Source organism: Argopecten irradians, chromosome 4 (assembly GCF_041381155.1).
Source record: "Argopecten irradians isolate NY chromosome 4, Ai_NY, whole genome shotgun sequence".
Taxonomy (NCBI): Eukaryota; Metazoa; Mollusca; class Bivalvia; order Pectinida; family Pectinidae; genus Argopecten; species Argopecten irradians.
The window spans coordinates 7,133,178-7,421,535 of NC_091137.1; the positions used below are offsets into that span (position 1 = coordinate 7,133,178).

The window sequence follows — 288,358 nt, forward strand, 5'->3', positions numbered from 1 at the left end:
TTAACGCTTCATCATTATATTTGACATAAAACATATAAACATCAAACATACCTATATTCGCAATTTGACAACGATTTCTTTCTTATGTGAATAATGCCCTTTTATATAAAAATGTTTTAGATGTATTTTATTTCTTCGAACACATAAGCATCATCAAAATAACTTAAATTTTACGTTTCATTAAAATATATTTAATAAACCTTGATTTTTTAGCATTTTTAAAAGCATTCATTAACAATTTGTCCTGTACAATCTGATTCTATTTACTTCAAAAATTAATTACTATACAAACAATTTTGCTCCATTTCATGGAAAATGTTAACAGAAAATTGAGAAAATCAAAAAAAGAATCCAATAGAATCTGTACGTATAATCGATACAAATTTAGCTAACCTGTACGCGATTAAAATTAATTCATACATAAAAAAAAAACATGCAAAATTCATCTGACATATCGAACAGTTGTTACATCTGTAGGGGCCGCGGTGGCCGAGTGGTTAAGATGTACCGACATATTACCACATGCCCTCCACCTCTGGGTCGCGAGTTCGAATCCCATGTGGGGCAGTTGCCAGGTACTGATCGCTGGTCGGTTTTTCTCCGGGTACTCCGGCTTTCCTCCACCAACAAACCTGGCATGTCCTTAAATGACCCTGGCTGTTAATAGGACGTTAAACTAATCAAACCAAACCAAAGTTACATCTGTACCGACATATATAACGTGCAGCAATTTTTTATAAAAAGGTTTATTTCATTATCTAAACAGAACAATGCGAGGTTATCGTGTAAAAAATTATATGGTAATCTAAAGATCAAGGAATCATACACAAAGTTCATCATTTTTAATTGTTTTGACTTAATGTGTTTCAGTCCATTAGTTTGCATAAATTTCAAGTTTTTCGAATGAGCAGACATTTGCAACTTCAAACGAAAGAGACGTAGTATACACAGTAACATTAATGATTGACGTCACAGTACTGATTGTAAATGGGGTTTACCCTCTTCAGTAAGTAATAATCATATCGATCGGATGTTTAGAGATGAAAGACAAAATAGATACCATTATAGAAATGAAAATAATCTCAAACTTAAATAAACAAATCCTTATAGGAGCCCTTAACTAAAGTAAAGGTGCATCGTGTGCTGACAATGTTTCAACGTTAGATTGTTTCTGATGAAGCGTGTATGACACTGCCTTAATAAAACAAAGAATGATTTGATTTCGATATCAATTATGATAGTGTTTGAATTCTATATGATTCACGGCTATATGCTTTAAATTCCACGATTTTTTCTTGGTTGGTTTTCTGTAGATTATCTTCTCATCAGCAGAGTGCGGTATGGATGTATATCGTAAGTGAATGTTCTCGAAGATGGTGTTGTGTCTCCTTGTGATAACGGGTCTATTGCCTACTTTATAGGGCTAAGTCACCTACAAGCATACTTCAACGACAACAGTACAATGACAACTGAGCAACATGTACAAAAAATTGTATATCAACAATGTCTGCCAGGGAACTGCCCAATTTTTCACAAAAATCACAAAAGCTATTAGCAATCTCAATATGTATCTGTATAATATATATATTTGAGTATTCCATGACACATCGGTGAGACTTAGGGACAAATAGTTAATTAGTGAAGGCTTAAAACTATGGTAAATAGTCATGGAGTTAAAAATGCAAAAGACAAATAAGGCAAACATTTTGAGAAAATAAAACTGTTAACCGGCATTCTAAAATTGGTGAAAAGAATGCTTAAAATAATATCCACAGAAGATTAATGAAATAATGAAAATGAAATGATAGTGACAGGGGAAATCATATTATCGTTGTTCACAGTCTTATACGAATCTCAGTAAGTCAAATATGCCTTTATCATATTCTCTGCTATTCTTGCAGCATCACGCTCCATCATGAATAAATTCAAAATAGGTTTTGTATTTTGCTATGATACTTTACAAACTTAAAGAAAAATCTTGATATTTCGCCATAATTAACATACATTTCAATCAAATAAATGAAAACGATCCATTTCAACAGTTTTTTGGATTGGATCTTTTTTATTGTATCATTGCTTGCTGACCTTTATGAATGCAAAAACGTTTGGCAATGGATACCAACATACGCCCTTATTTAGACTAAAGTATTCGATGTACACCTAAACTACAAAGGCCTTACATATTTTTGATAATTTTATTTGTATGAATGTCAAAATAGATATTGATTCCCGAACTCTAGGCATGATCATAGACCAACAGGTGTGAACTGCAATTTAGGTGTTTTAACATGAATGTCAATCAACTACCTTTTAATTGATTCATTAATTGAAATACGTTTAGCTCGTTTCATTAGGCAGCAAGCAGAAGCATAAAAGGTGTGTCGTTAAGTTGTTCTGTGCCCAGGGGTTTACCAATCTACTCTATCTCTCTCGCCAAGCGAGCTCATTAAAACCGTCCGTTTGACTGACAGGTATATCGAGAAAATTCAACCAGTAGGTAACTCTATCCGATGCACGTGCAGTGTCTGTATATAGTAATTACTGTAGCATAACCTGCTACCTGTCAGGTATACGTCACAAGTGATGGACACATAATAGACAGTACTACGTATTAGATAAGATACTTATCTATCTGCAGAAAGGCATATAGTGCAACGCCCAGGATTATCATCGGTCGCCATACTGCACCACTCCATTCTTTACTCTATCTATCATTTCACGTATTTTTTTTAATTTAAAAGTCAGAAGTCCTGAGTGGTTCTCTAAAAATGTACATTTGGAAGATAATAAATGTACAAAAATGAAGAAATGCCATTTTGAAAAAAATTCTAAAATTCCTGAAGATTGCTAGGTTACCGATCATCCAAAAATGATTTTTGTATATTATCCATTTGATTCCTGCATTTCCCGATTCAGTTGAGGCAAATACATCTCGCGCACAAAAGGGTTTTTATAATTCTTACTGAAGTTTGTATTGAAATAACTTTGAAACAATTTTCTGTTTTTCTTGTTTTATACGTTATATGTCTAGATTTGTATTTTATTTGTTTTCCTAAATTTCAAAGACGCGTAATTTCCATTGAGATAGAGACACATTTAACGTTGTTTTCAAAAGATCGGGAAGTTGTTGAGAACTTTTAGCTGAAAAAAATCACAAGCTGCGGAATTTAACAATATTAGGGTTCTGGAAAAAAATGTTTTCAAAACATCAAATGCCTGATATATTTCTCATTTGCTATGCATATCAAACTCACGCGTACATATGTCTGTATCCAATTGCGTTCATACCACCTTTAACGTAATGAAAACACTTATACTGTTTATTAAAACACCAGAAAAAAACCTTTATTTCGAAATCGGTGTTTGACAATTGATAACCATTTTACATTTATGTTTTTTTAATTCAGCTCTTGCATTGAAAATATAACCTTATCAATTAAGTTTAATAATGCCATGCATTAATGATTTTTTTTAAAATTTAACTTTATTGACTAATTCATCAGGTTTGTAACTTTCAAGACATGTAACTGTTAATATCATTATTAAAATGATAATTTTATATCAGTAAGTAAGGAAACTTCAGCAGTCCATTAGGAATTCAATAATCCTAATTAAGTGTTCAATGTTTAAGGTGTATTCCTGTAAGTATGTTCCCATGACTGAAAGTAATAATAAAAGGCGACATGTTAAATAATTGTGTGAACGTCATTTTGGAGTTTACCAGGATATTGCTTTAATCACACACTGTATTATAACTACACTTAACAATATTCTCATTTGGTGTGTAAATTTTGTGGTATATTTTGAAGGGACTTTATAATGTTTTGGTAGTTCAGATTTAAATCTGAATTTCTAAATAGAGTAATTTTGATCCTTGGAATATACATGAATATTTATATGAGTACCTAACTTTAAACAAAAATAGGAAAATATCACAGAGACGTGCTAAGTTGATCCATACTAAAAGCGATTTTTATTTTATCGGACAGGAACATATGAGGAGACAACCATTTTGTCCTCTTGTAGACCTATCATCATGTACTATCCCTCCTTCAAAATTTCTAACGTAAGACCACATGATAAATTTACAATTCATATGTGGCTTTGAGTTTTATTTGGAGCCAGCATAAATAAAATTTTATACGTCGACCGTGTACTTTATGCTTGAACTATGGTCGCATTTGTACATCTCCATGCTGTGAAGCTCTGTTTACATATTTACTAGCATCCATGATTGATATTTAACATAGAAGACTAAACAGTATATTAAATGGCGATGACTGAATCACTTCCTCATTGACGTGACCGCATTGTACAATTGTCGTTAAAAATCAAGCAACAAAATTGTCATCATTATATGGTTAAGTAATGATATATTTCCTGACATAATACAAACCTTAAGTAAATAAGCAAATGTGAGCGGAATAAAGAATTATCTTCCATAATATAACAATACATTTTGTCATCTGCCACCGTTTATGTTTTTTTCATAATATAACTACCGAAATGTAATTAAAAATAATATCAATGCAATTGCAGAATATAAGTAAATTAAGGTTAAGGAACAAAAATATATTTAGTGTTGTTATCATCAAATATTTTCCCTTCACTATCAAGGACAAAGATTTATGTGGTTATTAACTACAAAACATGAATATAACGGAATGAGATGAGTACCTACTTTATCTATCGCCAAAACTTCACTTTCAAATCTATGTCGAGACATAACATGAAAATCAGATTTTACTAACAAAACTACATTAATGACTTATAAAGAAGAATTGAGGCAACCCAGTTTCTGAGCACATATGATTAAAAGTGTTTTAAAGATGATCTTGTCCACTACTAGTCTTATCCATCAACGTCTTCAACATGAAATTCCGTATAGCTGGTTATTTCCACGGGGTAGACATTTTTTGTGATTTCATGGGATGTTACTGCGGTCGCAAAAATTTGATTCGCAAATTTAAATGAAAAAATGCATAAATTGTATATACATTCTGAGCCGAATCGCGAAATTTTAAAATCCTTTTTAACCATTCTAGTAAAATTCGCCGGAGAGAGATAAGTATTATGTTTGAGATGAAATGAGACCCGTACAATACAGAAAAGAACAATTCGAATAAAAATGAAATAACAAGAAATTTTGAATTCAGAATAATTTAATAATGCGTTAACTGTATGTATTGGTATATCTTTATTGTTTAATTGAATAAAATATTGTTTAAACTAAAATGAAAAAAAAACTTCACAAAAATTATCCTAAAGATGACCTTAGATTGGAATTATATGTACTTTTTCTCCAAGTCTGAATTTCTCATAGCTTATAATCAAACAAATACAAACCTTTATGCAAATTTGTAAAATTAAAGAACAATCTTACTTCAAATCTGCGTATAATTTACAATTGTATTGATCATGCGCTAAAAATAATATCAAATAAGATTCTAAGCTTTTAGCAACTGTATGATATGTAGCTTATAGTACGTCGAGTTAGCTATGAATGAACAGGTGTGTATCTGTGATCATTGTCACACCTGTGAGGTTACAGGTGAGAAATACCAGGACAGGTACAGATCAGGATCATCTCAGTTCTGACACTTATCTACCAACATATTAACTGGCTAGTTATGTTCATACAAAGTATATAAATAGCCGGTATTTATGGCATTACATAATGTACTGTGATTTACACAGACCTAGTACAGAAAATCAAATATATCTACACACAAATGATAAATGGCCTATATTGTATCAGCAATGATTTATAGACCAACCTTTATTTACATATGTACTTATATATTCTCATATAGGATTTTATAATATATTTTTAGACTGAAGTAGTTTTATTAATGTTGATTTTATTTTAATAATTCTTTATAATAGTTATTTATCTTATTGTTCAATTTGATATGTATTTCTCTCTCAGTCTTTCATGCATATTCCGAAGATATCATCATATTCTATTTATAAATGTATATTTGGTGATTTACGGATTATCTACGTCACGTGGTCAATGATAACATCCAATGGTTGGAGAGATAACAAAATTGGTGTTACAACAGTATTGAGTGAGGACATGCACAGGCCTAATGTAGTTGATCTGTTTGACATTTTAGAGTCCATATCTATACAATGCTAAACAGAATCAATAAAGTGTACTTTAAATGGACAATAAATCACAGATAATTGTACACGTGTTACATAGTTTTTAACATTTATGACATCATTAGCGCAATTAATTTGGTATCATGCACATCGCTGATTTATGATTATCAAATTTATCACTAGCCTCCCTCCACGTCTATCTCAAGGAAAACCTTGTACAAATACAGTTTATGTAATGATACTATGTTTAGAAACTTGTCCAATATAGTTTGAACTACTGGTCACTTGAATTTCACGGGATATTATGTACAGTTTAACATAAGTCCATAAAGAGGAATGATATCAATGATCGATGGTCCAGGACAAAACCGAACCAAGCTAAACCTAATCAGATTGCAATGTAGAATAAAAAAAGAATAAATACATTATATTTTCAACAAATTATCACTTATATCGGCACATATATACTCATCATTTAAACTATGATCTATTGGCATATTTGTTCTATTCACTTTACCATACGCTGTCAGGTCTCAGAAGCCGCAGCTGTATGGCGAAGTGTGTTGGAAACATTCTCCAAAGGGCAACATAGTCCTTAATTCGACTTATATTTAAACTGGTATTGATTTTTGTTTGAAAAGAAATAAAACCGGAAAATAGTAAAACAGATAAATCCATTACCGCTTTGAGGTATAGCAAACCAAGGGTGCGATTCAGGTGGCATATCAAATAATTATATCTAACCATTGCATGTATGCTTGTCAGAAAAAAGAAGACGTGATGAGCAAAGAAACCGAGTTTATGGCCAAGACCAAGGTGTCACCGTATCAACAGTCGTATTGGATATACCATTATAAATACTCACTGGAGCTAAAGTTCAAATAAAATTTTTTTATGGCTGCAACCAAAAATTATTTTGTCAAATAATGACAAATCTTCCTGGCTGTGTGGCTGTGTACAAAGACTGTGTCGGGGGAATGTATGTGTGTGTAAGTGGATTTTAACGACTTATCTGTTTGTAACGCGAGTACAGTCGTAGTTTACGATCAATAAAATGCATACTACAGTTGTCCGACATGACCGACGCTTGTCTACATCGCCTAACAAATTTATATGAAATGGACATTTTTCTATATCCTAAATATTACCATAGCAACCACGACCGAGTGATGTAATTCTAAACAGATTTTTACAGTTTTACAATGTGTGAAATATATATCTTAAATGTTTTATAACAAATGTTTAAATGTTCAAGCATTAAAAAACATTCGATAAAACCGTGAATGTGTATCAAGTGTAAAGAGATAGTATGCCAAGCTCAAAATCTGATAATTTAGAAAAATATATTATTCTCCAGAGATTTAAACAATAATTATTACAACATTCACTTTTTATTTATATTTTTCCAGAATTACACTACTCCATTTTATAACAAATATCTTTAATTTTAGTAATTTAGATAATTAAGTCTTTAAAATAAAATAAAATAAATTTGATCAGTGAAACTGAAAACAAATTTGACAACTACAGGTTTTTAAAAATATCGATATCATCATCTAAAGAACCGCAATATCCCTTCATAGCAATGTGAACGGATTGTGCAGAGGAGATTGCAATCTGAATGATTTTAAAGTCCCAAGTCCCAATATCCGTATCTATCTTACTTTTTTCCATGATTTAGAAGGAAGATGAAAAAAATCCTGTTGTAAATCATGCAGAGACAGGACTAAATCGAAGTCAAAATGAGCTATAATGATTCGGAAACTTCTGATAAAAATCAAATAAATATTAAACATTGCTAGGTAGGATCTGTAAAGTCAAACAAGCCGAAGTTATCCAACATTCTAACGTCGTTACCAATAACGTCATGTGACTACCGTAACTATGTAACATCTGTCCGAACTAACTTGACTTTTTGTTGAAAGTTGCGTATAGGGTGACTTTAATGATATACTGTGTAAATCCAATTGTTGGGTTATGTATTGTACTCTCTAGCTTGTGTGTTATTGGCATTTATATTTATATTTTTTAACAATATCAATTAGTTATATTATTTATTTATATAAATTTTGTTTCGTTTTATTTCGTGGATTATGTTACCGGTATTCAGTGTTTATTTATGTTGGGTTATAGTATCTATTTGGTCAAATATGTGTTCGGCAACATTGTCGGTTATCTAATTGAAAGGGTGCAACATTTATTGGGATATATTATCTAGATTGTCAATTCAGCTCTTTCCACAAAAATATTAATTGCATAAAACTGATATTAATGAAATTAACTGAAATTAAAATCTTTGTCATGATTTCTAAAACACGAAAGACAAAATAAATATCAGTTAAGTCAAATTAGCCGACAATATTAGACAGTAACAGAAAAAAAACAAATGTGCAATTACCAGTACTTCGATCTACTTTTCCCCTCGAATACCAATAAATGTGAAAACTCTGCGTCAAGGGGGTAGAGGAATCTGATTTTTGTGTTTTAGCTGGCGTACTGTAGACATGAGTATATTAGATCGCCATAGCGACACACCGATGTACCTCGGCGGTATACGAATTCATGTAAATATGCGTATTGTTCAATAGACTGTATGGAGACATACGGCCATAAATACCGCGCTGGGAATGTCTGTCACGCGGAACATACTGTACCATCTCCCCAGTACCGCCATACAACGTCGTGCAATGTCAGGGATTCGGTTCCCTTCGTGTTGACATCCCTCCTCGCGTAATGCAAACCCTCCCAGGAGTTCGGGCCAGCGGAACGCGCTTCTGATGGATTCAAGTGGACATCTCGAGGCAGAGCTCAGTGTGAGATCCGCAGCTCCACACTCCTACAATGTTAGGGGTAGAAAATGTTGTCAAGATGTTCTTTAAAATCGAAGCGTTTGGCGCTGAACATATCTACTGGCCGAGATGTTATCTCACAGCGTCAGGTTAGTGCTCACAGGTGTCTGTGTGTATTTACTATGGCATTGTTCTTACACAATAGCGCCGCATGTTGAGCAGATCATCTTCTGGAGAGCTGTCGGCATTTTTGTGTCCACTTCAAATTCATTTGATCTTTTGGCGTAAATAAACATTACCTGTAAACTTAATCAAACATTATGCAATTTCAGGGGAATAGAAAATGTTGTAGACTTTTTCCTTTTTGATGTTTGTAATAAATGATTTACATATTACCTTTTTTGTGATTTTTGTTTGGTCTTATTGTTATTACGGGGTGCATTATGGATAATCCGTCAAAAGGCCTGTTTAAAGTAAGTTGTTTAAGTACATGTATTGAAACAAAATTGTTCTAAAGTATCCCTTCACCACTGTAATGACACAACGCAATAATAGATTAAATAATTATCAAAAATAAAATTTGCCCTTTAAGTTCACAATAATTAAGACCTACTCACCTTTGAAAAGTCATTCTCCAACTAATGATTCCATTTAACAAAGCGACCTGGTATCATGGTATTCAGATATCCTAATTGTGCAATCTCCTGCCTCATCCAGCCAATACACATTTAACAATATACAATATACACTCTTTATAAATCCCTTAAATACCTAAAACTTAGCCTTTTCGATTCATATGATCACATTTTGAACTAGCGCCTTTCAGAGGGGTACAGATAATGATAATGTTACATATCTATCAACTATGGCCTTGCCCCCACCCCCGATTATCAGGTGGCTATGTCGAGTATTTAATTTTCCACGCTTATGGGGCACATAGAGTGCATATAGACAAGATAGAAAAGTTATAAAAGAAAGTTAGCTTTCAATCTTGCAATTATCTTTCAGGAGATGTCTATCTTGTCGCTTGTCGCCTTTGAAGTGTTTGTTATTCACGTGACAAAAGTCACAATCTGGTTTGATAATCTGTACGCCATCAGATAACTAAGAATTGATGACATCACACTATTGTGTGCACACACCATCAGATAACTAAACTGATGACAACACACCATTGTGAGTAGATTTCATATAGTTTTCATATTTTGTAATTGCAAATGTTTTGATAGTTTTTATATTATACTGTGTCTGTCCCCTATGTTTAGAAGACGAATCATTTTATTTAAATGGACTCGCAAGCAAATTAACCTACTTATCAACTTCAAGTGTTCATTTAAGAGAATCATAATCATAATAAATATTGTGGATATTTGTTGTAATCTTCAATAGCAGTTTAAAGTGAAGACACGTATAAAACAAGGTTTTTTCAACGTGAACGGTGTGAGAGTAGATGTTAACTTCAATGATGCTTCCTGTCAGTCAATTCATATTATAATACTATCAGAGAAGTATTGATAGTGATGTAGAAAATGTCATGTAAGAAAATTATCTAAATATTCTAATCGACAAATCATCGATTACGCGGTTACACAGAAGTGTGTGTAAAAAACCAAAATGCCCAACAAAAGGATAGGTCTTATAAGAAGGATGTGAGGACTGAAAGGCTATGTCCGTTATACTGATCATACCTGGAGTACATTGTCACAGTTAGGAATCCAATATGTCTAGAAGACTCACAAGCCTTACAAGGCAGGAAATGATAAAAAAAAACATCCAGAAATTTAAAAACGAGGGGACACAACAAAAACCTGGAAACACAAAAAAATTGAGGGTAAATGATAGGAAATGTTTCTTGAAGAAAAGATATTTAGTTATTCAACAGAAATGTGGAATTCAATATATCAGGAGGTCAAGGCTGGAGACAACTGGTGTAAGTATAATGGACGGTCGGCAGTAGATCGTCAGTGATTTATCTGTCATTGAAAACTAGACTACTAAAACAAACAGATATTGTCTTAAACCCCTGGATATGTGTTTTTAACCATAGAAGAGAGAATAAATGGGTGGGGGGGAACCAAAATGGGGAGGGGGGATCAAAGTACTGATCGAGGGTGAGAAGGAAGACCGAAAATCTAGAAAAGTTGAATAATACACTAAATAAAGAAAAATGATGAAAACAGAGTCTTAATGCACTAAGTATTTATTAGTTTTGAATTCAATAACAAAAAAAGGATGACAGAATTACGAAGGAAAGCGAAAATATTATCGAGAACTGTTTAACATTTTGATATGAGCGCAATGACGAGATTGCTACACAGCCTGAAATTGCTGGATCATTCTAAAAAATAAATCTGTGCAGATATTTACTGATTTATCGGATCCTCGGTCTAAATAAATATATCAATACCTCTTCACCTCCTCAACTTTAACTACGACACATGCAATCATGCATTGGTTATACATGATATATATCTTTTAATGAATATTTACAGATAAACATGAGCAAACCAGAACCATATGCTCCGAGAGAGTGAGTGCTCTCAGATCTGTCGACATGATCAATCAAACGAATCTAGATCAGGGTTACAGTATAATTCTCAATGAGAATTGTTTGGTGTGCTTTATAAAAAAGAAAAATATAAGTACATGTACATGATAATAAGGGAAACAAGTTTTTTGAACAAGAGATAGAATAACGAAGACTATAGTGACACGGCCACCTTTCTTTCAATCTTTCCTTTTGATATATTTGAAGTAATACATGTATATATCGACATGCAAAAGCATATATTTTTACAGTAGTGTATAGAACATTCATTAATGAATCAATCTCAACTCAATGATTTCATAATCTTGTATTTCTGATGTAGGAAGCATATTGAGAAGTACCAAAATCACCATACGTAACATTCCCAAATCCTTAACGACATATCTCCATCACTTGTGTATATGTAGAGGCCTTAAAATTGGCTCTAACAATGTTCCTACACTAGTTAAATAACCTGTAAAGTCACGCCATAATAGGCACAGAACTTTCGCACGGTGCTATAAGATATCTGAGTGGCATTTATAACAATATACATCATATTTCTGTATTGATTTCGGCCGAGATAACCAGTGTAGAAACTAACAAAATCACATTTTAAAGCGATCAAGGTGAAACAGCCAACCGTCACCGTACTTTTTTGGGAAAATAACCATTTTTGTATATTTGTTTTCCTAAGTAAGCTTTTGTAGCATTGCTGATTACAACTGTAAAATTAAAGCAGACTGATATTTCCCGATTCATTAGATTTTGAACATGATACCAAAATTATTGGACTCACTAATTTTACTGAAGATTGAATTAAGCAATTGTTTAAGCGAAAAAAAACCATATTATTGATCACAAAGAAACCACAAAAATGCGTACTTTAACAGTAAAGAAATACTCTTGAAATCGATTATGGTTGATTCTAAAAACAAATATGAATTCACTAGTCGACTTTCATTTCCACTTTAAAAATATGCATTCCTAAAATAGGTGATTTTATATCCTGGGAACCTTTCGGGGTCCTCTGTACTCTGTACGCCTTACGATACAAGCATTGTTCTTTTTATTAAACGTTGTTCACTCAATAGCTATTACTATCAATGGTTCGTGTTAAATCTACAATGCCTCGTCTTAACATTAACACATTATATTCTTGTTTTGGGTCTATACTGTCTGATTTACATCGAAGATTTGATTTATTTTCCATTTTAGCTATATATGCATGGCGGTAACCTCCGGAGCATCTTGGTGTACCCCTTATGTCTCCGCACAAATCAATATTCTGGCCACGTTTAGCTTGGTAAAATCGATTTTGAGCTTGGATTGAGATACATACTGACTCCCTTATTATTTGAGAGAGAAAAATCACGTAAACTTTGAAAAAAAAATTAACAAAAATAAAACTGGATAGCAAAGAACAAGTATGATACGTAACCGCCATGGAATATCAAATTCATATCTTGTACTAATATATAACATCCTGACGTGAAATGCCAATGGTATCTGTTTTACATCTTTGAAACTTTTCACGCATGCTTAGTCGATTTAGCAGGACAGAACACTACATCTATGACGTCAGAAACAAACTCTCCATTCTCTACGGCGGATAAAAATCCGGATTTACCTTCGTTCCGTTATATTGCTCTGCACGAACTAATTAAAGCGTTCTGTTCATTCGAGTCCGCTCTAATTCCGTGTATATCTCATTACTAATGATACTCGCGTGATTGTCCCAAATTATATTTTGAATCTAATCTCTTTCTAAATCTGCTGACTTACCAAAGATAAATAACGTATAAAAATCGACATGTTTGATAGACGTGACGATTTAAATAGCATTATTGACCTACATTAGTCATATTATATTTGCATGCGTTAATTTGTTGCGTATATTCATAACTAATATCCTTATTAAATAACACAAACATTGATTTGCACGACATGACTTTTATTGACTATAAATCGCGAAAACCAAAACTTATGTCGTCGCGAGAAGAAAAAAAAAGAGTTTTGCTTACAAACAGGGAAAGATATAAGCAGCACAATGTTGAGTCTATGGTGAGCCAATTCGACTGTAGGGACGCTATAATAGTATGGTGTATGCCGTCATCCGGATGGGGCGTTAGAATTCTACCTTCTAGGCCCATAGCTTGATTGTACCATGGCATTTGATTTGAGATTTGATTGTTTTTTCTCCTTTATTAGACACATATATACACGATTAAACACCAAGTATTGTTCAAATGATGTGTATCAGTTTGCTATGTCAGCGGTGGAGCATCTTTAACGAGAGTGGGACGACTGGTTGTCACGTTACCAGTTTAAAAAGGCCGACTAGCGTCTTCTGTTCAATGTTTTATTGCAATGCAGGTAGGGCGTTAGACTTGTGCCTGCTGTTCCATCGTAAGATGTGACTAGATTAAGGATCTTATCTTTTCTCTTCTGTCTAACTGTCTGACTTCTTTCTAGCGTCTCCTTTGACCCGAGCTTGCTTTTGGCCTTCAGTCCCTGTGAGGTAGGCTCTGGGTTCTGTTCCCTGGTCGAGACACACCATAGTCTATTATAGTGATAGTTTCTGCTTAGTGCTCAGTATAAAGGAGTGTGGTTTGGCCGTTGCTAGCATCATGTAACCGGCTGGGTGTGCTGTCCGATGTCTCTGGCGGTATATTTCAGTAAGATAACACTATATAATGGACAACATTTTCCACTATTGCAACTCAACACGAACATACCACTACCTCCCAAAATATCCTAAACTACGCACCGCACACTTCACACGCCGCATACATAAATATGCTCCTGGCTGATAAAATGACGTTAATTAAATCAATCAAACAAGTTTGTTGTTCAGTGTCGTTGACTGCATGATTCAGTGATATATCACTATAAGAAGGCACAAAGCGAAGGTTACATTTGCTCTCCTTTACTTGTAACTTTTTTATAGCGGTTAATTAATATTTATGGAATATATCTACCAATGTATACTTTGAAATGAAACTGCGCAAAATGGAAGGTTACATATCCTTTTGACCCACCTTTTTTTAAATAAAGATTGATTGTTGTGGTGTGTGTCATGTATTCTGAATGCTTGTTAAATTTCCTTTCAGTCTGTAATATTCTACAATGCCGCCGTTTTTCTTCTTAAGTATATACAAATATTAAGAAGAAAAACAAAAACAAAATATTAAAAACTTAAACATATCTCATATCTCAAGCTTTTTATTACGAGCTTCAATTTCGATAGCGTTGTCACATCTCTATTTGAAACAAAGCATAACTATTGGAATTCGAGTACATGTCATTATCATAGACGCAATTTGTTTTTATTTTTTCGTAATTTTGATCGAGAACAATTTTATTTTATTTCAGAAATCATTGAATGGCACTAAAGTGCCGTGAATTCCGGGACAAAACGTCGGCGTCAGGCGTGTAATATCCCTGAATACTGGTGAAATTCAAAGCGAGTGTACACGGTGTTGTATACAGAGTATTATCACAATACTGTGTAAGGTGTGTGTTGGACTTCCGTGTGGGCCAGACCAACCCTCTCGTGAGTGACACCTGTTTGTCAGTGACCTCTGACCTTCACGCCAATCAAGATTGATTTCATCAGTGATGTGCAACCTATTTGATTTTGACCTTTGACTTTATAGAATTATTTCATGCTCCATTAAAATAGATCGATTAAAATGATAAAAGGCCGAGTGCGTCAATAGAAGATCTCGTGAAAACCGCCTCAACTCGCCAAGCGGCCCAAAGCAGGGCCCTGACATCAAACCTTACCTACCCTGACATGGTTGGCTATTTGTCCTCATTGATCCCACCGCAAACACTTTGAAACAGACACAAGGTTCAGTGATCAGCTTGAATTTCCCCGCGCGTCGCCGACTTTATATATTAAACAACCAACTACTTCATTTGTGGTAATAAGATAGTAGTCTGACTCATCCGGGAGCGATCGTGCCAGCTCCGTTCGGATCAAAACAGCTAAAAATGTCATCCGGATGCAGCTTCGTACACCATTTATATAAGATGACAAAATTTTAATAAATACTTTTAAAACAAGTCTCACATCTTTGTCCTCAACTGTCTATAAACAATGTCCAAACAATGAAGGCTTTGTTGGATAACTTTACAAATAAAAAATCCTTAATTTGAAATTCCCTATGGAAAAACATTGCAAAATTCAAAGAGAGTTAATAATAATTATTCCTAAATTCAATATTCTCCATAGGAAAACATGGTTAAATTCAAAGAGGGCTCGCGTTAATTCATTAAGATGATTTTCTTACCTGTATATGTTTTCCTATGGAGAATCCTAAGTTCAGGATTTTCCTCAAATTAAGGGATGTTCATGTAACTTGCCTGGTAAGGAACCTAAGAGAAAAAAAACCAGACAAACAAACGAGTGAATTAATGTAAAAAACAAAGGATTTCATTTACGGACTTAATTCATGTCTTTAACAATATCTTCACAGTTTTAATCATTTGCTAATTATTTTGACTTTCTGTCTAGTTTACAGTGCTATCTCAACGAAATATACTATTGAAACCTAAAAAGGTCACCTTGTGCGGAAATATTTACCTGATAATGGACGAAACCAGTCGTCCCACAGCTGGTCATAACAGCAGTCACCCTCCACGTAAAAATGAATGATCATCTTAAAGGTCAGAAGTGTGCAGTGTCCAGGTGGACGTTATCTTAAAGAATACAATTATTCTAGAATGACGAAACTTGCTTTAAAAGTTTGATAACACTTTACAATTTTGGCATTAAGTACAATTCTAGCCAACTCTTTCCAAATCATGGTGCATGTTATTTGTTGTTACTAGGGAGGACTTACTTGAAACAAACACTTTTAACATCTTACATCATACCCTACTTGCACTCGATTCACTGTTAAGAATAATAAGCAAGAGTTGAAGTAACCACGAATTAGATAAGTTTCAGTTGACGTAAAGAGTTGAACAAGTTATATATTGCCTTTATGCAAGCGATATAAAATCAATACAGTTGATAGATATATGCGTTTAATCAAATGTTAACATGGGTAATTAAGTTATTTTTTGTATACCAAATATATCTGAAGACAACAAAAAGTTCGCAGGTGTCTGCACACCACAAAGAACTCTGAATATAACATCAAAGGAATTCATAGGTTTATCTTTTAATTTACAAGCGACATTCCAAAGATTACAAAACAACAATAGTATTTATCGGCAGGGGCTCTCACGATTTGTTCCTGACTCAGACGGTAACATTTTCAAAATCACAACACACTTACAACGCTTGTTAAGGACGGTAGCATTGAAAAACAAAGGTTTTCTAATTAAGGCATTTGAAAGTATCAATGACAAATATGCAATTACCGACGATAAAGATAACATATTTCGGGAATGGTTGGTCAAGCCAATGTCAATTTTAGTCAATGTGTAGTTGCATTTATTGTGTTTGAAAAGCGAATAAATATACACTGTTTTCATTGCCATGCATTGTATAACGGAAACATCAAAAGCTTGGTATACAACGTCTGCATCTCGATCTGATTCTTACAATAGTATTTTAAATGAGGATTTCAAACCAAGTGGTTGGTATGTCATGGGAAATGATCATTGTGATAATCGTCGTCCGATTCACTTTTGTAACGAATACACAGTTGACCTATTTGTATATCGTTATTTAATAAGAAGGTTAAGAAGACGGTCATTTTCAGGGAGCCAACAGTTCTATATTCATTTTACCCATTTAGGAGTCAAACATAAGTCCATATCTTATTCTTTAATTTGTCTTTGTTTGCAGTACTATGTCATTATACTTTACTGTTACTACCTACCTGTGATGACGTAGTTTGTCTTTGTTTGCTGTCCTATGTCGTCACTCTTTACTGTTACTATCTACCTGTGATGACGTAGTTTGTCTTTGTTTGTAGTCATATGTCGTCATTCTTTACTGTTACTACCTACCTGTGATGACGTAGTTTGTCTTTGTTTGTAGTCCTATGTCGCCATTCTTTACTGTTACTACCTACCTGTGATGACGTAGTTTGTCTTTGTTTGCTGTCCTATGTCGTTTTTCTTTACTGTAACTACATACCTGTGATGACTAGTTTGTCTTTGTTTGCAGTCCTATGTCGTTATCCTTTATTGTTACTACCTACCTGTGATGACGTAAATTGTCTTTGTTTGTAGTCCTATGTCGTCATTCTTTACTGTAACTACCTACCTGTGATGACGTAGTTTGTCTTTGTTTGCAGTCCTATGTCGTTATTCTTTACTGTTACTACCTACCTGTGATGACGTAGTTTGTCTTTGTTTGCAGTCCTATGTCGTTATGCTTTACTGTAACTATCTACCTGTGATGACGTAGTTTGTCTTTGTTTGCAGTCCTATGTCGTTATTCTTTACTGTAACTATCTACCTGTGATGACGTAGTTTGTCTTTGTTTGTAGTCCTATGTCGTTATTCTTTACTGTTACTACCTACCTGTGATGACGTAGTTTGTCTTTGTTTGTAGTCCTATGTCGTTATTCTTTACTGTTACTATCTACCTGTGATGACGTAGTTTGTCTTTGTTTGTAGTCCTATGTCGTTATTCTTTACTGTTACTACCTACCTGTGATGACGTAGTTTGTCTTTGTTTGCAGTCCTATGTCGTTTTTCTTTACTGTTACTACCTACCTGTGATGACGTAGTTTGTCTTTGTTTGCAGTCCTATGTCGTTATTCTTTACTTTTACTACCTACCTGTGATGACGTAGTTTGTCTTTGTTTGCTGTCCTATGTCGTTATTCTTTACTGTTACTACCTACCTGTGATGACGTAGTTTGTCTTTGTTTGCAGTCCTATGTCGTTATTCTTTACTGTTACTACCTACCTGTGATGACGTAGTTTGTCTTTGTTTGCAGTCCTATGTCGTTATTCTTTACTGTTACTACCTACCTGTGATGACGTAGTTTGTCTTTGTTTGCAGTCCTATGTCGTTATGCTTTACTGTAACTATCTACCTGTGATGACGTAGTTTGTCTTTGTTTGCTGTACTATGTCGTTCTTTACTGTTACTACCTACCTGTGATGACGTAGTTTGTCTTTGTTTGGTCTAGTCCTATGTCGTTATTTCTTTACTGTTACTACCTACCTGTGATGACGTAGTTTGTCTTTGTTTGCAGTCCTATGTCGTTATTCTTTACTGTAACTATCTACCTGTGATGACGTAGTTTGTCTTTGTTTGCTGTCCTATGTCGTTTTTCTTTACTGTAACTACATACCTGTGATGACTAGTTTGTCTTTGTTTGCAGTCCTATGTCGTTATCCTTTATTGTTACTACCTACCTGTGATGACGTAGTTTGTCTTTGTTTGCAGTCCTATGTCGTCATTCTTTACTGTAACTACCTACCTGTGATGACGTAGTTTGTCTTTGTTTGCAGTCCTATGTCGTCATTCTTTACTGTAACTACCTACCTGTGATGACGTAGTTTGTCTTTGTTTGTAGTCCTATGTCGTCATTCTTTACTGTTACTACCTACCTGTGATGACGTAGTTTGTCTTTGTTTGCAGTCCTATGTCGTCATTCTTTACTGTTACTACCTACCTGTGATGACGTAGTTTGTCTTTGTTTGTAGTCCTTTGTCGTTATTCTTTATTGTTACTACCTACCTGTGATGACGTAGTTTGTCTTTGTTTGCAGTCCTATGTCGTTATTCTTTACTGTAACTACCTACCTGTGATGACGTAGTTTGTCTTTGTTTGTAGTCCTATGTCGTCATTCTTTACTGTTACTACCTACCTGTGATGACGTAGTTTGTCTTTGTTTGCTGTCCTATGTCGTCATTCTTTACTGTAACTACCTACCTGTGATGACGTAGTTTGTCTTTGTTTGTAGTCCTATGTCGCCATTCTTTACTGTTACTACCTACCTGTGATGACGTAGTTTGTCTTTGTTTGCTGTACTATGTCGTCATTCTTTACTGTTAACTACCTACCTGTGATGACGTAGTTTGTCTTTTGTTTGTAGTCCTTTGTCGTTATTCTTTACTGTTACTATCAACCTGTGATGACGTAGTTTGTCTTTGTTTGTAGTCCTATGTCGTCATTCTTTACTGTAACTACCTACCTGTGATGACGTAGTTTGTCTTTGTTTGTAGTCCTATGTCGTCATTCTTTACTGTTACTACCTACCTGTGATGACGTAGTTTGTCTTTGTTTGCTGTCCTATGTCGTTATTCTTTTTGTCTTACCTGTGATGACGTAGTTTGTCTTTGTTTGCTGTCCTATGTCGTTATTCTTTACTGTTACTATCAACCTGTGATGACGTAGTTTGTCTTTGTTTGTAGTCCTATGTCGTCATTCTTTACTGTTACTACCTACCTGTGATGACGTAGTTTGTCTTTGTTTGCTGTCCTATGTCGTCATTCTTTACTGTTACTACCTACCTGTGATGACGTAGTTTGTCTTTGTTTGCAGTCCTATGTCGTTATTCTTTACTGTTACTACCTACCTGTGATGACGTAGTTTGTCTTTGTTTGCAGTCCTATGTCGTTATTCTTTACTGTAACTACCTACCTGTGATGACGTAGTTTGTCTTTGTTTGTAGTCCTATGTCGTCATTCTTTACTGTAACTACCTACCTGTGATGACGTAGTTTGTCTTTGTTTGTAGTCCTATGTCGCCATTCTTTACTGTAACTACCTACCTGTGATGACTTAGTTTGTTTTTGTTTGTAGTCCTATGTCGCCATTCTTTACTGTAACTACCTACCTGTGATGACTAGTTTGTCTTTGTTTGTAGTCCTATGTCGTCATTCTTTACTACCTGATGAGTACTACCTTACTGTACTACTACTGTGATGACGTAGTTTGTCTTTGTTTGCTGTCCTATGTCGTCATTCTTTACTGTAACTACCTACCTGTGATGACGTAGTTTGTCTTTGTTTGTGTCCTATGTCGTCATTCTTTACTGTTACTACCTACCTGTGATGACGTAGTTTGTCTTTGTTTGTAGTCCTATTGTCGCCATTCTTTACTGTAACTACCTACCTGTGATGACGTAGTTTGTCTTTGTTTGTAGTCCTATGTCGTCATTCTTTACTGTTACTACCTACCTGTGATGACGTAGTTTGTCTTTGTTTGCTGTCCATGTCGTTTTTCTTTACTGTTACTACTTACCTGTGATGACGTAGTTTGTCTTTGTTTGCTGTCCTATGTCGTTATTCTTTACTGTTACTACCTACCTGTGATGACGTAGTTTGTCTTTGTTTCAGTCCTATCTTGTTTTCTTTACTGTTACTACCTACCTGTGATGACGTAAGTTTGTCTTTGTTTGCAGTCCTATGTCGTCATTCTTTACCGTAACTACCTACCTGTGATGACGTAGTTTGGCTTTGTTTACAGTCCTATGTCGTTATGCTACCTTTACTGTTGCTTGTTTTATCTACCTGTGATGACGTAGTTTGTCTTTGTTTGCCGTTCTATGTCGTTTTTCTTTACTGTAACTACCTACCTGTGATGACGTAGTTTGTCTTTGTTTGTAGTCCTATATCGTCATTCTTTACTGTAACTACCTACCTGTGATGACGTAGTTTGTCTTTGTTTGCAGTCCTATTTCGTCACTCTTTACTGTTACTACCTACCTGTGAAGATGTAGTTTGTCTTTGTTTGCAGTCCTATTTCGTCACTCTTTACTGTAACTACCTACCTGTGATGACGTAGTTTGGCTTTGTTTACAGTCCTATGTCGTCATTCTTAACGTAACTACCTACCTGTGATGACGTAGTTTGGCTTTGTTTACAGTCCTATGTCGTTATGCTTTACTGTAACTATCTACCTGTGATGACGTAGTTTGTCTTTGTTTGCTGTTCTATGTCGTTTTTCTTTACTTGTCTGTTTTTCTTTACTGTAACTACCTACCTGTGATGACGTAGTTTGTCTTTGTTTGTAGTCCTATATCGTCATTCTTTACTGTAACTACCTACCTGTGATGACGTAGTTTGTCTTTGTTTGCAGTCCTATTTCGTCACTCTTTACTGTTACTACCTACCTGTGAAGATGTAGTTTGTCTTTGTTTGCAGTCCTATTTCGTCACTCTTTACTGTTACTACCTACCTGTGATGACGTAGTTTGTCTTTGTTTGCTGTCCTATGTCGTTATTCTTACCTGTGATGCCGTAGTTTACCTGTGATGCCGTAGTTTGTCTTTGTTTGCTGTCCTTTGTCGTTTTTCTTTAGTGTTACTACCTACCTGTGATGACGTAGTTTGTCTTTGTTTGCTGTCCTTTGTCGTTTTTTCTTTATTTTTACTACCTACCTGTGATGACGTAATTTGTCTTTGTTTGCTGTCCTTTTTCGATTTTCTTTACTGTTACTACCTACCTGTGATGCCGTAGTTTGTCTTTGTTTGATGTCCTTTGTCGTTTTTCTTTAGTGTTACTACCTACCTGTGATGACGTAGGTTGTCTTTGTTTGCTGTCCTTTGTCGTTTTTTCTTTATTTTTACTACCTACCTGTGATGACGTAATTTGTCTTTGTTTGCTGTCCTTTTTCGATTTTCTTTACTGTTACTACCTACCTGTGATGACTAGTTTGTCTTTGATTGCTGTCCTATGCCGCCATACTTTACTGTTACTACCTACCTGTGATGATGTAGTTTGTCTTTGTTTGCCGTCCTGTGTCGTTTTTCTTTATTTTTACTACCTACCTGTGATGACGTAGCTTGTCTTTGTTTGCTCTCCTTTGTCGTTTTTCTTTAATTGTTACTACCTACCTGTGATGACGTAGTTTGTCTTTGTTTGCTGTCCTTTGTCGTTTTTCTTTATTTTTACTACCTACCTGTGATGTCGTACTTGAAGCTCTGGAAGAATGACGGAAGATTTCTGACGGTCGTGACGGAAGCGAAATGGAGGTAGGGTATGATTATGTGATTAAATGTCGTGGGTAATTAGGATTCACATTCACAGAAAGTGATCACCGAAAAAGAGTCTCATTCAGAAACATAGTAGTTTTGTATGGAAACGCTTTTTAAGGATCCTTAAGGATCCTTTAAAGTTGATTGTTTAAGGATCCCCTCTAAAGTGATTGTTTTAAGGATCCTTTAAAAAAGTGATTGTTTTAAGGATCTCTAAAAGTGATTGTTTTTTAAGGATCCTTTAAAGTGATTGTTTTAAGGATCTTTAAAGTGATTGTTTTTAAGGATCCTTTAAAGTGATTGTTTTAAGGATCCTTTAAGTGATTGTTTTAAGGATCCTTTTAAAGTGTTGTTTTTAAGGATCTTTAAAGTGATTGTTTTTAAAGGATCCATTTTAAGTGATTGTTTTTAAGGCTTTAAAGTGATTGTTTTAAGGAAAAGTTGAGTTAAGTGATTGTTTTTTAAGGATTCCTTTAAAGTGATTGTTTTTAAGGATCCTTTAAAGTGATTGTTTTAAGGATCCTTTAAAGTGATGTTGTTTTAAGGATCCTTTAAAGTGATTGTTTAAGGATCATTAAGTGATTGTTTTAAGATCATTTAAAGTGATTGTTTTAAGGATCCTTTAAAGTGATTGTTTTAAGGATCTTTAAAGTGATTGTTTTAAGGATCTTTTAAAGTGATTGTTTTAAGGATCCTTTAAAGTGATTGTTTTAAGGATCCTTTAAAGTGATTGTTTTAAGGATCCTTTAAAGTGATTGTTTTAAGGATCCTTTAAAGTGATTGTTTTAAGGATCCTTTAAAGTGAGTGATCTTTAGTGTTTTGTTTTAAGGATCCTTTAAAGTGATTGTTTTAAGGATCCTTTAAGTGATTGTTTTAAGGATCCTTTAAAGTGATTGTTTTTAAGGATCCTTTAAAGTGATTGTTTTAAGGATCCTTTAAAGTGATTGTTTTAAGGATCCTTTAAAGTGATTGTTTTAAGGATCCTTTAAAGTGATTGTTTTAAGGATCCTTTAAAGTGATTGTTTTAAGGATCCTTTAAAGTGATTGTTTTAAGGATCCTTTACAGTGATTGTTTTAAGGATCCTTTAAAGTGATTGTTTTAAGGATCATTTAAAGTGATTGTTTTAAGGATCCTTTAAAGTGATTGTTTTAAGGATCCTTTAAAGTGATTGTTTTAAGGATCCTTTAAAGTGATTGTTTTAAGGATCCTTTAAAGTGATTGTTTTAAGGATCCTTTAAAGTGATTGTTTTAAGGATCCTTTAAAGTGATTGTTTTAAGGATCCTTTAAAGTGATTGTTTTAAGGATCCTTTAAAGTGATTGTTTTAAGGATCCTTTAAAGTGATTGTTTTAAGGATCCTTTAAAGTGATTGTTTTAAGGATCCTTTACATTGATTGTTTTAAGGATACTTTAAAGTGATTGTTTTAAGGATCATTTAAAGTGATTGTTTTTTAAGGATCATTTACAGTGATTGTTTTAAGGATCATTTAAAGTGATTGTTTTAAGGATCCTTTAAAGTGATTGTTTTAAGGATCATTTAAAGTGATTGTTTTAAGGATCATTTAAAGTGATTGTTTTAAGGATCCTTAAAGTGATTGTTTTAAGGATCCTTTAAAGTGATTGTTTTAAGGATCCTAGGATTAAAGTGATTGTTTTAAGGATCCTTTAAAGTGATTGTTTTAAGGATCCTTTAAAGTGATTGTTTTAAGGATCCTTTAAAGTGATTGTTTTAAGGATCCTCTAAAGTGATTGTTTTAAGGATCCTTTAAAGTGATTGTTTTAAGGATCCTTTAAAGTGATTGTTTTAAGGATCCTTTAAAGTGATTGTTTTAAGGATCCTTTAAAGTGATTGTTTTAAGGATCCTTTAAAGTGATTGTTTGTTTTAAGGATCCTTTAAAGTGATTGTTTTAAGGATCCTTTAAAGTGATTGTTTTAAGGATCCTTTAAAGTGATGTTTTTAAGGATCCTTTAAAGTGATTGTTTTAAGGATCCTTTAAAGTGATTGTTTTAAGGATCCTTTAAAGTGATTGTTTTAAGGATCATTTAAAGTGATTGTTTTAAGGATCCTTTAAAGTGATTGTTTTAAGGATCATTTAAAGTGATTGTTTTAAGGATCCTTTAAAGTGATTGTTTTAAGGATCCTTTAAAGTGATTGTTTTAAGGATCATTTAAAGTGATTGTTTTAAGGATCATTTAAAGGATCCTTTAAAGTGATTGTTTTAAGGATCCTTTCAAGTGATTGTTTGTTTTAAGGATCCTTTACAGTGATTGTTTTAAGGATCCTTTAAAGTGATTGTTTTAAGGATCCTTTAAAGTGATTGTTTTAAGGATCCTTTACAAGTGATTGTTTTAAGGATCCTTTAAAGTGATTGTTTTAAGGATCCTTTAAAGTGATTGTTTTAAGGATCCTTTAAAGTGATTGTTTTAAGGATCCTTTAAAGTGATTGTTTTAAGGATCCTTTAAGTGATTGATGATCTTTAAGTGATGTTTTAAGGATCCTTTAAAGTGATTGTTTTAAGGATCCTTTAAAGTGATGTTTTAGATCCTTAAAGGATCCTTTAAGTGATTGTTTTAAGGATCCTTTAAAGTGATTGTTTTAAGGATCATTTAAAGTGATTGTTTTAAGGATCCTTTAAAGTGATTGTTTTTAAGGATCCTTTACATTGATTGTTTTAAGGATCCTTTAAAGTGATTGTTTGTTTAAGGATCCTTTAAAGTGATTGTTTTAAGGATCCTTTAAAGTGATTGTTTTAAGGATCCTTTAAAGTGATTGTTTTAAGGATCCTTTAAAGTGATTGTTTTAAGGATCCTTTAAAGTGATTGTTTTAAGGATCCTTTAAAGTGATTGTTTTAAGGATCCTTTAAAGTGATTGTTTTAAGGATCCTTTACATTGATTGTTTTAAGGATCCTTTAAAGTGATTGTTTTAAGGATCCTTTAAAGTGATTGTTTTAAGGATCCTTTAAAGTGATTGTTTTAAGGATCCTTTACATTGATTGTTTTAAGGATCCTTTAAAGTGATTGTTTTTAAGGATCCTTTAAAGTGATTGTTTTTAAGGATCATTTAAAGTGATTGTTTTAAGGATCATTTAAAGTGATTGTTTTAAGGATCCTTTAAAGTGATTGTTTTAAGGATCCTTTAAAGTGATTGTTTTAAGGATCCTTTAAAGTGATTGTTTTAAGGATCCTTTAAAGTGATTGTTTTAAGGATCCTCTAAAGTGATTGTTTTAAGGATCCTTTAAAGGTGATTGTTTTAAGGATCCTTTAAAGTTTGATTTTTATTGTTTTAAGGATCCTTTAAAGTGATTGTTTTAAGGATCCTTTAAAGTGATTGTTTTTAAGGATCCTTTAAAGTGATTGTTTTAAGGATCCTTTAAAGTGATTGTTTTAAGGATCCTTTAAAGTGATTGTTTTAAGGATCCTTTAAAGTGATTGTTTTTAAGGATCCTAAGATGTTTTTAAAGTGATTGTTTTAAGGATCCTTTAAAGTGATTGTTTTAAGGATCCTTTAAAGTGATTGTTTTAAGGATCCTTTAAAGTGATTGTTTTAAGGATCCTTTAAAGTGATTGTTTTAAGGATCCTTTAAAGTGATTGTTTTAAGGATCATTTTAAAGTGATTGTTTTAAGGATCCTTTAAAGTGATTGTTTTAAGGATCCTTTAAAGTGATTGTTTTAAGGATCCTTTAAAGTGATTGTTTTAAGGATCCTTTAAAGTGATTGTTTTAAGGATCCTTTAAAGTGATTGTTTTAAGGATCCTTTAAGTGATTGTTTTAAGGATCCTTTAAAGTGATTGTTTTAAGGATCCTTTAAAGTGATTGTTTTAAGGATCCTTTAAAGTGATTGTTTTAAGGATCTTTAAAAGTGATTGTTTTAAGGATCCTTTAAAGTGATTGTTTTAAGGATCCTTTAAAGTGATTGTTTTAAGGATCCTTTAAAGTGATTGTTTTTTTAAAGTGATCTTTAAAGTGATTTTTGTTTAAGGATCCTTTAAAGTGATTGTTTTAAGGATCCTTTAAAGTGATTGTTTTAAGGATCCTTTAAAGTGATTTTTTAAGGATCCTTTAAAAGTGATTGTTTTAGCTTTTGAAGGATCCTTTAAAGTGATTGTTTAAGGATTTTTAAGTGATTGTTTTAAGGATCTTTAAAGTGATTGTTTTAAGGATCCTTTAAAGTGATTGTTTTTAAGGATCCTTTAAAGTGATTGTTTTAAGGATCTTTAAAGTGATTGTTTTTAAGGATCATTTAAAGTGATTGTTTTAAGGATCCTTTAAAGTGATTGTTTTAAGGATCCTTTAAAGTGATTGTTTTAAGGATCCTTTAAAGTGATTGTTTTAAGGATCCTTTAAAGTGATTGTTTTTAAGGATCCTTTAAAGTGATTGTTTTAAGGATCCTTTAAAGTGATTGTTTTAAGGATCCTTTAAAGTGATTGTTTTAAGGATCCTTTAAAGTGATCGTTTTAAGGATCCTTTAAAGTGATTGTTTTAAGGATCCTTTAAAGTGATTGTTTTAAGGATCCTTTAAAGTGATTGTTTTTAAGGATCCTTTAAAGTGATTGTTTTAAGGATCTAAAGTGATTGTTTTAAGGATCCTTTAAAGTGATTGTTTTAAGGATCCTTTAAAGTGATTGTTTTAAGGATCCTTTAAAGTGATTGTTTTAAGGATCCTTTAAAGTGATTGTTTTAAGGATCCTTTAAAGTGATTGTTTTAAGGATCCTTTAAAGTGATTGTTTTAAGGATCCTTTAAAGTGATTGTTTTAAGGATCCTTTAAAGTGATTGTTTTTAAGGATCCTTTAAAGTGATTGTTTTAAGGATCCTTTAAAGTGATTGTTTTAAGGATCCTTTAAAGTGATTGTTTTAAGGATCCTTTAAAGTGATTGTTTTAAGGATCCTTTAAAGTGATTGTTTTAAGGATCCTTTAAAGTGATTGTTTTAAGGATCCTTTAAAGTGATTGTTTTAAGGATCATTTAAAGTGATTGTTTTAAGGATCCTTTAAAGTGATTGTTTTAAGGATCCTTTAAAGTGATTGTTTTAAGGATCCTTTAAAGTGATTGTTTTAAGGATCCTTTAAAGTGATTGTTTTAAGGATCCTTTAAAGTGATTGTTTTAAGGATCCTTTACAGTGATTGTTTTAAGGATCCTTTAAAGTGATTGTTTTAAGGATCCTTTACATTGATTGTTTTAAGGATCTTACATATGTTTTAGATCTTAAGTGATTGTTTTAAGGATCCTTTAAAGTGATTGTTTTAAGGTTTTTTGTGGATCCTTTACATTGATTGTTTTAAGGATCCTTTACATTGATTGTTTTAAGGATACTTTAAAGTGATTGTTTTAAGGATCATTTAAAGTGATTGTTTGTTTAAGGATCCTTTACATTGATTGTTTTAAGAATCTTTTAAAGTGATCGTTTTAAGGATCCTTTAAAGTGATTGTTTTAAGGATCCTTTAAAGTGATTGTTTTAAGGATCCTTTACAGTGATTGTTTTAAGGATCCTTTAAAGTGATTGTTTTAAGGATCCTTTAAAGTGATTGTTTTTAGGATCCTTTAAAGTGATTTTTATAAGGATCCTTTAAAGTGATTGTTTTCAGGATCGTTCAAAGTGATTGTTTTAAGTATCCTTTACAGTGATTGTTTTCTTTATAATCATAACACCAATAAACCAAAGTGTTGTTTATAATCATATTTATTGGTATATGACTAATACCATGATTTTACATATGTAATAGCGAGTATAATACAAAATTATAACATGATACACTGTTTAACACGGGAAGTGTGCACCACTGATAATTAAAAGCGTGTTACACACCAACTCTTACATCCGATACACTCTCTCCTTAACATCCAAGCAGTCATCATATTCCACTACTCCAACACTGACAAGAGACATTACAGAGACACAGAATAAACAGACTGGCCTAACACAGTACATGTGTACTGGGCCTAACACAGCACATGTGTATCGGGCCTAACACAGCATATGTGTACGTGGCCTCACACAGTACATGTGTACTCGGCCTAACACAGCACATGTGTACTGGGCCTAACACAGTACATGTGTACTTGGCCTAACACAGCATATGTGTACGTGCCATGGCCTCACACAGTACATGTGTATTCGGCCTAACACAGCATATATGTACTCGGCCTAACACAGCACATGTGTACTCTGCCTAACACAGCATATGTGTACTCTGCCTAACACAGCATATGTGTACTCGGCCTAACACAGCACATGTGTACTCGCCTCACACAGTACATGTGTACACAGCCTAACACAGCACATGTGTACACAGCCTAACACAGCACATGTGTACTAGGCCTCACACAGTACATGTGTACTCAGCCTAACACAGCATATGTGTACTCGGCCTCACATAGTACATGTGTACACGGCCTAACACATCACATGTGTACTAGGCCGAACACAGCACATGTGTACTCGGCCTAACACAGTACATGTGTACTCGGCCTAACACAATACATGTGTACACGGCCTAACACAGTACATGTGTACTAGGCCGAACACAGTAGTGTACTAGGCCGAACACAGTACATGTGTACTCGGCCTAACACAATACATGTGTACTCGGCCTAACACAGTACATATGTACACGGCCTAACACAGTACATATGTACACGGCCTAACACAGTACATATGTACACGGCCTAACACAGTACATGTGTACACGGCCTAACACAGTACATTGTATGTACATGTGTACTCGGCCTAACACAGTACACTCTCCACACAGTACATGTGTACTCGGCCTAACACAGTACATGTGTACTCGGCCTAACACAGTACATGTGTACTCGGCCTAACACAGCACTTGTGTACTCTATTTTACACATTCACCAACAACACCTAATCATACAGCATCTCACTTAAGGCAGTATGCTACATTTAATGTGCATGACCCCCCCCCCCCCCCACACCCAATTCAGTGTAACTTAATCCTTGAGGTGTCCAATATGTCAAATCTGAATTCAAAGTGATACACATCCGGAATATGTATATTTATGTGTATAAAATTATTCATAAATTCATATACAAGTCAATAGTAGAATTCATAATTTGTTAAAAATTTAATGAATTAAATAGTAGCATACTGCCTTAAATACCCAGCTATGTCTTTACCCTTTTGTGACAATGAACAGTTTCTATATGTCACACAAACATGCTATTGCTATTATCAACAGAATCATGTCGACATCATAAGGTATAAAATACCAACAAAATATTGACACAAAATTACACAGATTTTCATCCTTGTTTTTTGTTGTTGAATTCTCATCCTGTCCGATGACAATATATTGAAACAAACAGGGTTGTGAGATGCTGAATACCAAAACACTTACAGATATTGTGACATTTTAATTCAAACACTCCCGAAATTTCACAATGAACTGGTCCTTTGTAATAATCAGAAGAGTTCATTATGTTTTTCAGGGGTGAACGAGCTAAGATTGCTATTTCTCAAACTTTATGAACCATTTAAGTAAGGCAGCCATTCTAAAATTATAACAAACGGTCACAAGTAATAAATCATCAGTAGATACTAGATAACATGCAGCCCATTTATTAATATTGACCCTGTTTATTTTATCATATTCAATCACTGATGGGATATCAAAGCTTCAACTCTAATTCCTATCACTATCAAAATTCATCCTTCCCATATCCTGTCACTAAATTATTCATCTTGTGAAGCACAACTTTTTGACAATTCATTCAAAACTTGTTTGTTCTAAAACATGTATAATAATTATTTTCTCTCAATTAGATTTTAGCAGGAACTTTGGTGGTTTGGCTTCTTAAACAGGTAAAAATATTATTTTTAAGACAAATGGTAATTCAGCTTTTAATCAAACCACTACATTGATCAATAGTTGAAAATACTCGCTAATATCCAAGTCTGAATTACCATGTACATATACACACTCTTATCTATAGCAGTTTAACTATAATTTAAGGCTCGTTATCATACCAGTATAGGGCTAAAAAGGGGAAAATACTTATAAAATAATCATCTCTTCTAGGCAGAGTTTCGTTTTAACTTATTTTTTAAAAATGGCAGTATCAAGTCTTATAAAAAAGGAAAAATTTTAAAACAGAAAATAATGAAACATCAGAGAAACAATCTTACGACACTACAAATATTAAATATTTTGTCTCCTTCTCAACAATTTGAGTATAGATAATAGTGAAAATCAATGAATAGCTAGGCATGAAACACAAATTATAATTCAAACAACTGTTTATCTATTTTCTAAAACTACTAACAAACAAAACTTGGAATTACAAGACCAGTAAATTATCTGATATTATTTTACATCCTTTTTGCAATGCTACTGGTGGTAGACAGACCACCCAGTCCCAATATGTCTGAAACTAAACTTTCACCCCTGAAATTTCGTAATGGACTGGTCTAGCCCTTGACTTAGAAGAGACTAAATGTGTCTATAGGGGGAAATGAGTTAATTATTTAGTCACAATGCCCAGTTTCAGAATTTATTTGATTTTTTTCCACAATGTTTGAATCACAATTTGTGTTTTATCCTAAAACTTTATAATTATAATATATATACGATCCACCTAAGTATAATACATCCCGTTTATGTATAAGTTATAATAGGGCTAGCTATACAGTAAAACATACCCTGTCTCTAAAACAAGTCATGCTTTTTACCAAAAGAAAAATATTTCTACGTGTAAAGAAAATCATGTGTATGAAAAGAAACTAGATTAAGGACGAGACAAAAGTCATTCTTTAAATCAACCACCTATTAAGGAAGCTCGAGACCATTTTTCTTAAAACACTTTGTCTATTTTCAAAAAGAGAAGAGTTCAATTAAAGTAAATCTCTAAAACAAAATGATATATTATTCCCTTATGTCACAACTTAAGACTGATCTATATGTATGGAAGGAACATTCCATTTTGCGATTTTAGGGATGAACAAGAAAACTTTTAAAGTAGGTAAATAGGAACTCTTTTCATTTTGAAAACACTTTTGCTTTGAGCTTTGCCCAAAACAGGACTGAGACACAGAAGTATATTGATAGTGTATGTATATCTCATTACTAAATGTCCTACAACTAGACATACTACATATACACCAAAACAGTTGAGCGCATATCATCAAATACATTATTTTATCATGGTACAATGTATAGAATGCCTACATTATGTATATAGTCTTATTTGTTTTTAATACAATTTGGCTGAATTACTGTATTAAGTACTTATGGTGGAATCCTAACACACAACCTACCATACCTACTTCTATCAAACCCTCGGAGATGTCTTCTCAAAAGATAACTGAATAACTGGATACAACAAGTACATAAGTAAATTTGAATCTAATTGAATCTGATTACGAAATTCAATAGATGTGAAAATGTATGGCAGTTTTTTAATCTTGTTATTAATAACATCAGATCATTTGAAAAGGTCTAGAAATATGGATAATTCTAGAAAATATAAACCCAATCTTTGACAGTACACAATTCTTACAGAAACATACATTCAGAGTAAGCTATCACTACCACAATCACCAGTTAGTAATTCATATCACGCTCAATCAAACTCCTGTCAGCAATCAAATCTTTCATTTGTATATCTCAAACTTTCAAGAGCAAGGGTGAAAGATACACCTGACACAGTATAATAAATAGCTCTGACATTCAAACATCACCCAGACTATATATGACAGAGAACACATTTCAGGGACGTTAATATATCTCGAGTCTCAGTTTAGTCCAATTTCAAATGTTACATCATTTAAAATACGAGAACTTTCTGTATCATTATATGTCACACCGAATAAAAGAAATGTCACAGAAATTTTATATTCTTATTTTTTTCGCTATCATTTTATTTTTTGTTAATTTCAATTATCAGTTTTTCTTTGAGCTGTCATAATGGAAAAAAAAAAAGTTTAGTATTTCAATTTTGTCGACTCTTGGAGACATTTAAATGATTAATGACCTTATATTGAGGACATTTCATTTCATTCTTATTTACTCACAAATGGGGTTTAAAATGACATATATTTGTCAATTAAATTTTTTGTACTATTCCAGACGATTGAACAAACTTGGCTAGAAAGACAATTTTTCTGCAGTTTAAGGAAATTTTTGTTCTCATTGTTGCAATCTATCAAAAAATCTACATTAATGTCAATCTCTGATCGTATACAATTACACATCCACAAACTGAGTAATCCCTCTGGCTCTCAACGATTGTAATCTGTTATATGGAACACTTATCTTTTATCCCTACTTCATTTTCAACATTTCAGAAGCTAAAACTATACATTGGTATAATATTATGAATTAAAAGACATCTAATACAGAGATTATCTATGATATTTCCTCTAGGTGTTTTAAGGGTATAGTTCCCCTTTTTGGAGAAGATTCGTTAATTACATTCTGCAAGGAAACTGCAATGTTTTCCTATATGTTACTGTCATTACATTCACAATCAACCTACCTGCTTTTAATTGCAGAAAACTTTACTTTAATACAGAAAATTTAAATCATCTGTGAAGATGATGGCTACAGATAATTTTACCATTGTCAGCCATGTTTAATAAACCAGTGATGATTCCATTTGACGGCCATATAAATGTCTGATTCCAAAGCACTTTTACAGGCACATTTTTATGGTATTATTTACCATTCACATTTAAAATACAAAAAGGAACTTCACTGTTCTTACAGAACCAAAATATAAAAAGGAACCTCACTGTTCTTACAGAACAACCAAAATATAAAAAACAAAAATTAACAAAGACTAGGCATAACAAGCCATCACAACATGATCAGCTACCAGCTAACATTACATAGCTCTACACTGACTGAAATGCATCAACTACGTAATTTGGTGCACAGCGACAGATTTACATGGCCATAGGAGGGAAAACAATACATACTGGCCACTCTGGACTGAACAGGCGTGTTAGCTCGGTATTTAGTGTATGGATAGAGAGTTCATATTAAACCACTAGAAGCAAGTGTACAAAATCTAACACTGGATTTGATGTAGGGGTGTGAATGTGCAGAAATCTCAATACATTTTATATGGAATGGATATGGCAGAATATTCTTTAATTGTAATGGATGCTAAAAAGTTCAACCACACAACAGTTAAAACTCATCAAGCGTCCGATTCTATCACAATAGTTTATTATAGCATGCATATATTTTCAAATTTTGAATTAATTTACTAGGTACAACATGCTTGACCTTTCTGTGAGATCAAGCAAGTATTTTACTGTAATTTAAAAATGACAATGTGGCACACTGATAAATAACCAACGTTCATTCTAGGCAGGCATTCGACAATCACTCGACAACATCCATGATTATGATACAATTAAAACACTCTCATGATACTGAACACAGCCCAGCTAAATCGTAATATCATACGTGCAGCCATTTTTTGATCGTAGATGTCAACACATGAAAGACACAAAAATGTATGGAACTGCACCAGGACTAGTATCAGAAAAGTTTATACAAGTGATGACCTGGACTTCGTCACTACCTGTCACCCCATGAACTGCACTGGTATAGCCCGCCCGTCATTGAGGGACTGTACCACTTAACCTCCAAAAGGGGTACAAGGTCAAATAAATGTGAGGCAGATAAAAAAGGGAATTACATGATTGGCAGGTAACTAAATGCTTTTAAATTATCATTTGGTACAATAATTCTGATTGGCTTATCATGGTTGATACAGTAATTCTGATTGGATCATAAGTGTCCCCTTGACCAAACATCTTTGGCGCGACACTTGACTCTAACATTCACTCTAATTGATAAATAAAAGAAAATGACCCATATCCTGATGGCAACTTGCTGAAGCAAGATTGGAACAATGATCAGTCACAGATGCAGGATATCTCACGTAAGCGGAGAGAGCTGAATCACAAGCCACGTAACCGTACTGACTGGGAAAGCTTGGCTTTATATAGCCCAAGAAACATCCAGTACGTCCTAGCACTAGACCTCCCATAGGGCTACATTTGGTACCATTTCTAGTCCCCTTCTGGGGGTACCAAATGCCAACACCACAACGACGTCCGATCTCATTTAAAATGATCGATGTTTGAAATCAGATGAGGATGCATCTAACTTTCACCATCCTTGCATTCAATGAAATGTTTAGACACCAAACACATTACATCTGTTATCCAATGAGAATGCAGGATTTGGGTAGATCACTACCCGTGTGGTTCCCTGGTAAACTGTAATCTCTCATGAGTCGGCAGCCCCGGGGGACAAGACCTTTTTCTCAGACTCTTTCTGCTGGGCCCGCTTGATGTAGAGATTTAATAATTTAAGCTGCAAAAGAAACAAACATAAAATTAATATCAGACTAAAAAGGTACATCTTTAATATCAATATGTTACAATATAATTGTCAATGATCACTACCGTATGATAATCATCATTTTAGACAGTACTGGTATACCTGGAAAGTTATGATGTTGGTCTGACAAATAATTAAATACCTCGATCTGCCTTCATAGGTCAGGGCCCGACAGGAGCAACAGGAAATACAAGTGTAACACTATGTCCCCCTCCCCATGGCGAGGGCATCAAATCCATGTCAACATGGAAAATCAGAATCCCTTATATAAGGACAAGGAAAATAGACCCTAAAATGTTTTTTCTTTTCTGAACATCAAAGGTCAAAAGGAGATCACTACGACCTACATTTAGTTAATGACATCACAAATTGTCTTATGCACAAATATGTAGCTACAGTGGCATGAAGTGCAACAGCTAGGTTTTGAGCAGCTAGTTTTGTAAAAGACCAGTTTTGGAAAATGTCCAAGCCCATTTCAAAAGGCGAGTCAATATTTGCATTAATTTTCAACTTTTTGGAATGATATTCGAGGAGTAAAAGCAATGAAAGCCTCAGATGTATACCTTACTAACCCACTGTGACAATTCATCAGCTGTGATTTAGTCAGAAACATAAAATTTACAACGATGAAATCGGGTTGATGACAGAGAGACAGTATATGGGAGAGAAATATCAATTTTCTTTTAATGAACAAAATGAAATATCCTACAGGGACCAAACAAAACTGCTTTCTTTCCCAATCTGTCAATATGGGGTGGAATTGATGATTTATGACAGAAAATATACAGCTTTACTGAGAGCTGTACAATGGTAGGGAGTATCTATATACACGAGGGAGGACTCCCTGTCCAGAATACTCCTCGCTCCATTAACTCTGAAAGGAAAACGAAATTCCACGAAAAATATTAACAGCAATAATGTTTATTTTTCCCTAGAACACCATCTGGCAAAGTGGCTCGTAAAAACTGACTAGGTGGTTAGAATGGAATGGTAACAGCTATATATATATCTAAATTGAAAAATGAATTATTAAATAAATATTAGATATATTTGTGGGTATTTCAATTACTCCCTTATATATGTCTATAAAAGGCGTTGATGCTGAACCTCATCTAAGGAACAGTAATAACATTAAAGAAGGAACATACGGATCAAACCAGTACTTCTGTATATTTGTTGTAATAAGTGTCACGGGTGCCAAATACATTTATAGAGAGAACAATAAAGAGCTTGTGGACAAAACCTGTTGGTGCCATAAAGTTGACGAAGACGTATGCATTGTGAACCATTTATATCCCTTGTGATATTACAACACAGAACAGACTTCGGACAGAAATGATATTGGAAATGAAAGATTTGAAACCTAATTTGGTGAATGATGGTTTGAAGGGGACCTTACCGATGCTGACATGGACTGATGTCATGTGGTGTATAGTAGGAAGGAGGCTGACCTCACAGCAGTTAAAGGTTCAGAGTTTAGGACAGGAGTTAGACAGGGTACGAAGGAAGGATTGAAGGCAGAGTTTAGGACAGGAGTTAGACAGGGGATGAAGGGAGGGGTTGAGGGCAGAGTTTAGGACAGGAGTTAGACAGGGGACGAAGGGAGGGGTTGAGGGCAGAGTTTAGGACAGGAGTTAGACAGGGGACGAAGGGAGGGGTTGAGGGCAGAGTTTAGGACAGGAGTTAGACAGGGGACGAGAAGGGAGGGGTTGAGGGCAGAGTTTAGGACAGGAGTTAGACAGGGGACGAAGGGAGGGGTTGAGGGCAGAGTTTAGGAGAGGAGTTAGACAGGGGACGAAGGGAGGGGTTGAGGGCAGAGTTTAGGACAGGAGTTAGACAGGGGACGAAGGGAGGGGTTGAGGACAGAGTTTAGGAGATGACAGGGGACGAAGGGAGGGGTTGAGGGCAGGTTTAGGAAGGAGTAGACAGGGGAGAAGGGAGGGGTTGAGGGCAGAGTTTAGGACAGGAGTTAGACAGGGGACGAAGGGAGGGGTTGAGGGCAGAGTTTAGGACAGGAGTTAGACAGGGGACGAAGGGAGGGGTTGAGGGCAGAGTTTAGGAGAGGAGCTAGACAGGGGACAAAGGGAGGGGGTTGAGGGCAGAGTTTAGGAGAGGAGTTAGACAGGGGACGAAGGGAGGGGTTGAGAGCAGAGTTTAGGACAGGAGTTAGACAAGGGACGAAGGGAGGGGTTGAGAGCAGAGTTTAGGAGAGGAGTTAGACAGGGGACGAAGGGAGGGGTTGAGGCAGATTTACAGGAGTTGACAGGGGACGAGGAGGGGTTGAGGACAGAGGGGTTGAGGACAGAGTTTAGGAGATGAAGGGTGATGAAGTGTTACTTACTTTGCTATAGTTGAGTTTGGTGAGATGGTTCCAGATAACCTCCCCCACTGTGAGATATATGGACACGAGACAGAACACGGCAGCTTTCCTCACCGTACTCTGTTGGTCGTCACATCACTGATAAACATTCTACAGACCACCTTGTACAAATAGTTCACATAGCCCTACAAGATGGACAGTTTGATCACTCAATAACACATCACTGATTAAACATTCTACAGGACCAGCTCTTGTACAAACTAGTTCATCATAGCCCTACAAAGATTGGACAGTATGATCACTCAATAACACATCACTGATTAAACATTCTACAGGACCAGCTCTTGTACAAACTAGTTCATCATAGCCCTACAAAGATTGGACAGTATGATCACTCAATAACACATCACTGATTAAACATTCTACAGGACCAGCTCTTGTACAAACTAGTTCATCATAGCCCTACAAAGATTGGACATATGATCACTCAATAACACATCACTGATTAAACATTCTACAGACCACTCTGACAAACAGTCATCATAGCCACAAGATTGGACAGTATGATCATAAACATCACTGATTAAACATTCTACAGGACCAGCTCTTGTACAAACTAGTTCATCATAGCCCTACAAAGATTGGACAGTATGATCACTCAATAACACATCACTGATTAAACATTCTACAGGACCAGCTCTTGTACAAACTAGTTCATCATAGCCCTACAAAGATTGGACAATTTGATCACTCAATAACACATCACTGATTAAACATTCTACAGGACCAGCTCTTGTACAAACCAGTTTATCTCTATCTCTTAGAGGACAAGTTCCTATACTTGATATCACATTCTGTGAGTGGCGTTATTTGACATCAGAGGACTTGGTACGATTAAATTACTCTCTGAACCTCACCTGGTGTGCAATATCATTTGAACCTGAGAGACGACCTGGTATGTCCCCTCAGTTGACCTGTTATGTCCCCTCGGAAGACCCGATATGTTCAATATTTGCAATACTATTTGGACCTGAGAGAAGTCCCTATATAAACGAACTGAACCTGATACGTACCCTGAGAAGGCCTGGTATCATGTCGCCCATCATCGACTCTACCGCCTCCTTAGGTAACAGTTCTATCACCTGTAATACAAACAAGGCCTAAAAGGTCAGAGGAGCAACACATTCAATTATTCTTTCCATTTTGTAGAAAAAAACTTTAGTTTTTATCTTTTTTAACAAAATCAAATTTTTTAAAGTCTTTCTTACCTAGAAACAAGATTATTTAACTTTTCCTGTCTGATACAGTAAACATCAATATTTTTTTTTATCACAGTAAGAAAAAAAACCAAGTTAAAAATATTTTATCCTTTACAAATTTCATAAAATATGTAATTAATAAGCTTTTTCAATGAATAAGGTAATGAAGGATTAATTTTGAAGTTTGACCTTGTTCTGCATTTTAATAGCGGCTAGATTAATGGGGAATTGTGCCGTCTGTATGATTGGGTTGAGGATGCGCACACTCTGCTCAGGAGGGATGTAGTTGGCTAACGTGTCCGCACATTCCTCCGCAGACCGCACCACCTGCAAATATAACACCTGGTCTTGAGAAAATGTAACTAAGGAGAAACTAAACTCAACCCTATGATCAATGAAGAAACATTATCCAATAAATTAACAAAGTTGATGTTACAGTTGTCATTCTCTGACATTTATTTTAGGGTTCAAATTTTTTTTCCTCTTTTCTTTCTTTTGTAAAGAATAAGTTTTAAATGATGACCATGAAACAAGATGGTAAGAGTAGTCTCCCCTAACATCATTTCACTGTACATAATACAGAAATAATTAGAATTAAGTTTTGCAGTTATAGACATCTGTTTAACTATAATAAACCCCAGTCCCCATACAGATGCTTACCTCTCTAACAGAGTCTTTGTGTGCCTCTAAAATTCGTAGAGTTGTCAGCTCAGCGTAATCTCTAAATCTCTGTGGCTGATTCCGTAAAATTTCTCTTAATACCCGTAATGCTAACGCTCGCACCTGTCCCTGTAACAAACATCACAGATAAACTCAAATATCATTTCATCTGGGTCACATTTTAGTATTCTCTGTCATATGTAACAAACATCACAGATAAACTCAAATATCATTTCATCTGGGTCACATTTTAGTATTCTCTGTCATATGTAACAAACATCACAGATAAACTCAAATATCATTTCATCTGGGTCACATTTTAGTATTCTCTGTCATATGTAACAAACATCACAGATAAACTCAAATATCATTTCATCTGGGTCACATTTTAGTATTCTCTGTAATATGAAACTTATATAAGTCTTGAAAATAATTAATCTTTCATTAAGTTCAAACGTGCATGACTTTCCTTGCAATGGCTTTAATAGTACTTTGATTAATGATTATCACAAAGATCATTCTACATTCAAATTGAATTTTATGCTTTAAAGTTACTTAGTCTTAAGAACATTAATTTTGAAATGTTTTGAATACTAGAAAAGTATACCAATGCTATACTTACATCATTATCTCCAAGTGTCTCCAGTAAAATAAGAAGAATCGTTTTAAAGTGTTCATCCCACAGTCCAAACGTTCCTTCTCTAGTAAGTTTGATCAGAGACAGCATGGCATTTTTACGCTCGTCGTTTCTGAAATAGAAACAAAATTGGTCATGGAGTGGTAGCAATGATTTGAATTCTAAACTACAAAATATACATTTTATAATGTTATATATACTGTTGTTATCCATATCAAATAAACCTTAGTTAATGAGCTCACTGGCAGGTGAAATTGGCTCATAAATCTCCGAAACTTATGTGGTTACACTCGCAAACACATGACATCACAATCAATACCTATCTGCAAGGGCAGATAACTCTGTAATATGCAAATACAGAATATGCTCAATAAACATTGTTTTAAGAAAATCTTTGGGTTTATTTGTTTTTGTTACCTACCTTTCATTATGATTAGACAATTCTGTGAGGATATCAGATATAATATCATTCTCTGAGCATTCTGCAAAAGAGAGACAAATTATTTATAGATATGAAAGAGAATGTTTGTGAAACAACTGCCTACACCTGGGGTCTGTGGTAGACAACAAATCACACAGACAATATCTAGCATGAAAAAAAGTACTAAAACTGGCAGTTTTCTATTACTTATAAAACTTATGACTCAAGAAAGCAACAAATAAATATATACAACTAAGCTCTGCAGCCAATCAAATTACCGCATCGTTACCTTAAAATGAAAGCAAGCTCGGAAAAAATGTTTGTAAACAACTTATAACAATTAAAAACAATTAAAAAACATTGCAGATTCTGTTTTACATTACAGATATAAAACATTATCTATTGCCCCCACTACTTATAATCAATATTTTAGATATCAAACCCCCACTGCTTATAATCAGTATTTCTTAAATTCTGACATGAAACTGACCATGGACTGACCTAACAAACACTGAATTCCATGCTTTATTCAATTGCCTTTTATCTATCCAATACCTAAACTACATACAAGGTCCACACATACGTGTCTAAAACATACACAAACTCCCTTAAGGATGCCTAAATAGCCTTGATAAACGTTTTTTGTATGTATGAAGAAAAGTTACCCAGTAAATGAATCATTCAAAATCAGATGACAATTAATTTACTTAACCGAGCCTTGATTAAAACTTTTTTCCTCTCTTCCCATTTTTCTCCAATCAAATCTATTTTTAGTATATATTTGCCCTAATTAAACCCATATTCTATTTGGATTACCGTTTCATTACAATGTCAGATTTATTTTAGTCTATACACATTTCATGCATATACACAATGAATACAGTTATCAAAATGATATGCGTGTGTTTGTTTCACTGACAGCGCTGATACAAAGAGGATGATATACTATAAGAAATGCTCCTAAAATGATAAGTCAGTAATGATGTATAAGATAGTTTTACTAAACAGAAAACAGAAAATGCCAACATGCCATTCACCTTCCCCTACAACAGTCACCAAAAACACCACCCTATAATGAACATGCTACCACCATTCTGTCCTGATCAATCAACATCAACTTATCATCAATACATCACCATGGGGTCTCAACCAAACACAATGTGACTTTTATTTTGGTAGAGTTGAGCATAATAACAACAAATGAGAGGTACTACTGACAAGGATACAATAAATTAATTATCATATTTTTTTTTATGAAACACTATTACCATTTTCTCATGAATTGATGACATTTCTTGCTGACATAAGGGTTACCGGTAATATCTGGTCACATTTTAAGGTGACTATGCAGGAACCTCTATAACTAGACTATCAGGGTTATCTCCAATGTGCACAAAACATAATCTCTCCATTACCACATGACGTCTTTAAAAACATGCAGATTTTGAACAGTGCTACCAAGGGGTTTCTCTGTTAACGTGACTGAAAAAGGTCTATCTTCAAATTAATAATTCTCACCTTCAGGATTCAAAATGTCCAATATGATAAAAGGAAGTCTGCATTCATTCATGCAAGTGTTAGACTCATGCAAAGAATCATTTTAATCTTAGAAAATAATTATCAAAGTAAAACTTTCCAGTATACCAACTTTGTTCTATACTATTTCAAAATTGTTTCCACTGTTGTAAGATGATAGGTTAATCAAGAACAGACTTTAAAATACCACAGAATATATTTATAATACAAAATCTTTGATTTTTTTTGTACAAGTTTTCTTATAAATAACTTGTTTTATAAAAAGGGTTGTGTGGCAGGCTATAGTGACTAATGGGAGACAACTCCGAAATATTTGAAGGCATTCCAAGGGAGTGATACAACAAAGGTAAAAGGAGACAATGGGAAGTAACAAACAGTGAAAACAAAACAACAAAAGAAGAAAAATAAAGAAGACAAGATAAATAAACTTAAGTGTAGTGACATACCATCTGTGCTGGTATCAGATATACCAAGCAATGCTTTCCATGGATCTAGTTAAAAGATATATCAGTTCTAACATGTCAAAATGAGGCTGCAATAAGCTGGGGTCAAAGTGTGCACAACCAAAGGTCATGTGAAAGGTCAAAGGTGATGACCTTGAGATGTTTAATGGAAATTTCATAACACATTGACAAGGTAGCAACAAAGAGGAAGCAACTATTAATGGGGTATACAACAATATAACGTGGTAAAACAGACACATGAAAATGTAGTGAAAACCAAAATATTTAGCCCAGAACCTTTAATATTTACCCTTCAAAACAAATTTGTTTTCTTTTTAAATTGTTCTCCCAATATATCTTTGAGGAGATATTCTGGTTTTCACAGAACATAAATATGAAAGCATAAATCATAACTGAACAGTCTAACTATATATCCATAGGGTTATACATTAGGGACACCTAAGGTCATAGACCAAGGGTCATGGGCCAAGGTCAAGGTCATTTAGAGGATTATTGGAGCATACAGTCGGATGTTGTTCCACTATATGCTGGTGATGAGATGTTGGATTACTCAATAATGCACGTTTATGCAGATGATTGTAATATTGCATGCAGTAATATATGAAAATATAGGATTCCTGATTATATACAGAGTGGAGATCTAGACTGTGAGATGCCTTTCTCAAACTTTATATTGTCATTATCTCAAATGTTAAAGTCGACTGATCCAAAAAAGATTCAATTTAGAGGAAATTCAAAGAGGAAAACCTTGAAGTGTGCAGTACAAGTTTGAAAAGGCATCTCCACATTGTTATCATGATGCTGAAATGAAATTTTGAAATGAATGCTAAGACAGAAATGATAATAAAAACGTTTGTCATAAAAATAAAATTTGAAACTCAAATCTTTCCCTTCATATACTTGGAAAAAAAAAATAAAAAAAAATATAGAAATAATTAGAATTTAAAATTTGTTCTGGGCTTTGAATTTTAGTCACAGAAATCAGCTCTCTTTTGGGGGAAAAAAAATAAAGTAAAATCTAAACATTATTTTCAAGATGTATTTTATAGCTTAGTTCCGTTGATTTTGTACTCCTAATAACCGATTCAATGAGACTGAAGAAATACAAAGCTAAATGAAGTTGATGAAATCTGAATGCTGATGAGAAAACAAACGATGATAGATGACCCTCCACCTAGATTATGTGCCATGCCGTACACAACGTACAGGTTGCATGGTATACATTTGATACAGTGATCATATACAGGTCACAAACCTCCAAAAGTCACAGCACTGATGGCTGAAAAAAGGCAAGGTCTTTTGAAAAATCTGTCTGTTAATATAGATTATAGTTATTCCCCTTTAGAAAGAAGCACACGTTTATGATTTGTTATTAGAACAACAGCATGTAAGCTCTAGATATTTGCCATCTATATTTGTACTCCTGGAAAATGTTTTAAAAGCCATCCTTCCCACCCTATCTATCTCATTCCCAGTTCCATGCCCCCTCCATAAATTTAAAGACCCCTGCCTTCCCTATTTTAAAGACCCCTGCCTTCCCTATCAGAATCAAACCTTGCTCCTGTATCTATTTTTACCTGATGTACATGGATAAATTACTTCCTATTTGTAAATTAGTAGAAAATGCGACCATTATTTATGTATATCTAGATCTATAACCATCACCTTTGATATACCCCCAACACTGTGTGACATAACCCAAGACTATTGTCACCATCTTTTAATGTTAGTATACCCCGAACTAAAGCTACATACCCCTTAGAGTATACACAATAATGTAGGTATATCATAGTATGGTTAAGTAGATAGTTCTCAATGCATAATGTAAACATTCTGTAAACTTTTAATGCACTTAAACATCTGACAGTTAGACAATGAAAGAGGACGAATTGACAAGTAAACAAAACCAGGATAAAAAGTCAGTCACATCTAGTCAAAAATTGAAAAAAAAGAGGGCAAAAGAAGAGATTTCTAATCAAACAAGATGTTTCTCTGACAGCTGCTGACAAAAAAACTAAATTCTAGCAATGAGAAAAGGGAAACTTTTAATTAAAACAGGAAAGTTAATAACTTTTTTGGCAGTTAACAACTCCTTAGAGAATTGGACATGGACCTTACCTTCATTAAACATCTCACTGTCGTCAAATTCTGTATCTGCTAATCGGGATTTGTTATAACCATTTAATGTACCCTGAAAAGTTAATGTCAGTAAATAAACACTAAGGTTCAAAAAAAATTGTGGACAAAAATATGTTTCTTCCGTTCTGCTTTCTCCTTTAGTGGCTTAAAGATGCTCCAGCCGACAGTGCATAAACGATGTTCATTATTTGAACAATAATTTGTGTTTAATCGTGTATATATAAGTCTAATTAACACAAAAACTAATATAAAATAATTTATTTTGCTTTTGGTACATGCTCCATCAGTAGTTTATTCCATATAGGACAAAGTGCCACAAATTTTTTTGTGACACAATTAAACATTTTTAATATTTATGTCCTGAAATCAAATTATAGAAGCTCAAACTTTTCAAAGGTGGTAATGGTGTAAAGTAAGTATTTTTTTGTAACTGAAGAAAAATACTAAAGAGTCTGCTCCTGTTTTAGATAGAGAAAAAAAAATACCATTCGTCAGTGGTGGAGCATCTTTAAAGAAAAGACCAATAACATTGTATTGGCATAAATATTTATATGTTTAGTATCAGGAAACTTTGACCTCTGGGTAAATTTATATTTTTTACTAATCAAGAATGATTGAAATCAAATAGAGGTCCATTGTCCCCATAACCTTCACAAACAGTTTTAAGCTTTATGTTTAAACAGTTAACTCTAATTTAAATACCTAAGCAGAAGTAAGAGTTTAACTGTTTTAGATAATGAAATGTAAAAAGATAGCTCCTGTAACTTTGCCGCAGACTTACCTCGTCCTGGTAGTGGGACGGGTTGTATTGGCCCTTTCTGGTGTCCACAGCGTCCGGACTGTCATTGCGTAAATCCTGAATACCACTATCTTGAGATGTGAATTCTCTTTTCTTCCGAACATCCTCATAATTTTCTAATTTACTATTAAAACTAAGATTCTGAATATCAGCAGAAGTCTTTTTAATGGAATCATAAATATCCTCGGGATTCATATTCTCTGTCTCTGCTTCATCTCGGTGTCCACTCCTACAACATAGTGATGGGGGTAGATTTACAACATTTTATCCTTACTTTTCAATTTCTTCAATTTTAACAAACATTCTAGCCATAGAAATGGAAAGAAATAACTTAGATGGATGGATTTGACCTAACTTGTCGCCATACTCCTATGAAATTTTTTGAATGATTTGGTGAAATAAATTTTTGCTTGACTCCTGATGAGAAATAAACAGCAACATGACAGAAAATTCATTTACACAATGGAGGAGGTTGATAAAAGAATTGGTGACTACGATAATAACCGGCCTGACCTTGATGGAGGTCGACTCCTGTTTTTGGGAGGACTGGTGACATTCCTCGGAGACAGCACATCACTCTCGTGGCCGTGACTCGCAGTACGTATATGGTTATGTAAGATCTTTGTGGCACTATCCTGTAACAGATACATCACATACAAATTAAGGGTGTTTGTCTATCAAGATATATTTATATGTCAAAGAAAAATCCAATATTTAAAAGTATTCATATCACCTTAACTTTGGTAGGTCTATGGTAAAACTTATCAGATTGTTCAGGCAAGATTGATTGGTTAGTTAATACCTAGTCAGGACCACGAAAACACTGAAATGAAGAAATCAACCTAAAAAAGAGAAGTCCATGATTCATCATCCATCAATTCAGGGTCCTCTGCAACTAAAAAATGCATTGATCAGTATGAAATATTTACCTGGAATGCTTTGATCAGTATGAAATATTTACCTGGAATGCTTTGATCAGTATGAAATATTTACCTGGAATGCTTTGATCAGTATGAAATATTTACCTGCAATGCTTTGATCAGTATGAAATATTTACCTGCAATGCTTTGATCAGTATGAAATATTTACCTGGAATGCATTGATCAGTATGAAATATTTACCTGGAATGTATTGATCAGTATGAAATATTTACCTGGAATGCTTTGATCAGTATGAAATATTTACCTGGAATGCTTTAGGTAGCAGTGACAACATGACAGAGAATTCAGGAGGGTTTAAGTTGAACAATGCTATGAGAACAGCTTGTGCCCCCTACAACACACAAAAAACAATATTTATTATCAATCATAATACCAAACTAATAGACTTTAACAAACTAACAATTAATTTCTTTAAAATCATCAGCAAAATCAAATTTTTCCATTTATAAACATCTATCTACCTCAAACCGATTCTCTTTTGTGGCTACTTACGTTGTTTTATGATTTCTATTTACATACAAGTTTGTAGAGATTAACTTTCCCTGATGTAAAAATGGAATTCTTGTTATTATAAGTGATGGTTTTATTAACTTGAAAATACATTTCCGCGACAAATGTAAATCCCACATGAAAGAAAGGTGGTTTTCTTGTTATGTTATCCCAACTATAAAATCATGAAATTTATATTGCATCTTTTATCAATTCTTGACTTTCTCTTGAAAAACTTCACAAAATAATGTAGTATTTTGAAATGATTCCATAAAATCACAGTTCCTTCACTTTGCATTATTTCTCTGTATCCATACTGTACCTTTCGGACATCAGCACTCTTTGGTTCTGTGGTAAAGTTGATAATTCGAGATAAAGCGAGGCGTGTGTCGGTGGAATTCATGAAGTCGGACGGATCCATGTCACCTACGAGGCCATGCATGTAATGAAGGATAGTCGTCTTAACCTGTGGTACAAAGATAAATCTCATATTATAACTAGGTCATGGTCAAACTCATTTCCAAGGTTAAACACCTAATTATGAAATTGCATCGGAGTCAATACTAGGTCAAGGTCAAACATGGCATCATAGTTCATATTACTTAAATCCAAAATATCCAGGTCAATGTCAAAAACTGCTGACCCAGATTCAATGAATGTAGTTTTTAATGTTTTCATTTGAAATTTATAAAGGATTTAAACTGGACATGACCAATGTGTTCTATACAGATGTGGTAAAATGAGTTTTGTAGGTTCATACAATTTGAAAGCAAGTAAAAAGATTTAAAAAATTAGGATATGAGAAATAAACATTTCTCCATACGAGGAACATTCAGAAACGCTCAACTGAATGTCTTTCACCTACAGAAAACAAGCCCTTAGGAACAGGAGAAGTTGAATTAGTATTTACAGGCTAAATATTTTTTTCCTATATACAAGTTTAGAAACTGTTTAAATAATGATATATTTCCAAATAATCTCAGCTTTATATTAATAAATGTTTTCCAATTTTCAAGATATTTTGATACATAACTTTAACATATATTTTGAATAATATAACAGCATGCACAAAATTGTATTTCGAAATTTGTTCCACAAGTCCTGTCCTATAGTATTTCCACTCTTTATATTACAGACATGATGTCATAGCCCTGTGAAAAGACGGGGAGACAGGGAGTTGCCTCATCATCTTACTGAACTGGCCATGTAGGATTTGTCAATGATGCTGCATAGCTAACAGAGTTATCTACTCTTGTGAGAAGGTAGGAAATTTTACGTTTTATACCTCATTTTTTGAGAAAACGATTAAACTTTCTCAGGTAATAATCCTGCTCTGCCCACAACAGGGGGAGATAACTCTGTAAGACAAAGACTTGATATAGGCCACACCTATAGAACCAACAACACTCAGTATAAATAAGGGAGATAATTCATTCTGATACATAACAGTTGATTCACCCAAAAATAACACACATTCAAGGGAAGGATATAAATAAAACATTGACAATACAAAACTGGGTACACAGGAATGTCTATCACTGTTAAAGGGCATGAAAAATAAGTCAAACAGATAAGTACAGGGCTAATAACAGTAAAAACAATATTGAATACTGAATTCACAATTATCAAACATTTTGCAGAATGTTTATGTAAGTCTGCAGCTTGATATAAAATTGTAAAATTGAGCATGGAATATTTCTATTCTAAGAGTCACTATTTATGGACTGTACGACCTCCTCAGAAACAGACTATGCATATTTCATCAGTTGTGTTACAATCAAGAGAGCAGCTAGATCCCATGAATTCCTGACACCACATTCCACATTCTGTAACACTATGTATTACAGCCTTCACCACTTTCTGTATACTTCTCTCACATCCAATCACATGCCCTGCTCATAGACCAGTAGACATTTGTTACTTTTACCCCTACCCCTGTACCATGCCAATCACATGCCCTGCTCACTGACCAGTAGACATTCTTTACTTCCACCCCTACCCCTGTACCACGCCAATCATATGCTCTGCTCATTGACCAGTAGACATTCTTGACTTCCATCCCTAACACAAGCCTCTGTCCAGCCATAACACATCACTCCTCTATAGTCAGTCATTGTTAGTTGGACGCCACTACCATGCACACAAATTCATACATGACAAAATCAAGAGAAGAGTCCAAACTTGATTGAATGAAATTGCACTTAAAGTGGAAGAAATCTTAATACGACCTTAATTTGTAGCATACATTTCACAGAAAACAGATGATAAATGTCGTTTATCATGTGCTTATAACTCAATGAAGTTCAGAATGGTGCCAAGCCCTTTAAACATTTTCAAAAGTAAAGCTTGTTTGCACCTGATGCAATTGTTGCATGATGACAAAGCTGAACAGATGGACAAACCTTAAAGTGAATAGTCGGGCAAAGAAAACCAGTCTAAATGCGTTCATTGGCCTTCCAAAAGTTCTCACATATTAATACATGTACGACGGTCAAGTTCTGCTTAGTTTCCCAGTTCTGACCATTAAAGTAAAGAAAAGTTGAAAGCATTGAAAGCGAGGCTGCGTGGAAATATAACCACTGACATAGTGAGCCGGGAGGACGTTTTAGAATTCCCATACTTTAAATTAATTTCTTCGTACGCAGACAAATTTTGACGAGAGATTTTATTTTTCCATTTCATAAGAAATTATACTGGATACATTCACACCATTTTTAGCAACTTTAGCCATCCTTGCCCGACTGTTCACTTTAATCAAAATGCCTTGCTTTGACAAAGTAAGAGATTAAAATTTACAGAGAAAAATAATTCTATATCAGACAAAACCAAATTTCACATATGACAACAAATTTCATCCTTTCACACACACGACAAATACTTTTTCATAACATTCACAACAATCTTGATATTTTCCTGGCATGTCCATTTAATATGTCAACGATTAACTAGTGACATCTATATGAAAAATAAATTAAGGAAAAAACTTAAAAAGATAATGTTCTTTTCATTAGAAAGTAATAATGCCCAGAGTGGGATTTTATACCAACAGTTAAGTATTAAAGAAAGAATAAGATTATCTGCTACCAAAAGGATCTTTTTTATGAAATTCTTCAAAGAAAAAATAGAAAATGGAACTGAAGCAAAATAATATTTTGCTAAAAAGCAGAATTAAAAAAAAAAATTATCCAGCTTTAACAAAAGTAGAAGCTAGCGAATAAGTTAAATAGTCTCTCCACAGCAGATTGTACTAAAGCTATCTGTGAGCTTGGAGTCAATGTCCCCAGTACATCATATACTGGTCAATAAGGCAGATATGTGACATAGGACAAGGAGAAAAGTATTCACATGGTCAAAATATCAACAAACCAAGCTAATTAAAATGTTAAAATTGATAAAATCTATTGCAAGATTTTTTATAAAACATGTGAATACTTTCTCCTGATTGTGTTTTGACTTTTATTTGTGCAACTTTATGGTGAGTCTTGTTTATCTGCCATCAATGCTTTGAGGACTAAATTCTACATCTTTGGAAAGCATTGAAGCACAACAAATTTTACAACACTGAAGCAGAGGGCATTTGTTTGTTGGACGTGTGATGTGTGTTGTGAGGTCAATATCATCTGTACGTGGATTTCACATCAGTGAAATATTCATGAAATTCTTATGGAATCTTAAAGTGTCAACTACTCACTAAATCTGCTGCTGAAAGGTCGTAAAGGAAAAGGTCTAGTTGTCCAATATCTCCACATCTTATTCATTTATTTTCGTATATCTCAAAGCTTTTTTTTCTTTTTGACCCTGGCCAGAGCTTCTTTTTTAATTTTTTGTATAACTCTCTTTTTTTTCCCTCAGAGCTTCTTTTTAATTTTTTGTATAACTCTTCACAAGAAAAAGACGTAACATTGCCAAATAGGGTTAACATTTTTTCTGCGTACCTCTTAGGAGGTCAGTAATTGTAGTGGGAGAGGGATATACAAGACCTGTACACATGTATAGCAGCAAACACACCAAGTACATACAATAGACAGGGATGCATGAGGAAAATAACATTACCTTTGGCTAAATGAAGCAGACGGGAAAGAAAATACCGACAAATTGTAAATAGCATGTAAAAACAAACACAGCATCAACTGATCATAGAAGTCTGCATCTTATATAAAGCCGTCTCATGATGTAAAAGATAAAGCTTCCATGATCAAAATATGCAATGTCAGAAAAGGATGGAAAAAATTGTTGAAATATTTTAGCTTAAATGATCCAAATAACCCAAGTCTATTGAATATTTAAAAGGACTTTAATTATCACAGGTTCTCAATTTCATAGTTTAGAAGTGGTCCTTTTGAGTTTTTTTAATGTTAACAGTAAATTAAATGAATTTGAATTTTTGCTACAAGATCAAAGGAGACAGATAAAGTACCTTGACTGACAAGCCAATCAAATGATACTCTCAGCCAAAACAAGGACAGAATCACGAATTAAAAAAACCCAAAAACAACCCAATGCTGTACAGTTGAAAAGCTATCATCGCCATATCAACATCTGATAAGCCATGGATTTGATGATTCAGAAACTTTTCAACATTTGGAGATAGTTGAGTAAATGAAGAATTAAGCTTCGCATTACTTTTCAGTGAGGTTCATCAAACACAGCCAATATATTTATATACAACTAAACAACATCTGAGAAGCAATATTGAATCTTGTCATGATGCATAGTTCACTAGTTTTGGGAGCAGGCATGATTTGTAACATCATTTGTTACTGTGAGGAAATCAGACAACTTTTCATGTAACAATGCGATACCTGCTAACAAGGGCAGATTTCTCTACCTAACAAAAAGTAATAATTTCATATTTGAATTGCCTGCTCCTGTTTATAGTATTATTAGTACATCATTTAGGTTTCTGAGAGAAACAGTGAGAAAATAGTCATTTCCTCATTAATCCATAACTACCATAAGAGCAGGCAAGTCTATACTTATACACTTTTGTATATAAAAGCTATCATCAATTACATTGCCACAAGGCCTACTGAAGTCATTCAATATGTCACAAGGCCTACTGAAGTCATTCATTATGCCACAAGGCCTACTGAAGTCATTCATTATGCCACAAGGCCTACTGAGGTCATTCAATATGCCACAAGGCCTACTGAGGTCATTCAATATGCCACAAGGCCTACTGAGGTCATTCAATATGCCACAAGGCCTACTGAAGTCATTCATTATGCCACAAGGCCTACTGAGGTCATTCAATATGCCACAAGGCCTATACTGAGGTCATTCAATATGCAACAAGGCGTACTGAGGTCATTCAATATGCAACAAGGCCTACTGAGTTCATTCAATGTAAAGGCTGAGATGCTGAACTTAACAACATACAAACTTTCTTTACATCTTTCTGAATTCAATAACCAGCAAATGATTTGAAAATTCATTACAAACAAACCTGATTTATTTAACTCTAGAAGTTTTAAGACACTTTCATTGTTCTTTGATCCCATCCAAAGTCAATATAAGGAATAGGGAAACATCTAAAAGCTACTATACAATGAAATCTATTAAGTTTCCCTAACCCAAACCCATCCATCAAAAGGGTGGATGTAGCAGATTTGTTTTTCTGTAACACCATCTCACCATACACCAGAGTAAAGAGGATAGAACACTCACCTTTAAGTTGGGAGACTGAGTTTGATCGATGAGTAGCTTTGTTAAAATTCCGAACTGTTGATCACATGGAAAGTTTTCTCTGTAAATTAAAAACCAAACACCTTTTTTTTAAATTTGATTTCTCGGAAATGTAAAATGAAATCATGACACAATTGTAAGTTCTGAAGTCAAAGTAGTAAATCTTATATGAATATACAAATAAGGTTCAAATATTTAGGATAATGAGTGACTACTTAATGGGTGTTTTTAAAAGACAATACTTGATACCAATATTAAACTTCTCCTTTTATCATCATGATTCAAATTTAAACAGTCACAAGTATCAGATTTAATAAACGAACTCCTTTTTAGACTTTATTTTTTACCTAAATGGCGTCTTACCGAACACTTTCATACCTAAATGACATTATCCCAATTAAACCTTCCAGAGCCCTTGCGACCTTACCAACTCCATTCCATGTCCTTATGACCTTACGTAACCCAGTTTCATGCACTTGTGACCTTACTTGACCCCTCCCATAACCTTATGACCTTACCTGACCCCATCCCATGACATTGTAGTTTTACCTGTCCCCCTTTCATGCCCTTGTGACCTAACCTGTCCCTGCCCATGACTTTATGAACTTACCTGACCCCCTCCCATCACCTTGTAACCTAACATGACCCCTCCCATGACCTTATGACCTTACCTGACCCCATCCAGCGCCCGTGTGACCTTGGCATGGACAGAGCCCAACATGTCAGCACCAGTCTTCATGAGAAGGCGTGTCATTATCATATACAGCTGGTCAGTCAGGTCCCGAGAGTGGACATTCATCAGATCTACAAGTGTGTCTAAAAATAGACTCATCACCTGCAAAACAAATATTGATTCTTTTCAGTGCATGGAAATCAAAGGGTCATATTTATATGGACAGAATAATAGTCATGATATATTTAATCTAATTCTTTATTTAAAAAGGATAACATACAGCCTACAGGCTACTAGATGCTCTCCTCAATGATACATGCTCTTACAGTAAACTTATCAAAGCTAGCCCTTGTATATTCCTATACCAGATTCCTGTCTAATCCAGTGTAATTGTATAGCATTTTCCTGTAACTGTATTCTTATTTAAACCTGTATAATCTGGAGTTTGGCTATACCAGTCAAGTATGATGGTCATAGTGAAAACTGGTATGACAGGTGTAGTTATGTAACAGATGAATGAAGATATATATAGATATGGTCACCAACCCATGAGTTAGGTAGATAGAGATTATAACATACAACTTACTTTGCTGTGAGGATCGTGGAACATTCTGGCAAAAACTTCGGTCACTTTTCTTAGCTCCACACGACTACAACACAGGAAACATTTTGTCAAAAGAGCAACTTATGGATTTATGTTCACTTAAATGTTATTAGTTGTCCTTTGAATGTAGCTGTGACCTATTTTTGTGGATAAAAGCTATTAAGACAGACGCCATGCCCTACAAATGATTCCAGTAATCAAAGCTTGTAATTCATGCTTATAGTGATACGGTAGGTAGGTGGTAGCAGTGACCAAAATTTTGTGAATAAGACCTACCAATGATTAGTATGATTGTAACTGTTACCTATGATTGTAACTGTGACCTACTTATGATTACTGTGATGGTAGCTGTGACCTACTTATGATTACTGTGATGGTAGCTGTGACCTACTTATGATTACTGTGATGGTAGCTGTGACCTACTTATGATTACTGTGATTGCAACTGTGTCCTTATGATTACTGTGATGGTAGCTGTGACCTACTTTAGGTAACGGTGAGCTCTAAGCAGATGCTGTAGAGCTATGAGTCCTTCCTTCCTATCTGTATAAGAACCACTTCCTATGAGGGTGATGATTTCAGCTGTGTCCTGTAACACAAAATAAGTGCATTAGAACAATGTTAACTTTAAAATACTAAACTCCTTTACATTGACTTGTCTGTTAATCCTGCCTTAATGTTACCCTGATATGAGCTCTTAACCATTATCCTGCTTAATACACAACATCATCTTTTAGATCAGTTAGGTTTTCAAATGTACAATGAGTGATCATTTCAATTAATTTATCACAGTATTTACATTTATATCATGTACAAAGTATTTACTGATATAATCAAGGTACTCTTAATAGGAGTATGGCTGATCATATTAAACAGGACATGCATGATAATGAAATATAAACTATTACATGCGCAGTACATAGTCTAGTTTATAAATTACAAATATAAAATGGTATCTAAGGAAACTAATACTGACACAAAATTGTGACAAAGTGTATGTATCTGTTACAAGTTATTCAATATTCCAGATTGATCTATTTTATGATCTACAGATATTTGTGTATGTTTCCACAGAGAGTTGTAGTTATAATTTGATCTATTTTATGATCTACAGATATTTGTGTATGTTTCCACAGAGAGTTGTAGTTATAATTTGATCTATTTTATGATCTACAGATATTTGTGTATGTTTCCACAGAGAGTTGTAGTTATAATTTGATCTATTTTATGATCTACAGATATTTGTGTATGTTTCCACAGAGAGTTGTAGTTATAATTTGATCTATTTTATGATCTACAGATATTTGTGTATGTTTCCACAGAGAGTTGTAGTTATAATTTGATCTATTTTATGATCTACAGATATTTGTGTATGTTTCCACAGAGAGTTGTAGTTATAATTTGATCTATTTTATGATCTACAGATATTTGTGTATGTTTCCACAGAGAGTTGTAGTTATAATTTGATCTATTTTATGATCTACAGATATTTGTGTATGTTTCCACAGAGAGTTGTAGTTATAATTTGAGAAAAAAGAAAATAAGACATTTCTATCAGTCACTATCTGCTACCAAGAGCAGATAACTCTGATTCTTTTAATAGGAGTTATCTACCCTTTCATGTAGACATTGATCATGTAATCATTTTATAGGAAAGGTACCTCATAAATATAAACGAAACAACAAAAATATCAATTAGCATCCCAATAAAATGTTTCTTCTGTCTTTATTCTGTATACATATTGAAGTATAAGGTTTGCTAGTATGAAAAATTGTGTAAAAAAGTATAACTTTGTATTATAGGTAAAAACATGTCAACAGATGATGAAAACAAAATGGAATAGTAAAATTTGTCACATTTCAAATAAATAACAACAAAATTGTATAACAGATATTCATAGATAATGTTTACAATATATAAATATATATAGACATCACAGTCAAGTTTACATATGTTGTAATGATGTACTCATTCAAAGAATCTACCTTACAACAATAAGTGATGATTGATGAAAGAACATTCAAATATTCTAAAGTCTGAGTTAAGTGCTCCTGAAGCAGGTTTGCCTTACTTGTTTCTTAGGAAACTTTGCATACATCTTTACACAAAAAAAGTGTCTTTTAAAACAAACCATGAAGCAACAAGAGCATACAACTCTACTTATTATGTAAAGACGATTAAAACAAATATTCCAAATAAGATTTCTATATCTTTTCCATATTTTGATATTTTGAAGATGAAATAACAAACATATAACATGAAAAAAATAAAAAAAATAAAAAAAAATAACAAGATTACAGAAAATCAATATTAAAACAAGAGCTACAGAGGGCCTGTATATGGCTCACCTTTCATTGATAGTTTAGATTATTTTAACTTTTTGAATACTCTCTGCAGAAGCCCTTCTTCTGCCTTTCTGGCCCCTTATAGGAGCCATATCCTAGTTCAAACAAAACTGGTTCAGCTTCATTCTATACATCAGACCAAATTACTGTATAAAACCCAATAAGTACCTCCAACCCTCCCACTTACTGAAGCCTCATTGTCACTTACCTAAAGTTATATACACACTGAAAATATAAATACCATTTATCTGATATCTTTTGTAAATTTATAAATGGCTTACTTTGTGCAGTAATGTTATGAAAGGCTAGTTTGGTTCCCTTATGCACCCCATGTCCATTATTTTGAGCACCCTGGGCGCATATTGGGTTGAACACGGTATTCAAAATTGGTTAAGTTGTTCCAAGACTACTATTATTAGCATTCCTTGATGAAAATTGACAGACGGATGGATGATGTGCCATGACTTAAGCTTAACAGCCATAAAGGTCTGATGAACTGAGAAACATGTAAAAACAAACGAAATTCTGAACACAAGAATATGATAACTGTAAGCACAATATCTCACCAGCCGTAAAGATAAAATTAACTGGTGAAAAAAAAAAGCCCAACATTGGCAAGGAACATGACTGAAGCCACTAACACAGCATGGTACAGTGATAAAGGTTACCTGTATGTCCGCTTGGTTGGGAGGGGGAGTGGAGGAGGAGCTACAAGTACCCTGATCCTTATTGGTCGACTAAATCGACCAATCAACATGAAGCAGAGACAGAAGAAAAAGAAACACAACCTTACATACATCCTCTCCATCTATGTCAGTAACATACTGGGATGTTTTGATGCACTACACAATTGTTAAGATACTAATCTTATAACATCTGTCATGTCAAGTATCAATATTTCAGTATAAGTACTCACAATTAATGCAATAAGAATACCTCTATAAACATTGGATATCTACCTAATTGTTTTAATGTTTATCAACTACTGCTATACTATAGTACTAACACTGACAGAGCAAATGAATCATAGCAACGGAAAAGGTAAACGCCAATCCCACAATGCATCAGAACATTCCAGCGATGCATTGCAGCAACAAAATAAAAGACAACAGACACTTTCAGATATAATATAAAATAATACAGATCCCTCCATAGCAACACAAAGCAGGAGTGAAATCATATACAAATCATAGACTTCGGCAGAGTATGGTACAATATCCATTTACATACAGTCGACTAGTCACACTACTCCCTCTCTTATGGCGTAAATATAACCATAGGTCCTGTTAAGATATGGAGAAAGATCAACTTAATGTTCTACAGTTACCATAGGCACTGGATTATAGGCGTTTGAGAAAATGCTTGCTTTATACATTATGAAAAATATCAGACCAAGTAAATATATACTTCATAATTTATGATAGTTTTTAAAAAGTTTTTTATTTTGTTTTTATTTTAATATCTATGTGTTTTTTTTACTTTCTTTTATTTACATAAAAAACTTCTTTATTTACTCTGGCTAATAAACTGCCATTTGAGAGAGAGGCGTACTGACTGCTCGACCAAAGGGAGGTAATACTGTGTACAACACCAGGCTTGTATACCTGTGTGGGTGTCGGGAGTCGATAGTACCATTTGTCAAACTCAGTGGAGGACGCCTTCACGGCAACAAGCAGCACAAAATAAAAAGCATGTAAGCAACACGTCAACAATCAAGGGACATAACTCTTCTGTTCTCTCAGGTAAAACGGCATATAGTTCTTAGAGAATTCATCACAAATCAGCTAGTGTATATATAAGGATTTGTAATAAATGACAAAATGTTTTCAAATATTTTCAGTGTACTAAACGCATAAAAATATGCAAAAAATATACAAAAATGAATAAAAAATACTGTAAACATTTGATTTTTTTAATGAAATTACTATACGGTCACTCCCTTGGCAAAAATGCTATTTTTTTAATGTCACTCTTCAGCAATCAGTGATATGCATGCTATGCCATGAAATAAATATTGACCCAATTTTGACTTTTATTTGATTTTCCATATTTTTACTCTATGTTTTTGATGATGAGGTGTCAAATATATCCATGTACACAAACAGGTTCCATGCATGGGCATTGAAGAGAAAGAGCAAAGAAAACTACTTTATTTTTTACTGCAGAGAGAATAACAAATAATGAGAGAAAAGAATGGAAAAGGAATGTCTGCATATTACCATACAATGATATACTGTCTTTTACTGAATTCAGATTGGCATTCATTTTATGAGTGATTGTAACTGTAATCTATCTCAACTTTAAAACCAATGAGTAGTTTTAAAACACAACTCAGTATCAAGTACCATCTATTTAGGAGTTCTTTTGGAAACTATCAGGTACACTGTACACTTTATGTATTGATGTAAACAAAAGACCACTATCTAAACAAGGACATAGTCATTCAGATCCCCTGCCAATGGAGATATCAAAGCTGAAGTAAGTTTGATTGTGGAGACTTATGTGTATGATAACAAGGACATAGTCATTCAGATCCCCCGCCAATGGAGATATCAAAGCTGAAGTCAGTTTGATTGTGGAGACTTGTGTGTATGATAACAAGGACATAGTCATTCAGATCCCCCGCCAATGGAGATATCAAAGCTGAAGTAAGTTTGATTGTGGAGACTTATGTGTATGATAACAAGGACATAGTCATTCAGATCCCCCGCCAATGGAGATATCAAAGCTGAAGTAAGTTTGATTGTGGAGACTTGTGTGTATGATAACAAGGACATAGTCATTCAGATCCCCCGCCAATGGAGATATCAAAGCTGAAGTAAGTTTGATTGTGGAGACTTATGTGTATGATAACAAGGACATAGTCATTCAGATCCCCCGCCAATGGAGATATCAAAGCTGAAGTAAGTTTGATTGTGGAGACTTATGTGTATGATAACAAGGACATAGTCATTCAGATCCCCCGCCAATGGAGATATCAAAGCTGAAGTAAGTTTGATTGTGGAGACTTGTGTGTATGATAACAAGGACATAGTCATTCAGATCCCCCGCCAATGGAGATATCAAAGCTGAAGTAAGTTTGATTGTGGAGACTTATGTGTATGATAACAAGGACATAGTCATTCAGATCCCCCGCCAATGGAGATATCAAAGCTGAAGTCAGTTTGATTGTGGAGACTTATGTGTATGATAACAAGGACATAGTCATTCAGATCCCCCGCCAATGGAGATATCAAAGCTGAAGTAAGTTTGATTGTGGAGACTTATGTGTATGATAACAAGGACATAGTCATTCAGATCCCCCGCCAATGGAGATATCAAAGCTGAAGTAAGTTTGATTGTGGAGACTTATGTGTATGATAACAAGGACATAGTCATTCAGATCCCCCGCCAATGGAGATATCAAAGCTGAAGTAAGTTTGATTGTGGAGACTTATGTGTATGAAAAAAACCCAGGAAAAAGGAAGTTGAGCTAAAGAAAGATGGAGTATAATTCAAGTAGAGCGGGGCTGCAATTGTTGAATCAGGTATACAGCCTTGACATTTATATTAGACTATATACACAAAGATGGGTGGAGTTTTACAAAGTAACATTTACCATTTACCATGATATTTTCAGCAATGTTTCCATGGTAACGGAAAAAGTGCAAAAAATGAAACCAAAAACCTTAAAATACAAAAGTGCACTACAATGTTTCATGGTTACAGAAAAAGCACAAAAGTGAAACTTAAATAGCAAAGAACCATAAGATCAATATGTCTATGAAGTTTCGTGGAAATATCTCTTCTGGTTTTACAGTTATGCTCCGGAAACGAACCTGGTACAAAAATATGATATTTTCAGCAATGTTTCCATGGTTACGGAAAAAATGCAAAAAATGAAAACCTGAAAATAGCAAAAGGCACTACTAGACCATAAGACCAATGTGTGTATGAAGTTTCCTGGAAATATCTTTACTGGTTTTAGAGTTATGCTCCGGAAACAATTCCGTACGGACGGACGGAACCCATTTGTATATCCCCCGCCCGATAATAACATGAAGCTTGTGGTAAATTAAACTTATTGATTAATGTTGTAATTTTTGGTATTTCATTACAACTATGTAACTGAAGGAAGAACTTTGCTTGGGGGAGAAAAGCCAGAGTACCCTGGGAATAATCATTGACCAATTACCTTACTCAAGGCCCTGAGTAAAAGAACCTTGTTAGAATGTCTGACACCTTAACCACTTGGCCGGGGTGAAACAATAAAGATTTTTTTCAAAGCAGACCAGTTAAGATAGGAAAAGAAGATACATAATATAATAGGAAGCAGAGATTCATCTTGAAAGATGGAAATATTTTTCTGAACATGCATGAATATAATTTACATAGATAAATAAGGTAGGAATAGAAACAAAATTTCATACAAAATAGTTTTAAATAACCTTCATTAAATAAATTGTTTTAATGACTGACAATAGCAGATCTAGAAAATATATTGTAATCAATTGTATCCTAAAAATTAAGTTTCTGTTTTATTTCATGACTAATGAGTAAAAAATCTCAAAAGCATTATGAAGATTCTGATGACAACTCTATGAAAACTATATATAACAATAAAATTTCCAAGTGAGTATGTCATTATTTTAGCTTTCTTATGAGAGGACACCAAACCCAGCACCAGTGGGATCTATGTTAGTGGTAAACAAGAGAAATCCCCTGGACGCCTCAGATCCTGCCATCTATATACATACACAATGTACGGATCCTTACCTCTGATGTTCGTCCAAGTGAGCTGTAGGACCTCTCCGAACACACACTAGACGTTTCACTGGCCGCGTCATCTGAGTCGTAAGTGTCGTAACGTCTTCGCATTGGACCTTTGTGCTGTCAACAGTGAAATCAATGTTTGCCAATTAAATCTAAACTAAAAATTTACCTAGTTAGGACGAAAGGTTAGGGAGTCAAAATCAATTCATTCCTTGTATAATACAATACAGACATGGGTAAAATGCTGGATTCTGTTTTATCTGCTATCTGACCGGAATCAACTTCCATACAAATGTTCAGAAATTTTTTTCAGTTGTTACTTGATTTATTTCATTAACTTGACAGATCCCAGGGAATGCTTAAAATAATAATATTCTTGAGAAGTGCATAATGTGCCACACAAACATCAAAGATATGCACACATAACAGTCAAATAAGGGAGATAACTCTACAAGGTCTGATTAAAGCAAAATGATGAAAATCAACACAAATAATGTGGTCCGTGATAAAATAAAAAAATGTATCAGCAATATTAGAGACTTCATTTCAGGTGACATAAAAAATGTAAACCAAATGAAAACTTCAAACATTCAAGTTTTCCTACCATGACTGTGATGCCAAACATCCATACAAAACATATACAACACCAACAATGGTCTTTTCCTTATTTTCTCTTTCTTTTCTTTTTATAAAAGCAAAACATCTTTATCATAAGCAATGAGTCACATAAATAAATAATAATAAAGAAATGTGTGTTTAAAAACTAGGATGCATGCAGCCCTTATATTGTGATACAAATCTCACCTTTGGGTGGTCTCCCCTTGGCGACTTACAAAAATAAAACGGTGAAACTCCTACATCTTGTGAACATTAACTTATGGTCTCAACCATTATAATTATCAAAAACAATTAAAATCAATATCTATGGGTATCAAAATACCTGCTTTTGAGAAATACTTCTCAAGTGTGTTTGTGAGGGAGGGAAAAAAAAGGAAAGTATCTATGATACTGAATTCAACTTTGCATTTTGGTAACAGTGATCTACATCTTTAACCTTTGAACCTCAAAAAGCAATCATTGTGATCATTTTGATCGTAGTGTGTTTATAAGGAATATGTGATAGGTTAGTATAATTTGTTTTCGGTTTCACAGGAGACCTTACCAGAGCATCAGCCATAGCATCTTCCAGCTCAGCTCCCGGTCGTAACAATCTCTGGGCCATCACATCTACAAACATCAACAGGTAAATTAGTGAACATATGTAACATTTCCTTTCCATTGTCTGAAATTGATCAATTTTTGAAACACTCTATTACTCCCCAAACTTAAGATAAAATCAATGTAATGATTCTGTGTCGCATTTATAATTAGTCACAATACTTTTTATCCAATAAATCCTATCTGTAATCATTAGTTTGTAGGTAACTTACTGCCTTTGGCACCTTTACTTGTAGACAGCTTGCTGCCACTCAATCTCCTCTCACGGCCTAAAACAACCAGGTATTCTTGTCAAATCCGTAATAGTAATTAACAACATCTTCTATTCTGACATATTAAACAACTATACAGTTTAACAGCTATAACACTACAAGAAAATCCTGGATACATTTGTTTAAATTTTTTGTGAGACATAACTGCCTCTACCACCATGCTCCCTTAGTGTTTTCGAGACAAAATGTTAAGCAGCTCTAAAACTGTTACAATTCTACACTGTAACCGAAATTCTAGCAATAAACACCCTGATTGTTCAGTGAAGGTGTTCACTCTAGGCGTCAAAGCCACAAGGTGTTACCTGGTTGAAGGTTCATGCGGGTTGGGCTACCCTCTCGACTGGCCCCCTGACTCCTGACCATTCCCGACCGGCGGGGACGTCCAGGGGTCATGGTTGACTCGGCACGGCCTGTGGTGTGTGTAAGATAACTTAGACGTGACGAGGGAGACCCGGAGCGACTATTGGCTGTAAAACAAAATAACAATTAGTACTCAACATAACTTTCAGGCTAATCTTAACCAATTGAAACCGGATGATATCATCATTATACACACATAAGATCCTAAGCATTTGATTCTTACAAATATGCTACATTATTGAGATCCTGAAGAGCATCCTGTTAACATATTATCAATCTCATAAAGCTGTTAAGGTTCTCCTAGTCATACAGAACTTTTGAACAATCATTGGAGATAGCAGGTGATGCTTGTACAAGTATTTAAGGTATATTTACAATTTCTTTTATTACAGTGATATGGTTCAGAATAATATAATGTAGAAATAATTTTATTCTTCAATCAAAAGAAGATCTTTTAAACATGAAAATAATGTATGGGTAGCCATTTTTGTGAAATATATATATCATTTGTATAAATCCTTTCAGCTCATTTGGTTATTATCAAAGGATAGGAATATATACTCTGAAATGTTTTCTCACATTTGCTGCAACATAAAAATACAGTCACTCAAGTAGATAGAAATTAGAAGTAATCATTGTCGAGTTATAACTGTCTACATTAGCTAACACAGAAAATCACACAAAGAAATTTACAGCATGCAGTAACTAGCAACTACAGTTAATAAAAACACACACACTGAAGTTATTTGTACTTTCATTTTAGATATATTATGCAGAGTAGAAATTCTACATTCATTTCAGCTATACCATGTATATGACAAGAAACGACAAGTACAATTCAATCATATGCAGAAGGAAATTAGATTTCAGAAAAAGGAGCTGTGGGGCGGGGTTATATATACATCAGGTGTAGGTTTGTACAGGGCATGCTCAGTTGTGTCCAGCTGTGTCCGTGTATTATTGAAGTGCCAAGTGAAGTTAACAGTGATATTGACAATTAATAAATAGTTAATAAAAAAAAAAAAATAAAAAAATAAAAAAAAAAAAAAAAAACATTCCTGGATTCAATCCTTTGAATATAATTCCACATATAATGTAATGATAAAGATCTGAAATCTCTCATCATGCATTAAAAAATGAAAAGAAAACAACAGTGACGATACAATGTTTAGTCTTAAACATGCAAGAAAAATATGTGGATTTTACAAAATCTATTCACACCAGATAATCTGCTGGAGGCTCTGCTCTAAGGTCTCCGCCCATGTCCTTGGGATACTTACGTTGAGATTGCGATGAGGTTGTGGTTCGTCCGCGGGCTCGACTTCGCTCCGGAGGAGATATCACATTTGAAGCTGAGCTTTTTTGACGGGCTGTAATTAAGATCAAGCATTGCCAGAAATGATGTCACAGAGCTGTACAACTATACAGGTTAAAGTTCAGCAGGGAACTAAATGGGAGGGAAGCATGAAAATGTCAACATGATCTCCTTAAGTCTTAGATTTCACAGGTTTAACACATTCTGGATTATAGCAATATACTACATCGTTAACATTATTGTAAGTTTTCTATAAAACAAAAAACAATTTTCCCAATATATTGTCTCCCTTTACATGGTAGACATGATAACCCGGCACTGTAAAACATCTAATTACAACAGTTTATGTTTCTAACCCGGCACTGTAAAACATCTAATTACAACAGTTTATGTTTCTAACCCGGCACTGTAAAACATCTAATTACAACAGTTTATGTTTCTAACCCGGCACTGTAAATGTTTCTAACCCGGCACTGTAAAACATCTAATTACAACAGTTTATGTTTCTAACCCGGCACTGTAAAACATCTAATTACAACAGTTTATGTTTCTAACCCGCACTATAAAACATCTAATTACAACAGTTTATGTTTCTAACCCGGCACAAATCATAAAAACTATACAACAGTTTATGTTTCTAACCCGGCACTGTAAAACATCTATTACAACAGTTTATGTTTCTAACCCGGCACTGTAAAACATCTAATTACAACAGTTTATGTTTCTAACCGGCATAAAACATCTAATTACAACAGTTTATGTTTCTAACCCGGCACTGTAAAACATCTAATTACAACAGTTTATGTTTCTAACCCGGCACTGTAAAACATCTAATTACAACAGTTTATGTTTCTAACCCGGCACTGTAAAACATCTAATTACAACAGTTTATGTTTCTAACCCGGCACTGTAAAACATCTAATTACAACAGTTTATGTTTCTAACCCGGCACTATAAAACATCTAATTACAACAGTTTATGTTTCTAACCCGGCACTGTAAAACATCTAATTACAACAGTTTATGTTTCAACCGGCACTGTAAAACATCTAATTACATTACAACAAGTTTATGTTTCTAACCTGGCACTATAAAACATCTAATTACAACAGTTTATGTTTCTAACCCGGCACTGTAAAACATCTAATTACAACAGTTTATGTTTCTAACCCGGCACTGTAAAACATCTAATTACAACAGTTTATGTTTCTAACCCGGCACTGTAAAACATCTAATTACAACAGTTTATGTTTCCTACCATAAATCACTCAGATAATATCAATCACTTGTTACATCAGAAGTTTGACAATGTTCTATATTGTTTCTTCTCAATCCATAACATAACCTACCCCGGTACCAGTGTAACATGAAAGGATGACCTGACATGGATTACGACCCAGGAATGTTTACAGAGGTAAATTTACCTACACGGTACCAATGATTCAGTACTTCATATCTCTAATGATCGCACATTTTCATTGTCTTTTTAGATAATCCTCGGAAACCTTTGTCGACAGTCTATCTACTTACATTGCATAATAACCCTACAAAACTAACTTTCCTTCCAAGTTAGTCACACAAACAAAATCAAATGATCAACACAATGTATATAACCATACCATGTAAATGAGGCCCATAATTAGCTCTGCAGCATTAGTTTATTAAATATAACACTTCATATATTTGTGGTAAAGTTAGCGTTATCAAATTAAACAGTTATGATTATTCTGTAGGATTAATAACAACCATAATTTAGCATCCTGACTCATTATAACCACTGCACCAATATAACAGACCTACATGTATCTTAGTAGTAATGTATTCATCAGATAGTGAAAATGTTGATGTTAACTCCATTCACCCTTGCAAGCATTTAAACTCTTCTCAATCTATGTCTGGAAAAGTTCATTATGACATTACAGGGGCTAAAACAGTTTTTAAACAATTATAAACATTTGATAGTTACCAGTCATAAAGCAGCCCCCTTCTTATTAATTATCTATTACTAATTACTTTAGACCCCTAATAATGCTATTTACCATAATCATAATTATTATTTTCCTCTAATTTCATGATTTCTTCCTCTGTATCCCATCCTTCGTCCTCCTCATCATAATCACTGTAGATTTCATCGCAACAGTTATCTCCCCTACCAGGAATTTCCATCACATACGGAAATAATGCAAAATGGACACGTCGGTTTTTGTTTCCTAACACATAATGGTTATTTAGGAATTTTTTCCCTGGACTTAAGACTCCATTCAACATCATTGTGTTAATGTTTGCTCAAGGAAGCTAACACCAAACTAATACAAACGTTCCAGTATCACAGACAGTTTGTTTGGATTTCCTAAATAAAGTGGCAGCATGTTATCCTGGTAAGGATCATCTCCGGTTTTATAGGCTGTATTCCATTAATTTGCAGCATGGTATCACTTTCCATTAACTGATAACCAGTTTAAATTATATCCAACTGAATCCGTAATTATCACAAAATATCAGTAAATCTATAACAATTAAAGAGCATTGTTCCATACAATCATATCAATTAATGAATTAACAAAATGCTATCACAGATTCCACACAAAGATTGTTTATAAAGTCATCACAGGTACCATAACTAGTAAAGTTATAGGCCGTAAACAATAACATTATTAATTGATAATTAGTACTTAGACTGCATGTATCCATTTCTATAGAGATATATATTCCAGTTGTGTTATTTCACTATAATCATATCCATTTCTATAGAGATATATATTCCAGTTGTGTTATTTCACTATAATCATATCCATTTCTATACAGATATATATTCCAGTTGTGTTATTTCACTAATCATATCCATCAGACTTATAGAGTAGGCCAGACAGGGCTTCACAGTGACCAGAATTCAAACCAAAACTGTATTCAAGGGGTTGGTGACCGCTGTTCAGTTACAAAATCTGACCACATCCTTAATCCTCACACTACAGACCAGCTGGACACCCCTATGACCATGCCATCATCCCTTAGGAATCACATTCTCACTCCATACATTGTTGAATCCTCATATTTCCTTTAGCTGTTAAGTCTATTGCACAACCCAGGGCAGACCTTGGGTTTGTGTTAATCCACCAGCAAAGAACAGGTTCTAATTCGGATTAGTAGACCACCATCCTAAGTCTTACTGATCACTGTTTCTTCAGATCAAAACACATTACAGCCTGTCTCAACAGAGTTTGCAGGAGACATTAATATTATTGAAGTCTGTTAAAGTACATATTAGTCCTCCAATAATTACTACACTTGTGGAAAGTCTTCAATGGTGATGCCTTATTTTGACAAGCATAAAGGATTTCCTGATATCATTGCAACTTTTTAACTCCCCTCCAATCTTTCTCTACTCAGTTCTTGTAAGTGTCAAAACCTTGTAATTCAATTTTTCATGGCTATATTTGTACTGTTCGAGTACACATATGGAATTCAACCAAATGCATTTTCTGTACGCTCACCGTTACAAACAGTGAGAACTTGTGACTACTCCTTCAAGCAGACCGTCGCTAAAATCTGTGAACTCTATTTGAAAAGGTTTTCTTATAACATAAAACACATTTGTGACACCTATCTTTTGATTAGATAATATATATATCTACAAATTACATTACCAAACCGCCAATAATGACTTCATCAAGTTGTCACATCATATGCGATATCTATATATAGCCTAACTCTGGCATGATGACTCAGAATCTGTCATAATAAAAGCACAAAATCCAAAAGCATCACAGAAAATATCAAGGTAGAACGTCAAAATGTAAATATTCACAAAATTGATAGCTCTCCATGTTGATTTTATACCAACTTTATAAACTTGGATGAGCAACGTCCAGTCCCCAGAAGACAATAAGATGTACAGGTGTATCTTATACAGGTATGACCGCCTTTATCCTCATCTGACCGCCTCGTCCGATCTCAGTACAGGTGATGACCGGCGACAATAAACCTGTCACATTGACACACTGTCCTACCTGGACCGGCTAAATATTAATTACTAACAGGTAAGGTGTTTGTCCTGTGTGCATTGACTAATAAACCATTCATGGTCACTATAGGTACTGACCACTAACATAGAGGATAGAACCAATGGTCAATTTAGGTACTGACCACTGTCATAGCTCTAGAACCACTGGTCAATTTAGGTACTGACCATTGCCATAGAGGCTAGAACCACTGGTCAATATATGTACTGACCACTACATGCCATTAAGACTAGAACCACTGATAAATCATGTGACCACTGAAATACAGAATTGGGAAACCACTCGTCAATTCAGGTGCTGACCATGGACAATAACAGAGTTCTGACCAGAGGCTTGAAACACATGGTCTGAACCTCTTCAGCTAACTTTTAGCGGTCACTCAAGTTAAATCCCTTTGCATTAGTATTGAGCAGGTTGACAATTTACCAAGTGTGACCAACACTTGACCAGTATCTTATTTAGTTTTTCTGGTCAATTGACCACTGGTCAAGCATATTTAAATGGATCACAGCAGTGATTTGTTATGAATTTGTTCATTATAGTGGTGAAAATGTAACAGAGGTATGACAAACAGTTCCACGACACAATCGGTATCTGGCATACGAATGAAATAAGGTTAGTTACACAGTATGTTGTCAGAGGTGTAAACAACAGTAGAGGTAGGTATCTATTTATAGCGGTACGGTACAGTTTGAAGCGATCTCTGATGACAATTTTTTATCTGTAAATTCCACACTTTCTCCAGTTCACGTTGCAGTACAACCTTTAACATATGTAAGGTTCCATCCACAATTGTATCTACAAATTTCACAACTTTTGCTGTTTGTTGTATGGTCCAGTTACTTGATATTCTGATCTCATCCAGAATTTGTCCCCAGTAAATCCCACGACTGATCAAAGTAAGTCTGATGTATACTCACGGACTACTATAGTCCTGTGATGTGTGTACTCCCGGTATTTACCAGTACCAGTCTTTATCGGTAAATCCCACGTTTTATCAGAGAAGTGTAACTCTTCCATTCATAAGACCTCTCAGGCCACATTTCGGTCAGTCTGTCCTAAGTGGTCATCGGTCATTGCTACCCTTATACTAGGTGTCCAGAAAGAATTTGATAACACAAAAACCAGAATGATCCACAGAATGTTTAGCTCAGGTAAATCATTTGCTGTAATTCTGGTACAAAATCTGTAAAATGGCTGATAGCATTCTCATTTAGATACTGGCTTCAAGTTAGTTATAGTGCGAAGGTACCCGAAAATTCAGTAAATTCCTCCTGGAATCCTAAAACAAACAAGTCCTTCCTGCTCTGTTTACATCGCGTAATGGATAAGTGACACCACAAGGTCAGAGGTCAGGCACCAGGGAAACAATACCACCGTGATCCATGGGTACAGACACCAGAGACGTCAGCAAAATCACCATTACAAAATCACCATTATAAAATCACCATATCACCATTACAAAATCAAAATTTATCCTGAATATTACAACAAGGACCGCCTCCACATATTTATGGCCATATAATTACGACTCCAATTGGTCACACCTGATCTCCAGCCATCAGTCACACTCCACAGAACATCTATCTGCCTACCCTTGTAAACTGTGGCTGAACTTCTACTTACAAATCTTATAAAATTATCAGTGAAAAGAAATTGTATTTTCCCTAAAATTAAACCATCAAATTGTTTCTCCAAATCCAAATCAACATTGACTTGTTTCTTGTTTTAGTACGTATCCTATGACCATTAGTCAGGAATCTGAGCCACTTATAGTTAACAAATTGTTGAAAGCCTCTTAGCACAGATATGTAAAGTCCTGGCCATTACGAGCATTACCATGTAATTGTAGAGTACTGCTATCACAAAATACCACAATACAGCTGGTCACTAAATTACAGTAGATATCCTTGACTTTTGAAATTTTTGATTAAAAGTTTTATGAGGAAGTTGATTAATTAAATACAAAATATGATAAAAAAGAGGCAAATGTAACAACATTCTACAATTCAGCTTAATAATGTTGATTTTGCAACCCCATCCCTCTCCAATAAAAAGTAGAATAAAATAAAGCATCTTGGCGCCCACCAAAGAATGATCTATGTCTGACAACAGAAAGAGGGATCTTTTCCCTGCTTTTCAAACTTTTACTACATACTATATATGAACCTTGAGAAAGATCCTTTCAGTACTTTCTGAGATATGTAGCAGTAACAAACTTCAATTATCAAAATTCAAGATGGCTACCTGTCGATCATCTTGCTGACCGATCTGTCCCAAAATGCAATATGCACAACTAGGGTCGTAGGGGAACCTACATATGAAATTTGAGAAAGATTCCTTCAGTACTTTCTGGGAAATAGTGTTAACAAACTTTAACTATCAAAATCCAAGATGGCCGTCAGTCGGTCGGCCATCTTGTTGACTGATTGGTCCCAAAATGCAATATGCACAACTAGGGCCCTAGGAGAACCAACATATGAAATTTGAGAAAGATCCCTTCAAAACTTTCTGAGAAATAGCGGTAACAAACTTTAACTATCAAAATCCAAGATGGCCGCCAGTCGGCCATCTTGTTGACCGATTGGTCCCAAAATGCAATATGCACAACTAGGGCCCTAGGAGAACCAACATATGAAATTTGAGAAAGATCCCTTAAGTACTTTCTGATAAATAGCGGTAACAAACTTTAACTATCAAATTCCAAGATGGCCGCCAGTCGGCCATCTTGTTGACCGATTGGTCCCAAAATGCAATATGCACAACTAGGGCCCTAGGGGAACCTACATGTGAAATTTGAGAAAGATCCCTTAAGTACTTTCTGAGAAATAGCGGTAACAAACTTTAACTATCAAAATCCAAGATGGCCGCCAGTCGGCCATCTTGTTGACCGATTGGTCCCAAAATGCAATATGCACAACTAGGGCCCTAGGGGAACCTACATGTGAAATTTGAGAAATCCCTTAAGTACTTTCTGAGAAATAGCAGTAACAAACTTTAACTATCAAAATCCAAGATGGCCGCCAGTCGGCCATCTTGTTGACCGATTGGTCCCAAAATGCAATATGCACAACTAGGGCCCTAGGGGAACCTACATGTGAAATTTGAGAAAGATCCCTTAAGTACTTTCTGAGAAATAGCGGTAACAAACTTTAACTATCAAAATCCAAGATGGCCGCCAGTCGGCCATCTTGTTGACCGATTGGTCCCAAAATGCAATATGCACAACTAGGGCCCTAGGGGAACCTACATGTGAAATTTGAGAAAGATCCCTTCAGTACTTTCTGAGAAATAGCGGTAACAAACTTTAACTATCAAAATCCAAGATGGCCGCCAGTCGGCCATCTTGTTGACCGATTGGTCCCAAAATGCAATATGCACAAATAGGGCCCTAGGGGAACCTACATATGAAATTTGAGAAAGATCCCTTCAGTACTTTCTGAGAAATAGCGGTAACAAACTTTAACTATCAAAATCCAAGATGGCCGCCAGTCGGCCATCTTGTTGACCGATTGGTCCCAAAATGAAATATGCACAACTAGGGCCCTAGGGGAACCTACATATGAAATTTGAGAAAGATCCCTTCAGTACTTTCTGAGAAATAGCGGTAACAAACTTTAACTATCAAAATCCAAGATGGCCGCCAGTCGGCCATCTTGTTGACCGATTGGTCCCAAAATGCAATATGCACAACTAGGGCCCTAGGGGAACCTACATGTGAAATTTGAGAAAGATCCCTTCTGTACTTTCTGAGAAATAGCGGTAACAAGAATTGTTAACGGACGGACGGAAGGACGGACGGACGGAAGGACGGACGGACGGACGACGGACCACGGACGAAAGGCGATTTGAATAGCCCACCATCTGTTGATTTTGCAACCCCATCCCTCTCCAATAAAAAGTAGAATAAAATAAAGCATCTTTACAGTAAGAATTGGTATTTGTTGATTTAAAACCAAGGAACATCTACCGTAAATTAATATTGCTGAGATCAGCCTGAGTGTGAAGTATTTGATTGAGAAATCAAGTTTATAACTTGTGTTCAGTAAGGAAGCGTGTGGCCACCCTTTGTCCAGCCTTCTTGTATTAGATGTAAATATTTTGTTAGCAATATCAGTAAATCCGTGTGGATTTCCATTACAAATCAGATTTCATAATGCAGTTCATTCATAAGCTAAAATCCATGGCCTTGCAGGTGCTTGACTAAATTGACGTGAGATTTATTAAAGCACCTCGACAACACACTAAATCTATAGCCACAGAATGACACAACCTGATCTACAGAACAAGGTCTTTCACTTGAGATAAGTAAATAATATACAGTTTCGACAAAGCTCACCGCCATTTACAACAACTAATATAACGGCATTTCAGAGCTTTGTGACATTAACTGGACAACACCAATTTTTCTGTCGATAGGATCTGTACATGCCGATCTGCATGGACCAGGTCTTTATAACTTCAGATAAGTGAATAATATACCAGTTGGACACCATTATAGAAAGTCTTAATACAGCATTTACTAGTTAAAGCATGCTATTACAAGTTATTGTGAAAAAAAAAAAAAGATCTTTATGAAACTTGAACCTTGTCATTTAAACAATGATTAACAGAAATGACCAAGGTACACTAATATCTGTATCTACCAACTCGCTAAAGGCTTTGACAATGGTTCATACTATTGTATATGATTTATGGAACTGTATATAAGAATAAAGGCCCATGGGGCCTGGTCTACTGCTCTATTATAATGAGCCTGGAACTGTAAGAATAAAGGCCCATGGGGCCTGGTCTACTGCTCTAATGACCCTAAGGATCTACTGAACCCCAACATCATTTGTTACGAGTCAAAGGTCTCGCTGTAGACAGACCCCTACTTAACCGGTTACCTGTAGTATCTATATACTGTACTGACATCACCCTTCGTAGTACTTGATACAAATTTATTTCAATCCGTAGATTTACTAGGTATATCAACACGCTTTGAATATTTTGATTCTTGTATATCATATTCTGTTGAATGATACGTTTATTGGCTGAACCATTTCTTTTTCACAAAATCTTCTGTAAATGATTATTGCTCTTACCTTTGGACTGCAGACCGTCAAAAGTATTGTACAGTAAAGCAAACATGAACTAAATATTGTGAATAAATCATTGGTAAATATTTGCATCATAGATAGTTGACAAACAAAGTTTCATTCTTATTGACACAACTAAAACGCTACTAATCCACCTACTGATAGAAGTAAACTAATCCACTAGGCTAGATATACGAGTACAATTAATAACTCGTACTAATTCTGAGGACAATGGTGTCACCATCAGTACAGTCAATAAAACTCGGTGGTAAACATTCACCCCTGTATTCTGTTACTGTATTCTGTTACTTGTATTACTTTTTCCTATAATCAGAAGGGGATGGTGGTCACCATTCAAGAGTCTAGCATTACAATGATCTTACCCCACCTGCCTCCTTTTGATCTTCTCCGAGATAAAATACATAGGTATATATAAATAGAGATAGCTGTCTTATAAAAGAATTGCTCCATCGCTTATTGTTTATCAAATGTGATTTTCTGCTAAAGATTACAATTTTTTAATTCAAGAAGCAAGATAACTAGAATTCATACACTAGGTGCTACATATATGGTTAAGTTTACAAAGGTGACAGACCAGCTCAGACCTTGACAAGGAAAATGGGGAGTAGCTTATAACCCTGTGTGGCCCATTATTCATCCAAGTAACAGGTGAACTAAGGACACACTCTGTCCCCTACCCCTAGCTACATATACTGGCCAATCCCTGCAATCCCAGGCCCCTGAAGGGCACAGTTACTATGTTAACTACTGATGTACAGGTTGCTTTATCATATAAACTATGACTCGGCAAGGATGATTCACAGGTCTATCATTACACACAAGTTATAGAGTACAATGTAATTAAAATTTCATGTAATTATCATTATATTAATATGTAAATACCATATCACATGTATATAATTATAATGGTATGGAGTGGATATATAACTATACACAGTTATCTGAGCATGGCGTATACTGTAAAAGATCTACAGTAGCAGACTTCAACATGACACACACCAGGTTTTTCTTGGTGAATGCATTAACCTGTACTAAAACTAAATTTCATTGCACAGAGCAATACAAATATGACTTGTGAACTAAACACTGAGTATGTATAGAGGACCAAAATCCTACAGTTCTACATGGTTTACATCACCAAGTACAAAGACAGTGATTTCTATATTTACATCTTCATTGTTCTGATACCAAACTCATTCAGTGAACTGTTTGTACATCTACCATTCTGTAGGCTTTTAGCCCCTTCCACCACCCTATCAACCCCTCACTCTATCATTATTTCTACCATTCTGTAGATTTTTAGTCCCCTCTACCACCCTATCAACCCCTCACTCTATCATTATTTCTACCATTCTGTAGATTTTTAGCCCCCTCTACCACCCTATCAACCCCTCACCCTATCATTATTTCTACCATTCTGTAGATTTTTAGCCCCCTCTACCACCCTATCAACCCCTCACTCTATCATTATTTCTACCATTCTGTAGATTTTTAGCCCCCTCTACCACCCTATCAACCCCTCACTCTATCATTATTTCTACCATTCTGTAGATTTTTAGCCCCCTCTACCACCCTATCAACCCCTCACTCTATCATTATTTCTACCATTCTGTAGATTTTTAGCCCCCTCTTCCACCCTATCAACCCCTCACTCTATCATTATTTCTACCATTCTGTAGGCTTTTAGCCCCTTCTACCACCCTATCAACCCCTCACTCTATCATTATTTCTACCATCCAGTAGGCTTTTAGCCCCTTCCACCACCCTATCAAAACCTCACTCTATCATTATTTCTACCATTCTGTAGATTTTTAGCCCCCTCTACCACCCTATCAACCCCTCACTCTATCATTATTTCTACCATTCTGTAGGCTTTTAGCCCCCCCTACCACCCTATCAACCCCTCACTCTATCATTATTTCTACCATTCTGTAGATTTTTAGCCCCCTCTACCACCCTATCAACCCCTCACTCTATCATTATTTCTACCATTCTGTAGATTTTTAGTCCCCTCTACCACCCTATCAACCCCTCACCCTATCATTATTTCTACCATTCTGTAGATTTTTAGTCCCCTCTACCACCCTATCAACCCCTCACTCTATCATTATTTCTACCATTCTGTAGATTTTTAGTCCCCTCTACCACCCTATCATACCCCTCACTCTATCATTATTTCTACCATTCTGTAGATTTTTAGTCCCCTCTACCACCCTATCAACTCCTCACTTTATCATTATTTCTACCATTCTGTAGATTTTTAGCCCCCTCTACCACCCTATCAACCCCTCACTCTATCATTATTTCTACCATTCTGTAGATTTTTAGCCCCCTCTACCACCCTATCATACCCCTCACTCTATCATTATTTCTACCATTCTGTAGATTTTTAGCCTCTCTAACACCCTATCAAACCCTCACCCTATCATTATTTCTACCATCCAGTAGGCTTTTAGCCCCCTCTACCACCATATCAACCCCTCACTTTATCATTATTTCTACCATTCTGTAGGTTTTAGCCCCCTCTACCACCATATCGACCCCTCACTCTATCATTATTTCTACCATTCTGTAGATTTTTAGCCCCCTCTACCACCCTATCATACCCTCACCCTATCATTATTTCTACCATTCTGTAGGTTTTAGTCCCCTCTACCACCCTATCAACCCCTTACTTTATCATTATTTCTACCATTCTGTAGGTTTTAGTCCCCTCTACCACCATATCAACCCCTTACTTTATCATTATTTCTACCATTCTGTAGGTTTTAGCCCCTCTACCACCCTATCAAACCCTCACCCTATCATTATTTCTACCATTCTGTAGGTTTTAGTCCCCTCTACCATCCTATCAACCCCTCACTCTATCATTATTTCTACCATTCTGTAGGTTTTAGCCCCTTTACCACCCTATTGACCCCTCACCCTACATCTACCATCCGCTAGGTTTTTAACTCTATATTATCTACCATTATCCTTCATACTTAACTGTCACCCGATCCTTATGAACATGCCTTGTTGTCCCTGTATCTACATGCCATTCCTGCTGTGTAAGATTACAATGTCATCTGTGATTACATCATATCACCAACCACCCTGACCATCCCTCTACATAGGAACCTTTACTTTCACCTCCACCGAGTCTACCTTCACAGTGAAAGCTACTTATCTGTTCCACAAAACTAGGCAACAAGCATTCTACAGGAAAACATGGCTTACGAAGAGAACTTGTGGCACCAGCTGTCATCCGTGACAGAGCGGCAGTTTGTGCCGCTGTGCGGCGCCGTGGCGTATACGTTGCATATCCTGAACTTGTTGCTGCGATTGAGTATGGACCGGGACTCGTGCGCCCATATGGACTCGGAGATGTACGTCCATACGGACTTGGACTTGTACGTCCATTGGCTAGGTCAATGGCACTGCTTGACCTCATCATTCTGTCTTTAGGCGTATTGGACGACTTACTGCGTATTGGAGTGTCAAGGTCAGCTGGAACAGGAGTGTGTCAGATGAAGAAGCAGAAATGAATACTAGGCGGGTGGGGGAATGAACAAAGCGTGGGGGTGGGGTAGGAATTACAATGGTAGGGGGGAGGGATTACAATGGTAGGGGGGGATTACAATGGTAGGGGGTAGGGATTACAATGGTAGGGGGTAGGGATTACAATGGTAGGGGGTAGGGATTACAAGGGGTTGAGGGAGTGGCTATAACATGGGGACGGGAAAGGGGCAAGGGAAAAGGTATAGAGGGAGGGATAAAGGGGTAGGAAACGACAGGGAGAAAAAGGAAAGGTAGACAAATAAAATAAGAAGGAAAAAAATCAAATAAAATAAAAAAGGTCTTAAGGGTCTTTTATCGCTCATCAGGTATACCATGATCATACATGGGTATAAATTTCAGCAACCATAATACCAAGCTGATGGCATCATTAGAGTTTCTGAGCATCTTGTTTATTGACAAAAAGTTGTTGGATGTAGACAAACTAATAAATCTTATATAGACAATGGACAAAGCACCATGGCATAAGCTAACTTGCCATTCAGGCAAAAGAACTGAAAAACTACAAAGAGAAGAAAAAAACAATAAAAAGAGGAAGAAAAAAACAGAACAAAGTAGACACTAACAGAAAGTGTTAGTACCTCGCTATACCATATATATACATGTATATACTTTATACAGGGATATATAGTCCGTATACAGGAAACTGTTTCAACAATAACATGGTCTAAATAAAAGAAATATTCCTCAAAACAGTGAAATGGGTTTTGATTTTTCTGTCACAATTGTTTGTGAGTTACCTCCCTTTACATGTTGAAACAGTTTCATTTCAGTGGTTTAAGGTAATATGAACTGCAAACTCAATGTTACAACTCAAAGCAAACAGAGAATCGGTATATAAGAATATAAAACAAGCATCAAACTTGTCAACCGGCTCAAACAAAAGCACAGCAGTAAAGGTGTCTCTACATGGGCAGTGAGTACATGCAGGTCACATGATTATCACATGACAGATCATGTGACCCAACCACCATACTTTGTCTTACCTTCCTTGGATGGTTCATGATCCCCTTCAACATCCATGTCTGGATGTGATATGACAAAAGGAAAAAGTGACAGCATAAACAAAATCATGCTTGCAAAAAAACGTGCATTCAAATCATCCTTTCATTGCATAACATTTCCTAATTAGTTTGATGTAGAGCTGTTTGCAGTCATTCTGCAGAACTACTTGAAAAAGTTAATGGATTGTGTTGTAAAACCAAAGGCTGTAATCGTCTCCTCTGGAATATTTATCTGTACAGACGTTCCACACAAACATCCCCAAGGGATTGATTCCCTCCATATCACATATGGTATAGACATTAGATATATAAGCTGAGGTATAAGTATAGCACCTTCCCCAAGGCTGCTCGCCCCTTACATCTCTCACACAAGCAGTGCACCTTGGGTATGTAAAGGCTTTATATGTGTTGTCAACTTTAACCAGGTTCTGTAGTTAGAAACCATACTCATGCTCAGACAATGTATTACCATACTCCACCTAAAATACTTCATGGTGATAAAAATTGTCTCATTTCTTTGAAATGTCATGCTTATTACTGCTTTTGTTTTTTCTCTTTAACCACTGTAAAACTCCAGGACAGAATATTGCAATGAGTTAAAGTGAACACAGATTGAGAGCATGAGAATGGTTTGATGGATGATAAACATTGTGTATAAATATTTGAATTTCCTGTCAAAATATATGCACAGCATGCAGAAAACATGATTTACATGTGTAACCCCTATAATCCATCACTACTATAAATACAAAGGCTACTAATTATACAGTTATTACCTAATATCAGACTGAGGTCATTGATTCCAGTTTAGTCTCCCCTAAACCAGTTCAATTAAGATAATTTCATTAAATAAGATAATTTAATTATTTAATGTCCAATCCCAACTACTACCACAACCAGAGTAGCACCCGTCCCAAGTTATATGTCACTGGACATTGTAATTCCTGCCAGCTTATGTCCATCCACTGACCACCATATCCACAACCAGCTAGGGTATATGTTATATTCCAGCATGCTGTAACCATCAGTAAATCTCCAGACAAACTGCAATCTTCTCACAACCGAGTAACAACATTTCTACATACCTATGTCCATACCAAAAAACTTTTCTCAATCATCACCAATTTAAGGAACATAATATCAAGCTTTGTTTTGTGTCTATCCCCTTTGTTTTGGGTCTATCCCCTTTGTTTTGGGTCTATCCCATTTGTTTGAGGTCTATCCGCTTTGTTTTGGGTCTATCCCCTTTGTTTTGGGTCTATCCCCTTTGTTTTGGGTCTATCCCCTTTTTTTTGGGTCTATCCGCTTTGTTTTGGGTCTATCCCCTTTGTTTTGGGTCTATTCGCTTTGTTTTGGGTCTATCCCCTTTGTTTTGGGTCTATCCCCTTTGTTTTGTGTTTATCCGCTTTGTTTTGGGTCTATCCCCTTTGTTTTAGGTGTTTTGGGTCTATCCCCTTTGTTTTGGGTCTATCTGCTTTGTTTTGGGTCTATCCCCTTTTTTTTGGGTCTATCCGCTTTGTTTTGGGTCTATCCCCTTTGTTTTGGGTCTATACCCTTTGTTTTGGGTCTATTCGCTTTTTTTTGGGTCTATCCCCTTTGTTTTGGGTCTATCCCCTTTGTTTTGTGTTTATCCGCTTTGTTTTGGGTCTATCCGCTTTGTTTTGGGTCTATCCCCTTTGTTTTAGGTGTTTTGGGTCTATCCCCTTTGTTTTGGGTCTATCTGCTTTGTTTTGGGTCTGTCCACTTGGTTTTGGGTCTATCCCTTTTGTTTTGGGTCTATCCGCTTTGTTTTGGGTCTATCCCCTTTGTTTTGGGTCTATCCGCTTTGTTTTAGGTGGTTTGGGTCTATCCCCTTTGTTTTGGGTCTATCCGCTTTGTTTTGGGTCCATCCCCTTTGTTTTGGGTCTATCCCCTTTGTTTTGGGTCTATCCCCTTTGTTTTGGGTCTATCCCCTTTGTTTGAGGTCTATCCGCTTTGTTTTGGGTCTATCCCCTTTTTCTTGGGTCTATCCCCTTTGTTTTGGGTCTATCCCCTTTTTTTTGGGTCTATCCGCTTTGTTTTGTGTTTATCCCCTTTGTTTTGGGTCTATCCCCTTTGTTTTGGGTCTATCCGCTTTGTTTTGGGTCTATCCCCTTTGTTTTAGGTGTTTTGGGTCTATCCCCTTTGTTTTGGGTCTATCTGCTTTGTTTTGGGTCTGTCCACTTGGTTTTGGGTCTATCCCTTTTGTTTTGGGTCTATCCGCTTTGTTTTGGGTCTATCCCCTTTGTTTTGGGTCTATCCGCTTTGTTTTAGGTGGTTTGGGTCTATCCCCTTTGTTTTGGGTCTATCCGCTTTGTTTTGGGTCCATCCCCTTTGTTTTGGGTCTATCCGCTTTGTTTTGGGTCTATCCCCTTTGTTTTGGGTCTATCCCCTTTGTTTTAGGTGTTTTGGGTCTATCCCCTTTGTTTTGGGTCTATCCCCTTTGTTTTGGGTCTATCCCCTTTGTTTTGGGTCTATCCGCTTTGTTTTGGGTCTATCCCCTTTGTTTTGGGTCTATTCGCTTTGTTTTGGGTCTATTCGCTTTGTTTTGGGTCTATCCACTTGGTTTTGGGTCAACCCCCTTTTTCTTGGGTCTATCCCCTTTGTTTTAGGTGTTTTGGGTCTATCCCCTTTGTTTTGGGTCTATCCGCTTTGTTTAAGGTGTTTTGGGTCTATCCCCTTTGTTTTGGGTCTATCCATCTTCAGTTTTACAACACCCTTAAAAGGAGGTACTGATAGTTTAAATACTTTTAAAGAAAAGGTATGCCATTTAATTTTAAAACAAATGTATGATATTTTATAGAATAATTGAGTGACAACTTATTCCTGTGCTAAACTCTAAACCAGCCTAATTTTCACATCAGATATCCACACTGATCAAGGTACAACCAGATTTCTGTTGATTCAAGTCCAGGAAATGTTTACAGCTAGAGACAGTAAATATCCAGTAAAATGTGGCATTAATTACAGCGTAGATTTAAATACCTTCCTGTCTTACATCTGTTTTAGGGAGGAAAGATTAAGTTATAACAAACAGTAATAAAACTTTGAGCCGGAGAATTCATACCCACAGTTCTAATGTGTCCTGTATTAGTAACAAAATCTGTGTACAAATCAAATGCTCTATGATTGTATAGCTATGTTTTATGCTCAAGATGTCAGACTTCATCACGTTTCAAAAGCTAGATAAAATATTTCACCTCATGCCCAAGGTGGAAGCTGCAGGCAAGCTGATTTTCTTGTTCAGCATAATGAAAAATGTTTTGTGTCCAAAATTATTTAAAACTGAAAATCTGCTTAGTATTCGGAGACAAGTTTTTGTGGCATTCTTTGTACAAGGCTGTAGAGTAGTGTAATACTGCTACTGTTCTAACGGAAATCAACAATAAATACTAAGCAGATTTCTTCAGTCTTAAATGCTGTTAGTTTAATCATGCTTTAGAAAATCTCAAAAATAAAATAATGATAAAAAAAATTAAGAAAATCTAAAAAATAAGCATGAATTTTTTAATCCAAATAAAGATAACAAAACAAAATGGAAAGAAAACTCAAAACAAATCGGGGCGGGAGACTGGATGGACTGAGGGGACAGCAGAGCAAGGGATCAGATACAACAAATATAGCAACAAAATATAAATGTGGCAAATTACTGTGGAGTCAACAAAATATACCATAACCATGGCAAATTACAGTGGAGTCAACATTATCATTTATAGACAAATACTTTAAGCTTGAAATTAAAAGAATGTAGAGAGAAATCATAAGACAGAAGATGTGATTTATTGTGCAAATAAAGAATAAATAATTAGCTGAATGAAATGTTGTGAATTTCAGAGTGACGTGATGTGTGTGTGTGAGACTCTGTGTTATAATTACCTGCCCCTGTGTCACTGCGAGCCGAGCTTACTCTAGAATGCTTCTTCTTCCCAATCCGCCTGCAATTTAGAAACCAGTATTTTAATTGATGAATCACAATATATACCGTATTTTCCCTAATGAGGGCGCCGGGCGCGGGTAAATGACTGAGGGGGGCGCGGTTATTTGAGACCATTTTTAGATGTTTTTTTCTGAAACAGACTATAGTCATCTTGCTTTTAGTTTCGTATTTTTCGGAAACTTATGATAACCAACTTTCGTTTTCAAGTCAAGTAAGTATTGAAATTACATAATAAAGAAGAAATGTATGCACTAGAAGTATTAAACATTGGTTAAATATGTCTGTTCATGGATTTTTTGCATTTCATGCTAGCCTGTTTGTTTACCTTGCGTACACAAAATGGCGGACGGTGCTTTCGATCGCTACTTTCGTTTTGTGGCAGATGGGGAATACCGACAAGAGCACACAATAAAATGCTTAGAAATGATAATATTACTGTTAGTTAGGAACCTTTATCATAGATATACAGTAAGTATTCATAAAACCTGTATAGACATCGCTAAAATGTTGTTGCCAGTTAGTCTTCATCCATACACGTGTGTGGGACATTCAAGTGACACATTTTGTTTTGAACATGGCGTTCTTGCTACTTCTATGTGTAAATACTTGGCAAGTTATTCAGTGCAATAAATTTAGTGTTCATACAAGCTGATTAGATATCTGTTAGGCATCAGATTGATGTAAAAGAGTATTTCATTAGCGTCTGCAGAGACAAATCGTCACAATCTGGCACAAAAATTGTATGAAATTAGTTGATTTTTTTTTCAGAAAAAAACGTGGGGGCGCCCTTATTAGAGGAGGCGCTCTTGATAGGGAAAATACGGTATACAACAAATGAAGTGTATATTTCAGTTTTTCTTTCCACTTTCATTCCCCATGACTTCCGGAGCTAATAGAAAGGTCTGTAAATGTCCCAAACATGATGCCGCTGATGACATGATGCCCCTGATGACATGATGCCCCTGATGACATGATGCCGCTGATGACATGATGCCCCTGATGACATGATGCCCCTGATGACATGATGCCGCTGATGACATGATGCCCCTGATGACATGATGCCGCTGATGACATGATGCCCCTGATGACATGATGCCCCTGATGACATGATGCCCCTGATGACATGATGCCCCTGATGACATGATGCCCCTGATGACATGATGCCCCCCTGATGACATGATGCCCCTGATGACATGATGCCCCTGATGACATGATGCCCCTGATGATATTTCATAGTCATGCAATTAAGTTTTCAAAAGTCATAAATAATTGTGCATGCTTCAATTCAAGATTAATATGAAGGACAGCATATTTGAATATGTGAATTAAGCTTATATTGATAGATTTAAGTTTGTTTGCAATAATTATTCACAAACTGCTGCCATTTTTTTTTTACTGACAAAGGGTACAACAATGTGACATTCTCTGTTTCTCACCCGAGTGTGCTGGAATCAAAGCCACGGTCCTGACTGGCTGATCGTGGCCGCGACTTGATACGTAATCCCTCAGCACTATTTAACGAGTTATTACTGGAGGAGCCACTTAGCTCCCCTTGTAACATCTTCTGTTTGGCTGGCTCCAGGGCATTCAGGAGTGCATCAGCCTGGTCCTTAAAGTGCTCAGCAAAGCCCCAGAAAGCTCTGGAAAGGACAAAGACAAAATATTATACATTTTCACAATAAAATCTGAATTTTTCTTTTTATATATTTGATAGGTATCAAACTGCTAATAGAAAACAATGGTAATAAAATGTACCAGGTATATATGACTACATTTTAATTATTTCATACAGACAATGTCTCAATTTATTTGTGTCAATGATTTCTTTAGTCATGACAAACCAAATATTTAAAGTCATATAGATTTTTCGATTTTAATAAGTTCAATTCAATATAATTCAAATGTGGATGCAATATCTATTAAGATATTGACATGCACATGTCAAATTCAATTGGAATTCAAATTCAGAACCTTTTATCAATGATGACAAGATAAAGTTAAAGAGGATGAGAATTTAACATGTAGAATTTTGTAGTATATGATGTTCCATACTAGTAAGAGAGGGTTACATACTTGCGCGAGAAGGCCCTAGCATCGCTATCTGGATCATTGATTCCTCGTTTGATGGCATCCTGTAGGTTAGCTATGTGTTTCTCTAAGACATGTGTGGGCCAATTATGTAGGATTTGGTTTATAATCTCACAGCAAAACCTGAAACAAAAGCAGGACATTTCACAGCACACACATGATGAGTTGCTACAACATCAAAATGACCACGACAAATAACCTGTCTTTGTTAACTCAAGGCCAAGGTTATTCATCAGATCAGATCTGGTAGTCATTTACTGCAGTGTTATCATATATAACAAACAGGCTCAATATGAAGTCTCTGGAAGTTTTAGATACCAAAAACGATGTAGGTGAAGTAAGATTTACCATCAATTAGTTCCACCTTCCAGTAATCTAGATGTCCCAAAAACCATGTCAAAATATGACGTCACAATCACTGTAAGGTGGAACTTATCATATGTAAATAATACTTCATCAACACCATTTTAATATCCTGAAATCAATGTATTATAGAGTTATTTAGAATACAATTATATAAAACTAATACTATTATTCTATTATGGCCCTTTCCAGAGGGAACTGTTCTCCTATAGTGTTATCTGGCGAGGTATAGTCACCGAGTCTTCGACTCGGGGACTATACCTCGCCAGACAACACTATAGGAGAACTGTTCCCAAGGGAAAGAGCCATAATAGATTTAGTACGTCACATGACATTCATTATGAAGTCATATATTTGGTCGCGTGCTCATTCCCGGGGGACTATACTTTGGTATAGTTCCCGTAGTCAGGTATAGTCTCCCGTAGTCAAGAAGGACAGGGAACTGTCGCAAAATAGATCATTGCTGTTATCCAATCGCATTCCTAGTAATTATCATATGATGTACTAAATACCTACGGATAAGATCTCACAAGTTTACTACATACCTGAGGATAAGATCTCACAAGTTTACTATATACCTGAGGATAAGATCTCACAAGTTTACTATATACCTGAGGGTAAGATCTCACAAGTTTACTATATACCTGAGGATAAGATCTCACAAGTTTACTACATACCTGAGGATAAGATCTCACAAGTTTACTATATACCTGAGGGTAAGATCTCACAAGTTTACTATATACCTGAGGGTAAGATCTCACAAGTTTACTATATACCTGAGGGTAAGATCTCACAAGTTTACTATATACCTGCGGGTAAGATCTCACAAGTTTACCATATACCTGCAGATAAGATCTCACAAGTTTACTATATACCTGCAGATAAGATCTCACATGTTTACTATATACCTGTAGGTAAGATCTCACAAGTTTACTATATACCTGATGGTAAGATCTCACAAGTTTACTATATGCCTGCAGATAAGATCTCACAAGTTTACTATATGCCTGCAGATAAGATCTCACAAGTTTACTATATACCTGTGGATAAGATCTCACATCTCACAATTTGGGGGCCGAGTGGTTAAGATGTACCGACATATTACCACATGCCCTCCACCTCTGGGTCGCGAGTTCGAATCCCATGTGGGGCAGTTGCTAGGTACTGACCGCTGGTCGGTGGTTTTTCTCCGGGTTCTCCGGCTTTCCTCCACGAACAAACCTGGCACGTCCTTAAATGACCCTGGCTGTTAATAGGACGTTAAACTAATCAATCAATCAATCAAAACATCTCACAAGTTTACTACTTACCTGTGGATAAGATCTCACATCTCACAAGTTTACTACTTACCTGTGGATAAGATCTCACAAGTTTACTACTTACCTGTGGATAAGATCTCACAAGTTTACTATATACCTGTGGATAAGATCTCACATCTCACAAGTTTACTACTTACCTGCGGATAATATTTGATTTTGAAGTCAGATTTCCAGTTATGATTGGAATCAGCCTATAAGAATGTGTGTACTGCAACAAAAAAGAAGGTGAAACAAGAAACGTTATCTTAGACCAAAACCATTCATAAAAATCACTCAAACGCTACGGTACAATTTAGAGTTATTTCCCTTAGATCAAAGAAATGTTCCTATGCTACTTTCCTTCAAAAGAAATTTCACTGTAACGAATACATTTTGTTTCTCTAGGAGATTCAGAGCTAATTCCTGATTAAGAGATGATTGAATTTGGAGAATTGTTTCTCACCTGTATGATAAAGCGGATACAGATAATTCCAGACGAGGCCATCACTTTGGCACTGTTGGGAATGAGAGGGATGAGATTGGGCAACTGTGTCTCCCCAAAATGATCAAATCTATTGCCTAACTGTTGAGACAGGTATCTGTAACACAAAATAACAAACTAATTGCTGAACTATAGAGAAAGGTAACACATAAAATGATCAAATCTATTGCCTAACTGTTGAGTCTTTACACAAATGATCAAACTAAATGAGATCTGAAATGTCTAACTCAAGCAGAAGTATAACAGGCGTCTGGTACAATTCAGGAGTGGAAGTCTAAATCAATAAACTTGTGTTGTAGAAACATATGCCTCTCATACAATCTGTGAGTAGAGATCTATAACAACTGACTTACTTTAACGTAACACAGGCCTCTCATACAATCTGTGAGTAGAGATCTATAACAACTGACTTACGTTAACGTAACACAGGCCTCTCATACAATCTGTGAGTAGAGATCTATAACAACTGACTTACGTTAACGTAACACAGGCCTCTCATACAATCTGTGAGTAGAGATCTATAACAACTGACTTACGTTAACGTAACACAGGCCTCTCATACAATCTGTGAGTAGAGATCTATAACAACTGACTTACGTTAACGTAACACAGGCCTCTCATACAATCTGTGAGTAGAGATCTATAACAACTGACTTAATTTAATGTAACACAGGCCTCTCATACAATCTGTGAGTAGAGATCTATAACAACTGACTTACGTTAACGTAACACAGGCCTCTCATACAATCTGAGAGTGAAGATCTATAACAACTGACTTAATTTAATGTAACACAGGCCTCTCATACAATCTGTGAGTGGAGATCTATAATAACTGACTTACGTTAACGTAAAACAGGCCTCTTGTACACTCTGAGAATGGAGATCTATAATAATTGACTTACGCTAACGTAACACAGGCCTATCGTACAATCTGTGAGTGGAGATCTATAACAGCTGACTTACGCTAACGTAACACAGGCCTCTTGTACACTCTGAGAGCGGAGATCTATAATAATTGACTTACGCTAACGTAACACAGGCCTCTGATACAATCTGAGAGCGGCGATCTATAATAATTAACTTTCGTTAACGTAACACAGGCCTCTCATACAATCTGTGAGTGGAGATCTATAACAACTGACTTACGCTAACGTAACATAGGCCTCTGATACAATCTGAGAGGGGAGATCTATAATAATTGACTTACGCTAACGTAACACAGGCCTCTGATACAATTTGAGACCGGCGATCTATAATAATTGACTTACGCTAACGTAACACAGGCCTCTCGTACAATCTGAGAGTGGAGATCTATAACAACTGACTTACGCTAACGTAACACAGGCCTCTTATACAATCTGAGAACGGAGATCTATAACAATTAACTTTCGGTAATGTAACACAGGCCTCTCGTACAATCTGTGAGTGGAGATCTATAACTGACTTACGCTAACGTAACATAGGCCTCTGATACAATCTGAGAGGGGAGATCTATAATAATTGACTTACGCTAACGTAACACAGGCCTCTGATACAATCTGAGAGCGGCGATCTATAACAGTTGACTTACGCTAACGTAACACAGGCCTCTGATACAATCTGAGAGCGGCGATCTATAACAATTGACTTACGCTAACGTAACACAGGCCTCGCGTACAATCTGAGAGCGGAGATCCTTCACTGCCATAGACATACAAGGTTCTAACGTCCTCAGCAGGGAATGGAAATCATCATGTTGGGCACCTCCCGCAATCATTACTCCTCGTAAGTTCTTCATCTGGATAGAAACACAAAATATTTATCAATGAACTACATTAATATGGGGAATATCATATTGTTAGCATCTAAAGTCACAAATAACTACTCATTTTCTGAATACAATATGCAAACTTAAATCTTTAATCAAAATACTGATATCTTGTGTTAAGTGAAATGGAAGGATCTGCTAGATCCTGATTGTAAGTGAAGAAATATGAGCACTGACCATATCTAAACGTTTCTCCCAGGCAGAGTTCGGATCAGAGAGCAGGTCTTTGATCTTTGTTATCTGATCATTGAGATCTCGGGAAGAAAACAGCTGGAAAATCAAACATTAAGAACATTTATACATGATGTAGTCAATTGTACAAAATATTAACCATAGAAATCAAAACCATATTGATTATAAGCAATAAAATCATGGGAAGTCCTCATTGCTACTTTGACTCATAATGACAATACATTAACGGGGAGAAATGGAACATTTGTTAATTTTTATTGTTAAGTCTAGATCTTTGTCCTATTAATAACTTTTTAACAAGTTGAGTGACATTCCAATGTTGAAAATCTTATGTGTGACCTTAGTGGCAATTTTATATTTCTCAGAAAATATTAAAACTTTACTAGCTAGTGACCAATTCTCAGTAAGTATCCATTCTCGCCATCACATGTATCATATAGGGCTTATCGAGATTATAAAATAACTTGAGTAAAGTACAATTTATCATCGGTACCATCCGGTGATTATGATGTCATCACTTGACATGCGTTAAAGTGGGACTAATCAATGGTACTTTACCCACGTCATTTTGAGATCAGGAAACCCCTAAATTGTATGATTACACACAGTTTTCAGTGTTTTCTGTCTGATAGTGATTTCCCCCCCCCTTCCCCCCCGAAACTTTGTGTGTTATCAAACACAAATGTTTAACTAAGTATGTCTAACTTCCTATGAATCCTAGAATTGGTAAAGGTGGTCAAAATTGTCTAATTAACAGAGCGAAGCCAGGTAGACCAGATAGATATAGACCTGACCAATCTTTTACTGCAGCATGTTCTCATATAGCAAACAGGCCCAGTATAAAGTCTCTAAGCAAACAGGCCCAATATAAAGTCTCTTAGCAAACAGGCCCAGTATAAAGTCTCTTAGCAAACAGGCCCAATATAAAGTCTCTTAGCAAACAGGCCCAATATAAAGTCTCTTAGCAAACAGACCCAATATAAAGTCTCTTAGCAAACAGGCCCAATATAAAGTCTCTTAGCAAACAGGCCCAATATAAAGTCTCTTAGCAAACAGGCCCAGTATAAAGTCTCTTAGCAGACAGGCCCAGTATAAAGTCTCTTAGCAAACAGGCCCAATATTAAGTCTCTTAGCAAACAGGCCCAATATAAAGTCTCTTAGCAAACAGGCCCAATATAAAGTCTCTTGGCAAACAGGCCCAATATAAAGTCTCTTAGCAAACAGGCCCAATATGAAGTCTCTGAACCTAAACAAGAGGCCCAGAGGGCCTGTATCGCTCACCTGGTTTGTAATGCCAAGTAATGTTCTGAATACAAGTTCATTGTTTATTTTCTGAAGGAATTTGAATATTAACCTCTAATTCCCCTATTGGGCCCCACTTTTTCTTCTCCAGGGGGTCAAAGCCAAAATTCATACGAATTCTGTTAACCCCAAGGATGTTTCTGGCCAAATTTGGGTGGTACAATCCATGCAGAACTCTAGGACAAGTAGCGATTTTTAGGATTTACCTCTATTTCCCTTATCGGGCCCCGCCCCTCCTGCCCCCCGGGGGTCAGAGCCAAAATTTATACAAGTTCTGTTCCCCTTCCCCCAAGGATGTTTCTGGCCAAATTTGGTTACAATCCATGCAGAACTCTAGGACAAGTAGCGATTTATAGGATTTACCTCTATTTCCCCTATTGGGCCCCGCCCCTCCTGCCCCCGGGGGGTCAGAGCCAAAATTTATACAAGTGCTGTTCCCCTTCCCCCAAGGATGTTTCTGGCCAAATTTGGTTACAATCCATGCAGAACTCTAGGACAAGTAGCGATTTACAGGATTTACCTCTATTTCCCCTATTGGGCCCCGCCCCTCCTGTCAGAGCCAAAATTTATACAAGTTCTGTTTCCCTTCCCCCAAGGATGTTTCTGGCCAAATTTGGTTACAATCCATGCAGAACTCTATGACAAGTAGCGATTTATAGGATTTACCTCTATTTCCCCTATTGGACCCCGCCCATCCTGCCCCCGGAGGGTCAGAGCCAAAATTTATACAAGTTCTGTTCCCCTTCCCCCAAGGATGTTTGTGGCCAAATTTGGTTACAATCCATGCAGAACTCTAGGACAAGTAGCGATTTATAGGATTTACCTCTATTTCCCCTATTGGGCCCCTCCCCTCCTGCCCCCGGGGGGTCAGAGCCAAAATTTATACAAGTTCTGTTCCCCTTCCCCCAAGGATGTTTGTGGCCAAATTTGGTTACAATCCATGCAGAACTCTATGACTAGTAGCGATTTAAAGGAAATGTTGACGGACGGACGGACGACGGACGCCGCGCCATGACATAAGCTCACCGGCCCTTCAGGCCAGGTGAGCTAATAAAAAGGGAGTTTCAAGTTACCAAAACATTTTGGGTGAAGTATGATTTACTGTCGCTTAGTCCCAACTTCCAGTGATTTAGATATCCAAAAAACATGTCAAAATATGATGTCACAATCATTAATGGAAGGTGGGACTAACTGATTTGGATAGAATTGGTCACTGACCAGTATATCATGTCTTACATCCCATAGACCCTAGAATGTTGTCCATACCTGTACTTTGGGCACATCCTCAAAGGACTTGATGAAATAGTCCTCATCAACCCCACCGGCACCGGAGGCCCCTGTAACACCAAAAGTCATCGGTCAGTACAGACAACAACATATTAAACATACAGAGACATTTCATCACAATCTATAACACATCAAATCTGCAATTAAGTTTTTTTGTTGTTGTTGTTATTTTTCACGTTTGCATTGGTGTATAAAGCTTCATTTTTACAGAATATCAATAAGTAAAGCAGTAGACATTTTTGTAGGTTTACTAATAAGTACTTGTTACTATTGTTCTAAACAGTAGGAATATTCTTTTAAGAAAACATTTACAAACTCTTTTTATAAAATACAGAAGTAATAGAAACTTTGAGATATATTTAAAAAGATTAAAATTTTGGAAAATGAAAACAATGAATGCAAACATAAAACAATGTATAAAGACAAAAAAGGTTTTATAAATGTCAGGCATTCATTAAGACAAAGTGAAATACAGATGACACACATTATTGACTACTGTTTACAGTCTTATCGGTTACTTACCAAACCAATATCGAAGTGCTCTACTAACCGGCACAAAATGGTGCGACATCATTAAAGGTTTGGACAAAACACGGCCGTTAATGACACAACATTTAGACACAACTGACAATAAATGACCAGTGAAGTTAATTGGGCTTGACCTACAGTAGCCTTACTACATTCATCATCATAATTCCTCCAGGTCAAGTTGGTTAACTACCATAAGTAATCCAGCCAGCTCCACTCAGTAAAAACTCTCACTCGAGGTTAGAAATAGGAAGTCTAATGGACAAAATTTATTGCAAAGTTAAAACTACTGTTCATTTATTTCTTCCAAAAAACAAGAACAAAGCAAAGAAAGAAAATCTTGTGTATGAACAAATTTGGCACAATGATTAGTTGACCATTAAGGAAATCCCTAGGGGTATAACTTGGACTCTACCACACAGAGAAATACACACCAGAAATCTGAAGCTAAAGGGGTGTGGGGGTGCTGTTAGAAAACAGTTCTCCCTTCAGGTACAAATTAGACTTCATCACATCAAAGGGGCGGCCTAACCCATTCTACATGTGAGGGGAAGTAGGTGAGAAAACAATGATGCTGTGTTGCTGGTACAGGTGAGTAATTTAGGACATGACACATCTCCTGTTATCAGCCTTATCCAGGTATATATGTGGGTTATACCTGGACCTAACACTAACATCACTGTATACACTGTATACTTAGAGGCTTAAATATATTCATCAGAAAAAAAAATATTTCATGCTACTTTGCATTAAAACTCAAAACATATTTCTCAAGTTTTCCTTCAAATATTTTTTCTTCTACAATTAATATTTTAAAACACTTTTTGGAAATCATATTACTGATAAGCAGACATAGAAGATGATAATCACTTTGTATGGACTGATATACCTATAGTTCTAATTTGTCTCACTATCTCTCAAGGATTTCTCAGAAACTTATGTACTTTAAGATAATACATATAGGTATAACCCACATGCAGGGATTCAGAATTAAAAAAATCAGAGAATGATATTACCTATAATGTTAGATTACCGTATTCACTATAAGTAATGTCCTGAGAGTGCCTAAATGGCTTTCAAAGGGGAAATATATAGAAGTGTACTGATCAGGTAAAAATATACTCCTAGTAATATTGTTGCAATACTTACCTATTACTTCAGACAACCAGTACAGAAATCAGTTTTTTTATAACTGCTCTATACCCGTATTTCACCGCAAATAAGACCCCTCCCGCAAATTTCACCGCAAATAAGACCCCTCCCGCAAATAAGACCCCACACCTATTTTGACACATTTCTAGACTTAGGAGGAATGTCTGAAAATAAGACCCCCACCTATTTTACGTTGGATGGGGGATTTGAGTAATGGGGTTATTAAAAATATCACCGAATTGTGTACCGAAATTGTTTTTATTTGCTTTATCGGCATAGAAAAATCACGAAGTATTAAAACAACTGTTTGTGTTTGTTATTTCCAGGGCTCGAATTTCAGGCTGTTTTACTTGCTTTTTGCAAGTAGATATACCAGAATAGCAAGTGGAAAAATATGCACTTGCTTATTTTAGCAAGTGGTTTTTATCAGGGACAACTGTAAAAATGACATAATGATTGTGAAAAACTGTTTTAATGGAAAATATGGGGACCCAGTTCTTACAATAATGTTGTTGATATACATTATGTACTTATACACCTCACATCATCATGCAAAAATAAAGGATTTTATATATAACAAAACTGTAATTTGAATACGGATATTAATTATAAGTAAAAATATATTTTAGCAAGTCAAAATTTAGGGCACTTGCTATTTTTAGCAAGTGACAAAAAATGTGAAATTCGAGCCTTGATTTCTGTCATTTATTTCAAGTTAATTCAGGGGTGATTTACTTTAATTATTAAGAATTAGCAATAGTGGACAGTGCTTATATTTAATTGAATGTTATTTTTCGACTAAATACGCCGATATATGTTTCCATGTAGGCACTGTTTTCACTTCAGACTGGCATGGTCAGCATGTTTTAGTGTCCTTACGACTTTACATGAATCTGCAAAGATATTCGTCATTGATGCACATCGTTTCTGCAGTCGTGGATTCTAATTCAATACAATCATTACCTAAAACATCTACTTAAGACATTTACCATTTCAAATATGTTTATTTGTGAACGTAACGTACCTGTAGTTTACGATCAGTTGGAGAAACCATGCTTTACTTTTAGGCCGCCATGTTTTGTTTACGCAGTCAGTATAATATGATTAGCCGCAAAGTTTCGTATTTCACTTTGGATACAAAAATACTTACTTTCTACGATGTTTTAATGCAGTTCATACCTGCATAAATCTCTGAAATATTATCAATCTATCGTCGTATCAAAAGCAATACTGATCAAATTACCAAGCACGACCTGGTGTGAAAATATGGAAGAATGGCTTCAACCTGACGCCATTTTCCAACACATGTGTGTTCTCTTACAAACAAATGCATGTCGGCATGCTGAAGTTAAATCACGATCGTTTGCTCATTTGGATGAGACAAATACACGTAAATTCTTCTGTTTATGATCGAATTTGATATGTAAATGTGTGTAGTGAATTTTAAATAAGCCTGAGTCTGAACGGCGATCTTCCTTCCGATTCACGGCGATTGATTCACGTATGCCTGTTTACTAAGGAGATGTAACGTAAAGAGTAACCCAATTTGAATATTTTGAAATAACTATACGACTAATAAAACGTCTGAATTAAAATGATATTGTTTATGATGTGTTTAGTGTTCTTCGTTTTGACTCAGTGGTTAAATTCCGCAAGACTCTTGCAGAAGTGTGTTGTAAAAACGTAGTCTGTTTCCCTTTCAGACTTCACTTACAACTAACTGCCCTGGTATTGTTTATATTTTAATTAAATTTTATTCACAAGTCTCCATTATTATTATCAATACTTGAACATCTTGCTATTACCCATCTGTCATACAACTGTTACAACAATGACAAGAAATTGAATCTTATCAGGCGGGTTGTCCGCAAATAAGACCCCCCACCACTTTTGACCTTTATTTCTTCTCTGGGTGGGGGGTCTTATTTGCGGTGAAATACGGTAATACAACATTTCACTCCCTTAATATTTACTTCATTGTTCTCAAGTATTATTGTGATTCTAATTGAAAAAAAAATGAAACTGTGTCACTATGAAAGGTGTTTGTACTTTCAACTAAAGCATGAAAGGAAACTTTTTATTAAAAGGGACACTATTTATGATGAATACGGTAAATGTGCAACAAAGTTTTCTAGATGTATTACTGAGGACACAAAAATGGTTACCAAGCTGTTTGTTACCTGTGCTAGATATGGATCGTCGACGTCGCAGAGTAACCGCTGTGAGAGTTAGTAAGAGAATGGTTAGTGTATGGTAGGATGACCTTGAACCCTAAGTGACCCCAAAATAGGGTTACCATGGAAACAATACCGATGGTAAGTTATTGGTAATGATGGATAGTTTAGCAGTAATGAAATTTCATAGTATATATATGAATTGTTTTTAATGTTATATATATGAATTGTTTTTGATGTTCTCAAATAATTTGTTAAAGATACACAAATAAGTGAAAATTTAGTGCTTATGTTAAGGACTATTGCCGAGTATCTATGATAAGGTTAACAGTTTTAAATACACAAGAACTTAAATATGAAAACACGATCTAGGTTTAAACTTAGTGTCATGGTGATTCAGGTATATGTTCTACAAATGACCATATCTTAAAGTCATATTTTTCTTAAAACTCAACACCGGGATGAGAGAATCCTATGAGAGATTCAGATGTGATGTGACGACTGACAGATTGTGATCCTAGGAAGGTCTGTACCTGAGGCACTGGGGGTTTTCCTCCCGGACGCCAGGCCGCTGCTCTTCTTAGCCTGGGGCACTTTGGTGGACAGGGGTCGTGCAAACTCATTATCGTCACAGTCTGAGGGCCCTCTGCTAGGAGCTGCAGCAACAAAAATCATTATCAATATATCAATATACTCATTGAGCCTAATAAACTAACTTTCACTATGAATAATTCTTTGTAAATATGCTTGGTTACCTCAAGACTTGGTACATGTTTACACAGTTACCTTCCCGTATGGATAATTCTGTGTAAATATGCTTGGTTACCTCAAGACTTGGTACATGTTTACACAGTTACCTTCCCGTATGGATAATTCTGTGTAAATATGCTTGGTTACCTCAAGACTTGGTACATGTTTACACAGTTACCTTCCCGTATGGATAATTCTGTGTAAATATGCTTGGTTACCTCAAGACTTGGTACATGTTTACACAGTTACCTTCCCGTATGGATAATTCTGTGTAAATATGCTTGGTTACCTCAAGACTTGGTACATGTTTACACAACTACCTTCCCGTATGGATAATTCTTTGTAAATATGCTTGGTTACCTCAAGACTTGGTACATGTTTACACAACTACCTTCCCGTATGGATAATTCTGTGTAAATATGCTTGGTTACCTCAAGACTTGGTACATGTTTACACAGTTACCTTCCCGTATGGATAATTCTGTGTAAATATGCTTGGTTACCTCAAGACTTGGTACATGTTTACACAGTTACCTTCCCGTATGGATAATTCTGTGTAAATATGCTTGGTTACCTTAAGACTTGGTACATGTTTACACAACTACCTTCCCGTATGGATAATTCTTTGTAAATATGCTTGGTTACCTCAAGACTTGGTACATGTTTACACAGTTACCTTCCCGTATGGATAATTCTGTGTAAATATGCTTGGTTACCTCAAGACTTGGTACATGTTTACACAGTTACCTTCCCGTATGGATAATTCTGTGTAAATATGCTTGGTTACCTTAAGACTTGGTACATGTTTACACAGTTACCTTCCTGTATGGATAATTCTTTGTTAATATGCTTGGTTACCTCAAGACTTGGTACATGTTTACACAGTTACCTTCCCGTATGGATAATTCTGTGTTAATATGCTTGGTTACCTCAAGACTTGGTACATGTTTACACAGTTACCTTCCCGTATGGATAATTCTGTGTAAATATGCTTGGTTACCTTAAGACTTGGTACATGTTTACACAGTTACCTTCCTGTATGGATAATTCTTTGTTAATATGCTTGGTTACCTCAAGACTTGGTACATGTTTACACAGTTACCTTCCTGTATGGATAATTCTTTGTTAATATGCTTGGTTACCTCAAGACTTGGTACATGTTTACACAACTACTTTCCCGTATGGATAATTCTTTGTAAATATGCTTGGTTACCTCAAGACTTGGTACATGTTTACACAGTTACCTTCCCGTATGGATAATTCTGTGTAAATATGCTTGGTTACCTTAAGACTTGGTACATGTTTACACAGTTACCTTCCTGTATGGATAATTCTTTGTTAATATGCTTGGTTACCTCAAGACTTGGTACATGTTTACACAGTTACCTTCCCGTATGGATAATTCTGTGTAAATATGCTTGGTTACCTTAAGACTTGGTACATGTTTACACAGTTACCTTCCTGTATGGATAATTCTTTGTTAATATGCTTGGTTACCTCAAGACTTGGTACATGTTTACACAGTTACCTTCCTGTATGGATAATTCTTTGTTAATATGCTTGGTTACCTCAAGACTTGGTACATGTTTACACAACTACTTTCCCGTATGGATAATTCTTTGTAAATATGCTTGGTTACCTCAAGACTTGGTACATGTTTACACAGTTACCTTCCCGTATGGATAATTCTTTGTAAATATTCTAGTTTACCTCAGGACTTGGTACATGTTTACACAACTACCTTCCCATATGGATAATTCTTTGTAAATATGCTTGGTTACTTCAAGACATGGTACATGTTTACACAGTTACCTTCCTGTATGGATAATTCTTTGTAAATATGCTTGGTTACCTCAAGACTTGGTATGTGTTTACACAACTACCTTCCCGTATGGATAATTCTTTGTAAATATGCTTGGTTACCTCAGGACTTGGTACATGTTTACACAGTTACCTTCCTGTATGGATAATTCTTTGTAAATATGCTTGGTTACCTCACGACTTGGTACATGTTTACACAACTACCTTCCCTTATGGATAATTCTTTGTAAATATGCTTGGTTACCTCAAGACTTGGTACATGTTTACACAACTACCTTCCCGTATTGATAATTCTTTGTAAATATGCTTGGTTACCTCAAGACTTGGTATGTGTTTACACAACTACCTTCCCGTATGGATAATTCTTTGTAAATATGCTTGGTAACCTCAGGACTTGGTACATGTTTACACAGCTACCTTCCCTTATGGATAATTCTTTGTAAATATGCTTGGTAACCTCAGGACTTGGTACATGTTTACACAACTACCTTCCCGTATGGATAATTCTTTGTAAATATGCTAAGTAACCTCAGGACTTGGTACATGTTTACACAGCTACCTTCCTGTATGGATAATTCCTTGTAAATATGCTTGGTAACCTCAGGACTTGGTACATGTTTACACAGCTACCTTCCTGTATGGATAATTCTTTGTAAATATGCTTGGTTACCTCAAGACTTGGTACATGTTTACACAGTTACCTTCCCGTATGGATAGTTCTTTGTAAATATGCTTGGTTACCTCAAGACTTGGTACATGTTTACACAGCTACCTTCCTGTATGGAGAATGATGTGTTTTGACATTCACATTTTCATATCTTTGTAAGGAAGATTAAAAATATAACAGAAAATGTAGCCCATCTTAGATATAAGTATTTTACTTGCAGATGTTAGAGTAATCTCCCTTACCTCTGGGTACGGAGGAGGAGCTTGCGGTTCGCTTGGTCTGGCCGCTACGATAGGAGGATGGTCGGCCAAAGTCAAGCTCATCATCAGTACCTCCCCGGCTGGGTGCTGCAAAGACAAAAAAGAAGAAGCGGTTAAGTTTTCCTCCCCGAGTTACCAAAACATAGCTCTACAGAGTACCATCTGGTATGGAGCACTAATTAGAAACAGCTTTTTCAGGCTCATCATCGCTGAGGAGGGCAGCAGACAGCTTCTTTACATGGTGCGGGTATTCAGCTACAATACATGTTATGTAATTGTGTCAAAGCATAATGTCTTATACATATCTGACGGTCTTAGTAAAACATATGTATCTAAAGATCCTGTTTTTACTCCAGTATTTCTCCCGATACATATTACATATCAAATTTAACGCCAGATTTTTTTAACTAGATGTTTGACATAAGCCATAAATAAACATCTGAAAATCTTGCCAAAGCGTGAGCACTAAATCCATAGGGATATACACTGTAGTTTTGGCAATTCAAAGCATGCTGCGACTAATTATATAAAATTAATCACCCTGTTGGGTTACACATTTATAAAAGATAAATATGCCAATTGAGGAAATGCCTTAGTTTGATACCTCTATGAGGAGGGAGATGGGAGGAAATTGTTCACAACTGGTCCTCATTATATACGCTTCCTTTCACCATTCTGTCTGCTAGCAATACACAGCTAAAACTATAATTGCTGAGTGAGCGAACATATGATGTTGTATGTTATGTAAATTCAATTATCTGGCATACTCAAACTGCATTACATTTTTACAACTAACATGTACAGCAAAGTATGCTGTAATTTCAGGTATTTATGGATTAGCAGTAGCACTACAATTTTACAATTTTTCAGGAACTCAAACTGCAGTTCATTTTTACAGATGTTAATATGGGAAACTTGTATTTTACTAAATGAGTGAAGCATTAATGGACAATGGCAGTAACTGTCTTACCAGCTACTTACATGGCTTCTTATCCAATGAAAAAAATAGATTAAAAAAATGTCCACCATTCTCAAGAATAACTTAAGTTACTTCAAAATATTGTGAGTTTATTCATCTCCAGAACTATCATCCATTTCACTACCATATAGACCTGTCGAGTACACAAGTTTTGGCTCAAGTTCAACCATACACCCAACAATGGTGTCATTATTGTGATGAAAAGTGACATGACACACCGGAATCTGATGGCTGGTAATTACTACTTATACCGGTTAATTTTACGGTATAAACATCAGTTTTACAGTTGTAACCCAAGTGTATTCTGACACGCTTTAAAGCACTACCTGGATGTCTGCCCATGGAAACAAACAGAATCACAGCGAAACACCTAATCTATCCTGTGAATTATGTGACATTACGTAAGGTAACAGTTGTTTATTTTTGTGTTAACTCTATAAACATCTATAGTAGTACAGGAAAGTCAGAGTGTCCGGAGATAAAAACACTGACCTGAATGGTCAGTACAGTGCCATTACCATACAGACCAATATACACGAAACCACCAAGAACAGGAACTGACGACAGATGGGGGGTTTACCATTGGCGATAGATGGAGAGTTTACCATTGGCGATAGATGGAGAGTTTACCACTGGCAATAGATGGAGAGTTTACCACTGGCGATAGATAGATGGGAAGTTTACCACTGGCGATAGATGGAGAGTTTACCACTGGCGATAGATGGAGAGTTTACCACTGGCGGTAGAAGGAGAGTTTACCACTGGCGATAGATGGAGAGTTTACCACTGGCGATAGATGGGAAGTTTACCACTGGCGATAGATGGAGAGTTTACCACTGGCGATAGATGGAGAGTTTACCACTGGCGATAGATGGAGAGTTTACCACTGGCGATAGATGGAGAGTTTACCACTTGCGATGGATAGAGTTTACCACTGGCGATAGATGGAGACTTTGCCACTGATGATACATGGAGATTTCCCACTGATTATAGATGGAGAGTTTACCACTGATTATAGATGGAGAGTTTACCACTGATTATAGATGGAGAGTTTACCACTGATTATAGATGGAGAGTTTACCACTGATGATACATGGAGACTATACCACTGATTATATAGATGGAGAGTTTACCACTGATGATACATGGAGACTTTACCACTGATTATAGATGGAGATTTTACCACTGATGATACATGGAGATTTACCACTGATTATAGATGGAGAGTTTACCACTGATTATAGATGGAGAGTTTACCACTGATTATAGATGGAGAGTTTACCACTGATTATAGATGGAGAGTTTACCACTGATGATACATGGAGACTATACCACTGATGATACATGGAGACTTTACCACTGATTATAGATGGAGATTTTACCACTGATTATAGATGGAGATTTTACCACTGATTATAGATGGAGAGTTTACCACTGATTATAGATGGAGAGTTTACCACTGATGATACATGGAGACTTTACCACTGATTATAGATGGAGAGTTTACCACTGATTATAGATGGAGAGTTTACCACTGATGATACATGGAGACTTTACCACTATTATAGATGGAGAGTTTACCACTGATGATACATGGAGACTTTACCACTGATGATACATGGAGAGTTTACCACTGATTATAGATGGAGAGTTTACCACTGATTATAGATGGAGAGTTTACCACTGATTATAGATGGAGAGTTTACCACTGATTATAGATGGAGACTTTACCACTGATTATAGATGGAGAGTTTACCACTGAGCCACTGTGGCTGCTTCACAAATCTGTATCAGGGAAGACACTTCCATGGCTGACATCATGTGGCTTTGGTGGTGGTGAAAATAAACATGTTTACTTAGCTGTACTCATCAGTTATTCAAAATCTGATAAATTTTCAAAAAGGCTGAAAATTTTCATATTTACACAAAGGGAAATGGCCCATTCGTTCAATTTGTATCCGTATTATAGTGTCAGAATGAAAAGCCATTCGACAGCATGTCAAAATATAATCAGCATTTTATAGGCATCAAGCTAAAGTTACAGGTAAAAATCAGTTGGGGAGTCAAAACTACCCATTTATAATGTTTATTTATTACCCAAAAATCACATGACAATCTCCTGCTATCTGATACTACCTATATTCATATGTATATTCATCCCACCAGATAGACAAGGATACAGGTACAGCCGTCTCCTAGCATGTCTACTGCTAACTAACAAAGACAAGGATACAAGTACAGCCGTCTCCTAGCATGTCTAATGCTAACTAACAAAGACAAGGATACAAGTACAGCTGTCTCCTAGCATGTCTACTGCTAACTAACATCTCCTAGCATGTCTACTGCTAACTAACATCTCCTAGCATGTCTACTGCTAACTAACAAAGACAAGGATACAGGTACAGCCATCTCCTAGCATGTCTACTGCTAACTAACACAGACAAGGATACAGGTACAGCCATCTCCTAGCATGTCTACTGCTAACTAACAAAGACAAGGATACAGGTACAGCAGTCTCCTAGCATGTCTACTGCTAACTAACAAAGACAAGGATACAGGTACAGCCGTCTCCTAGCATGTCTACTGCTAACTAACAAAGACAAGGATACAGGTACAGCCGTCTCCTAGCATGTCTACTGCTAACTAACACAGACAAGGATACAGGTACAGCCATCTCATGACTAGACATGTCTCTAGCTGTCTACCTAACAAAGACAAGGATACAGGTACAGCCGTCTCCTAGAATGTCTAATGCTAACTAACACAGACAGAATGCAGGTACGCGCTCTAGATGCAAGCTAACAGCCGTCTCCTAGCATGTCTACTGCTAACTAACACAGACAAGGATACAGGTACAGCCGTCTCCTAGCATGTCTACTGCTAACTAACAAAGACAAGGATACAGGTACAGCCGTCTCCTAGCATGTCTAATGCTAACTAACAAAGACAAGGATACAGGTACAGCAGTCTCCTAGCATGTCTACTGCTAACTAACAAAGACAAGGATACAGGTACAGCTGTCTCCTAGCATGTCTAATGCTAACTAACAAAGTTATCATTAATAATAAATGCTTTCTTCTACATGTAGCAGCAACAGTGACCTTGACTTTCACTATATTTTCATGAAACTCATAAGTTGTTAAAGATTCCAAGGACAATTTGTTGTGAAAAGCTTTCATCAATAAAATGGAGATATCAAGAACACTTTTGACACCCTCCTCCCCCTCCTTTCCTGATCTTCACTGATGTCATTCATTATAGTCATAATATTGATATCAAAGACTTTTTTCTCATATCTTTAAACACTAAACATTCATAGAGGAACAGATGATAAGTGTGTTCTATAGACACTGTTAGTGTGTATATTGTACCTCCCTCACTTCCCTCCATACACTCCCTAACATCAGTGACTAAGGATATGATTGAACATCAATTTACCAATCTGTACAGTAATACCACAGGATGAGTGTACCCCCGCTTCTCCCCCTCCCAGCCTCAGACTGCTATCCTGAGATAACCTCCCTCATTGTTAATAAACTACCAGTACAGACCTTGGTAGTCAGCTGACATAGATTATCCACTTCATACCAAAGAGAAACTTATTTTTGAATGAAATTTAAAACATTTGTCTATTAAGCTTTGTTTGTAAATCAACACAACTTTTGTGTATATGATAAGAAAGATCTCATCATAAATGAGATATCACAACATTTTGTCACTTTCATCATAAAGCACATGCCTGTTGATTTGACCATGTAAGAGTTAATACCTTTCTTTGAGGAGCCAATGAAAGCCTTGTATTTCTGAATGATTTTTTCCTTGATGGAGACCATGTCTCTGTCCTATATCCTGTTTACAGATGTAATGACAACATTGTCCAGCATCTGTACTTCAGTCACCAGCTGTCTATCACTACAAATAATCCACGACCCAAGCTGGGAGAGATACATGGTAAATCTAGAGCTCCACAATGACTTGGTGATCCCTACACCAGGAATCCTCAATTTTGACCCTGTGATACAGAATGATGATCCAGTTTAGTGATTCCAACACTAATGGGTTTACCACAAAGATATTCCATAATGTTTACAGTTTATGTACTCCTTCAGGTATAAGTAACCTATATGTATCCTGAACATCACAATCTCAATGCACAAATTAATCATGAAGATAAAATTGTTGACAGTTGGAAACAATCCATATAAGATCCCAGAAATCCTGTTGGTTAAATACGCCACAGATCATGTCCTGTTCCTAAGTCTTTGAGAAAGGTTAACACAACAACAAAACTTTGACATCTTGCTCAGAAACACTGAAGAGAAGTGAAGATCAGAGGAGTTGGGAATGGTGGGAAACACTGCAGACCAATCATCTACCTCCTCAAGTATGGCTTATTAGACAATTATCTGTGCCCAGTCAATCGAGACCTTCACAGGGTAGTGACTCACAAAACATGTCCAGCTCCTCCATCAAACACCAGCAGCCGAAAACCAAAAACTTGAAAGGAATAATCGAAAACCACAAGTTGTGTAAATACCAAAATTAAAAACACTGATTTTCTTCATGAAGTTGAAACTGAATGCATGGTTCCATTGTGTTGAGTGGGCTAAGTGAAAGGACTGTTAGGTGCTACTTAGCGAGCTATTAGGGGGAGGTGCCAATGGGCTGGAGTGTGCCAGATGGTAGAGCAGGGTATGGTTTCTCTATCACACACAGATCGGAGCAGCAGCCGTACCCACACCATCAAGGTATGTACTACATACATGTATAGCATGCTGCCCCCAGACATAGTAGGTACTTAATGCAACAGGCAACTAATTACAACAGGCTCTTAATGCTCAAACATCTGCACCATACAATATGCTGTCATATCATAGTATCATTTCTCTTAATGCTCAAACATCTGCACCATGCAATATACTATCATATCATAGTATCATTTCTCTTAATGCTCAAACATCTGCACCATACAATATGCTGTCATATCATAGTATCATTTCTCTTAATGCTCAAACATCTGCACCATACAATATGCTGTCATATCATAGTATCATTTCTCTTAATGCTCAAACATCTGCACCATACAATATGCTGTCATATCATAGTATCATTTCTCTTAATGCTCAAACATCTGCACCATACAATATGCTGTCATATCATAGTATCATTTCTCTTAATGCTCAAACATCTGCACCATACAATATGCTGTCATATCATAGTATCATTCTCTTAATGCTCAAACATCTGCACCATACAATATGCTGTCATATCATAGTATCATTTCTCTTAATGCTCAAACATCTGCACCATACAATATGCTGTCATATCATAGTATCATTTCTCTTAATGCTCAAACATCTGCACCATACAATATGCTGTCATATCATAGTATCATTTCTCTTAATGCTCAAACATCTGCACCATACAATATGCTGTCATATCATAGTATCATTTCTCTTAATGCTCAAACATCTGCACCATACAATATGCTGTCATATCATAGTATCATTTCTCTTAATGCTCAAACATCTGCACCATACAATATGCTGTCATATCATAGTATCATTTCTCTTAATGCTCAAACATCTGCACCATACAATATGCTGTCATATCATAGTATCATTTCTCTTAATGCTCAAACATCTGCACCATACAATATGCTGTCATATCATAGTATCATTTCTCTTAATGCTCAAACATCTGCACCATACAATATGCTGTCATATCATAGTATCATTTCTCTTAATGCTCAAACATCTGCACCATACAATATGCTGTCATATCATAGTATCATTTCTCTTAATGCTCAAACATCTGCACCATGCAATATACTATCATATCATAGTCTCACTTCATCGATACATTAACTATAACATTTATGTAAGATTAAAGTTCCAGAATCTTTACATCTTTATGAGGTTAGTTATCACAAATGTATAGACATTATAATCAATATGTAGAGTAAACAGAGTACATCCTGAACAACTTGACAAATCACACAAATGTCAAGTCCAAGAAAACCCAAACAGAATATCAGCACTGTAGGCAATTACCTGCCAAGGTAGCCAAATTCTATCAAGGAATTATAAACTTGTACAATTCAAGAAGAGATAATTGCACAAGCCAACTAGTATACAATTTCAAGATATTTTATTTCATAAAAATATGAAAAGGGATTGAATAACAGGCCTTTACAGGTTCTCTCCTAGTATACCAGTAAAGTTAAGAAGATGTTTTCATGGATTAATTTTCTTAATTGCAATTCTAACAACTAGTAATGCAACTTTCAACCAATTCTAAACCAAGACTATCAAATTTTATAGACTTTATCAATAGTACTTTGCCTGTTTGTAAATAGAACAATTTAGTCTATATCTATAGGAGCTGAAGTAGATACTGAGCGTCCCGGCCATATTCACTAGCTTGAGAGCCATCTGACATTTATCTACCTTCAATTCATTGTGCATCCTTGGATCACAATATTGTTTTTAATAGAATGTCATAGTCAGTTAAACCAAATCAAGCTTTACAGGATCATCTTTACAGTATATACTTGCGATCTTGAATCCTACTCCTAGTCATACATTTGTACTCAGGCATGCTAGTTATGTATGTATCATATAATCTGCCACTTTCTGTGTGAATTTCTCCCTTAAATACCTAGATGCATATGCCACTAGTGCAATGTGATCTCAACCTTGATTGTGACATCCTGATTTGAACAATGATATCAACAAAAAGTTTCATATATATATATTGTGGTTTATAAAATGCAGACTTATTTAAGATGCCATAAACATTTTTGTAAGTGACTGTTGGCCATCGAGGCATGTAAAATCTAATCCATTTGTCTCCATTGATCACTGTACATGTAACCTTCATGCTCCGATTACAATGATGTGTAACTAGGATTACTCAGCTATTTTACAGGTATAGAAGATAGAGACTCATTTTGTTTTATTTACTGCATGTTATTAGATCAGTTTTATGAGATATTCAAACCTGTAGCTGAAAAGTTTACTTAACAAAGGTTCATACCACACTCCATGAAGTTAATTTAAGTAACCTAACTTGGGTGTAACTATACCAACAGTGGCCCAGCCTTGTCTTTAATGCTTTCTCCCTCCCCCATATGATATATATCATACCATCTCCAGACTTTAATTTGCCCCCAGTTCTCATCAGCAGATGGATCCTTATCCTCAGTAACAACAAATGTCAATGTTCTTTATTCTGAGTAACAAAGAAAGGCCAAAATTGTATTCACAAATCCCATCTAATTCATTTCACCTCCCCCACCCCCAAATCACAACTCCCATCTAATTCATTTCACCTCCCCCACCCCCAAATCACAACTCCCATCTAATTCATTTCACCTCCCCCACCCCCAAATCACAACTCCCATCTAACTCATTTCACCTCCCCCACCCATCAAATCACAACTCCCATCTAATTCATTTCACCTCCCCCACCCCAAATCACAACTCCCATCTAACTCATTTCACCTCCCCCACCCATCAAATCACAACTCCCATCTAATTCCTTTTACCTCCCCCACCCATCAAATCACAACTCCCATCTAACTCATTTCACCTCCCCCACCCCCAAATCACAACTCCCATCTAATTCATTTCACCTCCCCCACCCCCAAATCACAACTCCCATCTAACTCATTTCACCTCCCCCACCCATCAAATCACAACTCCCATCTAATTCATTTCACCTCCCCCACCCCAAATCACAACTCCCATCTAACTCATTTCACCTCCCCACCCATCAAATCACAACTCCCATCTAATTCCTTTTACCTCCCCCACCCATCAAATCACAACTCCCATCTAACTCATTTCACCTCCCCCACCCATCAAATCACAACTCCCATCTAATTCATTTCACCTCCCCCACCCCAAATCACAACTCCCATCTAACTCATTTCACCTCCCCCACCCATCAAATCACAACTCCCATCTAATTCCTTTTACCTCCCCCAACCACAAAGTCTGCCAATGTATTGAGTACCTCTCCCACCATAAGCGCATATCATTTAATTAAGAGTACCTTTTACTACTCCTCTATGACTTTTGATCTCTCACCCCTCCAATACCTTCCCCTACAGGTAACCTCTCCCCTCCAATACCCTGCCCTACAGATAACCCCTCCCCTGAAATACCCTCCCCTATAGGTAACCCCTCCCCTCCAATACCTTCTCCTATGGGTAACCCCTCCCCTCCAATACCTTCTCCTATGTGTAACCCTTCCCCTCCAATACCCTCCCCTACAGGTAACCTCTCCCCTCCAATACCCTCCCCTACAGGTAACCCCTCCCCTCCAATACCCTCCCCTATGGGTAACCCCTCCCCTCCAATACCCTCTCCTATGGGTAACCCCTCCCCTCCAATACCCCCCTACAGGTAACCTCTCCCCTCCAATACCCTCCCCTACAGGTAACCTCTCCCCTCCAATACCCTCCCCTATGGGTAACCCCTCCCCTCCAATACCCTCTCCTATGCAACCCCTCCCACAAACATTTTTATTGAAGAAGAGGCATCCCATTAAGATTTCGTTTTGTTGCTAAGACTTTTGAAATGTGGGAAGAGTTTATCTGCATTAGCATTCCTTAGAAGTCAGTAGGATTATCTAGGGGTACTGAGGCCTGTGTAGGTGATGAAGCCAGGAGATTGACTATATGTAAACTTCGACAATAGATCCACCAACAGCTGATCACTCTGATATCATCATGTAAACATGGCACCATTATCTCAGCCAATCTTCCCACGGTTTACATACATTGTGGTATGCATTTTTTTCCCTTTTTAATCTTCAATATCTATCACATGACAGTCCAAAAGGACCAAAGCATGAAGTTTGGCTCCAATCAGGGAGGATGTATGGTGACCAAGTGGCTAAAATAATGGCCATCATAAAAGGGTTCACAATCCAGCAAAAGGTTTTAATTTCCAGATGTGTTGCTAGGGTATACTTTGAATGCATTACAATAACACCTTTAAGTTTCATATCCTAACCACAATTTGGTTAAACAGCTGGTCCAGTTGAAGTAGGGAGAGGGAGGAGGTCTGTGTGTAACATCTATTTGGCATGGGGAGGGGGTTAATGTAATATCCTGTTGCACTTTCTAGTCAGTCTGACATCCATCAATTCTCTTTCTGGTGGTCTAGGTTTACTTATAATTCAAAACCAGGAAATGATGGGATACATCACACAAATGGTACCCATACATCACACACACAACTGGAGTCTCTTTACAAACCCTGTCCAGTCAGGCTGAAGTATTGGGAGGAGCCAGTTGTTCTCTCTTATCCCCCTACAGAATTTGGAGGGGGAGGGTAAGAAGAGGGTCCCTCCAGACCCTTCAAGTGTTTGTTGGCTTCCATGTCAGTTTGATGTTATGGTGATGGGTAGTTCTTCCTTTTCTTTACTCATTTAGTATTAAGAGGAAGGATTAACTTTCTCCCCCTCCACAATGTGTTAGCAGGGTACATAGAATTTTTATGCCACTTTAATCAAGGTCCACTCTTATCCTGATCTTACCAATCTTAACATCAAATCTGTAATTAACATATTACAGCAACATGAAACTGATAAGCTTCAGAGTATTAGACAGGTTCTAACTGTTCAAATGTTTAGTACCTGTACACCTATCCTACATACAGGTTCTAACTGTTCTTGTGGTACAGTAATTAAAACAGACCAATGTTTAGTACCTGTACATCTATCCTACATACAGGTTCTAACTGTTCTTGTGGTACAGTAATTAAAACAGGCCAATGTTTAGTACCTGTACACCTATCCTACATACAGGTTCTAACTGTTCTTGTGGTACAGTAATTAAAACAGACCAATGTTTAGTACCTGTACACCTATCCTACATACAGGTTCTAACTGTTCTTGTGGTACAGTAATTAAAACAGGCCAATGTTTAGTACCTGTACACCTATCCTACATACAGGTTCTAACTGTTCTTGTGGTACAGTAATTAAAACAGGCCAATGTTTAGTACCTGTACACCTATCCTACATACAGGTTCTAACTGTTCTTGTGGTACAGTAATGAAAACAGACCAATGTTTAGTACCTGTACACCTATCCTACATACAGGTTCTAACTGTTCTTGTGGTACAGTAATTAAAACAGACCAATGTTTAGTACCTGTACATCTATCCTACATACAGGTTCTAACTGTTCTTGTGGTACAGTAATTAAAACAGGCCAATGTTTAGTACCTGTACACCTATCCTACATACAGGTTCTAACTGTTCTTGTGGTACAGTAATTAAAACAGGCCAATGTTTAGTACCTGTACACCTACCGTATTTTCCCTAATGAGGGCGCCGGGCGCGGGTAAATGGCCTAGGGGGGCGCCGTTATTTGAGACCATTTTTAGATGTTTTTTTCTGAAACAGACTATAGTCATCTTGCTTTTAGTTTCGTATTTTTCTGAAACTTACTATAGCCAAATTACGTTTTGAAGTCAAGTAAGTATTGAAATTACATAATTATGAAGAAATGTTTGCATCAGAAGTATTAAACATTGGTTAAATATGTATGTTTCACGGAATTTTGGCATTTTATGCTAGCCTGTTTGTTTACCATGCGTACAGAAAATGGCGGACGGTGCTTTCGATCGCTACTTTCGTTTTGTGGCAGATGGGAAATACCGACAAGAGCACACAATTAAATGCTTAAAAATGATAACATGCCTGTTATTTAGTAACCTTTATCATAGACATACAGTAAGTATTCATAAAACCTGTATAGACATCGCTAAAATGTTGTTGCCAGTTAGTCTTCATCCATACACGTGTGTGGGGCATTCAAGTGACACGTTTTGTTTTGAACATGGAATTCTCGCTGTTTCTATGTGTAAACACTTGGCAAAGATGTCCTAAGTTACCCAGTGCAATACATTTATAGCTGATCGGATATCTGTTAAGCATCAGATTGATGTGAAACAGTATTTTATTAGCGTCTGCAAAGACAAATCGTCACAATCTGGCACAAAAATTGTATGAAATTAGCTGATTTTTTCAGCAAAAAACGTGGGGGCGCCCTTATTAGAGGAGGCGCTCTTAATAGGGAAAATACGGTATCCTACATACAGGTTCTAACTGTTCTTGTGGTACAGTAATTAAAACAGGCCAATGTTTAGTACCTGTACACCTATCCTACATACAGGTTCTAACTGTTCTTGTGGTACAGTAATTAAAACAGGCCAATGTTTAGTACCTGTACACCTATCCTACATACAGGTTCTAACTGTTCTTGTGGTACAGTAATGAAAACAGACCAATGTTTAGTACCTGTACACCTATCCTACATACAGGTTCTAACTGTTCTTGTGGTACAGTAATTAAAACAGACCAATGTTTAGAACCTGTACACCTATCCTACATACAGGTTCTAACTGTTCTTGTGGTACAGTAATGAAAACAGACCAATGTTTAGTACCTGTACACCTATCCTACATACAGGTTCTAACTGTTCTTGTGGTACAGTAATTAAAACAGGCCAATGTTTAGTACCTGTACACCTATCCTACATACAGGTTCTAACTGTTCTTGTGGTACAGTAATTAAAACAGACCAATGTTTAGTACCTGTACATCTATCCTACATACAGGTTCTAACTGTTCTTGTGGTACAGTAATTAAAACAGACCAATGTTTAGTACCTGTACACCTATCCTACATACAGGTTCTAACTGTTCTTGTGGTACAGTAATGAAAACAGACCAATGTTTAGTACCTGTACACCTATCCTACATACAGGTTCTAACTGTTCTTGTGGTACAGTAATTAAAACAGACCAATGTTTAGTACCTGTACACCTATCCTACATACAGGTTCTAACTGTTCTTGTAGTACAGTAATTAAAACAGGCCAATGTTTAGTACCTGTACACCTATCCTACATACAGGTTCTAACTGTTCTTGTGGTACAGTAATTAAAACAGACCAATGTTTAGTACCTGTACACCTATCCTACATACAGGTTCTAACTGTTCTTGTGGTACAGTAATTAAAACAGATCAATGTTTAGTACCTGTACACCTATCCTACATTCAGGTTCTAACTGTTCTTGTGGTACAGTAATTAAAACAGGCCAATGTTTAGTACCTGTACACCTATCCTACATACAGGTTCTAACTGTTCTTGTGGTACAGTAATTAAAACAGACCAATGTTTAGTACCTGTACACCTATCCTACATCCAGGTTCTAACTATTCTTGTGGTACAGTAATTAAAACAGACCAATGTTTAGTGCCTGTACACCTATCCTACATACAGGTTCTAACTGTTCTTGTGGTACAGTAATTAAAACAGACCAATGTTTAGTACCTGTACACCTATCCTACATACAGGTTCTAACTGTTCTTGTGGTACAGTAATTAAAACAGACCAATGTTTAGTACCTGTACACCTATCCTACATACAGGTTCTAACTGTTCTTGTGGTACAGTAATTAAAACAGGCCAATGTTTAGTACCTGTACACCTATCCTACATACAGGTTCTAACCGTTCTTGTGGTACAGTAATTAAAACAGATCAATGTTTAGTACCTGTACACCTATCCTACATACAGGTTCTAACTGTTCTTGTGGTACAGTAATTAAAACAGACCAATGTTTAGTACCTGTACACCTATCCTACATACAGGTTCTAACTGTTCTTGTGGTACAGTAATTAAAACAGATCAATGTTTAGTACCTGTACACCTATCCTACATACAGGTTCTAACTGTTCTTGTGGTACAGTAATTAAAACAGACCAATGTTTAGTACCTGTACACCTATCCTACATACAGGTTCTAACTGTTCTTGTAGTACAGTGATTAAAACAGACCAATGTTTAGTACCTGTACATCTATCCTACATACAGGTTCTAACTGTTCTTGTGGTACAGTAATTAAAACAGATCAATGTTTAGTACCTGTACACCTATCCTACATACAGGTTCTAACTGTTCTTGTGGTACAGTAATTAAAACAGATCAATGTTTAGTACCTGTACACCTATCCTACATACAGGTTCTAACTGTTCTTGTGGTACAGTAATTAAAACAGACCAATGTTTATGACCTATACACTTATCATATCTTCATAACAGGAAATAAACATTTTCAAAGCTTACTGACTATCCTGATTGAGCTTTCTTAAAGAGGTGTGACAAAACCATCAATTAAACACAAGGTTCCAATGATAATGAATGCCTTTTATTCTGTATGAATGACCAATGGTGATCAAGTGTGTGGTCTTGCCATCATATTGTTCTGAATCTACTATACAGACAGGTAGACATTATTGTACAGGTGATAAATAGGAAAAGTCTATAAGATTAACCAAGTGTACAAATATGGTAGTGGTTTTCTATAACATTGTCTTAATTACACATAATGTTTTTGGATTCTATAAATAGACTGCTGTCTTGAGTCACCCACCAAAGAAGTCAACAAAGAACAGGCCCAATACAAAATATTACAAGCCTTTCATGAGAGGAAGTTTCAAATTAAAATTATTTAATCAAAAGAATTTTAAATAATTTTCACTAATACAACCAGCCCTTCTCCTTTGAACTGAGAGTTGACTGTTGACTGTGTTTTTTCTCCTGGAACTCCAGATTATCTGTAGTCTTGCCTTTGAATACACCTGGCTGAATGTTGGGCATTAAAAATAAACAGACATATTATTGTAGGATGACCAGTATGATACAACTGCAACTAATGTATCTTAACCAGTAGAAGCTGTCCTGTGACCTCAGATGACCTTGTTGGACTAGGGTCACAGTATACTGGTCACACTATTCCCTGTGTATTAGTGAATACCCTGGGCAGAACTGATAATCTGATCCCAATCAGCTAAGTCTGACAATAGGCCTTCTAGCTCATACCTATCCTATCAGTCCCAAAATCTGTGCCTTTACTTTATAATCATTTCATAGTCCAATGATAATTCTATGCCTGAAGGGAAAGAAAAACTTTCTAGAATATGATTTTCAAATGAATCAAATCAGTCTTCTGTGTCATGACTGGGCAGGATATTTCATGTTGGTTTGGCATTCTAGTTTACAGATTATTGTTTTGATGAGTATTAGGATGGCTAACATGTGAGGTTTGACCATTAACTGACCAGGTTCTGCCCTGCCTCAGAGACATGATTCATACAGTACTGACTAGACACCCCCCAATGATCCCAGGACTGCTGTAGTGGTCACTGTGATGTTTACTCTAGCTGTATCAGATCTACACAACTCAATCCTTTCCCATCCTTATCATTTACTTTTCAATCTTATGAGATCTTATAAGACGACTCCTATCCCACGAGCCCCATGACAGTTTTGATGTGAATGCTATTTTTTTGAAGGACTGATTAGTATTGGTGTATCATCCATCGGTGACAAAAGAATGATATCCAACCCCTAAACTACATCAATCACGTGTTACATAAAACCCCTAAACTACATCAATCACGTGTTACATAAAACCCCTAAACTACATCAATCACGTGTTACATAAAACCCCTAAACTACATCAATCACGTGTTACATAAAACCCCTAAACTACATCAATCACGTGTTACATAAAACCCCTAAACTACATCAATCACGTGTTACATAAAACCCCTAAACTACATCAATCACGTGTTACATAAAACCCCTAAACTACATCAATCACGTGTTACATAAAACCCCTAAACTACATCAATCACGTGTTACATAAAACCCCTAAACTACATCAATCACGTGTTACATAAAACCCCTTAAAACTACATCAATCACGTGTTACATAAAACCCCTAATTGCAATTATATGAAACTTGAAACATACCAAAATTGTCCGGCATTCGCCAGTGACAATGGGCACTAGTTCTTCAGAAATCCTCCCATTGTCGAAGCAGTGATAGGTTATACCAGCGACACATATACTGTACATTGTTAGCCAAAGTTAAATATCAATCACAAAAATACATTCTAGCTTCTGTAAATGTTACTATATCCGACTAGCCAACAAAACGTAACTTTATTATTTCTTTCTTTTTGGACAGATAAAATTTCTCTGACTTTAATTTGTTGGACTCCTACCTTTGTTGAGTTTGTTTTTCATTATTGGTCCTGAAGTACAGACATAACATTACGTGATAATGATAATTTCATTTCGATTACAATCACCATAATTTCCAGACATTTACTACACTCGATAAAGTACCCAAGACCTCTGGAGTTTACAGTGAAATATAAACAAACCACTGTAGCCTCAAGTTCATAAATTACACCACTCTAATTCATTTGAAGTCAAAGTGTACATCTACACATATTTATTCCCCCTGTAAACCCACTGTTATGGGTAGAAAATCTTGTTCATGTATCCTTTTTCTTGACCAGATATTTTACCTGAATCAAGCAAACCAAACAAGCCAAGAGAAACTAAATCTTCATTAGATTACTCAGGCAATCTAATACTAGGTTATCTCCCCTATATGTCAATGTAGAATCCAAAATCATGAAATTCAATTTCACCCAATTTTTATATTCAAAAGACTGGTTGCAAACCTACAAACAAATCTATATTGTCGTTCTTTAACCATTATTGCCCAGTTTTTTATAAACAAATATTATTGTTACATATTTCCACAGCAGAGTTTACTTTGTAAACAGCTGTATAAACACCAGTTTGGAGGTAAACAAAATGTGTCCATCTCCATGTATAGGTCACTTTGGTCAATACTTCACCTCTGGGTTCTGGTACCTCAGTATACAGTGTGTCAGGCTAATGTAATGGGCTTGATTCAAACATTTCTGCTTTATGATTAACTTCACAAAAATGTATCTAATTCTCATTCAGGAAACTTCAGATACCTATGTACCTATATAATCTATCAGAATTTATACTCTTTAACCCTGGAATAAATTTTATATATCTCCTTCAAAAGAAAATCTATAATTTCACAAATAAGTGTATTCATACAGAGTGAAATGGGAGCTACAGCATTATGTACATTACATTTGACATCAATGGGAACTTTTGTACCCTGGCCTCAACCAATACACACTGTAGGTACACAAACACCCACGTAGACTAACACCATCCAATACCACTCAAAATCTTAAATCAATTGGAAATTAAAAGGTGAAAATAGCAGTGAATTGAAAACAATTATCAGCTATAGAATTTTATCCACGAGGAGAGCCCTTTGATGAACTCTTGTTCCATTATTTTTGAGCTATTCCTGACCTACTCCAGATCCTGGTGGAGCCATATCTTGACAAGATCCCATGTTAGTATGATCATCTTACCAAGCTGTCGAGGAATGTCCTCCAAATATCTTATAGTGGTGATGTTACACCAACAAAACATAAACCTTAATTGTTTTTATACAGAAGCTAATTACCAATTGAACTTTGTAATAGCAGTATAATGTTGTTTATTTACACTGACCATCAAAACCTTTTACATTTTAATGTCAAAATTTGAAGGACCATAGGTGTCAATTTCATCAAGTCGGTCAAGTGGTTCCAGTGGTTTAAGACTTTGGTATGTGTTGAAATAAGTATAAATATTTGCTAAACGTTAAATGATGTGGTGTCAACTGGAGTTGAAAAGATGATCCCCAAATATATATCTCGTGGTCACAAACCACTTCAGACCTCCACATAACTCAGAACTTATTTTTATTAGGATAGCTAAACCTAAGTTAGGACCGTAAGAGTAGACCATGTGACTTCTAATTTAACTTTGTTCTATTTACTTTACATCCCAAAAATGCTAAGGCCATTTGAGGATAAAGAATTGCCTGTATGTGACATGGGTTCTTTGGCAATGTATTGTATACCATATTCGACCCAATAAGCGCCCATGTCCCTATAAGCGCCCCTCCCCCTTTTTGAGGCCTCAATTTCAATTGCCCAGGCATAAATAAGGACCAAAACTACATAAAACGGTATAGATTTGCAATAATTTTGACTTATTAGCACCTTTTCATTTTTATCAATTTTTTAAGCGAACTGGATGCTTATTGGGTCAAATACGGTATATGCCGAAGTGCTACTACTCCATATTAAACATTTTGCAGAATAATTGCTTAATTGCGAGCACCATTCATGGGCACTCTGTAGCACCAGTCATGAGCACTCTCTAGCATTAGACATAAACACTCTGTGGCATCAGCCATGAGCACTCTGTAGAACCAGCCATGAGCACTCTATAGCTCCAGCCATAAACACTCTGTGGCATCAGCCATGAGCACTCTGTTGCACCAGCCATGAGCACTCTGTAGCACCAGTCATGAGCACTCTGTAGCACCAGTCATGAGCACTCTGTTGCACCAGCCATGAGCACTCTATAGCACCAGCCATGAGCACTCTGTAGCACCAGTCATGAGCACTCTCTAGCATTAGACATAAACACTCTGTGGCAGTGAGAACTTCCAAAATTATGAGCTCTGAAATGAGTAGTATATGGTGCTACAAAGAAAAGAATCAGTATGGTGTCTACATGTCAGACAAGTCCAAAGTGTAGGGTTGATTTGGTGTACACAGCTGATGACAAGTGATATAATCATACAATAGCCTAATTACCTTCTCTAATTACTGTAACTTGGCACCATCAGCCAAGTCTCTTACACAAAAAATTGTTTGGGATTGACCCAATTGGTGACCACAATTATTGCAGATTTGTTAATAAGTTGGAATCTTGCCTACTACAATGACCTAGCCCGAACATATAGTCACATTATTTTTTAAGATATGTCACAAATAGTCGATGACCCGAACATATAGTCACATCATTTTTTAAGATATGTCACAAATAGTCGATGACCTTCGTGGTTATATCAGTGATAGTAATATTGAGATTTAAACCTGTATCAGTTGTAGTATGATACTATCCCAATCTTTGTAATCTACAGGACGAAACACGTACATTTCCTTGTGTTTACAAACTTGGCATGTTAGACGTGGTTTTTAAGTTGTATATGTGAGAGTCTTTATTGTAATGTTCTACCTGTTAAGACCTAATTAGTGTGTTTATGAAGCTCTCTGTCTGTGATCATCAATTAGCACCTGTCATCCAGCTCTATACATTTACAATGGATTGAAAACTATGTCATCTAAAATGGGAAAAAAATTGGCCAAACATGCTCTCACAACTTCCTACTTTAAACCAATTTTGTCCCCAATTATAAGCTAAAATAAGGGATTTGTATATACAGAACCGATATTTACTGATTAGTTAATTTGTATTTGCATGTTTTGGAGTTATGTGCCCTTACTGGTAGGTATGGATATTTAAGTCAAGTGTTTGCAAATATAACGCTATATTTGTAAGAGAAATGACATAATTTTTGTGCACATACTGATGACATCATCTATTTTTTGTTTCCTGACATTTTTTTTTAAGAAATAAGATCCTTTTTGAGTCAGAAGTAAATTCTAGACTGAATATATTCAAATAACTTCCATTGAAATGGGCATTCCACCTAAAATTATTACCAAATAAAACACCATCCCGATTTTTAAGTACCAGATTAAACATTTTTATGATCAATTCAACAATATGTAACAGCCATATTACTACCTTGTAAATTCTCTATAGTAGTCTACCATGACAAGCCTGGATAGATTGTCAGAGGTGTTGTTCAGGGTCAGTAGCAATCCCTAAAGTTTATTGGTTTCTACACTATAACTCTAGTTACCAGGATGGTCAGACCACCATACCAACTATGCTGACAAAGGTGGAGCCAACAATGTTTATAGGAATATTGGTGAGGTAGAGGAAGTGGTGGAAATTTAAGGCAGTATAAATACATCTGCAGAGGTTTATTCTTGAATAATTGGTAATACAATTCATCATTAAAATTCTTAAAAAATAAAATAAAATTGGCAACTTTCTATTTTAAATCAAGTCAAATATTTCCTTGGAATGAAATTCAAGCATTAAGTAAACAAGTGATTTCCGTATACATAGAAGTGGAACTATAATCATGACAAATTGATTGGATTATTTTTTATTATGTAAGACTGGAAGTAACCGGTACATTATCAAAATCAGGATAATCCTACTTTCAGCCGTAGTCAGCGGCCAGCTAGTCGCCAGCTAGTCGCCGCCACCTTACAGGGCAGCATAGGTAGAATGAGACTACCATCCTCTGGTTATGTAATGTTTAAACAGCTTAAGCTGATCAATACACCACAGGTCATGGCTTTACAATATAACACAGGTCAAACAAACACTACATTTACTATATAGAAGTCATAAATTACAGCAATAGTAACAATGTTACAAACTCAAACTAAACAAATAAGGCCAACAACTCTATCCACAACCAACAAGGAACAACTCTATCCACAACCAACAAGTAACAACTCTGTCCAAAAACAACAAGGCCAACAACTCTATCCACAACCAACAAGGAACAACTCTGTCAAAAAACAACAAGGCCAACAACTCTATCCACAACCAACAAGGAACAACTCTGTCCAAAAACAACAAGGCCAACAACTCTATCCACAACCAACAAGGAACAACTCTGTCCAAAAACAACAAGGCCAACAACTCTATCCACAACCAACAAGGAACAACTCTGTCCAAAAACAACAAGGCCAACAACTCTATCCACAACCAACAAGGAACAACTCTGTCCAAAAACAACAAGGCCAACAACTCTATCCACAACCAACAAGGAACAACTCTGTCCAAAAACAACAAGGCCAACAACTCTATCCACAACCAACAAGGAACAACAACTCTGTCCAAAAACAACAAGGCCAACAACTCTATCCACAACCAACAAGGAACAACTCTGTCCAAAAACAACAAGGCCAACAACTCTATCCACAACCAACAAGGAACAACTCTGTCAAAAAACAACAAGGCGAACAACTCTATCCACAACCAACAAGGTACAACTCCATCCACAGCCAATAACTCCATCAAGATTCAACAACTCCATCGAGAACCAAGAAGGTCAACATCTCCATCGAGAACCAAGAAGACCAACAACTCCATCCAGAGCCAACAACTCCATCCAGAGTCAAGAAGGCTAACAACTCCAACTAGAGCCAAGAATACCAACAGCTCCATCCAGAGTCAAGAAGGCTAATAACTCGATCCAGAGCCAAGAAGGCCAACAACTCCATCCAGAGCCAATCACTCCATCCAGAGCTAAGAAGACCAACAACTCCATCCAGAGCCAACCACTCCATCCAGAGCCAAGAAGACCAACAACTCCATCCACAGCAAACAGCTCCATCACAGCCAATAACTCCATCCAGATTCAACAACTCTATCAAGAACCAAGAAGACCAACAACACCATTCAGAGCCAAAGAGGCCAACAACTCCATCCAGAGCCAAGAGGACCAACAACTCCATCCAGAGTCAAGAAGGCCAACAACTCCATCTAGAACAAACAACTCCATCCAGAACCAAGAAGACCAACAACTCGATTCAGAGCCAAGATACAGGCCACAAATTCCAACACAAACATTAGTTTTCATTTAAGAGGTCAAAGTCGGTCAAAATTCCAGTATCCTGACTAGGACTGGACTGGTCAAGATTCCAGTCACTGACAAGCTCTGGATTTATGCTTACTGTGGTAGATCTGTTATTCCTTCTTAATTACATTAGAAAGGTTCAGAAGAGTTCAGCCAGAACAGGAGAAGACATTTGTAATGGTACAGCACCAACCAACAAAGCCCCAGCTAATATAAACTTTTACTGGTAACCTGATACATATCCAAGCCATTCTAAAACATTCCACTGACTATATAGTGCTGAGTAAGTGTCCAGTCTACAAAGCTCTTTCCAGTGGTCAGTGGAGGGTGTAATCCTAAACTGACCAGCTAATGTCTGGTGAGGTGATGCTATTGTAATGGACACCAATGAATGGCCTGGTCATTTTATCCCCCATTACAAAATTATCATAAAACTGCCAAATCATTTTAGTGACAGCTCAGCCAAGGTGAACACTTCAAATCCTAAATCCCTTTTATTTGGAACAGCAACGGCAGGGGTGTGCTGAAGCTGTTGTACAATTTATTGGCAAATTCCTTCACCTCTGGGCTAGATCACTTAGTGGATAAGGTTTCACTAATTGGAAATTATTCAAACTGAAAATCATGATTTCTGATTATTTTGACAAAAGTCTTACAGATTCATGTGGCATAATTTCAAGATGAAAAATATCTTCAAAAAGTATTACAGGTAAATTTGAATATAACTATCAAACTTATACAAGAACATTTGAAGTTTATGGCTTTTTGAAATTTTGCTCAATTAAGTTATCTCGTACTTCAGCAAAAACGTTTTTTAAGTAAAATTCTTAAACTGGCATACCTTGAGAAATATGTGGTTACTTTTATGGAAAAATTTATTGGAGCAGATTTAAAAAGTTTGGCAAATACAAGTCCCTTCTAAGGAATACTTTGGTAACTTTACAGTATAATGGCTACAAAGCAGAGCCAATAAATTCCCCTACAACAATCCTTGAAGCCATTCTTATCTGTATTGGTATTTCTATGATTCTGTCAACAATACTAAGCCAGAGGTAGAAACTGTTCCCTGTATTTTTATATCTAATATTGACCCAACAGATACCGGCCCTGTTGTATTGACATTTGACAGTAGTTACACTCGGGATGACCCAGATACCAGTGCTAATTTGACTTGGGCTATTTTGGGATGACAATTATTTTGCAAGTTAATTATTCTATCATTTCTACAAGTCAACAAAAAGGCCCAGTTGGCCTTTATCGCTCCACTCGATACTTTGGTGTTGATATAACGACACATTCTAATTTAAGTGATATCACAAACACTTTCCCAGGTTTCCACGAGGTGAGGGAATAAGCCAATAGGAGAAATCAATATCAGGTGCCTTGACACTTTAATCCAATATTGAATTAAATTTGACATCAGTTTTAAGTCTTACACAAATTACATGTTAGCTCTGATTCCTTATACATTCAAAATTACCAAGGCATTCAACAGGATAAAAGTGTAACATTAAAAATATGGCCTCAATGCTTGATCATACAATGTGGATATTCAGGTTCGACAGTAATTCGCATATTTCCGCCTTTCACACAGAAGGAGCTGACATAGATATCATTTGCTGAAAATTAACAATTTCACAACAAAAACTCTCTCCACACTATCACAGTAGGACGCGATCAATAAATAAAACAATATTTAACAAAAGATTTGTATATGTTCCTTAATCATTTAATGTGGCATGACCAACAAAACCATCGTTCATCCCCCACCTCGAACTATGTATACATACATTAGTTTAGCCTTTTACCTTTATACACGACCATCACTGATTTTATCACTAAAAATTACAAACATGGAAATTACATGAATTTTCTATTCATTATTCTGAAATAATTATACACAAGAGATAATATATGAAAATGACAAGCCATCGTACGTAAGATCCAATTTCAAACATTATTCAATTAAACAATTCCCAAAACACATCAAGTTGGAGATTTATGCAAATCTCATTCAAACCGGGCTGGTGTATTTCTGTTCTCCATACAGTAAATACATATAGAATTCTAATCTCGAAAGATTAATTGAATATACCAGACCCTGGAAATAATCAGAAAAGAAATGATATATTTCAAAGTAATACTCCATTTTCATATCGAGTTGCAATAGATACATAACTAGGGATCACATAATGACAGGACAAAATTTCCTTTGAATTTTGGAAGTGTATTTTGGCAGAAAACAGACCACTTCATACAGTCTAAATGAAATTCATATGATCAATTACTATATATATCTACGAGCTTGTAATTCATTTGTCTGCCACAGAAGTGATTCAAATTGGAAAATGAAACAGGTGTATGTTTAAACTGCTGGCGTCACCACTAATATTGCCATTGATAAATCAATGCCGAGATCTATGTATCTATATTTACCTGTTGATTAAGTTATGTGTACTTGTAGATTAGGCTCTCTTAGTATTCACATCTATAGAGGTATACACATGAAATGACGACAACTACATTCAGGCTTTCTTTGGGCAAACCATATCAATAACTTCTCTCTGACGTGTGCCATATAGGTAAACGTTTGCGCTTACTATTAATAGAAACTAGTCGTTTAACACTTCAATATCAATTAATCTTATATTCAATCATTACTTCTTTCGGCTACAAAACTCTAGGCTTATATACAGATGTAAGGAGGACATAACGTAGGTTGGTGTTTTTCCTCTGGGAATGCTGGTTTTCAATTGACATTCCATCACTTTTCTAGTGTGAACAGTATTGAGCTAGCTGTGTTCCTGAGGTGGGCATTACTCCATTATAGACAAGTTAGTTTACATTACAATACAAACATGACTTAGTGTTAAGTCTGTTTAGGGGTCTACGTATCCTGGTATCTTTACTATATACCCGCCATCTGTAAATAAATTTGTGATGACAGAAGATTTTCTTTAAGTCGGGTCAATTATCTGCGATGTCATAGCAGAGTTTTAGATCCAATCAGTCGTAATCACCGTGAGATTTAACTGGGATGTGATGACTGTCAACGTTGATGAGATCAAATCTTGTAGAAATCAGGCTCAATTTAAAAATGGTATCTCCGAATCATCTCGAAATTCAGAGAATGTTTTTAAAATCATGACATTCTTTGATACCGATTATAGTAATCATGATACCGTAACCTTTAATTTCCACAATACCCTTGTGACGTAGCTCCCGATAACAAGACCAAACATTTCTCCAGGGTAAATCATCAACGCGTCCTTTGTTATTGTTTTGGTTTTTTAAACACCCAGCTTTCAGGACATGTTATGACAACTGTTATCATTATGAACAAGACCCATCGTGAAGTCATCCTCAATAAAAAGTAGGACTTCGTTCTTCACACATAAAGATAGCAACATTCAAATCAAAGAAATGAAGCTTTCCCCGTATGATTTGTTTTTTACACTATACTGAAAAGATAATGCTGTTTTATAACTAATGAGTAATAAGCTGATAATAAATAAACAGTTTTTGTTTTGCCTGGTGAATGTGAGTAAGTGAGTTGAAGTGGTGCCGTTGTCAGATAGACCCGACGTGTGTACACCAGACAGGAGCCTATCACAACTTGGTGCAGTTTGTATGAGAATCTCCCGACAACCTACAGTACTACAAAATCATGCACAAAACAGAACAAGATCTTAATCAGAGTACAAAAATACAGCTCTGATAACACTCCAAGTTTAACTGATCGTAGTCAAATTTCAATTGATGAGCGTTGATAAGCGTATACTACCTATCAACACTTAACACACAGCCAAGGTATAACGCTATACATACTCCAGCTAAATAGACAACCCCACCAAGATATCATTTGATTATCAACTTACAAGGCCAGAAAAATATCAACAGGACATCGATTGATGTCATCCATTGTACATTACCTACACCATTGTATTACCAGTTCATGTCAAACATTGTGATGATTTCATGTGAATTACACACATTTTATCAATTAAAAACCTTTGCAATGTCAAATGAAAACAAATTAATTAATAATGTTATGATGAATGCCATGGTGAAAACAACATTCCCTGATAAAAATAATGTTCCTTCTTTTTTTTAATTAACAACAGTAAAATGAATTTCATAATTTCCAGTTGTTTACTTAAATCTTGAAGACTTATTAAAGCTTTATACTCTGATTTAGCTGCCATCGTGTTACTCTGAATATTTTATTCATATTTTGTAAAAATTATATTCACATTTACGGCATAATTTTATTATGTTAATTACAGGTAGGTGACACATCATGTTCCTAAATAACATTTTCCCATTTCTATCAAACCAATTCACTGGACACACTTTTATAAGTATTGTGACTAGATATCAATAGATCTGTGACAAATATTATCTATAATCCATAAATATAAACCCCAACAGTCAATGCAATATAAAGTATGACTATTACCTCTAAGATGGAGGACTGCTCAAATGACATGGTGCTTACAGAAAGTTGGGTACTTTTAAGTAAGGAAATATGTTAACTTAAATAAGGTAGTGTTGTAAACAGTGATCTAATTGGTTATGCTGCCCAAACAATTGATTGACATTGATCATTATTAAACTTGTTAACTATGACAATGAGAGGACATGAACCCTAATGGCTTGTCCTTCTGACCACCACTGAGGGCGGCTGACCATCACTGAGGGCGGCTGACCATCACTGAGTGCGACTGACCATCACTGAGGGCGACTGACCATCACTGAGCATGATGCAAATCTGTCACCAACTCCTTCAATTCTTGTCAACAAAATGCATTAGCTCACTTAATCATGGCACAACTTAACATTTCTGCATAATTAATTTTCATGATTGATATAGTAAAATAACATATTATCTAATGAATATTCATGAATCTTTTGATGTTTTTTGCTCTTGTTTCCTTATTTGCATCTAACAAGCTTACGTTTGTTAGTGTTCAAGTTACGTAATAAGGGCTTTATCGTGATGTGTGAATTTACGTCGGTCTTATAACAGTACAGCTAATCGAATAATTCTAATTCTAAAACACTTGATGTAATTAGTAATTTATTGACAGTGTATATATAACCTCTAATGTATCAAGTATATCAATGCCATTACAAATATTATATATACTTGAGAATAGTAATAGGACTGATTTGAAATGCAAATCATAATCAAGATCAGAGGACTACGATTTGACATGAGGTCAATATTTATGTGAACACATGATTCTATGAAGCTAATGAAATCTCCCATCACCTCGGCGTGGTTACACATAATATTGTATTGTTTAATTTTATTGACCTTATCAACAGCTAAGGTCATATAAGGATAACATCCCTTATGTTAGACTGATATTCCTTGTCACCCTAACACACAACTATCTATTACTTTACAGTGCGATCTCACTGAACCATACCACAAACACACTAGCTGTACACTCCACCTGGTCAATCATATAAGTACGACTTTCTACAGGTAGAGCATCATGAATGACAAAAGTCAGTTACATATCTTATCCCAATCAAATCTCTCAAACTATTCCGTAACATGTGAGTTGATATAATATGATGATGATGCAGTAATCAATTGTATCCTATATAGCATTCACCAATATCAAAATATTACAAACTATTATTTTAAACTATATAATCATGAAAGGTTAGGATTAAAACTTACTAGGAATTTTGGAGGTTTTAGGCGTTTCTGGAAATTTAAAGACATTGTCGTTGTCGTCAATGTCGTCAAACAGTTCCTTGAAATCATCAAATGGTGATGTGTAATGCATTAACGGCGATGACCAAAGATCGTCGTTGAGTTCATCAGAGGTTGGAGATTTATCCGAACTCATTCTCCCTCTTTCAGAAGCTTGACGTTGATGTAAAATGCTATGATACCATTTTCCTCTTTTCACTTGTCACTTGTATATTTTCACTACACAGCCCTGAATATACTAACGCTGATTCTAATCGTACAGTTATCACTAGAAATCCTGTCGCGATCAAACACATCCCATACATTATAGCAGAATCAAATTAATCCAAAGAAAACATTAACACCACAAACAGCTCCTGTATTTTTCTTCAAACATCATAAATACATTATTGCTCCTCTGATGCGGAAGGTAAAACAATTTGAACTTTTCACTTTTTACAATTTTTTCACATTCTCCACATTTCACAGGCGATTTCACTGCACATACATGGATCGTGGATGATATCTGTCACGTTGTTGTAGACAGATCTACACAGAATACACACACATTTTGTAACACCTCTGCTTTACCTTCATCGGCTGACAACTTTTTTCTCCTTCAGGGTTAACAAAATAAACCTTTTTTATTTCCCTGATCAGCACTGTGTAATCACATGTATACATAAGGAAATGGACCAGCTCCAATTATACAGGTGAGAAATTTAAACGCAATCAGTCATCTCCTGACACAATTATAAAACATTAGGTATTTACAGTTCACTATGCCCCAGTGATCCACCGCGATCCACGACTCGTACTGATGGGAATCTCTACGACAAGGACATGATATATGAAAAGCCTGCTCGAATCTGGGTGCCGTTTGATTATTCATGTAAGACGATATTGAACAGGGTCCGATCCGGCTGACAATAGTGGATTGAGGCCTGGGGCCATGTTGAGGTTAGAGACACTTAATCCATTGGAACTGTGCCACCATTAGTGTTTATACTCCACACATGGTCCACTCTGTCCTCAAACCATTACAGGTATCACTAATTAATTCATCTAATTAGTACAGACCTGGTGGCAAACTGGTGTTAGGTAGGTGTAATACTAGTGTGGTCAAGCAGTCAGTGGTCAGTTAGAGAGTTGACCACGGACAGGTGTTGGGTAGGTCCACCTCTTTACACAGCTAGAGAGCCTGTGTTACTAAATTGTCACTGTTTGTATACATACAGGTATATACATATGTCCTCATTATGTACACCTGTCGTCATACCTGTACAACATAGCTAAGTAAAGTACATGTGTAATACTGCATAAACAAATCAATGACTCCCTATCTGATAGACTTGTTACCATCAAATGGTCACTTACACTTTTCAACATGGCATCAAAAGTTCAACATACCTATATATACCAACAGGTGTGACATCAGAAAGCACAGGTACTCTTATCACATAAAGGTTCTCCAGGTAAAAAGCATGATAGGTACATTTGGCGATTAATTCAAGTAGAAGTTTTACCATAGTCTATGTGAATCTGATAGTCCTTACATTAAGATCACCTTGATGTACAATACCTGTTGGTAAAGCTCATACCCCTGTCATAGCCATCCTTTCACAAAAGGTTTCATCACAATAAAATGATGATGATCACTGAATCTCCTTTCAATCTCCTTTAAGTACAGAACACACACATTGGTCAATTGACCATTCACAAACTAAACATTTCGGACGGATAGGACAGTGAATGAGAAGTGGACACAGTCAGGTGTGTGTGGCGGAATGTCTTACCTGTCGTTAACACACAGGTATATCACATACACCTGTCACAACTTCTACTGCACTTACTCAAAAATGCACAAAACCTTTCAACATGTTAGCAAGCATCATGAATCTTACAGACAGGACAGAGTATGTATGTAACAGCCAACAGTAATCCAGAACACACAGGTTTGGAATTTGAAATTCAAATAACGGCAGATAATTTCACCATAATTGTGAACAACTCATTCCCAGACAAAAAAAGTTTGTATTAACAATCCAAAGTCACAAGTGTATTCTACACATCCTATCAGACAAAACCCTGTAAAGTTACACTGATATACACTTTTTTGAAGTTTGCCTTTGACCTTGAAGCAGTACGACATTACTCTTTCTCACCGCCAGCTGATGTCACAACCAGTCACATGTGATGGCCCTAATTTGCATAACACAGTTTGTGGTAATTACGTATCTGTGGGATCAAAGTGAGTTTTTAATGTGGTGTGACCAGGGTGGAGGGTTACATATGATTACACCTCTACACCAGACACACTTACACCCTTACTGCACCGACACATGTTTATTTGTGAAATGTAAACATTGACACAACCACACATAAAATGTCATTATTACATAAGGTTTCAGCCTTCCAACTCCAGACCCACATTGGTCATGGTCAGTTACTACAGATATTGGCCTTAGGTTGGTGGGTTTTTTCTTGGTACTCTGGCTCACTTCCATCACTGACATGCCCTGAGTGACCTTGATTGTTATTATGTGGACAATGTATGATAACACCAACATCTAAGCCCACATCTTAAAATCCTACCTTTAAATTGTATTTATATAATTTCTCAATGAACAATGATTGTTGGTCATTACAAAAATACACAAATCCATTTTAATGGCAGTTAAACCTTTAATTCATTCATTCAATTTTGAATCTTTTTTTTTTAAAAGAACGGGAATTGCATATAAATTAGTCATGATTTTGTTAACACCCAAAAATAGATCACCTCAAACACAATAGATAACATTAGCTAACAGACCAGCTGTGAGGTTGTTGTCCCCCTAAGGCTCCAGAAGCTCCCTAAAAGGGGCTGTGGCCCAATCAGGTCAACTCTAACATCTTATGCCTGACATTGATGTATAATTCAGCTTCTACAGAGCAGAGACAAGAATTTAACACACAGAAATGTCAGCCATGTGGTTATAATGGTCCTACAAGCCATGAATGGAATTGTACAACCTAGGACGGTGATTACTGGGGCATTTAACATTAAACTTGTAGCTAGAGGGCCGTATAGCCTTGCATACATTAACACTACAAAGGAACTATGATAAGTACTGAAAGTTGTGTGCTACAAACACTTATACATGTACTTATAGGTATATGCAAAATAGCTTAAATTTCAGGAGATAAATAAATTTTGTAATCTCTCCATCGGTAGTGTTTTTCAGCATTGTAATATCATTTTCTATATAATGTTACAACATAACCACATGATGCTTTATTTTGTTATCACTAAGATGCACTAAACAATGAGAACAATCTTTTAATGTATTCATGGACTGAGCACACCTGGCTGACCGATGTAATGATTTTGTACCTGGTTACAAGTCTCTGGTTACATATCCATTGAAACAACAAACCATCACTACTTGTTTTAGGCTTCAGTGGAAGAAGTTCAGCAAGAACATCTTGATCTAAGAGTTACCTTTCTATAAACCTGCCTTGTAATGGTCTAATATAACAGAGATGATGTAGTAGGGCCAAAGAACAACAGCAATGGGTCAATCACTTCAACCAGGAATAATATTACTTCAGACTATTAATCTGGTCATAATTGGCAGAGTAACAACATTGGTTTATCTTTCTCTTAGGATGCAGCAGATCAAATTTAGTCAAAATTCAGACAATTGTTTGTGAAAGGTAGCATTATCTTTTAGGAAAAGTTTTCTATGAAGATACCAACAGTAATTACAGGACCTCCTAGCCAAATGATTTATCATTATCATTATGATCAAGGCCTTTTCCACATCAGCAATGAAAATGTCTTTGTCTTTAAAAAGAGCATGACATTCCATGTAAAGCATGAGAAACACATCAACCAGGTAATCATGTTGGACACAAAATAATATAATATAATATTGGATAATAAAGAAATAAAAATGTATGTGCACCATCCTGTATTTATAATTGATTGACAGAAATGTTTTGGTATGTAGACTACACAGTGATAAACTGGTGTCCTTACTCACCTTTTACTGGCTGAGATAATTACAGGGTGGGGTTGTACAGGGACAGTACTTTAACCCTATACATTAACATATATATACAGGGATGACCTTGTCAAGGTCATACTTACTATCCAACAATTACCATTACTATTACAAACGTTTGTCCAGGTAAAAAGCAAAATGTCTGTCTCATACCCTGTCAGTGACTATCATCTGTTGATCTTCTATTGTGCTCTATAGACGAGTAAAAGGTAATTTTGAACATTGCATGCGTTTTTTGTGGCAGAAAGAAGCAAGCAACTGCTCCCAAGGAAACCTAGCACCTGGCAACTGTTCCATAATTATGCAGTTTTGCTTGAACTTTTAACAAAGAAAATGAAAGACTTAGTTAGAAAATCATATACTTTATTGTAATACCTCTTCTTCTTCTTTTTACATTATTTTGGAGATAAAAGAACAATTCCTAGTTTACCCCATTTTATTGCCACAGACTTCATGAACTATAAGATAACTATCTTTACTGCATACTTCTAACCTCTTCACATTTTGGTGGCAGATGACTTAGGTGAATACCGATCAGGTTTATTCCAGTGTAACCTTGACCTTGTTTTATCTGGGTCATAGAAAGCTCTGGAAGTAGCATGCGTTTGAAGTACCTTGTTAAACTATCACATGTTCAGCACATTTACAATACACAAAAATGAAGATTATCTGTTTATCATCAGTGTTATAGCTAAATCTAGGGTGGAGTCGTGTATTATCATTTACTGATAGGTCACCCACTAAGTACACACATTATACATCAACATTAAAAGAAAACAAAAAAGGGCCCATTGGTTTTGTCAAATCAAACAGAACTATATATTCTTAAACCTTTAATCTCATGATAAAAATTACCATTTCTAAATCTGATTTTTTTCTGTTTGTTTAGAATTTTATTTAGAGAGATTCATTTGCCTAATTATTTGTTTTACATCCTTATTTTAGCTTTAGTCATGAAATTACCCATAATGATTTGGTAGTGTTTCAATAAAACAAAATTTCTGGAGAAAAACCATCAACCAACAGCCACAACTTTATGAACCTTGACCTTGTGACCTTGAGGTAGGGGTCAGAGTTGAGGGTTAGACATGCATACAAGACGCTGGCCACCTCAGCCCCCACATTTCTGGTTAGTTAACTGTAGTAACATTATATATCCAGTAGCAACATGTCTGTCCTGTGATTTTATCGCTGTTGGAGGTCCACCCTTGTATATGTCTGTCCTGTGATTTTATCGCTGTTGGAGGTCCACCCTTGTATATGTCTGTCCTGTGATTTTATCGCTGTTGGAGGTCCACCCTTGTATATGTCTGTCCTGTGATTTTATCGCTGTTGGAGGTCCACCCTTGTATATGTCTGTCCTGTGATTTTATCACTGTTGGAGGTCCACCCTTGTATATGTCTGTCCTGTGATTTTATCGCTGTTGGAGGTCCACCCTTGTATATGTCTGTCCTGTAATTTTATCACTGTTGGAGGTCCACCCTTGTATATGTCTGTCCTGTGATTTTATCACTGTTGGAGGTCCACCCTTGTATATGTCTGTCCTGTGATTTTATCGCTGTTGGAGGTCCACCCTTGTATATGTGTGTCCAGGGATTTTATCGCTGTTGGAGGTCCACCCTTGTATATGTGTGTCCAGGGATTTTATCGATGTTGGAGGTCCACCCTTGTATATGTGTGTCCTGTGATTTTATCGCTGTTGGAGGTCCACCCTTGTATATGTCTGTCCTGTGATTTTATCCCTGTTGGAGGTCCACCCTTGTATATGTCTGTCCTGTGATTTTATCGCTGTTGGAGGTCCACCCTTGTATATGTCTGTCCTGTGATTTTATCGCTGTTGGAGGTCCACCCTTGTATATGTCTGTCCTGTGATTTTATCACTGTTGGAGGTCCACCCTTGTATATGTCTGTCCTGTGATTTTATCCCTGTTGGAGGTCCACCCTTGTATATGTCTGTCCTGTGATTTTATCGCTGTTGGAGGTCCACCCTTGTATATGTCTGTCCTGTGATTTTATCTCTGTTGGAGGTCCACCCTTGTATATGTCTGTCCTGTGATTTTATCTCTGTTGGAGGTCCACCCTTGTATATGTCTGTCCTGTGATTTTATCGCTGTTGGAGGTCCACCCTTGTATATGTCTGTCCTGTGATTTTATCGCTGTTGGAGGTCCACCCTTGTATATGTCTGTCCTGTGATTTTATCACTGTTGGAGGTCCACCCTTGTATATGAGTAGCATGTGCAGAAAGCATGTGTAATTGTTTACGCTAACTAAATTCTTAGTTCTACATAAATTTACGGTGGAATGCAGACACAAATTGCACTTACAGGCTGTGTGTGTGTGCATCTCTCCAACACTGATGGGGAACAATAATCTCCAGGACATAACAAATCTAAACCAAAACACCAGCCCTGACATATAGTGAGGCCCCCCCCCCCATGAGGCTCCCCCCCCCATGAGGCTAACCCCCCTCCCCCCCCCATCCTCCCTCCTTTTCACATTTATGTTCATGAAATCATGATAACAAGGTAATGTGTATGATTATGATCGACCAATTTCTACTGCACTGCATGTATTGCATGCCTCAATCTCCAGTTTTTACATCCAGCTCCAGTTTTTACATCCAGCTCCAGTTTTTACAAACGTAACAGCACCTGCTATAGGAAGCTGGTAAGACCTGGCTTTCGATTCTTTTCAGTAGGTGTTCATTATCAAAATTAGACTTCAATTGTTTTTGGTATTTATCATTTATAAGCAGCTAATCATAGCTTTGATCAATTTACTTATACCTTTACTTGTTCTATTTATAAGATGAGCCTTCAAAATTACACTTTACATTTGAACTAAAGGACTAAATGTAGAAACAACCTACTAAAGACTATCTAGCTTTATGACACGTTTACCCTGTGAACTTGTGTGGTCAAAGGAATTAATCCAAGTTTGTTAACCTTCTTAGGATAACTAGGTCAAATTAGGAGAAGTGTAGAATTAGAAATGCATTAATAATTATATCACATTAATCCGAGTAATCCAGATTAAGTCAAGAATTAACCCTTACTTCACCAAAGAAAATGCTGATTAGCATACTTTACAGAGAGAATTAGCTATAGGCTGTTACTAAAATAGGAGATATACAATGTTAGCTAAGTTTTTATAAATTGATTATCTTCATCAAAAGTTTACAGCTTTTGACATCTACCAGAGAAGTGGTAAAATATCAGACACCTTAACCACTAGTTCACAGTAGTCCCTATTTATTAGCAGAATAAAGTCTGAATACAATCCAGAGACAGTATTAAGGGGGAGGTGGGCTCCCTCCTTCAAAAATTCTTCTTTAGCTGAACAATCCATTATAGAAATCATGAATTAAGTGATAGCAAGTCCCTTTATAATATAGTAAATTTTTAGTTGTGGCAACTATAATTTTTTATTGATAAATATAAAGTATATGAAAGCTGTTAAAAACACCTTATTTCCCTCCATTCATAGCGACCGACATGTTTCTAAATCACGTCCATCATCACAGTAAAGATTTGTATCTATATACATTCTCCCATCTATCTGAATACATTTCAGATCACGGTGATCTCTCTTCTACTAGGTCAAACAGAAAATAAAGCCCATAAAATATATCCCTATTGTCAAATTCACCTGAAAACATCCATTAAACTTCTTTATTCAAATGAAGGAGTGATCATTAACAAGATCTCTGATCTGTTGGTTTGTTACCCTTACACACATTTCCCCGTTCTGATGCCCTCTGTTAACAGGTGATCACAAAACAAAATAGTCCATACTACATGAAAGTTGTAACGCTTCATTACTAGGTGAGCTATGCTAGAACAAATATTTACTACCAAGTACACTTTGACACAAAGCCAAATTTTTGACAACAGCCTACATTTCTCCAACTGTACTTCAATCAACCGTGGCAAGAGTTATGGTGACAAAAAATCAAGTTTAATCATGGTAAGATAGAGTAAATAATTAAGACTGGATATCTGATCTAATTAGACGACTTCAAATATCTGGTTTTAAGTTTTGCAAGAACCGACTAAATACTTCAATTTAACAAGATCTTAAGACTAAGGATATACCATACTTAAAATCTAATACTTCAAATCAAATGCTCTTTGGACCCAAAAAATACTTCAAATTATAGGTTAAAGCAATTTCGGTGGGTTTTAATTTATATGTATGATGACTTGACATCACCACTTTCTATACAGAATAAGAAATAAAGAAATATAATCTGGAATCACTAATTTAATTCTGAATATATAGGTTAGGGTAAGGAGTCACTGGTATGTCTGTATTGTCAATCAAATCAGTCTTTGCAAGAGTCATCATAATTTTATTTTAAAGTGTCTTTCCACCAAATTGTGATGTAAATCAGTTACACATTCATCCTGACTACGCCCAAATCTAATCTCTACATCCAAAACATTTTGGTGTATTCCATGCAATAGGAAACTGTAACAAAATGCTGTGTGTACAACTTGAAAAGGAAAATGTATTTCAAAAGAACGGATGCAGAAATTTGATCTGATAGAGCGTGTGAAAAGAAAGTTATCAGTTTTTTCCCCCTTCATTATTCTCAATTCAGTTTAAAATTTCCATATCTGCCATATACAGTAAAATCTATCCTAGCATCCAACTCCTTATAATGACCACCTGCTTAATATGAACCCTTTCTTGGTGCCCCAAATGACCAATTTAAACACAATTTGACCCGAGTGAATACCACTTAGCTACCATTTTATTTGTCCCTTGTCTTTTAAGACAGGTTGGACAGTGTGCCAGAAAGTGTATTGTATTTAATGTAAGGGGCAGTAGTGGCGAAGTGGTTAAGGTGTCAGATATTCTACTTGGTCACAAAACCAAAGTTTACATGTAGAATTGCCAGGTACATGCAGCTGATGGAGGTTTATTTATACTCAGGTACTCTGGCCTGCTTCCATTGGCACATCTGTATCCACCATACCTGATTGAAGTACAAGGAAGAGTCCAGGTGATAAACAGAAAATTCCTATTCCATTACAGGCTTTGATACACAACCTTGTGTGTAAATGAATACATAAGCAGAGTGGGGTTAAATGGTGTGGAAGGTCCTATTCCAATACACTATTACCTTGGTTCAGTACAGCGGACATTCCCCTGGCCATGGTCTCCCACAAATTACCATAAATCTTATAATCACAAACAAACAACACCAGTAAACATTATGATTAGCCAGCCCAGGTTATGGTCAACATTTTGTTTAGGTGGACATTCAGTCTGGTCACTAGCTGGTCAATCCCTTCAGAAACTGGACACAACAGAACAATGTTTGGCCATGAGGCATTACAACATTGTATAGCCTATCATTGGTCAGTCTGACCATTGTCTATTTGTGCTTTACCTGTTCATTAGAGTAAGGGATTAAGCAGGGCCTTATGGTTCAAGTGACCTTTCAAAGTTACGTCTCATCACTAACTCTGAAGAGGGTGAATATTTTAAACTACTTATCCTCTACAAACACAAAGATTGACCATCTTTGAGTTACATTTAATTATGACGTCATGAAATAGACCAACACCTTAATCTACTAAACACTTAAAGCCACAAACACTGACCTTCCAGTCCTATTTTTGCAGAAGCATCTAATAGGTTAACATCATATGAAATAAAAATAATGGGATAGATGAAGATTGGTAGAAAGTCAAAGTACCAAGAGTAAAACTACCAACCTACTTCAGATATCTGGCCATTAAACTCGAAACTCTTTGTCAGGGATATATAGACAGTAGATATATTAACATATTAACAACTTTGTCAGGGATAGATAGACAGTAGATATATTCACAACTTTGTCAGGGATAGATAGACAGTAGATATATTAACAACTTTGTCAGGGATAGATAGACAGTAGATATATTAACAACTTTGTCAGGGATAGATAGACAGTAGATATATTAACAACTTTGTCAGGGATAGATAGACAGTAGATATATTAACAACTTTGTCAGGAATAGATAGACAGTAGATATATTAACAACTTTGTCAGGATAGAGTATATGATATATTAACAACTTTGTCAGGGATAGATAGACAGTAGATATATTAACACAACTTTGTAGGGATAGATAGACAGGAATATTAAGACTTTGTCAGGGATAGATAGACAGTAGATATATTAACAACTTTGTCAGGGATAGATAGACAGTAGATATATTAACAACTTTGTCAGGGATAGATAGACAGTAGATATATTAACAACTTTGTCAGGATAGATAGACAGTAGACATATTAAACAACTTTGTCAGGGATAGATAGACAGTATATATATTAACAACTTTGTCAGGGATAGATAGACAGTAGATATATTAACAACTTTGTCAGGGATAGATAGACAGTAGATATATTAACAACTTTGTCAGGGATAGATAGACAGTAGATATATTAACAACTTTGTCAGGGATAGATAGACAGTAGATAGATATATTAACAACTTTGTCAGGGATAGATAGACAGTAGATATATAACAACTTTGTCAGGGATAGATAGACAGTAGATATATTAACAACTTTGTCAGGGATAGATAGACAGTAGATATATTAACAACTTTGTCAGGGATAGATAGACAGTAGAATATATTAACAACTTTGTCAGGGATAGATAGATAGAAGATAGATATATTAACAACTTTGTCAGGGATAGATAGACAGTAGATATATTAACAACTTTGTCAGGGATAGATAGACAGTAGATATATTAAATTGTAGAGAGTAATACATTGTCAGGGATAGATAGACAGTAGATATATTAACAACTTTGTCAGGGATAGATAGACAGTAGATATATTAACAACTTTGTCAGGGATAGATAGACAGTAGATATATTAACAACTTTGTCAGGGATAGATAGACAGTAGATATATTAACAACTTTGTCAGGGATAGATAGACAGTAGATATATTAACAACTTTGTCAGGGATAGATAGACAGTAGATATATTAACAACTTTGTCAGGGATAGATAGACAGTAGATATATTAATTAACAACTTTGTAAGGGATAGATAGACAGTAGATATATTAACAACTTTGTCAGGGATAGATAGACAGTAGATATATTAACAACTTTGTCAGGGATAGATAGACAGTAGATATATATTAACAACTTTGTCAGGGATAGATAGACAGTAGATATATTAACAACTTTGTCAGGGATAGATAGACAGTAGATATATTAACAACTTTGTCAGGGATAGATAGACGTAGACAGTATATTATATTAACAACTTTGTCAGGGATAGATAGACAGTAGATATATTAACAACTTTGTCAGGGATAGATAGACAGTAGATATATTAACAACTTTGTCAGGGATAGATAGACAGTAGATAATTAACAACTTTGTAGGGATAGATAGACAGTAGATATATTAACAACTTTGTCAGGGATAGATAGACAGTAGATATATTAACAACTTTGTCAGGGATAGATAGACAGTAGATATATTAACAACTTTGTCAGGGATAGATAGACAGTAGATATATTAACAACTTTGTCAGGGATAGATAGACAGTAGATATATTAACAACTTTGTCAGGGATTAGACAGTAGATATATTAACAACTTTGTCAGGGATAGATAGACAGTAGATATATTAACAACTTTGTCAGGGATAGATAGACAGTAGATATATTAACAACTTTGTCAGGGATAGATAGACAGTAGATATATTAACAACTTTGTCAGGGATAGATAGACAGTAGATATATTAACAACTTTGTCAGGGATAGATAGACAGTAGATATATTAACAACTTTGTCAGGGATAGATAGACAGTAGATATATTAACAACTTTGTCAGGGATAGATAGACAGTAGATATATTAACAACTTTGTCAGGGATAGATAGACAGTAGATATATTAACAACTTTGTCAGGGATAGATAGACAGTAGATATATTAACAACTTTGTCAGGGATAGATAGACAGTAGATATATTAACAACTTTGTCAGGGATAGATAGACAGTAGATATATTAACAACTTTGTCAGGGATAGATAGACAGTAGATATATTAACAACTTTGTCAGGGATAGATATAGACAGTAGATATATTAACAACTTTGTCAGGGATAGATAGACAGTAGATATATTAACAACTTTGTCAGGGATAGATAGACAGTAGATATATTAACAACTTTGTCAGGGATAGATAGACAGTAGATATATTAACAACTTTGTCAGGGATAGATAGACAGTAGATATATTAACAACTTTGTCAGGGATAGATAGACAGTAGATATATTAACAACTTTGTCAGGGATAGATAGACAGTAGATATATTAACAACTTTGTCAGGGATAGATAGACAGTAGATATATTAACAACTTTGTCAGGGATAGATAGACAGTAGATATATTAACAACTTTGTCAGGGATAGATAGACAGTAGATATATTAACAACTTTGTCAGGGATAGATAGACAGTAGATATATTAACAACTTTGTCAGGGATAGATAGACAGTAGATATATTAACAACTTTGTCAGGGATAGATAGACAGTAGATATATTAACAACTTTGTCAGGGATAGATAGACAGTAGATATATTAACAACTTTGTCAGGGATAGATAGACAGTAGATATATATTAACAACTTTGTCAGGGATAGATAGACAGTAGATATATTAACAACTTTGTCAGGGATAGATAGACAGTAGATATATTAATTAACAACTTTGTCAGGGATAGATAGACAGTAGATATATATTAACAACTTTGTCAGGGATAGATAGACAGTAGACATATTAACAACTTTGTCAGGGATAGATAGACAGTAGATATATTAACAACTTTGTCAGGGATAGATAGACAGTAGATATATTAACAACTTTGTCAGGGATAGATAGACAGTAGATATATTAACAACTTTGTCAGGGATAGATAGACAGTAGATATATTAACAACTTTGTCAGGGATAGATAGACAGTAGATATATAACTTTGTCAGGGATAGATAACAGTGATATATTAACAACTTTGTCAGGGATAGATAGACAGTAGATATATATTAACAACTTTGTCAGGGATAGATAGACAGTAGATATATTAACAACTTTGTCAGGGATAGATAGACAGTAGATATATTAACAACTTTGTCAGGGATAGATAGACAGTAGATATATTAACAACTTTGTCAGGGATAGATAGACAGTAGATATATTAACAACTTTGTCAGGGATAGATAGACAGTAGATATATTAACAACTTTGTCAGGGATAGATAGACAGTAGATATATTAACAACTTTGTCAGGGATAGATAGACAGTAGATATATTAACAACTTTGTCAGGGATAGATAGACAGTAGATATATTAACAACTTTGTCAGGGATAGATAGACAGTAGATATATTAACAACTTTGTCAGGGATAGATAGACAGTAGATATATTAACAACTTTGTCAGGGATAGATAGACAGTAGATATATTAACAACTTTGTCAGGGATAGATAGACAGTAGATATTATTAACAACTTTGTCAGGGATAGATAGACAGTAGATATATTAACAACTTTGTCAGGGATAGATAGACAGTAGATATATTAACAACTTTGTCAGGGATAGATAGACAGTAGATATATATTAACAACTTTGTCAGGGATAGATAGACAGTAGATATATTAACAACTTTGTCAGGGATAGATAGACAGTAGATATATTAACAACTTTGTCAGGGATAGATAGACAGTAGATATATTAATTAACAACTTTGTCAGGGATAGATAGACAGTAGATATATTAACAACTTTGTCAGGGATAGATAGACAGTAGATATATTAACAACTTTGTCAGGGATAGATAGACAGTAGATATATTAATTAACAACTTTGTAAGGGATAGATAGACAGTAGATATATTAACAACTTTGTCAGGGATAGATAGACAGTAGATATATTAACAACTTTGTCAGGGATAGATAGACAGTAGATATATTAACAACTTTGTCAGGGATAGATAGACAGTAGATATATTAACAACTTTGTCAGGGATAGATAGACAGTAGATATATTAACAACTTTGTCAGGGATAGATAGACAGTGATATATTAACAACTTTGTCAGGGATAGATAGACAGTAGATATATTAACAACTTTGTCAGGGATAGATAGACAGTAGATATATTAACAACTTTGTCAGGGATAGATAGACAGTAGATAGATAGACATAATATATTAACAACTTTGTCAGGGATAGATAGACAGTAGATATATTAACAACTTTGTCAGGGATAGATAGACAGTAGATATATTAACAACTTTGTCAGGGATAGATAGACAGTAGATATATTAACAACTTTGTCAGGGATAGATAGACAGTAGATATATTAACAACTTTGTCAGGGATAGATAGACAGTAGAATATTAACAACTTTGTCAGGGATAGATAGACAGTAGATATATTAACAACTTTGTCAGGGATAGATAGACAGTAGATATATTAACAACTTTGTCAGGGATAGATAGACAGTAGATATATTAACAACTTTGTCAGGGATAGATAGACAGTAGAATATATTAACAACTTTGTCAGGGATAGATAGACAGTAGATATATTAACAACTTTGTCAGGGATAGATAGACAGTAGATATATTAACAACTTTGTCAGGGATAGATAGACAGTAGATATATTAACAACTTTGTCAGGGATAGATAGACAGTAGATATATTAACAACTTTGTCAGGGATAGATAGACAGTAGATATATTAACAACTTTGTCAGGGATAGATAGACAGTAGATATATTAATTAACAACTTTGTAAGGGATAGATAGACAGTAGATATATTAACAACTTTGTCAGGGATAGATAGACAGTAGATATATTAATTAACAACTTTGTAAGGGATAGATAGACAGTAGATATATTAACAACTTTGTCAGGGATAGATAGACAGTAGATATATTAACAACTTTGTCAGGGATAGATAGACAGTAGATATATTAACAACTTTGTCAGGGATAGATAGACAGTAGATATATAACATATTAACAACTTTGTCAGGGATAGATAGACAGTAGATATATTAACAACTTTGTCAGGGATAGATAGACAGTAGATATATTAACAACTTTGTCAGGGATAGATAGACAGTAGATATATTAACAACTTTGTCAGGGATAGATAGACAGTAGATATATTAACAACTTTGTCAGGGATAGATAGACAGTAGATATATTAACAACTTTGTCAGGGATAGATAGACAGTAGATATATTAACAACTTTGTCAGGGATAGATAGACGTAGATATATTAACAACTTTGTCAGGGATAGATAGACAGTAGATATATTAACAACTTTGTCAGGGATAGATAGACAGTAGATATATTAACAACTTTGTCAGGGATAGATAGACAGTAGATATATTAACAACTTTGTCAGGGATAGATAGACAGTAGATATATTAACAACTTTGTCAGGGGATCAGATAGACAGTAGATATATTAACAACTTTGTCAGGGATAGATAGACAGTAGATATATTAACAACTTTGTCAGGGATAGATAGACAGTAGATATATTAACAACTTTGTCAGGGGATAGATAGACAGTAGATATATTAACAACTTTGTCAGGGATAGATAGACAGTAGATATATTAACAACTTTGTAAGGGATAGATAGACAGTAGATATATTATATTAACAACTTTGTAAGGGATAGATAGACAGTAGACATATTAACAACTTTGTCAGGGATAGATAGACAGTAGACATATTAACAACTTTGTCAGGGGATAGATAACAGTAGCATATTAACAATTTTGTCAGGGATAGATAGACAGTAGATATATTAATTAACAACTTTGTAAGGGATAGATAGACAGTAGATATATTAACAACTTTGTCAGGGATAGATAGACAGTAGACAGTAATATTAATTAACAACTTTGTAAGGGATAGATAGACAGTAGATATATTAACAACTTTGTCAGGGATAGATAGACAGTAGATATATTAACAACTTTGTCAGGGATAGATAGACAGTAGATATATATTAACAACTTTGTCAGGGATAGATAGACAGTAGATATATTAACAACTTTGTCAGGGATAGATAGACAGTAGATATATTAACAACTTTGTCAGGGATAGATAGACAGTAGATATATTAATTAACAACTTTGTCAGGGATAGATAGACAGTAGATATATTAACAACTTTGTCAGGGATAGATAGACAGTAGATATATTAACAACTTTGTCAGGGATAGATAGACAGTAGATATATTAACAACTTTGTCAGGGATAGATAGACAGTAGATATATTAACAACTTTGTCAGGGATAGATAGACAGTAGATATATTAACAACTTTGTCAGGGATAGATAGACAGTAGATATATTAACAACTTTGTCAGGGATAGATAGACAGTAGATATATTAACAACTTTGTCAGGGATAGATAGACAGTAGATATATTAACAACTTTGTCAGGGATAGATAGACAGTAGATATATTAACAACTTTGTCAGGGATAGATAGACAGTAGATATATTAACAACTTTGTCAGGGATAGATAGACAGTAGATATATTAACAACTTTGTCAGGGATAGATAGACAGTAGATATATTAACAACTTTGTCAGGGATAGATAGACAGTAGACATATTAACAACTTTGTCATTGTAACTCTACCTCTCCTTCGACTGATCTCAGTCAACTTTAGCTCAGGTGAACGTTTGATAATTGTCTATGAAAAATTTGTTTGTTTAAAATTAGCCATGGGCTATCTAGAAACTCTGAATAAACTGCTGTTTACAAATACAAGCTGCAGCAAAAGGTCTATTTGTCAAGTTTATCACAAGAATCAGATGTATTACACACAAAAAGTGCAAGTTTATGTTATCTGGAGGCAAGTTGTTTTTCATAATCAGGTAAAACAGATGGAGTAAATAATCTTAGTCTACAGGCGGTCAGGTAGAATGTTTTGTATGTGTGTGATGTCCTTTTTACAGCTTTACTTATTTTTAGAATATGTCAGATCTTGATGGTGGAAGAAATCCTGGGGAAAATCAACCCAGTCAAAAACAGAATGTTCAGATACCTTAACCACTAGGCCATCATCTCCCAGGCGTCAAAAGCTATAGTGGTAAAATGACATAAACCTTATTAACCACTATGCCACATTCTCCCAGGGGGATAACGGCTATAGTGGTAAAATGACACACACCTTCCCCACTGAGCCACTTCTGTCCTTACCTAGGTAAAGTATAACCAGTAAAACAGCCTCAAGTTCCAATAAATCAATGATTTCTATACCTGGCCTTATCTGATAAACAAATCACCTATTGAAAGCAAAGTGCCTATAAAGCTGGATCGGGATGAAATATTTGGTCACTTTACTGTTACTGATAGGACTGGTGGGACTAATCAGGCAGCGTTCAGACATGGTCCCCGTCTTATAGGGGCTTACCAGGCAATCTGTACCCCTGCTCCACACATAGTTGGTAAATGCCAGTTTCTGATATCTGAAATATCGACCAAAGATCTCGACCATTGGACCATCGGACAATCTTAATCTCTATACAAAGACAAAATTCACTTTATTTACCATTACACTGAAGAGGACTTTTTATCATATATAAAAGGGATTTAACACAAGTATTTTATGAAAAACTAGAAGCACATTAACTAGATGACACTGGTATTACAATAATTAAATTTTGATGAACAGAAACTGAAATAGGCACTGAACTGTATATGTAATATCAGTTCTCTGTACGTTAACATCAGTGAGAGCTATATATATCATAACTATTTCAAATATTGATTAGAAATAGAACACACCCTTTAAACAAAATCTGAGAAGAATAACTTTATTCAATGAAATCTCAAAAATATCCATCCCATGAAATCTGAAGTCGAAATGTTAATATTCATTCATGAATTTGGAAGAAAGAAAGCTAAAGAGTGTTTTAGACATTATCATATGAAGATTTATAAATAGGCTATTACATTTCCAAGTGTAATGGTGAAGAAAGCTCCATGGAGTGAAATATAGAGGTGGAGTCTAGTGGTATAATGTCAAGACATCTTCAACACCGAGACCACAAAGAAAACTGTTATTAGCAGACCTAATTTGTTTCATTTTCAGCATTAGCATAATCTTGCTTGCCCAATTTCATGAAAAATATGCATTTTCCATTTTTCATGTGTCATGCTCCAAAATGTTATGAATTTAGATTAGTTGAAAATTATATCTCAGCATAAAATTTGTATAAAAAAAAAGGCTGAAAACCATTTTATACAGAGTTTCATATTGCCATTTCACAGCACTAAACATACACAATACTGAAATAGGACACCTAATGAATTTATTAAAATCCCATCTTTTAATGATTTAAGATCACAAGGACTACTTTTTAATTTTTATGGGCTACCTCAGAAAAACCTGTTCCGATATGGTAATTGGATTTCATTCCAACACAATGTGGGTCAACCTCGCTCTGGTGGCTTGGTATGTGTTAACAAGTATATCAATATACAAAGATGTACATGGCGTTTTCAAATGAAGATATAAATCTCAGTTCCAAATTGCACAAAGGTCAAGTGGTTCATTGAAATTCACAACTTAAAACTTCACTCCTTAAAACTTAAAAATATTTTCTAGGTCAACAGTAGATTCTAAATTCTGTTCAAAGGAATGTCAACATTGAATTTAAATATTAAAACGGTCGACTATTTAACTGAATGATACCAACAGCCCTTCCCTACATACTCAAAGAAAAATAACTGTTAAACTCGCAAGTTCAGTAAAAAGGCCCGTCCTCCATCTACATAGACCTATAATGATGGGGTATGTGCCCGTTAGTGAGGCTGAGGAGGCAGACAGTGTGCCCTTTGTGGTGATACTATGGACATGTTAGGTATCTATAATAAAGAACCCTACAGAAAACTTACATTTAAACATAACTCCTTCCCATTACCAGTGTTAGTCCTACCTGATATGACTTGTCACAGAAAGCCTACAGGTCAGAGAAGATTAACACTATAGAAAACAGACAAAACCAGCTCTGTACTACTAACTCACAATGATATCTTTGTTTTTTAGCTAACACATTTACTTTATTTCCATTTCTGCAATGCAAATATATCGATCATTGATTTACATGTAGTTGGGATAAATGACTAAAGACAATAGTCTTTGTTTACTGCCCTGTAACATTAGGTGGACACATTACATATATCATATACCAACTTAAACAATTACAAATTCATTATGTAATTAGCATCTCCTAAGAAACAACTCCCTCTTAACCCTCTCCCCACCTTTCAGTTGACACTTTGGAATCAAATACATCTCCATTCATTGTGACATGGCTATAATATCATTTTCTTCATATTTGCACTTTTTTACATTTTTGGTTGATTTGTAAAGTCCCCTTGACAGCCAGGGTTCTTTAAGGTCATGCTAGGCTTAGAAGGAGAGTCCAGAGTACCTATAGAAAAACTATCATCCTATGTAGTAAGTACCTGGCAACTACCCTACATTAGTTTCGAACTCCCGACCTAAAGGTAGAGGGTAAATGGTATGACTATGGCTCACTTCTACGTCACAGGATTGGTGATGAAGACTGAATGGTTACATGGTCCTCACTAAATCTGTATCACGGTCATCTACGTCAGGTGGTAAAGTAGTTTTTCTTAGTATATTGATGTTATCTTGTTACTGATGTCCAGATGTAAATCCACTGGTCTAAATAGGTCAAGATTAACAAGGTTAAGACGTTCTAAATACTTAAGATGTAGATCAAATTAGGCCAAGAGGAGATATACCTACCGAGATTTGAACAATGGCGGATAAAATACATTTAGAGGTAATGTATTATAACAAGGAAGATATTTAAGTAAATGGGCCGACTGAGTACAATGAACCGCCGTCTCCTATACATTAAAACACTTAGACATTGCTAGGTTATATAATGGTCTTATCACAGCTGATAACATCAGCTAAATAGTTTTTAAATAAATAAAGAAACATTTTTGTCATTTCACTTGAATAAAAATGTTATCTGGCTGAAATCCAAACTTGAAGAAAGATTTCTATAACTACTTTGCTCCAGAATATAACACTTTTTTGTAGTTATGGCAGTTTCTTTTAATCCCTTTTTGAAAACACATGAAAATGTAATTTAATTGCAATATTTTTTCTAGAACTTCATACATAGCATTTAAATGACTTGATTTACAAAAAATCTCAAATTCATTTTTTTTTTCCTAATTGAAATTCATTATGCAGTTCATAGTACTCAAATAAGAAAAAAGAACACGTCTTTCTGAGTTACTTTCTCTCATTCATAACACGTGAACAACCAAATAATGGCTGTTACTCCATTTACTATAGGAATACCTATCTTTTTCTGTAGTAACATTTACCCTCAATGCTGGTGGATTATCTAGTGCCCAAGGTTTAACATAACTTACTTGTCACAATGAATTCATTCTGAGACATAGTTTAGAATAAATATTTTGTAAAAACTGTTAAAAATATGACAAAAAAATCAGTTATTGTTGAAAATGGGTCTCTTACACAATCTAATAAATTTGTCACTACCTTATTTGATATACAGGTAACCGTGTTCCATCTTTGTTACTACCAGTTATCTTTTTGTTTTGTCTTTTGATCAGTCCTTAGAGAGCTGAGAATGCTATTTAAGTATAACATATGTAATCTCTGTAGAAATAACTTTATTTCTTGACTTTGAGATACACCTTTTCATCTATCTATATCATAAATTATCAATCTTTATTTCATCTACTAAAATAAGAGATGTAGAACTTTGTTAGCATTTCTTGTTAAGATCATAAGAGTTATCTCCCTTCAATTGAGGTGGTAATTCAGTATCAAAATGGAATTTCTGTGAACAAAATACTTGTTGCAAGTCTTTCTATTTGTTGTCTTTTCATTTCTACAATTTAATGGTATTTATCACCAGGTAATACTAGTATTAGATTTAGTGATGGATATCCAAGCTCGTGAATATTTTTCATGTGTTGTCCGCAATGATGATTTCTCCTCATCTTCAACCAGAAATCTCCGATCTCTTCTTACTTGTCCATTTTTCCATGGAGATTTGATACAGAGGTTCGTCCTGTAACTCGCTACCCTTCATGTTGTCTCTTTGTTTTGGGCTCACTAAATGAGACTCCTTTTAATATCATGACTAGCAGCTTGGCACAGATATTTTACCTTTTATCCAAAATCAGCTAAACCAGCGCAGAGTTATTTGCTCTTGGGAGAAAACATGATAGATACATAATTTGATTTTATGAGGTACATAACTATAAGAAATTAACATTTTCTCATATAAATAAATAACATATCAACAAGTACCTAACCCAAGAGCATTCAACTCTGTTTTATAAAGTGCCAAAAACAGTTGAGCTGAAAATAAGGCATTTTCATTGGCAAACCAAGAGAGGCAAATTTGAAGGGTTACCAAGCGAGGCATATTTTGAAGTAACCAGAGGAAGATATCTTAAGAGATACCACATTAGGTATACAATCAGATGTACACAATTAGGCACCAAATGAGACATATTTTGACTAGGCATATAAGATTTTCTCTTTGGCAATATTTTGATGACTTACCATAGTCATGAGCTGTGGCAAGCATATTTCCCGACATCTTCACTTCGTCAAATCTGGCGAATATCTGATTTAACCTACAATGAAAGAGGATCAATGAGATCTGAGTTCAGAATAAAACCATCCATTAATTTCAACTTTATGGTGATATGAAATTCGGGAATAAGTTGACATACTGACATCTGTGTTAAATCACTAAATTTCATTTCATCAAAAATTTCCAGAAAACTTATTTTGATATGCCTGATAAAAGCCAATTCAATAATATTTTCTAATGCTTTTTTTAAAAGACATCATGCATAAATTTATTTGCATTAGGGATTTTGGATCTCATGAATGATCAATGAATAGTTCAGTTGCTTTTTGAATAAAAAATAAATAAAACTGTTACCTCTGCTGTGAGATGCCTTTCTTCAGTAAATCCGAGCGTACCTTTTCCCCAACATGACGGTATATCTCGGCTAGTGTGGCTATTGATGTCTCCCGAACCTGTCATTTCAATCATAACAACAATGACACATATTCAAAACTAACATTGTTACATGATATTTGTATTTCACTCATAGATGGACTTCAATTATATAATTTCCTGAATTAAAAAAGCAACAATATTTTCTTATTCTTTCAATATCTGGGAGAAACAAAATTGAGAAACATTTTTTTTCTTTCTTTTTTTCATTTTCATTTTTTTTGTTTTTTTTTGTTACAATTCCACTATATACAAAGTTACTAACTACTGGTCAGCACTGCTGACCATTACATTGCCCACTCTTTACCTGGCTATTCTGATCGTCCAGTAGTTTACATATGTTAGGGACGATCTTGGACAGGTGTAGGCACCTGGCTCCATACCTGAAATACAACATCAATAGTTAAAGTTATATGTGCCGTATTTTTCATACTCACGAATCAAGATGAGCTTTTGGTATGTTATTTATTACCAAAAGTTACCAATATTTTGAGAATTACAGTATTTTCAATGCTTACATTTTAATTTTACGAGTACATATAAGAGCTGAAAATGATTTTTGGCAGTACTGCTAAAAATCATTATATGTACATCTATAGTGAAGTGAAATGAGTACATACGGTCGGACCATAAAGCCAAATCGTGGTCTACATTTTCATTTAGCATTTTTATAATGTTACTAGTAAACGTTTCTGTCATAATTTGCGTGCCCCTGTGTTTTGGCTGAGGTGATCAAGATTGCATTTTACGGCCTCGGAATAGCAGTTGAGACTGCTTGTTTAACACATGTTCATAGAAATTTAACTGTCGAAAACAGATATATCTAGATTTAATATCCCATGAAAAGTTACATAATATAAGACCACGATCGAGAGCATCGTGGGTAGCGATAGGCCAAGGTCGTCTCCTTGCAGGCGGTGTATGGGATTCGCAAATTATTTAGTCTAGATGAAATAAATGATTATTCTAATAACTGGTTTATGTAAATAATGAATGTACTTGCAATATTTCCAACGTTGGACATTTTTATTTTGCTATAATTAATATCGATGCTGCTATCGTTTTTGCGATGAGATGAGATGAGGAGGTTTTGCAGAGTTATCTCTGTTTTCCCTGTCGACACCAAAATAAAACTTGTATTGTAAGATAGTGACCAGGCATTCTGTTTATCCTGTAACTTTTTCATTATACATACAGAAGATGGTATTCAAAACGAAAGCAAATTGTCTGTTATTTACACGATTTCGCTTAAAGCGGAACGCTTCTTTGATGTTCAATAAAAGTTGCATTCACTAAACCGAATGAGTGTGTACTCCTTTTTACTACCGTGGGAAATATGTAAGCGACGTCATTCCGATGATTGTGACGTCACTGTTTGGCGGGACTGACTGCCGTTTCATTCACTCCTACTAAAAGTGACGTCACTGGAATGTTGGGGATCAAGTCAACAAATTTAGAAATTGAATCAAACGAAAGAAATTGAACATTTATTTACTGACATCGTAATATTTTCCTATTGCAACTATTACAGGAAATTCTTATTATCCGATATCGGGTTTTGTGCCCGACTAATGTCGATATTAGAGCTGAAAATGCATTGTTTCTTGATATTATTCCGCTCCTTTTGTTGATTTTAAATTCGTAAAATGAACTTAACCCGCAAAGGGCGTCAGAACGCTTGTTTTCAACGTGAATAAACACCGTAGTGATAAAGACCTTCCAAGTGAAAATTTGCATCAGGGAAATTGGGACACAAAAAGACGATTTTCTCCAAAAGTAAGTAAGTTACACTACTTTAATTTTGCTGGAACACTTAAATTATGAAGATATCTCTTACAGTATTTTTATTATTATTATTATATATAATGTAAGTAATTAGTCATTGTAGAGTGATTTCTGCAGGTATGTTTCCATATAAACATACATAAAACATAAAAACAAACAATTTTACAGTACATAAATCTGTGTTTCAACTAACGTTTGTCAGACATCTGGAACCATTTGAATGATTTTCACGGCTTAATTCATCAAACCTTACGGTTTTCAATAGATTAATGAAGAAAAAATAGCATGTCAAAATTTTCGTCCAGTTACGGCACATATAACTTTAATATAAATTCATTTAAAGATAACATCACAAGTATGATCTGGTCAAGGGGCCATAACTATCAAACTTAGGTGTTGAATGTGTTCTGTAGACAGATAAAGGGGCCATAACTCTATCAGACTTACGTGTCAAGTGTGTTCTGTAGACAGATAAAGGGGCCATAACTCTATCAGACTTACGTGTTGAGTGTGTTCTGTAGGCAGATTAGAACTCCCTCCCGGACATGCCACAGTTTGTGTGTAAAGGCGCTCATAATCCTCTCAAACACATACTGAAACACAATAGTCAGTACATTATTATACAATGGAACTTGGGACTCCAAGGTCTCATATTATGGTGTCTGAGAGTTCATATTAATGAAGAGTATTGCAGATTATACAAGATAAAGTATGGTTTTATTTTATTTAGGAATATTGATCATATTTGTGTAATCCAAATGTTAATTGTCTATTCAAGTTCATTTGATTTTTAAAACTTTTTAATTTGAAATACGTTTCACAACCGAGTTGAGACCTCATTAGATTAGTTACAGAATCAACAGAAACAGTTTTGGATTAGAACCACAGAAATCCTTAGCAGGTAAAACCCTTTAAACAATAACAAATCTGTATGTCGTTGATTGGTTGTAATGACGTACCCCGGGGGATGTGGCTGGCATCATCAGCTTCATCAGTAACTGCTGGGCTTGATCTCGTACCTGTACAACATGGTAAATAGTACAATTACACAAAGCTGGCCTTTAAATATGATTTCCTTAAAATTCTGTTAATTTCAATTTTCCATTCTGTGGTTGTCAAAAGAGATTTGTACAGGTATATGTGTCCTTTTTTTCCTCCTTTACCATATATCACTTACAATATACAATATGTACTTTTTATTCCTCCTTTACCCTATATCGCTTACAGTATACAATATGTACTTAACATTTCTTGCTTTACTTTAACAATGACAATAGGCTAAACCCATTAGCTTTTCTAGAAGACATCACACCTTATTGTAATACTCTCCTTCTCCACAAATATATGTGCGATGTATCTAGGCAATCAGAAAGAAATACAATCTATACAGCAATGGGGAAGAAATATTTCCAATTTCAATATCAGAGTGATATAGTTTTTGACTAAAATAGATTGAAAGTTTACCAGAAGACTAATAAGGTTGTTTGTTGTACATATGAGAAAACCCTGCCACACTGGTATAACAAAATTAACAAATGGACATATTAAGGATGATTTCTATGACTATACCAAACATCTAATTAGGCCTGGCCTGATATAAGCAGGGGTTTCAATATCAGGCGGTATCCGGTACTTTTTGCCGGTTGAATCTGGTTGTGGTACCGCCTGATTTGGGCTAAATTACATCAGATAGCATACAGATCGTATAGAAAAGTACCCCCTGAAATTGCAATATTGTACCGCCTCTGCTTAAAGATAATGAAACCTCTGTATAAGTGCTGGCCCTATATAAAGGGCCACTGAATCATATATACACACCTGGTCTTTGGAATCTCCCAGGCGATCTACCACTGACGGAAGCACTGAAAAACAAAACAAACACAAAATCTGTTAATTAATTTCCTGTTTTCAATTAATATTGACTGTAGACAAGTTATATGGTTAAGATAAATTTCCTGATAGAATGAGAAAGAAATAGACAGTGCATGCTATATGATAAAGCTTGGGGTTGGTTTTGAATTTATTAGATTAATGTCCTACTAACAGCCAGAGTCATTTAGGACATGCTGGGTTTTTAGATCGAAGAAACCCAGAGTACCCAGTGGATTCCAACACGTGACCCAAAGGTGGAAGGCTTATGGTAATATGTCGGGACATATGACCCTGGCTGTTAAAGGGACATAAACCAAACAAACTTTAGTTTTGAAAGACTGACATGTGTTCATGTTGTGTCTCCCTGTGCTAGTTGAAACTCTCTCAAATTTTATAGTGCTATCTTACTGAATAATTGTAAGGTAATGCTTACACATCATTTATTTTCTGCTCTAGACCTTTTATACTTACCTTCATCACCAGGCTCTGATTTCTCATAATGTTATAAAAATGAGGTGTTGGCTTAGGTTAGAGAAGCTGTAGCCTGAAATAATACTTACCATGAGATACATAATGTTTGAAGTCCTCTCCCATACGGTCCACCATCAAACACAGGACCTCTAGTCCATTGACAGACACCTGTAACAAACCAATGATACACAGATATAAGTAATGTTTGAAGTCCTCTCCCATACGGTCCACCATCAAACACAGGACCTCTAGTCCATTGACAGACACCTGTAACAAACCAATGGTACACAGATAGAAGTGATTTCCAAGAACGACCACTAATGTCAAACCATTTCCCCAAATAAATTATTATGCATACCAGTACATATACATTTATTTGGTATGTGGTAACAACAAATTGTGTCTTTTCTTGAAATTCATTTTGTTTTATTAGTTTGAGTGTCGGCTTTTGCAATCTGCCAAGATCAACTCTTAAGGACTTATCACTATGGTGACTGATCACATGATGAGTCCTAGAAATATGAAGATCAGTTTTTGATGCAATCTATTAGTCTTCCATAACAATATTTTAAACAAAACACAACTGTTTATAAACAGTAAATAAAAAATGAGGAGATTACAGGTATACATCATGACAAAGATAAGACTAATTTACATAAGCGAGACGCGGGGCCGGCCCAGAGTCCATTTATAATAATAAAGTCAGACTTAAGGCCATAAATGACAAATTATATCAATCGACAACTGTGGAAAACAGTCTAGTTTGACAGCTAAAGGTCACAGTACTTGCTAACTTCACTTTAATCTTCTTCATGCATGAAGAATATCTTAAATGAAAATTTTATAGCGACCTTCACAGATCACAGATACGTGTATGCTCGCTTTAGTTCTTAACTGGCGATAAAAAATTACCTATATACCTGAAAGAATGATAGTTTGTTTTGGGGGAAAATGCTGAGTAACTTATAAAAAATAGCTAGATCCTGAAAATAGACCTCAGCACCACACAATGAGTGCCTTGTAATGAGGTAATAATGACTTTTTATACACCTATATCAAACACCATATTATATGATCTCCCTAGCTTTTACTGAGGGAAGACATTTTGTTTTCATCTAAGATGCCCAGGCCATATAACTTCCTAACTACTGATCAGTTCAAAATTACAATTTACGGTGCTACAATAACTTAATAATAAAAGGACCAGGTAAATCTATTTCATCAATTCTTCATGAGAGGGGTATAAGACTTCTTTTAACCATCTCAGATATGTAATTTAATTTTAAGAACACTCAAAAATTAACATCATGCAAAGCTTAAATAAATGTTTATTGAACCCCTATAGTGTGTATCAGGGTGATGTCATTGCACCACACTTTTAAACCTTTATTGAGTAGACATATAATTAGTAAGCTTTGGATCACAAAACCAAATCCCACCACTGGTTTTAGTTTTCCTGTTAAAAATGAGCACATGCCTAGGCTTTTTCTTCTTCCATGAATGTCATCAAAATTTGCCAAAATCCTCAGGCCTATAGGACTTATAATTACTATTGACCACCACCCCAGTTAGGAACTATTTCTGACAATTTGCTCTTAGCATTACAGGAGAACCTGGCAGATCCTTAACGAACAAAATGACATGATTTTTATGGTGTTGTCAAATCCTTGTTTGAACTCTATAATTTCTAAATTAAAAGGTGCTGATAAATTGTTTTGATAAATACTTCAAATATTTCCCCTTGGTCCTGATAAGATGAGTTTTAATAAACTGATTGAGTAAGGCCATATGTGATGTACTGCTATAAGCTCTATAATAAAATCAACAGGAAGTTAGATCAACATGACACCAGGATTGTGTAATCACACCTCTGGCCTATGTAACTAGCTACTGCGGGTTTGATGACAGGTAACATCCATTAGGTACATAAACGAGAATTTTTCCCAGGTAACAGCTCTATATCACAGATGTACCTACATGGGCAGTATAACATACCTACCTAAATTTTATAAGTAAACAATTAGTCATATACATGAACAACTAACATACAAGCTGATTTGTATTTATAGGAATCCTGTTTTCAGTGGAAATCACATATTTTGTCATTTTTTGCAGTAAAGATTTTAACCCAAATGTAACTGGGTTTGCTATAATATTTTGATTAATACCCATAACGCTTGGAATTCAAAGCATACAAAAACATAATATGGAAAATGATGGTACAGAAAGTCAGAGTTCCCTAAGAACATTCAACCCTGAGGTGGGGAATGTCAGACACCAAAACCACATGGCAAAGCCTGCCCTATATCTTCTACAAATAGTGAGGAGAAAATATATAGATCTGTCATTTTCAAGTATAAACAACATGTATGTGTAAAGTCAGCACTATAAGTTATACCATATATCACAGACGTGGGGTGTGGAGTTGGCAGGAACTGTGTGATGTGCATGCTTAATGTGAAAAAAAATAATCATGTCAGTATGTTTTAAACCGTAAATAAAATTTCAAAATGAGCAATTCATATAAATTAAATGCATGTTTTTTTTTTATAAATATTCACTACAATATTCATGTACATGTTTCAAATATCGTCAGACTGTCATTCTTAATAAGGGAATTACAAAATTCCTTTTGAGTATATCTACTGCTGAGAGTCAGTCAGATAAGGATATGTTAGTCAAGCTAACTAAACATGTTATATATAATACAAGACAAGACTGTATACATGTATGTACAGGACAGTTCATCCCATTCACACTTTTATACAGGGTACATACTACTGTGTGGATGTAGTGTTATTGACCACTGGAGTGGAAATATTTATTTACAATGACCTGATCTACCTTCTACTGGGAAAACAGCCAACCTGGCATGGGTGGTCGGATAGTCGGGTGGTCGGGTGGGACAGTGCTGCGTTTACAGATGTGTGGGTATATGACTTGATTCACCATTTGGATTTTGGTTCACTTGTCTGACAACATGGATTTCTTATGGGTATTCATGATCAGACAGTTTTCTCTCGTAGAAAAAACGTGTGATGATTCTCCTCCAACAAGTGTTGATTTAAAGAGATCTTGAATATTCTTAAATGTTTTGCAATTTTTGAAAATAAGATACAGGCCTAGTTTTAATCCCAAAAACAATAGATCTATGGTATCTGAAATATTGACTTATTTCAGTCACCAATTAGTTCTTATATTAATTTCCAATTCAAGTCTTTACCTTTTAAAACTACCATCGCCATACATGGTATTTCTAATTGGATGCCAATTTTGTGTCATGATAGCAGAAAACATCTTCCTATAACTGTAGACAGATCGTACAGTTATTTCCTACAGAGCTGGTGATGATCACAACCAATGTACTCCCGCGATCAATTGAAATATATAGAGACCATGGTCTGTTATTGCTAATTACTCCAGATATGGTGATTCAACAAAAATATCAGCTCTGGGACAGTGGTGGTGGCCAAGTAATATACACAGCCAAATAATCTATCAGGACGTGGATCAGGAAACAATGGGATCTCGGTCCCCACAGCTCTGATGGATTCTAGAGTACTATAGACCACTAAACGTTGCCTTGTGTAGTACTTGTATAGGATCTGTGTCATTATTCATATAGGATTAGTTCTCTAATTAATTAGGGAACAACTGACTCTATAGAACACTATCCTCTCTACATCCATCCTCATCCATACATGTACATGTACACTGTAACATTTGTTTATTTCAAATTTCAAGCTAGGTCTACTTCATGCCTACTACATTCAATCTAACACCAAATTTGTTACTGCCCAGCAGACTAACAGGTTTGGAGTAATTCAGGGAAGCTGTCATTTTATTTATTATCAGCAGACTTCAATATTAACACAATAAAAATACATATCCAGTAAAATACAGATCAATTGGGGCAGATTTTCTGTCTCCTAGCTAGCTTTAGGCCACTAGTGATTTCATTAAAAATCTAGATTATAGCTTTAGTCAGTTACACACTAGAAATGCATCGACTACCTGCAGAGCTATATAAAGAATTTGCAATTAACTTGCAACTGAAGGTTTTGAAAAATCAATTTTGCACCAGCATTGCAGCTTGCACTGTGCAGTGTTAACGAGGTGTCTAATATTTCATCATTACAGCTGAATTTGCTCAGCATTCTCATGTTCCAACATTCATAAAGAGACAGTTGACCTTTAACATCCAGTGCCTAAAACCTCTGTATGGCAAAATCATCCTCATTACAACAATCTTTAATGTGATGTCATTAATATCTATTTTACTTTTCAGACTGTTGAAATTACTGCATGAATAAAGCTCATGCATATATACTACTCCAAATTTGAAGTGCACAATAAATAATTAACAGTAAACGTTGTGTTGGTCCTACCACACACATATATCTATATATTGATTATAAACACTTAATTAATTAACGATCAGTCTTTACAAGTTTGTTATTAAAGGAAGCATATAAATGACCCAGAATTTCTCAACTTAAACAGTATATGACAGGACAGTACATCTGTTGAAATGTCTTGTACACAAACATTTACTTTTCTTGTGATATAAATCTAAACCTTTAACATTTTCTTTCAATACAGGTTGGCTTTGTCGACACCACCTGTGATTTGTGGCAGACAAATAATAATACATAACCATTCAGACAGCATAAATACAGGTCCCTACCTATATATTTACCTACAACTCTTAAGCAGTGTCCTACAACACATAATAAACTACCAATTCTGACCACTCCACACCTGACCGCCGATGACCGATCAGGGTTTAGGATTATCTGACTACCAACAATGTGGTATATATATGTGGAGAATGCTCACTATCCCTGACCACTGTAAATCTCCAGAAGAATTTATCTCTGTAATGTAAACATTGTACACCTGTAAACAATCCGATTAAGTCTACATCAGCCCTCCCTGCCCTATTGGGGACCGATGTCTGGGACCTTTACTGTGGTACCATATTATATCTACCTGGCTACCAAAACACACTGGATCTATCTAGTGTAGGGTAGCCATCAGATGCTACATTTATGATCTCTCTAGTGTAGGGTAGCCATTTATGATCTCTCTAGTGTAGGGGTAGCCATCAGATGCTACATTTATGATCTCTCTAGTGTAGGGTAGCCATCAGATACTACATTTATGATCTCTCTAGTGTAGGGTAGCCATCAGATACTACATTTATGATCTCTCTAGTGTAGGGTAGCCATCAGATACTACATTTATGATCTCTCTAGTGTAGGGTAGCCACAGATACCATCAGATATCTACATTTTATGATCTCTCTAGTGTAGGGTAGCCATCAGATACTACATTTATAACTAGGGTAGCATCAGATACTACATTTATTACTGATCTCTCTAGTGTAGGGTAGCCATCAGATACTACATTTATCTAGGGTAGCCATCAGATACTACATTTATAACACACACTGGATCTCTCTAGTGTAGGGTAGCCATCAGATACTACATTTATTACTCTCTAGTGTAGGGTAGCCATCAGATACTACATTTATAAGTGTAGGGTAGCCATCAGATACTACATTTATGATCCTCTGTTAGGGTAGCCATCAGACTAGGGTAGCCATCAGATACTATCTGATTCTCATTAGTGTAGGTAGCCACAATACTACTTTATGATCTCTCTAGTGTAGGGTAGCCATCAGATACTACATTTATGATCTCTCTAGTGTAGGGTAGCCATCAGATACTACATTTATGATCTCTCTAGTGTAGGGTAGCCATCAGATACTACATTTATGATCTCTCTAGTGTAGGGTAGCCATCAGATACTACATTTATGAACTAGGGTAGCCATCAGATACTACATTTATAACACATACTACATTTATGATCTCTCTAGTGTAGGGTAGCCATCAGATACTACATTTATGATCTCTCTAGTGTAGGGTAGCCATCAGATACTACTATCTCTCTAGTGTAGGGTAGCCATCAGATACTACTTTATGATCTCTCTAGTGTAGGGTAGCCATCAGATACTACATTTATGATCTCTCTAGTGTAGGGTAGCCATCAGATACTACATTTATGATCTCTCTAGTGTAGGGTAGCCATCAGATACTACATTTATGATCTCTCTAGTGTAGGTAGCCATCAATACTACATTTATGATCTCTCTAGTGTAGGGTAGCCATCAGATACTACAATTATAACAAAGTTTCACTCTGTTTAACAGACTGTAAATCTAGTACAACTGGAAGGGAAAAATATAGCATCATTGTAAGACCATAAATATATGTAGTTAGAGCCAGGGCCACACTTTCTATATGTTACTCATGATGAAAGTCACTACTAATTATATAAATAGTCAAACCTGTCTATAAAGACCACACAAGGAACCAAGATAAAGTGGTCTTTATAGCCAAGTGGATTTCATACACAGGGCAAATTATGTTGAAATTGACCATTCAGGACCCTGGGAAAATTTAGGGTCTTGACTGTAAACCTGTCTTAGTGTCCACCTTATACAATAACCACTTCTCAGTTTCTCAGTCACAACTAAAGTCCAATACCTTAACTTCTGACCTGTGTAATAAGACCACTTGTCTATATAGACCATTTTTATTTGTTCCTACCACACAAAAACAAGCAGGTGATTGAAATACTATGCATATCTGTTTTCTACAACTAGGCTCTGAGGCTGTATATGTTTTGTTACTATATTTAGATTGTTCCACTGGATGTGGTGAGTCACTCTTCCAGCGTGAGTAACAAATCTGATGCTGCTGACATGTACTACAGTGTATTTACCTCAATATTGACAGCAAGGTGGAGGTCTGTTTGTGTTTTGGGTCCTGACTTTTAGAGGTGCCAGGATTTGATAGCAGATGAAAGCAAGAGTTTAAGAAGAATAGCCACTGGTCATTACAACCAGTATCCAGCAATTCAGTTCCAACTGACCTGTAAGCTGTACTGTGGATCTCCAGTTTGTGATCCCCAGTTTGTGATCCCAAGGTGGAAGGCTAATCATAGAATATCTGAAACCTTGACCACTAACCCACCATGTCCCAGATAGAGCTAGTGGTAGACTAATTACCTATAGCTATTTACAGTAACTATTAACTAATTAGACTTGTCCGCTTATACAACCTTATATAATTATAATATCAAATGATTTTGAAGTATTTATGGTATTACACAATAACAGAAATAGCTTATATTATTTACAGGTGATTTTACTGTTTTATAGAGTAACAATTATTGCTGGATAGTTGATACCTATAATATCTCATTGACCAGACGTACAGCTGGTATATCTGTAGACTAATACAACAAGGATTTAGTAAACAACATCCCAAGCTAAACTAAACGTTAAATGACATTTATGTTCAGTTGAGCAAACTGTTTATATTGTGATTAAATAAAAAAGATAATTTATTGAGTAGTACAATTTAACCAAAAGTCTCCAAATCCAGATAAATATGAAAATATTATTTACGATAATATTTAATAGATGACACAGCAAATTAATGTCCTCAGTGCTTAGGATGCTACTTTTTTTTATTTCCTGAGTAAAAGTTTTATTTAAAATGCCTATCAGTGCATTATGCAAGCATAAAGATCAAGTAAAACTATTTTCAGAAAGCATTAGCAAAGACCAATTATCTAGTTTTACCTGACTGTATGTAAAATACTAGTACAAACCAGCTTGTACAGGACTTAAATACAAAACAAAGACTCTCCAAACCACGCTACTCACTCATACATGTGAGCACTGACAAAGGTGCTACACTAATATTACGGTCAAGTATTTAAAGTTGGTCTATTTTTATTGACAGTTGGGCATTTCCTACAAATCAATGACAGCATTTCCTGAATAGTTTAATGTAGATACCTTAAAAGGTGTTACAAATGTCTCCTGGTATACACACACACCTACACACTGTTAGCCAGTCCCAAAGGTGCTAAGACTCAACAACACTTGTGGTAGGGAGATTAAGACTTCAATCTGTCACTTCAGACAGAACACACATCTCAGCAAGTACATGTATAGTATAGATAGGTGTACTTCACAGAATCAATCACAGCAGCAGCATTCTGTTTGTGCACAAGCATAAATACAAACACATATACAAGTCATGATTTATACAGAAAATATTGACACATAATTATTCACCATTATACAATAGCGTATAAAATCTAAATATTATAATACTTCATTGTCTAATAAGACAAAAGATCACCTATCTATTGATTTTCCAATACATATGGTGCAGATATGTCATGTATATAGAATAAATGTATACATGTGAAATAATATAAATAAAACTGTTTACCCTTTAATTTCCAGATTCCTTGTTTCAGCTGCCCCACTGATTGTTTTAATTGAGCTGATTCTGAGTAACTTTTGAATGAAACATATATGTTTATCTTACCATCTAATTGGCAAAAGGACAAATGTATAAATGGACTAGAAATACAAGATGTCAATTTAAATGCCACCCAAAACTGGTAACATGATCTCTGTACCCAAACACCCTACCCGGACATCTCTATTACTTATATATCTATATGTTATGGTACTAGGTATTATATAGTATACGATGTATCTCTATAATACAATCCCAGGATGTACTATAAAATAACTGAAGTTCCAGTCAAGCTGCCTCAGTGACAACCTTCCAATAACGACCACCTATTTGATATGACCAGACTTTACCCAAATACACATTTGGGTGAACATTGGCACATAATGCGAGGGTCAGCGTAGTATGTACATTTCAATGTTTTGAAGAGTTACTGTACACAGTACTATAATAATGCATAAGCTTGTCGACGTACATGTCATTGTACACATGTTAATGTAATAATGCCAATGAGCTTGTCGACGTACATGTCACTGTACACATGTTACTGTAATAATGCCAATGAGTTTGTCAACATACATGTCACTGTACACATGTTAATGTAATAATGCCAATGAGCTTGTCGACATACATGTCACTGTACACATGTTAATGTAATAATGCCAATGAGTTTATCAACGTACATGTTACTGTACACATGTTACTGTAATGATGCCAATGAGTTTGTCAACGTACATGTTACTGTACACATGTTACTGTAATGATGCCAATGAGTTTGTCAACATACATGTTACTGTACACATGTTACTGTAGTAATGCCAATGAGCTTGTCGACGTACATGTCATTGTACACATGTTAATGTAATAATGCCAATGAGCTTGTCGACATACATGTCACTGTACACATGTTAATGTAATAATGCCAATGAGTTTGTCGATGTACATGTCACTGTACACATGTTAATGTAATAATGCCAATGAGCTTGTCGACGTACATGTTACTGTACACATGTTACTGTAGTAATGCCAATGAGCTTGTCGACGTACATGTTACTGTACACATGTTACTGTAATAATGCCAATGAGCTTGTTGACGTACATGTCACTGTACACATGTTACTGTAATAATGCCAATGAGTTTGTCGACGTACATGTCACTGTACACATGTTACTGTAATAATGCCAATGAGTTTGTCAACATACATGTCACTGTACACATGTTACTGTAGTAATGCCAATGAGTTTGTCGACGTACATGTTACTGTACACATGTTAATGTAATAATGCCAATGAGCTTGTCGATGTACATGTTACTGTACACATGTTACTGTAGTAATGCCAATGAGCTTGTCGATGTACATGTTACTGTACACATGTTACTGTAGTAATGCCAATGAGTTTGTCGACGTACATGTCACTGTACACATGTTCTGTAATAATGCCAATGAGTTTGTCAACATACATGTCACTGTACACATGTTACTGTAGTAATGCCAATGAGTTTGTCGACGTACATGTTACTGTACACATGTTAATGTAATAATGCCAATGAGCTTGTCGACATACATGTCATTGTACACATGTTAATGTAATAATGCCAATGAGCTTGTCAATGTACATGTCACTGTACACATGTTACTGTAATAATGCCAATGAGCTTGTCGACCTACATGTCACTGTACACATGTTACTGTAATAATGCCAATGAGTTTGTCGACGTACATGTCACTGTACACATGTTACTGTAATAATGCCAATGAGCTTGTCGACGTACATGTCACTGTACACATGTTACTGTAATAATGCCAATGAGCTTGTCGACATACATGTCATTGTACACATGTTACTGTAATAATGCCAATGAGCTTGTCGACGTACATGTCATTGTACACATGTTACTGTAATAATGCCAATGAGCTTGTCCACATACATGTCACTGTACACATGTTACTGTAATAATGCCAATGAGTTTTTCGACGTACATGTCACTGTACACATGTTACTGTAATAATGCCAATGAGCTTGTGGACATACATGTAACTGTACACATGTTACTGTAATAATGCCAATGAGCTTGTCCACATACATGTCATTGTACACATGTAACTGTAATAATGCCAATGAGCTTGTCGACCTACATGTCATTGTACACATGTTACTGTAGTAATGCCAATGAGCTTGTCCACGTACATGTCACTGTACACATGTTACTGTAATAATGCCAATGAGTTTGTCGACCTACATGTCATTGTACACATGTTACTGTAATAATGCCAATGAGCTTGTCGACCTACATGTCACTGTACACATGTTACTGTAATAATGCCAATGAGTTTGTCGACGTACATGTCATTGTACACATGTTACTGTAATAATGCCAATGAGCTTGTCGACCTACATGTCATTGTACACATGTTGATGTAATAATTCCAATGAGTTTGTCGTCGTACATGTTACTGTACACACGTTAATGTAATAATGCCAATGAGTTTGTCGATGTACATGTCATTGGACACATGTTACTGTAGTAATGCCAATGAGCTTGTCGACGTACATGTCACTGTACACATGTTACTGTAATAATGCCAATGAGTTTGTCGACGTACATGTCACTGTACACATGTTACTGTAATAATGCCAATGAGCTTGTGGACATACATGTTACTGTACACATGTTACTGTAATAATGCCAATGAGCTTGTCGATGTACATGTCATTGTACACATGTCGATGTAATAATTCCAATGAGTTTGTCGACGTACATGTCATTGTACACATGTTACTTTAATGATGCCAATGAGCTTGTCGATGTACATGTCACTGTACACATGTTACTGTAATGATGCCAATGAGCTTGTCGACGTACATGTCATTGTACACATGTTACTGTAGTAATGCCAATGAGTTTGTCAACGTACATGTTACTGTACACATGTTACTGTAGTAATGCCAATGAGTTTGTCGACGTACATGTCACTGTACACATGTTACTGTAGTAATGCCAATGAGTTTGTCGACGTACATGTCACTGTACACATGTTACTGTAGTAATGCCAATGAGCTTGTCAACGTACATGTCACTGTACACATGTTACTGTAATAATGCCAATGAGCTTGTCAACGTACATGTTACTGTACACATGTTACTGTAGTAATGCCAATGAGTTTGTCGACGTACATGTCACTGTACACATGTTACTGTAGTAATGCCAATGAGTTTGTTGACGTACATGTCACTGTACACATGTTACTGTAATGATGCCAATGAGCTTGTCGACGTACATGTCATTGTACACATGTTACTGTAGTAATGCCAATGAGTTTGTCGACGTACATGTCACTGTACACATGTTACTGTAGTAATGCCAATGAGCTTGTTGATGTACATGTCACTTTACACATGTTACTGTAGTAATGCCAATGAGTTTGTCGACGTACATGTCACTGTACACATGTTACTGTAGTAATGCCAATGAGTTTGTCGACGTACATGTCACTGTACACATGTTACTGTAGTAATGCCAATGAGCTTGTCAACGTACATGTCATTGGACACATGTTACTGTAATAATGCCAATGAGCTTGTCAATGTACATGTCATTGGACACATATTTCTGTAGTAATGCCAATGAGTTTGTCGACGTACATGTCTTTGTACACATGTTACTGTAATGATGCCAATGAGCTTGTTGACGTACATGTCACTGTACACATGTTACTGTAATGATGCCAATGAGCTTGTCGACGTACATGTCATTGTACACATGTTACTGCAGTAATGCCAATGAGTTTGTCAACATACATGTCACTGTACACATGTTACTGTAGTAATGCCAATGAGTTTGTCAACGTACATGTCATTGTACACATGTTAATGTAATAATGGCAATGAGTTTGTCAACATACATGTCACTGTACACATGTTACTGTAGTAATGCCAATGAGTTTGTCAACGTACATGTCACTGTACACATGTTAATGTAATAATGGCAATGAGTTTGTCAACGTACATGTCATTGTACACATGTTAATGTAATAATGCCAATGAGTTTGTCAACATACATGTCACTGTACACATGTTACTGTAATAATGCCAATGAGTTTGTCGACGTACATGTCACTGTACACATGTTAATGTAATAATGCCAATGAGTTTGTCAACATACATGTCACTGTACACATGTTACTGTAGTAATGCCAATGAGCTTGTCGACGTACATGTCATTGTACACATGTTAATGTAATAATGGCAATGAGTTTGTCAACGTACATGTCACTGTACACATGTTACTGTAGTAATGCCAATGAGTTTGTCAACGTACATGTCATTGTACACATGTTACTGTAATAATGCCAATGAGCTTGTCGACGTACATGTCATTGTACACATGTTAATGTAATAATGGCAATGAGTTTGTCAACATACATGTCACTGTACACATGTTACTGTAGTAATGCCAATGAGTTTGTCAACGTACATGTCATTGTACACATGTTAATGTAATAATGGCAATGAGTTTGTCAACATACATGTCACTGTACACATGTTACTGTAGTAATGCCAATGAGCTTGTCGACGTACATGTCATTGTACACATGTTAATGTAATAATGGCAATGAGTTTGTCAACGTACATGTCACTGTACACATGTTACTGTAGTAATGGCAATGAGCTTGTTCAACGTACATGTCATTGTACACATGTTACTGTAGTAATGCCAATGAGCTTGTCGACGACGTACATGTCACTGTACACATGTTAATGTAATAATGGCAATGAGTTTGTCGACATACATGTCAGTGTACACATGTTACTGTAATAATGGCAATGAGCTTGTCAACGTACATGTTACTGTACACATGTTACTGTAATAATGGCAATGAGCTTGTCGACATACATGTTACTGTACACATGTTACTGTAATAATGTCAATGAGTTTGTCAACGTACATGTCATTGTACACATGTTAATGTAATAATGGCAATGAGTTTGTCAACGTACATGTCATTGTACACATGTTAATGTAATAATGCCAATGAGCTTGTCGACGTACATGTCATTGTACACATGTTACTGTAATAATGTCAATGAGTTTGTCAACATACATGTCACTGTACACATGCTACTGTAGTAATGCCAATGAGTTTGTCGACGTACATGTCATTGTACACATGTTACTGTAATAATGGCAATGAGCTTGTCGACATACATGTTACTGTACACATGTTAATGTTATAATGGCAATGAGTTTGTCAACGTACATGTTACTGTACACATGTTACTGTAGTAATGCCAATGAGTTTGTCGACGTACATGTCATTGTACACATGTTACTGTAGTAATGCCAATGAGTTTGTCGACGTACATGTCATTGTACACATGTTAACATGTTACTGTACACATGTTACTGTACACATGTTACTGTAATAATGCCAATGAGCTTGTCGACCTACATGTCATTGTACACATGTTACTGTAGTAATGCCAATGAGTTTGTCGACGTACATGTCACTGTACACATGTTACTGTAGTAATGCCAATGAGTTTGTCGACGTACATGTCACTGTACACATGTTACTGTAGTAATGCCAATGAGTTTGTCGACGTACATGTCATTGTACACATGTTACTGTAATGATGCCAATGAGCTTGTCGACGTACATGTCATTGTACACATGTTACTGTAGTAATGCCAATGAGTTTGTCGACGTACATGTCACTGTACACATGTTACTGTAGTAATGCCAATGAGCTTGTCGACGTACATGTCATTGTACACATGTTACTGTGATAATGCCAATGAGTTTGTCGACGTACATGTCACTGTACACATGTTACTGTAGTAATGCCAATGAGCTTGTCGACGTACATGTCATTGTACACATGTTACTGTAATAATGCCAATGAGTTTGTCGACATACATGTCACTATACACATCTTACTGTAATAATGCCAATGAGCTTGTCGACGTACATGTCACTGTACACGTTACTGTAATAATGCCAATGAGTTTGTCGACGTACATGTCACTGTACACATGTTACTGTAATAATGCCAATGAGTTTGTCAACATACATGTCACTGTACACATGATACTGTAATAATGCCAATGAGTTTGTCGACGTACATGTCACTGTACACATGTTACTGTAATAATGTCAATGAGCTTGTCGACATACATGTCACTGTACACATGTTACTGTAATAATGCCAATGAGCTTGTGGACGTACATGTCATTGTACACATGTTACTGTAATAATGTCAATGAGTTTGTCGACATACATGTCACTGTACAGATGTTACTGTAGTAATGCCAATGAGCTTGTCGACGTACATGTTACTGTACACATGTTACTGTAGTAATGCCAATGAGTTTGTCGACGTACATGTTACTGTACACATGTTAATGTAATAATGCCAATGAGTTTGTCGACGTACATGTCATTGTACACATGTTACTGTAATAATGCCAATGAGCTTGTCCACGTACATGTCACTGTACACATGTTACTGTAATGATGCCAATGAGTTTGTCAACGTACATGTCACTGTACACATGTTACTGCAGTAATGCCAATGAGCTTGTCGACGTACATGTCACTGTACACATGTTACTGTAATAATGCCAATGAGTTTGTCGACGTACATGTCACTGTACACATGTTACTGTAATAATGCCAATGAGCTTGTCCACGTACATGTCACTGTACACATGTTACTGTAATGATGCCAATGAGTTTGTCCACGTACATGTCACTGTACACATGTTACTGCAGTAATGCCAATGAGCTTGTCGACGTACATGTCATTGTACACATGTTTCTGTGATAATGTCAATGAGTTTGTCGACGTACATGTCATTGTACACATGTTACTGTAATAATGCCAATGAGCTTGTCGACGTACATGTCACTGTACACATGTTACTGTAATGATGCCAATGAGTCTGTCCACGTACATGTCACTGTACACATGTTACTGCAGTAATGCCAATGAGTTTGTCGACGTACATGTCACTGTACACATATTAAAGGAACATGAACCTAAAATAAGTTCTAAAACAACAGGAAAACGTAGGGAATACATACTTCAAAAATGATAAAAATAGACTGTCATATTCTATTTTTGGAACACAAAACGAAAGCTGGTTGAAAGCGAGGTTATAATGAACAACAAACTTAATGACACAACATGGAATATTAGTTTTCCACATTTTAAAATGGTTTCCTAATTTACGATCGTTGACATATGAAGTAGAAGCCATATTTGTTAAGATTGGTAATAAATCAATTTGTATTTAGCATACTTGAATGATTAATCGAGACTTTTCATTCAGACTTTCCCAATCGCGCACGTTACTGACTCTTGTCGTAATCCGTTTTCTATCGAAATTTGTTTGTGTTCGCTTCACCCACGTTTTCGACCCACCATTTCGTTTACGTTCATTTAATTCATGCAGTGCATTTTGGGAGGTCACTAAAGTTCAACACTTCTATTTTTATCACACTGCACAGTCTGAAAAATTCGACGGTTCAAAAGTTCAAAATACAGAAAGATGGAATTTCCATTATATTTATTTTATTTGACACATTTGCACAATAGCTGAAATATTTTACTTAGTAAGGTATCTGACACATATAAAATATGTATTTTACTCAATTTTACAATTTATATAGGTTCATGTCCCTTTATGTAATAATACCAATGAGCTTGTCGACATACATGTTACTGTACAAGTGTTAATGTAATAATTCCAATGAGCTTGTCGACGTACTTGTTATATAATAATACTGGTAGGTGGACAGCTGGGGGGTATATACATACAGAATCAATACCACACCACAATAATATAGAGCCACTTGTCTACATATTTATTATTCCAGTCACAATAGGCAGCACTGCAACATATAACAGATTTACATTTCACAAAGCCCAAATCACAGCCATCCATACACAGTAGGTTTGAAATCCAAGGAATCACAATCAATGGTATATTTTCTTTGAATAACCAGTGTGGTGTTAAGTGCTGGCCAAATTAATGATGCTTAATAATTATTTCAGACTCGGCCAGTCTAAAGGAAACAGTTTTTCTTATTTTATTTTCAACAAACTTTAAGAACCTGCGATTGCAAGGAGACAGCTACATGTATATAACTACTATAAAATTACTGTATTCGTCCCAATACACTCCTCTGTCCCTGTAAGCATCCCAGGTGACCTAACCCCCTTTTACTGCCTCCTTCAAAATTCATTTGTACCTCAAATCAAACGCAGACCACATGCACAAATAAATATGAAAACCAACAATTTCTTTATCTAATTTTGTTTGAAAATTGTTTGGTGGCCTATGGCTTATTTTGTGCAATGATTTTGTGAAAAGGACATGTACAGCCAAGGTAGTCCAAATTGGGGCCTATTAAGTGCTCCCTCTAATTTCTTTAGCTATTAACACCCTGGTCACTTAATGACTTATTAAGTGAAATACAGTAACAGCTATATGATCATGCAACTACTCCAACTTTGTTTTATAAGATCGATGCTTTCTCTATTTGTATTTCTCGTAAAGAAAAACAACTCTACATTTGAAATGTTTTAATTGTAAACATCCACACACCGTGGTTTGATATATAATTTGACTGGTTTCTAATTTGGCCACAGTTCAACACACTTCCTACTGTGCTACTCAGAAATACTCAAATCAATAACCTACTAGTACCGCCTGGTGTCCTTTACAGATCCAACACTCGCAATAACTGCTACATTATGCATGTAAAAAACTAGATGCTTCTACTTTGGTTTGAGGTGTACTTTCAGTTGTTCTGCCAAAACACCTCCTTCTTTCTGTGTTAACATCTGATGAAATATCACACATCACATGGCCAAGAGTTTGACCTTTAACCTCCTATAGCTACCTCTGCCAGGGTCACAAGTTTTGATGTATACTAGTGCCATTATCAGAAACAAACTGGTCATTGTTTTCCAAAACAAAAACATACCAAACACATCCCCTCATTTACAAGTTTATGTTTTTATAGAACTTGTAAAAATTATAATGGGGATCATATAAACTTTTTCAAACATACTCAGGGATCTTGTAAAAAGCCGGTTGGCGGCAAAAACAGCCATCTATTTCCTTGTTTACAAACGGTTTTTTTTGTCAGAAATAAGTATTGGTCACCATAAGGGCCTGCTACCCCCAACCACCTATTATTAATTTTCGAACCATCTATCAAAAAAATTAGTGAAAACCCTGCATACTACATATAAAATTTGAGATAGATCGCTTCAGTACTTTCTGAGATATTGTGGTAACAAACTTCAACTATCTAAATACAAGATAAGATGGTGACCTGTCAGCCATCTTCTTCCCCGATCAGTCCCAAATAGTAATATGCACAACTAGGGCGCTAGGTGAAGCTACCTATAAAATTTGAGACAAATCCCTTCAGCACTTTCTGAAAAAGGTGGTAACAAAAATCAACTGCCAAAATCCAAGATGGCTGCCTGGCGGCCATATTGTTTTTCCGATTAGTCTGAAAATCAGCATGACAATCCTAGGGCCCTAGGGGAACCTACATATTAATTGTAAGGCAAATCCCTTCATTTCTTTCTGAGAAATAGTGGTAACAAACATTAACTGCCAATATCAAAGATGGCTACCTGCAGCTGGCGACCATATTGTTTTTCCGTTCAGTCTGAAAGTCAGCATGACACTCCTAGGGCCCTAGGCGAACTTACATATGAAATTTGAGAACTATTCCTGCAGTATTTAATTCTCAAGAAATAGCAGTAACAAGCATTGTTTACGGACGAACCTCGGACGAAAGGCAATATGAATAGCCCACCATCATCAGATGGTGGGCTAAAAAATGAGAGACAAATCTAGAATATAAACTGTCATGTATTTTCATTGCTTTGTTGTTAAAATCGTCTAACAAACTTCTTATGTATGTTACCTTTCAGTTAAAATGAGATACTTAAAAATTGAGAGATAACAATATCATACGGTACTTCTGAGATGAGAATTGTGAGATATAAGATATAAATCCTGGGATGAGAAGTTAATTGTAAGATATCATAAGTTGTATCTGGGAGGAGAACTATAAGCTGTATTACTGTGTGACTGCCATGAGAAGTTAATCATGAGATATCATGATATATCAATTACTTACTTGTGATGACTGGGATTGGAAGTTCAATGTGAGATGTATTTGACTGGGATAAAATGTTAATACAGCTTTAAGAGATATCAAAATGATATGGTTAAACTTAAAGTATGATGTGCTGTCAATAAGTCCCACATTCTGTTTAATGTGCTGACACAAAATCATATCAAATTACGACGTCATATTCAGCAGATGGTAGGACTAATCAGCAGTACATCATACTTTACCCACGTCGTCTCAGTATCAAAATGGATGTATTGTAATATATAGCTTGTATATATATATTTAAAATGATAAGTTAATAGTGAGATGACCTACCTTGTGATTGATGAGATATCATACCTTGTGACTGAAGAGATATCATATCTTGTGACTGATGAGATATCATATCTTGTGACTGATGAGATATCATATCTTGTGACTGATGAGATATCATATCTTGTGACTGATGAGATATCATACCTTGTGACTGATGAAATATCATACCTTGTGACTGATGAAATATCATACCTTGTGACTGATGAAATATCATACCTTGTGACTGATGAGATATCATATCTGGTGACTGGTGAGATATCATGCCTGTTGACTGATCAGATATCATATCTTATGACTGATGAGATATCATACCTTGTGACTGATGAGATATCATACCTTGTGACTGATGAGATATCATACCTTGTGACTGAGTGATGAGATATCATACCTTTTGACTGATGAGATATCATACCTTGTAATTGCTGCTGTTGACCCATCCTACCAGTCCGTTAATCAACTCATCAATATCACTACAATTCAGAGAGCTGTGAGGGTCACTCAGAAACGGAATGAGATCGCCATGGGCCTGTATCCGTTTTCTGGTATCCTGTGTCGTTACATTAGGCAAGAAATCATCCAGCGTGGCCATGGCAACCACAGCGTCAAATAACGTAAGATTTTCCCTTTTGTCTTGACTTTGATTTTCCTGTTAAGGTAATCTAGTTATCTCCAGTACACTGGAGTCCTTCCTTACAGTAAAATTGTGTAAAACCTATCTGTTTATTATCTGAAAAAAAAAATACATATATATATATTATCAGAGAGCAGATTGCAGATTATGTAATATTGTTACATTAATAGATTTTCAATGAAAAGTTTAAAATAATTTAAAGATAAATCTTTGGTTGTGTATTGATTTATAACCTAGGCCTGATCAAATGATAATTACATGCAGCCCTACACAACATAGATTTGTTTGGTGAATATTTTTGATTAAAAGGTACAATTACACTCTTAATGTACAGACCAGTAGGTACTGTATCAATAAGCCAGTAATTATTAAATATGAATCTTAATGCCTATCATGGACTAGACTTCATTTTATTACAATTATACCTGTACAAAAACACAAATTCAATCAAATATGTGTATTCAATCAATTTCAATGCTGGTCAGATAAAGGCTAGATTTGTTAATATATATTTTTGATCTCCTGAAGTACAAAGTGTCCAAAATGTGTGATAGAAGTCATCTTCTTCGGAGATGAAAAACTTCAATAGATCTTAGCTATATAGATTATTCTAGGAAGTCAAAACATAACATTGCATCTGATTGCAATGGAAACGGTTGCACTAGCTAACTAAATAACACACGATCACCGACCGATTCTCCTGTTAATATAACACGGTGAACAAATGTGAGATGAGGATTAGACTTGTTTTGCATAAAAATCTACGTTCATAACTAAATATCATATATAATCGTGATCTATTTCATTTGGGGCAACAAATTGGATCACAGAGCGCAACGGAGGACAATGATATTGCATGCATTAATGCTATATATCTATGCCTATATCAACGTTTGACAGATGTGTTGATAAACTTTACATTTATCCTTTGTTTACATTCTGTGACATTGACAAGGCGCACTTCATTTCTGGTTATTTAAGCGATTGAGTGCACAAGATCACAAATATATAACATAAATGTTAATTTACAATACCAATCGAAGTAATGTTGAAATGAAACAGCTGATTATATTCAGAGGCATAATCAGGACACGAGAAAATGGCTGCTCGAGTTGACAAGCAAAGAAGGTTGACCGGTGTTTTAAATTAGTCATATGCATTCAATATATATGCAATCAACGATCGGATAACAGATCCGAATATTTCGTTAAAACAAAGCTATACTCATGTCACGATCGGGTCACAAAGAGGGGATAAACATGTACAATCGATGTTTATAATAGCAGACCTACCCAACAACTCGCCTACTGTCCGCCATGATGAATTTCAAATTCATGATGTCAAGCCTCACCAAGTCTCGCGACGGAACGATAACTAAACGAGAGCGAAGATGCTGCCAATGCTGCAGGCAAAGAGCCTCCAAATCAGTTTAAAATGATGTCCTTGATATTTTATATGATAAAAAACATCATAGCTAATAAAACGCCAGGTGTTATAAACTATATGAGTATAACCGTGTATCAACTATATGAAAAAGTACATCGTCTCCTGATATAAGCAGAAACACAATTTTGTTTTGTCCACACGGTTGGAATTACTTCCTTGTCCCATATGTACGATTATTTATCTTATTACAAACTGATTAGATCTAGGCTATTCAAAATCTGAAAAAGAAAATATCATAAAATTTCAAGTGGAGAAAAGCACTAAAAAGTAAACTAACACGCTTTTGGCGATAATTAAGACACTATTACAACGCTGAAACATTAAATTTTTCGGGGGAAAATAACAGCAAACATAAATAAATGTTTCGCTGTTAAAGATGATCTACCGTCGATAGAGCATAAATGATACCCATTATTTGAACAATAATTGGTGTTTAATCGTGGATATACACATGTCTAATTAACACAAAAAAATAATTTAAAATGATTTATTTTGCTTTTGGCGCATGTACAATCAGTACTTTATATATTTCATATAGGACATAGTGCCAAGGATTTTTTCGGGATGCAATTAATTATTTTTAATATAACTTGAGGTATTATTAGAAGCTCAAACTTTTCAATGGTGGTAATGATGTAAAGTAAGTAACTTTTGTAACTGAAGAAAAATACTAAATCTTCTGCTCCTGTTTTTGATAGAGAATATTACCATTTGTCAGTGGTGGAGCATCTTTAAAGATTTGTAAGGTTTTATTATTATTATTGAAATCGTACGTGCAATCGAATAATTAATAAATATTTTAAAAAAAAATACATAAAACCACAACAAAAAGTAGCAATACAAAAAAACTTAAAGTTATAACTTGTAATTCAAGAAATAACAAGAAAATTTATTTTTGTAAAATAATGCTACATGTACAATGATAAATGTATGCACAAAGGGAGGTAACTCGCTCACATACTAAATACAGTTAGCGGTGTGAAATACTATTTATTTCTGGTCATGACGCCAAAATATGTGAAAACGTGTTGTCTTATCCTAGATAATAACATCATTTTCTAGAATAATCCGTACTTACTCACCACTTCAGTCATATCTCTGGGACTAGCGAGAATGGTTTATTTTTTGGTGAATGAGTAGGTATACTGTTGTGAGGACAAAGGATCAAATGAATCAAAATGAAATGCGATTGCCTTCTGTCCAAAAAAAAATCAAGAAATCAGAAAATCACTTGTTAACAAACACAATACTGTAGAAAGGATGTTTATTTAATGTTACACCTGACAGTTTATTAAAATGGAGAGGAATATGATGGCGAACGTCTAATTGACAACGTGGCACGTTTTCACATGTTTGATGTTAACTGAAGACATTTTGGGATAAAATGCATTTTCGCATGTCTATGTTTAATTTGAAATGTTTTAGGCGCCATTCAAACTTTTCAATGTACATTAAGTGAATAAATTCAGAAAGTATATACGATATTTTTGAGAACATGAATTCGAATGCCCGGTTAACTTGAAGTTAGGTCATTGTCAGACCAAGTTCCAAATACAATATAACAAAATTCCATTGCATACCTCGACCTTGACCTTACCTTGATATTTGATATGGCAATTTGTATGTGTCATTGTTGTAGGACGTTCACTCCTCAGGAACACATGCTTCTTTTCCTTGTTTTGATGAATACTATATAGCCGTTTTTTTATCTTTAAAGATAAAATTTGGTCATACGACTTTCTTTATGATTTTTTTCGTACAATCACATTATAAAAAAAAAAACATCTGTATTTTAGGAGGCATGTATATGAATCCTATTTTATATCATAGTATTAGCAACCTTCACGTATGACATAAACGTCTCTCAAACATATTTTGGTTTGAACTGTGAAGTTATCTATCATATGATTGACCCCCACAAGCGGGCCCGACAAGCGACAAGCGTATAGCTTTATAAAACCGATTAGTTTTTCAGACCACACAATAAGATTGAAGCATAGTTCTGTGTTTCTTGGCGTGAGAATAAGTTTGGAAGGACATCACAAGTTTCAGATGTCGTGAAATTTTCTGGCAAAAACAAACCGAAAATGGCGAGTTTCCCTCCAAAAGCGTGAGATTGGACAAACCTTGTGTGGTATTTGGCTGATCGGGAGAGGTACACTAGACGTGATATATTTGTCTGGATGACCATCAGAATAAATAATAAACAAGTAGAGGAAATCGAAACATTTGTAAAATAATATTTATTTCCTATACAATGTGAGTGGTATTAGACATCTAAATGCTTCTTCAACGGTAGACTCGTAAATCGACTGAATTAATTAACAGAATGGGTTTCACTGATACTGTACCCATGTCCATCAAATACCGACCAAGTTACTAGTACTCTTAGTAACATATAAACTTTATTAATAATGTTATGCATACATTGCATAATATCCTAACTCCAATTATAAATGATATGCAAATAAGCCCCTAATCTGATTAGAATAGTGTACACGATTTATCCTAATCCCTTATACGAAGTGGATTAATGAAAATAAATTTTCATTTGACAAATAGATGCTCCTTTGTTAAAAATATCCACTAATAATAAGCGATGGTTTTCGGGATCCTCCCATGTGTGAACGTTCAGGGTGTCCCCTTGTACACTTTCTCCATAAAAATAGCAATGGATCTTGTGTATACCATTAGCAAAATTGTCATCAAAACTCTTTAATGCTCCATTTTGATGGCAGTGATGAGCTGCATCAACTGCAAATCGTGCATATTGAGTCCAGTTTGTATGAAGATTTACATCGGTATCACTCCATGCAATCTTAGTAGAATAAATACCAGTTTCATTTGGTTTATCAAACTTTTCCAAATTCAATTGCTGATGACTTTTACCAGATTCTGAATATTTTTCCCGCCACCATAACGGAAATGGAATTGGTCGTCTGCTCTTTTTGTCAACACAAACAATTTGGTTAATGTTTGAAGCTAAGATTTTACCATTTGCAGATTTCATTTTCGTGATTGAATTTAAGGATGTTTTTCCGACATATCCTCCCTGTATGCTAGTGTCCATCCATGTGGTTGTCTCGGACGGATTGTAGATCTCCTTGTTCAGAATCACTTCCGAGGTTACCAAGAATATCATGCAGTCCCTGGTAACTTGTTCATAGTCCCGGAAGGTCCGACCCGTGTCATCTAGTGGATAGTGGTGGGCGAAAAACCTCACAGATTCCAACATCTTCATTACCATCCAGACGTTTGGTTTACCTACAATATATATGTCAGTATTACTGTGCAGGTCTACTGGAAACATCACAGGGATCTGAGAATTAGTTAAAGATTATATAATCATGGACCCACCAGAGTTCCCTAAGACCATTTTTAGACTGCAGTCGAAGCCTCGCTCATGCATATTATATCGACACATCCCCAGTATGAATCTTAATTAGCTGATGGAAAATTACCGCCCTTTCCAATGGTAGAAACAGTTTTTATGACGATGTACTAGAAATGTGTTTTTATAGCCGCTAAAGGTGGGCGGGTTAGAAATTTTGAGTCTAATGTTTTCCATCCTTTTCGTGTATATTACCATTTAGAATACGATTTTTATCGAGTTTTTTTATCTAGACCTCTAAAACGCCTAAAATGGTGGTTCCATGATTATATAATCTGTAACTAATTCTCAGACCCTATTACAAAAAATTAATGCTGAAAATCAAAATGTTCAGCGTTCGCCACTTTAACAAACTACAATATCTAAATTTGTGATCTTACAATGAAAATACAATGTATGATTGGCAATCTTGATACCAATGATTCTATACATTGATCTGGGTAATTGCTTTGCAATCGTTGTTTATCGTTTTATTGATGTTTGATTATACTCATTTTCGATGAAATATAAACACGTACAAATAAGGGTATAACACCGAAATAAAATTCAAAATTATACCATTCGAATCATAGACACCATACGAGAGACCCGGATGTTTGACCACAGCTTCTGGGATGTTATTGTCTACGTGTTGAAGGTGGTAGTTCAGTGACATTAAAACATCCCTTCGAAGAGACCTAATGAAAAATAACGAAACCGTGTATAAAGCAATAGCTAGACTGAAAAATAAAACCCACGAGAATCCATGAAAAAAACCTACACAGATCCAGGTGTTCAGGAAAGGAAGCGTTCTCGGTACCAGACTTTTATCTGTCTATTGATCAGAAGTGCACACAAAGCCACGGGCACCTGAGACGTTCTTATATATGACCCAGAACAAAACATAACGACCCTGGACAATTTACATACAACATAACATGTATACATATAAGTTGTTTTTATTCTGGTCATATGAATGTGTCACGTCCCTGTGGTGTAGCGGTACACTACTATTTATAGTCTATATACAGAGTGTAACTTGTTGTAATTTGACAATTATTATTATACTATTTATAATGCAAATGATTATAATTATTTTCTGTCTAAATCCTATTAGGATGTTGTCGGATTTTGTATGAACACAGTCGGAATAAGGATCGTTATTTTAATCAAACCAGAGATATGAATAAATATACCAGAGATATGAATAAAATATGACAGATGAGGTAAAACTCTGTTAGAGTTACTTCCCCTGATATTGCTGTGAATCGTATATTTCGTCAATATAAGCACTGAACACCAATTTATACCCACCTGTACTTCTCCACATGATCAGTAGAATACAAAGCATTATGAGTTGATATACAGAGTCTGCTATAGCCATGTAATCGCTTTGTAAACGCTCTACGTACTACTGACAACATCCTTCACGTGTTTTGTTGTGAAATGTGTGATCATGTAATTTCATGCACGTATAAATTCACCCGGGAATAGAATCTTTCCCCCACTTTGGAATGAGACAGAGAGGGAAGATTCTTAAAAGTTCTCAAACACGAGACTTTGTTTTGCATCTTGGGTTGAGATCGCCTGTCTCAACCCCTAAGAAGGCATCCTCGATTTTCAGGGGTTCCAATCACTTACGATCTCTACACCCCTGGACTCATCCTCGATACACCAGGGGTTCCGATCATTTACGATTTCTACACCCTGGACTATCTCATAGCGAAACTGGAGGCAACCGGACAGAACAGGTAATTTAGTCATTTGATGTACATCAAAAGAGCCGTATAACGGTACACTGTGGTTGACTGTGTGGCTTTGATGTTAGGCGTCGCTCTCTCAAAAAAAATCTTTGCAGGCCTGTAATTGGTCAGAAATTTTCTTCTGAACTGCCTTCAATTTTACTATGAGATAGTCCAGGGGTGGATATAACGTCAGTTATGGTAACCCCTGGAGTATCGAGGATGCCCTGGACTATCTCATAGTAAAATTAGAAGCAGCTCAGCGGAAAACATTTGACCAATCACAGGCCAGCAGAGATTTCCCCTGAAGACTAGGCTATGTACAGAGAGCGGCGCCGAACACCAAAGCCGCACAGTCGACCACAGTCAGCTCTTTTGATGTACACCAAACTGAATTACATGTGTGTAAGCAATAAAACAACAGGGTGATTGGTCAAATGTTTTCCGTTTGCCGGGGTACACGAGCGAATTCGACCTTGATTTGCATACGGTAACGCGTCAATTTACATATGCTCGGCAAAACAAGACAAACTCCTAGTATTTTAGGTGTTCAAATTAGTACATTGTAAGTACATTATTTGCTCTCCTTATATCAATTATTATTGCAATCAAGGACGCAAATGATAAAATTTAGAGAAAAGTTTTATTTTAAAAAATCTTGGCATTTTTTGATGATAGGTACATTGTAAGACGTACATGTACGTGTGTATGTATCACAACTTTCCATATTGTAAATGTCTTGTTGTCCAGTTCCTAAAATTGCTTGTATTTGTTTTCCACTCAATAGACCTTAATCTTCCAACACACGGACGCAAGACAGAAAAAAATGGCCTTGGACGGTGAAAAATAAAATAGTGACGACTAGAAATCGAGCGACAGTGATAAAACACCACATTGCACGTTCGCGCCAGAGGCTAAATTCTGACACGGTGTCATTTAGATTATCGAACGAATGACCTACAATAGTTTGATGTTTCTTCAAAGAGCATTCATTCATTCATTCAATTCATCCAATATTCATTCATTCATTCGCAGTACTCTGTAAGCGGAACAATTTTACCAGTTATTTGTATTCAACAACACCGCCTTATGTTTGCCGGTCAATATATAGGACTTGAACACTAAACGTCTGCTTCTTACCTCCTCATCGAAGTTTTACATCACTGACAAATGGATAATGCCAGGGTTGAAAAACTTAGGTTTGTTAGTAGCGAGTGAAAGAGTTGTATATATACATTAGGTTATTACGAATTTCGTTTTCTAAGGTGTCTCTCGGTAGTAGGCCTATATAATGCACCTTGATAATCATCATGCATAGCAACGTTCTAGAAACGTGGACGATCCGTGACATTTATATACATGTAATTATAACTCGATCTCGGCTGTCGTACACATGTATAATGCACATCATTCTATGTCACTATTACTCTGAAGTCATTTATTATAAACTGTTAGCAGGCTATTATACAGATCTTTATTAAAATTGGACTAAAGTGAATTATCAACTACATGATGTACACATGAACTTACTTGGCTGTCGGTAACTGTCTTGGTGGGTTATACGGGTTGCACATTTCTTTCTTGGCTGTTGTCAGTTGGCTTTATCGATGTAACAGGTTATAAACTTAAAACATTAATTGTACTTGTGGTTGCGGGTAACTGTTTAACTTCCCTAAGCGGTTTGTAACTTATTGATTGTTGTGAGTAACTGTTTAACTTCCCTAAGCGGATTGTTACTTATTGATTGTTGGTTGTGGGTAACTGTTTAACTGCCCTAAGAGGATTATAACTTATTGATTGGCTGTGGGTAACTTGTTTTTGTGTATTAGTAATTGACTGCCGTAGCGGGCTACTGAGTAACTGTATTGACGGATTATTTGATTCTTACTCGTCTGGTTGTTGGTAACTGTCTTTACAGGCTTTACATTTTACTTGATATTTCGAAACTGCCACAGCAGGTTGCACGTGTATGTCGCATTGATTGTGCGGGACTCTATTGGTTTGCTGTATACTGTTCCTTGGATATCATCTACAATGTACCTATCACATTATGTGGGTTGAGTAATTGTTACTTGTATGTCGGTAACTATCTAAATGGGTTGAGTAATGGTTACTTGGTTGTCGGTAACTATCTTAATGGGTTGAATATTTTTGTTACTTGGTAACTATCTGGGAGTGGGTGGGATGAGTATTTGTTACTTGGTTGTCGGTAACTATCTTAATGGGTTGAGTATTTTTGTTACTTGGTAACTATCTGGGAGTGGGTGGGTTGAGTATTTGTTACTTGGTTGTCGGTAACTATCTTAATGGGTTGAGTATTTTTGTTACTTGGTAACTATCTGGGAGTGGGTGGGTTGAGTATTTGTTACTTGGTTGTCGGTAACTATCTTAATGGGTTGAGTATTTTTGTTACTTGGTAACTATCTGGGAGTGGGTGGGTTGAGTATTTGTTACTTGGTTGTCGGTAACTATCTTAATGGGTTGAGTATTTTTGTTACTTGGTAACTATCTGGGAGTGGGTGGGTTGAGTATTTGTTACTTGGTTGTCGGTAACTATCTTAATGGGTTGAGTATTTTTGTTACTTGGTAACTATCTGGGAGTGGGTGGGTTGAGTATTTGTTACTTGGTTGTCGGTAACTATCTTAATGGGTTGAGTATTTTTGTTACTTGGTAACTATCTGGGAGTGGGTGGGTTGAGTATTTGTTACTTGGTTGTCGGTAACTATCTTAATGGGTTGAGTATTTTTGTTACTTGGTAACTATCTGGGAGTGGGTGGGTTGAGTATTTGTTACTTGACTTTGTTTTTAATGTTCATTGTCATTTTGGTGCATATAATTGAATAAGACGTGATCACATTCATTCTGTTTTTTGTTCAATATTCACACCTTTTATCATTATCAGGGGAATCCGGAAGTTGGCTGCTGCACATGCTCTTGGGACCTGCACGTTTATCTCAGAGGATCGTAATGAAGTGAAGGCTGTTATTGAACACCCTGGCATGAACTCTGGTGACTATGACATCAACGGTAAATGATTCCACATGTATCCACTTCAAGTGAAGCTAAAACGTTCAAATATTTAGAAGTATTTCGTTTCCCTCAAATGATCCAAGATGACCAACGCAAGCCATGTTTGTGGAAAGAAATGTTCCATGTATACCTAATTATTGACACTTGAAAACATACGAACGGACGGACGACGACTCAGACGACACTTCCATGGGATATTTGTTTTATTCAAAATTAAAATTTAATCCTATGTTTCAGGTCAGCCTAAGCTATGGCAGATGATGAAACTGATGGGGTCTGGCAGATTCTTCGCCTATTCTTACCCTCTAGACCAATCAGGCAGAACATTTAGAGATTTCTCCAAAATGACGGACGATCGAATGACATTCATGGTTTCATCTGAGATCGTATTCCACAAAGAACTCTATGATTTTTCCATAAAAAAGACGCCTGTTCGAATGCATGTCATTGGTGGATACATAGGCAGCTCATCATTAAACACCATCACCAAAATGTTTGATTCGACTGAGAATGTTTTATTATCGTCAAACGTCACACAAGTCGTGAGTATCGACAGAGCAACACGGCGACCGAAACCGCTTCCGGATTGGTGGCGGGAAAAATACGCGGAATCAGCCAAACAGCACGTATCTTTAAAATTTGACAAACTGGAGCGTCCGGAAAACGCTGGTGTCTACATATGCCACGTGGCTTGGAGTGACACGGACGCGTATTGTCATACAAATTGGGCGTCCTACGCCAGATTCGTGGTGGACGCCGCGCACCATTCATCACGTAAAGGAGATATCAAACACTTCGACGAGAATTTGGCGAGAGGTCTCCACAAAATTCAATTGTACTATTGCGGTGAGAGTTTCATGGACGATACCCTCACTGTGTACTCGTGGGAAGACCCAGAGGATTCGACTGTACTCTATTTCGATGTTTGTAAAGACCACAAATCCATATTCCAATGTAGATTCTACTTTTTTGACAGTTAAATGCTTAAAAAAGTCTTTCAATGAGAGGATCCAGCGTCATCAGTTGTCTATCCGCCTTCTCGATATGCCTACATATCATTTTCGTTAAACAAATGTACAAATCAGTGTTATGTCATCATTCTAGACAGTTTAACTGAACATTTACGACGGAATTGTGGTGCTTTGATTCGTATTTTACTTTGTTTTTGAAGGTGCTTTATTAAAAATGAAACAATTATCAAATTATTCCAAGCTAATGTACCTCAGTGTATTGTTCAAAATATTAAAATATGATTTATGTAATTATTTTCTGTGATTTTACATGTAAGGAGTTTATTGACTGCCTCACACATTTTTTCATATTTTGTTATCAGATTACGATTGATATATTAAAAAAGTTTACTTCCTAACACACTATTTGTGTATTAATTACATAATTCGGAACCAAGAGATCACTGGAAATCTTGCTAATTCTTTGGAGAGTTTAAGTAAACGTATCACTTCAGATAGTCATCGAGTATAATGTCACTATATATACAAATACATTCCTGGTTTTGGCAGTGAAGTTCTATTAGTTCAACAAATTCCATTAATGAATAAAAGGGAGCAGAAATGGATATACTTTCCGGTAACTATACGCCGTATGAACCATCCTTGATGCTCAAGGGATTATTATCACTGTCCTATATCAACCCCCATCCTCGATACTCCAGGGATTCCCATCACTTACTATCTTATGTAGAGATGGTATGTGATTGGAACCCCAGGAGTATCGCAGATGATCCACCCCTGGACTAAATCAATTATAACAAATCTAGTTCCGGAGGAAACTGACTAATCGCAGGCCTTTATAGACCTTTAGTCTTCCATTGACAATTTTTGTGCGATGCATATTTTGGCATGTAAACATGTACACAATTCACAATGGAGATGCAGATATTACATGTTATAGACTGAATACTAACTAGTTTGACAGATATATGTGTGCTGTATACCAATAACCCTTTAGACGTGGAATGAGTGAAACATTCAAAACAAAAAGCAAAATATTCTGTAACTGCAAAACAAATACGTGATTTTGGCAATACGGCCTAATGAGTTTTCGAACAAAGTTAGGATAAGTAAGCTAAGCTAACCCATAATTGAGATAATAGTGTAAGTTCAAATTTTTCAAAATAAGGATCCGACAAATAAAATTCTTAATTAACTACGTGTTTTATTCACTTATGATTGAGTTTGTTCAAATCATTTCTTTTAGTCTTAGTTTAGTAAGTATTTTGCCATGGATAAAATCCCGTTTTTCTTACGAGGACTAACGTTTACTCAAATGCCCAAAGTGTGTTATAATGTCTGGAAAATTTTATAGTTATACGGATATTCGATAGTTTTAATTGCTGTTTACGATCATGCAATGACTGAGGGAAACTGACACGGGGTCGGATATAGCCAGGTCCCGGCACCATAAAACTTTCTCAGACAGATTTTTACTCAAGTCTATGTAAAATCATATAATTGAGTAAAATATCTGTCTGAGAATAGTTTCATGGTGCCGGACCCTGATACTAGAACTCTGATATTACTGATGAATCGGTCGTTTAAAGATTTGTGTAATGTAAAGGTGTACAACAAGGGTGCGTCATTATTCCTACACTTTTAAAGGATTTGTGCAGCAATTTTTTTTTTTTTTTTTTTTTTTTTTATTTGATAATACGTCAGGATATTGCTTTGGATAAATGAAAAATCAAGTCCCGCCCAACGAATCGCCTAGCTTTTACCGCTATCGGTTGATTTTGGTCGTGATTTACGGGTAGTGTCGACTACGGTTCAGAGATAATGAACTAGGCGGTCACGTGGTCTTGTGATGTCACAGTAGTCCGCGGCTACATAAGGTAAGCCCAGTACTATACATCTATACAGCACATACGTTAGATCTACAATTTGAGTTTATCGAGTAAATGGTTATTCTAGCTTTATGATGTAGATATTTTCAGTTTCAAAACATTCCATTTACACCATTTCAAACATTCAAACAAGCATATATCTAACTTTAGATAGCAATATCAAAATGATGTTCGGGTCACTCTGGACTGAGATTTAGATAGCATATTATGTAAATTTCAGTGTAATTAAAAAACAGTATAGTGTAACACTATCTTTTTACGAGTAAAATCATAAAAATAAGCTAGAATGCGTGTTTTTATTTCAAACTTCTGCAATAACGATGCAAACACGGCACAGTTTTTGAGTAAAAATAAAATGTGGACGGTTGTCAGTTATGTGATATTGGAGAAACAGTACCGATCTTATACCGAAAATAATATGTACATCTATATTGTTGCCTTTGAAACTTTATCCATAACGTTTACTTAAAAGCAGAAATACATCAATGATATTTCTGATGTATGTTTTTAAATTACATTATAACTGTAGATTAAAAAAAAATCATAATTTCAAAATTATACTAAATCCTTAAAATAGCCTATTCATTGTCGATCCTTTTGTATATCATACCGAGATTTAAATAGTATGAACATACTTAGTGATATTTAAATAAGTATATTTAGTGTAGTAATGCTGTAACCCTTCTTGTATGACTATACAATGTAGATTCGAAACGATGAAAAAAATGCTTAGAGTTCTAACTAATACCTTAGAAATTACTGAAGATTGCTATATGCCACGAGTCCGTTATTACAGTACTTGACTGGAATAATTTTTAAGGTTAAATCTTTAGTTGAAATAGTTCTTAGAACCATTTTTGTTTCTGAATAAGTCAACTTCCATTATTGTTTTACCTGTGTGCGACATATATATATATCTGTAATATATATTCCTAGGTATGATCAGGGATATTTTATTTCCATTTGCATTTACATCTTCATTTTAAAAATGGAGGTGACAATATAAAACCTGACAATGACAAAGATTTTATTCTCGTAAACATACAAACAGTAGTGTAGAGAATATATAAACAGGACATATACATGTAAACAGCATTAACAATGAAATAGTGCAGTACATATTACACATCTACTAGAATATACATATATAATATACTGGTTATATTAATGAACTGAATTAAGTCTGTCTTGTATAATAATTATAAATTTTGTAAGTGAAATAAGTTCATTGTTAACTACATAATTAAATAGAGTTTCAAATTTAAAAGTATTTGGTCTTTCATAATAATATCTAGACATAAATTTCTTTCTATTGGATACTAAGTGATCATCAGTACAGTTAAATAAATAATGGAACTCATCTCCAATTTCGTTTAAGTTACACATGTTACAAAATCGTTGTTGTCTTGGTATATTAATCCATCTGCCACATTCAACCGCTAGTTTTACATTACATGTTCTAAATTTACAATAAGCCTTCGCCAGACGTGGAGGAAGAACAATCAAATAGTTTTCAAAAATCAGATCATGCTTATAAATTCTATAATTGGTACCTTTCGGAGAGTTGAAAACATCATTTTTCCAACTATATATAAAATTACTTTTGAGGGCATGGAAAATAACTTTTTTCAAACAATGTGAACTAGTGAATTCCCTTCTCTCGAAAACATTGACAAGATTACATTCTTCAAAAATACTTTTAATACATTTTAACCACTGTGTATTATAATTATTAGTAATCTGGAACAGTTTAAAATTAAGCTTGATATGTGATGATTCTATCATCCTTGCCCAATAGCCAATCATGCGAACTTTAATACTGATAGATAATGGGAATCTAACCTAGAGCATAGATGTACGGGACTTCCATAATTCAAATCACAATCCAATTAACGGATGCCCTAACCTGATTGACAGTAAGACAATACCAAATACCCGATACAGTCCACCGAATAGCAAATTGCCCGCGGCCAGGTAATTACAGGTGAGTTCGATGAACGGCGTTGTGTACAGGTAAACAACGACTTGGTCCAGGTATTACATAACCATCACAGAGCATGGCTAATTATATATCTATATCGGTGTATCTATTCGTATATTGAGTAAAAATTGAAAGCGACCGCACTGTCTAAAAATAGTTTGTTTTGCTTCATATTTCAATATTTTGATCTTTTATAATATCAAAAATAAATTTATTCTACCACATGTTGAAACGTATTACGTTATTATAATAAATGTATCTCAATTTATTCTGTTAGCAACACACAACACAATGTTTGTAATGATCAATCTTCGGTGTGTACGTACGTCAAGCATCATATCCTCGATGCTTTAATCAAGGATTTCTTTACTTGTTACGTAAAATTTCATTTTACAGTCACAAACTTTGCAATTCACAATGAATCAAAGATACAGACTACAGGAAAATGTTATCTAATTATAGCTTATTCGTAGCTGAACTCCTCGACAAAAAAAAATCCGAAACTTTTATTTCCGTGCGTATTTTCTTTCATAATTACACGAAGATACCTGCTATTAGAGCATAAATTAGAGTATTTCAAACATCAAATTTCACTCTTTTAGTTATTTACATATTTTACCAAAGTTATTGTACGATTAACTTCACTCAAAAGTAATCATAAAAAATCGTTGATCGGCTTTTCCTGTGACCGTCGATGTAAGTGACAGCACATCATGATCAGTTATAGTACAGCTATAAGCCACGGACTATTATGACGTCACACGGTTTAGAGCTAGATTCAGATTATGTTTCAATTTCAAAAACTTACATGTATTTGTCAGAACAGTTATGTTACATATAGTAAACAGTGTGGTGTAATGTCTCTTATTCGTTCTGGTGCTCACCAGTGTGCCCTGAATCCGTTGACCACTGCTAAGATTATTAAATGCAAAGTTTATCCATCTGCACTCTACGGATGTGAGTTGTGGCAATTAAAGAAAAATGAAGTATACATGCTAGAAAAAGCACAAAATTTCATTGTCAAATCTATACAAGGTTTTAATATAAGAACGAGGACAGATATGTCCACATCATTGATTGGTTGGTTTTCTATTGAAGTGTATATTAGTATTAAAAAATTGTTGTTCCTTGGTAGAATATGTTCCATGGATATAGGAGTTTTAACTCGCGAAATTTTCATAAAACGTCTTTTCGATTTTAAATTGTGCAGTTTTAACAGAGGATTTATCCCTGACATTATCCAAATTTTGAAAAAATATGATTTGTATATTGTACTGGATGGATTTTTAAAATGTGGTACATTTCCAAACAAATGCAAATGGAAACATTTAGTAAATACCCATGTTAAAAAATATGAACAGTTTCAACTTTGTGAAAGGATGAAAGCTGATAAAGATTTTTCTCGTTTTTCTCTTTTACATGAAAGAATAGAACCATATGCAATATGGAAACTTGCTTTACGTTTTCCACAGTATGGTTCGTGCATTAAACGAATTGTTAAAATATGCGTAGAAATGCGCGATAATGAAAATTTATATTTGTGTCATTTTTGTGGTCTAATGTATAATGATCTCATATTGCACAGTGTACTTGAATGTAGCCACACTGAGAACTTGCGAGACCAACTGTGGTGTATTATCAGTACTGTGAAAGATATAGATTTTGTTTTTTTATCTCAATTCAATGTCAAAATATCATCTACTGCATGTTCTTCTTGGTGGACTATTTAACTACCATTTATCTCAAAATGAAATGGAAGAATTTAGACTAAATTCAATTATTATTGTTAACAAAATGTTCGTACAAAGTGGTATCCATAACTTTTTTCTTTTCTTTTTTTAGGCAAATATTTGATTGTATTAACTTCAACTGAAGTTATATGTATGCTTAATCTTGTGAACTCCAGAGTATTTGTATTATGTATGTTTTTGTGCTAGCCTTATATATAGACTTTTGATACGTATATATCTGTTATTACAAACTGTATGTATCATTTGTGATGTCTCGTCTACATATGTTTGTAGCTAATTATTATAAGCATTCTCCGCTAGTAGATAATGGCGAAATGTAGTCGAATATCTAATAGTATTTTCTTGTATTGATAGATATGTATATATGTGTGTAACGAGTGTATGTTAGAATGTTTCTTTCTTTATTTATGTATTATTTTCTGTAAACTCTTCAATATTGGAGGAAATAAAGGAAATAATAATAATAATTTGTTTCCAATATCAGTAAAACATAAATTACAAGTTCTATTTACTTCAGGGGTCCCAGTCCATCTTCCAGTTTCTATTTTTTTCTGTTTTTAACCTCTACATAGTGAGGGAATCTCCCTAATTCACCATATACCATGTAATTACACGTACTTTTCCTAACGTGACCCCATACTTCTACTGAGTACAACAATATTGGTAAAACACTTTTAACTGGAGATCAATAGGAAGAGGGATGTTTCTTATTTTCTTGTAAACAGCAAACATAGCTTTTCTTGACTGGTCCAACAGTTTCAATTTCGTTTTATGAAAACTCCCGTTATAATTCGTCAATATTCCTAGATATGAAAACGAATCTACAATTTCAATCTCTTTGTTAAATTGGAGCTTTGTCTTTTTGAAGACTTCCAAACGCATCTTTTTCGATATGATTAACATAAGCCATTAATTGTTCATCATTCCATTTTACATAATTATTTGCTGAAGTGTTCTCTATATCTAATCTGTTTGTTCTAGCTATATCCATTTTGTTCGAGACGCAAAATTCGAGTCTACAGTGAACATCCGAATATAAGGGGCAAAATCGAATATTTCGAAGTTAGATATGTGTTAGAAAATATGCATAAACGGGTGGTCAGAAAATTTGACCTCGATATCGACGGCTTACAGGTTATTCCGGTCGCGCGCGGCACGGAGATGTTTCTACACGTGCTAATGCTCTCATTTCCAGCATAAACTGATATTATCATTTTTGACTGCACAAATCCTTTAACTCCTGTCGTAGGTCACGTGACGAAGTTGCCAACCCTGATAATATCTTATAACCTAGACGTGCTGTCAGATTTTTTTAGTCTGCAAATTGCCCGTGATCTGGCCCTAAGCCGTTGTGCTTCGTCCGTTGTTGTCCACCGTCCGTAAACATTTTCACATGGTGAACTACTTCTCTGGGTCTGCTGAGGCGCGAACTAGACTAGTCCGCTAAACCTGCCTATATTAGTAGACTCCTCCCTAATATATATAATATATATATATATATAAGGTGATAAAAAATAAAAAATAAAAAACGCCTAATAATATAGGCAGGTTTAGCAGACTAGATCTAGACATGGTCCCGACTAAGTGTTGTTGGTATTTTCGGGTAATCCGAAATTCAAGATGGCTGCCATCTTGGAAACATCGTTTGAACTTCTGGTTCTACTGGTACGATTTATCTGACATAGTCCCGACTACGTAGGTAAATTATTAACTTTTGAGACTCTACAAAATTATCGATCTCGTTTTGCATTCCCATTTTAAAAATCAAAAGCCGTTTCGGAAAGGTAGTGGGCCTAAAGTTGTTATTTTTGGGTCGATCGTAAATCCAAGGTGGCTGCCACATCTATTGCCTAGAATAATTCTGACATGGTCCCGACTAAGTGTTGTTATTGTTTGGATCAATTCGAAATACAAGATGGCTGAAAACACATTTTGAAGCTCTTTTCAAGTTCTACCGGTGTTATTTAACTGAAACTTGTCTGAAATGATTCTGGCATGGTTCCGATGTTGTTATTTTCTGAATCTATCCGAAATCCATGATAGCTGTCACAGTTGCCATCTTGCGAACTCGTTTTGAGCTTCTTCTCAAGTTCTACCGGGCAATTTAATAAAACATGCCTGAAATAATCTTAAATAATATCATTTTACGGGTAAATCCGAAACCAATATGGCTGTCATCTTAAACACATTTTAAACTTTTACATAAGCTTCAGTGCTGAATATTTGTGTGAAAGTAAAATAAGGGCAGCCTAAGATGTGTTGTTATTTTAGATACGTTGCACTATTTTTCCAACTTCCAAGATGGATACCATAATCACTATTCACATATTCTAATCTTTTCCCATTTAAATGGTGCCAAGGCTCTATTGCCAGTTGATTAACACATTATATTAACCGTTTGCTGGAAATTCGTGTCAAATCCCTGTGTACCAGACCATGATATAATGTTTAAACTTTATATGTATGTTAATATTGCATTTTTAACTAGTTAGTCACGAGAAACGCCGTCAATCCGGAAGTTCCTCTGTCGACTGCAAAGACAAAGAATGAGTTTCTATGACCAGAATGGTTAGTGCAGTCCTTAGCCTACTTTGTTGCAGGCGTGGGAACACTAGCCATAATTTTTTTACCTAAAATATATATTTTCATATTTTGTGTCCTAAACGTTATAAGTAGGCAAGAACACACAATTGAACACAATTAATGCACCAAAATGTTAAGTAGATTCTCGCTAACACGTCCATGTAATACTGGCAACGATTGAAGGAATTTTTATATAATCATATACGCACAAGATATTACAAAAATACATGTATTGAATAGTGAAGAATTGGGCATATAACAAAAAAAAAAAAAAAAAATATCCAGTGAAAAAAGTAGTCATGTTACACGTATAATGGGTTACAGGTCTGGATGTACCCAAGGTGACATTGAACGTTCTCCACTATCGTCTGCTCCGAATCCACGGTCAAGACATTCTAAGCTAAATTAAAAAAAATCTACCTTTGAATGAATAAGTGTACATTGAAAAGAAGAAAATAAATCTAGTTGTTTCATCAGAAACGTGTTATAACTAAGACAAGTTAGATTATTTCCATTTTGATTTTTTTATCATGTTGGACCTACATTGTAGATGTGAGGCTATGATTTATGCATATAGAGCTTTATCAATTTTCTTGAAATTTTGATAATCAATCGCTATCTATGAAATAATACTTAAATAGTACTTGAACATAAGTTAAACAAAGAATTAAATTGGATAGGAATATATAGTCTATAATGACATCGAAAATAAATAAGTAGACTATAACTTTACGTGTTTCAACGCGCAGTGCCAATATTTTTCACACTGCCTGAGACAAAAGCTGAGATTTTCACTTCAATACAAAGAATATAGAAAAGATAACATGTTTAAGGCTGAATTTTAACACTGTTTAAAATAGTATGGTTAAATATTGGCATATTTTTCTTTGAAAAAATAAAATTTTGTTCAGCACATCTTTGGTGCAGCAGTTCTTAGATTAATTCCCTTCTGAGGAGCTCTTCTGATTGGAGGAATGAAAGGATAACAGCTAATTAGCATACATACGGCAACATGACTCTCAATGGCGCTCTCTGTCAAATCAGAGCGGAAGAAAAACAATGAGAACACCACCTCATCAACGGTAAGCCAGCTTGTCAACTGTATAAATAATTAATATATGTACTTTTGAAACATATTTTATCCAATTTGCACGCTGGCATTCTTTTCTATAAAGTGAAAACATCAACTGTTATTTCTGTCCGATTCGCCGACTGGCCGAGACACTAGCTGTCTACTGCGTTGATAGTGGGTCGTATGCTCACCTTCATTTCCCTCTTACAGTCTTTGTTGAACTCCAAGACCACCGAAGTCTTTAGATTTGTTCAGATTTGTAACGAATTATGATTCTTGGTTCTGTTTATTTTAAACAACGACAAAGACAATGTAATTAAATTCCAGTGTTTCTGGTTTTTTGTTGACCAATCTTGAAGTTTGCCGGTTTTACCATGATTTCACAGAAAATTTTGAAAAACGTGCCGTTGCTAGATCCCAGTTTGTTCGATGATTTACAGGAACATGTTCTGATATTGAAGTAACTATACAGTAACGTTACAAAGGTGATTATCTTTGTGTCGACAGTCGTAGAAATGTCAATTAGGCACATGGACTTGTATTTTTTATATGACCACAAAAAATCCATAGCCTACTCAATGACCGTACAGTAATAAAGTCATATTCTTTCACTAGCATTTTAGCAACCACTCAATTCAATTTCTTCAGTCATTTTATGACGAAAAGAAAAAAAAAATGCACAAGATCTTATCTTGTGTAAGGCCTGATGAGAATTTGAGAATAATCCCCTAAATTATCACAAGTTATTTCCGTTTTTTGTGCTGTTTTAGATATGTATTACCTAAAAAAGTCTGTATCTTTTTTATGCTTTTTCATTATCGCAAGCAACCATCGGCATGTGGATAGACGAAAAATTCTATCTGATGTTCTTGCATTCTTGATATTTTTTATCAAATGTAGTAGTGGTGTAACGATTCAAAATTGAACATTGGATTATCTCCCTTGGTTAACGTCAGCCGAACATTTGTTAATAACAAAATGGCGGAATCTCACAAGGAGCAAAACACTAAACTTGTGTTAAGGCAAATATATCTGGTCTTATTTCAAGTCTCTGTCTACTAAATCTAGTACCGGAACATGGGAAATGGATAAAACTCAAGTCAAGAAATCGCTGTCAGTGTTCATTTTTATTTGATAATGAGGGGGCTCAGTGGCCGAGTGGTTAAGATATCCCGACATATTACCACAAGCCCTCCACCTCTGGGATGCGGGTTCGAATCCCATGTGGGGCAGTTGCCAGGTACTGACCGCTGACCGGTGTTTTTTCTCCGGGTACTCCGGCTTTCCTCCACCAACAAACCTGGCACGTCCTTACATGACCCTGGCTATTAATAGGACGTAAAACTCAAACAAATATTTGATAATGTAATTATTTATTAATTATTTTTTTCAGCAAGTTATTTCATAATGTCTATCAAAATATTGCGATATGTATCGTATCGTGAACCCTGTTTCTTGATAGGTATCGTAAAATTTAAAACTTAGATAATCAAATTGCCATCAGTTTAATGACTCATGACCATCCAATACTGTCAAGTTTCATATGGAGGTTGGGTATTGTAGCTGTTACAATAAATTAACTTTTGGTGAAGCCTATCTGAGAGTGTGGCAGTTTGTCCTTTGTTTTGTTTGTTTGGTTGCTTTTTCGCCCACCATCATCAGATGGTTGGCGATTCACATCTTTTTTTGACCGTGGTCCATCGTCCTTCCTTCTGTCCTTCCTTTCGTCCGTCCTTTAACAATTCTTGTTATCCCTATTTCTCAGAAAGTACTGTGGGGATCTGTCTCAAAACACATATTAAGTTTCCCCTAAGGCCCTAGTTGTGTGCATTGCATTTTGGAACGGATCGGTCCTTAAGATGGGCGTCAGGCGGCCATCTTGGATTTTGATATTTAAAGTTTATTATTGTTATTTCTAAAAAAGTACTGACGGGATGTGTCTCAAATCACATATGTAGGTTCCCCTAGGGACCAAGTTGTGCATAAGTTGTGCATATTGCTGTTACGACCGATCGGTCCTTAAGATGGCCGCCTGGCAGCCATCTTGGATTTTGATAGTTAAAGTTTGTTATTGTTATTTCTCAGAAAGTACAGAAGGGATCTGTCTCAAATTTCATATGTAGGCTTCCCTAGGGACCAAGTTGTGCATATTGCTTTTAGGACCGATCCGTCCTTAAGATGGCTGCCAGGCAACCATCTTGAATTTTTATATTTATTGTTTGTTATTGCTATTTCTCCAAAAGTACTGAAGGGATCTTTCTCAAAGTTTCATGTACATGTTCCCCTAGGGCCGTAGTTGTGCATATTGCATTTTGGGACCAATCTGTGATCAAGATGGCCGACAGCTTGCTTTTTTGGATTTAAATAATCGAAGTTTGTTACTGTTTTTTCTCAGAAAGCACTAAAGCAATCTGTCTGAAATTTTGTTTGAAAGTAGTCAAAGTTTGAAAAGCAGAGAAAACATCTGTCTTTCCATTGTCAGATGTATAGATCATTCTTTGGTGGGCGCAAAGATCCCTCTGGGATCTTCTGGAGATATATGGGCTCTATGAAATTGTCATTTCATTCTTGATAATTCTTTACTGTTTCACCTTTTGCCTTGATACCTTGATAATTAGCTCATTACGATGTATGCCCAAAATTTCCGTTAGGCCTTTGGTAACCTACTTATATACTTTGAAAACTGTTTTAATTAATATACTTGAATAAAGAGCAGCCTGTTTATCAATTTTGCATGTATAAAGTTTGTTATGTAATTAAAATGTGTAAGATTTATCTTTTACTTTATTTCAGAATCATGTTTTAAATTTCATTGTAAAAGGTGTCCATGACTGCCACAAACCTCAACTCCACAATGATTGATTTCTCATCATACAGAAATCAGGAGGTAACAATATGAATATAAACTATTAGATATAGATATTGTATCTGATGATGAGGCCATAGTTGTGCTTTTTTTTCTGTTTTGTGTCATTTTGATTTTCTTAAACCTACCAGCCCGCAAGGCGAAAAAACCAAAAAACACACAAATGAAAATAATGACATTGATTTTCAAAGGAATTAAAATTTTTGGGGGGTTCAAATTGATACTGATTTTGTACATTTTTCTACAAAAATAAGTTACCGGGTAATTCATTTTTACTGATCGAATTTAGAAAAGAGTTTTCGTTTTTTTAGATTTTGTATCTATGGACATTGTAGGAAACATTACTTACCCTGTTACATACCTCTTTTATTGACCAGTTCATAAAAAAAATTGTGATGGTTTTATCTGCACTCAAGAGACATAAAAGCTACCAGCATGCCGACATAAGACAGAAAAAACCAACACAAATATGGCCTAATAGATACTATTTTGTATTAAAGTAAAACTCTTTGTCCAATCTCGTCATCTATCTTGTGCACTGTTCATAAACTTTTCAACTTTTAAACCAAGTTTTATCTGTGACATGGAATTATCCTGAAATGATGAATCATCCTAACAAATATTAATGTTGTTGTCTTTTGGGTTGGTCTGAAATTAAAAATGCCTGCCTTCATCTTGAAAAACACATTTTAAACTTATCCAGTTCCATATGTGCTATAGAGCTGAAAATTAATAGGAATATGAAAGGAGGGCAATGCATAGTATTGCTATTTTTTGGCCTCAAAAACACATTTTCATGGAAGCTACAACAATCATTTTTAAACTCATAAAAGCCTTTTCCAGGCATTGAACATGATTGCACATTTACACTTTTCCAGTTCCAGACCTATTTCAGTTTTCTCCTCAAGTACCAATACTCAATAATATTGAGATAAGGGAAATCTTGCCGGAAATGATACTAGAAATCAAAGATGGTCGTCAAAGCCACCATCATGAGAATTTCTTTTTTAAATTTTCTCTCCAGTTCTATTGGTTGAACATTTTGCCAAAAAATAATTGTTATTTTTAGGCCCCAAAAACATTGCCCTTTCTGTCTCCAAAATCTTTGAAGGATGGCACCACCTAAGACATTTTGAAAAACATACATATAATGAATGATTATGTTATTGTATGGTTTTGGTTCTGTTTGGCCATGAATCCTGTTATCTAATGATTAAATCGTTTAATTTTTAGCTCACCTGGCCCGAAGGGCTGGTGAGCTTATGTATTTTTAGCTCACCTGGCCCGAAGGGCCGGTGAGCTTATGTCATGGCGCGGCGTCCGTCCGTCGTCCGTCTGTCCGTCAACATTTCCTTTAAATCGCTACTAGTCATAGTGTTCTGAATGGATTGTAACCAAATTAATTTTGGCCACAAACATCCTTGGGGGAGGGGGAACAGAACTTGTATAAATTTTGCCTCTGACCCCCCGGGGGCAGGAGGGGCAGGGCCCAATAGGGGAAATAGAGATAATTACTATAAATCGCTACTTGTCCGAGAGTTTTGCATGGATTGTAACCAAATTTGGCCCCAAACATCCTTGGGAGAAGGGGAACAGAACTTGTATAAATTTTGCCTCTGACCCGCTGGGGGCAGGAGGGGCCCAATAGGGGAATTAGAGGTAAATATTCAAATTCCTTCAGAAAAGAAACAATGAACCTGTATTCAGAACATTACTTGGCATTACAAACCAGGTGAGCGATACAGGCCCTCTTGGCCTCTTGTTAGATACCCAGTACATCCTTAATGCAATAGGTAACAAGGTATGATGTGACATGTACCCTTGCAACTAAAGTTTCTATGGTGAACATGACAATTTCCACAGTGATCATATCAGGATATTGAACCGACTATCACTTCGTCATAGAAATGTTCTTTTATTGGGGATGTGGATGTGGCGCAGTGGTAGAAGGCGCAGATATTTTTGGCTAGGCGATTGGGTGCCGTAGATCGTGAGTTCGAGTCCTAGATAGGGCACGAGTCAATAAATTGTCATGCTTTGTTAAATTGTGTTTCTTTGATATTTTATATGTTAAACATGCATGTTATACAGTAAATCATACAAATGTAGAAATTTTGTTATCGTGTGCCATTTTTATCCCCTGCTTTCACTGAAACTGTCTGTCCTTTTGTCTGTCTGTAACACTTGGTTTCCGTGCAATAACTGCCACAAATCTAAGCGATTTTTTTTGTAACTTAGTCACATGGTTAACTGTACCAAGGGCTAGGATAAGTTCACTCGGCATTTTCATCTGACCCTATTTGGTAGAGTTATGGCCCTTCGATTAACGAATTTTTGGCTGTTTTTGTTCAATAACGCTCACAAATATTACTGGATTTACCCAAAACTTTGTAACATGCTTAAATGTCTTTGGGCATTTGCCAAGTCTGATTGGCACTTTCATTGGACCCTATTTTTAAATGAAAAAAGCCATTTTCGTCTTGTTGCCCTTCAATAATAGCAAATATAACTGGATTTTCTTAAAACTTGGTAACCTGGTTAAATGTCTCCAGAACTTGGTTATATTTGGCAGAGTTAATGCCCTTTTATTAACGAAAAACAGCATTTTCGACTGTTTCCATTTAATAACTCTCGCAAATATTACCAGATTTTCTGAAACTTGGTCACATGGTTAAATGTCTTAGGGCCTTGGCCAAGTCCGACTGGCACTTTTTTCTGACCCTATTTGTTAAGGAAAAAAGCCATTTTCGTCTTGTTGCCCTTCAATAACTCTCGCAAATATAACCAGATTTTCTTAAAACTTGGTAACCTGGTTAAATGTCTCCAGAACTTGGTTAAGTTTGATTGGCACTTTCTTAAACCATATTTGGCAGAGTTAATGCCCTTTAATTAACGAAAAACAGCATTTTCGACTGTTTCCATTTAATAACTCTCGCAAATATTACCGGATTTTCTGAAACTTGGTCACATGGTTAAATGTCTTAGGGCCTTGGCCAAGTCCGACTGGCACTTTTTTCTGACCCTATTTGTTAAGGAAAAAAGCCATTTTCGTCTTGTTGCCCTTCAATAACTCTCGCAAATATAACCAGATTTTCTTAAAACTTGGTAACCTGGTTAAATGTCTCCAGAACTTGGTTAAGTTTGATTGGCACTTTCTTAAACCATATTTGGCAGAGTTAATGCCCTTTAATTAACGAAAAACAGCATTTTCGACTGTTTCCATTTAATAACTCTCGCAAATATTACCGGATTTTCTGAAACTTGGTCACATGGTTAAATGTCTTAGGGCCTTGGCCAAGTCCGACTGGCACTTTCTTCTGACTCTATTTGTTAAGGAAAAACGGCATTTTCGGCTGTTTCTATTTAATAACTCTCGCAAATATAACCAGATTTTCTTGAAATTTAGTAACCTGGTTAAATGTCTTATGGCCTTGGCCAAGTCTGATTGGCACTTTCTTCGGACCCTATTTGTTAATGAAAAACGGCATTTTCGACTGTTTCCATTTGATAACTTTCGCAAATATTACTGGATTTTCTTGAAACTTTGGTAACATGGTTAAATGTCTCAGGGCCTTAGCCAAGCTTGATCAGCACTTTCCAAGGACCCTATTTGGCGGAGTTATGGCCCTTTGATTAACGAAAGCAGGGAATATAAATTCCACTAATTTGCTTGTTTGCTTAGTTTATAGAGCACATCCTTGAACAAATATTATGTTTTTCCTAACGATTATCTGAAATGCCTACATATTTTCAGTAAATATGAAGTTTGTTAAAGATTGTACTCTTGTTTCTTAGACATATTCTATAAAAAAATGCAAAAAATGGCAAAAAAAAATCATACATAGGTTACCAAGGCAACTAATTAAAAGCTGCAAAAATAAATAAATTTCATTACAAATGAATAGGATATATACTAAATATTTCAAATACAACAAAACTTAACTTCTTAACACTTCGTTTAAAAAATTGATAGAATTGGTGTCCAAAAAGGGCCCAAACTATTCTTATAGTAGACCATCTGTACTTGGAGTGTTTTTCTAATTAATAGTTGCATGCATATGAATGAAGCATTTAAATTTTTTCTCCTGTTTTGTTGTAGGGTCCTTACCAAAATGAAAATGTGGGATTCTTCAATTTTTTGCCACAGCAGAAGTCCAAGACTAACCAAATGTCACCCAACAATTTGGAAAATGGAAACAACTACTACCTTTTCGCAGAGAGCAGTACTCCTAACCAAATTCCATGCAATCATGTGGATTCAGGTTATTTTGAACAAGACAGTTTCAGTGACCCGTTGAGTCCACTGAGTGGGCCGAGTGACAAATTGTCTCAGTTTGACTCCATTGTGTCTGAGATTGTGGACGAGGATAAGAACTGCTCTTTCTTCTCCTTTGATGGAAGCCTAAATGACAGCTCTTCCAGGGAGCAACATACCACTAGCCATGACAGGTACATTGTAGTGATGTATAACACTTGGGTTATGACACAAGAGATCTTGAAATATCTGCCCATCAATGGAGACAAATACAGTCAAACCAGTCTTAAGTGATATTCCAAGTGAAGTTCAAAATAAGGTCACATAAGACAGGATCAATAATGAAAATAATTACATACCAGGTGCATGGTTAATCGTGAAATACTCCATTGAGACACATAATTACGTCATGATTTACTTGTGAAAATATTTCACTCCCCGATTTCTCAAAGTTATACATCAGAATAATCTAGGTAAAAGTGTCTAAAAGACATATGTGTAATATCAACTGGAAATAAAATAAAGATGTATATAATTTTGTACCGGAAGCATGATCAATCGCAAAATGCCAACAAATGCCAGACTCGGTTTGGCTTCAGATTTCTACGGGATCGTTATCCAGAAAAAAACTTATAAAACCATGAAAAATTAAGAAACATTGATACACAAGTTATATTTATTATTTTAATATCATGTACGTGTAATAAATGTCTGCAGAGAGTGAAAAAACGATGTGATGAACGACTGCTAAAATTGCACACGTGTGACATATATATGTTGGCGAACCGTGAGGTTATTTCCCGGAATTCTATCAAATAATTTCACTGTGTTTTTAATGAAATAATTGGCAATCAAGTTTATACATGTATACTTCATGTAATTTAGGATACAATAGCGATGTTATACTCATCATTCTGTCATGAAATATTGCCTAATCGATCTCCGCAGAGAAATACATTTGCCAATGTAGTATAACTCTTGTTGACTACACTTGGCTCAATGCATTGTATCAAGCATTTGATTGCTGAAACAATATTCACAACAAAATCACACAAAATCTTGCAAGATTTCATTCCAAAACTTCGTATTTCAGTTTCAAAATAGTTGCTGAGACAGGTTAGGAACATGTTATGGTAGTGTTGGACTGATTCTCGATTTAAATCGATGATTGATAGATTATGAAAGTCAATAATTGAATATGAAAATAGGGTTTAACTTGTGCTTATTTTACATTGTTTTGAACTTAATTATTTGTATATTGGTGCATAACCACATTTCACAATATGGTCGACATGTTAGATAATCAATAATTTGAATTAGAAAAAAATACTTCTTTGTGCTGTTGTCACCAGATATCTTTCTATAATTCTTCAGAGAAAATAAAAAGTTAAATACATAAATATAAGAAAATGTTCTATAAATATTATCCAATTATAAAATCGATAATAAGTAGGTTGTCCTAAACCAATCATCTATTGTGATTTTACAACCGATTCCCAACACTACGTTACGGTGTGAATTATTATGTTCATTAGTCGCCTTAGGCAGGTTGTCGTTGAATACAAGTCATTTATATAGTAAATATCATTGGGAGGAATAATTAAGGTCACATAAGACAGGAAGTCGCTAAATACAAGGAGTGGTTTAACTGTATACCTTTAGAATTAATTTCACTGCATGTGCTTAGTTCCAAAGTCCACTTATGAGGTAGTTTGATGTGGTGAAGGAAGGCGACTGCCTGGTAAAGAATGGTCCTTTTTGTCTGTACATGTTCAGGTTATAAAATTGGAAGTCATATTTTCTCTTGAATTTCAACTTAATTCTTCACCCAACACACCAAAAAAAATCCAAAAGTGTTGATATTTCTTGAAAGCCTGTACAAAGTACCTAACACTTTGTTACCTTTTATCATCCTAACATGGTTATCATTTTATACTTTCAGATCTGCTTCGCACCACAGTATCACTTCAACAGGTCGACCGGACCACTACAGCTTTGACCTTGGTAGGCAAAGGAACAGTCATTGGCCCGACATCAGAACAGACACTAATCCTCATTCTCTTGATGTGCATACCTCAGCACTTCAGTCAAATCTCAGCTCCCTCACCCATCCAGTGCCTAATGCCAATTTCCTCGGAATGGGAGGAAATGTAAATTCCCAATGTTTGGAACCTTCACGATTTTCTCAACCACAGGTTAACAAATCTGAGAGACATGCTTGGCCATCTAACAACAAAGCTATATCCGAGAACGAACATAACACACTCAACCATGACCAAGGAAATCAGCTTAATATGTGCAAGCCAGCAGATTTTTCTAAGGAACTAAATACTAATGTTCATCCATCCATTGTTGGAAACGATAAATATTTGTTAGACTTGAATGGTAATAACTCTTACGCTAGACCACCCAACAGTGGCCCCTATAACTCTAGAGGTTCATCTCAAAAGACTGGAGACAATTTCAGAAATACTGCTGACAATGCTAATTTGATGAATCAAAACACTAGTAATGATGTTGATCCTAGTGGAATCTCGAGGAGTTATTGGAACCAGAGTGGAAGCTTTCCTGGCTACCCCGACCATGGTAAACAGGATAATGAGCCGAGACATCACAATATTAACACCATCAACTACCTTACACAGAATGCCTTGCACAGGAACAATCAGGGTGACTCACATCTTCCTGAAATATATCCTAGCAGTGGTATGGCCAGCGACGGCAGCCTGATCAGGAACCAAGCTATTGGGAAAGTCACAACCACAGGTATCAACCACATGAGTCCACCAAGCCATGGCATCAACTATTTGAGTTGTCAGAAGCTGGGGAGCCATCATCTTATGCAACAAGACCATGAATACAAGCGATTACAAAACCATTCCACTGCACAAAGTAAGTCAATGGGAATCAAGTCAGTCAGAAATAGTCACATCACAGAAAAGGGGGATGCCACGGATATACAGTGTTCAATGCCAAGTACTACTGGTCAGTCTATGGCAGTCAACAGTGGAGTTACTAAGTCATCATTGACAGATAAATCGCCAGGAGTTAATAACCTAATATCATCAAAAGTATCTGGAACCAACCCAGCATTTCTCAGCAATACTCAAGTCACCCCGGAGGAACTACTGCAGTGCTTAAGTAAGCTGCAAACCTCCGTTGCCAATTCTATTATTCAGCATCAATACCCTAGTCCAAAACAGTCACACAGCAGTGGCATGCTGGCTGCTCAGGAAAAACCTCAGAGAAGTAGAGAGGACAGTCGACGCAGCAAGCCGGTCGATATGTACTCTACATCAGTGAAAGGGTCAGTATTACCACCTAGTGATAGAATCACAAGTCAACACCTGGCCAAGGCTCCACAGGAACTGTACCATCCCTCCCTGACACATCATTATCTACCAGCTCCAGGCCTACAGGTATCTGGACATTTCCTGACTGGACACCCAACCTACCCCACAGAACTCGTGGAATACTATCCTGTAGATCCTTATGCTTCCTTCAGTCCTGCCTTTATTCCTCCTGATGCTATCTATGATGTTCCTGCCTACTATGGATTACCTCCCTTTATACATGGATTTAAACAACCAAGGTAGGATAGTTTTAGGAAAGTAAATATATAGGGATAATCTTATTTTTGCACAGCTTATGTCTTCAAATTTTTGTAAGAGTTTGCATAACTAATATTATCGATGGGCAAACTGTAATCAAAAATTCATTGAATACAGTCAAAATTGCCTTAGCAACCTTCTGAATTCATTTAAGAATTTTGTTTGCAACTAAGTTCATTATATGTTAAATGTTAAAAGTTTGCACTCAATAATATCATGGTAACCAATTTAAATTTCTGTTTGTTTGAAAAGGAGGAGTGGTCCTTCCATTGAACTTCACTTGAAACTTGAAGAATGCTATGAACAGTATAGAAATACAGAAAAGGAGAGGAAAAAGGTATATTGTCAAAGAAGCAAAAATAAGTTTGGTAGCTGCTTAAGACATTATTCTAAAGCTTCATGACACTTTACTAACTTGTTATATGCCGAATGGTAAAAAAAAATGTGAAATTAGATAAACTTATTGTTATTCTACAAGTCAAGCTTTATGTGAGCTGAAGTACTTTGCTTTGTTCCGAGACTCCAGCATATATGTCATTTAAATGAGAAATGTATGTTTCGAACAGACAGAGGCTGAGTTAGCCAGACAACACCCAGGGAAGAGGATTTCTAGTGCCAATAACATTGTAGTGCCACGCTTGCCTTCCAACCCCTCACGCGTCGACAGACTGGTGGTGGACTCCTTCAAAGAGCATGCTAGGGTCAGTACATAATCAGAAGTTTAATCCTGTTTTTAAAGCCCACTCTCTAATAATATTAAAACAAAAATTGTATATCTTTATGCTGTTGTCATACCTCCAATCTTACAATCAAATAGGAACAAGGAAATGCTAACGGTTTCAATTTTTACCTGCATCAAATTAGAAACGTCTGATAATTCATGAAATAATCCTGGATAGTTAGGAAAGGGTGATGTAATTTACTCAGATACTCTAGATATTAGCTTATCACCTCATATCAAATCTTAGGGTTAAAACTCCTTGAGGGGTAATTTAATCTGTCATGATTGCAGTTGACATATTGATGAAAAGTGCTTGTTTTGGGTCTCAGACTAGTATTTCACTGTCATCGTAATAGAACCAATTAAGTTATTAAGAATTGATATTTATTTACCAACATGTCCTTGAACACAATATAAGCTCACTCCTGATTTTTTCAGGGAAAAAAGTCGCGGCTTATACTCCGGAAAATACGTACGGTACTGCTTTGTTTGGTAGAAACATTCTTTACTATGTTTTGTCAGATTTTGACCCTGATAGACAAGATGGAGAGGTTAATGGGAACAGGACTCCATCCAAACATCCACTCCGCCTTAGAACGTTGGCTGGAGGGTGTCAGAAAGGTGCAAGCACGTCGTAAAGAGGAAATAGTAAACGCTACAAATAGGAACCGAAATGGAGGACCTCGTCACCAAGACGATAAAGGTAAATATTACTGCAGGGCAGGAAATAGCTCTCAAACTTTTACTTTGTTTTTTAGGTCACCTGAGACAAATCTCAAGTGACCTATTCTAATCGCCTTTTGTCTGTCGTCTTCCGTCGTCATTCATCGTGCATCATATGTCTGTACACAATTTACATTTTCAACTTTTTCTCCAAAACTGCTGAAGCAATTTCAATGAAATTTTTCACATACTTTCTAAGGCATAAGGCCAATCGAAATTGTGAATTATATGACCCCCACTCTCCAGAAGGCTGTGAGAGGGGCCAAATTGACTTAAAATTTCAAAAATCTTCTTCTCCACTGACAGATGTGGTATAATCAAATACTCTTCATAGATAGAAAGGTCTTAAGGTCCTTTACAAAAACTGTGAACTTAATGACCCTGGGGTCTCATGTTTTCCCTTGGGGAGGGGCCTCAAATCTACAATAGTTTATTTAGGGAAAATACATTTATGAGCACGTTTCGCTCAGTTTTCATAGAAAAAGAGTGAAACTTGGTTAGAATTATTAGTCTGAGATAGCATTTTAACACCATATCAATATTTGTCCCAGCCGACCCCCTGGGGACAGAAGGGGCGGAGCCAAAAGGGGTCAAATATGCTAAAACTTCAAAAATCTTCTTCTTTAATTCTGGAAATTTTAGAATCAAATACTCTTTATAGATGGAAAGGTCTTACTGTGGTGTTGGTCTAACTGTTGACAAAATAAATGATGTAATACCTCGGTATGTTGAGCAACAGTATTATCAATTGGTCGAGTGGTTCTGTCAATCATCTGGACGAGCAGAGTTTAGATAGTCTACCGACATCAGGCGATAGAACAATTGGGCGGAGTTTATCTGACAATGTTCTAGAGTTTGAAAGGCAATATGGCTGCGCCTGATAAGAAAAACTTATGTGGAAGATCTTATGCTAACGGGGTGCTGTTGGACGGTAAACTTTGTTGTGAAATACTTGATCTTCATTATAAACTGAAGGATTATCTTTTTTCATGAGATTAGTAAAAAAAACAACAACTGATGTTACAAGAGGAAGTTGTCACAAGATTATAAAAAATGTGACTGCATTGGGAACATTTGACCCAGTCACCTGTATCCGAACCCAAGCAAAATTACCAACAAAGTCTTAAAGTTCATATAATAAACAGTCACAAAATAATGACCCGTTTATTGGAGAGGAATGTTCGTTCACTGCAAGCGGTTCAATCGGCCATTTAAGATTTTACAGGCAATTTGCTGCATTTCCACGTAGAAGTCCTAACGAAAACAACGCTAGATCTACGAGCATACAATGTTTGTCCTGGAATGTTTGAAAAAAAGGCACATTTCGTAAGAAATCCATTAACAGCCAATAAATATGGATTGAATTAAAAGTACTTTTGACGGCGTTGATATTTAAGAAGTTGATTGATAAATAAACAAACAGAGGTCAACTTACAGCGAGGCAGGCCTCATGGCAGCCATTATGTTGTTCTCAAAGTAACGTTTGTGACATACATTCCCTACCGTGAATATTATGCTAGCGATGACACGAAAAGTAATCCAGTCTATCCAGCCTAAAACACGGACAGCAGCTCATGAAAACCACATTATCGCGTTTATTGCCAGAGCTATGAACTTCATTCCACAACAATTGCACTTCTTTGAAGAAGCGTCTGTTGTAAAAACTTCGGGTAATAGAAAGTATGGACACATTCTGCAGTTCTAATGAATACAGTAATACCCAATGAGTTCAGGATAGATCTATCACATGTGGGTCACACATATCACACAATATTAGCCACTCGACTCACATTTAGCATTATATTGTAACTCAGTATGCAATAGGTATTGCGCAAGTTGCGCGGCGAGTACATCAATGTCATCGTCAACGGTAAGACCGACATGACAGTAAGATGTTTTATAGAAATTGTGAATAATATAACCCTGGGGTCTTACTTTTTTCCCGTGGGGAGGGGGCAAGTTTACTTTAGTCTATAAAAGAAAAACATTTAACATTCATATCTGTCCTCACTTACCCTCTGTTGGACCAGAGGGGCGGGGCCAAACGGGGTCAAAATGACTAAAATTTCAAAAAAATCTTCATACAGGTTTGATGGAAGTTAATACTCTTCATAGATTAAAAAGTCAAATTTATAAAATCACTGACTGTCTTCAAGGGCCAGTATATAGTGTCTTTGTTTCATTCTATATCCGAATTCAGGTGACCATTCAGGCCCATAGGCCTCTTGATTATTTAATATTGCTGATTCTACTACTAATATCAAAAGCATATTTCAGTCTTTAACAATTTTTAATGCCTAATTATTTGCTAAGACAATGTTCTTGTGACCAATATAATAAAGGAAACACTGCACCACTGCCTTGAAGATATCATTACTGATTTGTGTTGTACCTTTGCTTTGTAAAATATTATCGTGAAATGATTATGCACTATGTCACTGTAATCTTGGTATCTGAAGAACAAAACTTGAATGAATTTTTCAGTGATTCTTGGTGTACAAGAATTTCTTTGAGACAACTTAATGTGCAATTTGATATAAATACTGATATATTCTTTTGACCTTTGCCAAAATGTCAAAATGTCAAAGGTTACAGCTATAGTGGTGACATAAGTCTCTCACGTAATACTGTTAAAAAGAAAGCTCCTGCAACCTCTTAGTGGGGTTTTATATTAGGTTTTTAGACCATTGAGTAGTGTGACGGTTTTATATGTGATATGAATATTTTATTTCTAGATAAATGCATTATATTTCAGATGTGTTAGCCTTGGCTGCCAGTATAAGTGAGCTGACGGCTCTAGCCCGGAGAGCTCGCACTGCCACCTGGTGTGCCTTGCAGATATCCGACAAAGACAATCCCACTCTGTGCAAGTTGGGCATCGATATGAGGATGCCTTCTCTACCTCTCCACTTCCAGCAGACTTCTGCGACCAAATTGTCTCCATCTACATCTGTCACCTCTTCCACCAAGCAAACCCTCACGACGACGCCCTCTGCCAAGTCATCCCCCATGCAATCCGTTACCTCCACTACAGACTGAGCTCTGCAGTTTTTCTGACTTTACAAAATTTTGCAATCTGTTTGTTAGTTCATCATCTGACTCATACCCACATTTATATTTATGATATTTAATGGTGAGCCTGAAGATCCTTCAGCTTAGTTGTAGGATTTTTAGAACACTAGATATGAATATTATTGCTTTTCTATCTATCAATATTGTTCATGTCTTATTCATGCAAAGCAATTTTCTGAAGAACATCATCTCAATTTTGCTAAAAGAGGATGTAATTTACCTACTGGGTTAAACTTGAGATTTTTCAAAATTTGCAATTTACTTGTTCTTAGTTTGTGAATTTGGATAAAACAGACTTGTTTAGCTGTTTTGAGATTACATAGATAGTAGTATATGCTTGGCCTTTTATTTTTAACTTGTATTCCATAGTGTTGTGTGGCCAGTAACGTTCTCTCGGCTTTGTGTTAGGAGAGGCTTCACTATTCATTATAAGTTATAAGTAACAGAGCAAAATAACTACAGTAAAACAAAGACCAAATCATCCTGTAGTTCAGTCATATTTTTGTCTTTGATTTTGTCGTGCAACTGTCTTATCATTAGACTTTGGGTATTTTGAAAAAGCAGTGGATTCTTGTCAACTTTTGCAATATTTTCAACTTAACTATATGTACACCAATGCATACCCTCAAAATATAAAGTATAACATAGGTTATGTAATAATCATTGGATGTTAAAATTCTATTGATTTGCTGCAAACAATAGAATTATGCAATGACAAAACAAGATATGCATTGATATTATTGATGATCACCTTATTTTTCTAAATTTGTATTGCCTTATTTGTATCATCAGGTGTTGTGTATACCAGGGAATTTGTATTTACTTATGGACTGGTCAGGGATCTTACTCTTTGACCTCTAACTCTCCTTCACCACAAAAACCTGGGACCATGTCTAGAATGTCATAGAATGTAAAGGAAAGTCATACATGAAGGATTGGATTGATGTGTATTTTCCACCAAAAAGGTGTTGTTAATGTTGAGGCCATTTTGAGGCCTTTTAAATATGAAAAAATATTGCATCCTCTTAAATTGTTAAAAGTAATCAAATTATGTCCCAAAAATGTATAACATATTAAGTTCAATTTTTCTTCCTGTGAAGAATATGTCTCTTGAACCACCATATATGTATTGTTCATAAAAACAAACAATTATAGAGAGACAAAAAAAAAATCAGTTTGATTTGAAGAGAGATTTATATTGCCTTGTTAAGTGTTTCAGAAATGAATTATTTAAAGTTTTATGTTTATGAACACTGCTTATACATGTATATAGTTTAATACATAGTACAAAGCGTAAGCCTACAAATGTAAGCATTGTCGATGGTCAATAAAGATTTTGTATTCCATTAGACTGAAAGCTCTATTAGCTGTATATTTTTTTCTCATCTAACATGTCGTATCAAGCAAGTTATAGAGTGATTAAGTAGTACTATTTCTTCAATTTCTCCTTGCAGGAGAAGTATTTTTGCATTTGCTTTAAAAGCAGTCTGTGTACATATTCATCACAGCCAAACATAATAGAGGCACACTATTTATTTGTATTAATTGTAAATAGAAATTAAAGTTTTTATATTCATAATTTGACATGCTGACACTTTGGTCAAGCTAATATAGATAATTGTTTTGATGTTTAAAGAGTATCCCTAAAGTGTCATTAATATGTGGCAGGTGTGATGAAGATCATAATGAGCCTTAGTATGATTGTTTTAACATCAGCAAAGTGATAATGGGTTAAAACCAATCTAACAAACCTGCCAACATATAGACTGAAGTATTGTGTGATTAAACTCTCTAACGAGGGCTAGTTTGGTGCACAGAGATGTTTTAGAATGTAACATTGTAAAATTATTGTTATTATTTAATATTTTGAAATAGGTTATAAGATCCTGAAAAGCCAATTATTTTTTGAGAGTGCTTCAATGGATATGTAGGTATATATCATATGTTTAAAATTGAGTATAGTCCCATGATTGACTGACATACAGTACCAGCAAGGTAATGTAGCCGTAGATCATAGTGATGGTAAATGGAAAGCAGAAAGAGTTGAATGGATTAATTGGAGTCTGGAGGTGTGTACAGAGGAGATATCTCATAATAATAAATTTTTAAATCTATTTAAGTGTTCCAATTATTTAATCATTACGATATTTTATTTCTATTGTGCGTTCTTCCTCAATGTTTTTTTCTGTTTATTTATTTATTTATTTATTTTCCCATATTGATAAGATATTAGATTGTAACTTAAGGATTTTGATGTTGTATTTTTCCCTATGGCTCTAGGAAGGTGGACCTCATACATACCTCTAAGATACAGAATCTGTAAACTAAAAGAACAAGTGATCTTCGACCACATTGTGTTTTAAAGAATCAGTTTATGTGAAGCGATATGAAAGTTTTTATTATTACGCAGTAGAATCGGGTAATAGTTTTGGTCATTTTGGGTTAATAGGGGACATGTTGAATTGTTGATAGTTCAATATTAATGGCCGTTGTTGATATGTGTATTTAAGTTTATAGTTGTTGTGTGGGCCTCTTTTAAGGTCTCCTAGTTATTTAGGTTATTATAGATCTGATGATTTGTTGTGTATTTAAGGGACTAGGTTAGTGTATAATGATTGCTGTAATTCAATAGAGGGTACAATGTCGTAATTATGTCAATCAGAGTTGTTAATGTTTCAAAACTTAATTCATTGTGATTTTAAATATTGTTTTGCTTTCTTGGAGTGCATATCTTGTGTCTTACTATTTTGCATTTTTTGGGATAGTATGCAATTTCAAAGAAGGTTTTTTTTCCCGAAACTCTGTTGTGTGATAATAGGGGGATTAAGCGTACAATTGTTGATAGTTATCTTCTCTCCTTGCTTGTATCGTACTTTTTATTTTTTTAAGAAAGATTGTGTAAGGAAAAGTAGGTACCAGTATTTTGCACTGCATACAGATCATTGGTGGCTAGAGATTATTAGCATACTCAGGTTACGTTCATTATCATAAACTGCTCCATACCCTTCATAGTATCATATCTTAACTTCCTAGTATATAAAATAGTAGGTAACACTTGATGTTTGAAATGAAAGGTTTTGAGATGACTGCTAATTAAAGTTGCTTCGCTGAACCATTACTACAATAACTTATATTTCATTCCTAACACAAAGATTTAGATACTACACATGTATATAAATATAGAAATGTTCAGTTTGTGCAATAAGGCAAATCACTTAGATTGCGTCTCTGCTTATTTACACTGCAATTTTATTTCATCAAGCAGATAAACATGTAATATACAAATGTATTTGCCTGTTGCATAGCCATACATAAGTACAGTTAAGTTATCAGTGACAGTAATCAAAGCAATTAGTTGTAAAATTAACCCATGGAAATCAGAATTTTATGTGGATAACAATATAAAAAGTGAATGTATCCATATCATTTATATAGGTCATAGTTCTTCCAGTTCTAATAACAATGTATAACTTCTTCTCCAGACTAAGGTATTAGTGGAAAGTAAGTATGATAATTAGATATTATTATAAGTTCTGTATGTTCCATCATTGGACAAATGGACTTTAACATTATAGATGTAATGTGGGATAGATGATAATAATTACATGTAATTCTTGTATATCAGTTATGCTCCTCATAAAGAGCTGTGTTAGTTAGTATGTAAATTTGATCTGCCTGTATAACAAACTATGATTATACTAAGTGATTCCTCCATTCCTCAGGGACTATGTATAGCCAGGTTAGTCTCTGTGCTCTTGTCTTTGTAACAGTAATCGTATGACCTTGACCTCAAGGTCATTTGAATACATTGCCTGAAGTGAAAGGGAAGGAGAAATATTTGGCTAATTGAATTAAGTTTAGTTTTCTAAATCTGAAGTATATATGAAACTCATCTGATTCGGTGGTTTCGTTGGTAAAGCTATCTTACATATAATGTCTTCCAAACAAATGTGTGTTATGATTAAGAGATGGCTGGAAGTTAGGGTTCTTTAAGGGTTTATCAACTTTAATACATAAAAAAGAACTAACTTCAATAAATTAAGCCAGGGCTAAACTGTGATAGAATTGATTAATGTGTTATAAGATGTCTTTAATTCATTTGTATATAGGACAGTTGCGTAGATACTTCATACAGAGCAATCAAAGTTATATATCTCAATCAAACAGACAGGTTGGAAAGTACAGTCTTTACTGTGTGGCCTTTATTCTATTATTTTTGTCCAAAGAGTGACCAAATTAAGAAATCTTTGGCTCATGAAAAAAAAATACTGTTAAAACTCCTAGTAAATGCAATTTGAAAAGAAATATTCCATCAAAAAAGGAAACGAGAATTGGCCTTCTTCTGCCTTTTTGTTTACTACCTTGAGTTCAGGGTTGATCCATTTCTTGCTTTAGTGAGATGTACCAAAACCTGAAATTTAAATTGTACCCGTTGTTAGAGGACTAGACCACGATTTTTCGAAACAAAAGCGCTGACTGAAGTCAAAAAACTTTAATTGAGACTTAGAAATTAAGGAAATAATTACTGAAGTCTGTTTTTGACATAAATTCGTTTCGAGAAATTGGAGCAAGACACCTTTATTCGCTTACATATGTTTAATATTGTTGGACCATACAGAAAATGCATGTCTTGTTGATAGCTACCTTGAGCAGAAATCATGATGTTGTGTTCGTGGAGGAGAATCGGTTGTGGTTTTACTATTGACAACTGGGAAAAAAAGTTATAATTGTTTTACTATTAAACAATTTGCGAACCCTATGTATTTGTCTTGTTAAAAATCTTGAGAAGAATATTATATGAAATGTTTTTTTCTTCTCAAAGAAAACAGTTTATTATTCAATCGGCTTTGTTATGCTCTGAAGGCTATTGTTAAGAGATTGTATGTTTGTTACATGGTTGAAAGTTTTTTTGTGATAGATTTTCATCAGGAGAAAGCATTATGATTGTGAAATTGTTTTAACCCACCGTGATAAGGTTTTAATGAAGATAGTGTTGTGGTTAATCTTTGTATAGGAGTAGAGTTTAACTTATGATATGATGACCTATTCCGTTACTCGTCAGTCATACTACATGCATATTTGTTTTGTTATCAGTAAATATATTCTTTCAAACGGATACATTTCTAAGAGTTGCAAAGATCTTGAGAATGTAGCATGCTTGTTAAGATGAAGAGCAAGCAACTTTGATTAATGACCTTGACCAACATCTAAGACCTTAGAGATTAAATTAGGTCAAATCATTCAGCTCATATATATAAAGCTGGAGAGAACAAGAGAACACCTATATTTTTATGAAGTATAGAATCTTTAAGAAAAATTAATGTCTTTGACACTAGTCTCCATTATGAAATAAAGGACATTTTCAGTATTACCCACGTCCACTCCACCTATTGTCTTCCCATAATATCCCAATTTAATATCTGTAATACTATGAGTGGGATCGATGACAGCTGTCCTCATACTATATTACGTTTGGTTGAGGATAACACTATAGAATACCTTTTGTTATATTTATAATTTTGATGAAAGTTTGTGGGATGTGACTGCATTCTCCATAAACATAATAAAAAATTATGTACATGTAGTCACAATTAAAAATGGCCACCAGATGGAGGTTTAGTGTATAGGTTGTCTTGCAGAAACGAAAAACATGACAGTATTCATTTCGTGAAAAAAAACCATAGAAGTTACTTTCTGTTAATAGATTATTTAAATACAAGTTTTGCACAAACTTTATTAAATTTGACAGAATTATAAAAGGGATGCATAGGACAAAACAGAAGAGATATTTCATGACAGGTATCAAGATGCCTGTGGGTTTGTTTCTTTAGCTGTATATTTTATGATATAAATTGTGTGTTAATTGTATATCAATACATATCTGTAAGGATCTGTTGTGGTAGGTGCTAGTGTACTGAATTGATGAGGACTGTAGATGCTTACATTGTTCACCCCAAGGTCAGATTTATATGTATCTACTAATCCAAGCTGTCTCTTTATAAAACTGTAATGATAATTAGTGCTATAAGATTTTACCTTTATTATAAGTCTGTTATGGTCAAGTGTTTATAGTATATTTAAATATTCATTCTTGTGGGGTTTTTTGGTGGGTTTTTTTCAAAGATGTTATGTTTGAGGCTTTTACCAATTAAAGTTTCTACTGTTCATGAACCAGCATTAGTTACTTCCCTTTATTTACCTCTCTCATCACAGAGTGAAACAAAGGGAAGTAACTCTGATTTTTCCAAACATGGGAAGCCATCAGATCTTTAGCTCTCCTTACCTCTTTCAGTGTAACTTGACATCAAATCTTAGTACTTTTATAAGATGCAAATGATCAATTTTCTGTGGCTGCAGCATTGAAATTAAAGACAAATGGCAAAAAAATGATAGAATAAAATTTTACAAATATGTTTTGTTAAATAGGATATTTTGTCATTTGTAGGAAATCTGCTACATCAAGTGTGGAGACATGGATTGAAATTATAGATATTAGTGAATCTCGTTTTTCTTTTAAATTATTCAAGATCAATGAATGTAATGATTATATGATTTGGCCTTACCATTGGCTATGGTATTATGTGTTATATATAGAGATGTTTGGCTGTTCATGGGTTTTAAGTAGTCTAAAATGCTGTAGTAAATTACGTTTTTGTTTATATATATTATATCTTTTTTTCACAGGGGGCCAAATCAATGAAAATAGATGTTGTCATTTTGAGATTTGAAAAATTATCAAAAAATTGAGATATTTACTATAAAACAGTTAGTAAATATCCCGATTTTTTAATAATTTTTCAAATCTCGTATTTTCTGAAAAAAATCACATGACTGTCTTTTATGCTGATCAGTCCATCAACCAAATACAAAAAAATGTATGACAACATCTATTTTCATTGAGTTGGCCCCCTGTACTTTTTTGAGGTTTGCAATACTTCTGCCAGAAATTATTATACCACACTGTTCATGTTGTTATCTCAAGTATTTTATCAATCAAAGGCTGGTCAGTTAAAGGTATTTATTTATCTCACTGATCTTCCGAGATAATCCTTTATAACTAAAAGGATTTTGAATTGGTCAATGCATATTTAGGTCATCTGACCTGAAGGGTCAGGATGACCTATACTCATCATGCACCGCCCGTCGTCGTCCACCGTCTGCCGTGCGTAAACTTTTCATTCAAACGACTTCTTCCAATTCACCGTTAAGCCCAGAGTACTCATATTTGGCCTGTGGTATGCTGGGATGAAAGGTTACCAAAGTTGTGAAAAGGAATGACTTTTATCTACTTTCAAGGTCACAGGGGGTAAAATAGGCTAAAATCTTTAAATGACTTCCTCTAACTAACTGAAAGGTCCAGGGTACTCTTAGAATGACTTTGACCTCCTTACAAGGTCACAGGGGGTAAAATAGGCTAAAATCTTTAAACGACTTCCTCTAACTAACTGAAAGGTCCAGGGTACTCTTAGAATGACCTTGACCTACTTTCAAGGTCACAGGGGTCAAATAGGCTAAAATCTTTGAACAATTTCTTCTAACTATAACAAAGGTCCAGGGTACTCATATTTGGCCTGTGGTATGCTGGGATGAATGGCTACCAAAGCTGTGAAAATGAATGACCTTGATCTACTTTCAAGGTCACAGAGGTCAAATAGGCTAAAATCTTTGAACAACTTCTTCTCATTAATGGAAAGCTCCAGGGTACTCATATTTGGCCTGTAGCATGCTGGGATGAAGGGTTACGAAAGTTGTTAAAATGAATTACCTTGACCTCCTTTCAAGGTCACAGCTGTCAATTAGGCTTAAATCTTTTAACTACCTCTTCTAACTAGCCGAAAGGTCCAGGGTATTCATTTTTAGTCAGTAGTATACGGTGATAAAGGGCTACCAAAGTTGTGAAAATGAATGACCTTGACCTACTATCAAGGTCATGGCGGTCAAATATTCTAAAATCCTGAATTTTGAACTTCTTCTAAAGTTCTACCAGTGTAATTTAGCTAACACTTGTAATGATCCTGACATGGTCCCAACTAAGTGTTGTTTGATTTTATGTCCATCCAAAATCCAAGATGGTGGCCACATCCGCCCTCTTGAAAATATATTTTGAATTCATTCTCAAGTTCTACCATTGCGATTTGGCTGAAACTTTCCTGGAATGACCCTGATATGGTCTTGACAATGTGTTGTTACATTTCCTATACGACTATTGCCAGGTAGTCAGATGATCGTTAAGGCCCTTGGGCCTCTTGTTAAAATTGCTTTATATTTGCTTAAGCACAACCATATTTTAGCATTATATTTCTGCAGGGACAGATGAAACAAAAACATTAAAAAAAAAAAAACCAATAAAGAATAAGAAGGAAAAATGCTGATATATTGAGAATTCCCACTTTCTTCATCGCAATAATTGAGTTAACTCCTGTAAAACTGTAATATATTTTATGTTTGCCCAATCATGATTACATGTATCTGCATTGATTCCAGCTTGTGCACAGCTAGCCATTATGTACCATTAAAACATTTTGGCTTTCTGCCATTTGCTCGTAAGTTTGAAGCAATGGTGGGCAAAGTAGGGTATGCTCCATTGACCATGGATTTTTCTCTGGGAGCTCAGGCTTTCCCCATGTATAAAACCTGACATGCCTTTCATGACTAGTGATAAGATAATACATAAATTTATGTACTAGCATATGTGTCTCATTGTCTGTGATGCTTTCTCCATTCAATAACAATTTTTTCTTTCAAAACTTGTGAACAAGGTTGAATTGATCCTCTGTTATTGTCCCTTTTGGTGTTATAATGTTATTTATTGGAGTTATGACATTTGATTAACTTTTTAATGCTGTTATCTGTCTTGCTGTGCAATAAGTAACAAAATTGTCCAAAGAAAACAACTATTTCTGCCTACGGACTAATCCTATTTCTTTCAATAATACTCAGAACATGTTGGAATCATTGCAAAAGGAAACATTATAGATATTTTTAGCAGCGTAGAATTGTTTAGAGTAATACAGGATAGAAATCTCACATTTGTTTTAGGAGTGCTTAGTATTTTGTTCTGACAGGAAATATGTACTGTCTCAAATAATACCATTTTCTTAGTATTTTGTTCTGACAGAAAATATGTACTGTCTCAAATAATACCATTTTCAATAAAAATAAATCGACTACACTGTACTGTATAGTTGTTAAACTTTGTGGATGTAAAATGTAATTGACTGTTTGGAACTTTTACGAGTACGGTTAGTTTCGATAATTCTCTTTGTAGCCTTTGAAAGTGTCATTTAAACAACAGGCTGTAATATGTTACATTATGATTTTGATAAATTTCGCGAATTTACATGAATCGTGAACTTTGCAATTTAAAACCCCTGTCTGTAAATATTAGGAACTATACAGTACATGTTTATTGATATCTGTCATCTATATAGATAAACCTTTTGATTGTAAAACAGATTTATTTTCAATAACACAAAGCATATGTATTTTAATTTCCTTGAATTTGATTCAAGCTTATATCAAATTTGTACATTTGTGGATTATTCAGTGTTTGCGTTAGAATTTTCAATCAATGTTTGAATGGACGTGATATATACATGTAATTTTTATTGTTATTGGCATAATTATTTATTTATTTGGTTAATATAACAAATTTCAATGCATAATGGATTACTTTCTCTGGCGTATTTTCATGCATAGTTTGCCCTCTAATAAAGAAAGAGATGTTTTAAACTCGATGTTTTGATTTGTATCTTCCTAAGAGTTGCCAATGATCTATCACCAGGTGTAATTTAGCCATACCTCCTGCCTGCAGACACACATGTTCCTATTCAATGTTTCGAGCAAACATCGTAGCATACATAATACAAAATGCAAAGTCATATGCCATTTGATTGGCAGCTGGTGATCCGTCATTTCTTTTCCTCTGTACAGCTACATTTTCTCCCAAATATTTTACAAATTTTAGAAGTTAATTGGCACTTCTGGAGAAAAATATCTAAATGTGTATTCTGTTTTTTGTGAGCATATTCATACATGTTCCACAGACCTTCATCAACCAACATCTGAGTAATGAAATGTTCCCTCTTAGCAACTGGCCTTGTTTGCAATTCAGTTGTATAATCTCTTAATACTCTCACAATGATAATATTCCAAAACCCCAATCAAATACAGAGCTGAATACCAATTATATTTCCAAAGCCTTTCATTGACTATCTTTCATTGACTATTCCACCACCTTTACAGTCGATGTATCCCCCAAACAGCACCAAGCTTGGTCCAACAACTTGTCAGAAACATCCTTGGGAGAAGGCGAATAAGGTTTGTATAAATTTTAGCCCTGACCCCCCCATCACTACTTGTCCTCCAGTTCTGCATGTATTGAAACCAAACCAAACTTAGCAAGAAAACATCCTTTGGGAAGGGGAACAGAGTTTGTATATATAAATTCTGGCTCTAAATTCCATTGCAGGAGGGGTGGGGCCCAATAGGGGAAATAGAGGAAAATCACAAACCGCTACTTGTCCTACAGTTCTGGCCCCAATTTCTGGAAACTTAAGTGCAGCCTTAAATCAAAACTTCAATTTTTCTCCTTATGTAACTTTTATGAAAATTTATGACTTATAAGTGAGTTTTTGACTGAAGTTTTTTTCGAGAAATCGGGGCCTGCATGGATTGAAATCAAATTTGGCCAGAAATACCCTTGGGGGAAGGGAAACAGAATTTGTATAAATTTTGGCTCTGATCCCCCATCCAATGTTTTTGACCAAATTTGGATGCATTCCATGTGGCACCGATTAAAAGAATTTACCTCTATTTCCCCTATTGGGCACAGCCCCTCCTGCCCCCGAGAGGTCAGAGCAAAAATTTATACAAAATCTGTTTGAACTCCTTCCCCAAAGGATGTTTCTGACCAGGTAAGCTTATAAAATAATGATGAAAAACATACATATTTCAAACTTCACTTTATTTGATTGGATATCATAAAAATAAGGGAGTATAGCAATATAGTAATTAGCAAACCAGACACATCTAGAAAATATCTGTCAAAAGTTTACAAGAATAATTTTATCAAAATTTCAAACCTGTAGTACTGCCCTATACAACAATCTTCAAAAGTCAAACCTGTAGAAGTTCTAATACTGCCCTATACAACAATCTTCAAAAGTCAAACCTGTAGAAGTTCTAATACTGCCCTATACAACAATCTTCAAAAGTCAAACCTGTATAAGTTCTAATATTGTCCTATACAACAATCTTCAAAAGTCAAACCTGTATAAGTTCTAATATTGTCCTATACAACAATCTTCAAAAGTCAAACCTGTATAAGTTCTAATACTGCCCTATACAACAATCCTCAAAAATACTGTAAACATAGATTCACGGCGACTTAATTACTGTCCCATGTTCATGGTTAATTCTTTTTTTAAAGGACAGTAAGGTTAGTTAATTTTACGATGTAGACTGATGGTGTTGTGGTAATTTCGCGATATATAGACTGATGGTGTTGTGGTAATTTCGCGATATATAGACTGATGGTGTTGTGGTAATTTCGCGATATATAGACTGATGGTGTTGTGGTAATTTCGCGATATATAGACTGATGGTGTTGTGGTAATTTCGCGATATATAGACTGATGGTGTTGTGGTAATTTCGCGATATATAGACTGATGGTGTTGTGGTAATTTCGCGATATATAGACTGATGGTGTTGTGGTAATTTCGCGATATATAGACTGATGGTGTTGTGGTAAATGTGTCTTGGTGATTGATTTCTCTATTTCTATTTCCCTGCTAACTGCGTGAAATTTAGTCGCACGCAAAAAATAAGTTGTTTTATGGCACATTGCTTTTCACATTTCAATATCAATGATAATTTGTGAACAATTTCTTGAGAAATTTTTTATACCTATTAAAAAGTTCAATTAATATGCAATTGTTGTATATTTTACATTTAACACGACAAACAGTCCTTTGTTGATGCTCTAGATATATTCTATTTGAGCGATTTGCTGACAATTTTTTTTATATAATTCCAAATATTCAAAAGATGAAAACACAAACACTGGAAGATATTTTGTGAACTTGCATATGATTTCTGCTAAAGGCAAAAATGCAGCGTACATGTTTTATCTAAAGACAAAATTATACAAAGTATTGTCTCTAATGACACAGTTATCTGTCCTTGGATGTTATTTGAATTATCCTGATTAACTGTTATTTGAATTATCCTGAATAACTGTTATTTGAATTATCCTGTTTTACTGTAATTTGAATTAATTAGATTTACTGTTATTTTAATTATCTAGATTTACAGTTATTTGAATTATCTAAATTTATGGTTACTTGAATTATCCTTACATTTACAGTTACTTTAATCATCCTTATAAATCATTATTTGAAGTAAAAATGTATCTAGATTTACTGTTATTTGAATTATCTGGATCTAATGTTAATTGAAATATCTAGATTTACTATTATTTGAATTATCTATAGATTTACAGTTATTTTAATTATCTAGATTTACAGTTGTTTGAATTATCTGGATTTATGGTTACTTGAATTATCTTGATTTACATTTACTTTAATTATCCTTATAAATCGTTATTTGAAGTACAAATGTATCTAGATTTACTGTTATTTGAATTATCTGGATCTACGGTTATTTGAATTATCTAGATTTACTGTTATTTGAATTATCTAGATTTACTGTTATTTGAATTATCTATATGTAAGACAAAATTATACAAAGTATTGTCTCTAATGACAAAGTTATCTGTCCTTGGATGAAAAAAAAAAAGAAGTTTTCTTCCAGGAAAATTCATTTCAATCTTCTTATACTGAATTATACAACAATCAATGCTCTTTTACCTGAGCAAATTATTCTGACATAACCATACAATTACAAGGTAGTTGTGTAGGTAAATTTTAATTCATTTGCGCACTGGGACGGCCACACAAATTAAAGGGACTGGAATGTCATGTATTCAGAGTGATACACACATACTTTAAAACGAGTATTAATACGAGTACTATACCAATGATCTGCCATAATTCATTTTTTCAATAATTATTCTATTTTTTAAAAGTTTGTTATATTCGTTAAGGGTTTTTAACCATTCACTTTTGTTGGAAAGTACATGTATAAATGTAGTTGATTTCCTAGATTGAAAATACCAGTAGTTAATAGTTATCCTAAATAAATCGGACAAGATTTCCCCCTAATTTAACTTTAATCCATTTATTAAAATGTTATTTAATTTCTATATTATCATTTTTACACACCTTTATGTTTTCAATGTATTCACAATAAGAATATAACATGTATGTATTAACATTATTCGCCAGATTAATTAACATCAATAAAGAGATCATAACATTCTATATAAATTCAGGACCATGTCATATCAAAATAAAATCATTTAAGGACACTTTTAAACCTGATTTATACAAAGAGGCACAGCCGGCCATGCATTAGAAATACTAACAATTACTTTTACCAGAAAAGTTCTGTAAGATCAATATGAATATTTAAAGAAAAACAAACATCCAGCTTACTTCTATCGATGGAAATGGTATAAGGTGAAGAGCGGCGGATCCAGAAGTGCTTTTTGGCCGTCAGAAACCACCAACCATGATTATTGTATTTACAATTAAATCACAAAAATCAGATTTTTTTTTAAATAACGTTTACTGTCACAGAAATTAATTTGGAATTGGAATGACTCCCTGGATCCGCCACTAATAAATGAGATAAGATGAATCCAGCCACACACTATGAAAATAATACTTAAATGATTAATTAGTGAGGTCTTCTTAATTAGTACACACATCCTATTTAACTATGACAGTCATACACACATGGACATGTTTAGGAGCAATACATATCCCAATTAGGATCACAAAACTGATATCAACATGAATAATACGCTCACACTAAACTCTAACTGAACAAACCAAAACTGCATTCGTCATGAACAAAAACAAACAAGTTATTTGAAAAGCGATGTTGACATGCACAAGGCTATCCTGATTTTTAGAAGAAAAAAATCTGCAGTAATTTACTTTAATAGCCCTGACAAGGAAACCTGACTTACCATTATTGTACAGAAGTTGATTTTTATTATTTTAGTGACTTTAGATTTTACACTAAAAAAAAAAAAATCCCAAGCATTCACTATGATAAAGGTTTATGAAATTTTCAATCTGATTCAAACCAAATTTTTAATACATTTGTACTCTTACGCTATCTGGTTTTAATCAGATTGGTGAAAGAGCTTACATGACCTTAAATATAGCATGGTAATTGTTTTTTAAGGAAGAGTTCAAGATCTTTGACCTTAAGCCGTAAAATGCAAAATGAAGAAACACATAAAGTATGAAAGGTACAAATGAATCAAAGTTTGAGCTAAAGTAATATAATGTGAACTTGAATTATCACAATGAATGAATTTTCTATTTTAATGATAGTATTCTTGACCTTTTTTATCTGTACACCTTAAACAATTTTGGTTTGTGAAAAGGTCAAGGTCATGATGCTTGATATTGACCTCTCTAAAATTAACAGATAATGCAAATATAAGACCTTTACAAGTCCAACTACTATTCTGTATACTTGAACATAGAAACATGTCATTTTAATTCTAGATTGTCTATCTTATGCCTCTTTAAGTATTTAAATGTTTGTGTATTGGATGACACACACAAAGAGTACATGAAATGCATGTTATATAGAGATTCAGAAGTTTATACATGAACATTTTTTTCTTATAAAAAATAGAAAAAATATATGGACACTTAATATATATGTACACACAACTACTGTAAACAATTCCATTTTTATGAAAAAGATTATCAATTCATCTAAACCAGCTGCACAGTATAATATATAATATATTAGCTAAATGATTATTCGGACAAGGTCCAACCTTATTCTATGTTATAGTTCTCTACCAATTCATTTACACACACTGACAAAACATTTGATGTATTACATTCATCCCAAACAGCCACCAACAAACACAACCCTCTATTTACAGTTAATTCTACATAAAAAGCAGTTTGAATACATGAAATTAAAGCATTAATGTATCCTCATTTACAAACCAAAACCATTATCTACTTGCAAAACCATTATCTATTGGCAATCTGAAATTTGCTACATTTTATTTAATTTGTTACATTCTTGTTTTGATGTATTCTAGCTCTTTTCAATTTTATTTGAATTATCCTGATTTACTGTTATTTGAATTATCCTTCATTGAATTATCTAGATTTACTGTTATTTAAATTATCTTTATTTACTATTATTTGAATTATATAGATTCACTGTTGTTTGAAATATCTAGATTTATTGTTATTTGAATTATCCTGATTAACTGTTATTTGATTTATCCTGATTAACTGTTATTTGAATTATCCTGTTTTACTGTAATTTGAATTAATTAGATTTACTTTTATTTTAATTATCTAGATTTACAGTTATTTGAATTATCTAAATTCATGGTTACTTGAATTATCCTTATATTTACAGTTACTTCAATTATCCTTATAAATCATTATTTGAAGTACAAATGTATCTAGATTTACTGTTATTTGAATTATCTGGATCTACTGTTATTTGAATTATCTAGATTTACTGTTATTTGAATTATCTAGATTTACTGTTATTTGAATTATCTAGATTTACTGTTATTTGAATAATCTAGATTTACAGTTATTTGATATTTGAATTATCTAGATTTACAGTTATTTGAATTATCTAGATTTACTATTATTTGAATTATACTGATTAACTGCTATTTGAATTATCTAGATTTACTTTTATTAGAATTATCCTGGTTTACTGTTATTTGAATTATCCTGATTTACTGTTATTTGAATTATCATGATTCACTGTAATTGAAATTATTATTGTCATTTAAACTAAGGCCATAATTTACATCATTAACTTGGAAACATACAAAAATATGAGTCAGTGTGAAATGGTTACTCCAAGTATACCCTAAAATGATCTAAGATTGTAATACTCACAGATTTTTGTGCTAATGGTTCAATGACAAATAATTCTGATGTTGAAGTACCGTAGATTTCTGAAAGACCCCCCTCCCCCCTTTCTCTAAAAATTGTTATGTCGTTGAATCAGTCAATCAGAAGTAACATTATAAACAATGATATTTGTAACTTATTTTTAGCCAAAATTGCTTGTTGCAAAAAAAACAAAAAACAAAATTGAATGCTATATAATTACAAACAAATTGACAGATGTAACATGTTCTTGCATACTCACTACAAACTCTGTATGACAAACAAGAGATCCCAGAGGGATCTTGGCGCCGACCAAAGAATGATCTATGTCTGACAATGGAAAGAGGGATCTTTTCCCTGCTTTTCAAACAGAGGAACCTACATATGAAATTTGAGAATGATCCCTTTGGTACTTTCTGAGAAATAGCCATAAAAACTTTTAACTATCAAAATCCAAGATGGCTGCCTGGCGGCCATCTTGTTGACCGATTAGTCCCAAAACGCAATATGCACAACAAGGGCCCCAGAGGAACCTTTATATGAAATTTGAGAACGATTCCTTTGGTACTTTCTGAGAAATAGCGATAACAAACTTTAACTATCAAAATCCAAGATGGCTGCCTGGCGGCCATCTTGTTGACCGATCAGTCCCAAAAGGCAATATGCACAACTAGGGCCCCAGAGGAACCTACATATGAAATTTGAGAATGATCCCTTTGGTACTTTCTGAGAAATAGTGATAACAAACTTTAACTATCAAAATCCAAGATGGCTGCCTGGCGGCCATCTTGTTGACCGATCAGTCCCAAAATGTAACATGCATAACTAGCGCCCCAGAGGAAACCTACATATGAAATTTGAGAATGATCCCTTCAGTACTTTCCGAGAAATAGCGATAACAAGAATTGTTAACAGACGGACGGACAGACGGAGGGACGGACGACGGACCACGGACGAAAAGCGATTTGAATAACCCACCATCTGATGATGGTGGGCTAAAAAATAGTATATTATAATGTAGTTTACAATCCTTTTATTAAAATTCATCCACTCTCAAAAATGTTTTATTATGCATAGAAAGCACCGGTATAAAACAGTTTTTAGTATTGGTATAAAGGTTTGAAAAGGAATAAAATTTTATGATTCCAACACATTTGATTTTGTAGGGGCTTTCTAATGCAAATTGGCATTAAGTTGTTATTCAACAGCAGTTTTCTGAAAAATGCTGATAACAAACTTTAATGAATTTGACCATTTTATTTTTTTGACTGATCACAAATCAATAATGAAAAACAAGGTACTAAGATCAACTTCCTATGATTTTAAGAGTGGTTACTTAGGTGCGATCTCAGGAATACACTAAATGTAGTGATATAGGCCAATTTTGATTGTCATAATTCAAGATGGCAACCATTTTGTTTTCGATGTGATCTTAAATATATCCCATAGCATGAGCATGTATAATTAGACACATAAACAGAGGTACATCATGTGGAGTTTCAGAAAAATCGATCGAGATGCAACAGGAAGAAATGACTTCCAATAGAAACTTTCAATTGTCAAAATCGCAAGAAGTTACTGTGAACCATTGTACAACAAGTGACCATCGGTTTGATGTAAAGTTGATCTGGCTAGGTCGAAATATCATAACACAAAACAAAAAGTACAAACAAATTTATTACATTAGCATTTCTCATGGTTTTGATGAGTTATGTGACCAACAGTCGTGTAAGAATAGCAAGGTGGCATCGCTAGCATTTACTAAACAAAATCTTAAAGTTATATGTGCCATATTTTTCATACTCACGAATCAAGATGAGCTTTTAATATGTTATTCAACACCAAAAGTTACCAACATTTTGAGAATTACAATACTTTCAATCCACAGGTTTTAATTTACATGTACAAATAAGAGCTGAAAAAGATTTACTGCCAAAAATCATTATATTAACATTTTCAGTGTAGTGAAATGAGTACATACAGTCAGACCATGAAGCCATTTTGTTGTCTACAATTTCATTTAACATTTGTACAGTATTATTAATAATTGTAAAGTGATTTCTGAAGGTATGTATTCATCAAAACATGTATAAGGCTTAAAAAACAAGAATTTCACAGTGCATAGCCTATGTGTTCTAACTAAAGTTTATAAGACATCATATATGTTTGTCTGTCCATTTGAGTCATTTTCACAGCTTTATTCATGAAAACTTATGGTTTTAAATGGATAATTAAAGAAAAAATAGCATGTCAAAATTTTCGGCCAGTTACAGCACATATAACTTTAGCAAGGAGCATTTTGGCCATTTCTATCTCTTGAAATTTTCAAAAGCATGTAAATTCCATCTTTTTCTCGATTTTCCATACTTAAATAAGATTAATCCTCTATAATTGCAGAAATGGGTGTTAGTTTAAGATCATGTTATTTTGATGTTTACAGAAAACCCCCTCAAGTATATTGGACCCATGGGCCACTGGAAATTGTGGAACTCCTGTTTTACTCCCTTTAAATGATTGCTCATACCTAAACAACTATCCTACATGGATGAAATAATCAATGAACGGATGTTAAGGAAAATAACATTTCAATATTTGCACCAAACACTTACACCAAAGCACGAGAGATTCCCTTTACAACGCTGTCTTTAAAAAGGAAATTTCTCATGTTAGGTAAAGATATTTTGCCTTTCTTGCCTCTCCTCCATTCATTATCCTTGTGTGAAACCTTGTTACACGGGTTCCAGGATGTTCATCAGATTCTGTTCATACAGGGCGATGAGAAACAGAATGGACGCTCCTACGACCATACCAAGAAGCTGGATGAACAGGTGGAATAATGGCTGTTCTCCTTGCTTTGAGTAGACGGTGGTAAGCTCTGGCAACTAGCAAAGAAAACAAACAATTTTTAATAATTCATTCTATCACTTTTACAAGTAGTTCATTGTATCAGTTGTAATAAAAGTCATTTAAAGTTTGTTTCAGATTCTATTTTAGTTTACATCTATGTTTTTGATTTACTGTTTTACCTACAATCCATGAATTCATATTAAGTTCACTAATTCTTAAATGTCTTTGCATCTTCCAATAAAACTATATTTGAATACTGAAAAAAGGTATATAGGAAGCTGGGACGACCAAATGGTGTGTCAATATGTAGCAAGAAATTAGAACAAGAAGAAATATTAACTGCTTTATATATTTAGTTAAAGACTTACCATGTCTACCAGTGCTATGTAGAGGAACATACCAGCTACAGACACATACACCCAGGTTAGGGAGTCTCCGATGTGTCCAATGGCAACACCAACCACCATGCCGATAAATGCCAGAAAAGCAGACACACTGCTATACAGGATTGCCTGTTTTACCGTCATTCCTGCTTTCAACAGTACGGCAAAGTCTCCTGACAACAAGATATACAGGTAATAGGTCCAAATTCAATTAAACATCCCAACCTGAAATAGTCACTTTTTGGCGCATTCTTTTTCATTGTTATGAATCCATAAAATCCAGAATTGTCAAAATTAGACACAAATAGATAGAAAAGTAGATTCTAGACCCAACACCCCCACTGTAAGTCATTTGTCAATTTCAACAAGGCCCAGAGGGCCTGTATCGCTCACCTGGTTTATTTATTAATTATCATAAAAAACTTTTACAATTTGAAATAGCAAACTTGAAAAATGGCCCCACCATTTATACAATTTTGAATCCCCACTCCATAAGGATGCTTCCAATGCAATATAATTGTTAACCAATATTTAGTTTTTGAGAATAAGTCGATTTTATGGGAATAGCCAAATTGACCTATTTGGCTCCATTCCTCTGGCTCCCGGGTGTCAGCCCCACACTTTGTACAAATTAAAATCCCTGCCCCGATAAGGATATTAACATTGCAATACGAGTGCAAGCTAATGCTTAGTTTCAGAGGAGATGTCGCTTATTATACTACAGAAATAACCAAATTGACACTTTTGGGCACGCACCTCAGAGGGTCAGCCCCACATTTTGTACAATTTAGAATCAACATCGCATCAGGATATGCTACGATTCCAATATGAGTGCTATCCAATGCTTACATTCAGAGATGAAGCTGTTTATATGGAAATTGACACTTTAGGCCCCATCTCTCAGGCCCAGAAGGGGTCAGACCTACAATTTGTATAATTTTGAATCCCCACCCCATAAGGGTATTAACAATGCCATTTGAATGTTATCCAATGCTCAGTTTCAGAGAAGAACTAAGATATATATGGAAATAGCCAAATTGACCATTTTGGTCCCTCAGACCCCCTGGGATGTCAGCACCACCATTTGTACAATTCTGAATTCTAACCCCATAAGCATGTTATCAATGTAATATGAGTCCTATCCAATGCTAAGTTTTAGAGATGAAGTCCTTTTGGCCCTGCCCCACAGGCCCCCACGGGGTCAGCAACATTATTAGTACAAATTTGAATCCCCGTCCTATAAGGATGCTACCATTGCATTATAAGTGCTATCCAATGCTTTGTTTTAGAGAAGAAGTCCTTTTGGCCCTGCCACTCAGGCCCCCAGGGGGTCAGCACGACCATTTGTACAATTTTAAGTCAGTACCCCATAAGGATACTACCAGTCAAATTTTGTTAAATTCAGACCAGAGGTTATGGTGAAGAAGTAGATTGTTGACCGACAGACCATCAAACAACGGACGACAGACGCCATGGTATCGCATAAGCTCGGACCAGATGAGCTAACAAGTACAAGCATGGCAGAAATGAAACAACCTAATTCGTACGAAACTCAAAATATACCTTCGAACGTAACATAGCATCAAAGATTAAAACCACTCTTCTTCTTTCTATTGATCAAACACGTTTACCAGCTGAGGATACAAATAATGAAAACATACATTTGTTGTAGAAATTTTGACAGAGCATGTTTACAATTCAAGAAAAAGGAAAACAAGGACATAGTCATTCAGATCCCCCGCCAATGGAGATATCAAAGCTGAAGTAAGTTTGATTGTGGAGACTTATGTGTATGAAAAAAAACCAGGAAAAAGGAAGTTGAGCTAAAGAAAAATGGAGTATAATTCAAGTAGAGCGGTGCTGCAATTGTTGAATCAGGTATACAGGCTTGATATTTATATAAGACTATTTCACAAAGATGGGTGGAGTTTTGCAAAGTAACATTTACCATTTACCATGATATTTTCAGCAATGTTTCCATGGTAACGGAAAAAGAGCAAAAAATGAAAACCTAAAAATAGCAAAAGGCACTACTAGACCATAAGAACAATGTGTCTATGAAGTTTCATGGAAATATCTCTGCTGGTTTTAGAGTTGTGCTCCAGAAACGATTCTTACACAAAAATCTGCCATTTTCAGCAATGTTTCCATGATTACAGAAAAAAGTACAAAAAGGGAAAACCTTAAAATAGCAAAAGGCACTACTAGACCATAAGACTAATGTGCCTATGGAGTTCCGTGCATATATCTCAACCAGTTTTCCAGTTATGCTGCGGAAACGAACCTGGTACAAAATATGATATTTTCAGCAATGTTTCCATGGTTACGGAAAAAGTGCAAAAAATGAAAACCTAAAGATAGCAAAAGGCACTACTAGACCATTAGAACAATGTGTCTATGAGTTCATGGAAATATCTCGGTTTTAAGTTGTGCTCGGAAACGAACATTTTCAGCAATGTTTCCATGGTTACTGAAAACCTTAAAATAGTCTACTAGACATAAGACAATGTGTCTATGAAGTTTCTGGAAATATCTCTCTGGTTTTAGAGTTTGCTCGAAACCTGGTACAAAAATATGATATTTTCAGCAATGTTTCCATGGTTACGGAAAAAATGCAAAAAATGAAAACCTAAAAATAGCAAAAGGCACTACTAGACCATAAGACCAATGTGTGTATGAAGTTTCGTGGATGTTCCGGACCCCATTCGTACGGACGGACAGACGGACGGACGGACGGAACCCATTTGTATATCCCCCGCCAACTTCGTTGGGCGGGGGATAACAAGCACTATAACACATACCAACTTCATGAGGTAGCTCATGGCAGAAGATAGCCACGGATGTACTAAATCCCTCAGTGATTGAACTAGAGAAGGCAGCTCCTATCGCAAGTCCATCGCACAGATTATGTATTCCATCGCCGAGGAGAACCATCCATGCAAGGGAGGCAACTGTGGTGGGTAGGACATGTGAGTGGCCGTGCTGGGATCGACAGAGGATATCACTAGCGTTCTCCTCGTCAACTATGTCAACTTGTCTATCATTGTTGTTGTCAGCTACATGTTCAACAGAACACTTCTCTAGAGATGACTCAAGGAAATTGTTGATGGCTTTAGAAACAGATTATATTAAATTGTACAGTGAAATCATTTGAGAAATGACTGCAGAATTTGGCTTTTAAACTTCTAACTGAGGTCACAGCTTTTGATTCATTTACTTCTTAACCTTTGTCAGTTACTGAGTCTAGTTTTTACTTCCACATAATCCAATATTATATAAGTAGTACCTTTTTGTCCTGGATGGATGCCCAAGACTTGTCCTTTACAATCTAGATCAGTGACAGGCATAGCACCACATTGACCGGTGGTCAGGGGGATAATCGTCAGTTTGTCATCTAGTTGTTTTGAATCCTTCACAAACAAAGGTCTTTTTGCCTGAGAAATATACAATCTCGTTTAATTAATTGAGACACCAACAATAACAAAGAAATATAACGATAGTTTCAGGTAATGTTTTTCTTTTATTAATTTCTGATCGTATGATTATAAACTTGATTTACCCCGGAAGTATATATTCCCTGTACTGACCTTCTTCTTTTGTTTGTATTTAATGTTGGTAATGATAGACAACAATCTTTCCATGGTGAAGAATAGACAAATGGCTCCCATTCCACACAGGCCCTTCAGGACTGCTGTGTGATGCTTGTCACCTTTCTCGTTGTTGTTGTTAGCCTCATCGCTGTGATGACCGCCCAGCAGAGCCTACACAAAACGGGTATATATCGTATACATCACACAATACTCCAGTTTATTCATTCTTTTCAAGATGCTCCACCGCTGACAGAGCATAAATGATACTCATCATTTGAACAGTAAATGGTGTTTAATTGTGTATATATATGTCTAATTAGCACAAAAAAATGTAATAAAATTTTGCCTTTGGTGTATGGGCAGTCAGTATTTCTTTCATATAAGATATAGTGACATGGAATTTTTTTGGGATGCAATTAATTATTTTTCATATTTTTAACTTAAAGTAAGATTAAAAGCTCAAACTTTTGAATAGTGGTAATGGTGTAAAGTAAATAACTTATTTTAACTGATGAAAAATACTAAATCATCTGCTCATGTTTTTGATAGTGAAAAAAATACTGTTTGTCAGTGGTTGAGCATCTTTAAGAAGGATTTTACATGATTGGTGATTTATTCTTCTCATGTTGAGTCCTGTCTCTCATGATTGTTACAAAACCACTGCAAATAAATCATATCCATTCATTCTAAATGGATTAAGATATCTAGTTTTCCCTATTTGTCATAGCTATTTCTAAAGAAATGATTTTTATTCATACAATAGAAACACTTTACTTTGCACCTCCATTGGACATGTGTATCAACTTACCATTTTAAAACTATTAATACTAAACTGCTCAGTGGATTTGGACCAAGTTTGGCCTAAACTAGATCATCTTTTATAAAGTGTGTGTTTTTTATTTTACAATATTTATAAATTTAATTCATTCTGTCTGTAGGACTCATTAGAAGCACCAGTACGTGAATAGTAACAAGGTTTGTATGATTTGTGAGTTTGTCCTCTTCCAGGTTCAGGAAGACTTTGGACCAATATGTCCACATTAAAGTCGACAAAGAAGATTTTAATCGTGATGTTTGGTTGGGCATCTGCCCTGTTTAAGTTACATCTGGCTCCTCCAGCTATCTTTGTGAAAGGTGACCACCTTACCACTGTGTCCTTAGAATATCAAAGTCTATGAATTACTTACGTGTGGTAGTAAATGTAACATAGCATCCCCAGATAGAGCGCCCACGGCCAAAGCCACCAGGAATGAAAACAGATGATTGTAAAACGATTTCTTCATAATGGGTACCACAGCCACTCCCAGCAGTCCAACCAAACTGATGACAATGGTAGCTATAGTCGAGTATCCCCATACTGAAAGTAAAAGCACAGCTTAACATATGATTATTTCTTTCTTTTCATACTATATCTGACTTTCTGACTTGCCAATTCTTTTAATTTTTTTTTCATACCCTGATGAAAATAAAAATAGTGACATCAATGCTTAAGTTGTCGAATATCCCCATACTGAAAGTCAAAATACAACACAATATACAAAACTGTAAATTTAGTAGGACATGTATGGATTAGATATTTCTCCACGTTGTAATAAAATGCACAAACTGTTATGTTTATTACTTTGCATGTAGTTTTTACCTGCGGGTGGTATTTCACTAAATGTTACTGAAAAGCGCTGCTGAACTGGACTTTCTTCACTGTTGCCTTCTCGACACTTGGCTCGGGAGAGGGTGGAGAGTATCCCTGGACACACCTGGAGCAGATCCTCGGTATCTATGGTCTCGCCTTCGTGGATATGGAAGTCACTGAATAGGTCCTCACACTGGTATAGAAATAGTATCACCCAAGATGAAAGCTTATAAATCCAATTCAAGGCTTTAAAGACTAGTATGTCTTGATACTTGGGAGAAATAAGTAAAGGTGAGCAATTTTAGGATGTTGTTTTACCATGGTAAAATATGTCATTATAACCGGCATTGTATTTTTTATTTAAATGTTCACTATGCCGTAAATAAAACCATATGCCTAATATACATTTTCTGTGTTGAAAAACGGTTAAAGTATCTTTAAAATAAAGTAACTCGTATTTTAAAAGCTCAAGCTACATATTTGTAAATTGGGTGATGAGGTGCATATGCATTATAATAGAAAACACTAAAAGGTTTACCTTTTCTTTATCATTTGTTGACTTATCAGCACTTGACGTTAAAGAGGTAGTTTCACTCGATCGACGTTTTCTTGTATCATCACCAAGGTCACTTGTATGATCATGGCTGTCTGTATGATTATGGTGATTTTCATTATCTTCATGATTTGTGTCAGGATGAGGATGATTGTCATGGTTTGAGTCCAGATGATTTGTGTCGTTGTCAGAATTAAGGAGATGTTTTCCATACACAGCATCCTGACTATGAACAGCATGACTACCAGTTACATAGTGCTGGTGTTTTACAGGTTGGTTTTCCAGTAGTCTACTTTGGCGGCTGATCCCAAGACTCTCCAACAAGTTAATGATGCCATCAAAGTTTATCAAACCATTACTACCAAATCTCTCCACTAAATCCTGTAAGTAGAAGTCTCGTGCCCTTATCATTTCTTCTTTGGACATTCTCGTGTGGCCATCAGGTGTCAGTTGCACACTATTGTTTGGTATCAAATTGTGTGGAGTTTCTGTATACTTTGCTGATTGTTGGTTTGATTTATCATTGGTATGGACAGTTGGTAGACAAGTGAGCGTTATGCAGATTATACAAAGCTTACAACACTTGTTAAGCTTGGAACACATACTGCTGGGCTCCAGTCCTTCAATAATTACCTGAAAAGATATTTTTGTATTACCGTATATCAATGGATTACTTAACTCTTAAAACAAAAAACACAATAGTTAGTGAAAGTACAGTTCATCAAAGTATTTAAATAGGCAAATATCATTTTGCTCCGCCAACCTTTGATGTCTCAATATGTACATGTAGATAATGTAGGACCAAAGTATTAGACATTTTTATACATGCTACTGATTTCATATCAGGTCTAGGGTCTATAAGTCGATGTAAGGAAATCACTTCACAATACATTGCAATTAAAAAGCAATATGTTAAAGCTGTAACAAAATCGGTCAACCTCAAGAAAACATACTATCCACCAAATATTATATCAGGTCTGTGTTCAGAAAAACATACTATCCACCAAATATTATATCAAGTCTGTGTTCAGAAAAACATGCTATCCACCAAATATTATATCAAGTCTGTGTTCAGAAAAACATACTATCCACCAAATATTATATCAAGTCTGTGTTCAGAAAAACATACTATCCACCAAATATTATATCAAGTCTGTGTTCAGAAAAACATACTATCCACCAAATATTATATCAAGTCTGTGTTCAGAAAAACATACTATCCACCAAATATTATATCAAGTCTGTGTTCAGAAAAACATACTATCCACCAAATATTATATCAGGTCTGTGTTCAGAAAAACATGCTATCCACCAAATATTATATCAGGTCTGTGTTCAGAAAAACATACTATCCACCAAATATTATATCAAGTCTGTGTTCAGAAAAAACATGCTATCCAACAAATATTATATCAAGTCTGTGTTCAGAAAAACATACTATCCACCAAATATTATATCAGGTCTGTGTTCAGAAAAACATGCTATCTACCAAATATTATATCAGGTCTGTGTTCAGAAAAACATGCTATCCAACAAATTTTATATCAAGTCTGTGTTCAGAAAACCATACTATCCACCAAATATTATATCAAGTCTGTGTTCAGAAAAACATGCTATCCAACAAATATTATATCAAGTCTGTGTTCAGAAAAACATGCTATCCAACAAATATTATATCAGGTCTGTGTTCAGAAAAACATACTATCCACCAAATATTATATCAGGTCTGTGTTCAGAAAAACATGCTATCCACCAAATATTATATCAAGTCTGTGTTCAGAAAAACATGCTATCCACCAAATATTATATCAAGTCTGTGTTCAGACAAACATACTATCCACCAAATATTATATCAGGTCTGTGTTCAGAAAAACATGCTATCCAACAAATATTATATCAGGTCTGTGTTCAGAAAAACATACTATCCACCAAATATTATATCAGGTCTGTGTTCAGAAAAACATGCTATCCACCAAATATTATATCAAGTCTGTGTTCAGAAAAACATACTATCCACCAAATATTATATCAGGTCTGTGTTCAGAAAAACATGCTATCCACCAAATATTATATCAGGTATGTGTTCAGAAAAAACATACTATCCACCAAATATTATATCAAGTCTGTGTTCAGAAAAACATACTATCCACCAAATATTATATCAAGTCTGTGTTCAGAAAAACATACTGTCCACCAAATATTATATCAGGTCTGTGTTCAGAAAAACATACTATCCACCAAATATTATATCAAGTCTGTGTTCAGAAAAACATGCTATCCAACAAATATTATATCAAGTCTGTGTTCAGAAAAACATACTATCCACCAAATATTAGATCAAGTCTGTGTTCAGAAAAACATACTATCCACCAAATATTATATCAGGTCTGTGTTCAGAAAAACATACTATCCACCAAATATTATATCAAGTCTGTGTTCAGAAAAACACACTATTCACCAAATATTTTATTAGGTCTGTGTTCAGAAAAAACATGCTATACACCAAATATTATATCAAGTCTGTGTTCAGAAAAACATGCTATCCACCAAATATCATATCAAGTCTGTGTTCAGAAAAACATACTATCCACCAAATATCATATCAAGTCTGTGTTCAGAAAAACATACTATCCACCAAATATTTTATTATATCTGTGTTCAGAAAAACATGCAAGAAGACATTGGTTAAAGTACTGTGTGTGGTCAAGGAATCTGCATAATTTTTTTAGCCCTAAATACCATCAGTATTTACCCCTATGACATTAAATTAAAGTCAATGTCATCTGTTTGAATACTTTTATTTGTATGTTCTTTATCCTTGCATAAAACATAGACATTTCCAGTTCTCTGTGACTCTTACTAAATGATAAGAAGTCTTTTGAATATTCCAACTTAAATATCGTATTTGGTAACATTGACTTTGTACAAAGGTAAAGGCCATTAATTGGAAAAGAGGCCCATGGGCTTGAACGGTCATCTGACTATTGGCACAATACAACACCTCAAAGAATATAGTAGTGGAAAATAATTAAGGCAATACAAAAAACTCTTTTGATAAAAGAAGTTCAGGTTATGATATATTTGATAAATTAGAACATGAATAAAGGTCCTATGATCCCCACCATGCTACAAATCCAATATCCAGACTCTTAGGCCTCTTAGTTATTCACAAGAAGTCGTTTAAAGATTTTAGCCTATCTAACCCCTGTAACTTTGAATGAAAGTCAAGGTCATTCACTTAAACAAACTTGGTAGTGTAACGGGGTCAACTTTTCAACCAATACACCACCTGGTTTCAGTAGCCATTCGTCCAAGCATGCAACAGGCCCAATATCAGGTCTCTAGCCGCCTCTTAGTTATTTATAGTAATTTACAGATATTAGCCTATTTGACCCTGTGACCTTGAATGAAGGTCAAGGTAATTCACTTGAACAAACTTTGTAGCCATTCGTCCAAGCATGTCACAGGCCCAATATCAGGTCTCTAGGCCTCTTAGTTATTCATAAGTCGTTTTAAGATTTTAGTCTATTTGACCCCTGTGACCTTGAACGAAGGTCAAAGTCATTCTTTTGAACAAACTTAGTAGCAATTCATTCCATCATGTCACAAGCACAATATCAGGTCCCTAGGCCTCTTAGTTATTTAAAGACTTTAGCCTATTTGACCCCTGTGACCTTAAATGAAGGTCAAGGTCCTTCATTTGAACAAACTTGGTAGAACTGCATCCCATCATGCTGCAGGCTCAATATGAGTACCCTGGGGCTTTTGGTTCTTTGAGAAGAAGTTGTTTAAAGATTTTAGCCTTTTTAGCATTTGAACGAACTTGGTAGTCCTTCATCCAAGCAAGCCACATGACCAATATCAGTACCCTGGGCCTTTCGATTATTGAAAAGAAGTCATTTGAATGAAAAGTTTACGCATGGTGCACAGCGTACGACGACGGACAATGCATGATAACAATAGGTCATTTTGACCCTTCGGGTCAGATTGCCTAAAAAATACAGTGCAATAGAATTTGGCTGAAAAAATGATTTTTTAGCATACATTTCATACATTTATTATGCACCCAAATAATACCGCAAACTTCTTTTTGTATTTTAAAAACAATTTGCTTGGTGAATGAAGTGACTACATGTACCTGTCTGCATCACTAGGGTCCTAGGAGAACCTAAATTTAAAATATGAGACAAATCCCTTTGAACAGTACTTTCTAAGAAATAGCAGTCAACTATCAAAATCCAAGATCTTGTTAACCGACCGGCCACTAAATGCAATATATATGCACAAATACGGTAATAGGGAAACCTAAGTTACATATGAAAGATTCCTTCAGAATTTAATGAGAAATAGTGATAACAATTGTTAATGAAATGATGGAAGGACAAACTACAGACGAAAGGTGATTTGAATAGTCCACCATCTGATATTGGTAGGTAAAAATCCTGATAGCCCTTCACCCCAGTATACCAAAGACCATGACCATATTATTTTTCTTGGTACTGTACAATTCTGGTCAAAAATAAATTTGTTTCGTTGAAATTATTACGCACAACGGACAACTACGACAACTGTCAGAGCAGGATTACATCATGGTCAATAATGTAGATATGGTAACACACAAACACAACGCAAAGCTTTGTTAGGCACCGATTTGTTAAAAAACCAAGAGCCCAATGGGCCTGAATGGCTCACCTGCTATATGTTAATCATGCATGGTTCATACTTTATATATATTTATATATATACAAATAGGAGAGTGAATGAGAATTTTATATCATGCCCAAGCACGTTAGAGGCCCCTTTGCCTCTTGGTTATTGAGAAGAATTTGGTTACAAATTTAAGCCTATATGACCCCTGTGACCCTGAATGAAGGTCAAGGTCATTGATTTGAACAAACTTTGTAGCCCTTCATCCCAGCATGCCACAGGCCCAATATCAGGTCCATATGTCTCTTGGTTATTAAGAAGAAGTCATTTCAAAATTATAGCCTATTTGACCCCTGTGACCTTGAATGAAAGTCAAGGTCATTCATTTGAACAAACTTGATTGCCCTTCATCCCGGCATGTAACAGGCCTAATATCAGGTCCCTAGGCCTTTTGGTTATTAAGAAGAAATATTTTCAAGATTTAAGCCTTTTTGACCCCTGTGACCTTGAATGAAAGATAAGGTCATTCATTTGAACAAACTTGGTTGCCCTTGATCCCAGCATGCCACAGGCCCAATATCAGGTCTCTAGGCCTTTTGGTTATGAAGAAGTCATTTGAAATATTTCAGCCGATTTGACCCTTGTGACCTTGACTGAAAGTCAAAGTCATTCATTTGAACAAAATGTGTAGTCTTCATCCTAACATGTCACAGGCCTAATATCAGGTCCCTAGGCCTCTTGATTTTAAAGATGAAGTTGTTTAAAGATTTAAGCCTTTTTGACCCTTGTGACCTTGAATGAAGGTCAAGGTCATTCATTTTAACAAACTTGGTAGCCCTTCATCCCAGCATGTTACATGCCCAATATCGGTACCCTGGGCCTTTTGGTTCTTGAGAAGAAGTCATTTAAAGATTTAAGCCTATTTGACTCCGGGCCCAATATCAGGTCTCTAGGCCTCTTGTAGTTATTGACAAGAAGTTGTCTAAAGGATTTTAGCCTAGTTGACCCCTGTGACCTTGAATGAAGGTCAAAGTCATTCATTTGAACAAACTTGGTGGCCCTTATTTCCCAGCATGCAACAGACCCAATATCAGGTCCCTAGGCCTTTTGGTAACGTTATTAAGAAGAAGTAATTAAAAGATTTTAGCCTATTTGACCCCTATGACATTGAATGAAAGCCAAGGTCATTCATTTCAACAAACTTTGTAGCCCTTCATCCCAACAAGTCACTGACCTAATATCAGGTCACTAGGCGTCCTGGTTATTAAGAAGAAGTCGTTTAAAGATTTGATCCTATTTGACCCCTGTGACCTTGAATGAAGTTCAAGGTCATTCATTTCAACAAACTTGATAGCACTTCATCCTAGCATGTAACAGGCCTAATATAAGGTCCCTAGGCCTCTTGATTTTAAAGATAAAGTTTTAAAGATTTAAGCCTATTTGACCCTTTTGACCTTGAATGAAGGTCAAGGTCATTCATTTTTACATTCTTTATAGCGCTTCATCCCAGCATGTAACAGGCCTAATATCAGGTCCCTAGGCCTCTTGGTTATCAAGAAAAAGTCATTTAAAGATTTAAGCCTATTTGACCCCCGTGACCTTGAATGAAGATCGAGGTCATTCATTTGAACAAAATATGTAGCTCTTCATCCCAACATGTCACAGGCCCAATATCAGTTCCCTAGGCCTCTTGGTTATTAAGAAGAAGTTGTTTAAAGATTTAAGCCTATTTGACCCCCGTGACCTTGAATGAAGATCGAGGACATTCATTTGAACAAACTTGATAGCCCTTCATCCAAGCATGTCACGGGCCAAATATTAGGTCTCTAGGCCTCTTAGTTATTGACAAGAAGTTGTTTAAAAGATTTTAGCCTATTTCACCCCTGTGACCTTGAATGAAGGTCAAGGTCATTCTTTTGAACAAACTTGGTAGCCCTTCATGCCAGCATGCTGCAGGCCCAATATCAGTACCTTGAGCCTTCTGGGTCTTGAGAAGAAGTTGTATAAAGATTAAAGCCTTTTGACCCCTGTGACATTGAATGAAGGTCAATGTCATTCATTTTAACAAACTTGGTAGTCCTTCATCACAGCATGCTACAGGCCAAATATCAGTACCTTGGGCCTTTCGGTTATTGAGAAAAAGTCTTTTGAATGAAAAGTTTACACACGGCGCACGACGACGGACGTTGCATGATGACAATAGGTCATCCTGACCCTTCGGGTCAAATGACCTTAAAATCCTCCCGACCGACTGACCCAATTCATTTTGCCAATGTAACCCTAAACAGACATTTTTCGGCCTAACGTGCGTGTACTGAAGTGACTGTCAACTATCTGTAAGACTTGAGGCCGGTTAGGGGCACATTTAACTAATGTGCGCGTACTGAAGTGACTGTTGATTTTCTTTAAGACTTGAGGCCGGTTAGGAACACATTTTACTAATGTGCGTGTACTGAAGTGACCATCACTGTCAGCCATCGTATTTTTCATGTTTGTCATAATTTACATAATGCAGATTGCTTAATAAATGTTACGCATCAATGAGACCTATTTGGAGCTATTGATCGACTGAATTTTGTTCAACTGCACAATATACAATTATTATAGAAATGCAAAATATCTATTTTTACTGCCAAACAATACATGTCTTTATCCATTTTCTTTCTATTTCAACAGTCAGAAGACAGAGTAAAATTTAATTGCTTTCGGTATATTAAAATTGTGTTGGATGTATAGCTTTCCACAGAAAATGTTTATCATCGTCTCTCTGTCTTATTCTGAACCATTGTGGATATTCTCTGCACAGCAAGTAGAACGAATATACGTACCCGGCCTACTATACCACACCATTTTCTGTTAAAAAGTCTTTTAAGCTACAATATTGCAGCTACACAGCAAGGTATTAATTACTGACTTGTATTTTATATATTTGCCTTTCATGTCACCAAGGACGTATTTTTCTCTTATAAATCATTGATCTGTTTATCTAATAAAGATGAATTGTAAACTGTCTAGATAATTTAAAACTAATTAATTGGTTTTGAGTTTTAATTATATAAAATTGGAATAATACTATAAAAATTGTGAACTACACTATCATAAGACAGAAACGCTAAAACTGATTTCACTTTAAAATATTTCAAGTTATATTTGTGTCATGTGATCTACCTTATTCAAAACGTGTCGTGTGCAAAGGCTGAAAATGTGATTTAAATAAGGCGACTGGTTCACGACCCAAGAGTGTCCTGAACATATGTCATTCGGAACTCTTATGACAAATTGCCCAAGTGGTATATAAATAACAACAATGGAAAATCTATATAGCCAACACACTGTCCTGCATCTAGGATGTCAGATGGTTAGTTTAGTGGGATGGGGGTTAGAGCATGCTAGGTGGGGTGAGAGTTAGGGGATGGTGTAGCTTCTGCTGTAGCGGAACAGATATCACTGAGAGGGTGATATAACAGTAGCTATGGTGGGTTGGTGCACTATATATCAAGCTGTATGCTGTATAGCTAGTTTATGTTAGATGTAGGCCTTAGATATGACATGCAGCCAATAATCAGGAAAACACGTGATATACGAGTGAATCGTCCATTCGGAGGAATTCCATGCACATGTTTATTTCTCACGTACCCATTACAACAAATGTATTAAATGTGTTTCTAGACATTGACATGTGTGTATTTATCACGTGTTATTTCATTATTTACATAGTTGACAAAATAATACCATTACATAAAAATGTGTTTACAAGATTGTTTGACCATTTCAATATGCAATATGACAGAAATTCATGTCAATTCATGTCATTTAGTATGAAATAAAAATACACAGAACACGTGCATTTATAAATTAGTTTTTTATTTCTAAACCGTACCTAGGCTAATATAGAGTTATACTGAGCTATATTTGTAGGCCTAAGTTGATATTATAATTAACTTTGATAACTGAAAAACAGAGATAACGTAAGGCTGCCAGCAACATCAACAAAGTTACATGCATATATATATACATATATATTTAAAACTAAACACGTAAGAATTGTTGCAACGAAAAGCACGTGGTGGACCACAGCTCCCGACTCTATCAAACGTGTAACAGTCGCTATATAGTGGCATACAAACGTATTAATACATGCTTTATATCTATCTATAGCATTATCAATAACATTACATATCTACATATGTATCTAACGTAATTACCTTCAGTGTCGAACTTTGAAGTGTCGTGTGCAAAAGCTGACCTGTGATTCAAATATGGCTGCCGGTTTCACGTTTCCATGTGTGAGTGGGTTGCCACGTGTGTACCGGCTTTTCCGCTATATGTGATAACTAGGTTAGAATGGATATATATATATATCTATTTTTAGCTCTTGCGCTTATACATGGGTGCCATGCGGTCGAGTACATCTGTTTGGGTATAAGACAACAGAATTATTCACTGTCTTAGGCCTAGTTGTCTTATTATACTACTGTTTATTGTAAGCTGCAGTTATTTTATTAAGTGGTTCAGTGTGAATCACGATGGTCGAGGTGTACTGAAGAAAGATTAGGCTCATATAGAAAAATATGTTTCAGAGTAACGAACAGGGGCGTAGGAAGCGGGGGGGCCAAACATGAAAAAGTCTTTGATTCTTTGGAATTTAATTTTTTCTTCAAAATTTATTCTTTTTATGGTTTTGGTCCTTCCTTTATAAATTGGATTAAAAGTTTTTATAACGAGAATTCATGTTGTGTGGCAAATAATGGACATTGTTCCGAATTTTTTAAAATATCACGTAGATTTAGGCAGGGCGATCCTATCAGTCCATACATTTCCATTCTATGTGTAGAACTTTTAAGTGCAACTGATATTATATTATCAAAATAAATGATTCTGAATATTTAATCAATCAATTTGCAGATGACACTTCCTTTACAGTATTAAAGGATCCAACCTCATTGAATGTTGTATTTGATATTTTACAAGATTTTGGTTATGGGTCAGGTCTTAAGATGAATATTGAAAAAACCCAAGAAATATGGATTGGGGCGAAAAGGGGTTGTGGCGAGGAAATACTTCCGGAAAGAAACTGAAGGTGGAATCACCAAGGAAAATTTAAATTGCTAGGAATTTCGTACAATCTTCAATTAGAAAATATTTTCCATGACAATTTTTTCGAGAAGCTTAATTCTGTTAAGAGGCTTTTAAATGATTGGTCATTTAGAAATATTACATACATTGGAAAAGTAACTGTTATAAAAAGTTTAGCTTTGCCCATTTTTTATCCAATCTTTGGCGTAGCTACCATTGACACAAAAACGCAACTGCGTGCACAACAATCAATTCTCAAAAAAATATTGTTGACTTGGGACCCCCCAAAACACAAAAAATTCTCGCGCCTTCAGTGACATTTACAATAATGATTTCTTAATATGGGTAATTTTCAATCTGCAATATGAATTAATCTGTTTCAGTGTTATTTTTTCTTCGCAAAATTACTACGTTAAGAACGCTTTAAAATCATAAAAATGCATCGTAAAACTCATCTTTTTTTCCAAGGGGGGGGGGGGGGGGGGGCGGGGGTTCCCCCCTGACCCCTCAAAAAAAAACATTTTCTCGCGCCTTCGGTGCTCGGACTCCACTTTGCGTGCACATTAAATTCCTGCTAGCGACGCCACTGTTTTTCTAACGAATCAGAAAGCACTCATTTATTGCGCGAACGTATATATTCACTCGTGCGCTCCGCGCACTCGTGAATATATTCGTCCGCACAATAAACTCGTGCTTTCTGATTCGTTAGAAAAACACATAGAGATTGGGTAGTCAGGATGACCGAAGATATAGTTCCGATTGTTGAGTGTTATAGCTGCAGTTTGATTTGAAATATAACTATGACACCTTTTATTATTTTTAAATTATATTTTTTTTTTCAATTTGATAATGTATCAATAATGTCCATTTCGAATAAAAATTGAGATAACCGAGGCGGAGCGACTACCGGTATTGTTGTCAAGGTAGTGATGCGGTTCGAAGTGGAGCGAGCCGCCATATTTGATTTTCAACCGAGGAAAGTAACTGTGAAATAGTCTGTTGATCAAATGGTATGACTGTTGAGCTGCTGAATGTTTCTAATGTATGTTTCGGTCTACGTACGTGATATAGACTAAATTCTTCATAGTCACGACTTTTATTTTATTGTACGGATGATAGACAAGTGTTTGCGTGGTGTGTGACCACAGGGACCTGGCACGATTTTTTTAAACTAACAGTATACATATATATATATTATAGTATCAAGGGTATGAACTCGGCAGTCGAGAAAAACGGACCTATTTTTTTAAAACCATGATTATTTTAATAAATGGGTTATATACAGTATTGACGGATATCTTACCTTAAAAAGAAATAATTTATCTTTCCATTGAGTGCTTGATGAACAAAATTATTTTAACCGTCACCACCATGTTCATTTGTTTTTCGGAACGCTTCTCGAGTTAACCTTCAAGCACAACATTACATAATTTGCATAATGTAGTCACGATATGTAAAGTCGAGAAGCGTTCCGAAAAACAAATGAACATGGCGGTGACGGTTAAAGTAAGTGAGCTACACGATGTTTAAATGGAGTTTCTACAAAGTACGGGTCATGACACCTCCAAAGGAGATTGTGGATGAACACAGTTATGGGTACTGTTTGCCACCACAAGCGTAGATTTTGTGATTTTGGCTTGGTTTTTTAGGTACCCATTAGAGCCGAGACGACATTTCGACCGGACAGGGAAATGTCTACCTAGCATATTTTTCGTAAATTTCCCGATTCATCAAGCCATAACTTCGTCAATACTTGGCCAATTTTGTTCATCAAGCACTCAATGGAAAGATAAATTATTTCTCTTTAAGGTAAGATATCCGTCAATGTTGTATATAACCCATTTATTAAAATAATCATAGTTTAAAAAAATAGGTCCGTTTTTCTCGACCGCCGAGTTCATACCCTTGATACTATAAATATATATATGTATACTATTGGTTAAAAAATTTTCGTGCCAGGTCCCTGTGTGTGTGACTGACTTAACTATGGAATTCCTTGAACATTCCTGAGGAAAGCCCCCGGTTGTAGACCCGACCAGCGATTCTTTTTGTTGTTTATTACCGTTACAATGCTTGAACACATATTCTTTTTTGATGTCAAATACATTTTAATTGGATCTAATAACAACTCTTTATTATTATTTTGAATCCGATAACGAGGAAACTTTGTTTACACTTCATACAGTAAGTCAACCGAGTAGGCTAATGACGAGCATGTTATTGTCTGTGCCGCCTAAGGATCAGTCTTGAGACAAATAGAAGACCGAAATCGTTTTTTAGTTTATTATTAATTCAAAGCAAATCTGTCATGTCATGTGAAAAGGTAAAATGTAAATTAAGTAATTATAGTTTATTTAGATTATCATATGACGCAAAATCTTACCAAAGCGTGAACTAGAAATAGTCCGATCCTACTTTGGGTTTGTATTCATACGTCGTTGCGTTTACGCTAATTTGAACGCAACTCCCCTCCCGTTGACTATATAGAGGCATATGTAAATATAAGTGTGTGGTCTTGCATATATACCTACTTGAGTATTGGGGTTACCATAGAGTAAAGTGTTAATATCATAGTCATGGGGTAGGTTTCTGAAACATACCATTCTTGTTTGTTGGTAATTTAGACAACGGAGAAGGAAATGTTCAGATGAAACATATATTCAAGACTAAGATAGGCTATGCCTGATGTCTAATCCAATTGACACTAACATCTTTTTGTCAATAAAATATTTGGAAATTGAAAATGTTCAGAAGTTTCGTCAGATTGGTTACACGAGCAGCGAGGACTAACTACAAGATTACGATGATATAGATGAGAGTTTAGAGCACGGCAAAGCATTCTAAGACGGGAGTGGTAAATCTGGCCGTGCCTTGTTTTACAAAAATAATAGTAGAGAGGGACAGCTAGGATATCAGTATTAAGGAAGTTTTTGAATTTATTTGGGATGGCAAGATAGATAAAGTTAAACGTAATGTCATGTATGGCGATTTTAATGATGGAGGCATACGTGTACCTCATGTTTCAACCTTTTGTCATGCTTTGAAAATGTGCTGGATTAAAAAATTGTTAGACCCATTGAACTGTTCTCCGTGGAAGACATTAATTTTAGATAGTACTGAATCATTTGTAGGAGACAAGGTATTCGGACTAAAAAAAAGAAGGGATTTTAGAAGTTAGTAAATATTTAAATCGGTTATGGAAAGAAATATTCATGACATGGGCAGAGTTAAATGGTGATGATCCTCCCACAACTCCAGCCATGGTTTCATCACAACCATTATGGTTGAATAATTCTGTAAAAGATGCTCCACCGCTGACAAATGGTATTTTTTCACTATCAAAAGCAGGAGCAGACGATTTGGTATTTTCTTCAGTTACAAAAATTACTTACTTTACACCATTACCACCATTGAAAAGTTTGAGCTTTTAATTTTACTTAAAGTTAAAAAAATGAAAAATAATTAATTGCATCCCGAAAAAATTCCGTGGCACTATATCTTATATGGAATGAAGTAATGATTGCGCATGCACCAAAGGCGAAATAAATTATTTCATGTTATTTTTTGTGTGTTAATTAGGCATATATATACCAATGTCATTTATGCTTTGTCGGCGGTGGAGCATCTTTTAGATTGATAACAATTTTTTTATTAACAAACCCGGTGTGAAAAAGGATTTTTTTTCATTAGGGATTTAGTAGAAAATAATGTTTTCTTGACTTTTGAAAAAAATATGTGAAAAATATAATTTGGGAACTAATTTTATTGAGTTCTATGGAGTAATCAATTCAATACGGTGACAAAAACCGGACCCGGATGCGGTATTCCTGAGTATTCCTTGGTAGCGTGCTGGTAGTACCCAGCACCCAGGTCGCAGTTTCTGTCTAACCTTATATTTTGTATGATCCGTAGGTTAAGACTTCAAGTCTCTACGATTGCTTATCCGGAAATAATCCAGTATAATAAAAGACTCAAGCCAGTAATAAAAGTTAAGGAATATAGGCCTATTATATAACTGAGAAAGTCATAACATGTGTTAAATAAGAATGGATAATCTCCATAATTCCAGTAATCTCACAGAGGCTAAGAGCCGTACTCTTGAAACTTATGAGTCTTTCCTGAGAAATCGACTACTGACATCTCACAGAGGCTAAGAGCCGCACTCTTGAAACTTATGAGAGTCTTTCCTAAGCTTGTCATAAAATACATATATATAATGATAACTCATAGAGGCTAAGAGCCGCACTCTTGAAACTTATGAGTTTCATATCCTATAACCAAATAATCCCAGAAATAAATACTTAGACAACTCATAGAGGCTAAGAGGCGTACTCTTAAAACATGTGAGTGTCTAATCCTAACTTAAAAAGTAACCAATTTAGTCTGGCGCTATTATCCTGCGAGAGCGTAGTGACCGCCGCTCGCTGGTACCGGTGAAACAGAAGTGACGAGGCCCTGTGCTCACCCTTATTTATAACCTTTGGGCCTCGGGCGAGGCTAGGCCGCCCGCTGATTGGCTGAAAGCCTAGGTTGGCCTGTCTCACACCCGAGTCTTTACGCGAAGGAACTATAATATAATCCCTCAGATACTATGATAATACACATCGTATACAATGCATCTGTACCTAAATCAAATACACAAATTTTCATAAATAATAAAACGATCTAAGTATAATAACAGACATTCTTTACAATATTTCTATAAATAGAAATGATAGGAGTACAACAGGAGGAGGAGTGTTTATACTAGTACATAACAGCTTAGTGTCTGAGGAGGCTGTAGAATTCGTCACGGACTGTGAAATAGTATGGGCTAAAATAAAACTGAAAAAGAACAAACCTTTATTGATTGGATCCTTCTACATGCCCCACCGGAAAAATCGCGACATGAAAGAATTGGAGAAATCACTACATCAAATTTCTCATTCTAAAATCAATAATATTTTTCTTTGTGGAGATTTTAACTGTCCAGATATCAATTGGGACTCACTTACCATCAATCAAATGGCACAAGATAAAGAGGTACAAACAACTCTGATAGAAATAACCACAGCGGCACATTTGACACAAGTGCATGAAGAACCAACTAGGGAAAACAACCTCCTAGACCTTATATTCACCACAAATCCAACCTTAATCAAATCTTCAACAAACATTCCAGGAATTTCAGACCATGCAATGATTGTCCCTGACTCGGACACTAAACCTCATTATCAACACCAAAAGCCACGCAAAAGGTATCTGTATGGGAAAGCAGACTGGACAAACTTACATAAAGCGCTAGAAGACCTATCGCGGAAAATCCAAGACCAATTCCAAAACGGGACCCAAACACAAGAACTATGGGACATTTTTAAAACAGAGCTAAACGATAGCATCAACAAATTTATACCATCGAAGACAATACGCGGAAAAAAACAGTAATCCCTGGATAAATCACAACACAAAAAAATGGCTAAAACGTAAACAACGATTATACACCAAGGCCAGAAAAAAACAAATAAATGGGACAACTACAGACATGTTCAAAAAGAATGCAAGAGGCAACTTCGGAAAGCAGAGTGGAATTACATCAACCAAACTATAATAGAAGGCCTGGAAAACAATAACAACAAAACCATTCTGGAAATACATAAAATCAAAGAAGCAAAGACAACATCGGTGTTTCACCACTCAAACACAAAGGCACACTTAAAACTGACAGCAAGGACAAGGCCGAAATTTTGTTGAATCAATTCAAATCCGTGTTCACTAAAGAAGATCAAGGACATACCATGCCATCAACAACCAAAACAGCAAAATCTCATATTGGAAATATAACAATCAGAACAGATGGCCTTACCAAGCTATTACGCAAAGTGAATCCAGCAAAAGCACCTGGACCCGACAACATCTCAAATAGAATACTTAAGGAATGTGCTGTACAAATTTCACCCGGACTATCAGCAATAATTTCAAAGCTCCCTAAATACTGGACAATTACCGAACAGATTGGTTGTGCGCAAAATACATCATCAGCCATTTTAAAAAGGGAGAACGACATGCGAGCAGAAAGAATTCCATATTTAAAAAAACCAGTATCATTAACATCGGTACCATGCAAGCTGCTAGAGCACATTATATGTAAACACATGCTTAACCATCTAGAGCATCACATCATCTTAACATCGCTCAACCATGGATTTCGTTCTGGATTTTCCTGTGAAACACAACTTGCAGTCACAATGGACGACCTCATAAAAATCATACGATAAAAAACAAACAAGTCGATCTAGCACAATCCTTCGACTTTTCAATAGGCAATTGACCACCTGTACCACACCAAAAACTCCTTACACAAGCAGAACCTTGACGGCATACTTAGGAATTCTACAAAAGTTGCTAACTTCAAACATTCGCTGACACAGCGACAGATGAGAGTAGCCCTTGGAAGTAGAATTCTCTCGAGAAGCCACTGGTTGATTCTGGAGATACACTCATGGAACAGTACACGGACCGCTTATTCGTTTTCTCTGTCCACATACAATGATCTATTATACCTGAATGTGATAGTTCAATAGTACGACTCTTTCTTATGCAGATTGACTGTCTACTGATAAACGAAGAAAATCAACAAATACCCTGACCAACAATTATTTCTCAGGATGACCAAACACAAATTGGGAACAATGGGCAAAACAATCGGGGAGATTGAAATTTAATGCAAAAAAAAGTGCTACATCATGAACATAAAAGGAAAAATAAATACTTAGACAACTACTGTTTCGGACGATTTGAAATGGGACACTCATATAACAAAAATAGCAAAAAAAGCTAGCTCCACATTAGGCTTTCTAAAACGGAACCTGAAACACTGCCCAACTACGTGCAAAAAAATAACATATATTTCACTGGTGCGCTCCATCCTTGAGTATGGTGCAATAATTTGGGACCCATATATCAAAAAGACATTGACAAACTTGAAAGAATACAAAGACTAGCAGCCAGAATTCATTTCCAATCAGGGAGGCCTAAGAGGCGTACTCTTAAAAACATGTGAGTGTCTAATCCTAACTTAAAAAGTAACCAATTTAGTCTGGCGCTATTATCCTGCGAGAGCGTAGTGACCGCTCGCTGGTACCGGTGAAACAGAAGTGACGAGGCCCTGTGCTCACCCTTATTTATAACCTTTGGGCCTCGGGCGAGGCTAGGCCGCCCGCTGATTGGCTGAAAGCCTAGGTTGGCCTGTCTCACACCCGAGTCTTTACGCGAAGGAACTATAATATAATCCCTCAGATACTATGATAATACACATCGTATACAATGCATCTGTACCTAAATCAAATACACAAATTTTCATAAATAATAAAACGATCTAAGTATAATAACAGACATTCTTTACAATATTACTACAACGAATACACTCGAAACGCCGACTACGTCATTTTGACAACAAGTTGTCAGCGACGAACACATGAATGACAACAACGACATTTACAGCTAAATAAAGTCGTCTAACAATGAAATCGACGGTATCTCAGCGAGATAACTAACACATGGGTTTGTACATTCATTGATTTACATGTAATGTCGATTACTTAATCTTATATCGAACACATTCCACACACTACGTCTAACTAGTTTGTGTATTGACGGAAAGATCGAGATCGTGACGTGATGCACTTGTACATTATTTCAATCACTCTCGCATCTTAACAATTAATTCATACAATGCAATAACTCAATGAATAACAAACAATCTTCAGCATTTATATTTCTATGTCCACAGCATAAAACCGCCACGCTACGTCCTAGCGCTATTTATGTCAGAATCTTCAAATATTCCCTACCGCACAGTATCGTCTATGTAAACTGGAACACCTCGACTCGATCCCTGATCGGGTATATGCCCTAACCACAGGCCACTAACCTGTTTTGTTACATCTTAAAAACTGTATCTTAAATGTAAACTGGAACACCTCGATCCTATACCTGATCGGATATATGCCCAAACCACAGGCCACTAGGCCTATTTTGTTACAATACCATTGCGATGGAAGAATATAGTGCTTCAACAGAATCCTGAAAATGAGTAAAAACAAAACATGTTTATCAAATATTTAAAAAAGAATGATAAAGTTACAAAGTATATTTATACTCGAACCTCCATATAAAATTCAAAATTCATGGCAAGAAACTTTGAATGTCAACATTCCCAAAGAAGTTTGGCAGAAATTTTTTCCCATACCTCAGAATGTCACAGATGACATAAAAATTCAGAACTTTCAATTCAAATTTCTCCATAAAATAATATATATATCAACACTAAACTAATGCAATTTAAACTGAGTGAAACAGAAAGGTGTACTTTTTGTAAAGATTGTAGAGAAACACAAATGCACTTATTTTGGGAATGTTGCCATTCACAGTCAATATGGTCATCCTTTATGTTTTTACTGAAGAAAAATTATGATGTAGGGTTATATGGAGACCCGACTATAATGGTCTTTGGCATTGTAGACAACTGTTTTGAGGATCAACTGAATTTTTTGATTTTATCATTGAAGTATTATATATATCATTGTAAATTGAAATAAAAAATTCCTTCAGTTGAAGAGTGGAAAACCTATATATTTTTCTACAAAAAATTGAAGATTTCGACTTGAATTCGTATCCAGTAAAGAAAAGAGAAGAAAGAAGCCCAAAATGGAATTTTGTATCTACATTTTTTGATGGTATTTGATTATATTGACAATATGGAAAAGACCTCGTTAAAAGTTGGTATGTACAAACTATGTTAATAGAAATTGATTTTTGGATGCAGTGTATATGTACAGTGACTGCTTATATATTAATGAAAACATCATGACCACATGTTGATAATTGTAACAACAAAAAGATTTGAATAATAAGAAAATTAAAAAAAATAAAAAAAAAAAATTCTCGAGGGGAGACCCCCGGACCCCACAAAAACCAAATTATCGCGCCTACGGCGCTCGCAAATTCATCAAAATGCATCGTAAAACTCATCTCAACCATTCTAAATCGTATTATTTTTCCCGGGGGAGACCCCCGAGAAAAAAACACAAAAATCTCACGCCTTCGGCGCTCATAGATTCAACAAAATGCATCATAAAACTTATCTCTGCTATTCAAAATCGTTCATTTTTTCCCGGGGAGACCACCCGATCCCCCAAACACAAAAAACTCGCGACTTCGGCGCTAGAAAAATCATCAAAATACATTGTAAAATTCATCTCAGTCATTTTAAATCGTAATATTTTACCAGGGGATACCAAGGACTCCCAAAACTCGCACGCTAATTTGCGTTTTCATTAATTTCCTGTTAGCGACGCAATTATCTATAGATGTTTACAAGGATTATATGTAATGATGCGGGGCGTGCGAGGATGGGGGGGGGGGGAGTGTGTGTTACGAAATATTGAGGACCTTTGCCCCCCCCCCCCCCCATTACGTTTCATCTTCCTACGCCACTTACAAAGATGTTTTATTTGACGGCTATCAAATATCATATAAGTATATGGCGGCAGAAAACAATAGATTGCTATATAAGTATCTGGTGGCCGCCAAATATTTTTTTCTGTTTAGAGTAGTGCACGTGGCTGCTATATAATTATATGCCGCTTAGCAGCCAAATCATCATTCAGTCATGGGACATAAGTATTCGGTAGTTACTTTTGTTTTTTCTACACATTTTCCATGTATTTTTTACTTTTTTTCTCTGAAAGTTCCTGACCTCATATATAGATAGATTTTCACCAAGTTTGGTATACTTATGATATAGATAACTCTCTTTATTTTCATTTCATGATATTTGCAAAATTTCCCGATGTTTCATTTTCAAAATAATATTGTGTTTGTGCAATGGACAGAAAATTAAGCCTACAAATAACTCTACCACAGAGATAACAAATAAAACCTACAGGGATCTGAGAATTAGTTACAGTTTATATAACTATGGACCCAACAGAGTGTCCGAAAACCATTTTAGACTTTTAAGAGATCCAGATGAAAAATCGGTAAAAATCATAGCATTCCGAGAAAAAAAATGAGCATGGCGGTCATGGTTAAAGTAAGTGAGCACCATCGTATTAAAATGGAGTTTTGGTATTTAAACAAGAGATCCCAGAGGGATCTTGGCGCCCGTCATATTACTATTATGAAATTTGAGAAAGATCCTTTGAGTACTTGCTGAGATATATAACAGTAACAAACTTCAATAGTCAAAATCCAAGATGACCTCCTGTCGGCCATCTTGTTCACTGAATGGTACCAAAATGCAATATGCATAACCAGGGACCTAGGGAAACCTACATATGAAATTTGAGAAAGATCCATTCAGTACTTTCTGAGAAATAGCGGAAAACAAACTTTAGCTATCAAAATCCAAGATGGCTGCCTGGCGGCCATCTTGTAGACCGATCGGTCCTCAAAATGCAATATGCATAACCAGGTATCTAAGGGAACCATCTCATGAAATTTGAGATAGATCTCTTCAGCACTTTCTTAGAAAAAGTGGTAACAAACTTTAGCTATCAAAATCCAAGATGGTTGCCTGGCGGCCATCTTGTTGACAGATCGGTCCCAAAATGCAATATGCACAACTAGACCCCTAGGGGAACCTGCAAATGTATTTTGAAACATATTCCTCCTGTAATTTCTGAGATATAGCAGTAACAAACTTTGTATAAATCCAAGATGGCGTCCTGTCGACCATCTGGTTCATCGATCGGTACCAAAATGCAATATGCATAACCAGGAACCTAGGGAAACCTGTACATAAAATTTGAGACAGATCCCTTCAGTAATTTCTGAGTAATAGCGATAACAAACTTCAATGGTCAAAATTCAAGATGGCGTCCTGTCGGCCATCTTGTTGACCGATCGGTCCAAAAATGACATTTGCACAACAAGTGCCCTAGGGAAGCCTACATATAAAATTTTAAACAGATCCCTTCAGTACTTTCTGAGAAATAGCGGTAACAAACTTCAACGGTCAAAATCGAAGATGATGGCTTGTCGCCCATCTTGTTGACTTAACAGTCCCAAAATGCAATTTGCACAACTAGGATACTAGGGGAACCTATTGATGAAATTTGAAAAAAGATCCCTTCAAAACTTTCTAAGAAATAGTAGTATTAAACTTTAATTATCAAAATACAAGATGGCTGCCTGGCGGCCATCTTGTTGACCGATTGGTCCGAAAATGCAACATACAAAATAAGGGTCATAGGGAAACCTACATATGAAATTTGAGAAAGATCCATTCAGCACTTTCTGTGAAATAGCGGTAAAAAACTTCAACTATCAAAATCCAAGATGACTGCCTGGCGGCTACTTTGTTAAACGATCGGTTCCAAGGTACAATATGCATAACCAGAGACATAGGGGAACTTGCATATGAAATTTGAGACAGATCCCTTCAGTACTTTCTGAGAAATAGCGGTAACAATCTTCAATGGTCAAAATCAAAGATGGCGTCCTTTCGGCCATCATCTTGTTGACCGATCGGTTCCAAAATGCACTAGGGGAACCTATATATGAAATTTGAGACAGATTCCTTCAGTACTTTCTGAGAAATAGCGGTAACAAACTCTAACTATCAAAATCCAAGATGGCGGCTAATTGCCCATTTTGTTGACTGATCAGTCCCAAAATGCAATACACACAACTAAGGTCCTTGTGGAACCTATAAATGAAATTTGAGAAAGATCCCTTCAGAACTTTCTTATAAATAGCGGTAACAAACTTCAGCTATCAAAATCCAAGATTTGTTGACAGATCGGTTCCAAAATGCAATATTCACAACTAGGGTCCTAGGGAAACCTACATATGAAATTTGAGAAAGATCCCTTCAGTACTTGATAAGAAATAGTGGCAAGAAACTTTAACTATCAAAATCCAAGAAGGCTGCCTGGCGGCCATCTTGTTGACCGATCGGTCCCAAAATGCAATCCCTTCAGTACTTTTTGAGAAATAGTGGTAACAAAAAATTTTAACGGACGGACGGACGGACGGACGACGGACCGCGGACGAAAGGCGATTTGAGTAGCACACCATCTGATGATGGTGGGCTTAAAACACGGTTTTTAAAACATAGGTACGTTTTTCTCGACCGCCGAGTTCATACCCTTGATACTATAATTATATAAATATGTATACTGTTGGTTAAAAAAGTCGTGCTAGGTCCCTGTGGAATAGAGGTGTAGGGAAAAACTTGAAGAATTTGCAGAAACGATAGAGAAGATAGAAGAGGAACTCAACAAAAAGTGTGATTCTACACGAGTCAGGGATATAGTAAAAGAAGAATTAGCGATCGTAGCAAATCAGGCAACTGTTCCGAAATGGCGGTCGCAGCAGAAAATTCCTGTGACATTTCGGAAATCGAAGACAGAAAAAATCGAAGAACTGAAAGTACTGAAACAGATTCATTAATATTTTTCAAAATATTAGAATTTTATTTAAAGTTTCTTTACTTATGGTAAGCACTATTAACAGACATAAATGCAGTCTGAATTGGAAATGCAGTATGAATTTGGCAGAATGGATATATGTTCCTCTTAATACTGGATTTTTAGAGGTGCAATATAGTGAAATATTGTGGAATTTTCAGACTATATTGGAAATTATAGTCCTATGTTATGATGGAAACGATAATACAAGCATTGTAACAAATTAAGTAGTTCTATCATGATTATTTCACGTAGAGCTAAAAACAAAACAAAAGTGGGGTAAGGACTAGCATGTACGGAGACAACTGAACGTAACAAAACAAAAGTGGAGTAAGGACTAGCATGTACCGAGACAACTGAACGTAACAAAACAAAAGTGGAATTTGGACTACCATGTACCGAGACAATTGAACGTAACAAAACAAAAGTGGAGTAAGGACTAGCATGTACCGAGACAACTGAACGCAACAAAACAAAAGTGGAGTAAGGACTAGTATGTACGGAGACAACTGAACGTAACAAAACAAAAGTGGAGTAAGGACTAACATGTACCGAGACAACTGAACGTAACAAAACAAAAGTGGAGTAAGGACTAACATGTACGGAGACAACTGAACAGTACGGAAGATGTACGAGACATGACGTAACAAAACAAAAGTGGAGTAAGGACTAGCATGTACCGAGACAACTGAACGTAACAAAACAAAAGTGGAGTAAGGACTAACATGTACGGAGACAACTGAACGTAACAAAACAAAAGTGGAGTAAGGACTAGTATGTACGGAGACAACTGAACGTAACAAAACAAAAGTGGAGTAAGGACTAACATGTACCGAGACAACTGAACGTAACAAAACAAAAGTGGAGTAAGGACTAACATGTACCGAGACAACTGAACGTAACAAAACAAAAGTGGAGTAAGGACTAACATGTACCGAGACAACTGAACGTAACAAAACAAAAGTGGAGTAAGGACTAGTATGTACGGAGACAACTGAACGTAACAAAACAAAAGTGGAGTAAGGACTAGCATGTACCGAGACAACTGAACGTAACAAAACAAAAGTGGAGTAAGGACTACATGTACGGAGACAACTGAACGTAACAAAACAAAAGTGGAGTAAGGACTAGCATGTACGGAGACAACTGAACGTAACAAAACAAAAGTGGAGTAATGAAGCATGTACGAGACAACTGAACGTAACAAAACAAAAGTGGAGTAAGGACTAGCATGTACGAGACAACTGAACGTAACAAAACAAAAGTGGAGTAAGGACTAACATGTACCGAGACAACTGAACAACAAAACAAAAGTGGAGTAAGGACTAGCATGTACGGAGACAACTGAACGTAACAAAACAAAAGTGGGAGTAAGGACTAGCATGTACCGAGACAACTGAACGTAACAAAACAAAAGTGGAGTAAGGACTAACATGTACCGAGACAACTGAACGTAACAAAACAAAAGTGGAGTAAGGACTAGCATGTACCGAGACAACTGAACGTAACAAAACAAAAGTGGAGTAAGGACTAACATGTACCGAGACAACTGAACAAACAAAACAAAAGTGGAGTAAGGAGGACTGTACATGTACCGAGACAACTGAACGTAACAAAACAAAAGTGGAGTAAGATGACCAGACTTGTACCGGAGACAACTGAACGTAACAAAACAAAAGTGGAGTAAGGACTAGCATGTACCGAGACAACTGAACGTAACAAAACAAAAGTGGAGTAAGGACTACATGTACCGAGACAACTGAACGAACAAAAAAAGTGGGTAAGGACTAGCATGTACCGAGACAACTGAACGTAACAAAACAAAAGTGGAGTAAGGACTAGCATGTACGAGACAACTGAACGTAACAAAACAAAAGTGGAGTAAGGACTAGATGTACGGAGACAACTGAACGTAACAAAACAAAAGTGGAGTAAGGAAGCTGTACCGAGACAACTGAACGTAACAAAACAAAAGTGGAGTAAGGACTAGCATGTACGGAGACAACTGAACGTAACAAAACAAAAGTGGAGTAAGGACTAGCATGTACCGAGACAACTGAACGTAACAAAACAAAAGTGGAGTAAGGACTAGCATGTACCGAGACAACTGAACGTAACAAAACAAAAGTGGAGTAAGGACAGCTTGTACGAGACACTGAACGTAAGGACCAGCTTGTACCGAGACAACTGAACACAACAAAACAAAAGTGGAGTAAGGACTAGTATGTACGGAGACAACTGAACGTAACAAAACAAAAGTGGAGTAAGGACTAGCATGTACCGAGACAACTGAACGTAACAAAACAAAAGTGGAGTAAGGACTAGCATGTACCGAGACAACTGAACGTAACAAAACAAAAGTGGAGTAAGGACTAACATGTACCGAGACAACTGAACGTAACAAAACAAAAGTGGAGTAAGGAAGAGGACTAAGCCATGTACCGAGACACTGAACGTAACAAAACAAAAGTGGAGTAAGGACTAGCATGTACCGAGACAACTGAACGTAACAAAACAAAAGTGGAGTAAGGACTAGCATGTACCGAGACAACTGAACGTAACAAAACAAAAGTTGAGTAAGGACTAACATGTACCGAGACAACTGAACGTAACAAAACAAAAGTGGAGTAAGGACTAACATGTACGGAGACAACTGAACGTAACAAAACAAAAGTGGAGTAAGGACTAGTATGTACCGAGACAACTGAACACAACAAAACAAAAGTGGAGTAAGGACTAGCATGTACCGAGACAACTGAACGTAACAAAACAAAAGTGGAGTAAGGACTAGCATGTACGAGACAACAACTGAACGTAACAAAACAAAAGTGGAGTAAGGACTAGCATGTACCGAGACAACTGAACGTAACAAAACAAAAGTGGAGTAAGGACTAGCATGTACCGAGACAACTGAACGCAACAAAACAAAAGTGGAGTAAGGACTAGCATGTACCGAGACAACTGAACGTAACAAAACAAAAGTGGAGTAAGGACTAGCATGTACCGAGACAACTGAACGTAACAAAACAAAAGTGGAGTAAGGACTAGCATGTACCGAGACAACTGTAACGTAACAAAACAAAAGTGGAGTAAGGACTAGCATGTACCGAGACAACTGAACGTAACAAAACAAAAGTGGAGTAAGGACTACATGTACCGAGACACTGGTAACAAAACAAAAGTGGAGTAAGGACTACATGTACGAGACAACTGAACGTAACAAAACAAAAGTGGAGTAAGGACTACATGTACGAGACAACTGAACGTAACAAAACAAAAGTGGAGTAAGGTAGCTGTACGAGACTGAACGAACAAAACAAAGTGGAGTACGGACGAAGAACTGAACTAGCATACAAAAAAAAAAGTGGAGTAAGGACTAGCATGTACCGAGACAATGAACTGAACGTAACAAAACAAAAGTGGAGTAAGGACTAGCATGTACCGAGACAACTGAACGTAACAAAACAAAAGTGGAGTAAGGACTAGCATGTACCGAGACAACTGAACGTAACAAAACAAAAGTGGAGTAAGGACTAGCATGTACGGAGACAACTGAACGTAACAAAACAAAAGTGGAGTAAGGACTAACATGTACCGAGACAACTGAACACAACAAAACAAAAGTGGAGTAAGGACCAGCTTGTACCGAGACACCTGAACGCAATAAAACAAAAGTGGAGTAAATATAAGGACTAGCATGTACCGAGAGAATTGAACGTAACAAAACAAAAGTGGAGTAAGGACTAGCATGTAGTAAGGACTAGATGTACCGAGACAACTGAACGTAACAAAACAAAAGTGGAGTAAGGACTAGCATGTTAGAAACGACGAACAAATAACAAAAACAAAAGTGAGTAAGGAACATGTACCGAGACAACTGAACGTAACAAAACAAAAGTGGAGTAAGGACTAGCATGTACGAGACAACTGAACGCAACAAAACAAAAGTGGAGTAAGGACTAGTACATGTACGAGACAACTGAACGTAACAAAACAAAAGTGGATAAGGATATGTAGTAAGAACAAACAGTGTACCATGAGAGACAACTGAACGTAACAAAACAAAAGTGGAGTAAGGACTAGCATGTACCGAGACAACTGAACGTAACAAAACAAAAGTGGAGTAAGGACTAACATGTACCGAGACAACTGAACGTAACAAAACAAAAGTGGAGTAAGGACTAGCATGTACCGAGACAACTGAACACAACAAAACAAAAGTGGAGTAGCTGTACCGGACTGAACGAAAAACAAATGTACGGAGACAAAACTGAAACGTACGAACAAAAACAAAAGTGGAGTAAGGACTAACATGTACGGAGACAACTGAACGTAACAAAACAAAAGTGGAGTAAGGACTAGCATGTACGGAGACAACTGAACGTAACAAAACAAAAGTGGAGTAAGGACTAGCTTGTACCGAGACAACTGAACCAACAAAACAAAAGTGGAGTAAGGACTAGCATGTACCGAGACAACTGAAACAACAAAACAAAAGTGGAGTAAGGACTAGCATGTACCGAGACAACTGAACGTAACAAAACAAAAGTGGAGTAAGGACTAACATGTACCGAGATACGAACAACTGAACGTAACAAAACAAAAGTGGAGTAAGGACCTACATGTACCGAGACAACTGAACGTAAACAAAACAAAAGTGAGTAAGGACTAGATGTACGAGACACTGAACGTAACAAACAAAAGGGTAAGGACTACATGTACGAGACACTGAACGTAACAAAACAAAAGTGGAGTAAGGACTAACATGTACGAGACAACTGAACGTAACAAAACAAAAGTGGAGTAAGGACTAGCATGTACGGAGACAACTGAACGTAACAAAACAAAAGTGGAGTAAGGACTAGCATGTACCGAGACAACTGAACGTAACAAAACAAAAGTGGAGTAAGGACTAGCATGTACGAGACAACTCTGTACGAACCTACTAACAAAACAAAAGTGGAGTAAGGACTAGCATGTACCGAGAGACAACTGAACGTAACAAAACAAAAGTGGAGTAAGGACTAAGCATGTACCGAGACAACTGAACGTAACAAAACAAAAGTGGAGTAAGGACTAGCATGTACCGAGACAACTGAACGTAACAAAAACAAAAGTGGAGTAAGGACTAGATGTACCGGGACAACTGAACGAACAAACAAAAAGTGAGTAAGGACTAGCATGTACGGAGACAACTGAACGTAACAAAACAAAAAGTGGAGTAAGGACTAGCATGTACCGGAGACAACTGAACGTAACAAAACAAAAGTGGAGTAAGGACTAGCATGTACCGGAGACAACTGAACGTAACAAAACAAAAGTGGATAAGGACTAGCATGTACCGAGACAACTGAAAATAAAAAAACAAAAGTGGAGTAAGGACCAGCTTGTACCGAGACACCTGACGCAATAAAACAAAAGTGGAGTAAATATAAGGACTAGCATGTACCGAGAGAATTGAACGTAACAAAACAAAAGTGGAAAACTAAGTCGGAAACTGAAAAAGTGAGTAAGGACTAGCATGTATCGAGACAACTGAACGTAACAAAACAAAAGTGGAGTAAGGACTAGCATGTACGGAGACAACTGAACGTAACAAAACAAAAGTGGAGTAAGGACTAGCATGTACGGAGACAACTGAACGTAACAAAACAAAAGTGGAGTAAGGACTAGCATGTACCGGAGACAACTGAACGTAACAAAACAAAAGTGGAGTAAGGACTAGCATGTACCGAGACAACTGAACACAACAAAACAAAAAGTGGAGTAAGGACCAGCTTGTACCGAGACACCTGAACGCAATAAAACAAAAGTGGAGTAAATATAAGGACTAGCATGTACCGAGAGAATTGAACGTAACAAAACAAAAGTGGAGTAAGGACTAGCATGTACCGAGACAACTGAACGTAACAAAACAAAAGTTGAGTAAGGACTAGCATGTACGAGACAACTGAACGTAACAAAACAAAAGTGGAGTAAGGACTAGCATGTACCGAGACAACTGAACGTAACAAAACAAAAGTGGAGTAAGGACTAGCATGTACGGAGACAACTGAACGTAACAAAACAAAAGTGGAGTAAGGACTAGCATGTACCGAGACAACTGAACGTAACAAAACAAAAGTAGAGTAAGGACTAGCATGTACCGAGACAATTGAACGTAACAAAACAAAAGTTGAGAAAGGACTAGCATGTACGGAGACAATTGAACGTAACAAAACAAAAGTGGAGTAAGGACTAGCATGTACGGAGACAACTGAAGTTGGGATAAATAATTGAAAAGCGAGCGATCAATAGATGTCAATTTGTAATCTATATATACATGTACATGTGTATTAAACGTTCGTTAATGTCTTTGGAATAGCGGGTCTGTAGATAAGTATTCCAGAATCTCTCGATCGATCGACGCTTGGTTTATGCCCAGTAAGAACAATGCTCAATTGCAATCACCTGCATGTCTTTCCAACTTTCCAACTGGGTGAGTTGAAATGTCTGACAACCGGATAGTCAGGTTCGTTCTGTTTGATAGACCAGCGGTGATTGTTGATTCTGACGTTGAGTGGACCGCCGGTTTCCCCAACGTATTGCATTGCGCATTTCCTACACGAGAGCAGGTAGATGACATTGCAGGATTTGCATGTCAGGTTCTGTCGGATGTTGTATGCTTTGTTGTTGATTGCACATTCAAATGTGTCTATGGATGCTGTATATAGACACATCATGCACAGATAACTGTTGTATGTCTTGAATGAACCCGTTTGTGCAGCAAGGTCTTTTTCATTTATTTTGGTCTGCGGTAAGCTAGTAGCGGTGGCTCTAGGAAAATACGCGTAAGTTTGGTTGATGACTCGATGATTTTCCAGTGGTTCCTAAGGATAGAAGGGAAATGTGGTAAGTTAGGATGGAATGTTACCAAACAGGGAACACGTTGAGTGGCAGATTTGGTTTTGTAAAGGAGAAGATTGGCTCTAGGGCGCTGACTTGTCAATTTCTTGGTCGATCAAATGTGATTTGTATCCTCTAGAGAAAATGTGGAATTTCATCTCTTCGCACTGGCGTTCGAAGGTGGTAATGTCGGACACTATTCGTCGGATGCTTAAATCTTGTAAATGCTTCTGATGGTATGCGAGGGATGACAACTGGTGTGACGGAGGTATAGATGAGAATCAGTAGATTTGGAAAACGAGTCAGAACTAATGGCACCTTCGACTAAGGTGGATCTAGTGTCTAGAAATATATTGGTATCTGATGATATATCGGCAGTGAATTTGATGGCATTGTTGAATATGTTGGCATGTTCAATAAATTCATCGAGAGACTGTCGGTTGGAGGTCCATTTGATTTGAATAACATCAATGAATCTGAGCCAGCTGAAAGGTTTGATTGGGGCTGATGTTAAGATGTCAGGTTCTAGGTGTCCCATGAATACATTGGCATACGAAGGAGCCATCTTGGTGCCCATAGCTGTACCACTGATTTGCAAGTAGTTGTCGTCATTAAACGTGAAGTTGTTAAGGGTGAGAACAAGTTTAAGAAGATCTACTAAACTCTGGGTCGACGGATGGTTAGACAGGCAGCAATGCCGTCCGCGTGCGGGATGTTGCTGTAGAGAGAGACAACATCCATCGTAACTTACAGAGTTCCATTTGGTAGGTCATTGGATGGCGTTTTATTCAAGTAATCAGTAGTATCTTTTAGATAAGATGATAGATTTTCAACAATTGGGCGTAAATGGAAATCAATAAACTTAGATATCTTTTCGGTAGGGTGGCCTATAGAGTTGATGATCGGCCTGTCCGGGTTGCCAGGTTTCTGGTAGGATTGTGCGTTAGAGAGCTGGCGGTTTGCTTCTGTAATATAGGCTCTCCTATTCATTATTACAACTGTCATGCCTTTATCTGTGGCTTGTTTGATGACAATTTCAGCATTTTGTTGTGGTTAATGAAGTGCTCGGCGTTCTGATGTAGATAGGTTGTCTTTACTGATCTGGGCACGATCATTGTGAGCAACATCTTCCTCCATAACTGCAACTGCCTTGATGTATGCCTCAAGGGCGGGCTCTCGACTGGGTGGTGGGTTCCAAGTCCTCTTTTTCTTAAAGGGATTGGCGGGAGTTCAACAGGAGGTGGAGCTGATGGTCTATAATAAATATCATCTGGGTCATCATCACTGGCAAAATGCACACGTTATCTGAGACACCTATAGAACTTTTCCATGTCATCAAAGAGTTTGGCATCGTTAACATCTTTGGGAATCGGGCAAAAATTTAGGTTTAATCAGAAGAGCAGTTTCTGCATTAGTGAGATGATGGTCAGACAGGTTGACGGCTGTGTTGCGTGTATTAGATGGCTGTTTACTAGGTTATTTCTGTGTGTCTTTGTAGCGTTAGATTTGATGTGTTCCGTGAATGGTATAGATGCTACTCCGTCACGTTGTAATTTTTTTCTTTTGGGTGTGTCTGAGTGACTCTCTCTTCTTATGTTGGAAGTGTTGTATCTTCTGTAGACAGATGTTACGAGGGTGTGCGGTGGTGGAAGCAGAAAGCTGATCTAGATGATGTTTGAGCTCAAGGGTGACAGAAAATAGTTTGTGGTGATAAGCATCTCGTAGAAAACGTAGCATTTTCATATGACAGTTATGTTTAATATTGTCAAAACGGATGGCGGCTGATTGGGACAAAACACCAATATTGGGTGAACACTTGAAACGCAGGCCTTTAGGTGTGGTGTTAGCCTGGATATAAGAATTGTAGTTGCTGATGTGGTGTTGCAAGATTTCAACTCTTAATGCATCTTTTTAGCTTTATTGTATATCTGACCCACATCCATAGCAAATATGACCAGAGGAACGTCGGTGCGAAGAGATGAAATGCCACATTCTCTCTAGAGGATACAAATCACATGTGATCGACCAAGAAATCGACAAGTTCCGCGCCCTAGATATAACCAATCTCACATTTACAAAACCAGAACTGCCACTCAGCGTGTTCCCTGTGTCGTAACATTCCATCCTAACTTAATGCATCTCCCGTCTATCCTTAGTAACCACTGGAAAAACATCGAGTCATCAACCAAACAAAACTTGTAAAAAACCTTGTAGTGAACAGCAAGCTTCCTCCTCTTGCTCCTGCTGCACAAACGGGTTCATTAAAGACAGCAACAATAAACGGTGCATGATATGTCCATACAAAGCATCCACAGACACATTTGAATGTGCAATCAACAACAAAGCATTCAACATCCGACAGAACCTGACATGCAAATCCAGCAATGTCATCTACCTGCTCTCGTGTAGGAAATGCACAATACAATACGTTGGGGAATTTTATGGTCCACTCAACGTCAGAATCAACAAAACCTGACTATCCGGTTGCCAGACATTTCAACTTACCCAGTTGGAAAGTTGGAAAGACATGCAGGTGATTGCAATTGAGCTCTGTTCCTACTGGGCACAAACCAAGCGTCGATCGAGAGAGATTCTGGATTACCTATCTACAGACCCGCTATCCCAAAGGCATTAACGAAAGTATAATGCACATGTATATATAGATTACAAATTGACATCTATTGATCACTCGCTTTTCAATTATCAATCCCTACTTTCAGCATTGTTCCTTCTTTTCTACGCTTTTTGATCCTTTGCATATGCTGCCCGGTAAAAGGCGACTAAATTTAGGATTTTTTGCACACACCGGGGAGCAAGGCGATTAAAATATCATATACAAATGAGCGCTACAAATAAATTTCGCTACACATTGGACGTCACATGTGGCACTCTTTCCAGTCACCGCTAATATTGTAGCGTTCTGCCGAACATCAATGCTACATTTTTGTAGATCCGGCCTGCGGCTGCCACTTGCCGAAGAGTAAATTACGCTGTATAGTTTAATATTTGTCTACTTTGTCTCGCCTTACTGTTCGTATCCTATTATGTAATCGTGTTCGTTTTTTGTGTCTTGATAAAGGGGCAAATCGCCTCGAAAATTTGACAATTTTGTTTTGTCCACACGGTTGGAATTACTTCCTTGTCAAATATCTTGAAATAATATTCATAGTGATATAATTTATCTTAAAACTTTTTATGGTACTTTCTGTCAATAAATAGGTGAGTTTTAAACATAGCAATAATGTCTTATCAAGTAGAACACTCCGAAAAGGTATCAGTTAGATTCTGGAATATTGATGGTAATTTTTTTTTAGAAAAATGGTAATAATAGGACATGTCAACTAGATATTAGTGATGTGAACTCAACATTATTCGATTTTGATATTATAAGTTTAGTAGAAACCCATTGTGGACCTACAGATACTATTGAATGGATATAAAGTATTTCAAAATATTCGAGTAAAAATAACAATAGATGTTTTGGTGGAATCTCGGTCCACGTACGAAGGGAATTGTTACAAGTGTAAAACTTCAATCCAAATCATCATATGATATGCAATGGTTAAAACTGTCAAAAGTAAAATTAATATGGATGATGATATATACGAAGGGAATTGTTACACGGTGTAAAACTTCAATCCAAATCATCATATGATATACAATGGTTAAAACTGTCAAAAAGTGTATTTAATATAGATGATGATATATTTGTAGGTATAGTGTATGTTGCTCCTGTGAACTCTGGATATAGTGTTAAATGTGATGATGACACGCTTAGTATACTGGAAAATGATATTGTAAAATATTCCAAGCGTGGACACTGTATTGTGTTAGGTGATTTTAATGCACGTACGGGACACGAAACAGATAAATGTGTTACTAATTAGCTTGATGAACATTTGAATATACCTAGTCATGTTATTGGTAGTGGGAACAAATGAATATATCAAATTGTGATAAATCTAAAGTAAATGATCACGGTCATAAATTACTATTCCTTTGTAAATCATCTAATTTGAGAATACTAAATGGAAGAACATTTTGTGATTCGATGGGTCAGCCAAGTTGCTTTAGTCATAATGGCAAGCCTAGTAAAATAGACTATGGATTAGCAACAGAAAATGTTATTCAATTTGTTGACTGCTTTTATGTCAATGACCTTACACCTTATTCAATTCATTGCATGTTATCATTTATTCTACATATTGAACATTAACGTGTAAATTCTGGTTTAATACTTAAGCTATTTCCGATGAAATATTACTGGAAAGTAAATGATTCTTTTGAATACAGAAACGCCATTGCCAAACCAGTACCACAAGAACTAATTTTAAAATATATAAACAATCATTCTGAAGAAGATATAAATTCCTCACTCAAAAAAGTGTCATGTTTGCTCTTCTTCGTTCCAGTTACTATGTTTGTAGAACTTTGCTCGACGTGTCCTGTGTCCGTCTGGTCATAGCTTTTGGTATACTTGGTTTTAAATTGTGTAATTTTACTCAAAAGATAACCCAAGATCAATCAGAATTGATATTCTGATAATAAATTTTATTGAGGATTATGATTTACATAAATTCACACGGAAGAAAACACCTGTATATCTTATATCTATAACATGGACACTGTTGGTGAATATTGGCGAATTTTGGCGAAATTTCCAAAATATATAATTTTTATATATTTACCGAATCCGAGGATATGAGAGTACCGCATTTATACCTTAATAATACAAGAAAACTTTAAGATTGGAGAATAAAAAAGGCGATCAGATCTAAAGTTTTTTTTTTAACAAAGTGAGTTTCATTAATTATTACAATTGTTCTTTATACAAGAACCCTTATAATCACCTGTTCGCCTCGTCCAATCTTTGTATTATAGGTCATATTTTTCTGCTCGAAAATACCTAACAACTTTTATAGTAACATTTTCCAGCCCCTAATTCTGATTGGTCAATTACAGAAATTGAAGACGTAACTAAACTCGGAACTCTTTTATAGTGTTAGAGATAAAATAAAAGAAATCCGAATGTAAAGTGAACAATATGGCGGAGTAGACGTTCGATGCAGTTGCATAGAAATGTACGATGTGGAATATTTAGTAAAATAGGATAAATTAAGCTATATTATTGGATCCGATAGTTACTTTGGTATATTGGTTTATATCAATGAGATCTCGGATGAGTTCGATAATGGTCAAAATCCGTCAATATTTGCAAGAGTTACGGGACTTTAAAATCGTCAAAACATGTTTTCCGCTCGATAACTTAAGTATTTATTGTCCGATTTCAATCAAATTTGGTATATCGCTTTATATCAATGAGATCTTAGATGGCTTCGAAACTGGTCAAAAACAATCAATATTTGCAAGAGTTACGGGACTTGATAACTTCACCTAATTATTAACAATATTTCCAACTGTAAATAAATATTTTTTGTGATGCTGTGCAGGCGACACATCCACTTCCGTGAAATTCTTGTTCAGCATTTCGTTGGACTTCTGTGTTACATTCACCCAACGTTCACATCCGTATAGAAGATCAGGAAGGACATTATGGCATTGATGAGCTGTGCATGTTGAGCGGGTTCAAATCGCAAGGGTAGATACCCACACTAATTCATCATCGATACTCCAGGGATTCGGATCACTTACGAAGTGTAGAGATCCTATGTGATCGGAACCCCTGGAGTATCGAGTGAACAGGAAGACAATATTCCATTTTTCTGTGTCGGTAATAACCTCGTTAACAAATTTAACAAATTCTTTTTCATATAGAATAGAGTTTTTGAAGGCATTTTTACCTATGTACGTAGAAGATTTTGTTCTTTAAGCAGAATCGTAAAGTGCTCCACACTCTTTATCAAGTGCTTAAAAGAAGTACAATGATAAAAAAAACACACTTTTTTTCTTTTCTTTTTCTTTTAGAATATGAAAAAAATGGTACTGTAACAATAACGAAAAGGAAATAGTGAATGAATGTAGATGTCACGGAATAATTTTTTCAATATTGTAACATTTTGGTTAGATTTTGATACCATTATACAGCTAGTGTATTAGGCTACGATAGTGAAATCTGAGATTATCGTTAAGACTAAGGCGTTGAGAAAGTACATTCAAATTGTAAAAACTATTTTAAGAGAGGATAAAAAACAACTTGTCTTGCTATTTTGTATTGCGAATTAGGTTGGCTACCTTTCCATAACGTAAAAAAACTTTTAAATCCTGCGTTAAACAAATTGAAATTTGTATCAATGGAAATCAACGTCGGAAGTTTTGTATAGAAAAAACGAAAACTTATACTGAATGTCCATCCTGGAAACCCTGGAATGTCATGGATATAACATCAGCGATAGTAACCCCTGTCGTGTCGAGGATATAACGTCAGTTATAGTAACTCCTCGAGTGTCTTGGATGTAACGTCAGTGATAGTAAACCCTGAAGTACTGTGGAGTGACGAGAATGGAGATTGTAGTTGTTGATATCAAAAGATGGTCATTAAGCAGTTATTTATGATCTGATAAGGCACAAAAATTACCAATTGAATTCAGAGTATTGCTAAAAGATTTTAACCGTGCGGTAAAATCCAAGGTAGGATGACGTCAATTCTCCTCAGGTGTCAAAAGGATGTGTTGCCAATATCGGAAATGGCAAAGTATGTCAGATTTGTGATGCTACGAAATCGCAATAAAAGCCATAGATGTTTGCAATGCTGTGAATCACTAACTGACAGGCGAGAGGAGAGTTACAAAGAGACATATTAATAATTTTGTAGATTTCAGAGTGACTTCGTGAGGTCGCATGAATTAAATGAACTGCCCGAGAGGACATGTGCCGAACAACGCAGATAAAACCATTTAAATCCATGGAGTTGCGTGTCTCAGACCACGTTTTTATGCGATGATGATGATGATGCTCCTGTCCTTGGCCCTGACGTTACCGAGTGCGTGCCTTTGTTCTGTAAACTTGACCAGCTGTAACTGGTTTTCTCCAGCTGCTGCCGAACAACTGGATTGATCCTGTTCAGTGATACATAAAACAGGGACCATATCTTGATTCCTGCTAGGTAATATGTAAATGGGTAGGTATAAAATCACTGCAGTCGTTGTCTCTTGATATTGTCACGCCGCATCGACATCCAGTAAGTACTATAGTCGCTCTGTTTAACTCAGGAAGGGTAAAGATTCTTTGTGGTGTATATTTACTTACGTCTATTAATATTACTAATATATATCGTAACTTTCGCCTTCTTGTAATATCTCTATTGCACCACTGTCAGTAAAAAGTGCATACGGTTTATTCAGAAACGAAAATGTCATTAGTTTTTCTTATAAAAACGTATTTATTTCTTCGGTATATTTTCCTTTTATTTTCATATGTACATCACCATTTAATTTACTGGAAAAGGTAAATATTCTACGATTCTGCAGTATTTGATATTGTCACAGTGTATTGTTTCATTTCCCTGTGTAGGTTTTGTCCTCTGACACTGAAGTTGCGCTGCTATGGAAGAAGTGAAACCTTTAATCTCTACCAAGCCTCGGGTCTATGCCCGTCGCTGGTGGGTTCTGTGTTACTTCAGTATATCCAGCATGTTCATCACAGGTAGCTGGAACACATGGGGACCCATTACAGAGTCGGTCAAATACAGCTTCGGCTGGGGTGACTCCTTTATAGCAGATATCCTCAATGTCGGAAGGATAGGGATGTTTCTGAGCATTATTCCAATGAGTTACTTCATTGACACCAAAGGTAAGTAAGGGTTTTATGGAGCATTTTATTCTTCATCTTTAATACAGATATCTAAATTCAAAGGGCAACTACCTATCCGAAACAACTTTGAAGTTTTAAAATGGGAATGTAAAACGAGATGGCAGTTTTGTCGCAAAAGTTATTAGCTTATCGTTAATTCTACACATATTATCAAACTGTATTTGTATCATATATCAAATGTTAATTTCTATAACACGGGTCGTATTATATTTCCCGCTGTCGTCCTAATTACAACGCTTTAGTTGAATATCACTGCAGACGGCAAAAAAGCAAAAAGAATCTAATGTATTGGTGAATGAATACATTTGTTTGGCGTTGTCATCGTATATAGGCCATCGATATCAGTTTTGTTATGTTATTATTGGTTTTTAAGAAACTTTAATATTTTTTTCAGAAAGGTAGTTGGTCTTTAAGTCGTAGTATCTTAAACTATAGGTGTTTAGTGTTTATCATTTAAAGGCTTGATTTAGAACACTCGGTAAGTCTATAAGGTTGCTATTGTCCATCTTTTTGGGTTTCTACGATTGCGTAAAAACCTTTTCTATACGCGTTTTTTATTGTCCATTTTTACGAGTATTTAAGTATTAAGTAAGAACATTTTCTTAAATAGTCTTTTCCACATTTTCACGGAATTTTACCTTTGAATAAAAAATGGGGTTTTGAGATACCTAAATGACACGGGTAAAGTACGATCCACCATTGATTAGTACCACCTTCTGGTGATTCTGACATCACGTAAAAACATGACGTCACAGTCACATGATGGTGAACAGACGGTAAATCTTACTTTACCACGTGGTTTGGTGTCTCGAAACCCCCGTCCCACTTAAGTGTTTTATTGCCACCAATAGCATAAACCAGTAGATCTATAGAACAGTTTCCTTTTTTGATTGACCATTGTTATATTCCAACATTTATAGTTAACTGCGATTTTTTCTATGATAATTAAGGTTCTCTCAAGTGTTTTTCTGAAAGTCGCTACCCATTTAAATATCCAGTTTTAAAATCAAAGGGTTTTGTTTTGTAGTAAAGGTCTATTAGAATACATCACTGTTCTAAGCATCGCATTTCTCTAGTTTTTATGTTCAGATTGCACATGTATCTCCATCAGAATAGACCTAAATCATCTATAATGCCCTCATTTTCCGTATACATTGTGTCTTGAATCTGTCCGCTTTTGTTACAAGGAATCCGCATTGGTATGGTATCCAGTACGTCGTTCTTGCTGGTGGGGTACATACTCCGTTGTTGTATAAACCTCACACCATCCACGTGGTATGTAGACTGCGCGCACGATGTCATTCTAAAAACCTATTTATTGGCTGAGGTGATATATGGCATAATCTAAATGAAAATCTTATTGGTGCCAATATCTTAAACGGAAGTAATTATAGGCGCCATTACCTACAGGATTACAAGGTGCCAATATCTAAAGTTTTAAAAGGCTCCAAAGTCAAAAGGTTTAAAAGGCGCCAATATCTAAAGGTTTAAAAGGCGCCACTATATAAAGGTTTAAAAGGCAACAATATATAAAGGTTTAAAAGACTTCAATATATTAAGGTTGAAAGGTGCCAATATCTAAAGGTTTAAAAAGAGCAAATATTAAAAGTTTTAAAAGGCGCCAATATCTGAAGGTTTAAAAGGCGCCAATATCTGAAGGTTTAAAAGGCATTGATATATTTAAGATTTAAAAGGCATCGATATTTAAAGAAATATGTGTAAAATGTGCCGATTTGGTAATAATGTATGGTATATAAAAGGGATATGTGTACAAGATGGTGATATCTGGAGAAAAAGGTTGATGTATATACACAAAGGTAAACTGACGAAAGTGTTTATAAATTAAATGAAAATTCATATAATTTTCCTTTACTTTAAACTTTGTGCCTAAACCTAAAGAAACAAATGTTAATGATAACGAATGATAATAATAATGAAAAAACAAAATTTACATACATATTAATATCAAACAAGAAATACGGTGAATTTACTTAGAAATATACTTATTGATACCAAAAAGAAAATACAGTGAATTTACTTGGAAATATACACATTGATACCAAACACAAAATACCGTGAATTTACTTGGAAATATACATATTGATACCAAACACGAAATACATCTACATTGAATTCACTTAGAAAACATCTGACATTGTCGACGCTTACATGAGATTTGTGATTATGGCACTGGCACCAAGATATATCTTTTATAAAATACGCCATTTGGATTTGAAAACGAAATGGTACAATCAAGCAGTTTGCTCGATAATTCCTTAAAGTGCAATTTGCATCCACATTTTTAAAAAAGTGATACCAAGACCTCATGAATGCGCTGTTAATTATGTTTCCTGGTCTTACAAAAGCATTTAGCGAAATGAAACTGCTGTCAATGTTGGGTGTACTTAGATTTTACACTTATGTCCTAGTAATGTTATGCATATTTTCCTTGGGATGTCTTTGATACTTATTGAAAATAATGTGGTCTTTGCTACTTTACGAAAATTCATGGCGAGAAGTGGCGATTTAGTATGTATACTAATGACTAATCTCAAGTTAATTTGATTTAGTATGTATACTAATGAATTATCTCAAGTTAATTTGATTTAGTATGTATACTAATGAATTATCTCAAGTTAATTTGATTTAGTATGTATACTAATGACTTATCTCAAGTTAATTTGATTTTGTATGTATACTAATGACTTATCTCAAGTTAATTTGATTTGAGATCAAAATTTGTTTTCCTTTGTATGTCAAGTAGATAAGGATATCTAAACCCAAGTGAAAGAGTTTTGCACTATTATTGAGATGTCCGTATACATGTATATGTATTCGATTTATTTTTCTTCTATATCTTTAGAAGATTTTTGGCCGTGCAGCCATCAAATCCCATTTGGGTATGCGTCCATATTATCAAGTTATTGATAACATGTATTAGACGTGTTTACGTCATACAATTATATAGCGTATGGGCGTTGTATCGTCCATACCCTGGTATAACTGTTACATCTTCCTACCAAAAACTGAAATTTACTTGTAAAGTAGGGGAGAAAAGAAACGTCCTAGTTATTGATTTGTATGTTGTTGCCACGATGAAGCAGTGTTGGTTTACATAATGGACAGAAGTGTACATACCCATTGCCGAAATGACTGGGGATAGTTGGTACTCACGTAAACTGTAGATAGGTCAGAAACATACCAACAGGTCTTGCCTGTTAGTTAATCAGTCATGATTTTATTTTTATTCAAAGCTATCCTGACTATCGGTGTGTATTACACTGATACAAACATTTATTTAATTTTCAAAATCTGTCGATATGAACTTGAGCATTTTGGTATTATTAGATATTCAGCATTTTTGAAGATTCATATTGGATTGACTAATGATTGTTCATAACATAATATGAATCTGTTTCACTGAGTTTATCATGGCAACAATGCAAATACCACTTTGTACTTATTCCTACCGTAGTTAAAGGGACAATGCTGTCTAAGAGTACATATTTCGGAAACAAACCCAGTTCTTATAGAAATTAATTTAGTTGGTTTAACTGTAATATGCCAGAAAACCCCACTGTAGAGAAATGTATGTGAAATGTTCAAAATCGCTTACTGTCCGCCATTACACATAGTGGTCGGATGTCTTGTATGCCGAATCCTGGCCCTTGCTAGTGTAGTAAAGAATTTTTGTCTAGAACTACTCATATTGCTCTTACAGTAGTGTGTTTACCTTATTCTTGTTTAAAAATAATTTCATAAACTCCTCAGTGGTTATGTATTGCATTTGTCTAACGTCGCTAATTTTTGCTTGGGTATGGGTACAGCGTACATGTTGTACCTGCTTAATCGTATTGATCAGCGATTTGGAATTTCAACGGTATCAATCAAAATACTTAACAACGTCGTGGAGTTTGTAAATATATCTTGTTATATGTTTCATGAGGAATGTCGAACATTACATTCATGTCATATTTTGCTTCGTGGTTATGTAACAGATTTAGCTCACTGAATTGTCCCTTTAATGACATAGAGAAAATGTTGATTTCTGGTCTTATTTCCGGAATCATATACCGTAGTTAATAAAATAGAGAAAATAGTGATGACATGAATCAGTTTCCAATGACCGGGATTTCTGTACTTCTTCCCGGAATCATATCTACTGTCATAGAGCAAATAGTGATGACATGTTGTTTTAATTAATGTCAATTTCATATAACCGGGGTTTCTCAAAAGGAATTTAAACAATAATGTATAAAGTTTAAAGTATGTTTTACGAAACACTTTGTTTTTCATTTCAAAAAATATAAACAGCTAAGGAATCAATTATCCAAAGACTAAAGTCAAAAAGTGCACGCCATAGTTTACCCATGTATTTCAATATATGAATCATTATCATATGGAAATGAAAAATACAGCTGATATACTACCCCATCTATATACCAGAACTCTATACGTTCGATGTATAGCGATTCTGATCAATTCTGATTTAAACTTTTGTATTAAGCATCATTGATTAACATTTTACTACAAAATTCATTTTGAAAAAAAGAAAGAGTGATTCAAAATAATTCAACTCTGTGTGTTTACCAGTATACTTTCTATGCTACATTGCTACTTTATTTATCTACGTTGATTTATTTGTTACTGAATATTAACCGAATCTTGTTATAAAGCTATACTATTTAGATGATACCTGATTGTAACACGACATGGATATGTTGATTCAGGCCTGCACTCCTAGGACAGACGTTTATCGGCTGTGGTAACGTGATCGGGTACAGTGGACCGGCCGCCATGTCGGTGGCATGGTTCCCCCACAACGAACGAGCCACATCCACTTCCATAGCAGTGATGAGTACATATGTCGGCCTCGGGATCGCTTATATCATCAGTAAGTTTCAACAAAAATATTTTAACAATAACTTGAAATATAATTGAACAATGCCTAATATGTAAGTACTAATATAGTAAGATTAATTATGCTTTTGCATCAAATATGTTCAATCTAATCTTTTACTAATTTCTTTTCTTGAACAAAGACGACAAACTCCCCCATTCCTTCGATATACATCTAGCGGCTACTAGCAACTACTAACAATACTCAAATTTTAACTTGAAATCATACAAAAAATGATAGTAACTTTCACCCTAAATATCCCGATATTGTTGAGTGTTGTTACCTCAATGAAATCGTATCACCCAGGATCTATCTTAGTGTAAATTCCATTTCTTCAGGTCTATGCTATAAGTGTTATGTTTTTTATGTTGTGGAATTATTTTAACATTTCAATAAATTAGATTCTGCTAACTTTATCTCAACTTTTTCTCACCTGCAGATCCGCTACTGGTATCGGCACCTGTGTTTGGGCAGGTGATAACTGGCTACCAAAATACAACTGAAAGGTAATACTGTCATTAAAGCCTCAATAGGAAATATCACTTCAATTAAATAAGTCTTACAGTCTATAGCTTTTCTCTTGTTCCTGTGACATACAGGATGCATTTGAATATTTTCCGTTGATTTTATTGCAACCATATATGCATGTTTCAAAAGTCTTGTATAGCCTTGTATTTGTTAGATATTTATATTAGGTATTTGAAGCGGCTACTTGTGTTTCGTATGTTAAAGTTATATGTGCCGTAACTGGGCGAAGATTTTGACATGTTATTTTTTCTTCGCCAATCTATTGAAAACCATAAAGTTTGATGAATAAAGCTGTGAAAATCATTCAAATCACTTCAGATGTGTGATAAACGTTAGTTGCAACGCAGAAATTATGCGCTTTTAAAACTGTTGTTTTATACCTTATGTATGTTTATATGGAAAGTTACCCGCAGAAATCACTTTACAATGAGTAATAACGCTATAAAAATGTTCAATGAATGTAGATCACGATTTGGCTTCATGGACCGACCGCATGGACTCATTTCACTTCACTACAGATGTTAATAAAATGATTTTTGGATTTTTCAGTATATGTATTAGTAAAATTAAAGCGTAAGCATTGAAAATACTGTAATTTTCAAAATGTTGGTAACTTTTGGTAATAAATAACATAGTAAAAGCTCATCTTGATTCGTGAGACTGAAAAAATACGTCACATATAAAGTTTAACAGACTTACATACTGTATAAATATATGTTACAGCACGATTCCAAGTGACCAAGGCCCTACTCACACCTATGGAGTATTTAATGCTAGTACGACAAGTGTTGGTATGCATTGTTATATTTGAAGTATTGTTTCACTTGTGACATTATAACGTACGTTATTCCAGTTTAAATACAAACCATAGTCTGAGAAAGTTCATGTTATATCAATTTAAAGCCATGTTTCACTTTAGAACTTTTGTTCGTAATTTCAGTTTAAACACAAAATCTGAGCTCTTCATTGTTTTAATTGTTTTCTAACTTTAATGTCACGTTTTCACACAAGAAATTAGACCCTTTGTACATGATAACCATATGATTTTACCTAAATATGTCTGATCTCAATTCAATTTCATGATTACGAATATTTTGATTACATGACGTGTTTATATACCACCCTATTACTGCTACCTGAACCTACTGTTATACTTGTTTATTTCAGTATTGAACAAAGACATAATGGAAGAGGAGATAATGACATTGATTTATATAGGTAAGCATGATTGTGTTTTAATCATGGATTCTTACAACAGTGTAGTATGTGATATGTAAAGTTTATGTTCCTATATTATGCTATCAACGCAACAGGCCATTAAGTTAGGGGTAAAATTGTTCGTATGTGAACAACATAATCAATAAATTGCATGGGCACAGTTTCATCAATACTACATAAAAACATCATTAAAATTATACATAGGATAACTAACCACCAATCGATATAGTGTAGTCTAAAAGATCTTCGCGAATAACTGCTATCTTCCCATGATTTGGGCCGACACATTTCAACCCTGATAAAGCATTCCACGAAGAAGATTGACTCGGATTGATAAATATTCGACATAGTTTTTATTAGCTTCGTACTTTCATTGAAAAAAGCTGACAAATAAAAAAATAATTACTTGCGTTTTCCATATACAATGTACAAGTATATATTGTGTTTTAAGAGACTGGGATCACAGCACTCCTCCTACTGATAGCCGTCACACTTGTCCCCAATGTTCCGCCTACTCCTCCGTCACGCAGCGCCAACGCCACGAGAATGGGGTACACTAAAGTATTCCTACATCTCATCAGGTTCGTTAACACAATTACTCATACTACAATTGTGTATTTAACTATACGAATGGGGGCATTTCGGCAGCGAAATAGATTTCTAGTTGTTACAGTGATTTGCTGCATATTTATTCCGTCTTGTATTTTAAGCCGATCAATAAGTATCAAGTGTGTTGAAAACATTTTAATGACTCTGAGAGGAAGAAAAAAATTAACAAAGTTGTTGTATATGTATCTTAGCTTTGAAGAATCGTAACACACGTGTTATAAGCATGATCTGGGCTGCAGTTGAGATATAACTACACCGGAATTACAGACGAACTTTGGAGTACCTTTTTGACTGTATCTATTTTCTATTCGAAATAAAATGCATTAACTTTAGCAAATATTGCGATAGATGTCTCCGATCTTGTGTCCACAACTGTATAGAAACTGTAACTATATCGTCTTCTTCCTCTTTTAAAAAAAAAAAAATCCTTTCCCAGACATTGTGTTTTTACGACGTAATTTATATTTAAGAATGGTTTCATGTGCTTACTATTGTTTTACGACGTAATTTATATTTAGTAATGGCTTCCTGTGCCTGCTGAGGTTTTTACGGCGTGATTGTTTTTAAATTTAGGAATGGTTTCCAATGCCTTTTTATGGCTTTGCGACGTATTTTTTTTATATTTAGGAATGGTTTCCTTTGTCTTCTATTGTTTTACGACGTAATTTATATTTAGTAATGGCTTCCTGTGCTTGCTGGGGTTTTTACGGCGTGATTTTTTATATTTAGGAATGGTTTCCAGTGCCTTTTTATGGTTTTGTGACGCAATTTTTTTTATATTTAGGAATGGTTTCCTTTGTCTTCTGTTGTTTTACGACGTAATTTATATTTAGTAATGGCTTCCTGTGCTTGCTGGGGTTTTTACGGCGTGATTTTTTCATATTTAGGAATGGTTTCCAGTGCCTTTTTATGTTTAGGAATGGTTTCCTTTGTCTTCTGTTGTTTTACGACGTAATTTATATTTAGTAATGGCTTCCTGTGCTTGCTGGGGTTTTTACGGCGTGATTTTTTCATATTTAGGAATGGTTTCCAGTGCCTTTTTATGTTTTTTGCGACGTAATTTTTTATATTTAGGAATTGTTTCCTTTGTCTTCTATTGTTTTACGTCGTGATTTATATTTTGAAATGGTTTCCTGTGCCTAGAATTTTTTACGACGTAATTTGAATTTAAAGGAATAGTTTCTTGTGTCTACTGGTGTTTGTACGACGTGATTTATATTCAGGAATGGTTTCCTGTATCTGCTAGTGTTTTTACGATGTGATTTATATTTAGGAATGTTTTCCTATGTCTGCTGGCGTTTTAACGACGTGATTTATATTTAGGAATTGTTTCCAGTGCCTGCTGGCGTTTTTACGGCGTGATTTTATATATTTAGGAATGGTTTCCTGTGCCTGCTGGTGGTGTATACAGGAATAATGATCGGCGTGTATTCAACGTGGGTCGTCATATTTGGTATAGCATTCGAACACCTCGGTATAGAACAGGTAATCACCTTCATATTGAAGTGGTTGTAATGAATATTTCTTCCTATATAAATCATTATTATATTTTCATGTTCTTTGCTATGTACATGTTTATATCAATACGCTGAGGTATCCATAGAGACCATTAGGTACACATGCTGACGTTTGTGCAGCAGTCTTGGCTTGTAAACTTTCAGTCTTTCGATTGTGAGAAATTCTTTTTGATCTAAGGCACATTTCCCTATCTAAACTCATTCAAGTCGAATGTTCCATTCGCCACTTGCATGGAATGGATACTACTTGCAAAGTTCTACTATAATTATGTGTATACCAGGTATTGGTTGGAGATAAGATATATTTAAGGAATCATTATTTTTATTGTTGTTTACTGAATTGGAAACTGCATTTTTGTATAGATATTTCAAATGACATAGAGTATCATCTATTACTTGGAAAAATGTTAGCTAGATTAATTTAATAATATTTGCAGAAAGAAGCTGGATGGCTAGGGTTCACTTGTCTCATCGGAAGCTCTGTTTTAGGATTTATAAGTGCAAGGTAAGTTTTCTGGCTCTGGTATCAATTCATTAAAACAATTTTTTAAGTTTTAGAATGAATGACCTTTGTATACACACTTAACAAGAAATTCAGTATAAGGTATACTTATCTAATTTCTTAGGTTTTCTGACCTTTGTTCGCGGAGGTTGAAGACGATTCTGGTAATCATGTTGGTCATTGCAAGTTTGATGTTCCTGTGGGTTTCTTTGCTGTGTAGCCAATACATCGATTATAGTAAAGGTAGGTTGGAACACAAATTGCCTATGTGTGGACTACACATTCTTAAAGATGCTCCCCCGCCGACGAATGGTATTTTTTTCCCTTTCAAACCAGAAGTAGACAAATTATTAATTTCTTCTATTACAAAAGTTACTTATTTTAAACCATTAACACCATTGAAAAGTTTGAACTTCTTAATTCAATTCAAGGAGAAAATATTCAAAAATTACTAAATGCGTCCCGGAAAAAATCCATGGCACTATGCCCTGTTTGGAATTTAAGGAGTGATTGTACACGTACAAAAAGCAAAATAAATGACTTAACATGTATGTTTGTGTTAATAAGACACATATAAACAAGATTATACATCAGTTATTGTTCAACTGATGAGTACCGTTTATGCTTTGTCGACGATGGAGTATCTTTGTGATTTTTACTTTATGAACATTTAGCAAAATACAACGAACATTAATGATAATTATATAATAAAGGTTAAGGAACCCAGTTCTCTGTTAAGTAAAACTTCGTAAAACATTATTATTTTACTTAATGCTATAAATAGCTTTTAAAATGTGTTGCTAATCTTTCAATAAAGCGTGTGATATGTTTTTGCATGTGACAAAACAAATGCCATCCATACTTAATAATTATCACGAGTCTGCATAATTCTGTGCAATTATTTTGAAACACAAAAAAGTAATGATTCTATTGTTGAGTGTATAGTGGAAAAAACATCTTAAATACTTGGTTTAGCTTTCCTATTTTGTTTTCAGAACAACTGTTCGCGTCAACTATCTTGGCATGTGCGTTCCTCAATGGCTGTGTGCCGTTACTCTATGAACAGATATGCAATGCTGCCTTCCCTATCCCAGAAGGCATCATTGTCGGGATCTCAGGCCTCGTGACAATGATAGGTGGCATATTCTATATGCTGCCTATTTCTCTCGTCGAATTTGAAGGTATTATTTTAATATTTATTGTGTCAATTAGGACATATACAAATTAAAATGGAATGTGATTCATTCATGTGGTCCGAACAAATATTATTTGTAGCTTTCATGTAGCCTTCCTCGCACAGTCAAATCTGATATTATTCATACTGACACGTCAGCACGAGTAGCTCTATAATATTATCTTACGTATTCATACCAGATTCGAAAATAAAAATAAAAAATTAAAAAAGATTTATATGCATTTGAATGAGTACCTTGGTATGTTCCTGTAGTTGAATGTAAACACATAACCATAGTCTGACCACCAGTCTTTAAAATATTAAAACATCACTATTCAGTCTTTGCATATTACAGAGTTGCCTCCCTTTCGGTAAGGTATCCATTGTGACGTCATTATTTTGTGAACACAACTAATGTCGTTTGCTCTGAAAAGTATGACGTTACCCTCTGAAACAAAAATATATTTGTTCATGAAAAGGGACTCAACAAACCTACCCACGAATCATTCAGATTATTACGGAAACTAATTTTTGAACATCAAATAGCTGGGTGTCATTTCTGTTTTGATATACTGTTATATTTTGTACTTCAGATAACTCCTGGTTGGAGTGGTCACTTCTTGTGTTATGTGTTGTTGGATGTGTCGTCATAATGGTCACTCCACAGAGGAATGGACGCGCAGAACTAGACGTATCTGTCCGTGTAGAAAAAGCTTACTATTATGAAAGACTCGACACAGAACAGACCGGCTTGCTGAAAGTTCCAGAAAACGCCTGAATAGCTCAGACGATTGCGTCGGTCCATCAGGGTATACACATACGAAGTTTTATATTGAACGCCATGTCCAGTCATCACCATGTCATTGTATGCTCAGATGTGCGTGGATTTCTAATTTAAGGTTATAAAGTATGAAGATGATTCGTTAGGTTTAGATAGAAATAATTGCTTTTAGTTGAGATTAGCTATAAAGGCAAATTATTTTTGCTGCGACTCAACTTTGAGTTTTCGCGGCGGCTATCTAATTTTAGTATCACATGGTTTCTACTTGAGTTTTTTTGGATTGATGTCTATTATTTGTATTTGTTTTAGATCGATGTCTATAATTTGTATTTGTTTAGGATTGAGGTCTTTAATTTGTATATGTTTTGGATTGATGTGTATTATTTGTATTTGCTTTGGATTGATGTCTATTATTTATAATTATTTTTCATTGATGTCTATTATTTGTATTTGTTTTGGATTAATTTATATTATTTGTATTTGCCCGCGAAATAAACAAGATTTCATAGCACGATAAAATATGTTGTTTTAATAAATATTCGTGCGCATTCTGTATGCAGATGGATTTATCACATGCTGGATATATAATGTAAAGTATTAAATAATGCAAACAGTGAGTGGGATATGGGAGAATGTTAATTATTCCTCATTTTTAACGAAGGCAACTTTTTTCCACCCACTTTCACCACATTGTCATCTAAATAAAGGATACTATTTTCCCTGTCATTGCTTCCATGTTATTTGAAGTATGCTACTAAGTCTCCCACTAATGTACATGTATGATAAACCAGACAATCATCGATCTCGGGCGTCGATGCCACCGAATATGTGAGTTGTTTTTCACTATGGTATAGCAGTTTAAGATTAAAATTGTATAGAAAAGTTTTGGGTGTGTGCATAGAAGTATTAGGATATATGTTATGTACTGCTACTGCAGAAGGAGTATTTATGTGATTTTAGCTGTAGAATGTCAGGATGTGTGTCTCCAAGTCTGTTCAGCGTTGGCGATGACGTGTGTATGATTTTGTTTAAGGGCAACCTGAACTGTGTGTTTGTATTGACAGTCATTTGAGTTTGTATATCAAATGCTTTGTATCTATTGTATTACTAGTTATATTATATATCTGTAATACCTGGTGTTTGGTAAAGGTTCCAAACGGAAGAGCAGATTACTAGGCTTGCTTTTCATGCATATACTTTGAAATTGTCTAATATGATAATCCAACTGACTGTGTGATAGAGTCATGATAGATATGTATACCAAGGATTTACTAGATTTTATCAAATAGTATGATATTCTGCATTATTAACTATTATTAAAGAACACAAACATATGTTTTACGGTGATTGGTTTACTACATATATCACGATTGAATCTATGATTTTTTAACGTATTAACTGATTTCATCATGACCCATTATCTACATTGTAATCCCAAGTTTGTATTTTTTTAATTTGTGTTTTTTCAATTATTATTTATTATTTATTTATTAGACATTTGTTTGCTTATTCATGAAGTTTTGAAAAGAACACTAGAATTATCTATGGATATGTTATTCCAAGGAGTATATAATCTGAAACAATCTCACCTAATGTTTGTCATATACATGTATATTGTCGACATTATATCAATACCTGCTAATCATGTATTGTTAGATTTTGAACCATTACAATTATAATGTACTTTTCCTTAACTGGAAGAAAATTTGATAAAAACCAGTGTATTGAGTTGACGTATCCTACATTTTTTGCAATACTCTTACATGATGTCATTATCTGCACTTATATTAATTGACATTTTGCATTAAAATAAAATATATACATTGTACATTAAATCATGTCGTTGTTATTTTAACAGTCGTTGAACAATCATTTAGTACGAAAACATATATCCGACCTACCGGGGACCTTCTATAAATGTATTACTTTACATATGTATAATTCGGTTTGTATGTCCGTCGGAGTAAAACATAAAACTTCAATAAATTGCAAATATTCTGTATATTAACCTTTAGGAACCTTTACACTAAAGCACACAATTTTCTCGAATCTAGCAAACAAATTTGACTCCAACATCTAAGAACGGTAAAGTCGTTTTATGTACCACTGGGAGCTCACCACAGAGGACTCACACATTGTATCATGTGCTGGAAACAATAACACCATTGTTCTCAAATCAAATTGTATACACAGAGTTTTCTGTAAATACAATATTTGCCGCATATCGATTTCCAAAAATTATAATAAATTTCATTTCTCATCGTTTGCGAAAAAGGTAAATAACTTTTGATGGCTCCGATGCAAGCGCATGAGGATCTGAAAGTAGAAGAAAACCCACGTGATCGGGAAGGTGACGCCTGACCTTGTTAGTCCGTGCCGGGGATCGAACCCCGGTTGGATACGTAAAAGGTGAGCTGCTGAAACACCACACCACCCGATCTCTCAGCGCTTAGTTCATGTTTCAGAATAAAAAACTATGGTATTGCCAAAATTCTAACCCAGACAAATTGTTTTACATCTTTATGTGAGCATTCCAGTAAACGTGGGTGTAGGATAGACACTTATACCAAATTCATTGTATTCATTATAATGTCAAAATTAACCTGAATATTGGGCCTAAATATCAGTTTAATTAAGGTTAGATTTGCTATTCGTCTCCACTACGATACTCTACCTTACACTCCAATACAAGATCTAACAATGCCCCGTTCGGGGTCACCTCAGCATGACCACTATGGTTAGCCATTTAGCGGGTCGCCTATGCAAAATACTTGAGTTTATTATTTTTTTATTTTAACATATTTTATTTGCACGTTATACATATGGGATTAGACACAAGTAACTTATAATCCGTCTTCTCCCGTAAAAAACAATGATGATATATACATATGACCGCAAATATTAAACAAAAAGATTATAGATAATGCACAAAACTAGTTTTGAGATAAAATTTACAATGAAGTTCAAGCATACTTTCAGGTTATTGTAGACGAATGTAGAGCATTGTGAGTTTTTAGAGATGTTACCAAATATTTTTTTCTGGCTTAGGGCTTAGTTTTTGCAGTTTTGTATATACGTTTACACGTTTTGCAGATATTTTTAGTATAATATCTGTATATATTGTTTCTGGTATAACCGGGAGAATTTTGTTTTAACCCATTTTTCAGGTTTATTTTTTGTGTGCAGTAGGCCACATTGAATTATAAGGATTGGGTAGAATGTTTTTTGTCGTTTATATGATTTTTCTATAACATCATAGTTTTGTGAACATATCTAGAAAAATAGCAGGTTTTGGGACACTTTCTAACTCGACTGCGGCTTCAGCACAGTAAGCATATTTTCAGTTGAATAAATTTTTTTGCATAATTTCAAAAATATATAATTTTAATTATTCTTTTGCATAACATATAGTGGAAAAAATTGTTGTCAAAGGCCTTCTCGCGGAAGAATAAAGGGTGCTATCTATGAATATAATTTCCTAGATGTCCCGACTCTAGGCCAGTAGTCATGCTGAGGTGACCACGGAGATTTTATATCTTGTATTGAAACATAACTATCTATACTTAACGAGTATCGTAGATATAATACTGTCTAACTTTAATGAGATTGGGTTAAATATCGTTTTCAGGTCATATACTTCATAAATCATTTAATGTTATACGTGTACAATGGTTTTTACTAGTGTGCTCCTTAAACAGATGTGAATTTAATTCCTATTAATTGCTTTGATCACTTCTCCCTCATTGCTTTGATCACCTCTCCCTCATTGCTTTGATTACCTCTCCCTCATTGCTTTGATTACCTCCCCCTCATTGCTTTAATCACCTCTCTCTCATTGCTTTGATTACCTCTCCCCATCGCTTTGATCACCTCTCCCTCATTGCTTTGATTACCTCTCCCTTATTGCTTTGATTACCTCTCTCTCATTGCTTTAATAACCTCTCTCTCATTGCTTTGATTACCTCTCCCCCATCGCTTTGATCACCTCTCCCTTTTTGCTTTGATCACCTCTCCCTCGTTGCTTTGATTAACCCTGTCTCATTTGCTTTGATCACCTCTCCCTCATTACTTTAATCACCTCTCCCTCATCGTTTTGGTCACCTCTCCCTCGTTGCTTTGATCACCTCTCGTAATTACTTTGATCACCTCTCCCTCATCGCTTTGATCACCTCTCCCTCGTGCCTTCGATCACATCTCCCTCATCGCTTTGATCACCTCTCCCTCGTTGCTTTGATCACCTCTCCCTTTTTGCTTTGATCACCTCTCCCTCATCGTTTTGATCATCTCTCCCTCGTTGCTTTGATCACCTCTCCCTCATCGTTTTGATCACCTCTCCCTCGTTGCTTTGATCACCTCTCCCTCATCGTTTTGATCACCTCTCCCTCGTTGCTTTGATCACCTCTCCCTTTTTGCTTTGATCACCTCTCCCTCATCGTTTTGATCACCTCTCCCTCGTTGCTTTGATTAACCCTGTCTCATTGCTTTGATCAACTCTCCCTCATTGCTTTAATCACCTCTCCCTTATTGCTTTGATCACCTCTCCCTCTTCGTTTTGATCACCTCTCCCTCGTTGCTTTGATCACATCTCCCTCGTGGCTTTGATAATATCTCCCTCATCGTTTTGAACACCTCTCCCTTATTGATTTGATCACCTCTCCCTCGTTGCCTTGATAACATCTCCCTCATTGCTTTAACCACCTCTCCCTCATTGCTTTGATCACATCTCCCTCATCGCTTTGATCACCTCTCCCTTTTTGCTTTGATCACCTCTCCCTCATTGCTTTGATTACCTCTATCTCATTGCTTTGATCACCTCTCCCTCATTGCTTTAATCACCTCTCCCTCATTGCTTTGATCACCTCTCCCTCGTTGCTTTGATCACCTCTCCCTCTTTTCTTTGATAACATCTCCCTCATTGTTTTGATCACCTCTCCCTCATTGCTTTGATCACTTCTCCCTCGTTGCTTTGATAACATCTCCCTCATTATTTTGATCACCTCTCTCTCGTTGCTTTGATTACCTCCCCCTCATTGCTTTGATCACCTCTCCACATTGCTTTGATAACATCTCCGTCATTGTTTTGATCACCTCACCCTCATTGCTTTGATCACCTCTTCCTCGTTGCTTTGATAACATCTCCCTCATTTTTTGATCACCTCTCGCTCATTGCTTTGATCACCTCTCCCTCATGGCTTTGATCACCTCTCCTCATTGCTTTGATAACATCTCCCTCATTATTTTGATCACCTCTCTCTCGTTGCTTTGATTACCTCCCCCTCATTGCTTTGATCACCTCTCCACATTGCTTTGATAACATCTCCGTTATTGTTTTGATCACCTCACCCTCTTTGCTTTGATCACCTCTTCCTCGTTGCTTTGATAACATCTCCCTCATTTTTTATCACCTCTCACTCATTGCTTTGATCACCTCTCCCTAATGGCTTTGATCAACTCTCCCTCTTTGGTTTGATCACTTCTCTCATTGCTTTGATCACCTCTCCCTAGTTACCTTGATCACCTCTCCCTCATTGCATTGATCACATCTGCCTCATTGCATGATCACTTCTCCATTACTATTTTCATCACCTTGCCCTCATTGCTTTGGTCACCTCTATCTCATTGCTTTGATCACTTCTCTCTCATTACATTGATCACCTCTCGTAATTACTTTGATCACCTCTCCCTCATCGCTTTGATCACCTCTCCCTCGTGCCTTCGATCACCTCTCCCTCATCGCTTTGATCACCTCTCCCTCATTGTTTTGATCACCTCTCCCTCGTTGCTTTGATTACCTCTCCCTTATTGCTTTGATCACCTCTCCCTCGTTGCTTTGATAACATCTCCCTCATTGTTTTGATCACCTCTCCCTCGTTGCTTTGATTACCTCTCCCTTATTACTTTCATCACCTCTGCCTCTTTGATTTCATCACCTGTCCCTCGTTGTTTTGATCACCTGTCCCTCGTTGTTTTGATCACCTCTCCCTCATTGCTTTAATAACCTCTCCCTCATTGCTTTGATAACATCTCCCTCATTGCTTTGATCACCTCTCCCTCATTGCTTTGATCAACTCTCCCTCGTTGTTTTGATAACATCTCCCTCATTATTTTGATTGCCTCTCCCTCGTTGCTTTGATTACCTCCCCCTCATTGCTTTGATCACCTCTCTCTCATTGCTTTAATGACTCTCTCACTGCGTTGATCACTTCTTCCTCATTGCTTTGATTACCTCTTCCTTATTGCCGTATGTGATACTTCTTGTTGTTTAGTTAATGTTTAGTACTTTTACAGTTATAATGAATATATAAGACAGGACGTCGTATTAGATCTTGCTCTAGATCTATGATTGAAATTATCTGACCACTCCTGCATAAGATATCTATATAATAATTTCCCAACCTTTGTTCACCTTTTGATACATATAATTTATTCATGTTTTGAATTGTCAACTTGAATTGCAAGTCAAAATTTAGATTGTAGTCTGATAAATAAAATATCAAGTGGCGGTTTGATATTTTCTACGTTATTCGGCCAGGCCAAACGATCAATTGGCGTATAATGAATAAAACTGCCATTTCGATTAAAAGCATATGTATAGATGTTTGGTTCCCTGGACAGACAAGCGGTCATCTATAAAGAATATATTAAGCCAGCGTACGTGTGTACTTGATAGGGTATGAGAGTGTGTTTATGAAGACGGGTTCGGCACATAAAGCACATTGTTATGATGACAGGGATGCCCTATACTTTGTGGAGTACGTAGATGTTTGTGCTTCGTAAATGTGATGCTGATCATTGGAAAACTATCACAACTTGTCTACGGCTCGGAAACATATTAACCCGGGGAACCAAATGCATCCAAGTAAGTCATGAATCAATACTAGAGGGTATGTTTCAATGTACATGTATATCAGGATTAGCTTGAATACATTTTTTATTATACCTCAAGTGAGAATCCTGCATTCTGAATGGTCAAGAGATATTTGGCATTTCACACTCTCGCACGGGAATTAGCATTGGAACAATAGAAGACAATAGAAAAAAAATAAGTAAAGTGTTTCAATAGATTGCAAATACTTGAACACTAGTTTTTTTTCTAGACGTTTGATATAATGACATAAATACTACCTGCATTACAGGGTGACAGTACCTAGTGTTACCCTCTACAGCGGGTAGTATTTATATAATGAGGTGTTACACAAAACAGAGTGTAATAAATCCAATAGATATGATGATCAAGTAGAGTTAAACATTTTGTATATTGACTAGGTGTTTCCATTAAATGATAAATACCAAGTTACTATTCCTCAAACATTGAGTTCTTTAGGGTGGTTCTCTGTTATCACTTTTCCTATAATCAACATGCAAACCATTGAAATATCTACACATAATCAAGCTCTACATCTATATATTCAAAAGCAGAATAACAATTGATTAAAACAATATTGTGTTATACCGCCATATATAAGCTAAAATAATAATTCCAAAATCACACTTGGTTATTACATAAAAAAATCACTGGGGCTTCATTACAAAGTATTGACCTCAACAAAGGTCCGTCATTGACGCATACCTACATAGTAGTTTTCCATAGGATGACGGAGGAGAAACATCTTCTAGAACCAACCATCAAAACCTATCCTTCCCGTTGGTGGATCCTCCTTCTTACCTCACTACATTTGGCCCACCAGAACATCGGTCTTAATACCTGGGGACCTATTACACAGTCTGTCAAGACCGTGTACGGCTGGCAGGATACGACTGTAGTCTTCATCCTCAATATGGGCAGAGCAGGCAGCATTCTCTACATGTGTGTCGGCTCACTCACACTAGATAAAGCAGGTAATGTAGGTATTGGCTCACTTCTGTTTGACAGAGCAAGTAACATTATTAGTATATAATAATAGTTATAGTTTACCATCGCCATTAGCATGACAAGGTAAAAAAAGACTCGATGTGTATGCGTTTGTAAAGTCAAATCCGGCCGGACAAGCGCTTCTTGTATAGATATTGAACAATGTTTTGATTGCATTAAGGTGGTATGAACGCAATGGGATACAGACATATTCAATGTAGCGCGTTAGCATATAACATATCACTAGTTTAAACAGGGTCTAAAACCTGAAACAGTTGGCTTATAATCTGAAAATGAATTTAAACGGACAAAGCCGGATTTATCAAGTCTATGTCTCTCGGAATAAACCAAAATGTTGATAGAATATAAAAGATTTCATTGTCCCTACCTGAGACAGAGCTGCAATATCATTGCATTATCATTATCATGGCCAAGCTCTGTCAGTGATAGCGCGCTTGTTTAGATTCCATCTAACTAAAACAAAGAATCAAATATAACGTTAAGTAGGTGGGAAGAACATTTCAAGGTTGGTTAGTACATTTCAATGTGTGTTCTCTGAACTATGTATAAAGGGTAGCATAACATAATATAAAATCTTGTACAGGTACAGCAGAAATGTACGATGACCCGTTTGAGCCATCAAATTACAACATCCTGATTGAAGTAGTTGTTTAAGACTTGATAAGTGTACATTACTATTTACTTTGAGGTAGTTGTACATTGTGCATTTATCTACGTCCAGTAAACGTTCAATTTCTCTTTGTCGATGTACAACTACTTCAATCAGTTAGTTGAAATTTGACAGCTAAAACGGGCCATCGAAAAAATGAAAACATTGTCAGACAAGTCGGACAACGCAAGTTAGGACTCAATAAGCCTCTCTTGAAGTACACGCATGCTTGACATTCCGTGCTCAGATCGAGGCTAAGAAAAAAACACATTGTTGTCATGGAAAATAGAAATATTTGCACATTTTCAAGCAGCATCTTGATTGTCAACACAGGTTGATATAGTTCTTTTCGACATAATTCTGATAAGGGTCCATAAAGTCGATTTGTATTTACAACATTACAATATATCTGTACATCAGTGGTTTAGTTTATGTGTAAAATAATTTAGTTCTTTTCCACACATTTCTGTACAAGAAGGGAAACAAATATCAAATCACCTGAAACATAGCTACACACCTTTGTGTATGTTTCTGGTCACTTTAGTTCGGGGAGAGTGGCACGAATTTACATATGATCTATAGCAGTCCCTAGTCAACATGTCCTACTGAAGGTAGTATAAGATTAGAATACACCTTATGGTACTACAAGTAAATCTAAACGAAAACAAATATTACTATATCTATAACTCTACATGATTTTTGGCAAACCTGACATTGAGACTGACTAAAAATATGGCCTTGAAGTTTTAGCACAGCAATGAACAATTGTTCAGCGGGTAAATATGTAGTAGCCTTTTCACAATTGATACTCTTTTGAGTCTGGTTGCATAGAATGACATTCTCAGTTAGTGCGATTCGATCCTCATCATGTATGATAACAAACTATGTGTCAAATAATATTAAGAAGTTGTAGAATGTAGAACAAAATTAAGTGTAGGCACGCAAGAACGGAAAATGAAATAAAGTACAATCGATTACAACCTAGAAATGGTCATACAACGTCCGCGTATGTATTCGTATACGTGTATTGCATTTTACCTGTTCAAGAATTGATTATCACAAAGTATTCTATTTTTCTTCAGGTTTACGAGTCACAATGCTAATCTTTTCCGTTACTATGCTGTTAAGTAACGGTCTGCGGTCTTTTAGTAGGGATAAAGATGTAGCGTTAATGTAAGTATTGTTTTGGAATGCAACAATACTGACAACAAATGGAAAATTGAAAATAGTTCTTTCAAAATTATCACTCTTGCCTTAATAAAGCTAACACTTTTGAGCAAAATGTAAATTCAGATTTGCATG

General features: G+C 35.5%; 7 protein-coding genes across 19 annotated transcripts in view; 4 read left to right on the forward strand and 3 right to left on the reverse strand.

The window, feature by feature from the left end:
• Positions 1-38,047: 38,047 nt before the first annotated feature.
• Positions 38,048-171,873, reverse strand: LOC138320475 (CLIP-associating protein 1-like). Of its 12 annotated transcripts, none has more exons than XM_069263438.1 (42): positions 171,655-171,873; positions 170,144-170,458; positions 150,988-151,066; positions 150,374-150,417; positions 149,515-149,574; positions 149,057-149,148; positions 147,078-147,153; positions 146,693-146,790; positions 146,305-146,378; positions 97,411-97,515; positions 94,465-94,587; positions 93,938-93,976; positions 90,057-90,127; positions 87,474-87,566; positions 87,121-87,266; positions 85,451-85,586; positions 85,146-85,216; positions 83,312-83,449; positions 82,675-82,878; positions 81,178-81,236; positions 75,941-76,210; positions 63,567-63,656; positions 62,229-62,393; positions 61,867-61,923; positions 61,599-61,663; positions 60,440-60,553; positions 57,289-57,342; positions 53,824-53,927; positions 53,322-53,385; positions 52,734-52,897; positions 52,045-52,123; positions 46,700-46,843; positions 46,133-46,219; positions 45,461-45,582; positions 44,930-45,176; positions 44,128-44,200; positions 41,992-42,036; positions 40,010-40,070; positions 39,574-39,700; positions 38,952-39,080; positions 38,481-38,618; positions 38,048-38,174 (listed from the first exon to the last, which is right to left on the reverse strand). In XM_069263438.1, the coding sequence occupies exons 2-42, from the start codon at positions 170,318-170,320 to the stop codon at positions 38,076-38,078; spliced, it is 4,383 nt and encodes a 1,460-aa protein (XP_069119539.1). In that variant the 5' UTR covers positions 170,321-170,458; positions 171,655-171,873; the 3' UTR covers positions 38,048-38,075. The 12 variants fall into 12 exon arrangements, with proteins under 12 accessions (XP_069119539.1, XP_069119540.1, XP_069119546.1 ...); XM_069263439.1 differs by lacking the exon at positions 41,992-42,036 and adding an exon at positions 43,265-43,288 and having other exon boundaries at positions 171,655-171,872; XM_069263445.1 differs by lacking the exon at positions 75,941-76,210 and adding an exon at positions 77,266-77,304 and having other exon boundaries at positions 171,655-171,872.
• A 2,159-nt stretch (positions 171,874-174,032) lies between these two features.
• LOC138320476 (uncharacterized) lies at positions 174,033-176,650 on the reverse strand. Its single transcript, XM_069263453.1, has 3 exons — positions 176,493-176,650; positions 175,758-175,876; positions 174,033-175,072 (listed from the first exon to the last, which is right to left on the reverse strand). Exons 1-3 carry the CDS (start codon positions 176,600-176,602, stop codon positions 174,339-174,341), a joined length of 963 nt encoding a protein of 320 aa, XP_069119554.1. The 5' UTR covers positions 176,603-176,650; the 3' UTR covers positions 174,033-174,338.
• A 1,336-nt stretch (positions 176,651-177,986) lies between these two features.
• On the forward strand, positions 177,987-181,314 carry LOC138320477 (uncharacterized). Its single transcript, XM_069263454.1, has 3 exons — positions 177,987-178,119; positions 179,824-179,948; positions 180,189-181,314. Exons 1-3 carry the CDS (start codon positions 178,091-178,093, stop codon positions 180,929-180,931), a joined length of 897 nt encoding a protein of 298 aa, XP_069119555.1. The 5' UTR covers positions 177,987-178,090; the 3' UTR covers positions 180,932-181,314.
• An 8,809-nt stretch (positions 181,315-190,123) lies between these two features.
• Positions 190,124-215,188, forward strand: LOC138320478 (uncharacterized). The gene is made up of 8 exons (XM_069263455.1): positions 190,124-190,208; positions 192,992-193,085; positions 197,164-197,513; positions 199,262-200,911; positions 201,183-201,267; positions 201,497-201,631; positions 202,174-202,354; positions 205,130-215,188. Exons 2-8 carry the CDS (start codon positions 193,026-193,028, stop codon positions 205,411-205,413), a joined length of 2,745 nt encoding a protein of 914 aa, XP_069119556.1. The 5' UTR covers positions 190,124-190,208; positions 192,992-193,025; the 3' UTR covers positions 205,414-215,188.
• A 6,006-nt stretch (positions 215,189-221,194) lies between these two features.
• Positions 221,195-239,435, reverse strand: LOC138320479 (zinc transporter ZIP6-like). Its single transcript, XM_069263456.1, has 9 exons — positions 239,328-239,435; positions 230,461-231,108; positions 229,932-230,115; positions 229,480-229,649; positions 228,290-228,463; positions 227,989-228,136; positions 227,504-227,812; positions 224,688-224,875; positions 221,195-224,354 (listed from the first exon to the last, which is right to left on the reverse strand). The coding sequence occupies exons 2-9, from the start codon at positions 231,076-231,078 to the stop codon at positions 224,202-224,204; spliced, it is 1,944 nt and encodes a 647-aa protein (XP_069119557.1). The 5' UTR covers positions 231,079-231,108; positions 239,328-239,435; the 3' UTR covers positions 221,195-224,201.
• Positions 239,436-266,567: 27,132 nt separating this feature from the next.
• Positions 266,568-280,369, forward strand: LOC138320480 (solute carrier family 49 member 4-like). 2 transcript variants are annotated; one of them, XM_069263457.1, is made up of 13 exons: positions 266,568-266,673; positions 267,006-267,284; positions 268,493-268,580; positions 272,036-272,199; positions 272,645-272,711; positions 273,457-273,524; positions 273,901-273,951; positions 274,403-274,532; positions 275,937-276,045; positions 276,515-276,582; positions 276,704-276,822; positions 277,575-277,760; positions 278,347-280,369. In XM_069263457.1, the coding sequence occupies exons 2-13, from the start codon at positions 267,038-267,040 to the stop codon at positions 278,529-278,531; spliced, it is 1,482 nt and encodes a 493-aa protein (XP_069119558.1). In that variant the 5' UTR covers positions 266,568-266,673; positions 267,006-267,037; the 3' UTR covers positions 278,532-280,369. The 2 variants fall into 2 exon arrangements, with proteins under 2 accessions (XP_069119558.1, XP_069119559.1); XM_069263458.1 differs by lacking the exons at positions 266,568-266,673; positions 268,493-268,580 and having other exon boundaries at positions 267,144-267,284.
• A 5,757-nt stretch (positions 280,370-286,126) lies between these two features.
• Positions 286,127-288,358, forward strand: part of LOC138322073 (solute carrier family 49 member 4 homolog) — a 10,210-nt gene continuing 7,978 nt past the window's right edge. The window contains exons 1-2 of the mRNA XM_069266127.1: positions 286,127-286,373; positions 288,139-288,229. Coding sequence (XP_069122228.1) covers positions 286,127-286,373; positions 288,139-288,229 — 338 coding nt within the window. The remainder of the gene's footprint in view (positions 286,374-288,138; positions 288,230-288,358) is intronic.

Bases quoted from the DNA above. Each gene is read 5' to 3' on its own strand.
- LOC138320477 (XM_069263454.1), top strand. From the start codon at position 178,091: ATGGATAATGCCAGGGTTGAAAAACTTAG. The intron at 178,120-179,823 runs GTTTGTTAGTAG...TATCATTATCAG, and splicing joins GCCAGGGTTGAAAAACTTAG to GGGAATCCGGAAGTTGGCTG. The intron at 179,949-180,188 runs GTAAATGATTCC...CCTATGTTTCAG, and splicing joins TGGTGACTATGACATCAACG to GTCAGCCTAAGCTATGGCAG.
- LOC138320479 (XM_069263456.1), bottom strand. From the start codon at position 231,078: ATGTGTTCCAAGCTTAACAAGTGTTGTAAGCTTTGTATAATCTGCATA. The intron at 230,116-230,460 runs GTAAACCTTTTA...TTTCTATACCAG, and splicing joins CAACAAATGATAAAGAAAAG to TGTGAGGACCTATTCAGTGA. The intron at 228,464-229,479 runs GTAAGTAATTCA...CGTTTTGTGTAG, and splicing joins TGTTACATTTACTACCACAC to GCTCTGCTGGGCGGTCATCA.
- LOC138320476 (XM_069263453.1), bottom strand. From the start codon at position 176,602: ATGTTGTCAGTAGTACGTAGAGCGTTTACAAAGCGATTACATGGCTAT. The intron at 175,877-176,492 runs GTGGGTATAAAT...ATTTTTCATTAG, and splicing joins GATCATGTGGAGAAGTACAG to GTCTCTTCGAAGGGATGTTT. The intron at 175,073-175,757 runs GTATAATTTTGA...TATATATTGTAG, and splicing joins TGGTGTCTATGATTCGAATG to GTAAACCAAACGTCTGGATG.
- LOC138320478 (XM_069263455.1), top strand. From the start codon at position 193,026: ATGACTGCCACAAACCTCAACTCCACAATGATTGATTTCTCATCATAC. The intron at 201,268-201,496 runs GTATATTGTCAA...TGTTTCGAACAG, and splicing joins CAGAAAAGGAGAGGAAAAAG to ACAGAGGCTGAGTTAGCCAG. The intron at 202,355-205,129 runs GTAAATATTACT...ATTATATTTCAG, and splicing joins TCGTCACCAAGACGATAAAG to ATGTGTTAGCCTTGGCTGCC.
- LOC138320480 (XM_069263457.1), top strand. From the start codon at position 267,038: ATGGAAGAAGTGAAACCTTTAATCTCTACCAAGCCTCGGGTCTATGCC. The intron at 268,581-272,035 runs GTATGTAGACTG...ATGTTGATTCAG, and splicing joins AACCTCACACCATCCACGTG to GCCTGCACTCCTAGGACAGA. The intron at 273,952-274,402 runs GTAAGCATGATT...TTGTGTTTTAAG, and splicing joins AATGACATTGATTTATATAG to AGACTGGGATCACAGCACTC.
- LOC138320475 (XM_069263438.1), bottom strand. From the start codon at position 170,320: ATGGCCACGCTGGATGATTTCTTGCCTAATGTAACGACACAGGATACC. The intron at 61,924-62,228 runs GTAACACCTTGT...TGGTTGTTTTAG, and splicing joins CCGCATGAACCTTCAACCAG to GCCGTGAGAGGAGATTGAGT. The intron at 45,177-45,460 runs GTCAGGCCGGTT...ACTATGTTGTAG, and splicing joins AGGAGTCGACCTCCATCAAG to GAGTGGACACCGAGATGAAG.